Source organism: Salvelinus fontinalis, unplaced genomic scaffold (genome assembly GCF_029448725.1).
Source record: "Salvelinus fontinalis isolate EN_2023a unplaced genomic scaffold, ASM2944872v1 scaffold_0061, whole genome shotgun sequence".
Taxonomy (NCBI): Eukaryota; Metazoa; Chordata; class Actinopteri; order Salmoniformes; family Salmonidae; genus Salvelinus; species Salvelinus fontinalis.
The window spans coordinates 1-280,000 of record NW_026600270.1 but is presented as its reverse complement, the minus strand read 5'-3'; the positions used below and the strand labels follow the sequence as shown (position 1 = coordinate 280,000).

The window sequence follows — 280,000 nt, the reverse complement described above, 5'->3', positions numbered from 1 at the left end:
ATCATCTCACTCTCAGTCACATTCAAAATGGTTTGAACCTTAGCAGGATCAGTGGCTACGCCCTCCTGAGAAATGATGTGGCCCAAAAACTTAACAGACCTCCTCAAAAACTTGCACTTAGACGGAGACAGTTTAAGATTGTGCTCCTGCAACCGCTGGAAAACCATCTCAAGTCTCTGCAGACTCTCTTCCTCCGTCTTAGCAAAAACCATCAGATCATCCAAATAGCAAAGGAGACTTAGAAAGTTTTAGTCCCCAAAGATGGTCAGCATCATTCTCATAAACGTAGCCGGGCTGTTGCAAAGGCCCTGAGGCAAACGATTGTACTCGTGCAGACCTAAAGGAGAGGAAAAGGCAGTGTATTTCTTATCCTCTTCATGCAGTGGCACATTGTAGTACCCTGATGTCAAGTCCATTGTGCTGAAGAAGGCATTACCTCCCAGCGCCGCCAGTACATCAGCCTGATGAGGCAGTGGATGAGCATCCTTCACTGTGCGGGCGTTTAACCACCTAAAGTCAGTACATAGACGCAAGTCCCCATTCTTTTTCCATACCAGCACCAATGGTGAGGCATACTCACTGCTGGATTTTCTGACGATTTCCTTTTCCTCCATATCATCCAGTGTTTCCCTGAGTTTTTGGTAATCAGCTGGAGAAAGCCTACGATAAGGTAATCGAAATGGGCGGTCATCAGTCAGCCGTATGCGATGGCAGAACTCTTTTGCCTCTCCACAATCCAGGCTATGTCTAGAGAACACCGTGTCATACTTCTCAATTAAACCGACAAGTTTGTCTTTCCAGAACTGTGAGACTGGACACTCCTCAACAGACAGGCCTTGAAGTCCAAGATTGCTCAGTGTACTGTTGCCATTAACTACAGTGCCACCAACTGAACTCTTAGCTGTAAGACTGCCATGTGAGCTGTCACATCGTACTTTTGCCACGTTCTGGTAAGCAGCTTGCTGCTTGACATCATCAAAATCCTCCAATGCAATACAAGGGTACACATCTGCCACTTTAGCATTTCGTCTCAGGGTAACTGGCGAAGTTGTTGGATTCACAATCTTCACAGGGAGCCATCCATCCCCCCACAGAGGCGTAACTACTCTCCCTACTAGTATGTGTCGATTCACACAACGAGACGTGCTGGGTTCGACAACAACAGTACTGCCCACAGAGTTTTGTCTTTGGGGGTAAGCGGCCCCACACCAGATGCTCACTCATGGGTTGGAGCGTTACTGCCCTCTTCAACTTAATGGTGCCCACTTTATCTGGGATGGAGTCTCCTCTCCATCTCTCCAGATTTGATAGGAGACGCAGGAACTGGCTGTCCTCACACTGGCCAGAGGGACCTGGCGTACCCACCACCCGCCAGTAGCTGTCATTTGATTTGAACTGTCTAATCAGAGACTTCAACACGTTAGTGCCAACAATGAGTTCATCAACCTGCCCATCTACAATCAGCACTGGGACTACATAACTGAAGCCATAAAGCTGTAGTTTCAAGTCACACATGCCCACTGGGCTAGTTTGCGTCCCACCACAACCCACCAGTATGATGTCTGAAGGAGCTAGAAAGTTCCCCTCTACCACTCCTGCCTCCCTCAACCGAGGTACAATATCTGCGCGCAGAGTAGTAGCCATGGACCCACTATCTAACATCCCCTTCAGCTCAACTTTATCCTGTACTAGCACGGTGGTGTAAAACAAACTGTCATTCTGAGAAATTCTCATTGTGTTCTGAAAAATTACTGTGTTGTTCTTGGGTACTGACTCACAAAAATAAGAATAAACAGATTGGATATCATCATCATCAGTAGAGGAAAAATTAGCCTGCCCCACATTGCCTTCCTCAGAATGGAGGCTTTCTAGTTTTACAGACCTGCCAGTCTGTCCACATTCAGGGCTCTTTCGCTTCCCAGTCTCACTACAGTCAAAGCTCATGTGGCCAGTAGAGAAGCACTTGAAACACAGCTGGTGCATCTGACAGTGAGCTTTGGTCCAGTGATTAGTGCTTCCACAGACAGCGCACTCACGCTCACGTTTGGGGAACTGTTTACGGGGCCCTCTGTTCACAGACTGAGTATTGCTGACAAGAGCCTTCTCTAGCATACTCAAAACTTTCTCTAATGTCCCACCCTCAGATACAGATTGGGCCTGTTCTGGTTCACGGTCACATCGAGAAAAAGATGACACATTAGGTCTGCTCTCAGGATCCACTTCCTCCTGGGGGGAGTCGAAGACAGCAGCCACCTGCTGTGAAAGTTGTATTCTACATGCTTTACGCTCCCTTAACAGTTCATCCAAACGATCCTGTACCTCACTGGCTGTCCAGTCACGAAGGGGTTTGCATTTGAACACTTGGGCCAACTCTTTATCAGGACAGTTGCGCACAAACATGACTGCCAACTCTGAGCGCTGATTGGGCAAAGTTCTACCCTCACCTACAAGATACTGTTCAGCTGCGTCTGCAGCTTTGTTAAGCCTAATCCAGAAATCTAGTGGACCCTCATTAGCATATGGTTTCATTGAATAGAAATCAGCTAATGGCATACCTGAGTAGACAGTATCCCCAAAGTGTTGCATGAGAACACTGAACACTGCCTTAACATCTGTGACAACAGGGTTGTTACGCATCCAGACTTTGGTCACATCCCGTGCCCTCCCCATGAGCCTAGACATCACCTCCCCAACATTCTCAGACCCAGTGTAACCCCTCTTCTCTAGGTAGACTCCCATTAGCTCCTCCCACTCCAGGACAGAGTACTCATCTGAGCCATCACCCCTGAAGAAAGGTGGAGCACTAACCTCTGACTTCACAACCAGATTCAGCTTGGACGCATCAATAAAAGTTGACCCACATTGTTCAGGCCGGGGAAACTGCTGGGATTGGTCAGGGGAATGGGCAGGAGAAAGACTTGAAGCCCCAGGCTGCAGTAAACTCGCTCTGATAGATTCTCCTATCTCTGAACCAATCTGCTTTATAAGGTCACTAAGCTGACTCGGTGTCCCATTATTACTGAGGACTGGGGACGATGGTACATCAAGAGACAGAGGTGGGATACCCTGGTCAGGTGGAGTAAACACCCTACCCCTCCCAGTGCTTGTAAACTCAGGACTAGCAAACACTCTACTCCCAGGAGCTGACTGTACAAATGGTGTAAATGCATGGACACCCCTCCCTCTACCCACACTAACCACACCAAAATCCCCAGCATAACTCATCTTATGGACTTGAGAGTCTTCCATGGCTCAATAGAGAACTAAACTACAATGTAATTTACTGCATACAAATACAAAAAAAAAATACAATAAACAAATTCCCTCAAAACATGCAAATAAACACCAATACAATTATCTAGTGAATATGCTACATTCACCTTCACTATTTACAGTATACATTCACTTATAGCAAACCATCAACAAGTGCGCATGCGCGGATCGCGCATCTCCTCCACATGCACAGCTCCGGTGGTCAGCTTGAGCTAACCAGTCGGCAGGTCGCGGCACCAGTTTGTAGCGTGGTTCGTTCTGCGTTGTGTAATTCTTAATGAAGACGCTGCCACAACTGATGGTCTGCTCGTTGAAATCTTTTTATTTGCCCTGCACACGAAGAGACAACACACACGTTACCCTTGGTGCAGTCACAGCTCTCCGGCACCTTGCTAGCCGAGGGTCAGGCAAAAGAGCGCCAAAAGGAATTAACAGGTGCTGCGTGCACACACTCGCTGCACAACAGCATATACAAGTAAAACTATACAGAACATAATTCTGACAAAATAAAAGACATACCTGCACACGAAGAGACAACACACACGTTACCCTTGGTGCAGTCACAGCTCTCCGGCACCTGCGCGAGCACATGTACACTCACTCAACCACTGTCACAAGTACTTAGAAGTTACAACAGATACCCCAGTCAGTGAGCTCTGTGAAACTTGTTAACATAAATTCCTACACTTTCCACACTATAACAAACGTATGGTTGCAAAACAGTACATTGTATAACCTTATGACAGTTTTATATTAAACAGTTTCGGAGCCAAGGACAACATACCTTGCTAGCCGAGGGTCAGGCAAAAGAGAACGATAAAGTGGTATGGGGATACAGATAACCCGCGATGGGCCAAACCAAAATATACAAAACTTTTACAATCACTTGTATGTACAATATTGGTATGAAAAAGTGTTTGTACACCAAATAAAAACATTAGCTATGCAGCTGTAATTAAATAAAAAAATACACTGAATTATTATTATTATTATCAGATTATTAACATCCCCTCTTGACCTGGCCTATTTGAATTGGTCCTTGTGTGCAATTTGGTGCGTAATCTAGGGGAACAACATCACACTGCTACATTCACCCCCACTGTTTTACACTAGATTATAGGCACAAAACAAAAACACATTACCTCGAAGGGGAACAACATCACACTGCTACATAAAGAGCTTTATTGGTTCGTCTATCTTGTCTAGCAAGCTACCGATGTGGTTGACGAACTGTTGCTGCTGTTGAAAGAGGCGTTCCGTCCACTAGATTATACGTCACGGTAGCAGCATTGCCTTAAAGCCCCAGACCGCCATCTGCTGACTGAAGTGGGTAACGCAGTTGAGTAAAATGTAAATTTAATTTTCAGACAAAAGGTAGGTAGGAATCAGGAACATAGCTAGTCCTAAAATATAAATTAGCCCCCCCCCCTAAATAATTCAATATCAGTCAATATATTTTTTCTGTGATTTCTTATTTTCGTCAACCGTTCCATCGCATCAGAAACGTCTTACCGGGCCGGCACTAGGACGGGGGGAGGCTGCTGCACTACTAACTGTTAGACTTTATTCAGCAAAGATGGCGGACAGAAGTAATAGGAGAGATGGGAACCCCTACACAAAACTGAACAGAATCAAAGAAAGCGGACAGAAATACTAGGATGGAAGCAACTGTAAGGGATTATAACGTCATAAAAAATCATGCAAAAACATGTACAGTTGACAGGAATGTTTGTTCATGTAGAGACAAACGATTATGCATTTTTTTAACATAAAATTCATTTACGAAAATCGCGATATAGCCGGCTAGCTGACTAGCTAACATTAGCCAGCTAGCTGACTAGAGCTAGCTGACTAGCTAACATTAGCCAGTTAGCTGGCTAGCTTTATGGGTGTTGTGACATGAGAATGAAATTGTAATTCTGGTTGTTTTAGGGACTCATGAAACAACCAGCAAACCAGGCTTTCGTTTTGTGTAACAGTGGATGTAAATAATCTAGCTAGCTGAAGAATTTACAGCAAATTGAATGTACAATTTTGTAAGCTTGCCTTGCTGATATTTGCCATGCAGATAGATGAAATCACGTAGCTAGCTATGTTCTTGCTTATTGTGCAGTGGATGATTAAAATCCCTCTATGCCTATGGATGTGTAGCTAGCTATCTAGCCGATCTGTGTATGGACCCAAACGTTTGGTATACATATTAGTCCAGAACCTAGCTATGAACCTCAGCTATCATAGCCAGTTGTATCAACTTCAAAACAGCCTGAATGACATTAATGAAGCCTATGGATTGAGTAGAATATAATATGTTGTGCCAAGGATGCAAGTCGTATATACATGTAGTTATTACCATGCATGAGATCCCCACATTGTAGCCTGTACATTTAATATATCACTAATCATGTACTCTACCGTGGCAAATAAAAGTGCAGTTTAAGTATGAATGTCTTTGAGATGATTTTTCAGTCATATCCAATACCAGGAGTATCAAATTCCAGTCTTTGAATGATGCTGTGTCTGCATGTATGTATTACAATTATACACTTCAACAGTGTTTACCAATCTTGGTCCTGGGACATCAATGGTTACACATTGTAACTACTAGACTAGAAACAGGATTTAACTAGTTAATTCATATATACAGAAATATAATTTAAAAAAACAGAACACTACACTTCCTATGCATCATGTAAATACTCCAACACCGGTTCATCTCAACATCTAATGCCCTTCATCTGCATTGATCTGATAAACACAGGATAGGTGGAGTATTTCATCACATTACACTTCATTTCAACCAGTAGAGAATGTGAAACGCTTTATTGAAAAGCTCATTATCCAAGTGTTACAAATACAAGTTCAATCTGTACTTCAATGCACATCTGTTGTGCATTATAAAAACAGAGGAAGAAAGAGGAGATGGAGAGAGAGAGGTGTAAAAGACAGAAAGGGAAAGAGGTAAGCACATAGGAGCAGGGAAGGCAGCACATGATTAATGAATCACAGTGCAACCTAAAAATTCTCTCAGTTCATTACAATTACATAATAGGGTCTCTAGTCGGCACAAAGGTCATCTTAAAAGAGGGTGAGGTGGCGATGATGGGACTGGGGGTTGGCATCCTCTCACATCAAAACATCTCTGCAGACGAGAGACAGATGGAGAGAGAGAGCATGTTTAAGCCTTGTGTTTTTATTTTTTATTCTAACATTGTTAGTCATCAATCAGGAGGTGAAATGCAAAACTGACCTTGGATCATTAACTCTGGGGCTACTGCATCTATCTGTATTTCAATGTAAAGCATCTCTTTAATAATATTTCCTGTATAATAGGGTGCCGTCTTTCGGATGGGACGTTAAACGGGTGTCCTGACTCTCTGAGGTCATTAAAGATCCCATGGCACTTATCGTAAGAGTAGGGGTGTTAACCCCGGTGTCCTGGCTAAATTCCCAATCTGGCCCTCAAACCATCATGGTCACCTAATAATCCCCAGTTTACAATTGGCTCATTCATCCCCCTCCTCTCCCCTGTAACTATTCCCCAGGTCGTTGCTGCAAATGAGAACGTGTTCTCAGTCAACTTACCTGGTAAAATAATGGTAAAATAAATAAATAAAAATAATATAAACTGACCTGGGATCATTAACTCTGGGACTACTGCATCTCTCTGTATTTCAATGTAAAGCAACTCTTTAATAATACTTCCTGTATAATATAAACTGACCTGGGATCATTAACTCTGGGACTACTGCATCTCTGTCTGTATTTCAATGTAAAGCATCTCTTTAATAATACTTCCTGTTGACCTGACCATGTGACCTCTCACCTCTGACCATGCTGTGCCCTCGATGTAGCCTGTTCAGATGCAGGAGGGGTTCACCGACACAGCTGATATAACCTAGAGGATTTAGGGAGAAGGGGAGAGAGGGATGAAGTGAAGGAGAGAGACTGTTATTGAGAAAATAAGGTAGTTAAAGCCACAGTGTTCAACAGGAATCTGTGTGTGGCCTCGACTGGTGTCCACACCACACTAAGTGGCTGCAGAGTACTTTATGCTGAAAAACATGAACGGACACATGAGGACAAACAATATAGTGTAGTTATATAGTGTCTTACTATTCTCCATGGTTGGCCCTCTTGCCTATTCTTTGAAGGTGGAAGGAGCCACAGTTATACACCTGAACCTGCTTACTGCACAACACAATCCATCAATCAGATTGATACATGAGTGTGTAGGTGTGGGTTATAGGGTGTCCAATTGTTCTAAATTTTTTCAATATTAGTGATTTAAGATAGCCTGTTTTGTTTTTGCACAGACATCACACCCTTACCTAAACAGCACCCTCACCTGAGAAGTAGAAATCAAAGGGAGAGAAACTGTGAATTGAATAACTGCAGTTGACATAGCTAAGTAAATGGAAGAATACTCTTATTGCAATGTGGATGGCTCTTAAAAGAGCCTTTGGTTGTGCATAGTGTAGTCTATGGTGTTGCCAGGGAACAGCACCCTCTTTGAAGAAGTAGGAGGTGAAGATCTCCTGCACACGGATTGCCTCTCTTGCTGCGTTGTTGGACACCGTCCTTGAAACATCCTGCAGAGCAGCAGACTCCTCCTCTGGGACACGGCGGCCAGCTGCAGATCCCCTCCTGGTCCTCGTGTCCATCCTCATGAAGTTACACAGGACACAGGTAGCCTTCACACACCTGAATTCCTCCAGGAGGCAGTCCCAGATGACCCTGGTCACCCAACCTTGCAGTGCCCTGCAGGGTAACTGTAGGCAATCGTTTTGAAGGAATCTCCAGTTACAAGGTATCTGTAGGAATATGGAAGACAATGTAATTATTAGACTGTTACATCACCAGGTCATTGTGGATTACTAAAGTATAATATCCCTGATAACAAATCATGATAACATTGGATTGATAGATGCATGGGCACACATATGTACATGTGTAGCATTTGACAATAACAGGATCATATCAAGGATGACATCACAAATGAATACATAAATACCACTTGAAGCTTGATGAGTTGATCATTTGAATCAGCTGTGCAGTGCTGAGGCAAAAACAACAATGTGCCTCTTTGAGTCCCCAGGACTGAGAACCACTGCTCTTCATTGGGACCTCTTCATATGTAGACTGGCTTTCATAGCGCTCTTTATCTGAGGACAGAAAACCTCAAGAAACACACTTCATTATAGTCAAATTACACCACACTGAATATTATGTTACTATTATCTCCATCCTCACGTCTAGGGACAGGAACTACACAAAAGTACCTGCCCTATCCAGAATAGCCTCCTCTCTCACTGACAGTTGGGGCTGCTATCCTTTCACCCTCCTCCATGGCTGTTAGCTAGCTACCTACAAATGCATTTGGAGTTTGTTTTTTACAGTGATAAATACATCAAGATAGCTAGCTAATATGAAGTTAGGTAGCTGATGATATTTAATTAACTTAGCTAGCTATCTATACAGTCTTTGAAGTTGGCTAGATAGCTAGCTAACCAACTAGATTTGAGTTAGCCTGCACTGTAGCTAGTTAGCTAATAATACATAGATTTTGAAAATGTAAAGAAAAACTATTTACTTACTTGAACAGGTTCTCCCAGCCATGTGGACAACTGGAAACAGGGCAGCAAAGTTTGTCACCAGAGCGTTTTAGAGGATATTACTATTGAACTATGTACCCATTTAATAACCAGACCTTCATACAAACTTGCTCTGCTGAATTCTTGACGGAGTCACAACGGGCGGCCTAAGCGGCACACAGCAGTTTACCGCTATTTATCTAGTGTACATTCACCCTCAGTCACCTTGTCCTAGAGAGATTTACATGGTTATCAAAACGTCACACCAGGGTGAGCCTAAACAAAACACAGCCCTGTGGGGAAAATGAATGGTGGAAAAACGATGTGAACCATTTCCCTGTTTGACCTGTAGTTGTTATGGATATTATGACTCTACAGCGCCCCCCAGTGGACGGGTCACAATATGTTCCATTGATAAAGCAGACTTAATTTAACCTCCATGACGGGTCACAATATGTTCCATTGATAAAGCAGACTTTATTTAACCTCCATGACGGGTCACAATATGTTCCATTGATAAAGCAGACTTTATTTAACCTCCATGACGGGTCACAATATGTTCCATTGATAAAGCAGACTTTATTTAACCTCCATGACATCTTGTTTTTACATGACGTTGTAGATTGCAGCGGTATATAGTATGTATTTAGGATGTTTTCAGCGTGTTTTTAACCCTTTCAGACAATGGATTAATCGCAATTTTAAAAAACAGTACACTAACATTACATTAAGTAAACTCAATTTTGACAGCCCAAACAAAAACACACATTCTCAGTCAAAAACACAAGTCAGAACACAGCCTCTCTATTCTCTCATGTGTTTTCAGGTACTCTGACTGGGAAAATGTCTTTCCACAATGAGAGCAGGGGTATGTCTTCTCCTCCTGTGTATTTGTATGTATTCTTTCATGCTCTTTCAGGTACCTTAACCGGGTAAATCTCTTTCCACACTGGGAGCAGCGGTACATCTTCTTGTGTTCTCTCATGCTGGTTCAGGTTTCCTAACTGGGAACATTGGAAAGGCTTTTTTCCTGTGTGTGTCTCTTATGTGTTTTCAGGCTCCCTAACTGAGTACAACTCTTTCCACACTGGGAGCAGTGATGTCGTCCTGCTGGTTTGGACGTCTCTGGGTCTGGTTCTCCTGAAGGACTCTTCCTGCTGTCAGAAGGAAAGTCTGGTCTCTCTCCTGTCAAAGACAAACAGATTATTTAATTAAACAGACTTGAATGAAACCTCCACATGATAAAACTTCCTATGACGTTTAATCTAGACTAGATCCCTCAATAACCTGAAGTCAGTTTTCACAAGTATTATAAAACCGACTTCAAAATTCAGGTCTCTGTGTGCTTCTTAGGATGTCCAGGCAGGTGATTCACTTCTAACTTAAGTCTTGCAGGTGTTTACATGGTTTGACACATCTGCCAGGTGATTCACTTCTAACTTAAGTCTTGCAGGTGTTTACATGGTTTGACACATCAGCCAGGAGATTCACTTCTAACTTAAGTCTTGCAGGTGTTTACATGGTTTGACACATCTGCCAGGTGATTCACTTCTAACTTAAGTCTTGCAGGTGTTTACATGGTTTGACACATCTGCCAGGTGATTCACTTCTAACCGAAGTCTTGCAGGTGTTTACATGGTTTGACACATCTGCCAGGTGATCCACTTCTAACTTAAGTCTTGCAGGTGTTTACATGGTTTGACACATCTGCCAGGTGATTCACTTCTAACCGAAGTCTTGCAGGTGTTTACATGGTTTGACACATCTGCCAGGTGATTCACTTCTAACCGAAGTCTTGCAGGTGTTTACATGGTTTGACACATCTGCCAGGTGATTAAAAATCTAATTTCAGTACCAGTGTATTATATATATCTTTTTTCACCAATGTCATGAAATCCAATTGCAACTCCTCTACGGACTCGGGGGAGAGGCGAAGGTCGAGAGCCATGCGTCCTCCGAAACACGACCCTGCCAAGCCGCACTGCACATCTTGACACGCTGCTCGCTTAACCTGGAAGTGATACTGCCTGGATTAGAACCATAAAATGATGCAGCTAATGATCATTAGATTAGAACCAGGGACTGTAGTTAGGCCTCTAGTGACGCCAATGACAAGCATATCCATTACATGATGCAGCCACCACCATGCTTGAAAATATGTAGTCAGTGATGTGTTGAATTTGCCCCAAACATAACGCTTTTGTATTCAGGATATAAAGTTAATTTTCTCAATAGGGGGGGCGCTATTTCCACTTTGTAAAAAATCGTTCCCAAATTAAACAGCCTCGTACTCAATTCTTGCTCGTGCATATTATTATTACTATTGGATACAAAAACACTCTAGTTTCTAAAACCGTTTGAATTATATCTGTGAGTAAAACAGAACTCATTTTGCAGCAAACTTCCTGTCAGGAAGTGAGAAATCTGAAATCGAGGGCTCTGTTCCAGGGTCAGTTTATTAATTTGCATGGAATCTATGGGTCTAAATGCACTGCATACGCCTTCCCCTAGATGTCAGTAGGCAGTGAAAATTGGAATGGGGTGTATAGCTCTATCTGAGGCCGAATAAGACCTGTTGGAATGACGCGACCACTCTTTCCTTTCTTCACCATGGCGCGAAAGGGTCACCTGGATTGTGTTCTGAAAAGCTTTCGTTATCGACGTTAGATATCTCCGGCTCTGATTTTATTTGATATATGTGTTAAAAACATCATAAACTAGTTATATTAAACCGAGTTATATCAGTTTATATCAGTTGATTGCGATTTTCGGTATTTTGTTTGTTATGCGTTCTGGTGAGTTGGGCACTTCCGTGCCGCATGGCCAGCTTTGGTTGCTAATTCGACAGATGAAGAGGGCATTCTACAACCAAACAACGATTATTCTGGACAAAGGACCCTTTGTACAAGATTCTGATGGAAGATCATCAAAAGTAGGAACCATTTATGATGTTATTTCGTATTTCTGTCGAAAATGTTTAGACTATATTCCGCCCAGATTTCAGGCGCTGTCTCACTATAACGTAAGCTGTATGTCGTACTAAGGTTACTTTTAAAAATCTAACACAGCGGTTGCATTAAGAACTAGTGTATCTTTCATTTGCTGTCCAACCTGTATTTTTTAGTAAAGTATATGATTAGTTATTTGATTAGATGATGTGAGTGTCAGAAATATATCCGGATTATTTTGTGCAGTTTGGCTAGTATTCACATTGTTCAACCACGAATTGTACCGCTAAATATGCACATTTTCGAACAAACCATATATGTATTGTGTAATATGATGTTATAGGACTGTCATCTGATGAAGTTTGAGAAGGTTAGTGAAAAAATTTATATCTTTTGCTGGTTTATTCGCTATCGCTAACGTGCCTTGAATGAATGCGGTTGTGTGGTAGGCTATTGTAGTAAGCTAATATAATGCTATATTGTGTTTTCGCTGTAAAACACTTAAAAAATCTGAAATATTGGCTGGATTCACAAGATGTTTGTCTTTCATTTGCTGTACACCGTGTATTTTTTATAAATGTTTTATGATGAGTATTTAGGTATTTCACGTTGGTTTTTGTAGTTATTCTAGCTGCTTTGGTGAGACTTGTGATGGTGGCTGCAATGTAAAACTATGATTTATACCTGAAATATGCACATTTTTCAAACATAACATATGCTATACAATAAATATGTTATAGGACTGTCATCTGATGAAGTTGTTTCTTGGTTAGTGACTATTTATATCTCTATTTGGTCGGTTTTGTGATAGCTACCTATGCAGTAAAAAAATGGTGAAAATATGCGGTTGGGTCTTTTGCTATCGTGGTTAGCTAATAGAAATACATATTGCGTTTTCCCTGTAAAACATTTTAAAAATCGGAAATGATGGCTGGATTCACAAGATGTGTATCTTTCATCTGGTGTCTTGAACTTGTGATTTCATGATATTTAGATGCTAGTATTTACTTGTGGCGCTATGCTAGGCTATGCTAGTCGGCTTTTTTACTGATGAGGGTGCTCCCGGATCCGGGATGAGTACCAAGTAGAAGTTAATTGCTTTGCCACATTGTTTTTCAGTATTACTTTAGTGCCTTATTGCAAACAGAATGAATGTTTTGGAATATTTGTATTCTATACAGGCTTCCATCTTTTCACTCTGTCATTTAGGTTAGTATTGTGGAGTAACTACAATGTTGTTGATCCATCCTCAGTTTTGTCCTATCACAACCATTAAACACTAACTATTTTAAAGTCACCATTGGCCTCATGGTAAAATCCCTGAGCGGTTTCCTTCCTCTCCAGCAACTGAGTTAGTGACTGGGTATATTGATACACCATCTAAAGTGTAATTAATAACTTCACCATGCTCAAAGGGATATTCAATGTCTGCTTTTTTTTACCCATCTACCAATAGGTGCCCTTCTTTGTGAGGCGTTGGAAAACCTCCCTGGTCTTTGTGGTTGAATCTGTGTTTGAAATTCACTGCTCGACTGAGGGACATTACAGATAATTGTACGTGTGGGGTACAGAGATGAGGTAGTCATTCAGACATCATGTTAAACACTATTATTGCACACAGTGAGTCCCTGCAACTTATTATGTGACTTGTTAAGCAAAATCTTTACTCCTGAACTTATTTAGGCTTTTAATTACATTTGTAAACATTTCCAAAAACGTAATTCCACTTTGACATTATGGGGTATTGAATCCATTTAACCCCAGTATCTCTACTTGCACATTTATCTTCTGCTATTCACATTCCCTACCATTCCAGTGTTTAATTGCTATATTGTAATTACTTCGCCACCATGGTCTATTTATTGCCTAACCTCTCTTATCCTACCTTATTTGCACATGCTCTATATAGATTTTTCTACTGTATAATTGATTTTATGTTTGGTTATTCCATGTGTAACTCTGTGTTGTTGTATGTGTCATTGCAAATGAGAACTTCTTCTCAACTAGTCTACCTGGTTAAATAAAGGTGAAATAAAAATACATTTTAAATTCAGGATGTAACACAACAACATGTGGGACCAGTCAAGGGGTGTGAAAACTTTCTGAAGTCTCTGTATATATAAAACTCCCCCCACCCAGCAATCTAATAGCATCAGTAAAATCTGTTGAAATAAAACCACAGATAAATATACCTAACATAGTACAATCTAATAGCATCAGTAGAATCTGTTGAAATAAAACCACAGATAAATATACCTAACATAGTACCTCTATTAAACAATACATCACAATACAGCAGAAATAGTTACACATTATAGAGACCCATTCCTGGATGTACAGGTCTGTTGGATAAACATTCAGAAATAGTTACACATTATAGAGGCCCATTCATGGTTGTACAGGTCTGTTGGATAAACCTTCAGAAATAGTTACACATTATAGATCTATTCATGGATGTACAGGTCTGTTGGATAAACCTTCAGAAATAGTTACACATTATAGATCCATTCATGGTGGTACAGGTCTGTTGGATAAACCTTCAGAAATAGTTACACATTATAGAGACCCATTCATGGATGTATAGGTCTGTTGGATAAACCTTCAGAAATGTCCGCTGCTGATTTCTTCCAGGTGTCCATAGCGGACACCCTGGTCCTGTGAATCCTGGCCGTGGACAAATTCTCAGTCAGAAACACAAGTCAGAACACAGCCTCTCTATTCTCTCGTGTGTTTTCAGGTCCTCTGACTGGGAAAATGTCTTTTCACAATGAGAGCAGTGGTATGTTGTCTCCTCCTGTGTATTAGTGTGTTGGAAAGGCTTTTCTCTTGTGTGTTTTCTCTCGTGCGTTTTCAGACTCCCTGACCACGTAAAACCCTTTCCACAGTGAGAACAGTGATATGGCTCTTCTTCTGTGTGTATTCTCTCATGCCCAACCAGGGCCCCTAACTGAGTAAAATTCTTTCCACAGTGGGAACAGTGATACGGCTTCTCTCCTGTGTGTATTCTCTCATGCGTTTTCAGACTCCCTGACATCCTAAAACCCTTTCCACAGTGAGAACAGTGGTAGGGCTTTTCTCCTGTGTGTATTCTCTCATGCCCAACCAGGGCCCCTAACTGAGTAAAACTCTTTCCACAGTGAGAACAGTGATACGGCTTTTCTCCTGTGTGTATTCTCTCGTGCGTTTTCAGACTCCCTGACATCCTAAAACTCTTTCCACAGTGAGAACAGTGATACGGCGTTTCTCCTGTGTGTATTCTCTCATGCATTTTCAGACTACTTGACAACCTAAAACTCTTTCCACAGTGAGAACAGTGATACGGCTTTTCTCCTGTGTGTATTCTCTCATGCATTTTCAGGCTCCCTGACCATCTAAAACTCTTTCCACAGTGGGAGCAGTGGTGTTGGTTAGGCGTCTCTGGGTCTGTTTCCTCTGAGGAACTCTTCCCGCTGTCAGAGTCTGGTCTCTCTCCTGCCAAAAGACAAACAGATGATTTAGTTAAACAGAGAGACCTGAATGAAACCTGCATTAAATAAAATTGTCTTCCTATGAGGTTTAATCTAGACTAGATCCCTCAATAACCTGACGTCAGTCTTCACAACATTACATCATTAAAAATAAACTTGGTGACGGTGAGATTTAAAAACAAATGATGTAGAGCTCGAAATCTAATCTCTCAGGGAATGTCATGTTTACAGGCTGAGCAGAGCTCTATAATAATAGATAATGTCATGGTTACAGGCTGAGCAGAGCTCTATAATAATAGATAATGTCATGGTTACAGGCTGAACAGAGCTCTATAATAATAGATAATGTCATGGTTACAGGCTGAGCAGAGCTCTATAATAATAGATAATGTCATGGTTACAGGCTGAGCAGAGCTCTATAATAATAGATAATGTCATGGTTACAGGCTGAACAGAGCTCTATAATAATAGATAATGTCATGTTTATAGGCTGAACAGAGCTCTATAATAATAGATAATGTCATGGTTACAGGCTGAGCAGAGCTCTATAATAATAGATAATGTCATGGTTACAGGCTGAACAGAGCTCTATAATAATAGATAATGTCATGGTTACAGGCTGAGCAGAGCTCTATAATAATAGATAATGTCGTGTTTATAGGCTGAACAGAGATGGTTGTTTGCCATTCTGTGAGACAATTAAGTTGTGATTTTGTGGTGGGGGGGGGGACTCTGATCGTATACACGTTACAGTTAAGCAATAAGACCCGAGGAAGTGTGGTATATGGCCAATATAGCATGGTTAAAGACTGTCCTTACGCACGACGCAATGCAGAGTGCCTGGATACAGCCCTTAGCCGTGGTATGTTGGCCATATATCACAAACCCCCGGGGTGGATTATTGCAATTATAAACTGGTTACCAACGCAATTAGAGCAGTAAAAATACATGTTTTGTCATGCCCATGGTATACGCCTGATATACCACGGCTGTCAGCCAATCAGCATTCAGGGCTTTAATCACCCATTTTAAAATGTAGCTTTAACATTATATTATCACATTAATTCCTATAGTACAGAACAACATTTTCAATTATAGAATTTCAGTAGCATGCTGCTTAAAAACCACACATTCATTCAAAACCTTTAAAGAGTTAGAGCCCGTTTTTAAGACAGTACTTACTGGTGGTAATCAGATCTCCTGATTCCTCTGTCAATATGACCGTTATCTCTCCCTCTTTCTCCTTCTTCACTCCAAAAACTGCCTCCTCCTCTTTCTCTTCCTCTTCTTTCAATGTAACATCCTCTTCCACTCTGAATGCGTCTTTCTCTTCTTCTTTCACTGTAACAGCCTCATCCTCTACTTCTTGTTTTACTATCACATCATCTTCTTCCTTCTCCTATTTCACGACAATATTCTGCCCCAGAGCTTCTTTCTCCGTCCAGCAGACCCCCTCTTCTTTAACGAGAGGGGGGATATTTAGTGAGCTCATGGTCGGGGATAATAGCTAGCTAGCTATCATTAGCGACTAGGCTAGTGCTAACTTAACCAGCCAGCTACTATAGCTGACTAATACAAAATAACGTAATATTAAATTAAATAGGTTAACAAGTAGATACTACCCAAGTGTGTCGAAAACACAGTAGGTAATATACACCGAAAGCGAATAAATAGCTTGAATCTTTCGGCTATGTTGGCTAGCAAGCTACCGAGGTGGTTGACGAGCTGTTTATGAAGAACCGTCCACTAGATTATACGTCACGCTGGCAGCGTCGCCTGAAAGACGCACAACGCCGTCTGCTGACTGGAGGGGAAACGCAGTTGAGGATCATATTTTATTTTCAGACAAAGATTATTGTAAATATATGTAATTAAATAATACCATTATAGTGAGACATACAAAGACAGGAATGTGTTGATTGATTAGTGCGAATATTTTTTTTTTACTACTGCACATTTAAGGCAGTTTCATTAAGTCAAAATAAATCTAAATAATTAGCAAGCTACTGTAGGTCCATACTGCTCCTACATTGTGTAACAATATATCACATAGATGTATATAATGAACAGACTAGGTCTATACTGCTCCTACATGGTGTAACAATACATCATGTAGATGTATATAATGAACAGACTAGATCTATACTGCTCCTACATGGTGTAACAATACATCATGTAGATGTATATAATGAATAGACTAGGTCTATACTGCTCCTACATGGTGTAACAATACATCATGTAGATGTATATAATGAACAGACTAGGTCTATACTGCTCCTACATGGTGTAACAATACATCATGTAGATGTATATAATGAACAGACTAGGTCCATACTGCTCCTACATGGTGTAACAATACATCATGTAGATGTATATAATGAACAGACTAGGTCTATACTGCTCCTATATGGTGTAACAATAGATGTACACTACCATTCAAAAGTTTGGGGTCACTTTGAATTGTCCTTGGTTTTTAAAGAAAATCTAATTTTTTCATTTATTTACATGTTTTTGCTTTGTCATTATGGGGTATTGTGATGTCATTTTGGGGCAATGTGATGTCTTATGGGGTATTGTGATGTCATTATTGGGTATTGTGTAGATTGATGATGGAAAAAAATGATTGAATCAATTTTAGAATAAGGCTGTAACGTAACAAAATGTGGAAAAAGTGAAGTCTGAATGCTTTCCGAATGCACTGTATATATAGGGGCAGTACTTAGTGACATCACTTCATGAAACAGGAGGTACAAATATATAACATAGATTCACAATATCAACATTCAATGTATCCAAATAAATGATCAAGCTGGAAGAGGAAACGCCAGCCCAGCCACAATCCTAGAGGTTCACTGATGATCAACCTCCTCCTTCACATCTGACTCCTGATGATCAACCTCCTCCTTCACATCTGACTCCTGATGATCAACCTCCTCCTTCACATCTGACTCCTGATGATCAACCTCCTCCTTCACATCTGACTCCTGATGATCAACCTCCTCCTTCACATCTGACTCCTGATGATCAACCTCCTCCTTCACATCTGACTCCTGATGATCAACCTCCTCCATCACATCTGACTCCTGATGATCAACCTCCTCCTTCACATCTGACTCCTGATGATCAACCTCCTCCTTCACATCTGACTCCTGATGATCAACCTCCTCCTTCACATCTGACTCCTGATGATCAACCTCCTCCTTCACATCTGACTCCTGATGATCAACCTCCTCCTTCACATCTGACTCCTGATGATCAACCTCCTCCTTCACATCTGACTCCTGATGATCAATCCAGAGCGTCTTCTTTTTTGGGGAATCCCGATGGACGACGTCATCGAATAGGACGTCATCACCACCACCGCCCACAAGTTAATTGTCATTCAGGTTATTAATGGGAAGTACATTAGCAATATGTCCTGTCTGGTAACTTGTCTCATTCAAAGGATTCACATTGGCAGGTGCACAGGGAGAAACCCCATTAAAAAAACTAATTTGATCTTAAACTGCGGAAACACTTTTGGAAGTCTTTAACTGCATCAAAGTCTGTGGCCTGTGATGTTGGAACAAATGATAGTCCCTTATTATACAAGAGACAAAATCCACAAATTCTACAGCACAACGGCAGAGTCATGTCTTCAGTGTAAAACTAACAATGACTCAATAATCCTTCTGGGAATGTTATGATGTCATAAAGTTATGGGCGGAGTTAGAAAGTTGGCTGTCAGAAGTACAGTTATACAATGTAAAATTACTTTTAATCCGTCTGTCTGTATATTTCAAAACATGGCTTTTGAGGGTGCAGTGAGATACCCCAGAGTTGGACGATACTTTTCTCATCAATCATCTTACATATTATACTTAATTAAACCTGGAAATCAACCAATCCTCTGTTTTTAATTCAATAGAAAGGTAAAATGCTTTATTATCTAAAAGTTGAAAGTGACGGAGAGAAATAAAATGGTGCTGATGAATGCGCTGGCTGTGTTCCAGTGGGTCTGGGCAGGTGTGATGTAGTTAATGGAGATGGAGGTGTGTTCTAGTGGGTCAGGTGTGATGTAGTTAATGGAGATGGGGGTGTGTTCTAGTGGGTCTGGGCAGGTGTGATGTAGTTAATGGAGATGGGGGTGTGCTCTAGTGGGTCTGGGCAGGTGTGATGTAGTTAATGGAGATGGAGGTGTGTTCTAGTGGGTCAGGTGTGATGTAGTTAATGGAGATGGAGGTGTGTTCTAGTGGGTCTGGGCAGGTGTGATGTAGTTAATGGAGATGGAGGTGTGTTCTAGTGGGTCAGGTGTGATGTAGTTAATGGAGATGGAGGTGTGTTCTAGTGGGTCTGGGCAGGTGTGATGTAGTTAATGGAGATGGAGGTGTGTTCTAGTGGGTCTGGGCAGGTGTGATGTAGTTAATGGAGATGGAGGTGTGTTCTAGTGGGTCTGGGCAGGTGTGATGTAGTTAATGGAGATGGAGGTGTGTTCTAGTGGGTCTGGACAGGTGTGATGTAGTTAATGGAGATGGAGGTGTGTTCTAGTGGGTCTGGGCATGTGTGATGTAGTTTTAATGGAGATGGAGGTGTGTTATAGTGGGTCTGGGCAGGTGTGATGTAGTTAATGGAGATGGAGGTGTGTTCTAGTGGGTCTGGGCAGGTGTGATGTAGTTAATGGAGATTAAGATGTGTTCTAGTGGGTCTGGGCAGGTGTGATGTAGTTAATGGAGATGGAGGTGTGTTCTAGTGGGTCTGGACAGGTGTGATGTAGTTAATGGAGATGGAGGTGTGTTCTAGTGGGTCTGGGCAGGTGTGATGTAGTTAATGGAGATGGAGGTGTGTTCTAGTGGGTCTGGGCAGGTGTGATGTAGTTAATGGAGATGGAGGTGTGTTCTAGTGTGTCTGGGCAGGTGTGATGTAGTTAATGTTTCTATGTTGTTGTTTGTATGTGTATCTTTTTGTATTGTTTATAAAATATTAAAACATTTCCACTGAAAAGTAACACCTCACAGTTCTATTTTTGGAGTTATTACATTAAACCAATCAGAATTTAGAAGAATGCCAAAGTTAGGTGTGAAGTAATATGGAGGACCAGCCTATTACCTATGATGTAAACTACGACAGAAATAACTTCAAATAAAACCAATCGTTTGAACTCATGATTTGAGTGATTAAAGTAAACCACAGTTTTGGAAATACATAACGCCATCTAACCAATCAAAGAATGTTAGCTATATGCAGTTATCTTAGCCAGCCAGATAACATTAGCTATTTAGCCAACTAGCTATTAGCCTAACCAGCGTAGCCAATCAGCACGGTTATGGTCAGCGAGCTGGAGCCCAACTAAAACATAACTGCAGGTCAAAAGAGCAGTGTAAGAAATTGTATTAGATATTGGTAACTTGTTTTAACAACTTCTCAACATTACCTATAAGTTGACACAACATACACACCCCCTCTTTCTCTTGGACATATGCTGGACACATAGGACATATACACGGCACCCACAATTCCCCTCCCCCATGACAATCACACAGACACACCCAACCCATGGTTGGACCTCAGGACAAAGAACTCTCAGGAACCAATGGAACGTGGACACCAGGCCTGATCAGGACTACCCAAGACCCAGATCGACCAATCGGAAGGCCGGACTCGCAGATCTACCTACTTTGCTTGTTGTCTATATAGTACTGAACAATTCTGGAAACTCCCTCTTTTCCGGACGATTCACTAGGAGTCAAACTGAAAGAGCCTTGCTGCAAGATTTTACTAAGATATCTTTACATGTAATTAAACGGCCTTATTATAAAATTATCCACCTCGTCCTATTGTCTCCTCTTGTTCTCCTGTCAACAGTAAACGTTTTATTAACAGACTTGGTAAGCAGAGGATGGTCAAAACATATTTTAATTCGGCCCAATAGAAAATTCATAGGACAGGAGACGAGAGGGAGAAAGATTCCAGAGGAGAGGTGACCTTTGAGGGAGAATCGCGATTCAACCCACACAGGAAACTGATCAGAGAGCTCGAAACTAAAGAGGTGAGCAGATGCCCGTTTAACCGAAATCTGTATATTGTATTATAGCCAATATCTAAATTTAATGATCAGGAGTACTGTGGTGAGTGTGAATTGTTGCTAAATTTATGTGGAATTGTTTAGAATCTAAGGCATAGTGTAGGGATATCTGCGTTAAAAATGTATTCCAAGTAGTCTGATAACAGTGAGGAATTAAATGAATTTTGTCTGAAATGTATTCCAAGTAGTCTGATATACCAGTGAGGAATTGAATAGCGAACCTGAGTCTACTGGAGTTGGCATTCCAGTAGACAGAAGGCTATGCGTGTTATTCTGTATGTATTCCAAGTAGTCTGATAACAGTGAGGAATTAAATGAATTTTGTCTGAAATGTATTCCAAGTAGTCTGATATACCAGTGAGGAATTGAATAGCGAACCTGAGTCTACTGGAGTTGGCATTCCAGTAGACAGAAGGCTATGCGTGTTATTCTGTATGTATTCCAAGTAGTCTGATAACAGTGAGGAATTAAATGAATTTTGTCTGAAATGTATTCCAAGTAGTCTGATATACCAGTGAGGAATTGAATAGCGAACCTGAGTCTACTGGAGTTGGCATTCCAGTAGACAGAAGGCTATGCGTGTTATTCTGAATGTATTCCAAGTAGTCTGATAACAGTGAGGAATTAAATGAATTTTGTCTAAAATGTATTCCAAGTAGTCTGATATACCAGTGAGGAATTGATGAAATTAAATGAAGAAATATGAAATAAGTTGCATGAGCAGAACCGAGACTAGTCGATAACGCCAAATCAATCTGGGTGATTGAACGTTCCACGAGACCGAATGCTACTAATTAGCTATATGCTAAGTTCAGGCTGCAGTTCATAGTGACCGCCGAGTCAGAATCTGTGGGCCGCGTTGAAGCAGCCATTTGCGGCTGATGAGTTGACCTGCTTTTCCATCGAATACACGGCAATAAAATCCTTTGTCCACGCGAGTCGGACACGAGACTGGGGGAGGCTAGGGGAAGAGAAATACATCGCTGGTTTCGATCAGTGACGGGCTAAAGTATACAAAGATAATAATAGACCCAGACATAGCTTAACGACAAAATGACCACGACTATCGTCCCCAAACACAAATTCAACGAATATTTAGATCAGAGAATGAAAGACAGAGCAGGCGGGAAATTACACTACAAACCCGTTAAAAGAATTTGGGAGGAAGTGAGGCTGAGATGGACTCAAACAGGTTTCCTTAGTGGAGTCGCCCCATCAAAAGGGCAACTCCTCATTATGGAGAAAGAATTGGAGGAAGCAGTGAAGCAAGGGATAGAATGTGAAGTTGATAAGAATAAGAGTCACTTATTTAAAAAAGAAGGGACAAAGCAAAGGGAAAAGGCACAGGATGAGATGAGAATAGGTTTATGGGCAATTGAGGAAATTAGGAAAGCTCTCCCTTACCGGAAACCTGATACGATGGGAGTGGTCACTGGAGCACCAACTGACACCAAAGAGGGCAGGCCCAATAATAATGATGGCCCACCTACCACCACAGCAACCCCATCGGCCCCCACCCATTTATACCCAGAACTGCCACAGGGAGAGAAAAAGCACCACCTCCCTATTTTCAAAATCCATTCACTCAGCAATCACCTCCCCCTTTCCAGGGCATGTCTGACGAATATGCTCCATGGCCCTGAAGCTGCTCACCACTAACCTACACTCATCATTGACCTGGACTACTGAAGCATCAAAGGCTTTTGCACTCTTGAAAACAGATCTCTAAGTGGCAGTAGCCTTAACAGCACCTGACTAAAAAAAACAAACAAGTTCCATCTGGATGTTTCTGAAAAGGAAGGATTTACATCATCCATCCTTTTCCAGAACCTAGAGGGGGAGAGTAGAGTGTTGAGGTATCACTCCTCCAAACTGGGCCACATTGAAGAAGGACAAACCACATGCTCCAGGTATGTGGCTGCAGTGGCAAAAGCTATTGGAAAAACAGCCCACATGATAATGTGCCATCCATTGGAAATCCACACCCACATGGGGTTGCAGCATATCTAAGGACCTATGGTTATACACAGATGGATGCCGCTATAGAGGAGAAGAAGGGAACATAGCAGCATACACAGTGGTGCAGCAGCTCCCGGATAGATCACATGTGACTTTGGAATCTGCCATCATCACACAACCTGCATCAGCCCAGCTAGTTGAAATCATAGGGTTGACACAAGCTCTGGAAAGAGCTGAAGGAAAGACTGTGAACAACTACACCGACTCAGCTTATGCTCATGGAGCAGTCCATACGAATGGATCACAATGGCTGAGACGCAACGTCATCACCACAGGAAACCTTCCAATCAAACACAAGACACAGATGGAAAAACTGATTAAATCGGTCTCACTACCTAAGAAGGTGGCCATCATGAAGTGTAAAGGACATCAACAACTGAAAAACAGAGTCAGCAAGGGAAATGATGCAGCTGATAAAGCAGCCAAGAAAGCTGGTGGATACACCCCGAGACGAATGGTACTACGGACCCAACCAGCTCGGACTGAGCTCACAAAGCAACACATAAAAGAACTCCAGTTCACAGCAGGACCCTGTGAATACTCAGTATGGGGACAGAAAGAGGCCACCAAGGGACCTGATGAACTGTGGAGATGCCATGATGGCAGACTAGAGGCCCCAGCAAACCTATGTCCAGAACTAATACGAGAAGCTCATGGGCCCACACACGAAGGCAAACTAAAGACTTTACAGAAGGTGTCCCACATCTGGTGGCACCCCCACATGAAAGACATGACAGATTTGTTTTGTGACGAGTGTAGCATTTGTGGTAGACACAATCCAAAGAAACCATATCAAACGCCCATGGGTTCATACCCAGTCCCAAATGCTTGTTTTCAGGACATCAACATAGATTACACAGATATGGGGCAAGACAATGTGACAAATGGAAAAAGGTACCTGTTAGTTAGGGTAAACAGGTTCTCTAAATGGGTTGAGGCAATGCCAACAGCAGGGGAGGATGCAAAGTAGGTCATTAAGTGGCTGCAAACCGAACTCATGTGTATTGTTTAATGACAAACGCTCCATGTACCAATAGGGTCGGATGTGTAAATGTCAACTGATTAATGTGTATTGTGTAATGACAAACGCTCCATGTACCAATAGGGTCGGATGTGTAAATGTCAACTGATTAATGGATGTTGTTTAATGATGGGGTTAGTGTACAGGCCACAATCTCATAAGTCTCGTGGAACGCGCCAATCAAATGTATGTGCAGGTTTGAAGTTGATTTGGGTTGAAGTCCTGCCCCTGGCGTTGCTGGCCATGATAGCCTCTCCAGGTGCAGGCACCCATCTCTCTCCTCATGAGACAATGGCTGGAGGAGTCATGCTTGGTCCACCAAGGAAGGGAGGTCATATGCCCGCCCTTGATGTACAACAAATTGTAATGTTTGATAATTGACGGAACTTTCTGCAGCTCTCTCCACACAGATTCATAAGGTCCAACGGGGAAGCAGAAGGGAGATCTGGCACACGGAAGGTAAAAATTGGTGACTGGGTGGGGTTAATGTCCACAAGAGAAAGTGGCTAGAACCCAGGTGGACTGGACAGTACGAAGTGAGGGAGGTTACTTCACACTCAGTCCAGGTCAAAGGTAAATCAGGCGCACCTTGGCACCACCTCACACATTGCACTCCAGCCCCAATCCCTTCTAGAACACTGACAGAAGTCAGAGCTGATTTAAACAGCTTAAATTCGATTCCAAATGAAGACATTTCTGACTCAGGTGATGCGGAATCAAACTCCGCCTCCCCTGATAAAGGAACCTCGCCCAGTTAGAGGGATATTTCTCCCTCCCTGGGCAAGGCTAGGGATATCTGGCCCCTTATTTGTGATATTCCTACTGACATTTGGGGTGTCCCTGGGCACTTTCACATGGTTAATAGAATAACTATAACCGGATCCCCATGGATGTATGTCACGGACACTCTAGTCTAACTAGGTAATAATAGATTAAAAAATTAAAAAAATCAAAAATTTAGAAAACAATAGTTAAAATAAGAAACTAATATGGCTCAAATTGAGAAGGTTGAATAAGAGTGGGTGGAGAGCTATGCAGAGAATGGACAGAAGATGGCAGTATTGCAGCACCCAATGGTCTCCCAGCCGACTGGTTGAATGCTGGTGACATAATTTTGTTTTTTGGAGTAAACATTAAGGTTAAGGGTTTCCGTGTACCCAGAGATAAGATATCTTAAAAGAATACACTCATATGGGAATAGGAGTTTTACTTTCTGAGTTTTATTTAGGCAAGGGACTTTGAGAAGATAAGGGTTCTTTTGGTATGTTTAGATATGGAACACGAATGTAGGTGTAACATTTTGACCTGTTTTCTGTTTCCATTGCATTTTCCGGCGACTTGATCACTCGCGGGGAAATGTGGTGAGAATAATGAGATTGTGTCATTTGGGATACTAGTTTTGAGGTAAATTGATTATAATAGAGTTTATAACTCTTGACCATAAGGTAAGCATTTGTATTGGCCATTAGAAGATAGAGATAGGTTAATTAAGGTTATGTTAGGACTTTAAAGGTTGACACTATAAGACCTGTGGTTATTTTTAAATCCATGCAGATAAAGTCAAAACAGTGAGACACTTAGTTAATATTGTGAAGGAGCACACAGTTGTTATTGACTATTATTACAAAAAGGCAGACAGATGGGTCTACCCCGCACTGTTCAGACCTTGAAGGTTTGAGAGCAGAGTGGGGAGGGTGGACCAGGAAATGAGCAAGGTAGGCTGTGAAATAAGATAGGAGAAAGGGGTTAACATATATAAGCAGCACAGATACATTTCAAAGTAGATAAGCCACTTGACAGAGAATTGGAAAAGAATAGATATGAATGTACGCCCAAGGGAGAATTGGATATGCGGGGAATAAAAGGGACGTTCCTAGAATATGATGTACTAAGTTATTATTTAGAGTAGGTAAGGTTGATACCTGGCCAGAGCCAGGTATCAAACGAAGGAGGGTACATTGTGGACTAGGAAAGGATGGGGCCTATTGGATAATAAACTTATTTAAAATTAAACATTTATAGCTAAAAAATTAGGCATAGAAGTTAAATATATAATCAGAAAGAACAAATGAGGAACTGTTTGCTAACCAGACCTGTATGTCCAAGAGTTTATACATTGCAGGTGAATTAAGGGAGAAGGTGAATCACTCGACCTGGGGGCATATCGCACTTGGAGGGTGAGACACACTGACACTGCCGAATGATCACAGAGTTAAGGAGAAGAACTGTTGCTAATAAAGCTCAGGGGTCAACTCCTTAATGAAGAATTCCCTGACCCCGACCTTTCCTCACTGTGTTCGTTCATAGAAGTGAAAGTGTTGCTTGATCTCTGGCTGATGATGTGTTCTCTGGGAGAGGGTGGGGTTTTACAGGACTGCTTGTAGTCCTGAGCTGTCTGATCAGGATACGATGGGGATGATACCATCGCAGTGCTGCCAGAACCACCACCAGTTCCAACGGACCAGGGTTCAGCCGGCCTCCTCCACCACTTCAAGACCAAGTCCCACGCCATCACCTAAGCTCTCCAATCTGGTACAGATAATAAATATAAAAGACATCTCAGATAGTGAACATTTGGGGACTGAAACTGAGTATGAGGAAAGGGAGAATATGTGGTTGACCTACAAAACACTTAATAGAAAGGACTGTGTCGTATGTGGACATGCCAGACCTATTCTGGCTGCTCACCCATTTGTCCTAAGTAATGGGGAAGGTTGGATGTGCATATTGGAAAAGTTCGAGCCAAATTCAACCCTGTGTAAAACTCTGAGTCTTGTGTTCCCAGTGGTCCCTCCCCAGAAGGTACCGTGGGGAGTTAAGGCATATGGGGGATATAACAGCTGTATCCCTGGCACAGGTAGCGGTATGGACTATGGAAGGCTCCCTGCTACTACCTGCATCACTAATACCACTAGGAACTAGAGGTGTTGCTGATGTATGGTGGATGTGTGGACCTGCCAGGCGGTTGACCCCATTTTTGAAAGGAAATTGTCGTTGCTCATGTGTTTTGGCCAGTCTGATACCACCGTTGCCTATTATTATAGCTAATCAACTTCTGGGAGCTACACAGGACACAGAGGCTTGGGACCAACCCAGGAGACGGCAGAAACGTGACGCTCCTTGGTCCGAGGGTACAGATAACATGCACACCAACCTGTTGGGGGTCCCAATAGGGGTCCCCCACGAATTCCAGACATTAACCAGGAATGATGGCCTGTGGCATCTGATGCCCATCATTGGCCCAGCTATTGTTGATGTTAAAACAAAAGGTCTGGATCAATTATAAACACACCCACACAGGACTTACAGGGATGGCTGAACAATTGGATGCTGCCTCACAAACCAGTAGACACAATAGACTAACACTGGACATAAGTCTGGCCAACAAGGGAGGTGTAACAGTGTTGCACGTTTGTTCCTAACAATACTAGTCCGGATGGGAGCATTTCAAAAGCTCTGAGTGGGTTGGCAAGGTTATCAGTGGAGATGAAGGGTCTTGCAGGTGTGGAGGAGAGTGGACTGTTCCCCTGGCTGGGTGGTTGTTTTGGTAAGTACACTGCAATGATGATTACTGGATTTCTGACACTAGTTGTGGTTTTTCATTTCTGTGTTGCCTGTATCATACCTTGTTTGAAGAAGTTTGTTACAGATGTGTAAGGAGCCTCTAGTATGATGCCGTTGCTTGATGCTCCAGTTGGAGAGGCTGATACGAAAACGAGCTTCCGCAGGAGAGTGGGCTGACAGAGGAGGACCCTTGGTTTGCTGTAGTTGATGTTGAATGAATAAAAAGTGATGTTTGTCCTCCCTGTTGTGAAGGTTTGAAGTTCCCGGGTGGTGACGAGCCCACCTGGTACAGGTTGCATAGAGGGATGGACCTGAGGGTTTAACATATTCTCGTTTTTTGGTTTACTAATGTGTGGTTGGCCACTCCAGGGGTAGTTATTGGAGTGGTCTCCTTTTTGGTCCTTGCTCATTTACGACTCAACTTACATTGATGCTATTGGTCTCCCTAGGGGGTGCCAGATGAATATAAACTGGCGGACCAAGTGACAGCTGGGTTTGAATCATCATTTTGTTGGTGGTGTACAGTTAATAAAAATGTGGACAGAATTAACTACATTCATTTTAATGTCCAGAAACTGGGCAATTGGACTCAACAAGGCTTCGAGGCGGTCCATGGACAATTGGCAGCTACGTCCTTGATGGCATTTCAAAATAGAATCGCGGTTGATATGTTATTGGCTGAACGGGGGGGGGGTCTGTGCAATGTTTGGTGCACAGTGTTGTACCTTCATTCCCAATAACACAGCTACGGATAGGAGTCTGACTGTAGCATTGGAGGGACTTCGTACCCTTAATGGTAAGATGAAACAGCATTCTGGAGTGGACACTACTATGTGGGACTCATGGATGGATGCCTTTGGTAAATATAAGACGCTGGTTTCCTCTATCCTAGTATCAATTTCTGTTTTTGCGGCCATTCTTGTAATAACTGCAGCCATAGACCCTAATCAGGAAAGGGCCCAAATGTTCCCATTGCTTGAGGATGGGGAAGCTGGACCTGTCTATCGATTTGAGGACTAAGATACTTTTATGTCACGTCTCTTGTGAGACGTGAAGAGAGGGAATCAAAAATTTGTCTTCTGACAAATTTTATCCCTTAGCTTTGTCTTTTTATACTTTTATGTCACGTCTCTTGTGAGACGTGAAGAGAGGGAATCAAAAATTTGTCTTCTGACAAATTTTATCCCTTAGCTTTGTCTTTCCATACTTTTATGTCACGTCTCTTGTGAGACGTGAAGAGAGGGAATTAAAAATTTGTCTTCTGACAAATTTTATCCTTTAGTTTTGTCTTTTATATACTTTTATGTCACGTCTCTTGTGAGACGTGAAGAGGGGGATTTGTAAGAAATTGTATTAGATATTGGTAACTTGTTTTAACAACTTCTCAACATTACCTATAAGTTGACACAACATACACACCCCCTCTTTCTCTTGGACATATGCTGGACACATAGGACATATACACGGCACCCACAATTCCCCTCCCCCATGACAATCACACAGACACACCCAACCCATGGTTGGACCTCAGGACAAAGAACTCTCAGGAACCAATGGAACGTGGACACCAGGCCTGATCAGGACTACCCAAGACCCAGATCGACCAATCGGAAGGCCGGACTCGCAGATCTACCTACTTTGCTTGTTGTCTATATAGTACTGAACAATTCTGGAAACTCCCTCTTTTCCGGACGATTCACTAGGAGTCAAACTGAAAGAGCCTTGCTGCAAGATTTTACTAAGATATCTTTACATGTAATTAAACGGCCTTATTATAAAATTATCCACCTCGTCCTATTGTCTCCTCTTGTTCTCCTGTCAACAGTAAACGTTTTATTAACAGCAGCAACATACAGAATGATGGAAAATCCAAAATAGATTCCAGAAGTCAGTCAGCGTGCAATAAGCCAAGGTGGAAAACGTTACAAAACTCTACTTCACAGAAAACATGCTGAAAAGTAGTGACTATGGTCAGCGAGCTGGAGCCCAACTACCGGAGACCAGTTAGAACCCAACTAAAACATGATGTGTGTTGAACGTGTTTGCATATCAAAAGATTAGGGACGAAATGAAGCTTCAGACTTCATTGATCACTGCTGATAAAGTGACTTAAAATAAAATAAAATAAAAAATAAATAAAAAATAAAATAAATAAAATGAGACACTGCTTTGAAGTTTACTGCTAAGCGTTTTCAGCGCATGCCTCGTAGCTCCGGTATCAAATGTAACACGTAACAGCTTGCTACGGGTGGGTGTTGTTATCGTGACCAGTGAGCTGATTAACATCCATATCGAAAAGTTGACAAAACAAATATCAACCTAGCATGACCTAACTAGATATCGAGCTAGTCCCTTCCCTCAAGCCAGAGCCTACCGTGCTAACGGGTTCCCACTAGATAACACAATCACACAGTTAATGAAAAGCATGAGGTGAAGCTTGAGCTAGATATCAACCTATTGAGCTAGTGTGACCTTCCTGGTCTCTCAAGTCAGTGAGTCAACACAGGAAGGAGCAATGGATGGATAGTTCATTTATTTTCAAAGCTGCAATGATGGGACACACACAGTCTGGATGAATGATCAGTAGTGACGGGATATAAATAGCACTCCCACAGCAATTCTATATTAATCTGCCCTATAATATACTAACAAAAAACTATTGAAATGTCTATCAGTCATTGTGATCGTATAGTGGATTTAACAATTCCTACTAATTCATAATTTACTATTATAAATGAATCAATTGTTTCCATGTGTCTCATATTCACTACATCAGAATAAACTGTCATCCATTTTAGTATCAAAATATCAAAATATAATTTATAAAATATATAATATATTTATAATAATAATATATAATATATTTATAAATATAAATATAAATATATTTTAGTATCAAAATATATCAAATTAACCTGGAAAATGACTAAATGTCCCCCTCTGGTGGTGAAGAAGTATAACACACCTAAACTAACAAAACCGGGCTAATAAACTGGCTGGTGTTCATGAGTTTATAAAACATGTACTTTATACATTTGTCATAAATGACCTGCATTGATGACACACACAGTGTGGATGAACGATCAGTAGTCGACAGGGTAAAAATAGCATTCCTAAAGAAGATGCATTTTCCAGTTAGATACCAACTTGAAAGAGGGAACTTTAGCATAAAACCCACATGGAAAACGGAGATTTGGCAAATAACATATAAAGAGAGGCTTATTTGACGCCAAACCAACAACAGTAGTTCCTAAAACATAAATTGCTAATGTATGATTTAAAAGGTGGATTTTATGATGTAATGTCAACTTTATATATTTCTATCCCGGGCTATTCAATTTTGAACTCACCCACAGCAATTCTCCATAAATCTGATGTGGATTACCCAGAATCCTGAAATAAATTAATACATATGTGATCATTCAAAAACATAACTGGTTGTGCTTATAGGGAACCAGATCGTGAACACAACTAAGTTACTAAGTCTTTAAGCACACTGTATTGTTACACTGGTGAGTAAAAACTCATGCTTCCTACACTAACTTTTTGTCTGAACATTATAATTTATATTTTACGTCACACTAGCGTCATTGTCTTAAAGTCGCACATCTCCAGGTTCAGACTGAGCGTTACTTACACTCCAGTTAGCCGATGGCGGTGTGCGATTTTAAGGCAATGCTGTTAGTGTGTCGTATAATCTAGTGGACGGAACGCAATGCTGTTAGTGTGACGTATAATCTAGTGGACGGAACGCTTCTTTCAGCAGCAGCAACAATTAGTCCGCCACCTCGGTAGCTTGCTAGACAAAATAGCCGAACCCATAAAGCTCTTTAGACGCTTTAGTGTATATTAGCCACTGTGTTTTAAACCCTCTTCTGTCGTCTAGTTAGTTAGTTATCCTATTTCATTTCATATTTACGGTGTTGTTATTATTCAGCTGGCGGGCTGGTTAAGTTAGCATTAGCCTAGTTACTTAGCATCTCCGACCATGAGTTCACTAAATTACTCTCTTCCTGCTGAAGAAGAGACGGTCTGCTGGACGGAGAAAGAAGCTCTCATCAAAGAGGAGGAGGAAGAGAAGGATGTTACAATACAAAAACAAGTAGAGGGTGAGGCTGTTACATGGAAAGAAGAAGAGAAAGACGTTTCAGTGAAAGAAGAGGAAGACGCGTTCAGAGTGAAAGAGGAGGAGGATGTTACAGTAAAAGATGAGGAGGATTCAGTTTTTGAAGTGAAAGCGGAGGAGGGGGAGTTTACGGTCTCATCGGAAGAAGAGGAGGAAGAAACTGGATATCTGGGCCCGATTTCCCAAACGCAATTTAAGGCATCCAGTGGTTCTAAAGATGAACTTAGCCATAAGATGGTTTTGAGAAACCGGGCCGTGATTACCACTGGTAAGTACTGTCTTAAATACAGAGGTACAAACTGCAGTTGTTTAACTGATGTTTGGTGTTAAAGGGGAAATCTGCAATTGCTACATCCATATTTTGACTTTTAAATGATTTATTTATAGCCATTGATTCTTGGAGAATATAACACATGCCTCATGAGCTTAGTTCAACTGTTGTACCCCATCAGAACCCCAAATAAGTTTTTTTTACTCCAATGTTTAGAAACAATGTAAATCAACACTGTATAGCCTCAACATGGTTAACTATAATGTTGATATCATGGATGGTCAGTCCTTGCATCCATAGATCTGTCTATGAATTTGAGAGTAGTTAAATGTCTCCAGGCCCATCATCATCTTATTACCAAAACATTGGTGGAATGAGAGCCTTGTTATTGTTTCAACTGCAGGTTGGTTGATTGATGTGTGGCTTTTTAAAGGGACAACCTAGTATTTAAACAGGAACAAAATGGCTCCCCAGAGACTTGGTTTGGTAAACAGCTGAGGGATGGGGTTTGGAGAAATGTAACCACTCTCAAATTCATAGAGAAAGCTATTGTAGCAACCCTAACTCATTACCCAGCGACCTCGTCAAGAAGTTCAGACATCTTGGTGTAACAGTTATAAGGTGTTGGCTTGACAGTCACTGGACCCAGGTTTGAGTTCAGCTCAGGGCTTCCCCACGAATTCACTACACTATGAATACAAGGACTGGCCATGCATGATGTCATAATGATAGTTTAACCAGGTTTCTAGGATATATAGTATATTCTAGAATTCATCCATGACGTCATAATGATAGTTTAACCAGGTTTCTAGGCTATATAGTATATTCTAGAATTCATCCATGATGTCATAGTGATAGTTTAACCAGGTTTCTAGGATATATAGTATGTTCTAGATTTCATCCATGATGTCATAATGATAGTTTAACCAGGTTTCTAGGATATATAGTATATTCTAGAATCAATCCATGATGTCATAATGATAGTTTAACCAGATTTCTAGGCTATATAGTATATTCTAGAATTGCCAGTGAAGATTTCCTGTGGAGGCTTATTATTAGAGCTGTTGATAAGTCATTGTATAATATTCAGCCATTTTTTTTTCATGCCTTTACATTAAAGGCAAGACATACCTAGATGCAATTACATTCATGAATTGGTTTGAAACCTTTGTTTTAAACCCTTCTCAAAGTTGGTGCCTTGACGGATTTGTAAAAAATGGTTTATCATGAAACACAATGACTGCCTACCCCGGACGATGCTGGGCCAATTGTGTGCCGCCCTATGGGACTCCCAATCACAGCCGGTTGTGATACAGTCTGGATTTGATCCAGGGTGTCTGTAGTGGCGCCTCAAGCACTGAGATGCAGTGTCCGCTGCGCCACTCGGGAGCCCCAAAATCATGTTCTAGTGCTGTCCCCAACTAAAATACATCTTGGTCAATCAAGAGTCATCTGTTCTTTCTACCAATCGCCCCATGTGTTTTTATAAAATCAAATATACGTACTGAATTTGTCTGATGCTTTAGGCATTCTGTTTGATCAAATAATTAAGACATACAAATGACTCGAAGTCATAACTAGAGGGAGCCGCTCGCCAACATAACCCGACCAGAGGGAGCCGCTCGTCAACATAACCCGACCAGAGGGAGCCGCTCGTCAACACAACCCGACCAGAGGGAGCCGGTCGTCAGCACAACCCGACCAGAGGGAGCCGGTCGTCAGCACAACCCGACCAGAGGGAGCCGGTCGTCAGCACAACCCGACCAGAGGGAGCCGGTCGTCAGCACAACCCGACCAGAGGGAGCCGGTCGTCAGCACAACCCGACCAGAGGGAGCCGGTCGTCAGCACAACCCGACCAGAGGGAGCCGGTCGTCAGCACAACCCGACCAGAGGGAGCCGGTCGTCAGCACAACCCGACCAGAGGGAGCCGGTCGTCAGCACAACCCGACCAGAGGGAGCCGGTCGTCAGCACAACCCGACCAGAGGGAGCCGGTCGTCAGCACAACCCGACCAGAGGGAGCCGGTCGTCAGCACAACCCGACCAGAGGGAGCCGGTCGTCAGCACAACCCGACCAGAGGGAGCCGGTCGTCAGCACAACCCGACCAGAGGGAGCCGGTCGTCAGCACAACCCGACCAGAGGGAGCCGGTCGTCAGCACAACCCGACCAGAGGGAGCCGGTCGTCAGCACAACCCGACCAGAGGGAGCCGGTCGTCAGCACAACCCGACCAGAGGGAGCCGGTCGTCAGCACAACCCGACCAGAGGGAGCCGGTCGTCAGCACAACCCGACCAGAGGGAGCCGGTCGTCAGCACAACCCGACCAGAGGGAGCCGGTCGTCAGCACAACCCGACCAGAGGGAGCCGGTCGTCAGCACAACCCGACCAGAGGGAGCCGGTCGTCAGCACAACCCGACCAGAGGGAGCCGGTCGTCAGCACAACCCGACCAGAGGGAGCCGGTCGTCAGCACAACCCGACCAGAGGGAGCCGGTCGTCAGCACAACCCGACCAGAGGGAGCCGGTCGTCAGCACAACCCGACCAGAGGGAGCCGGTCGTCAGCACAACCCGACCAGAGGGAGCCGGTCGTCAGCACAACCCGACCAGAGGGAGCCGGTCGTCAACACAACCCGACCAGAGGGAGTCCCCCCTCCGCTGCTGGACTTCGTAAATTCTGCCGTTCTGCTCCTGAAGTTTTCAGTAATAGACTAATAGACTACAGATAAATAGACTAATAGACTAGTAATTGACTACACCATCAGTCTGCAACCTTTTCCAGTTGGAGTGCCAATTTATCTGACCGTTTCTGCAAATCTGTGTGCCAGTTATGATTTTCATATGCACATTTTTGTGGAACAGTTTCATTTAAATTATAATAGTATCTCAAAATCCTTGTCTGTGATTAATTTACATTCTAAATGAAAATTGTACAAATCTAAAAGTAACTTTTATTGCCATTGCCAACTATGTAAAGATAGCCTATATAAAGCCAACAAATAAAAACATGGCATTCTGCAGGTAGAAAATATCTTGATAAAAATAAATATCCTAGAAATCACATTGGCTGCACATGGCCTGTCTACGACAAACTTGAAACATTGTATCAACTATCAACTGGGTCAGGAAACTCGGATAGCAAGCTTGCAACAATGTATAAAATATTCTAGGCCCTCAGTTTCCTGCTACAGTGAGTTCTTGACAGTAATCAGGTATTTTATGACATTTTTATGACATTTCCACTGGATCAGAGCATTAAATTTTTCCCTTTTCCGCTGAGTGGTTATCGGAAGGGCAAGAGCTGTAAATATTTTACGAAAATACTTTGAGGAACTATTGTCATTCGCAATTGATTTTGATTAGACTTTGTTTACTTGCTGTTTGGAGGTGAAGAAAAAGTTACTTTGAGAAGCACCACAACTCATTAGTGGTGGTGCATTAAGACAATCAGAAATACTATCAGACATCCCCAAATGGGCACATTTATAGGCCTACATTTGTGTGCAGGCCAGTTAGACTAGTCCTACCTCTATGTGTAATCAGGTGTACGTCCTTACTCAACATTGACAGGAGTGTTTCAAACAAAAGACAATTAATAAATTGACCAAACTGACGCATCTTGCGGGGTCAGGTCTGGGTGATCTGCCAGGGGCCGTTTCATTTAGTATCCGTTTGGTTCGGCTGGGGAATTATTGTATTTCCCCATAGTATGTTGTTCCGAAGTTGACCAACTGAAAGGGAGTGTAACTTTGATTATAATTACTCTTCCCATAAAACTTCTTAAGGACTGGGGGTGCTGTTTACACTTTTGGGGAAAATCGTATCCAATTTAAACGGCCTCGTACTCAATTCTTGCTCGTACAATATGCATATTATTATTAATATTGGATAGAAAACACTCTCTAGTTTCTAAAACAGTACTAATTATTTCTCTAAGTGAAACAGAACTCTTTTTACAGCCCATTTCCTATCCGGAAGTGAGATTTCCAATAGCGAGGTCTCTCTTCAAGAGCTTGTCTATAAAAGGGCATGTCACTTATGACTGTAGAAACACGTCATACACCTTCCCCTGGGTGTCATGCGGAAGTGAGAGCAGAAATGACTTGATTATCTCGTTCTGGGATTGAATACAACCTCTTGGAGTGAGAGGTCCGCCATTATTTGTTTTTGGAAGGCGCGAAGTTGGACCTGGAATCGCCTCCTGGAAAACCGTCGTTATAGGTGAAAATAATCTCCGGCTTCGATATTATTTGATACATGTCACAATATCATCCTAAAGTATGTTTTTTCAATATAGTTTAATTATATTATTGAAATTTATTCGGGACTTTAGACGTGATGCGTTGGAGGAATTTGTTCAAGAAGGAGAGGTTAGCGCCGCACGGCCAGTGTGCTTGCTAATTCAAGAGGGAAATAGTTCGTTCTGGATCCAAACAAAGACGCTTCTGAACAAAGGACCCCTTTACAACATTCTGATGGAAGATCAACAAAGATAATGACCCAATTTGGGATGCTATTTCATATATCTGTCGAACTGTGCTATCGCTACCGTTTGCATTGAATCAATGCTGTTGTGTGATAGCTATTGTAGTAAGCTAATATAACGATATATTGTGTTTTCGCTGTAAAACACTTCAAAAATCGGAAATATTGGCTTTATTCACAAGATCTTTGTCTTTCATTTGCTATCCACCATATATTTCTCTGAAATGTTTTATGAGTAATTAGGTAGTTGACGTTGGTGTCTGTATTTACTCTGGCTACTCCCGTGCTATTTCTGACTGTAGCTATGATGGTAGCAGTAATGTAAAACTGATTTATAGCTCAAATATGCACATTTTTTGAACAAAACATAGATTTATTGTGTAACATGTTATAGGACTGTCATCTGAGGGAGTTGTTTCTAGGTTAGTTAGGTTGGTTCTAGTTTAGTCAGGTTGGCTTTGTGCATGCTACCTGCTGTGAAAAATGGTGCTGTGAAAAATGTCTGTCCTCTTTTGTATTTGGTGGTGAGCTAACATAAATATGCGTGGTGTTTTTGCTGTAATACATTTTAAAAATCGGACATGTTGGCTGGATTCACAAGATGTTTATCTTTCAAATGCTGTATTGGACTTGTTAATGTGTGAAAGTTAAATATTTCTAAAAAATATTTTTTTGAATTTCGCGCTCTGCCTTTTCAGTGGAATGTGGGAGGAGTTCCGCTAGCGGAACGCCAGTCCTAAACAGGTTTTAAGGAGGGAATCGAGGTTCAACACCTGTTTGTCCCCGCCCTTTCCTGGGTTGGTGAAGAGCGGCATTACATTTTAAGGAATAAATCCAAGCCTCACTCTCATCACCTGTGGACGGTGGTGCTTCCAGCGAGGCGTGGATTTAATAGTATGTTGTACCTAGTTTCCCTCCTTCAGGGAACAGTAGTTATAGTCATAACGTTACACTTGTCATATGATGAACTTCAACTTAAATACTGGATCTTGCTGTGGGACAGTTTTTTTGTATTCTGAAATGCAACAGTTTTCGTGGGCACAGAAATACTAAATAATTTCAGAGTTTTCTAAATCCAATGGTTTTTAACTGAGTCATCTTGTAATCCAAGATGGTGTAGCATTAAGACGTGTTTGTTGTAAATGGTATGTATTTTTCGTCTTTTTTTGTATATATTGCAATATATTTAAATCTTTTTCCATTTTTAAATTAAATATACCTTCCGGCAACCCGCCTCACCCAATGTGATACGGATCAGCATTTATTTTTTTTAGACCTTATAGCTAGAACCTCCATCAGAAGCTAGCCATCAGAAGCTAACCAGCTAATTAGCTACTAGCTATTTAGTCATTGTTAGCCACTGCTAGCGGCCTTTACCTTTTTAGATCAGACACCAGCCGCTTTTAGCCTGGATAACACCTGCCAGTCTGCACAGCGCGATATCAACCCTTAGCATATCGGACTGTTTTTCTCCACTACATCACCGTATTCCTGCCGTAAGCTCTGGACCTTTACACCAGATAATCGCAGCTGGCTAGCTGCTACCGAGTGGCCCAGCCCCGAAGCTAGCCTTGAGCCAGGCCCATCTCCTGGTCTGCAAAGTGGACCCTATGATCACTCGGCTACACAGCTGATGCCTCCCAGACTCTTCACTAAGACGACTAGAAGCCTCTACATCACCGGATTCCTGCCGTAAGTTCTGGACCTTTGCACCGGATTGGCTACAGTGGCTGACACCCTTGTCCCGAAGCTAGCAGCAGTTAGCCTCGAGCCAGGTGCATCCTCCGGCTAGCAAACAAAATTACTCCAGCTACAATACCTCTTTTGCCAGTTGGCCTGGACCCTTTGTCGACACGGAGCACCGCCGATCGATCACGACTGGTCTGCCGACGCAATTCCGTCTGATGTGCCCTCAACCGGCCTTTGACAGACGTCGGTGACGCCCTTGTCCCGAAGCTAGCACCAGTTAGCCTCGAGCCAGGGCCGGCTCCCGGCTAGCATAGTAATGACTACCTAGCGGCTTCCCTGGTTCATATATTGCTGTTCACTGGACCCTATGATCACTTGGCTACATAGCTGATGCCTGCTGGACTGTTCATTAATCACGGTACTCCATTTTGTTTATTTTGTTTCTGTTGGCCCCAGCCTCGAACTCAGGCCCTGTGTGTAGTTAACTGACCCTCTCAGCCCATTCATCGCCATTTTACGTGTTTTTGTTGTCTTAGCTGATTAACTGTTGTCTTACCCGTTGTTGTCTTAGCTAGCTTTCCCAATCAACACCTGTGATTGCTTTATGCCTCGCTTTATGTCTCTCTAATGTCAATATGCCTTGTATACTGTTGTTTAGGGTAGTTATCATTGTTTTGTTTTACTGCGTAGCCCCTAGTCCCACTCAACATGCCTCAGATAACTCTTTTGTCCCACCTCCCACACATGGGTGACCTCACCTAGCGTAACTGGTGCCTCCAGAGATGCAACCTCTTATCGTCACTCAGTGCCTAGGTTTACCTCTACTGTACCCACACTCTACCATACCCCTGTCTGTACATTATGCCTTGAATCTATCCTACCACACCCAGAAATCTGCTCCTTTTATTCTCTGTTCCCAAAGCACTAGACGACCAGTACTGATAGCCTTTAGCCGTACCCTCATCCTACTCCTCTGTTCCTCGGGTGATGTAGAGGTTAACCCAGGCCCTGTGTGTCCCCAGGCGCTCTCATCTGTTGACCTCTGTAACCATAAAAGCCTAGGTTTCATGCATGTTAACATCAGAAGCCTCCTCCCTAAGTTTGTTTTACTCACTGCTTTAGCACACTCCAACCTTGATGTCCTTGCCGTGTCTGAATCCTGGCTTTGGAAGGCCACCAAAAATTCAGAAATTTCCAGCCCCATCTACAACATTTTCCGTCAAGATAGAACTGCCAAAGGGGGAGGAGTTGCAATCTACTGCAGAGATGGCCTGCAAAGTTGTATCATGCTTTCCAGGTCTAAACCCAAACAGTTTGAGCTTCTAATTTTAAAAACGAATCTCTCCATAAATAAGTCTCTCACTGTTATAGACACCCCTCAGTTCCCAGCTGTGCTCTCGACACCATGTGTGAATTGATTGGCCCCATCTATCTTCAGTTTGTTCTGTTAGGTGACCTAAACTGGGATATGCTTAACCTCTCTAGGAGGTGTGGGACGCTACCGTCCCACCTGGCCAACATCCAGTGAAATTGCAGAGCGCCAAATTCAAAAACAGAAATACTCATTATAAAAATTCATAAAACATACAAGTGTTATACATCAGTTTAAAGATTAACAGTTACCAGCCAAGTAGAGGAGTTACACAAGTCAGAAATAGCGATAAAACTAATCACTTACCTTTGATGATATTCATATCGTTCCACTCACAAGACTCCCATTTACTCAATAAATGTTTGTTTTGTTCGATAAAGTCTCTCTTTATATCCAAAAACCTCAGTTTTGTTCAGTAATCCACAGGCTCAAAGGCAATCACAACATCCAGACGAAAAATCCGAATAGTATCAGTAAAGTTTGTAGAAACATGTCAAACGATGTTTATAATCAATCCTCAGGTTGTTTTTAGCCTAAATAATAGATAACATTTCAAAGGTAAACAAGAACGGCGCATTCTGGGACACTGAATGGTTCACTCATTCAGAGTGGTCTTACTCTCTCAATTTTCAGAATACAAGCCTGAAACAATTTTTAAAGACCGTTGACATCTAGTGGAAGCCATAGGAAGTGCAAATTGAGTCCTAAGTCAATGGAATCTGTATAGGCAGTCAATGGAAAACTACAAAAATATAAAAATCCCACTTCCTGGATGGATGTTTCTCAGGTTTTCGCCTGTCATATCAGTTCTGTTATACTCACAGACATTATTTTAACAGTTTTGGAAACTTTAGAGTGTTTTCTGTCCAAATCTACCAAGTTTACTTTGGGCACGCTTTTCATCCGGAGGTGAAAATAGCGCCCCCTACCCTAGTGAGGTTAACACCCCCGCCGTCCTACAATCCAAGCTAGATGCCCTCAATCTCACACAAATGATCAAGGAACCCACCAGGTACAACCCTAAATCCGTTAACATGGGCACCCTCATAGATATTATCCTGACCAACTTGCCCTCCAAATACACCTCTGCTGTTTTCAATCAGGATCTCAGCGATCATTGCCTGCATCCGTTATGGGTCCGCGGTCAAACGACCAGCCCTCATCACTGTCAAACGCTCCCTAAAACACTTGTGCAAGCATTTCTAATCGACCTGGCCCGGGTATCCTGGAAGGATATTGACCTCATCCTGTCAGTAGGGGATGCCTGGTTGTTTTTTAATTGTAATTCCCTCACCACCTTAAATAAGCATGCCCCTTAAAAATGTAGAACTAAGAACAGATATAGCCCTTGGTTCACTCCAGACCTGACTGCCCTCGACCAGCACAAAAACATCCTGTGGCGTACTGCACTAACATCGAATAGTCCCCGCGATATGCAACTTTTCAGAGAAGTCAGGAACCAATACACACAGTCAGTTAGGAAAGCAAAGGCTAGCTTTTTCAAACAGAAATTTGCATCCTGTAGCTCTAACTCCAAAAAGTTTTGGGACACTGTAAAGTCCATGGAGAACAAGATTCCTAAAGATTGGAAAGCTGCCACGGTCATCCCCCTCTTCAAAGGGGGTGACACTCTAGACCCAAACTATTACAGACCTATATCCATCCTGCCCTGCCATTCTAAAGTCTTTGAAAGTCAAGTTAACAAACAGATCACTGACCATTTTGAATCCCACCGTACCTTCTCCGCTGTGCAATCCAGTTTCCGAGCTGGTCACGGGTGCACCTCAGCCACGCTCAAGGTACTAAACGATATCATAACCGCCATTGATAAAAGGCAGTACTGTGCAGCCGTCTTCATCGACCTGGCCAAGGCTTTCGACTCTGTCAATCACCGTATTCTTATCGGCAGACTCAATAGCCTTGGTTTCTAAAATGACCGACTCGCCTGGTTTACCAACTACGTCTCAGACAGAGTTCAGCGTGTCAAATCGGAGGACCTGTTGTCTGTACCTCTGGCAGTCTCTATGGGGGTACCACAGGGTTCAATTCTCGGACCGACTCCTTTCTCTGTAAATACCAACGATATTGCTCTTGCTGCGGGTGATTCCTTGATCCACCTCTACGCAGACGACACCATTCTGTATACATCTGGCCCTTCTTTGGACACTGTGTTAACAAACCTCCAAACGTGCTTCAATGCCATACAACACTCCATCCGTGGCCTCCAACTGCTCTTAAACGCTAGTAAAACTAAATGTATGCTCTTCAACCTATCGCTGCCTCCCCCCGTCCAGCATCACTACGATTCTGACTTAGAATATGTGGACAACTATAAATACCTATGTGTCTGGCTAGACTGTAAACTCTCCTTCCAGACTCACATTAAGCATCTCCAATCCAAAATTAAATCTAGAATCGGCTTCCTATTTTGCAACAAAGCGTCCTTCACTCACGCTGCCAAACATACCCTCGTAAAACTGACTATTCTACCGATCCTTGACTTCGGTGATGTCATTTTCAAAATAGCCTCCAACACTCTACTCAGCAAACTGGATGCAGTCTATCACAGTGCCATTTGTTTTGTCACCAAACCCCATATACCACCCACCACTGCGACCTGTATGCTCTCGTCGGCTGGCCCTCACTACATATTCGTCGCCAAACCCACTGGCTCCAGGTCATCTATAAGTCTTTGCTAGGCCGCCTTAACTCAGCTCACTGGTCACCATAGCAACACCCACCCATAGTGCGCGCTCCAGGACGTTTATCTCACTGGTCATCCCCAAAGCCAACATCTACTTTGGCCGCCCTTCCTTACAGTTCTCTGCTGCCAATAACTGGAACGAATTGCAAAAATCGCTGAAGTAGGAGACATATGGGCAGCTGTACACAGCCCATCTGTAAATAGCCCATCTAACTACCTACCTCATCCCCATGTTTTTATTTACTTTTTTTGCTCTTTTGCACACCAGTAATTCTACTTGCACATCATCATCTGCACATCTATCACTCCAGTGTTAATTTGCTAAATTGTAATTACTTTGCTACTATGGCCTATTTATTGCCTTACCTCCTTACTCCATTTGCGCACACTGTATATAGATTTTTCTATTGTGTTATTGACTACTTTTGTTTATCCCACGTGTAACTATGTTGTTTTTTTGTCGGTCTGCTTTGCTATATATATGAGAAATATACAAATAAAATCTTTACTTTATTGACAACACCCAAATGGATACTGTCATTAACGTGGTTCTTCAATAATTACTTATAATTCTTCAAACATATTAAACAGGACATTCAAACGAGCCTTACAATTATAATCCAAAGTAGTGTGAAATGCACTCATAATCAACCTGGAAATAGAGGTTACTCCCCTGAGTTTTCCCCCATTCACATTCAGAATACATTGTGAAAAACTAAAAGCTTTGCTCACCATTTTTGCTCCAGGCAGATATACTACATCCATAACTTGTGGTTTCCTCATTAGCAGATATACTACATCCATTACTATCGGTTTCCTCATTAGCAGGGAGGTGTTTCTGCAATCAAATTGTGTGCGCATCGCCCTCCTGCCGCAATTTTAGCAAACACAGAAAGGGGCCTATATTGGAGACCAAAAGTCATCTGACACACTGCTTATAGTTTCAACAACATGAATAACTTATTTCTAGTCTACAATCATCGATCTTACTACTAAAATATGACTATTCTTGCTCATTTTAAGACAATATTTAAATAATTTTTACATTCATTACAGACATCAATTGTTGTACAACATCATGGCTACGCTGTTGGCATCACCTTTTTACAGTGGATTTCCAGTGTTGTGGGCCTTTAATCATCTGACTTTGTTGTTCACACAGGAGAGATACGGGACAGTCGTGGATCCTCTGGGGAGCCTCAACAACCTCACGATGCTGACGAGGCAGAGAAGAGTCTCTCCAGATCAGAACGCCTCAATAAACACCTGCAGAGATCCACAGGGAAGAGAACTCACTGCTGCTCTGACTGTGGGAAGAGATTCACCTCATCAGGCATTAAAATTCATCAAAGGATCCACACAGGAGAGAAACATTATAGCTGTGATCAATGTGGGAAGAGTTTTACTACATTTGACTCTCTGACAGTACACCAGAAAATACACACAGGAGAGAAACCTTATAGCTGTGATCAATGTGGGAAGAGTTTTACTACATTTGACTCTCTGACAGTACATCAGAAAATACACACAGGAAAGAAACCTTATAGCTGTGTTCAATGTGGGATGAGTTTTAAAGCATCTAGCAATCTGACTACACACCAGAGAACACACACAGGAGAGAAACCTTATAGCTGTGATCAATGTGGGAAGAGTTTTACTACATTTGACTCTCTGACAGTACACCAGAAAATACACACAGGAGAGAAACCTTATAGCTGTGTTCAATGTGGGAAGAGTTTTACTGCATCTAGCAATCTGACTACACACCAGAGAACACACACAGGACAGAAACCTTATAGCTGTGATCAATGTGGGAAGAGTTTTACTACATCTAGCTGTCTGACAGTACACCAGAGACTACACACAGGAGAGAAACCTTATAGCTGTGTTCAATGTGGGAAGAGTTTTACTGCATCTGGCAATCTGACTACACACCAGAGAACACACACAGGAGAGAATCCTTATAGCTGTGATCAATGTGGGAAGAGTTTTGTTACATCTAGAAATCTGACTATACACCAGAGAACACACTCAGGAGAGAAACTATATATATGTGATGAATGTGGGAAGAGTTTTACTACTTCTGGCCATCTGACTATACACCAGAGAACACACACAGGAGAGAAACCTTATAGCTGTGGTCAATGTGGGAAGAGTTTTTGTCAATCTGGTGATCTGACAGTGCACCAGAGAACACACACAGGGGAGAAACCTTATAGCTGTGTTCAATGTGGGAAGAGTTTTACTGCATCTAGCAATCTGACTATACACCAGAGAACACACACATTAGAGAAACCTTATAGCTGTGGTCAATGTGGGAAGAGTTTTTGTCAATCTAGTAGACTGACAGTGCACCAGAGAACACACACAGGGGAGAAATCTTATAGCTGTAATCATTGCGGGAAGAGTTTTGTTACATCTAGCTATCTGACTATACACCAGAGAACACACACAGGAGAGAAATCTTATAGCTGTAATCAATGTGTGAAGAGTTTTGTTACATCTGGGCAGCTGAATGTACACCAGAGAACACACACATAATATAAATCTTATAGCTGTGATCAATGTGGGAAGAGTTTTACTCAGTCAAACAACACCAGAGAACACACACAGGAGAGAAATCTCTTAGCTGTGACCAGAGGTAATCTGATAAAAGATCTCTGACTAAACATCAGAAAATACATTAAGCAGTTGTTTCGTGATATCAATTAATTAATTTAACATTGTAGTAGGAGTATTTTAATGATGTCACAATGTAGAATGTTTTAACATTGTAGTAGGATTATTTTAATGATGTCACAATGTAGAATGTTTTAACATTGTAGTAGGAGTATTTTAATGATGTCACAATGTAGAACCCAAAACGTTTGTCCCCTGTTCTATTGATTTCAACATGATATGGATATTAGCCTCAGGGGGAAAATCCAGGCTCTGAATTGGAAGAGTACTATTTATGAGATTTAGTAAGGACACATTATTCCCAGATTCCGTGTGGTTTTTGAGCTGTTAGTTTTAACAGGACGTGCAACCTCATCTCCTTCCTGTCGCACAAATGATTTTAGCATGAAATTGATTAGTTATGACAAATAAGTGTTGCGTTCCTTTGTTTAGCGACCCCTACATTTAAATGCATTCCAACATCACATTCAACCTGATTTCCCCCCTAATTGATATCAGTGATTTATTGCTACTTGTCAAAACAACTTTTCTGGAAATATGATTATTGTGGCAGATGTTTGTGTAAATAGCACATGTTATGTTTAGGTTTTCAATTTATCCCAAACTGTTTCTACATATTGGTTATTGATTTGGACATCCCAGGCTATCCCACCTAGCACAATGTAATTGAAAAGTCGTTGAAAATAAGACTATGCAATCAAAAAAAAAATGTATATATTTTTTTATTATACCATGCCTTACCATTAAGTTAATTATTGACAATACATATTAACAAAGGGGTGTCCATTTGGTTTTGATCATTCATATTTACAATTCATGTAACTTTTAGTAATCATAATTATTTATGCAATCAACTGACAATTTACGGGTATAATTATATTGACATTGTTGCCCTTTAGAATAGCAGGTTTAATTCTCAAATGTGCCAACCCAAATGTACTAGAGCATGACATTGGAGACTGGGCCCCGATCCAACAACATGCCTATCGAGTGAACTCTGAAAAGAGAGAGAAGCTCCGCAGTGATTTGGAAAGTTACTATGGTTATTGCAGGAGTTGCCTCTTGAAATCAGACATGTCTGTGGTAAGAACAACTTGGTCGCTCATTGTTTCAAGGGTGGGCAGTCATAGTTTTGCGTTTAGCCATTGCGTTGCCATGGATCACAATTTATTTTGACTGCACAGTTTTCCGTATTGGAGATGAGTTTTGTTTGCGCTCGTTCCAAGGGGACGAGAGTTCTAAAAGCTAGTGAGTTTTAGGAAGACGAGAGTTCTAGAAGCTAGTGGATTCTATAGAAAGAAAAAGGAGAAAAAATTATTTCAAAATAAATGTTTTTTCTTGTTTTTAGATGTTGACAGCCAGTAGACACCATGTTTATATTGTAGAAGGTGAAGCATTGTAGTTGATTATAATGTGAAATGGAAGTTGTTTTCTGTTGGTGGTGAGCAAACTTGTCCAACAAAAATATAGGATTTATGTGTTGTCTTAGGGGGAAGGTGTTACAGGCTTTGGTTTTTCCATTTATGTTTTGAGGTTGGACTTTGGCACGTCTAGCTCGTCGGCACGTCTAGCTCGTCGGCACGTCTAGCTCGTCGGCACGTCTAGCTCGTCGGCACGTCTAGCTCGTCGGCACGTCTAGCTCGTCGGCACGTCTAGCTCGTCGGCACGTCTAGCTCGTCGGCACGTCTAGCTCGTCGGCACGTCTAGCTCGTCGGCACGTCTAGCTCGTCGGCACATATAGCTCGTCAGCACGTATGACGCACTGATTGGTGTCACCTCGTTAGTCAGTATGTGTTACACCTGTGCTGGCTTGTCCATCTCGTTAGTGGGAAGGTGTTTCACCTGAGCTGGTCCAGGTTCTAGTTAAGAGCGTCTGGCCCAGTGCTCCAGTTGTCTTGATAGATGTGGAGAGTCAACACCTTTAGTTGCTCCACCTTTTTGGTTTGCTTCCTGTCTTTAAGTTTGGTGTGGGTTTTTCTTTTGTTTGCTTCTTCTTGGGCAGATTTAGTGGGTCTCATGATGGGTGTCTTTTAGGTCCCAGTTGTTGTTACCAGTCAACTTTCAGTGGACACCCCCATAGTGTCTTTCAGAGCCCCTCCTAAAAAACAAGCTTATATTTTGGGTTGGATATTTTAACATTTTAATCAATGGCATTTCCCTAGGATGCTCATTAGTCTTTAAGTTGTAATTATTGTTTTTTTATCCTTTTATGTTTGTTTACTAAATATTTCTGTTTTTTCCTGTGAAGCCATTGTGTTGCATGTCTGAAATGTGCTGTATAAATAAAGCTTGATTTGATTTGAACATATTGCAAAACAAATTAACCCAATGACTCATCTTAGTATGACTTTTCCAGCCTGCTGAAGGCGTGGTGGAGTGGTAAACCCCACCCCCGGCTCTACCAGGGGCTTGAGGTGGTCTCCCACAGCTCTGATGGTGGAGTGGTAAACACCACCCCTGGCTCTACCGGGGGCTTGAGGTGGTCTCCCACAGCTCTGCTGGTGGAGTGGTAAACACCACCCCCGGCTCTACCAGGGGCTTGAGGTGGTCTCCCACAGCTCTGCTTATGTCATGTTCTGTGGCCTTGCTGTTCCATTTCTTGACTGCCCCTGCAACACAGAAACACTTTTAGTCATATTATATAAAACACTCAAAGTAATGGATATGGAGCATCTATGGCCTCAGTTACACCAGGCACCTAAATGTGACTTCTGTCATCTGATCACTCCAAGCTGCATTAGGTTCAGATCTACCAGGATGGGCCTTTGACAGTCTGGATGCAGTCAGGGCACCAAATATGCATCAGCAATGTAAAGAGAGGTGGTGAATGAGTGGGGAAAAGTACATTCTACACAAATGACCTTCATAATAGCAAATAACAAATGTGTGTGCCTGAGGGGAAATTAACTTTCATACAGCCAAAAGGGGTGAGAAATTACACCAATATCTGTGGACAATTTGCACTAATGTAAATAAACATGGATTATGGAACATATTCCCTTTTGCTTACGTGATGAACCGCTAAGGGGACATAAATATTGACCATCTAAACCATCTGTGACCTCTCACCTCTCTGGCTGTAGAAGTGTTCTTCCTAACCAGTCCCTCAACAGCTCTCTGACTGAGCTCCACCCTCACTGGGTCTTCAGAGGAGAGGAAGGCTGAGGAGGGATGGAAGGATGAATGGATCAGTCAGTCAATAAAGTGTAGAGCTTCTGTCTGACAAAATCACTATTTTAGTAGTTCATTAAAGTAAATAAGGCTTAATGACTGCTGAATACCAACTATCAATCACTTAGATCATGTATTTTCAGGTAGAGATACATCCTTGGGACGTCCCTAGCCCATTGAAGTTAACATTTAAAAGGGTTAAGGTTAGGGTTTAGGGTAGGGTTTAGGGTAGGGATGTCCCAAGGATCCCGGATAGCATTGACCATTGTACATTATTCTGTCTCTTTTACATAGCAGGTGATGGGTTCTGATTTCTGAACTTGAAAATATTAAATATTTCTGACTAACTGTGATAATGAACTAGCTAACGTTAACTAACTAACTAACTAAGGACGGTGACCTGTCCAGACGAGACCTGTTACAACGATCTGAATCGTCAATGGAGGTCTTCCTCTTTATATAGCCTGCTACAGCATGCAATACTATTAACTCACAAGGGGGCATAACGTTACATGTACAAAACTATCCCATTTTGGAAACGTTACATGTACAATACTATTCCATTTTGGAAACGTTACATGTACAATACTATCCCATTTTGGAAACGTTACATGGACAATACTATCCCATTTTGGAAACGTTACATGTACAATACTATCCCATTTTGGAAACGTTACATGGACAATACTATCCCATTTTGGAAACGCTACATGTCTGCCCCCTTGTGGAGGGACATTAATATCTTAGATGGTAGCTGTAGATGGGATTCAAATGCATAATGGTATTAATACAGTGTCTAGACTACCTCTTTTGTATAAATGCCCTTCAGAATCCAAACACAGTATTGCCACGCAGCAAAATGTTGCGTATAATCTTTCAAGTCAGCCTGATAAAATATTGAACAATATGTGTACAAAGATATCTTGAAATGTGATATTAGGCCTGTATGGCAGTATTGTTACTCCATGGCAGTACTATTTTGGCTAGTGCTTTCTCCAATATGTTCTAATATTTTGCTTTCAATTGTATGTCGATGACATTTATCTTTCAATATTTATTTAATATATATATATATATATATGTTTTAATGCTTGTAAGACTATTCTTTGACACATTTTCTCTTCCTTTGAAATTCTTATAGGACAGAACATGGACACAATGCAAATTGGGATCAAGAAGAAGGTACAGATCTGTTGTAGGACAGCTGCATTTGAAGTGTACATTTAACCTACATAGCAGTCAATACAAACTGAAAATCTATTAGCATACAAATGTGTGCAAATGATCTTTTCAGATCTTCTCATAAATGAATCAAGTCCATGGAATGGATATAGACAAAAAGATAATTCAAGGACTATCAGAGGTAGAGAGGCAAGGCAGGGGTGAGGACATCATCCTGCTATTTTGACAGTCCCTGAAGGACAATACAGAAGAGGGATTTGCTCTTATTCCTTCCCTTTCTCTAATGTATTTTGTAATAAAATTAGCAATTGTAGTAAGATCATTGCTTTACTTTACTAGGACTCGAGAGCACAGCAGCGATTCTGCTCTTGCCCTACCTCTTCAATGAGGACCCGAGTGGCCTTTATGTCCGTGACAAGGTATGCCTATGCACCAATCATCTGTTTCTTCATAAACATAGGTGTGCATGCTGATATAAAACTACAGCTGAACATTTGTTATGTTCTTTGTTAATTGTATGTGTTTTAATCTTTTCTTACTTTTGTTGACACAGATTTCACCGCTCTTCACTCCTTTACTGCACATCGGCAGAAATCCATTTCACCATGAGAGTGAAATCCCGCTGGCCTTTGATGAGAACATCCACGCCCTCGAGGACGTCTCCATGGGACTTGGGGCTCTGCTAGGGCTGTATTTTTTATTTTCCCTTAAATTTCCCCAAAAAGTCAGAAACGCTTATGTTGTTAAGTTACTGTGTTCGGATAAGAGAAGTTGGGGTGAAGTTACAAGGGCCGGTCATAAAGATGGCAAACTTCCTAACATAACTAAGTGGATATGATATACACACTAAAGCTGAAAAATCTGTATTTAGCATCAAGTCTACAATATTGTTAGTTTACCTATGATTCATTTTTAATGTATGTTGTTTTTATTGTACATCATTATTTATGTATTTTTAAATGTCATTAAAAGCACTATACAAAGTAAATGTATTATTTATTATAGTCTGACATGTCTGCAGAAATGTTGCAATTTTGTAATGTGTTTTTTTTGGGTAAATTGTTTGGTAAATTTAATATACAATTAATTAATTATTTAAATCAATATTGTTATTATTAAAATATGTTTTTATAATGGAGGGAGGGTGGACAGGGAGTTTAAAAAATTTACTCCAAAAGGTTCTTCGAGGAACCATGATAAGGGGTTCTTCAAATAACTTATGGGCGTTCCCACAAAAGGTTCTTCAAGTAACATTTAGGGGTTCCCTCACAGTTTCCATTTGAAGAACACCTAAAGGATACTCGAGGAACCTTTACTTTTTAGAGTGTATATTGATGAAGTCACCTTGTCTGAGAGACATTTACATAGTTACACACAGCCAAATTTGGGATTAGTATTTTGGGGCGAAATAGCGGCCACAACAGACAGACCTGATATGGCCCATAATTCAACGTCCTTGGACGTCACGTGCTGACTGGGTATGACCAAAGTTATTCTATTTAGCTACACTTTGTAGTACATTTTTACACTATAATAAATGTTTCTGATGCCACATCGCCCGTTTCAAAGGGAGTCGTTGGTTTTTAGAGGCAGTCGCTTTTTAGCTTTTTGTCTGAAAGTATTTTCTCAACTGCGATACCAACTCCAGTCAGCAGATGGCGATGTGCGTCTTTCAGGTGATTCTGCCACTGTGACGTATAATCTAGTGGACGGGATGCTTCAACATCAACAGTTAGTCAGTCACCTTGTTTCACTCTAACTTTATGGAAAAATGTTTAATTAATAAATCTAGCAACTCCTCTCATACTGGGAATAATTACAGGTGCACCTTACTAGCTTATACATGGTCTTAACCAGTAAACACAGATTATAGTTTTCCTCCAGTTAACACAGATAGCTGGCTCGGCCCTCTTCACACCTCCAAGGTGTCCCCCTCACACAGTAATACACACTCAAAGCCTACGAGGCTTTTATAAAAACTCTGCTGGTTTCACTCACCTTTTTCTTTTTTTTTAAACTACGTTTGAGATGTGGTATCCACTCGGCTCGCTGCCTCTCAGATCAAAGGTGGGTCCATGTGCTCCGTTCCCAAAGTGTGGTCTCCTGTGATCCCAAGTTTGAGGGATCCCTCGTGTACCATTTACCCAGGTCATCAGGAGCGGTCACCAAGTGAAGATTCACATCCTCATCGCCAAATGTGGTTATTTTCTTTAATATCAAATGAGGAGACAAACTTATCACACAAGTCAGAGTTATTCTTAAACTAAATCTTTATTCACTTATTAATAAGGGAGCAGGTCAATACAACGCACACATATAAAGTGAATAAATTGAGTGCTCTACAATAATGATGGCTGGTCGACAAATCACCCCCAGATTATTTTTTGAGAGCCACGAGACAAAAGTACAAAGGTCTTTTATAGCCAAGATACACCCCTTTCAACCTACATGACCAACAACAGATGTATAGAACGGGTCACAAGGTTAAGATTTGTATGAAAGATAATTATAATTCCGAGCAGACAGTATCTGCTGTAAAAACAGTACTCTGTGTGTAGAGACCAGGGTCTGGCCCTGGGGTCATCTCTCCCTGGTACCATATAGAACAGAAACATTAACTCATGCTCTGGAATGCAGTCTCTTTAGGTTTTATCACCCAAAAGACATTGTAAATCAGCTGACAGTGTTTTCTCCCAGAGGCCCATCCTCAGTAGAACACACAGACACAATAGTTCTAAGAACCTTCTATTCTGTTGCATAAAACAACCATTTGATGCAATAAAAGTATTATAACATAATGTTGCAGTTTTGCTCTCAGTGTCCACTGAAAGTTGACTAGTAACAACAACTGGGACCTAAAAGTCACCCACCATGAGACCCACTAAATCTGCCCAAGATGAGGCAAACAAAAGAAAAACCCACACCAAACTTACAGACAGGAAGCAAACCAAAAAAGTGGAGCAACTAAAGGTGTTGACTCTCTACATCTATCAAGACAACTGGAGCACTGGGCCAGACACTCTTAAATAGAACCTGGACCAGCTCAGGTGAAACACCTTCCCACTAACGAGATGGACAAGCCAGCACAGGTGTAACACATACTGACTAACGAGGTGACACCAATCAGTGCATTCTACGTGCTAACGAGCTAGACGTGCTAAAGTCCAACCTCAAAACATAAATGGGAAAACCAAAGACTAACACCTTAATTAAGAGAATGCTCACCAACAACAGAAAACGACTTCCATTTCGGATTATAATCAACTACAATGCTTCACCGTCACCAATATAAACATGGTGTCTGTCTACTGGTAAACAGCAATTAAAAACAATATTTAATTTTTATTATTCCCACAAAGATTTTTCTTTCTATAGCTTCTAGAACTCACTAGCTTCTAGAACTCTCGTCTTCCTAAAACTGACTAGCTTCTAGAACTCTCGTCCCCTTGGAACGAGCCCAAACAAAACTCATCTCCAATACAGAAAAACGTGCAGTAAAAATAAACTGTGATCCATGGCAATGCACTGGCTACACGCAAAACTAAACGTTAATAAATTGAAAACCTAACATGTGGTAAATACACAAACATCTGGCACAATAATTGTATTTTTTTTAAACAAGCTCCTTATAAACTGCATAAGCACCAAAAACAGTGTTGTTTTGACAAGTAGCAATAAATCACGGATATCGATTAGGGGGAAATCAGGTTGTACGTGCTGTTGAAACTAACAACAACAGAAAAACATGGAAATGGGAGATATCTTTTACCTCACTGGTTAGAGGACAACCTGCAGAAAACAGTCAGCTACATATTGGAGTGATGCATTTAAATTTAGGGGTCACTAAACAAAGGAACACAACACTTATTTGTCATAACTCATCGATATCATGTTGAAATCAGTTGATTCTGGGAATAATGTGTACATCACTGGTTAGAGGACAACTCTTTTTTTGTTAGTCACTTTGTGTTAAATCACATAAATAGTACTCTTTCAATTCAGAGCCTGGATTTCCCCCAATGAGCCTAATATCCATATCATGTTGAAACCAATTGATAAGGGGGCAAACGTTTAGGGTTCTGTAACACCTAACGAGCTAGACGTGCTAACGAGCAGGACGTGCTAACGAGCAAGACGTGCTAAAGTCCAACCTCAAAACATAAATGGATAAACCAAAGTCTGTAACACCTTCCCCTTAGGACAACAAATATATTTTATATTTATGACTCAATTTATTAGGATTGTTAATAAAATTGATTATAGACCGATTTATTATACTGCGTCCATGTGTATAAGCTGCAAGTACGTTGAAATTAAATATTTTTCTTTTCAACTAAAACCAAACTTATATTGTACGTCGGGAATAGTCTTATTTTCAACGACATTTTGCTAGGTGGGATATCCCCAATGTCACAGTTTAAACGTGTCCAAATCAATAGTCCAAATGCAGAAACAGTTTGTGATAAATTGAAAAAATAAACGTAAAATGTACTATATACACAAACATCTGCCACAATAATCATATTACTTATATTTATTTAAACAAGCTCCTTATAAACTGCACAAGCACCAGAAACGCTGTTGTTTTGACAAGTAGCAATAAATCAATGATATCAATTAGGAGGGAAATCAGGTTGTAGGTGCTGTTGAAACTAACACAACTAAAAAAAACACATGGAAATGGGAGATATATTTTACCTCACTGGTTATAGGACAACCCGCAGAAGACAGTCAGCTACATTTTGGAGTGATGCATTTAAATCTAGGGGTCGCTAAACAAAGGAACAACACTTATTTGTCATCACTCAACGATATCATGTTGAAATCAATTGTGTGACAGAAGGGAGATGAGGTTGCACGTTCTGTTAAAACGAACAGCTCAAAAACCACACAGAATCTGGGAGTAATGTGTACATCCCTGGTTAGAGGACAATTTGTAGAAAGCAGTTTGCTACATTTTGAAGTGTTGCATTTTGATTCAAGTGGGTCACCAACGTGGGAAGTGTAACAGGGACAAATGTTTAGGCTTCTACATTGTGACATCAATAAAATACTCCTACTACAATGTTAAAACGTTCTACATTGTGACATTATTTCATTGATATCATGAAACAACTCCTTGATGTATTTTATGTTTAATCAGAGATCTTTTATCAGAGTATCTCTTCCCCTGTGTGTGTCCGCTTGTGTATATTCAGGCTGTTTGGCTGAGTAAAACTCTTCCCACATCGATCACAGCTATATGGTTTCTCTCCTGTGTGTATTCTATGGTGTATAGTTAGATAGCGAGAAGAAGAAAAACTCTCCCACAATGATCACAGCCATAAGGTTTCTCTCCGGTGTGTATTCTATGGTGTATAGTTAGATAGCTAGAAGAAGAAAAACTTTTCCTACATTGATCACAGCTATAAGGTTTCTCTCCTGTGTGTGTTCTCTGGTGTATAGTTAGATACCTAGGAGTACAAAAACTCTTCCCACATTGATCACAGCACGGATTATCTCCTGTGTGTGTTCTATGGTGGTTAGTTAGATTGCTAGATGTAGAAAAACTCATCCTACATTGATCACAGCTATATGGTTTCTCTCCTGTGTGTGTTCTCTGGTGTGTAGTCAGATTGCTAGATTTAGCAAAACTCTTCCCACATTGATCACAGCTATATGGTTTCTCTCCTGTGTGTGTTCTCTGGTGTGCATTCAGATGGCTAGATTTAGCAAAACTCTTCCCACATTGATCACAGCTATATGGTTTCTCTCCCGTGTGTGTTCTCTGGTGTACAGTTAGTTGGCTAGATGTAGTAAAACTCTTCCCACATTGATCACAGCTATAAGGTTTCTCTCCTGTGTGTGTTCTCTGGTGTATTTTAAGTTCTGATGAAGATTTGCAACATTTCCCACAGTCAGAGCAGCAATGAGATTTCTTCCCTGTGGGTCTCTGCTGGTGTTTCTTGAGGAGTTCTGATCTGGAGAGACTCTTCTCTGCCTTGTCAGCATCATGAGGTTGTTGAGGCTCCCCAGAGGATCCATGATAGTCACATCTCTCTCCTGTGTGAACAACAAAGTCAGACGGTTAAAGGGCCACAACAGCAGAAATCCACTGTTTATTTGAGGTAAAAGGTGATGCCCAGAGGTCTGTTAAATTATTTTACAATTGTCTTAAGACAGTCAAACTCTAAGCAGTGTGCCAGATGACCTTTGATCTCCAAAAAAGGCCCCTTTCTGTGTTTGCTAAAATTGCAGCACGAGGGCGATGCACACACAATTTGATTGCAGAAACACCTCCCTGCTAATGAGGAAACCACTAGTTATGGATGTAGTATATCTGCTAATGAGGAAATCACTAGTTATGGATGTAGTATATCTGCTAATGAGGAAACCACTAGTTATGGATGTAGTATATCTGCCTGGAACAAAAATGGTGAGCAAAGATTTTTGTTTTCCACAATGTATTCTGAATATTACAGTGCATAATCAGCGCAAGATCAGGAGTGCTACTGAAGGAAACTCACATTAAGCTCTGTGTCTATTCACTAATTCACCACCGTGTGGGAAAACGCAGGGGGGTTCTCATAGGCTGACAGCAAAAATAGCCATTTACAGGTTGTTTATGAGTGCATTTCACATTACTTTTGGATTACAACTGTTAGGCTCGTTTGAATCTCCTGCTTAATATGTTTGTGTTATTGTCCCAAATCAACTGCTTTATACTTAAAAAACACTTCAACCAGTAAAATGCTCTTTAGCTAGCTTTGCCATCAGCCTGAAACTGAGGGTTTGTACATTAAGTGTTTAACAAATTGGCCCATAACTTCCCCTAACAACAACATAGACCTACTGTAGGACCCATAACTTCACCTAACAATAACATAGACCTACTGTAGGACCCATAACTTCACCTAACAACAACATAGACCTACTGTAGGACCCATAACTTCACCTAACAACAACATAGACCTACTGTAGGACCCATAACACAGACCTAGGACTATAAATCATTTAATATTTCAAGTGAAACATGGAAACTAAAATGGCTTTGTCATAACATTTCATAACCTGATCACCAGATAATTTTGTGAATAATCCCACTAGGCTACTCTGTAATGTGTTTTCATTCTAAATGTCCTAAATAAAGGAAAATAGTTCTGTGTGTTGTACAATAGCCTATCCATCAAGGAACAGTTCTCTACACATTATGAGCTAAGTATCTCTGTGTGCAAACAGACAAACGAGACACTACTGTAAATCAAGCAGACAATAACACATTATAAACATCAATTTGTTAGGGATGTTGGACCCAACGTGGAGCACGGCATAACTGTCTTTACCAGAGTAATGAATGAAGAAGCACTTTGGTTGTTGTTGCATGTTGTGATGTTTGTCATTTTTTAGATATTTTTATTTTTAACTTTATTTAACTAAGTTAGTTAAGAACAAATTATTTTTTTCAATGACGGCCTAGGAACAGTGAAGGACTGCCTTGTTCAGGGGCAGAACGACAGATCTTTACGATCTTGCAACCTTTCGGTTACTAGTCCAACGCTCTAACCACTAGGCTACCTGCTGTCCCGATTTGACTGGCATTCAAAAAATGATTTCCTGGATCAGCTGATGATAGTTGAACATGTAACTGTAACCAAACAGCTACAGTATTAAGAATTATGTGTAATTATTGAATAACCATGTTAATGACAGTATCGATTTGGGTGTTGTCAATAAAGTTAAGGTGACTCTCGGTTAGAACCATTGGATTTAGCAAACTCTGAAATGATTTAGGATTTCTGTGCCCATGAAAACTGTTTTCTCAGCATAACATAAGGAGACACTAAATGTTACGTAGGTAGAGTGTATTTTAGAGATCTGAATACAAAAAACTGTAGGAACAGGAAAATAACCTAAACCACAAGGCCAAATCTACACTGGAGGAGCAAACCAAGATGACATTGAATGTTCCTGAGTGGCCTAGTTACAGTTTGGACTTAAATCGTCTTGAAGGTCTATGGAAAGACTTGAAAATGGCTTTCTAGCAATGATCAACAACCAACTTGACAGAACAGGAAGGATTTTAAAAGAATAATGAATATTCACATGAAGATCAGTCTCCTATTGGATGACATCACGACTTCCCATCAAGCCAACTCCTTGAAGGCCTTACTATGACATCACTCACTCCTTCTAGTTTGCAGTTGTCTAAAAAACACTATTTTGCTCAAAACTTTTATTTGTTTCCCTTTAGTGTGTTTATACTTTACTGTATTTATATATCACTTTTCAACAGGAAAATTTTGAAAATAATCACTGGAGGAAGTCATGAACAATTCACAGTACAAAAACATATTCAAGTATAGAATGCCCTTTCAAAAATCACACATTACTTCAACAACTGCAGAGTTTGTGCCCCTGTCTTATAAGATAGTACTCACTGTATTTACTGGTGTTAATCAGATCAATGGCCCTGTTTTATAAGATAGTACTCACTGTATTTACTGGTATTAATCAGATCAATGTCCCTGTTTTATAAGATAGTACTCACTGTATTTACTGGTGTTAATCAGATCAATATCCCTGTTTTATAAGATAGTACTCACTGTATTTACTGGTGTTAATCAGATCAATGTCCCTGTTTTATAAGATAGTACTCACTGTATTTACTGGTGTTAATCAGATCAATGGCCCTGTTTTATAAGATAGTACTCACTGTATTTACTGGTGTTAATCAGATCTCCAGTCCTCTGTTCTTCATCCTCCTCTAATGTGACAGTAATCTCCCCCTCTTCATCCTCCACTCCAAAAACTTCATCTTCCTCCTTTTCTTTCACAGAAAAATCATCCTCCTCTTTCACTCCATAAACTCTGAACGCGTCTTTCTCTTCTTCTTTCACTGTAAAACCCTCTACTTCTTGTTTTACTGTGACATCCCCTTCTTCCTTCTCCTCTTTCACGACAATGTTCAGCCCCAGAGCTTCTTTCTCCGTCCAGCAGACCCCCTCTTCTTTAACAGAGGGGAGTAGTTTAGGGAGCTCATGTTCAGGGATGTTAGCTAGCTAGCTATCATTAGCGACTAGGCTAGTGCTAATTTAACCAGCCAGCTACTATAGCTGACTAATACAAAATAACGTAATATTCAATTAAATAGGTTAACAAGTAGATACGACATAAGTGTGTCTAAAACACAGTAGCTAATATACACCGAAAGCGTCTAAATAGCTTGAATCTTTCGGGAATGTTGGCTAGCAAGCTACCGAGGTGGTTGACGAGCTGTTTATGAAGAACCGTCCACTAGATTATACGTCACGCTGGCAGCGTCGCATGAAAGACGCACATCGCCGTCTGCTGACTGGAGGGGAAACGCAGTTGAGGATCATATTTTATTTTCAGACAAAGATTATTTTAAATGGATTTAAGTAAATAATACAATAATATTGAGACATACAAAGACAGGAATGTGTTGATTGATTAGTACGAATAAAAATCGTTACTACAGCACATGATGTATTGTTACACCATGTAGGAGCAGTATAGACCTAGTCTGTTCATTATATACATCTACATGATGTATTGTTACACCATGTAGGAGCAGTATGGACCTACAGTAGCTGGCTAATTATTTCGATTTAGTTTAACTTAATGTAACTGCCTTAAATGTAGATGTATATAATGAACAGACTAGGTATACACTGCTCCTACATGGTGTAACAATACATCATGTAGATGTACACTACCATTCAAAAGTTTGGGGTCACTTTGAAATGTCCTTGTTTTTTAAAGGAAATCAAATTATTTCATTTATTTACCTGTTTTTGCTTTGTCATTATGGGGTATTGTGATGTCATTATGGGGTATTGTGATGTCATTATGGGGAAATGTGATGTCATTATTGGGTATTGTGTGTAGATTGATGAGGGGAAAAAATGTTTGAATCAATTTTAGAATAAGGCTGTAACGTAACAAAATGTGGAAAAAGTGAAGGGGTGTGAATGCTTTCCGAATGCATTGTATATATAGGGGCAGTACTTAGTGACATCACTTCATGAAACAGGAGGTACAAATATATAACATAGATTCACAATATCAACATTCAATGTATCAAAATATATGACCAAGCTGGAAGTGGAAACGCCAGCCCAGCCACAATCCTAGAGGTTCACTGATGATCAACCTCCTCCTTCACATCTGATGATGATCAACCTCCTCCTTCACATCTGACTCCTGATGATCAACCTCCCCCTTCACATCTGACTCCTGATGATCAACCTCCTCCTTCACATCTGACTCCTGATGATCAACCTCCTCCTTCACATCTGACTCCTGATGATCAACCTCCTCCTTCACATCTGACTCCTGATGATCAACCTCCTCCTTCACATCTGACTCCTGATGATCAACCTACTCCTTCCTTCTGACTCCTGATGATCAACCTCCTCTAAATAAAATAAACTTGATTTGATTTGACTAACAAGGTGACAACAATCAGTTCGTCCTACGTGCTAACGAGCTAGACGTGCTAACGAGCTAGACGTGCTAAAGTCCAACCTCAAAACATAAATGGAAAAACCAAAGCCTGTAACACTTTCCAACATATGAAAACAAATATATGTTTTTGTTGGACAAGTTTGCTCACCACCGACAGAAAACAACTTCCATTTCACATAATCAACTACAATGCTTCCACAATATAAACATGGTGTCTACTGGCTGTCAACAATTAAAAACAAGAAACACGTATTTCTAAATAATAATATACAATCGTATTCTTTTTTTAATCCTTTTTCTTTCAATAGAATCCTAAAACTCACTAGCTTCTAGAACTCTCGTCCCCTTGGAACGAGCCCCAAAAAAACTTGTCTCCAATAGGGAAAATGTGTAGTCAAAATGAATTGTTGATCCATGGCAACGCACTGGCTAAACGCAAAACTTGTTGACTGCCCACCCTTGAGACAATCAGCAACCAACTCCTGCAATATCTGTAGTAACTTTCCACCTCACTGCGGAGTTTCTCTCTCTTTTCAGGGTTCACTCGATAGGCATGTTGTTGGATCGGGCCCAGTCCCCAATGTCATGCATTTGGCTTAGCACATCTGAGAATGAACCCTGATATTCTAAAAGAAGGGCAACATTGTCAATTTAATTGTACCCAAAAATGGTCAGCTGGTTGCATGAAAAACTATGAATACTAAATGTTACATAAATTGTAAATATGAAAATCAAAACCAAATGTACACCCCTTTGTTAATATGTATTGGCAACAATTAACTTAATGGTGAGGAATGGAATAATAAAACATGTATCTTTTGTCAGGCTGGATGTTTGAAATATGAGGTGATTTGAGTGATGCTTTTTCAGTAGTGGAATAAAAACAATTAGCATTTTAATGTTGTCAAGAAATACTGGAGTTTTGTCAGATTGTTAATAAAATTGATTATAGACCAATTTATTATACTGCTTTCATGTGTGTACATACACAAACATCTGCAACAATGATCATATTACATGTATTTTTTTAAACAAGCAGCTTTTTCAACTTGTAGAAAACAGCTAGCTACATTTTGAAGTGCTGCATTTTGATTAAAGTGGGTCACCAACACAGTAAGTGTAACACAACTCTTTTTTTTGTTAGTCACTTTTTGTTAAATAATACTCTTTCAATTCAGAGCCTGGATTTTCCCTGAGGCTAATATCCATATTATGCTGCAATCAATTGAACAGGGCAAATTATAAGGTAGAATATCATTAAAATACTCCTACTACAATGTTAAAACATTCTACATTGTGACATCATTAAAATACTCCTACTACAATGTTAAAACATTCTACCCTGTGACATCATTAAAATACTCCTACTACAATGTTAAAACATTCTACATTGTGACATCATTAAAATACTCCTACTAAAATGTTAAAACATTCTACATTGTGACATTATTTCATTGATATCATGAAACAACTTCTTCATGTATTTTCAGATGATTAGTCAGACACCTTTTATCAGAGTATCTCTTGTCACATTGATCACAGCTGAGATTTCTCTCCTGTGTGTGTTCTCTGGTGTCGAATCAGATTACTTGATGTAGTAAAACTCATCCCACATTGATCACAGCTATAAGGTTTCTCTCCTGTGTGTGTTCTCTGGTGTGAAGTCAGCTGACTAGATGTAGGAAAACTCTTCTCACAATGATTACAAGTATAAGGTTTCTCTCCTGAGTGTGTTCTCTGGTGTACAGTCAGAGAGCAAAATGTGGTAAAACTCTTCTCACAATGATTACAACCATAAGGCTTGTCTCCTGTATGTGTTCTCTGGTGTCGAATCAGATGGCTTGATGTAGTAAAACTCATCCCACATTGATCACAGCAATAAGGTTTCTCTCCTGTGTGTGTTCTCTGGTGTCGAATCAGACTGCCTGATGTAGTTAAACCCATCCCACATTGATCACAGCAATAAGGTTTCTCTCCTGTGTGTGTTCTCTGGTGTGAAGTTAGCTGGCTAGATGTAGGAAAACTCTTCCCACATTGATCACAGATAAAAGGTTTCTCTCCTGTGTGTGTTCTCTGGTGTCGAATCAGACTGCTTGATGTAGTTAAACTCATCCCACATTGATCACAGCTATGAGGCTTCTCTCCTGTGTGTGTTCTCTGGTGTGAAGTCAGCTGGCTAGATGAAGGAAAACTCACCCCACATTTATCACAGCTATAAGGTTTCTCTCCTGTGTGTGTTCTCTGGTGTCGAATCAGAGAGCTAGATGTAGTAAAACTCATCCCACATTGATCACAGCTAAAAGGTTTCTCTCCTGTGTGTGTTCTCTGGTGTATTTTAAGTTCTGATGAAGATGTGCAACCTTTCCCACAGTCAGAGCAGCAATGAGATTTCTTCCCTGTGGTTCTCTGCTGGTGTTTTGACGTGGAGAGACTCTTCTCTGCCTTGTCAGCATCATGAGGTTGTTGAGGCTCCCCAGAGGATCCACGATAGTCACGTCTCTCTCCTGTGTGAACAACAAGTCAGACAGGTGGTTTAAGGCCCACAACAGCAGAAATCCACTGTAAAAGGTGATGTGTAGCCATGATGTTGTACAAACAATGACATCTGTAATGACTGTTCATTATTTGACATTTGTCTTAAGATTGTCAAGTGAACAACAATAGTCATATAACGTGTCAGGTAACTTATTTGAAAAGTCATTACATTATTGCATCACTCAACATTTGTCATAATTATTTAGAGCAGTTAATTTGTATCCGTTCTCTAGTTGGACTTCAGCTGCATATTTTCCCCAATTTTCTTCAAATCTGAAAACGTTAAAGCCACGTCCATTTTCTGAAGAATTGCATTATGGGCCCTAAAGTACTGCGTGTATACATCATATTTTGGCGAATATAGTACGACAACCGGGAACTTTTGGCATACTAAACTACATCATACTATGACCAATAAGCAGACTATATACTCAATTAACATCACAAATAGTGCTGTTAGTATGAATATTCTAACACAGCTCAGGACTCTGGGCAGCCATTTTGTTTGTTTAAAAACTAGGTTGCCCCTTTAAAAAAAGCCACACAACAATCAATCAACCAATCTGCAGTTCAACCAATAACCAAGCAGTAATTCCGCCACTGTTTTGGTAATAAGATGATGGATGGGGTTGGAGAAATTTAATTGGTCTCAAATTCATAGACAGACCTATGTATGAAACGACTGACCATCCATGATATCAACATTATAGTTTTAACCATGTTGAGGCTATACAGTGTTGATTTACATTGTTTCTAAACATTGGAGTAAAAAAAACTTATTCTGGGTTCTGATGGGGCAAACAGTTGAACTAAGCTCATGAGGCATGTGTTATATTCTTCAAGAATCAATGGCTATAAATATATATATAAATAAATAAATCATTTAAGTCAAAATATGGATGTAGCAATTGCAGATTTCCGCTTTAACACCAAGCACACCACACATCAGTTCAACTTCCAACCACAGAGTTTGTGTTTCTGTTAAGACAGTACTTACGTTCATCGTCAGCCTCCTCTTCTTTCACTGAAACTTCGTCATCCTCTTTCACTCTGAACGCGTCTTCCTCTTCTTTCTCTGTAACGTCTTTCTCTTCTTCGTTCATGGTAACACCCTCACCCTCTACTTGTTTTTGGATTGTAACAGCCTCCTCTTCCTCCCCCTCTTTCACGAGAGCTTCTTTCTCCATCCAGCAGACCTTCTCTTCTTCAGTAGGAACGGGGTTAAGTTTGAGACTGGAGCTATGAGGCATGTACTGAAGTCGCTAAGCGGTATAATTCAAAGCAGTGTCACTTTATCAGCAGCACGTGATCAAAGACGTCTGAAGAATAATTTCGTCGAACACCTGATTGGTTTGGTATTGGGCTCGTTCGACATTGCAGCCGACATTGCAGGTGGCTGCTGACTGACTAAATTACAAAACACCTTGCATCATAAATAACTACTCATTATTATTTATAAATCAGTCAGCCAGTCACCGTTTACCCACAACGCAGCATGGATTTGATGCTCTTGAACACGGCAGTGGTTTAATATATGACATAATGCCAGCAGCATACCACCCTGCATACCACTGCTGGCTTGCTTCTGAAGCTAAGCAGGGTTGGTCCTGGTCAGTCCCTGGATGGGAGACCAGATGCTGCTGGAAGTGGTGTTGGAGGGCCAGTAGGAGGCACTCTTTCCTCTGGTCTAAAAAATATCCCAATGCCCCAGGGCAGTGATTGGGGACACTGCCCTGTGTAGGGTGCCGTCTTTCAGATGGGACGTTAAACGGGTGTCCTGACTCTCTGAGGTCACTAAAGATCCCATGGCACTTATCGTAAGAGTAGGGGTGTTAACCCCGGTGTCCTGGCTAAATTCCCAATCTGGCCCTCAAACCATCATGGTCACCTAATAATCCCCAGTTTACAATTGGCTCATTCATCCCCCTCCTCTCCCCTGTAACTATTCCCCAGGTCGTTGCTGCAAATGAGAATGTGTTCTCAGTCAACTTACCTGGTAAAATAATGGTAAAAAAAATAATTAATAATAATAAAAAATGGCTATGCTGCTACGGCGTGTGACTTCATCTATGAAAATGTGGCTGTTCTAAATTCTGTGTCGCTTAAAGCCTTGAGTAATGAACCTATTTTTTTTGACACAATTGGCTGGAAGGAGCCAATGCTTCAGGAAGCTTTGTTTCCCCATCACTACTTTTCAGCATGTTTTCTGTGAATTAGACTACGGGAGTTTTGTAACTTTTTCTCCGGTAGTTGGTCTCGCTGACCATAACCGTGCTGTTTGGCTACGCTGGTTAGGCTAATAGCTAGTTGGCTAAAAAGCTAACGTTATCTAGTTGGCTAAGATAACTGCATATAGCTAATGTTAGCTAGCTGGCTAACATAACTGCATATAGCTAATGTTAGCTGGCAGGCTAAGATAACTGCATATAGCTAATGTTAGCTGGCAGGCTAAGATAACTGCATATAGCTAATGTTAGCTGACTGGCTAAAATAACTGCATATAGCTAACATTCTTTGATTTGGTTGGATGGTGTTATGTATGTACAAAACGTTGGTTTACTTTAATCACTCAAGTCATGAGTGCAAACGATTGGTTTAATTTAAAGTTAGACATTTGAAGATATTTCTGTTGTAGTTTACATCATAGGGAATAGGCTGGTCCTCCATATTACTTCACACCTGACTTTGGGATTCTTCTGAATTCTGATTGGTTTAATGTAATAACTCCAAAAATAGAACTGTGAGGTGTTACTTTGCATTGGAAATGTTTTAATATTTTGTTTTAAATTGTGTAAACAATACAAAACATACACATACAAACAATAACTACATTAACTAGAACACATCTCCATTAACTACATCACACCTGACCCACTAGAACACACCTCCATCTCCATTAACTACATCACACCTGCCCAGACCCACTAGAACACACCTCCATCTCCATTAACTACATCACACCTGCCCAGACCCACTAGAACACACCTCCATCTCCATTAACTACATCACACCTGCCCAGACCCACTAGAACACACCTCCATCTCCATTAACTACATCACACCTGTCCAGACCCACTAGAACACACCTCCATCTCCATTAACTACATCACACCTGCCCAGACCCACTAGTACACACCTCCATCTCCATTAACTACATCACACCTGCCCAGACCCACTAGAACACACCTCCATCTCCATTAACTACATCACACCTGCCCAGACCCACTAGAACACACCTCCTTCTCCATTAACTACATCACACCTGCCCAGACCCACTAGAACACACCTCCTTCTCCATTAACTACATCACACCTGCCCAGACCCACTAGAACACACCTCCATCTCCATTAACTACATCACACCTGCCCAGACCCACTAGAACACACCCCCATCTCCAGCCCGCATCAGCACCATTTTATTTCTCTCCGTCACTTTAAACTTTTGGATAATAAAGCATTTGACCTTTCTTTTGAATTAACAACAGAGGACTGGTTGATTTCCAGGTTTAAATTAAGTATAATATATAAGATGATTGATGAGAAAAGTATCATCCAACTCTGGGGTATCTCACTGCACCCTCAAATGTCATGTTTTGAAATATACAGACAGACAGATTAAAAGTAATTTTACATTGTATAACTGTACTTCTGACAGCCAACTTTCTAACTCCGCCCATAACTTTATGACATCATAACATTCCCAGAAGGATTATTGAGTCATTGTTAGTTTTACCCTGAAGACATGACTCTGCCGTTGTGCTGTAGAATTTGTGAATTATGTCTCTTGTATAATAAGGGACTATCATTTGTCCCAACATCACAGGCCACAGACTTTGATGCAGTTAAAGACTTCCAAAAGTGTTTTCGCAGTTTAAGATCAACTGAGTTTTTTTTAATGGGGTTTCTCCCTGTGCAACTGCCAATGTAAATCCTTTGAACGAGACAAGTTACCAGACAGGACATATTGCTAATGTTCTTCCCATTAATAACCTGAAAGACAATTAGCTTGTGGGCGGTGGTGGTGATGACGTCCTATTCGATGTCGTCGTCCATCGGGATTCCCCAAAAAAGAAGACGCTCTGGATTGATCACTGGAGTCAGATGTGAAGGAGGAGGTTGATCATCAGGAGTCAGATGTGAAGGAGGAGGTTGATCATCAGGAGTCAGATGTGAAGGAGGAGGTTGATCATCAGGAGTCAGATGTGAAGGAGGAGGTTGATCATCAGGAGTCAGATGTGAAGGAGGAGGTTGATCATCAGGAGTCAGATGTGAAGGAGGAGGTTGATCATCAGGAGTCAGATGTGAAGGAGGAGGTTGATCATCAGGAGTCAGATGTGAAGGAGGAGGTTGATCATCAGGAGTCAGATGTGAAAGAGGAGGTTGATCATCAGGAGTCAGATGTGAAGGAGGAGGTTGATCATCAGGAGTCAGATGTGAAGGAGGAGGTTGATCATCAGGAGTCAGATGTGAAGGAGGAGGTTGATCATCAGGAGTCAGATGTGAAGGAGGAGGTTGATCATCAGGAGTCAGATGTGAAGGAGGAGGTTGATCATCAGGAGTCAGATGTGAAGGAGGAGGTTGATCATCAGGAGTCAGATGTGAAGGAGGAGGTTGATCATCAGGAGTCAGATGTGAAGGAGGAGGTTGATCATCAGGAGTCAGATGTGAAGAAGGAGGTTGATCATCAGTGAACCTCTAGGATTGTGGCTGGGCTGGCGTTTCCACTTCCAGCTTGGTCATATATTTTGATACATTGAATGTTGATATTGTGAATCTCTGTTATATATTTGTACCTCCTGTTTCATGAAGTGATGTCACTAAGTACTGCCCCTATATATACAATGCATTCGGAAAGCATTCAGACCCCTTCACTTTTTCCACATTTTGTTACGTTACAGCCTTATTCTAAAATTGATTCAATCATTTTTTCCCCTCATCAATCTACACAATACCCAATAATGACATCACAATACCCCATAATGACAAAGCAAAAACAGGTAAATAAATGAAAAAATTTGATTTCCTTTAAAAAACAAGGACATTTCAAAGTGACCCCAAACTTTTGAATGGTAGTGTACATCTACATGATGTATTGTTACACCATGTAGGAGCAGTATAGACCTAGTCTGTTCATTATATACATCTACATGATGTATTGTAACACCATGTAGGAGCAGTATAGACCTAGTCTGTTCATTATATACATCTACATGATGTATTGTTGCACCATGTAGGAGCAGTAAGGAATACCTAGGATAGGATAAAGCAATCCTTCTGCCCCCCCCCCCCCCCTTAAAAGATGTAGATGCACTATTGTAAAGTGGCTGTTCCACTGGATGTCATTAGGTGAATGCACCAATTTGTAAGTCGCTCTGGATAAGAGCGTCTGCTAAATGACTTAAATGTAATCTTAAATGCAGTATAGACCTAGTCTGTTCATCATATACATCTACATGATGTATTGTTACACCATGAAGGAGCAGTATAGACCTAGTCTGTTCATCATATACATCTACATGATGTATTGTTACACCATGTAGGAGCAGTATAGACCTAGAGTAGCTGGCTAATTATTTCGATTTAATTTGACTTAATGTAACTGCCTTAAATGTGCTGTAGTAACGATTTTTATTCGTACTAATCAATCAACACATTCCTGTCTTTGTATGTCTCAATATTATTGTATTATTTAATTAAATCCATTTAAAATAATCTTTGTCTGAAAATAAAATATGATCCTCAACTGCGTTTCCCCTCCAGTCAGCAGACGGTGATGTGCGTCTTTCAGGCGACGCTGCCAGCGTGACGTATAATCTAGTGGACGGTTCTTCATAAACAGCTCGTCAACCACCTCGGTAGCTTGCTAGCCAACATAGCCGAAAGATTCAAGCTATTTATACGCTTTCGGTGTATATTAGCTACTGTGTTTTCGACACACTTAGGTCGTATCTACTTGTTAACCTATTTAATATTACGTTATTCTTTATTAGTCAGCTATAGTAGCTGGCTGGTTAAGTTACCACTAGCCTAGTCGCTAATGATAGCTAGCTAGCTAACATCCCCGACCATGAAGTCAATAAGCTTCTCCCCTCCTGTTAAAGAAGAGGTCTGCTGGACGGAGAAAGAAGCTCTGGGGCTGAACATTGTCGTGAAAGAGAAGGAAGAAGAGGATGTCACAGTTAAAAAAGAAGAGAAAGACGTTTCAGTGAAAGAAGAGGAAGACGCGTTCAGAGTGAATGAGGAGGAGGAGGATGTTACAGTGAAAGAAGAGGAGGAAGAGAAAGAGGAGGATGCAGTTTTTGGAGTGAAGAAGGAAGGGGAGATTACTGTCACATTGAAAGATGAAGAGGTGGAGATAGGAGATCTGATTAACACCAGTAAGTACCGCCTTAAATGTGTTTTTAACTTTGGATATTCAGAGTTGGCTCGTCAATACCTCTTCAACGGAGGGCCCAGGATGATGACTGATATGTCTAGAATCAGACGACGTAGAGAGCAAGCTACCCCTTGTTTTCTCCGTTCCGTTTCCAAAAAGTGACTTAACATTTATATTTGAGAAGGGTCTATCTGCTGACCGCAGACTGGGGGGCACGGCATGTAGTGATTTTCATGTAGTGATGATTGACTACTCACCGTGCCCCCCAATAGTGCCATGTGAGAGTTGGGTTGGCTACACCAAATATTATGGATATACTGACAAGATGTCTCCCCGTCCTAACAAGGGGAGTCGTTGTCCACAAAGCGGCACTGCGGGTTGTCTAGCTCCCGCCTATCCTTTCTTTGGATTGGTGGATACATCTTATTATTGTAATCTATTGTTTATATTCTATGAGGGCTGTTGTTGTCAACCGCCTGTATTCAGTGGAGAGAGATGCTACGCTACTAGCATGAATATGCACCGCCTGTATTCAATGGAGAGAGATGCTAAGCTACTAGCATGAATATGCACCGCCTGTATTCAGTGGAGAGAGATGCTACGCTACTAGCATGAATATGCACCGCCTGTATTCAATGGAGAGAGATGCTAAGCTACTAGCATGAATATGCACCGCCTGTATTCAATGGAGAGACATGCTAAGCTACTAGCATGAATATGCACCGCCTGTATTCAATGGAGAGAGATGCTAAGCTACTAGCATGAATATGCACCGCCTGTATTCAATGGAGAGAGATGCTAAGCTACTAGCATGAATATGCACCGCCTGTATTCAATGGAGAGAGATGCTAAGCTACTAGTATGAATATGCACCGCCTGTATTCAATGGAGAGAGATGCTAAGCTACTAGCATGAATATGCATAGCGATCTGGAGACAACTCCTATAGTGTTTTTATTAAAGTTGTCCGTATGTCACGTGTCCACATAACAACTTAAGCATTACGAGACTGTAACCTACTGGCATGACCTAGAGAGATACAACCTACTGTAGCCTACAGGCATGACCTAGAGAGTTACAACCTACTGTAACCTACTGGCATGACCTAGAGAGATACAACCTACTGTAGTCTACTGGCATGACCTAGAGAGTTACAACCTACTGTAACCTACTGGCATGACCTAGAGAGATATAACCTACTGTAGCCTACTGACCTAGAGAGTTACAACCTACTGTAGCCTACTGGCATGACCTAGAGAGATACAACCTACTGTAACCTACTGGCATGACCTAGAGAGATTTTTTTTTTATTTTTTTTTTATTTAACCTTTATTTAACCAGGTAGGCAAATTGAGAACACGTTCTCATTTACAATTGCGACCTGGCCAAGATAAAGCAAAGCAGTTCGACACATACAACAACACATAGTTACACATGGAGTAAAAACAAACATATAGTCAATAATACAGTGAAAAAAATAAGTCTACAGTATATACAATGTGAGCAAGTGAGGTGAGATAAGGGGGGTGAAGGCAAACAGATATATGTATAAATAAATAAAAATATAAAAAGGCCATGGAGGCGAAGTGAGTACAACACAGCAAGTAAAATAAAAACTAAAAAAAACACTGGAATGGTTGGTTTGCATTGGAAGAAAGTGCAAAGTAGAGACAGAAATAATGGGGTGCGAAGGAGCAAAATAAATTAATAAATAAATACAGTAGGTAAAGAGGTAGTTGTTTGGGCTAAATTGTAGATGGGTTATGTACAGGTGCAGTAATCTATGAGCTGCTCTGACAGCTGGTGCTTAAAGCTAGTGAGGGAGATAGGTGTTTCCAGTTTCAGAGATTTTTGTAGTTCGTTCCAGTCATTGGCAGCAGAGAACTGGAAGGAGAGGCGTCCAAAGGAAGAATTGGTTTTGGGGGTGACTAGAGAGATATACCTGCTGGAGCGCGTGCTACGGGTAGGTGCTGCTATGGTGACCAGCGAGCTGAGATAAGGGGGGACTTTACCTAGCAGGGTCTTGTAGATGACCTGGAACCAATGGGTTTGGCGACGAGTATGAAGCGAGGGCCAGCCAACGAGAGTGTACAGGTCGCAGTGGTGGGTAGTATATGGGGCTTTGGTGACAAAACGGATGGCACTGTGATAGACTGCATCCAATTTATTGAGTAGGGTTTTGGAGGCTATTTTGTAAATGACATCACCGAAGTCGAGGATTGGTAGGATGGTCAGTTTTACAAGGGTATGTTTGGCAGCATGAGTAAAGGATGCTTTGTTGCGGAATAGGAAGCCAATTCTAGATTTGACTTTGGATTGGAGATGTTTGATGTGGGTCTGGAAGGAGAGTTTACAGTCTAACCAGACACCTAGGTATTTGTAGTTGTCCACATATTCTAAGTCAGAGCCGTCCAAAGTAGTGATGTTGGACAGGCGGGCCGGAGCAGGCAGCGATCGGTTGAAGAGCATGCATTTGGTTTTACTTGTATTTAAGAGCAGTTGGAGGCCACGGAAGGAGAGTTGTATGGCATTGAAGCTCGCCTGGAGGGTTGTTAACACAGTGTCAAAAGAAGGGCCAGAAGTATACAGAATAGTGTCGTCTGCGTAGAGGTGGATCAGAGAATCACCAGCAGCAAGAGCGACATCATTGATGTAAACAGAGAAGAGAGTCGGTCCAAGAATTGAACCCTGTGGCACCCCCATAGAGACTGCCAGAGGCCCGGACAACAGACCCTCCGATTTGACACACTGAACTCTATCAGAGAAGTAGTTGGTGAACCAGATGAGGCAATCATTAGAGAAACCAAGGCTGTCGAGTCTGCCAATGAGGATGTGGTGATTGACAGAGTCAAAAGCCTTGGCCAGGTCAATGAATACGGCTGCACAGTATTGTTTCCTATCGATGGCGGTTACGATATCGTTTATGACCTTGAGCGTGGCTGAGGTGCACCCATGACCAGCTCTGAAACCAGATTGCATAGCGGAGAAGGTGTGGTGTGATTCGAAATGGTCGGTAATCTGTTTGTTGACTTGGCTTTCGAAGACCTTAGAAAGGCAGGGTAGGATAGATATAGGTCTGTAGCAGTTAGGGTCAAGGGTGTCCCCCCCTTTGAAGAGGGGGATAACCGCAGCTGCTTTCCAATCTTTGGGTATCTCAGACGACACGAAAGAGAGGTTGAAGAGGCTAGTAATAGGGGTGGCAACAATTTCAGCAGATAGTTTTAGAAAGAAAGGGTCCAGATTATCTAGCCCGGCTGATTTGTAAGGGTCCAGATTTTGCAGCTCATTAAGAACATCAGCTGACTGTATTTGGGAGAAAGAGAAATGGGGAAGGCTTGGGCGAGTAGCAGAGGGGAGGGCAGTGCTGTTGTCCCGGGTAGGGGTAGCCAGGTGGAAAGCATGGCCAGCCGTAGAAAAATGCTTATTGAAATTCTCAATTATAGTGGATTTGTCGGTGGTGACAGTGTTTCCTATCTTCAGGGCGGTTGGAAGCTGGGAGGAGGTGTTCTTATTCTCCATGGACTTTACGGTGTCCCAGAACTTTTTTGAATTTGTGTTGCAGGAAGCAAATTTCTGCTTGAAAAAGCTAGCCTTGGCTGTTCTAACTGCCTGTGTATATTGGTTTCTGGCTTCCCTGAAAAGTTGCATATCACGGGGGCTGTTCGATGCTAATGCAGAACGCCATAGGATGTTTTTCTGTTGGTTAAGGGCAGTCAGGTCAGGAGAGAACCAAGGGCTATATCTGTTCCTGGTTCTAAATTTCTTGAATGGGGCATGCTTATTCAAGATGGTGAGGAAGGCATTTTTAAAAAATGACCAGGCATCCTCTACTGACGGGATGAGATCAATATCCTTCCAGGATACCCCGGCCAGGTCAATTAGGAAGGCCTGCTCGCTGAAGTGTTTCAGGGAGCGTTTGACAGTGATGAGTGGAGGTCGTTTGACCGCTGACCCATTACGGATGCAGGCAATGAGGCAGTGATCGCTGAGATCTTGGTTAAAAACAGCAGAGGTGTATTTGGAGGGCAAGTTTGTTAGGATGATATCTATGAGGGTACCCGTGTTTACGGAATTAGGGTGGTACCTGGTAGGTTCATTAATAATTTGTGTGAGATTGAGGGCATCAAGCTTAGATTGTAGGGTGGCTGGGGTGTTGAGCATGTTCAAATTTAGGTCACCTAGCAGCACGAGCTCTGAAGATAGATGGGGGGCAATCAGTTCACATATAGTGTCCAGAGCACAGCTGGGGGCAGAGGGTGGTCTATAGCAGGCGGCAACGGTGAGAGACTTGTTTTTAGAGAGGTGGATTTTTAAAAGTAGAAGTTCAAATTGTTTGGGAACAGACCTGGATAGTATAACAGAACTCTGCAGGCAGTCTTTGCAGTAGATTGCAACACCGCCCCCTTTGGCCGTTCTATCTTGTCTGAAAATATTGTAATTGGGGATAAAAATGTCTGAATTTTTGGTGGTCTTTCTAAGCCAGGATTCAGACACGGCTAAAACATCCGGGTTGGTAGAGTGTGCTAAAGCAGTGAACAGAACAAACTTAGGGAGGAGGCTCCTAATGTTAACATGCATGAAGCCAAGGCTATTACGGTTACAGAAGTCATCAAAAGAGAGCGCCTGGGGAATAGGAGTGGAGCCAGGTACTGCAGGGCCTGGATTCACCTCTACATCACCAGAGGAACAGAGGAGAAGTAGGATAATGGTACGGCTAAAAGCTATGAGAATTGGTCGCCTAGAGCTACCAGAGCAGAGAGTAAAAGGAAGTTTCTGGGGGCGATAAAATAGTTTAAAGGAATAATGTACAGACAAAGGTATGGTAGGATGTGAATACAGTGGAGGTAAACCTAGGTATTGAGTGATGATGAGAGAGATCTTGTCTCTAGAAACATCATTGAAACCAGGTGATGTCATCGCATATGTGGGTGGTGGAACTGCAGGGTTGGATATGGTATAGAGAGCAGGGCTAGAATCTCTACAGTGAAATAAGCCAATAAACACTAACCAGAACAGCAATGGACAAGGCATATTTACATTAAGGAGAGGCAAGCTTAATCGAGTGATAAATAAGGGTCCAGTGAGTAGAGGTTGGTTGGGGTCGTGGCGATCCAGACAGCTGGCCGGGTATATGGCTATCGGTAGCAGCATAGGATGGAGGTCTGTTTGTAGATACCTCGTGCGTTTCCGTCGGTAGGTTCCGTGTAGTGGGGTTTTGTTCAGATAGCAGCCGATAAGACAGCTAACGATTAGCGGGCCTCAGATGAGCGTTCAGGTAACGCCGGGATGGAGGTGCCGGTTGGATAAATCCCTCGGGCAGATAACGTCGGCAGTCAGTCGTGAAGGCCCGGTGGGGTTCCGTATCTGCAGCAGCAACAAAGAAGCGGGTCCGGATGGTGATGGAACTCCTCAGCTGGCTAGCTCCAGCATGATTTGAGTTAGCTCCGGGGTCGACGTAAGCCAATAGTCACACGGTATGCAGCTAGCTAGCTGCGAAATCAAGGTGCAAGTGTCCAGAGGCTGCGGTTGGAATCCGGGGAAACTGAGAGAAAAAAAGTCCCGGAATGCTCCGGTCCGAGTCGCGTTGCACAAAAGTGCCGGTAGATTATCGAGCTAGAGGAATAGCTGATGACCGCAAAAACGTGGGCAGCTGAAACACCAACGCTAGCCAGCAAACCGGCTAATTTCGGGGCAGCTACAGATTAGCTTCTGGCTAGCTATCGGAGTAGCTTCTGGATTAGCTTTCAGGCTAGCTTCTGAATTAGCCCCTGGCTATCTTCCACGATGGATTTTCAGATTGAGGTAAATAGTACTTATTGTAATTGGTGAAGCGGGTTGCAGGAAAGCTTTTGCAGGAAAGCTTTTGTAGTTGAGTTCTTGGATAATAAAATAAATAAAAGATATGTGAAGAAAAGGTGTAAATATATATATATACAGGACACGACACGACAACACGGAAAAATACGTCTGAACTGCTAAGCCACCTTGGTGCTGCACCAACCTACTGTAACCTACTGGCATGACCTAGAGAGATACAACCTACTGTAACCTACTGGTATGACCTAGAGAGATACAACCTACTGTAACCTACTGGCATGACCTAGAGAGTTACAACCTACTGTAACCTACTGGCATGACCTAGAGAGATACAACCTACTGTAGCCTACTGGTATGACCTAGAGAGTTACAACCTACTGTAACCTACTGGCATGACCTAGAGAGATACAACCTACTGTAGCCTACTGGCATGACCTAGAGAGTTACAACCTACTGTAACCTAATGGCATGACCTAGAGAGATACAACCTACTGTAACCTAATGGCATGACCTAGAGAGATACAACCTACTGTAGCCTACTGGCATGACCTAGATAGTTACAACCTACTGTAGCCTACTGGCATGACCTAGATAGTTACAACCTACTGTAGCCTACTGGCATGACCTAGAGAGATACAACCTACTGTAGCCTACTGGCATGACCTAGAGAGATACAACCTACTGTAGCCTACTGGCATGACCTAGAGAGATACAACCTACTGTAGCCTACTGGCATGACCTGGAGAGATACAACCTACTGTAGCCTACTGGCATGACCTGGAGTGATACAACCTACTGTAGTCTACTGGCATGACCTAGAGAGATACAACCGACTGTAACCTACTGGCATGACCTAGAGAGATACAACCTACTGTAGCCTACTGGCATGACCTAGAGAGATACAACCTACTGTAGCCTACTGGCATGACCTAGAGAGATACAACCTACTGTAACCTACTGGCATGACCTAGAGAGATACAACCTACTGTATCCTACTGGCATGACCTAGAGAGTTACAACCTACTGTAGCCTACTGGCATGACCTAGAGAGTTACAACCTACTGTAACCTACTGGCATGACCTAGAGAGTTACAAACTACTGTAACCTACTGGCATGACCTAGAGAGATACAACCTACTGGCATGACCTAGAGAGATACAACCTACTGTAACCTACTGGCATGACCTAGAGAGATACAACCTACTGTAACCTACTGGCATGACCTAGAGAGATACAACCTACTGTAACCTACTGGCATGACCTAGAGAGTTACAACCTACTGTAACCTACTGGCATGACCTGGAGAGTTACAACCTACTGTAACCTACTGGCATGACCTAGAGAGTTACAACCTACTGTAACCTACTGGCATGACCTAGAGAGATACAACCTACTGTAACCTACTGGCATGACCTAGAGAGTTACAACCTACTGTAACCTACTGGCATGACCTAGAGAGATACAACCTTCTGTAACCTACTGACATGACCTAGAGAGCTAACAGCTTTTTTTAAATTCCTGTATTTTAAATGAATATTTTCCATAATAATGATAATCTTCCTATCCACATCTCTCTCGTCGTTCTCTCTATATATAGATAATTTGGAACGAGAGTAGCTATATAGAACTGCTGCTCTGGCATTATGTTTATACACAACATCTGGTGGATTTGGGTGTTTAATCTTTTAAGGCCGCTATCCGTGGTGCTGAATCAAGAGCCTTGTAAATCCTCATCAATCTGCACACAATACCCCATAATGCTATCACAATACCCCATAATGCTATTACAATACCCCATATATTACAATACCCCATAATGCTATCACAATGCACCCCATAATGCTATCACAATACCCCATAATGCTATTACAATACCCCATAATGCTATTACAATACCCCATAATGCTATTACAATACCCCATAATGCTATTACAATACCCCATAATGCTATCACAATACCCCATAATGCTATCACAATACCCCATAATGCCAAAGCAAAAACAGGTTTAGATTTTTTGCAAATGTATTAAAACTATTCCCCATGATAACTAGTCTTAGTAATGTAAGATGTACGATCCCAGGATAACTAGTCTCAGAGTAATGTAAGATCCCAGGATAACTAGTCTCAGAGTAATGTAAGATCCCAGGATAACTAGTCTCAGAGTAATGTTAGATCCCAGGATAACTAGTCTCAGAGTAATGTAAGTTTCAGATAGTTTTAACCCATTACAGTCTAAGCCCAGTCTGAGGGGGAGGTTCTTCTAAGCTATATGGAATTGTTTTAAGAAGATTTAAACAACATGAAGGGCTTCCCCTGTATTGTACTGTTTTAAGAAGGTTATACCAAGGATCATTTTGCTATTTGATTTTGAACTGTAAGACCCATGGATGTATCAACAAAAAATATTTGTCCATACTGCTATTACCCATACTAACACATTGGATAACATTCACAACATGGAACAACAGTAACCATAGTAACACATTGGATAACATTCATAACATAGAACAACAGTAACCATAGTAACACATTGGATAACATTCATAACATGGAACAACAGTAACCATAGTAACACATCGGATAACATTCACAACATGGAACAACAGTAACCATAGTAACATTGTTTCCCCCAGAACATCTAAAGGAAGTTTGTTCTGAAGTGTCTGTCTGATATCTAAGAGATGTAAAAAATTATCTAAATTTTTTTACATGTCTTTAAGTCTTTAACCCCCGTTTTTTTGTCACTTAAGTCTTTCCACATTTTGTTACGTTACAGCCTTATTCTACAATGGATTAAATAAATAAAAATCCTCATCAGTCTACACACAATACCTCGTAATGACAAAGAGAAAATAGGTTTGGAGAATTTTTTAAACATTTATTAAAAATAAAAAACAGATACCTTATTTACATAAGTATTCAGACCCTTTGCTGTGAGAATTGAAATTGACCTCAGGTGCATCCTGTTTCCAATGATCATCGTTGAGATGTTTCTACAACTTGTTTGGAGTCCACCTGTGGTAAATTAAATTGATTGGATATGATTTGGAAAGGCACACACCTGTCTGGCTACCACAGCATTTTGAAGCGATACGCCATCCCATCTGGTTTGCGCTTAGTGGGACTATCATTTGTTTTTCAACAGGACAGTGAACCAACACACCTCCAGGCTGTGTAAGGGCTATTTTATCAAAAAGGAGAGTGATGAGTGCTGCATCAGATAACCTGGCCTTCACAATCACCTGACCTCAACCCAATTGAGATGGTTTGGGATGAGTTGGACCATAGAGTGAAGGAAAAGCAGCCAACAAGTGCTCAGCATATGTGGGAACTCCTTCAAGACTGTTGGAAAAGCATTCCAGGTGAAGCTGGTTAAGAGAATGCCAAGAGTGTGCAAAGCTGTCATCAAGGCAAAGGGTTGCTACTTTGAAAAATCTAAAATATATTTAGAATTGTTTACCACTTTTTTTGGTTACTACATGATTCCATATGTGTTATTTCATAGTTTTGATTTCTTCACGATTATTCTACAATGTAGATAAAATGGTAAAACAAATAATTATAACCCTTGAATGAGTAGGTGTGTCCACTCGTTTGACTGGTAATGTATATCTCATGAATGTTTTTACATTCAGTTACATGAAGTCACTTTCTTACCACTTCTTCCATAGTCAAACATGTCAAACAGATTTTTTTAAATCAAAAGGGATGCTGTCAAAAATGTATTGAATTCAAATGGATTTACCCAGCCTACAAAGCACAGCCTACAAAGCACAGCCTACAAATATGAATGTGGTTGTATCCCATGTAGAGATGGAAGGACATACCTTGAATGAAGCGGGTGGCATCTTGGGAGGAACCTATGCTCGTCTCTTTCCCCCCAGGGATCCCCTCTAAGACGGGCCTGCCTTTATTTAGCTCCAAGGCCATGTCCTCTGCTGGGGTAAGGTCAGCCTTTGGTGACCCACCACCCGTGCCTTGTCTGTGGGTATTCTTTTTCACTGCTAAAACAGTACAGACAATGTGTGAGCAGGCACCTTCTGGGTACAATATATGCTTGTGCTTTGTTAAATATTAGTCAGGGACCATACCATTCTGCAGAATGTTCTTGTATTTGATTTTGACCTGCTGCCATGTCCGCTTTGGCCCGTTCATGTTTAATCTACACACACACACACACACACACACACACACACACACACACACACACATTTAATGGAGTCACACTGCAAAAAATTACTTGGTATTTTTGTCTTGTTTTCAGTAAAAATATCAAAAAATTTATCATAGCTTTATACAGTGTGATGGAGTTACTTTACACAATTTCACTCATATCTGCAGTGCATTTCAATAAAAAATTTAACCGTTTCATAATTACAGTACAACTGCATTTTTGGAGATGTGAATTAAATATTTGAATTGTAATTGTGATGTTTCAGCGGAGCGGTGACTGTGTAATTGTGCACTACTTACGCATTCAGGCGGTCTGCAATACTTTGCCACGCTTTTTCTCTTTGCTTTATCACTGTGGCGGTGTTGCCTTTCTTCTTAATTATATCTTTTACCTCCTCGTATGCCTCCATGAGGATTTGTGCTTCCGACGGGGAAAAGTACGCGGCTCTAGTTGCCATGGTAAATCAGTTAATCTGTGATCTGTGGCGGGGTCTATTTGAGTGAGCCGTGAGCGCGCACCTATCCAGGATTGGTTTCACCTGGCTTAATGAATCCGTGTCTGCTCATCCTGGCTTGGTCTTTGTGCAACCAATTAAGCCTGGACGCACATGTTTTGGCTTCATTGAGCTCAGCTGAGTCATTTATCCCGGATATCTTAATTCTACTTTTGTGCAACAGGCCCCTGGTTGCATAAATAATTATGATTACTAAATGTTACATAAATTGTAAATATGAAAATCAAAACCAAATGTACACCCCTTTGTTAATATGTATTGGCAATACTTCACTTAATGGTGAGGCATGGAAAAATAAAACTTATCTTTTGTCAGGCTGGATGTTTGAAATATGAGGTGATTTGAGTCATGCTTCTTCAGTAGTGGAATAAAGACAATTAGCATTTGAATGTTGTCAAGAAATACTGGAGTGATGTCAGATTGTTAATAAAATTGATTATAGACCAAATTATTATACTGCTTTCATGAGTGTATATACACAAACATCTGCAACAAGTATCATATTACATGTATTTTTTTAAACAAGCAGCTTTTTCAACTTGTAGAAAACAGCTAGCTACATTTTGAAGTGCTGCATTTTGATTAAAGTGGGTCACCAACACAGTAAGTGTAACACAGCTCTTTTTTTGTTAGTCACTTTTTGTTAAATAATACTCTTTCAATTCAGAGCCTAGATTTCCCCTGAGGCTAATATCCATATTATGCTGCAATCAATTGAACAGGCCAAACGATAAGGTAGTACATCATTAAAATACTCCTACTACAATGTTAAAACATTCTATATTGTGACATCATTAAAAACTTCTTCTGGCTGCAAGGGAAAGTGTTGAGTAGCCAGTGAAATCGTGCCCATTTCAAACGGCCTCCTACTCAATTCTTGCTCATACAATATGGATATTATTATTAATATTGGATAGAAAACACTCTCTAGTTTCTAAAAACGTTTGAATTATTTCTCTGATTGAAACAGAAATCCTTCTGCAGCACTTTTCCTGACCAGGAAGTGAAATGTCAGAAATCTATGCTCTGTTCAACCTCATGCCTATACATGGGCGTGTGACGTAGGCGTCTACAAACACTTCGTACGCCTTCCCCTGGTGGTCAAGATGCAGTGAGAGAAGAAATTTCGTGTCTACCTTGGTCTGAGGTGGAATAAAAGATCTTTGTTTGACGTGACCGTCCATATCCTGTTTCTGGAGCGCGCGAAAGAGGACACGGATATGGCTTATGTTTAGCTGTGGTTATGAAAGACGAACATCTCCGTCTTAGATTTGATACATGTCCCCATATCATCGTAACGTATGTTTTTTCAATATAGTTTAATCAGATTATTGAAACTTTTTTGGGAGTTTTGCCGTGTTCCGTTTTCTAACTTTGTTGACTTTGGAGTAATCCGTGTCACTTGGCAAGTGCCAATGCTAAGTGAAGAGGGAAATTTGCCATTCTGAATCCAAACAACGACTCATCTGGACAGAGGACACCTTGTTCAACATTCTGATGAAAGATCAGCAAAAGTAAGAGCCAATTTATGATGTTATTTCATATATCTGTCGTGCATGTTGACTGGTCGTGGGCGCCCAAGTTTTTCTTGCTATTGCTGCTATGCTAATATCACGCTACATTTTGTTTGCGCTGTAAAACATTTAATAAATCGGAAATTGTCTAGAATCACAAGATGCCTGTCTTTCAATTGCTGTACACTATGTATTTTTCAGAAATGTTTTATGATGAGTATTTAGGTATTTGACGTTGGTGTCTGTAAATATTATGGCTGCTTTCGGTGCAATTTCTGATTGTAGCTGAAATGTAAACTATGAATTATACCTGAAATATGCAAAAAATTTGAAAAAAAACATATGCTATACAATAAATATGTTATCAGATTGTCATCTGATGAGGTTGTTTCTTGGTTAGTGGCTATTTTTATCTTTATTTGGCCGAATTTGTGATAGCTACTGATGGAGTAAAAAACTGATGGAGTTAGAAAAGTTGTGTCTTTTGCTAACGTGGTTAGCTAATAGATTTACATATTGTGTCTTCCCTGTAAAACATTTTAAAAATCGGACATGTTGGCTTGATTCACAAGATGTGCACCTTTCATCTGGTGTCTTGGACTTGTTAATGTGTGAAAGTTAAATATTTAAAAAAAATATCTTTTGAATTTCGCGCCCTGCACTTTGAGCTGGATGTTCTCATAAGTGTACCGGTGTCGGGCTGCACCCCTAACAGGTTAAAATACTCCTACTACAATGTTAAAACATACTACATTGTGACATCATTTCATTGATATCATGAAACAACTCCATGTATTTTCTGATGTTTGATCAGACACCTTTTATCAGAGTATCTCTTGTCACATTGATCACAGCTATGAGGTTTCTCTCCTGTGTGTGTTCTCTGGTGTGAAGTCAGCTGGCTAGATGAAGGAAACCTCTTCTCACAATGATTACAACTATAAGGTTTCTCTCCTGTGTGTGTTCTCTGGTGTCGAATCAGATGGCTTGATGTAGTAAAACTCATCCCACATTGATCACAGCTATAAGGTTTCTCTCCTGTGTGTGTTCTCTGGTGTGAAGTCAGCTGGCTAGATGTAGGAAAACTCTTCCCACATTGATCACAGATATAAGGCTTCTCTCCTGTGTGTATTCTCTGGTGTACAGTCAGATAGCAAGATGTAGTAAAACTCTTCTCACATTGATCACAGCTATAAGGTTTCTCTCCTGTGTGTGTTCTCTGGTGTCGAATCAAATGGCTTGATGTAGTAAAACTCATCCCACATTGATCACAGCTATAAGGTTTCTCTCCTGTGTGTGTTCTCTGGTGTATTTTAAGTTCTGATGAAGATGTGCAACCTTTCCCACAGTCAGAGCAGCAATGAGATTTCTTCCCTGTGGTTCTCTGCTGGTGTTTCAACGTGGAGAGACTCTTCTCTGCCTCGTCAGCATCATGAGGTTGTTGAGGCTCCCCAGAGGATCCACGATAGTCACGTCTCTCTCCTGTGTGAACAACAAGTCAGACAGATGGTTTAAGGCCCACAACAGCAGAAATCCACTGTAAAAGGTGATGTGTAGCCATGATGTTGTACAAACAATGACTTCTGTAATGAATGTTCATTATTTGACATTTGTCTTAAGATTGTCAAGTGAACAACAATAGTCATATAGCGTGTAAGGTAACTTATTTGAAAAGTCATTACTGCATTACATTGCATTGCTCAACATTTGTCATAATTATTTAAAGCAGTTCATTTGTATCCGCGCTCTCGTTGGACTTCGGCTGCATATTTCCCCCCATTTTCTTAAATCTGAAAACGTTGAAGCCACGCCCATTTCCTATAGAATTGCATTATGGGCCCTAAAGTATTGCAAAAAGTCACAATAAGGATGTAGCAATTGCAAATAAAACCAAACATCAGTTCAACAACTGCAGAGTTTGTGCCTTTGTTTTTAAGACAGTACTTACTAGTGTTAATCAGGGCCCGTTCATCGTTAGAACCATTGGATGCCTTAAGATGCGTTTGGGAAACCGAGCCCAGATATCCAGTTTCCTCATCTTCATCCTCCCCTTCCTCCAATGTGACAGTCATCTCCCCCTCCTCTTTCACTCCAAAAACAGAATCTTCCTCTTTCTCTTCTTTTTTCACTGTAACATCCTCCTCCTCTTTCACTCTGAACGCATCTTCCTCTTCTTTCACTGAAACGTCTTTCTCTTCTTTTTTCACTGTAACAGCCTCACCGTCTACCTGTTTTTGTATTTTGACATCCTCTTCCTCCTCTTTCACGACAATGTTTAGCCACATAACCTCTTTCTTCGTCCAGCAGATCTCCTCTTCTTTAGGAGAGTAGCTTAGTGACCGCATGGTCGGGGATGTTAGCTAGGCTAATGCTAACTTAACCAGCCCGCTAACGGAATAATAACAACAACACCGTAAATATGAAATTAACACGGATAACTAACTAGACGACAGACGAGGGTTTAAAACACATTGGATAATAATTACGAAAGCGTCTAAAGAGCTTTATTGGTTCGGCTATTTTGTCTAGCAAGCTATCGAGGTGTCTGACTGTCTGTTGCTGCTGTTGAAAGAAGCCTTCCGTCCACTAGATTATACGTCACAGTAGCAGCATTGCCTTAAAGTCGCAGACCGCTATATGCTGACTGGAGTGGGTAACGCAGTTGAGTAAACTGAACTGAATCAAAGATGGCGAACAGAAATACTAGGAGAGAGGGGTACCCCTACACAGAACTGAACTGAATCAACGATGTCGGACAGAAATACTAGAAGAGAGGGGTACCCCTACACAGAACTGAACTGGATTAAAGATGGCGGACAGAAATACTAGGATGGAAGCAAATGTAAGGGATTATAAAGTCATAACTAATCATTCAAAAACATGTACAGTTGACAGGAATGTTTGTTCATGTAGAGACAAACGATTATGCATTTTCTTTTTCACAGTTCATTTACGAAAATCGTGATTTAGCCAGCTAGCTGACTAGCTAACATTAGCCAGCTAGCTGACTAGCTAACATTAGCCAGCTAGCTGACTAGCTAACATTAACCAGCTAGCTGACTAGCTAACATTAACCAGCTAGCTGACTAGCTAACATTAACCAGCTAGCTGACTAGCTAACATTAGCCAGCTAGCTGGCTAGCTTTATGGGTGTTGTGACATGAGTATGAAATTGTAATTCTGGTTGTTTTAGGGACTCCTGAAACAACCAGCAAACCAGACTGTCGTTTTGGGAAGCAGTGGATGTATAGAATCTAGCTAGCTGAAGATTTTACTGCAAATTGAATGTACAATTTTGTAAGCTTTCCTTGCTTATATTTTCTTTGCAGATAGATGAAATCACGTAGCTAGCTATGTTCTTGCTTATTGTGCAGTGGATGATTAAAATCCCTGTATGCCCATGGATGTGTAGCTAGCTATCTAGCCGATCTGTGTATGGACCCAAACGTTTGGTATACATATTAGTCCAGAACCTAGCTATGAACCTCAGCTATCACAGCCAGTTGTATCAACTTCAAAACAGCCTGAATGACATTAATGAAGCCTATGGATTGAGTAGAATATAATATCATGTTGTACCAAGGATGCAAGTCGTATATACATGTAGTTATTACCATGCATGAGATCCCCACATTGTAGCCTGTACATTTAATATATTCACTGATCATGTACTCTACCATGGCAAATAAAGGTGCAGTTTAGGTATGAATGTCTTTGAGATTATTTTTCAGTCATATCCAATACCAGGAGTGTCAAATTCCAGTCTTTGAATGACGCTGTGTCTGCATGTATGTATTACAATTCTACACTTCAACAGTGTTTACCAATATTGGTCCTGGGACATCAATGGTTACACATTGTAACTAATAGACTAGAAACAGGATTTAACTAGTTAATTCATATATACAGAAATATGTTAAAAAACAGAACACTACACTTCCTATGCATCATGTAAATACTCCAACACCGGTTCATCTCAACATCTAATGCCCTCCATCTGCATTGATCTGATAAACACAGGATAGGTGGAGTATTTCATCACATTACACTTCATTTCAACCAGTAGAGAATGTGAAACGCTTTATTGAAAAGCTCATTATCCAAGTGTTATAAATACAAGTTCAATCTGTACTTCAATGCACATCTGTTGTGCATTATAAAAACAGGAAGAAAGAGGAGATGGAGAGAGAGAGGTGTAAAAGACAGAAAGGGAAAGAGGTAAGCACATAGGAGCAGGGAAGGCAGCACATGATTAATGAATCACAGTGCTACCTAAATATTCTCTCAGTTCATCACAATTACATAACAGTGTCTCTAGTCGGCCCAAAGGTGATCTTAAAAGCAGTGGCAATGATGAGACTGGGGGTTGGCATCCTCTCACATCAAAACATCTCTGCAGACGAGAGACAGATGGAGAGAGAGAGAGCATGTTTAAGCCTTGTGTTTTTATTTTTTATTCTAACATTGTTAGTCATCAATCAGGAGGTGAAATGCAAAACTGACCTTGGATCATTAACTCTGGGACTACTGCATCTATCTGTATTTCAATGTAAAGCATCTCTTTAATAATACTTCCTGTATAATATAAACTGACCTGGGATCATTAACCCTGGGACTACTGCATCCATCTGTATTTCAATGTAAAGCATCTCTTTAATAATACTTCCTGTATAATATAAACTGACCTGGGATCATTAACTCTGGGACTACTACATCCATCTACATCCATCTGTATTTCAATGTAACTGTAGCCAACTAGCTAGCTCATTTAGCAGCTCATTAGAGTTAGCCTGCACTGTAGCTAGTTAGCTAATAATACATCGTTGTTTCTTTACATTTCCAAAATCTATTTACTTACTTGAATAGGTTCTCCCAGTCATGTGGACAACTGGAAACAGGGCAGCAAAGTTTGTCACCAGAGCGTTTTAGAGGATATTACTATTGAACTATGTACCCATTTAATAACCAGACCTTCATACAAACTTGCTCTGCTGAATTCTTGACGGAGTCACAACGGGCGGCCTAAGCGGCACACAGCAGTTTACCGCTATTTATCTAGTGTACATTCACCCTCAGTCACCTTGTCCTAGAGAGATTTACATGGTTATCAAAACGTCACACCAGGGTGAGCCTGAACAAAACACAGCCCTGTGGGGAAAATGAATGGTGGAAAAACGATGTGAACCATTTCCCTGTTTGACCTGTAGTTGTTATGGATATTATGACTCTACAGCGCCCCACAGTGGACGGGTCACAATATGTTCCATTGATAAAGCAGACTTTATTTAACCTCCATGACGGGTCACAATATGTTCCATTGATAAAGCAGACTTTATTTAACCTCCATGACGGGTCACAATATGTTCCATTGATAAAGCAGACTTTATTTAACCTCCATGACGGGTCACGATATGTTCCATTGATAAAGCAGACTTTATTTAACCTCCATGACGGGTCACAATATGTTCCATTGATAAAGCAGACTTTATTTAACCTTCATGACATCTTGTTTTTACATGACGTTGGAGATGCAGCGGTATATAGTATGTATTTAGGATGTTTTCAGCGTGTTTTTAACCCTTTCAGACAATGGATTAATCGCAATTTTAAAAAACAGTACACTAACATTACACTAAGTAAACTCAATTTTGACAGTCCAAACAAAAACACACATTCTCAGTCAAAAACACAAGTCAGAACACAGCCTCTCTACTCTCTCATGTGTTTTCAGAGCAGGGGTATGTCTTCTCCTCCTGTGTATTTGTATGTATTCTTTCATGCTCTTTCAGGTACCTTAACCGGGTAAATCTCTTTCCACACTGGGAGCAGCGGTACATCTTCTTGTGTTCTCTCATGCTGGTTCAGGTTTCCTAACTGGGAACATTGGAAAGGCTTTTTTCCTGTGTGTGTCTCTTATGTGTTTTCAGGCTCCCTAACTGAGTACAACTCTTTCCACACTGGGAGCAGTGATGTCGTCCTGCTGGTTTGGACGTCTCTGGGTCTGGTTCTCCTGAAGGACTCTTCCTGCTGTCAGAAGGAAAGTCTGGTCTCTCTCCTGTCAAAGACAAACAGATTATTTAATTAAACAGACTTGAATGAAACCTCCACATGATAAAACTTCCTATGACGTTTAATCTAGACTAGATCCCTCAATCATCTGAAGTCAGTTTTCACAAGTATTATTAAACCGACTTCAAAATGCAGGTCTCTATGTGCTTCTTAGGATGTCTGTCAGAGCAGCTCATAGATTACTGCACCTGTACATAGCCCATATATAATTTACCCCAAACAACTACCTCTTTCCCTACTGTATTTATTTATTTAGCGACTTTGCACCCCATTATTTTTATCTCTACTTTGCACATTCTTCCACTGCAAACCAACCATTCCAGTGTTTTTACTTGCTATATTGTATTTACTTCGCCACCATGGCCTTTTTTATATTTTTATTTTATTTTTATATTTATTTATTTTGCCTTCACCTCCCTTATCTTACCTCATTTGCTCACATTGTATATAGACTTATTTTTCTACTGTATTATTGACTGTATGTTTGTTACACTCCATGTGTAACTCTGTGTTGTTGTATGTGTCGAACTGCTTTGTTTATCTTGGCCAGGTCGCAGTTGTAAATGAGAACTTGTTCTCAACTTGCCTACCTGGTTGAACAAAGGTGAAATAAAAAATAAAAATAAAAAAAGGTCCAGCCAGGTGATTCACTTCTAACTTAAGTCTTGCAGATGTTTACATGGTTTGACACATCTGCCAGGTGATTCACTTCTAACCAAAGTCTTGCAGGTGTTGACATGGTTTGACACATCTGCCAGGTGATTCACTTCTAACTTAACTCTTGCAGGTGTTGACATGGTTTGACACATCTGCCAGGTGATTCACTTCTAACCAAAGTCTTGCAGGTGTTTACATGGTTTGACACATCTGCCAGGTGATTAAAAATCTAATTTCAGTACCAGTGTATTATATATATTTTTTCACCAATGTCATGAAATCCAATTGCAACTCCTCTATGGACTCGGGGGAGAGGCGAAGGTCGAGAGCCATTCGTCCTCCGAAACACGACCCTGCCAAGCCGCACTGCACATCTTGACACACTGCTCGCTTAACCTGAATGTGATACTGCCTGGATTAGAACCATAAAATGATGCAGCTAATGATCATTAGATTAGAACCAGGGACTGTAGTTAGGCCTCAAGTGACGCCAATGACAAGCATACCCATTACATGATGCAGCCACCACCATGCTTGAAAATATGTAGTCAGTGATGTGTTGAATTTGTCCCAAACATAACGCTTTTGTATTCAGGATATAAAGTTAATTTCTTTCCCACATTGTTTTTCAGTATTACTTTAGTGCCTCATTGCAAACAGAATGAATGTTTTGGAATATTTGTATTCTGTACAGGCTTCCATCTTTTCACTCTGTCATTTAGGTTAGTATTGTGGAGTAACTACAATGTTGTTGATCCATCCTCAGTTCTCCTATCACAACCATTAAACACTAACTATTTTAAAGTCACCACCCGCTCAAAGGGATATTCAATGTCTGCTTTTTTTTTTACCCATTTACCAATACATGCACTTCTTTGCGAGGCGTTGGAAAACCTCCCTGGTCTTTGTGGTTGAATCTGTGTTTGAAATTCACTGCTCGACTGAGGGACATTACAGATAATTGTATGTGTGGTGTACAGAGATGAGGTAGTCATTCAAAAATCATGTTAAACATTATTATTGCACACAGAGTCCCTGCCACTTATTATGTGACTTGTTAAGCAACATCTTTACTCCTGAACTTATTTAGGCTTTTAATTAAATTTGTAAACATTTCCAAAAACATAATTCCACTTTGACATTATGGGGTATTGAATCCATTTAACCCCAGTATCTCTACTTGCACATTCATCTTCTGCTATTCACATTCACATTCCCTACCATTCCAGTGTTTAATTGCTATATTGTAATTACTTCGCCACCATGGTCTATTTATTGCCTAACCTCTCTTATCCTACCTTATTTGCACATGCTGTAAATAGATTTTTCTACTGTATAAATGATTGTATTTTTGTTTATTCCATGTGTAACTCTGTGTTGTTGTATGTGTCATTGTAAATGAGAACTTGTTCTCAACTAGTCTACCTGGTTAAATAAAGGTGAAATAAAAATACATTTTAAATTCAGGATGTAACACAACAACATGTGGGACCAGTCAAGGGGTGTGAATACTTTCTGAAGTCTCTGTATTTATAAAACTCCCCCCACCCAGCAATCTAATTGCATCAGTAAAATCTGTTGAAATAAAACCACAGATAAATATACCTAACATAGTACAATCTAATAGCATCAGTCAAATCTGTTGAAATAAAACCACAGATAAATATACCTAACATAGTACATCTATTAAACAATACATCACAATACATCAGAAATAGTTACACATTATAGAGATCCATTCATGGATGTACAGGTCTGTTGGATAAACCTTCAGAAATGTCCGCTGCTGATTTCTTCCAGGTGTCCATAGCGGACACCCTGGTCCTGTGAATCCTGGCCGTGGACAAATTCTCAGTCAGAAACATAAGTCAGAACACAGCCTCTCTATTCTCTCATGTGTTTTCAGGTCCTCTGACTGGGAAAATGTCTTTTCACAATGAGAGCAGTGGTATGTTGTCTCCTCCTGTGTATTAGTATGTTGGAAAGGCTTTTCTCCTGTGTGTGTTCTCTCATGCTTTTTCAGAGTCCCTGACCACCTAAAACTCTTTCCACACTGGGAACAGTGGTAGGGCATTTCTCCTGTGTGTATTCTCTCATGCTTTTTCAGAGTCCCTGACCACCTAAAACTCTTTCCACAGTGAGAACAGTGATAAGGCTTTTCTCCTGTGTGTATTCTCTCATGCGTTTTCAGACTCCCTGACCATCTAAAACTCTTTCCACAGTGAGAACAGTGATAAGGTTCTTCTCCTTTGTGTATTCTCTCATGCGTTTTCAGACTCCTTGACCACCTAAAACTCTTTCCACAGTGAGAACAGTGATACGGCGTTTCTCCTGTGTGTATTCTCTCATGCGTTTTCAGGACCCATAACCACCTAAAACTCTTTCCACAGTAAGAACAGTGATAAGGCTTTTCTCCTGTGTGTTTTCTCTCATGCGTTTTCAGACTCCCTGACAACTTAAAACTCTTTCCACAGTGAGAACAGTGATACGGCTTTTCTCCTGTGTGTTTTCTCTCATGCGTTTTCAGACTCCCTGACCACCTAAAACTCTTTCCACAGTGGGAGCAGTGGTGTTGGTTAGGCGTCTCTGGGTCTGTTTCCTCTGAGGAACTCTTCCCGCTGTCAGAGTCTGGTCTCTCTCCTGCCAAAAGACAAACAGATTATTTACTTAAACAGAGAGACCTGAATGAAGCCTGTATTAAATAAAATTGTCTTCCTATGAGGTTTAATCTAGACTAGATCCCTCAATAACCTGAGGTCAGTCTTCACAACATTACATCATTAAAAATATACTTCGTGACGGTGAGATTTAAAAACAAATGATGTAGAGCTCCAAATCTAATCTCTCAGGGAATGTCATGATGTCATAATAAGAGCTCTATAATAATAGATAATGTCATGGTTACAGGAAGAGCAGAGCTCTATAATAATAGATATTGTCATGTTTACAGGCTGAACAGAGATGGTTGTTTGCCATTGTGTGGGACAATTAAGTTGTGATTTTGTGGTGGGGGGGCTCTGATGGTATACACATGTTACAGTTAAGCAATAAGACCCGAGGAAGTGTGGTATATGGCCAATACAGCATGGTTAAAGACTGTCCTTAAGCACGACGCAACGCAGAGTGCCTGGATACAGCCCTTAACCGTGGTATATTGGCCATATATCACAAACCCCTGGGGTGGATTATTGCAATTATAAACTGGTTACCAACGTAATTAGAGCAGTAAAAATACATGTTTTGTCATACCCATGGTATACGGCCTGATATACCACGGCTGTCAGCCAATCAGCATTCAGGGCTTTAATCACCCATTTTAAAATGTAGCTTTAACATTATATTATCACATAAATTCCTATAGTACAGAACAACATTTTCAAGTATAGAATTTCAGTAGCATGCTGCTTAAAAACCACACATTCATTCAAAACCTTTAGAGAGTTAGAGCCCGTTTTTAAGACAATACTTACTGGTGGTAATCAGATCTCCTGACTCCTCTGTCAATATGACCGTTATCTCTCCCTCTTTCTCCTTCTTCACTCCCAAAACTGCGTCCTCCTCTTTCACATCCTTCTCCTCTTCTTTTACTGTAACATCCTCCTCCTCTTTCACTCTGAACGCGTCTTCCTCTTCTTTCACTGAAACGTCTTTCTCTTCTTCTTTCACTGTAATAGCCTCACCCTCTACTTCTTGTTTTACTGTGACATCCTCTTCTTCCTCCTCCTCTTTCACGACAATGTTCAGCCCCAGAGCTTCTTTCTCCGTCCAGCAGATCACCTCTTCTTTAACTGGAGGGGAGAAGTTTAGGGAGCTCATGGTCGGAGATGTTAGCTAGCTAGTTAGCATTAGCGACTAGCCTAGCGCTAGGCAAATTTAAGACGTCTGCCTGACTAACAACGTAAATATGAAAATAAATGGGGCAACTCGCTATAAAACAGAAGTATGTCTAAAACACATAGGCAAATATGCACTGAAACAGTCTAAAAAGCTTGAATGTTTAGGCCATGTCGCCTAGCAAGCTACTGAAGTGACTGACTCGCTGTTGTTGTTGAAGTGTCCCGTCCACTAGATTATACGTCACACTGGCAGCATCGTCATCAGCTGACTGGAGTGGGTAACAAAGTAAAAGGAAATTTTTATTTTATTTCCTGACAAAAAAATTGTATTTTTAAAATGTTTTTAATTAAAAATTAATATTATATTGATACGTCCAAAGGAAAGCATGTGTTGATTGATTAGTGAAGATGTGTGATGAATGAGAATTTAAACTTTACATCTAAAGCTGCATTTAAGGCTTTGTCATATTCATTCAGTCAAACAAACGCTCTGCAGCGTCTGGTTTAACAGTGATCTACGTTCTATGAAAGCTGCTGGGAGCAAACTGGAGAATAGCTAGAGGAAAACAAACCTAACTGCATCCTCAGGCCCTGGTATATCACCAGACTGCATACAAACCTAACTGCATCCCCAGGCCCTGGTATATCACCAGACTGTACAAACCTAACTGCATGCCCAGGCCCTGGTATATCACCAGACTGTACAAACCTAACTGCATGCATGGTCCCTGGTATATCACCAGACTACACAAACCTAACTACATCCCCAGTCCCTGGTATATCACCAGACTGCATACAAACCTAACTACATCCCCAGTCCCTGGTATATCACCAGACTGCACAAACCTAACTGCATCCATAGTCCCTGGTATATCACCAGACTGCATACAAACCTAACTGCATGCATAGTCCCTGGTATATCACCAGACTACATACAAACCTAACTGCATGCATAGTCCCTGGTATATCACCAGACTGCATACAAACCTAACTGCATGCATGGTCCCTGGTATATCACCAGACTGCATACAAACCTAACTGCATCCCCAGTCCCTGGTATATCACCAGACTGCAAACAAACCTAACTGCATCCATAGTCCCTGGTATATCACCAGACTGCATACAAACCTAACTGCATCCCCAGACCCTGGTATATCACCAGACTGCATACAAACCTAACTGCATCACCAGTCCCTGGTATATCACCAGACTGCATACAAACCTAACTGCATCCCCAGTCCCTGGTATATCACCAGACTGCATACAAACCTAACTGCATCACCAGTCCCTGGTATATCACCAGACTGCATACAAACCTAACTGCATGCATAGTCCCTGGTATATCACCAGACTGTACAAACCTAACTGCATCCCCAGTCCCTGGTATATCACCAGACTGTACAAACCTAACTACATCACCAGGCCCTGGTATATCACCAGACTGTACAAACCTAACTGCATGCCCAGGCCCTGGTATATCACCAGACTGTACAAACCTAACTGCATGCATGGTCCCTGGTATATCACCAGACTACACAAACCTAACTACATCCCCAGTCCCTGGTATATCACCAGACTGCATACAAACCTAACTACATCCCCAGTCCCTGGTATATCACCAGACTGCATACAAACCTAACTACATCCCCAGTCCCTGGTATATCACCAGACTGCACAAACCTAACTGCATCCATAGTCCCTGGTATATCACCAGACTGCATACAAACCTAACTGCATGCATAGTCCCTGGTATATCACCAGACTACATACAAACCTAACTGCATGCATAGTCCCTGGTATATCACCAGACTGTACAAACCTAACTGCATGCATGGTCCCTGGTATATCACCAGACTGCATACAAACCTAACTGCATCCCCAGACCCTGGTATATCACCAGACTGCATACAAACCTAACTGCATCACCAGTCCCTGGTATATCACCAGACTGCATACAAACCTAACTGCATCCCCAGTCCCTGGTATATCACCAGACTGCATACAAACCTAACTGCATCACCAGCCCCTGGTATATCACCAGACTGCATACAAACCTAACTGCATGCATAGTCCCTGGTATATCACCAGACTGTACAAACCTAACTGCATCCCCAGTCCCTGGTATATCACCAGACTGTACAAACCTAACTACATCACCAGGCCCTGGTATATCACCAGACTGTACAAACCTAACTGCATCCCCAGTCCCTGGTATATCACCAGACTGCATACAAACCTAACTGCATCCCCAGTCCCTGGTATATCACCAGACTGCATACAAACCTAACTGCATCCCCAGACCCTGGTATATCACCAGACTGCATACAAACCTAACTGCATCACCAGTCCCTGGTATATCACCAGACTGCATACAAACCTAACTGCATCCCCAGTCCCTGGTATATCACCAGACTGCATACAAACCTAACTGCATCACCAGTCCCTGGTATATCACCAGACTGCATACAAACCTAACTGCATGCATAGTCCCTGGTATATCACCAGACTGTACAAACCTAACTGCATCCCCAGTCCCTGGTATATCACCAGACTGTACAAACCTAACTACATCACCAGGCCCTGGTATATCACCAGACTGTACAAACCTAACTGCATCCCCAGTCCCTGGTATATCACCAGACTGCATATAAACCTAACTCCATGCATAGTCCCTGGTATATCACCAGACTGCATACAAACCTAACTGCATCACCAGTCCCTGGTATATCACCAGACTGCATACAAACCTAACTGCATCCCCAGTCCCTGGTATATCACCAGACTGTACAAACCTAACTGCATCCTCAGTCCCTGGTATATCACCAGACTGCATCCCCAGGCCCTGGTATATCACCAGACTGCATACACACCTAACTGCAACTAAAATAACTAAAATATGACTGCAGATCAGAAGAGCAGAGACACACAGAATGATGGCAGGGAAAATCCACAACATCCAAAATAGATAGATGGCCCTGGCCCTCAAACCATCATGGTCATCTAATAATCCCCAGTTTACAATTGGCTCATTTATCCCCCTCCTCTCCCCTGTAACTATTCCCCAGGTCGTTGCTGCAAATGAGAACGTGTTCTCAGTCAACTTACCTGGTAAAATAACGGTAAAATAAAATAAATAAAATAAATAAATAGATTCCATGATGGTGAAATAAAGCTTCCTGAAGCATTGATGCTTTACAGCCAATAGTCTCAAAAATAGGTTCATCACTCAAGGCTTTGAGCGACACAGAATTTAGAACAGCCACATTTTATAGATGACGTCCCACACCGTAGCAGCATAGCCTTTATGTCATTATTATAGATGACATCACACACCGTAGCAGCATAGCCTTTATGTCATTATTATAGATGACATCCCACACCGTAGCAGCATAGCCTTTATGTCATTATTATAGATGACGTCCCACACCGTAGCAGCATAGCCTTTGTGTCATTATTATAGATGACGTCCCACACCGTAGCAGCATAGCCTTTATGTCATTATTATAGATGACGTCCCACACCGTAGCAGCATAGCCTTTATGTCATTATTATAGATGACGTCCCACACCGTAGCAGCATAGCCTTTGTGTCATTATTATAGATGACATCCCACACCGTAGCAGCATAGCCTTTATGTCATTATTATAGATGACGTCCCACACCGTAGCAGCATAGCCTTTATGTCATTATTATAGATGACATCCCACACCGTAGCAGCATAGCCTTTATGTCATTTACTAAACCACTGGCCGTGTTTGAGAGCATCAAATCCATGCTGCATTGTGGGTGAATTGTGACTGGATGACTGATTTATAAATAATAATGAGTAGTTATTTATGATGTAAGGTGATTTGTAGATCAGTCAGTCGCCTGCAATGTCGAACCAGCCCAATACCAAACCAATCAGGTGGTTGTTTGATGAAATGAATCTCCAGACGTCATTGATCATGTGCTGCTGATAAAGTGATACAGGCATCAACACAAAAAAGTTTACTGCTTTCAATGCAATGATTCAATTCAATTCAATGATACCTCCGGTATCAAACATAACATCCCCATCGAAAAGTTGACAAAACAAAAAGGAGCAAGTAGGTTGATTTCCTCTGTCATTTTGAGCCCACGGCAAGAAGGCACCAGAGCCCACCGTGCTAACGGGTTCCCACGAGATAACACAACCACACAGTTAATGAAAAGCATGAGGTGACGCTTGAGCTAGATATCAACCTATCGAGCTAGTGTGACCTTCCTGGTCTCTCAAGTCAGTGAGTCAACACAGGAAGGAGCAATGGATGGATAGTTCATTTATTTACAAAGCTGCAATGATGGGACACACACAGTATGGATGAATGATCAGTAGTGACGGGATATAAATAGCACTCCCACAGCAATTCTCCATTAATCTGCCATATAATATTCGAACAAAAAAAATATTGAAATGTCTATCAAAGTCATTGTGATCGTATAGTGGATTTAACAATTCCTACTAATTCATAATTTACTATAATAAATTAATCAAATGTTTACATGTGTCTCATATTCACTCCATCAGAATAAACTGTCATCCATTTTACTATCAAAATATATCAAATTAACCTGAAGATTTACTCAATGTCCCCCTCTGGTGGCGAGGAAGTATAATACACCTAAACTAACAAAACCGGCCAAATAAACTGTCTGGTGTTCATGAGTTTATAAAACATGTACTTTATACATTTGTCATAAATGACCTGCATTGATGAGACACACAGTGTGGATGAATGATCAGTAGTCGACGGGGTAAAAATAGCACTCCTAAAGAAGATGCATTTTCCAGTTAGATACCAACTTGAAAGAGGGAACTTTAGCATAAAACCCACATGGAAAACTGAGATTTGGAAAATAACATATAAAGAGAGGCTTATTTGACGCCAAACCAACAACAGTAGTTACTAAAACATAAATTGCTAATGTATGATTTAAAAGGTGGATTTTATGATGTAATGTCAACTTTATATATTTCTATCCCGGGACTATTCAATTTTGAACTCACCCACAGCAATTCTCCATAAATCTGCTTTGGATTATCCAGAATCCCAAAATAAATTAATACATATGTGATAATTCAAAAACATAACTGGTTGTGCTTATAGGGAACCAGATCGTGAACATAACTAAGTTACTAAGTCTTTAACCACACTGTATTGTTACACTGGTGAGTAAAAACTCATGCTTCCTACACTAACTTTTTGTCTGAACATTATAATATATATTTTACGTCACACTAGCGTCATTGTCTTAAAGTCGCACATCTCCATCGCAGTCAGAGGTTCAGACTGAGCGTCACCCACTCCAGTCAGCAGATATCGGTGTGCGATTATAAGGCAATGCTGTTAGTGTGACGTATAATCTAGTGGACGAAACGCAATGCTGTTAGTGTGACGTATAATCTAGTGGACGGAACGTTTCTTTCAGCAGCAGCAACTGTTAGTCCGCCACCTCGGTAGCTTGCTAGACAAAATATACGAACCAATAAAGCTCTTTAGACGCTTTAGTGTATATTAGCCACTGTATTTTAAACCCTTGTCTGTCGTCTAGTTAGTTAGTTATCCTATTTAATTTCATATTTACGGTGTTGTTATTATTCAGCTAGCGGGCTGGTTAAGTTAGCATTAGCCTAGCTAGCTAACATCTCCGACCATGAGTTCACTAAATTACTCTCTTCCTGCTGAAGAAGAGACGGTCTGTTGGACGGAGAAAGAAGCTCTCATCAAAGAGGAGGAGGAAGAGAAGGATGTTACAATACAAAAACAAGTAGAGGGTGAGGTTGTTACCCTGAAAGAAGAAGATAAAGACGTTTCAGTGAAAGAAGAGGAAGACGTTACAGTGAAAGAAGAGGCGTTCAGAGTGAAAGAGGAGGAGGGTGTTACAGTAAAAGATGAGGAGGATTCAGTTTTTGAAGTGAAAGCGGAGGATGGGGAGTTTACGGTCTCATCGGAAGAAGAGGAGGAAGAAACTGGATATCTGGGCCCGATTTCCCAAACGCAATTTAAGGCATCCAGTGGTTCTAAAGATGAACTTAGCCATAAGATGGTTTTGAGAAACCGGGCCGTGATTACCACTGGTAAGTACTGTCTTAAAAACAGAGGTACAAACTCTGCAGTTGTTTAACTGATGTTTGGTGTTAAAAGGGAAATCTGTAATAGCCATTGATTCTTGGAGAATATAACACATGCCTCATGAGCTTAGTTCAACTGTTGTACCCCATCAGAACCCAAAATAAGCTTTTTTTACTCCAATGTTTAGAAACAATGTAAATCAACAGCCTCAACATTGTTAAAACTATAATGTTGATATCATGGATGGTCAGTCCTTGCATCCATAGGTCTGTCTATGAATTTGAGAGTAGTTAAATGTCTCCAGGCCCATCATCATCTTATTACCAAAACAGTGGTGGAATGACTGCTTTGTTATTGTTTCAACTTCAGATTGGTTGATTGATGTGTGGCTTTTTTAAAGGGACAACCTAGTATTTAAACAGCAACAAAATGGCTGCCAAGAGACTTGGTTTGGTAAACAGCTGAGGGATGGGGGCTGGAGAAATGTAACCACTCTCAAATTCATTGAGAAAGCTATTGTAGCAACCGTAACCCAACACCTAGCGATCTCGTCAAGAAGTTCAGACATCTTGGCGTAACAGTTATAAGGTGTTGGCTTGACGGTCACTAGACCCAGGTTTGAGTTCAGCTCAGGGCTTCCCTCTGAATTCACTACACTATGAATACAAGGACTGGCCATCCATGATGTCATAATGATAGTTTAACCAGGTATCTAGGATATATAGTATATTCTAGAATTCATCCATGATGTCATAATGATAGTGTAACCAGGTTTCTAGGATATATAGTATATTCTAGTATTCATCCATGATGTCATATTGATAGTTTAACCAGGTTTCTAGGCTATATCGTATATTCTAGAATTGCCAGTGTAGATTTCCTGTGGAGGCTAATTATTAGAGCTGTTGATAAGTCATTGTATAATATTCAGCCAATTTTTTTTCATGCCTTTACATTAATGGCAAGACATACCTAGATGCAATTACATTCATGAATTGGTTTGAAACCTTTGTTTTAAACCCTTCTCAAAGTTGGTGCCTTGACAGATTTGTAAAAAATGGTTTGTCATGAAACACTATTTACTTATTTATTTAAATGTAACCTTTATTTAACTAGGCAAGTCAGTTAAGAACAAATTCTTATTTACAATGACTGCCTACACCGGACGATGCTGGGCCAATTGTGCGCCGCCCTATGGGACTCCCAATCACGGTCGGTTGTGATACAGCCTGGATTTGATCCAGGGTGTCTGTAGTGGCGCCTCAAGCACTGAGATGCAGTGTCCGCTGCGCCACCTGGGATCCCCAAAATCAGGTTCTAGTGCTGTCCCCAACTAAAATACATCTTGGTCAACCAAGAGTCATCTGTTCTTTCTACCAATCGCCCCATGTGTTTTTATAAAATCTATATGTACTGAACTTGTCTGATGCTTTAAGCACGCTGTTTGATTAAATAATTAAGACACACAAATGACTCGGAGTCATAACTAGAGGGAGCCGGTCGTCAACATAACCTGACCAGAGGGAGCCGCTCGTCAACATAACCCGACCAGAGGGAGCCGCTCGTCAACATAACCCGACCAGAGGGAGCCGCTCGTCAACATAACCCGACCAGAGGGAGCCGGTCGTCAACATAAACTGACCAGAGGGAGCCGCTCGTCAACACAACCCGACCAGAGGGAGCCGGTCGTCAACATAACCCGACCAGAGGGAGCCGGTCGTCAACGTAACCCGACCAGAGGGAGCCGGTCGTCAACATAACCCGACCAGAGGGAGCCGGTCGTCAACATAACCCGACCAGAGGGAGCCCGTCGTCAACACCACCCGGCCAGAGGGAGCCGCTCGTCAACATAACCCGGCCAGAGGGAGCCGCTCGTCAACATAACCTGACCAGAGGGAGCCGCTCGTCAACATAACCCGACCAGAGGGAGCCGCTCGTCAACATAACCTGACCAGAGGGAGCCGGTCGTCAACATAACCTGACCGGAGGGAGCCGCTCGTCAACATAACCCGACCAGAGGGAGCCGGTCGTCACTATAACCCGACCAGAGGGAGCCGCCCCTCCACTGCTGGACTTCGTAAATTCTGCCGTTCTGCTACTTAAGTTTTCAGTAGTAGACTAATAGTCTACAGATAGATAGACTATTTCAAACAAAAGACAATTAATAAATTGACAAAACTGACGCATCTTGTAGGGTCAAGTCTGGGTGGTCTGCAGGGGGCTGTTTCATTTAGTATCCGTTTGGGTCGGCATGGGGAATGATTGTATTTCCCCATAGTATGTTGTACCGAAGTTGAGTGACTGAAAGGAAGTGTAACTTTGATTATAATTGCACTTCCCTGAAGGAGGGAAATGAGGTACAACACCTGTTTGTCCCCGCCCTTTCCTGTGTCGGTGAAGAGCGGTATTAAAGAGCAGAATAAATCCAAGCCTCTCATCACCTGTGGGTGGTGGGGCTTCCAGCAAGGCGTGGATTTGATCGTATGTTGTACCTAGTTTCCCTCCTTCAGGGAACAGTAGTTATAGTCATAACGTTACGCTTGTCATATGATGAACTTCAACTTAAATACGGGATATTGCTGTCGGACAATTTTTTTGTATTCTGAAATGCACTCCACCCACTTATCATTTAGTGGCTCCTTATGTTACGCTGGGAAAACCGTTTTCATGTTCTAGTCCCACTCAACATGCCTCAGAGAACTCTTTTGTCCCACCTCCCACACATGCGGTGACCTCACCTAGCATAACTGGTGCCTCCAGAGATGCAACCTCTCTTATCGTCACTCAATGCCTAGGTTTACCTCCACTGTTCTCACACCCTACCATACCCCTGTCTGTACATTATGCCTCGAATCTATCCTACCACGCCTAGAAATCCTTTTTATTCTGTTCCCAACGTACTAGACGACCAGTTCTGATAGATGGGGGGGGGGCAATCAATTCACATATGGTGTCCAGGGCACAGCTGGGAGCTGAGGGTGGTCTATAACAGTCTATAACAGGTATTTGTAGTTGTCCACATATTCTAAGTCAGAGCCGTCCAGAGTAGTGATGTTGGACAGGCGGGCAGGTGCAGGCAACGATCGGTTGAAGAGCTTGTTCTTATTCTCCATGGACTTTACAGTGTCCCAGAACTTATTTGAGTTTGTGTTGCAGGAAGCAAATTTCTGCTTGAAAAAGCTAGCCTTGGCTTTTCTAACTGCCTGTGTATATTGGTTTCTAGCTTCCCTGAAAAGTTGCATATCACGGGGGCTGTTCGATGCTAATGCAGAACGCCATAAGATGTTTTTCTGTTGGTTAAGGGCAGTCAGGTCAGGAGAGAACCAAGGGCTATATCTGTTCCTGGTTCTAAATTTCTTGAATGGGGCATGCTTATTCAAGATGGTGAGGAAGGCATTTAAAAAAAATATCCAGGCATCCTCTACTGACGGGATGAGATCAATATCCTTCCAGGATACCTCGGCCAGGTCGATTAGAAAGGCCTGCTCGCTGAAGTGTTTCAGGGAGCGTTTGACAGTGATGAGTGGAGGTCGTTTGACCGCTGCCCCATTACGGATGCAGGCAATGAGGCAGTGATCGCTGAGATCTTGGTTGAAAACAGCAGAGGTGTATTTAGAGGGCAAGTTGGTTAGGATGATATCTATGAGGGTGCCCGTGTTTACGGAATTGGGGTGGTACCTGGTAGGTTCATTGATAATTTGTGTGAGATTGAGGGCATCAAGCTTAGATTGTAGGATGGCTGGGGTGTTAAGCATGTTCCAATTTAGGTCGCCTAGCAGCACGAGCTCTGAAGATAGATGGGGGGCAATCAGTTCACATATGGTGTCCAGAGCACAGCTGGGGGCAGAGGGTGGTCTATAGCAGGCGGCAACGGTGAGAGACTTGTTTTTAGAGAGGTGGATTTTTAAAAGTAGAAGTTCAAATTGTTTGGGAACAGACCTGGATAGTAAAACAGAACTCTGCAGGCAATCTTTGCAGTAGATTGCAACACCGCCCCCTTTGGCCGTTCTATCTTGTCTGAAAATCTTGTAGTTAGGGATGAAAATGTCCGAATTTTTGGTGGTCTTCCTAAGCCAGGATTCAGACACGGCTAAAACATCCGGGTTGGCAGAGTGTGCTAAAGCAGTGAACAAAACAAACTTAGGGAGGAGGCTTCTAATGTTAACATGCATGAAACCAAGGCTATTACGGTTACAGAAGTCATCAAAAGAGAGCGCCTGGGGAATAGGAGTGGAGCTAGGTACTGCAGGGCCTGGGTTCACCTCTACATCACCAGAGGAGGAGTAGGATAAGGGTACGGTTAAAAGCTATGAGAATTGGTCGTCTAGAACGTCTAGAACAGAGAGTAAAAGGAAGTTTCTGGGGGCGATAAAATAGCTTCAAGGAATAATGTACAGACAAAGGTATGGTAGGATGTGAATACAGTGGAGGTAAACCTAGGTATTGAGTGATGATGAGAGAGATATTGTCTCTAGAAACATCATTGAAACCAGGTGATGTCATCGCATATGTGGGTGGTGGAACTGAGAGGTTGGATATGGTATAGTGAGCAGGGCTAGAGGCTCTACAGTGAAATAAGCCAATAAACACTAACCAGAACAGCAATGAACAAGGCATATTTACATTAAGGAGAGGCATGCTTAATCGAGTGATCATAAGCGTCCAGTGAGTAGAGGTTGGTTGGGGTCACGGCGATCCAGACAGCTGGCCGGGTAGCTGGCTATCGGTAGCAAGATAGCATAGGATGGAGGTCTATTTTTAGTCACCTCGTGCGTTTCCGTCGGTAGATTAGTGGGCTTCCGTGTGGTAGAGGGGATCAATCCGATTGGCAAAATAGATATAGTCACCCAAGAAAAATTGTCCGATATACTTATTCAGATAGCAGCCGATAAGACAGCTAACAATTAGCGGGCCCCAGATGAGCGTTCAGGTAACGTTGCGATGGAGGTGCCAGTTGGATAACTCCCTCGGGCAGATAACGTCGGTAGTCAGTCGTGAAGGCCTGGTCGGGCTCCGCATTTGTAGTAAAAAAAAAAAGGGGGTCCGGATAGGTGATTGTAGCCCGGGAATGGCTGATGGAACTCTTCAGCTGGCTAGCTCCGGAATAATTTAAGTTTGCTCCGGGATCGACGTAAGCCAATAGTCACAGGGTTTGCAGCTAGCTAGCTGCGAAATCAAGGTGTAAATGTCCAGAGCTTGCGGTTGAAATCCGGGGATATTGAGAAAATCGGTCCGGTATGTTCTGGTCTGAGTCGCGTTGTACAAAAGTGCCGATAGATTATCGAGCTAAAGGAATAGCTGATGACCACAAAATGTGGGTAGCTGAAATACTAACGTTAGCCAGTAAACCGGCTAACTTCTGGGTAGCTTCAGGTTAGCTTCTGGATAGTTTCTGGCTAGCTTCTGGCTAGTTTCTGGCTAGCTTCTGGTTAGCTTCTGGCTAGTTTCTGGCTAGCTTCTGGTTAGCTTCTGGCTAGCTTCTATTGTGGATTTTCAGATTTGAGGTAAATAATACTTTTTTTGTGTAATTGGTGAGGCGGGTTGCAGGAAAGCTTTTTGTAGTTGAGTTCTAATAAAATATATAAAAGATATGCGAAGAAAGGTGTAAATATATACATATATATACAGGACACGACAATACTAGGACAAAATGACTTCTGAACTGCTATGCCATCTTGGGAAGATTTTTTTTTGACATTGACTAAGATACAGTAGAATAGGATAGAATATAGTATATACATATGAGATGAGTAATACATAGACTAAGATACAGTAGAATAGGATAGAATATAGTATATACATATGAGAGGAGTAATACATAGACTAAGATACAGTAGAATAGGATAGAATACAGTATATACATATGAGATGAGTAATACATAGACTAAGATACAGTAGAATAGGATAGAATATACATTTACATTTTACATTTAAGTCATTTAGCAGACGCTCTTATCCAGAGCGACTTACAAATTGGTGCATTCACCTTATGATATCCAGTGGAACAACCACTTTACAATAGTGCATCTAACTCTTTTAAGGGGGGGGGGTTAGAAGGATTACTTTATCCTATCCTAGGTATTCCTCAAAGAGGTGGGGTTTCAGGTGTCTCCGGAAGGTGGTGATTGACTCCGCTGACCTGGCGTCGTGAGGGAGTTTGTTCCACCATTGGGGTGCCAGAGCAGCGAACAGTTTTGACTGGGCTGAGCGGGAACTGTACTTCCTCAGAGGTAGGGAGGCGAGCAGGCCAGAGGTGGATAAACGCAGTGCCCTTGTTTGGGTGTAGGGCCTGATCAGAGCCTGAACGTACGGAGGTGCCGTTCCCCTCACAGCTCCGTAGGCAAGCACCATGGTCTTGTAGCGGATGCGAGCTTCAACTGGAAGCCAGTGGAGAGAGCGGAGGAGCGGGAGCGTTCCATATATTATATAGTATATACATATGAGAGGAGTAATACATAGACTAAGATACAGTAGAATAGGATAGAATACAGTATATACATATGAGATGCCATCTTGTAAGAAAGAGTATTAATATTAAGCAGGACATTCAAACGAGCCTTACAATTATAATCCAAAGTAGTGTGAAATGTACTCATAAGCAACCTGGAAGTGGAGGTTACTCCCCTGAGTTTTCACCCATTCCCATTCAGAATACATTGTGAAAAACTAAAATCTTTGCTCACCATTTTTGCTCCAGGCAGATATACTACATCCATAACTAGTGGTTTCCTCATTACCAGATATAGTGCATCCATAATTAGTGGTTTCCTCATTAGTAGGGAGGAGTTTCTACAATCAAATTGCATTTGCATCGCCCTCGTGCCGCAATTTTAGCAACACGGAAAGGGGCCTATATTGGAGACCAAAAGTTGTCAGGCACACTGCTTAGAGTTTCAACAACATGAATAACTTATTTCTAGTCTACAATCTTAGGTGTTACTACTAATGTGAAAACATGACAATATATGACTATTCTTGCTCCTTTTAAGACAAATGTCAAATCATTACATTCATTACAGACGTCAATTGTTGTACAACATCATGCCTACGCTGTTGGCATCACCTTTTACAGTGAATTTCTGCTGTTGTGGGCCTTTAACCATCTGTATGACTTTGTCATTCACACAGGAAAGAGACGTGACTGTCCTGGATCCTCTGGGGAGCCTCAACAACCTCATGATGCTAAAAAGGCAGAGAAGAGTCTCTCCAGATCAGAACTCCTCAAGAAACACCAGCAGAGATCCACAGGGAAGAGAACTCACTGCTGCTCTGACTGTGGGAAGAGATTCACCTCATCAGGCATTAAAATTCATCAGAGAACACACACAGGAGAGAAACCTTATAGTTGTGGTCAATGTGGGAAGAGTTTTAGTCAATCTGGAGAGCTGACAGTGCACCAGAGAATACACACAGGAGAGAAATCTTATAGCTGTGATCAATGTGGGAAGAGTTTTACTACATCTGGCTCTTTGACTCTACACCAGAGAACACACACAGGAGAGAAACCTTACAGCTGTGATCAATGTGGGAAGTGTTTTACTACATCTAACCATCTGACTCTACACCAGAGAACACACACAGGAGAGAAATCTTATAGCTGTGGTCAATGTGGGAAGAGTTTTATTCAATCTGGCCATCTGACTGTACACCAGAGAATACACACGGGAGAGAAACCTCATAGCTGTTATCAATGTGGGAAGAGATACACTGATAAAAGATATCTGATCAAACATCAGAAAATACATGGAGTTGTTTCATGATATCAATGAATTAATGTCACAATGTAGATGTTCTCTCAATGTTCTCTCTTAACATTTTAGTAGGAGTATTTTAATGATGTCACAATGTAGAATGTTTTAACATTGTAGTAGGAGTATTTTAATGATGTCACAATGTAGAATGTTTAAACATTGTAGAAGGAGTATTTTAATGATGTCACAATGTAGAATGTTTTAACATTGTAGTAGGAGTATTTTAATGATGTCACAATTTAGAACCCTAAACGTTTGTCCCCTGTTCTATTGATTTCAACATGATATGGATATTAGCCTCAGGGGGAAAATCCAGGCTCTGAAATGGAAGAGTACTATTTATGTGATTTAACAAAAAGTGACTAACACAAAAAGAGCTGTGTTACACTTACCACGTTGGTGACCCACTTGAATCAAAATGCAACACTTCGATGAGTGATGACAATTTTTTGGTACAATTATATTGACATTGTTTCCCTGCTTTTCGAATATCAGGGTTCATTCTCAGATGTGCCAACCCAAATGTACTAGAGCATGACATTGGGGACTGGGCCCCGATCCAACAACATGCCTATCTAGTGAACCCTGAAAAGAGAGAGAAGCTCCGCAGTGAGGTGGAAAGTTACTAAGGATATTGCAGGAGTTTCCTCTTGAAATCAGACATGTCTGTGGTAAGGACAACTTGGTTGCTGATTGTCTCAATAATGGGCAGTCAAAAAGATTTGTGTTTAGCCAGCGCGTTGCCATGGATCACAATTTATTTTGACACGTTTTTCCGTATTGGAGATGAGTTTTGTTTGGGCTCGTTCCAAGGGGACGAGAGTTCTAGAAGCGAGTGAGTATTTAGGAAGACGAGAGTTCTAGAAGCTAGTGGGTTTTAGGAAGACGAGAGTTCTAGAAGCTAGTGGGTTTTAGGAAGACGAGAGTTCTAGAAGCTAGTGGGTTTTAGGAAGACGAGAGTTCTAGAAGCTAGTGGGTTTTAGGAAGAAGAGAGTTCTAGAAGCTAGTGGGTTTTAGGATTCTATAGAAAGAAAAAGGATTTAAAAAATAATACGATTGTATATTATTATTTAGAAATGTTTTTTTCTTGTTTTTATTTGTTGACAGCCAGTAGACACTATGTTTATATTGGTGAAGGTGAAGCATTGTGGTTGATTATAATGTGAAATGGAAGTTGTTTTCTGTTGGTGGTTAGCAAACTTGTCCAACAAAAATGATAGGATTTATTTGTTGTCTTAAGGGGGAAGGTTTTACAGGCTTTGGTTTTTCCATTTATGTTTTGAGGTTGGACTTTAGCACGTATAGCTCGTCAGCACGTAGGAGGCACTGATTGGTGTCACCTCGTTAGTCAGTATGTGTAACACCAGTTCTTTTGTTTGCCTCTTCTTGGGCAGATTTAGTGGGTCTCATGGTGGGTGACTTTTATGTCCCAGTTGTTGTTACTAGTCAACTTTCAGTGGACACTGAGAGCAAAACTGCAACATTATGTTATAATACTTTTATTGCATCAAATGGTTGTTTTATGCAACAGAATAGAGGGTTCTTAGAACTATTGTGTCTGTGTGTTCTACTGAGGATGGGCCTCTGGGAGAAAACACTGACAGGAGATTTACAATGTCTTTTGGGTGATTAAAACCTAAAGAGACCGCATTCCAGAGCATGAGTTAATGTTTCTGTTCTATATGGTACCAGGGAGAGATGACCCCAGGGCCAGACCCTGGTCTCTACACACAGAGTACTGTTTTTACAGCAGATACTGTCTGCTGTGAATTATAAGTATCTTTCATACAAATCTTAACCTTGTGACCCATTCTATACATCTGTTGTTGGTCATGTAGGTTGAAAGGGGTGTATCTTGGCTATAAAATACCTTTGTACTTTTGTCTCATGGCTCTCAATGAATCTTCTGGGGGTGATTCGTCAACCAGCCGTCATTATCGTAGAGCACTCAATTGATTCACTTTATATGTGTGTGTTGTATTGACCTGCTCCCTTAAGTGAATAAAGATTTAGTTTAAGAATAACTTTGACTTTTGTGATAAGTTTGTCTGCTCATTTGATATTAAAGAAATTAACAACCACATTTGGTGATGGGGATGTGAATCTTCACTTGGTGACCGCTTCTGACGATCTGGGTAAATTGTGCACTTGGGATCTTAGGGAGACCACACTTCGGGAACGGAGCAGATGGACCCACCTTTGATCTGAGAGGCAGCGAGCCGAGTGGATACCACATCTCAAACGTAGTTTTAAAAAAGAATGAGGTGAGCGAAACAAGTGGAGTTTTTATAAAAGCCTCATAGGCTCTGAGTGTGTATTCCTGTGTGAGGGGTGAGGGGAAACCTTGGAGGTGTGAAGAGGGCTGAGCTAACACCTATCTATGTGAACTGGATGAAAACTGGAATCTGTGTTTACTAGTTAAGACCATGTATGATATAGTATAAGCTAGTAAGGTGCACCTGTAATTATTCCCAGTATGAGAGGAGTTGCTAGATTGATTAATTAAACCTAGCAAGTTAGAGTGAAACAATGTGGCTGATTAGCTGTTGATGTTGAAGAAGTGTCCCGTCCACTAGATTATACGTCACAGTGGCAGAATCACCTGAAAGACGCACATCGCCATCTGTTGACTGGAGTTGGTATCGCAGTTGAGAAAATACTTTCAGACAAAAAGCTAAATAGCGACTGCCTCTAAAAAACAACGACTCCCTTTAAAAACGGGCGATGTGGCATCAGAAACATTTATTATAGTGTAAAAATGTACTACAAAGTGCAGCTAAACAGAATAACTTTGGTCGTACCCACTCAGCACGTGAGGACTGAATTAGGGGCAATATCAGGTCTGTCTGTTGTGGCTGCTATTTTGCCCTATAATAGTCATCCCTAAAGGGGCTGTGTATAACTATGTAAATGTCTCTCGGACAAGGTAACTTTTATCAATATACACTCTAAAAACTAAAGATTCCTGGAGTATCCTTTGGGGGTTTTCAAATTGAAACTGGGGGAACCCCTAAAAGTTATTTGAAGAACCTTTTGTGGGAACCCCTAAAAGTTCATTGAAGAACCCCTTATCATGGTTCCTCAAAGAACCTTTTGGGGTTCCTTTTTTTAACTCCCTGTCCACCCTCCCTGCATTATAAAAACATATTTTAATAATATTAATAACAATATTGATTTAAATAATTCATTATTTATTTAGTGGCACCGCAAATGTGAATAAATATTTACAGAACAATTTACCAAACAAAACACATTACAATATTGCAACATTTCTGCAGACATGTCAGACCATAATAAATAATACATTTACTTTGTATAGTGCTTTTCAATACATATAATATATATACATAATGATGTACAATAAAAACAACATACATTAAAAATAAATCATAGGTAAACTAACAATATTGTAGACTTGGTGCTAAATACAGATTTTTCAGCTTTAGTGTGTACATCGTATCCACTTAGTTATGTTAGGAAGTTTGCCATCTTTATGACCGGTCCTGGTAACTTCACCCCAACTTCTCTTCTCCCCAGAACACAGTAACTTAATAACAACATAAGTGTTTATCTGACATTTAAGGGAAAATAAAAAATACAGCCCTAGCAGAGCCCCAAGTCCAATGGGGACGTCCTCGAGGGCGTGGATGTTCTCCCCATCAAAGGCCAGCGGGATTTCACTCTCATGGTGAAATGGATTTCCACCGATGTGCAGTAAAGGAGTGAAGAGCGGTGAAATCTGTGTCAACAAAAGTAAGAAAAGATTAATACACATACAATTAACAAAGAACATAACAAATGTTCAGCTGTAGTTTTATATAAGCATGCACACCTATGTTTATGAAGAAACAGATGATTGGTGCATAGGCATACCTTGTCACGGACATAAAGGCCACTCGGGTCCTCATTGAAGAGGTAGGGCAAGAGCAGAATCGCTGCTGTGGTCTCCAGTCCTAGTCAAGTAAAGCAATGATCTTACTACACTTGCTAATTTTATTACAAAATACATTAGAGAAAGGGAAGGAATAGGAGCAAACACCTCTTCTGTATTGTCCTTCAGGGACTGTCAACATAGCAGGATGATGTCCTCACGCCTGCCTCGCCTCTCTACCTCTGATAGTCCTTGAATTATCTTTTTGTCTATATCCATTCCATGGACTTGATTCATTTCCGAGAAGATCTGAAAAGATCATTTGCACACATTTGTATGCTAATAGATGTCAGTTTGTATTGACTGCTATGTAGGTTAAATGTACACTTCAAATGCAGCTGTCCTACAACATATCTGTACCTTCTTCTTGATCCCAATTGCATTGTGTCCATATTCTGTCCTATAAGAATTTCAAAGGAAGAGAAAATGTGTCAAAGAATAGTCATACAAGCATTAAAACACATATATATATATAAAATAAATATTGAAAGATAAATGGCATCGACATACAATGTAATGTAAAACAGAAAAACATATTGGAGAAAGCACTAGCCAATACAGTCCTGCCATACAGTAACAGTACTGCCATTTGTAAGTCGCTCTGGATAAGAGCGTCTGCTAAATGACTTAAATGTAAATGTAATACAGGCCTAATATCACATTTCAAGATATCTTTGTACACAAATTGTTCAATATTTTATCAGGCTGACTTGAAAGATTATACGCAACATTTTGCTGCGTGGCAATACTGTGTTTGGATTCTGAAGGGCCTTTATACAAAAGAGGTAGTCTAGACACTGTATTAAGACCATTATGCATTTGAATCCCATCTACAGCTACCATCTAAGATATTAATTTCCTCCCCAAGGGCGCGGAAATGTAACGTTTCCAAAATGGGATAGAATTGTCCATGTAACGTTTCCAAAATGGGATAGTATTGTCCATGTAACGTCTACAAAATGGGATAGTATTGTACATGTACCGTTTCCAAAATGGGATAGTATTGTACATGTACCGTTTCCAAAAAGGGATAGTATTGTCCATGTAACGTTTCCAAAATGGGATAGTATTGTCCATGTAACGTTTCCAAAATGGGATTGTATTGTCCATGTAACGTTATGCCCCTTGTGAGTTAATAGTATTGCATGCTGTAGCAGGCCATATAAAGAGGAAGACCTCCATTGACGATTCAGTTCGTTGTATCATCTCGTCTGGACAGGTCACCGTCCTTAGTTAGTTAGTTAACGTTAGCTAGTTCATTATCACAAAAGTGAGAACTGCTCTAGATTGGAAACTTACGTTAATACGTGTAAAGCCATGTTGGCTTTATGGAAACGATATACAATATATGGGAAAGAATATAGTTGAGGGAAATAATCCAAACCTAGTTGTGCCTAGTTAGGACATAACGTTAGCTAGCTAGATAACGGTACTGTACTGTAGCTCATACAACGCCGACGGTCAAACCCGGCTTTCTAATATTTACGGTAATTAACTATAGTAACGTTATGGAAGATATTCACAGAAAACCATCATTGTCTTCGTTATTCATTATTAGTATGTTATATCATTATTATATACATTATTTAGATACATATTCAGAGCCAAACATCAACCCAACTTAACCTTTTTAACTTGTTGTCGCATCCAAACTTGTCACCATCGTTTTCAGTTGTAATTGCGAAGTTCCCGGAAGAAGTCCAGCAACAACGGAGGTTCCTCGATGAACCCACCTTCTAACAAGTTCTTTGAAGAACCTTTTGGGGCTGTTTTTCATTGACCAAGAACCCTACGGTTCTTAGGGGATCTGAGAACAACTCCAGTTGAACCCTTCATTTTTAGAGTTGTAGTCGGCTCTATTTACTCTCAGATTCAAACATGCTGATTAGCATCAACGATCAAGTCAGCTGCTGCTGCTCCAATACAGTATGAGGTGAGACGATGAACTGTCGTTGAACTGGGCAGTCAGCTGCTGCTGCTCCAATACAGTATGAGGTGAGACGGTGAACTGATGTTGAACCGGGCAGTCAGCTGCTGCTGCTCCAATACAGTATGAGGTGAGACGGTGAACTGACGTTGAACCGGGCAGTCAGCTGCTGCTGCTCCAATACAGTATGAAGTGAGACGGTGAACTGACGTTGAATCATAATGAATAAGGTAATTAGTGAAACTGTTAAAAAATAGTATTAGAATATTGCACATTATATTAAATATATTACGGTATTGTTATCATATAGAAATATCATGGAATATTGTACATCATATTAAATATATTACTCTATTGTTATCATATAGAAACATCATGGAATATTGTACATTATATTAAATATATTACGGTATTCTTATCATATAGAAACATCATGGAATATTGTACATCATATTAGCATCAACATACATTATTGTTTCATTCAATTTCACATAATAAGGATATTTCATATTTTCAAGTTCAGAAGTCAGAACCTGGTATGTAAAAGAGACAGAAGAATGCACAATGGTCAATTCTATCTGGGATCCTTGGGACATCCCTACCCTAAACCCTAACCTTAACCCTTTTAAATGTCAACTTCAACAGACTATGGACGTCCCAAGGATGTATCTCTATCTCTTAACATTGCTTATGCATATTCAGTGGCCTGACTGCATCCAGACTATGCCAAAGGCCCATCCTGGTAGATCTGAACCGAATGCAGCTTGGAGTGATCAGATGACAGAAGTCACATTTAGGTGCCAGGTGTAACTGAGGCCATAGATGCTCCATTTCCATTACTTTGAATGTTTTATATAATATGACTAAATGTGTTTCTGTGTTGCAGAGGCAGTCAGGAAATGGAACAGCAAGGCCACAGAACATGACATAAGCAGAGCTGTGGGAGACCACCTCAAGCCCCTGGTAGAGCCGGGGGTGGTGTTTACCACTCCACCACGCCTTCAGCAGGCTGGAAAAGTGATACTGTTTTTCATACTAAGAGGGACCAAGAGTCTGTTGATTGGTCATTGGGTTCATTGGTTCAAATCAAACCAAGCTTTATTTATACAGCACATTTCAGACATGGATTCAACACAATGGCTTCACAGGAGAAAACAATGAAAATAAACAGAAATACTTATTACACAAAAATAACAGCATAAAAAACAGAAGATTAACAACTGAAAGACCAATTAGCATTCTAAGGAAATGCCATTGATTAAAACACTAATTGGATGCAATATCCAAACCAAAATATAAGCTTGTTTTTTAGGAGGGGTTCTCAAAGACACTATGGGGGTGTCGACTGAAAGTTGACTAGTAACAACAACTGGGACCTAAAAGACACCACCCATGAGACCCACTAAATCTGCCCAAGAAGAGGCAAACAAAAGAAAAACCCACACCAAACTTAAAGACAGGAAGCAAACCAAAAAGGTGGAGCAACTAAAGGTGTTGACTCTCCACATCTATCAAGACAACTGGAGCACTGGGCCAGACACTCTTAAATAGAACCTGGACCAGCTCAGGTGAAACACCTTCCCACTAACGAGATGGACAAGCCAGCACAGGTGTAACACATACTGACTAACGAGGTGACACCAATCAGTGCGTCCTACGTGCTAACGAGCTATACGTGCTAATGTCCAACCTCAAAACATAAATGGAAAAACCAAAGACTAACTAACACCTTAAGAGAATGCTCACCAACAACAGAAAACAACTTCCATTTCACATTATAATCAACTACAATGCTTCACCGTCACCAATATAAACATGGTGTCTGTCTACTGGCAAACAACAATTAAAAACAATATTTATTTTTTATTATTCCCACAAAGATTTTCTTTCTATAGCTTCTAGAACTCTCGTCTTCCTAAAACCCACTAGCTTCTAGAACTCTCTTCTTCCTAAAACCCACTAGCTTCTAGAACTCTCTTCTTCCTAAAACTCACCATCTTCTAGAACTCTCGTCTTCCTAAAACTGACTAGCTTCTAGAACTCTCGTCTTCCTAAAACTCACTAGCTTCTAGAACTCTTGTCTTCCTAAAACCCACTAGCTTCTAGAACTCTCGTCTTCCTAAAACTGACTAGCTTCTAGAACTCTCGTCCCCTTGGAACGAGCCCAAACAAAACTCATCTCTAATACGGAAAAACGTGCAGTAAAAATAAACTGTGATCCATGGCAATGCACTGGCTAAACGCAAAACACAAAACGTTTTGAATGCCCACCCTTGAGACAATCAGCAACCAGGTTGTTCTCACCACGGACATGTCTGATTTCAAGAGGAAACTCCTGCAATATCCGTAGTAACTTTCCACCTCACTGCGGAGCTTCTCTCTCTTTTCAGGGTTCACTAGATAGGCATGTTGTTGGATCGGGGCCCAGTCCCCAATGTCATGCTCTAGTACATTTGGTTTGGCACATCTGAGAATTAACCCTGATATTCTAAAAACAGGGCAACAATGTCAATATAATTGTACCCAAAAAACTGTCAGTTGGTTGCATGAATAATTTTCATTACTAAATGTTACATGAAATGTAAATATGAAATATTTGATTAAATAGTATTATTTTCAACGGCTTTCAATTACATTTTGCTAGGTGGGATAGCCCAATGTCAAAACATAGTTTTAACGTGTCCAAATCAATAACCAATATGCAGAAACAGTTTGGGATCAATTGAAAACCTAACATGTGGTAAATACACAAACATCTGCCACAATAATTGTCTTTTTTAAAACAAGCTCCTTATAAACTGCACAAGCACCAAAAACGCTGTTGTTTTGACAAGTAGCAATAAATCACTGATATCGATTAGGGGGGACATCAGGTTGTAGGTGCTGCTGAAACTAACACAACTAAAAAAAACACATGGAAATGGGAGATATATTTTAGCTCACTGGTTAGAGGACAACCTGCAGAAGACAGTCAGCTACATATTGGAGTGATGCATTTAAATTTAGGGGTCGCTAAACAAAGGAACACAACACTTATTTGTCTTAACTCATCGATATTATGTTGAAATCCGTTGATTCTGGGAATAATGTGTACATCACTGGTTAGAGGACAACTCTTTTTTTGTTAGTCACTTTGTGTTAAATCACATAAATAGTACTCTTTCAATTCAGAGCCTGAATTTCCCCCAATGAGCCTAATATCCATATCATGTTGAAACCAATTGATAAGGGGGCAAACGTTTAGGGTTCTACATTGTGACATTCTGACTGACTTACTGCAGAGTATATTAATATACTATATATTAAAACATTCTACATTGAGACATTAATTCATTGATATCATGAAACAACTCCTTCATATATAAATGTTCTGATATTTGATCAGAGATCTTTTATCAGATTATCTCTGGTCACAGCTAAGACGTTTCTCTCCTGTGTGTGTTCTCTGGTGTACTGTCAGATGGCCAGATCGAACAAAACTCTTCCCACATTGATCACAGCTAAACGGTTTCTCTCCTGTGTGTGTTCTCTGGTGCAGTGTCAGATCTCCAGATTGACTAAAACTCTTCCCACATTGATCACAGCTATAAGGTTTCTCTCCTGTGTGTGTTCTATGGTGTTTAGTTAGACTGCTAGAAGAAGAAAAACTCTTCCCACATTGATCACAGCTATAAGATTTCTCTCCTGTGTGTGTTCTCTGGTGTGATACCAGATGGCAAGATTGACCAAAACTCTTCCCACATTGACCACAGCTAAAAGGTTTCTCTCCTGTGTGTGTTCTATGGTGTTTAGTTAGACTGCTAGAAGAAGAAAAACTCTTCCCACATTGATCACAGCTGTAAGGTTTCTCTCCTGTGTGGATTCTCTGATGAATTTTAATGCCTGATGAGGTGAATCTCTTCCCACAGTCAGAGCAGCGGTGAGATTTCTTCCCTGTGGGTCTCCACTGGTGTTTCTTGAGGTGTTCTGATGTGGAGAGACTCTTCTCTGCCTCTTCAACATCATGTTGTTGTTGAGGCTCCCCAGAGGATCCACGATAGTCCCGTATCTCTCCTGTGTGAACAACAAAGTCAGACGGTTAAAGGCCCACAACAGCAGAAATCCACTGTTTATTTGAGGTAAAAGGTGATGCCCAGAGGTCTGTTAAATTACTTTACAATTGTTTTAAGACAGTCAAAACCTAAGCCGTGTGGCTGACGACCTTTGATCTCCAAAAAAGGCCCCTTTCTGTATTTGCTAAAATTGCAGCACGAGGGCGATGCACACACAATTTGATTGCAGAAACACCTCCCTGCTAATGAGGAAACCACTAGTTTTGGATGTAGTATATCTGGTAATGAGGAAACCACTAGTTATGGATGTGGTATATCTGGTAATGAGGAAACCACTAGTTATGGATGTAGTATATCTGGTAATGAGGAAACCACTAGATATGGATGTAGTATATCTGGTAATGAGGAAACCACTAGTTATGGATGTAGTATATCTGGTAATGAGGAAACCACTAGTTATGGATGTAGTATATCTGGTAATGAGGAAACCACTAGTTAAGGATGTAGTATATCTGGTAATGAGGAAACCACTAGTTATGGATGTAGTATATCTGTCTGGAACAAAAATGGTGAACAAAGATTTTAGTTTTCCACAATGTATTCTGAATATTACAGCGCAAGATCAGGAGTGCTACTCAAGGAAACTCACATTCAGCTCTGTGTCTATTCACTAATTCACCACCGTGGGGGAAAACTCAGGGCAGTTCTCATAGGCTGACAGCAAAAATAGCCTCCATTTCCAGGTTGCTTATGAGTGCATTTCACAATACTATTGGATTACAACTGTTACGCTCGTTTCAATCTCCTGCTTAATATGTTTGTGTTATTGTCGCAAATCAACTGCTTTATACTTATAAAACACTTCAACCAGTAAAATGCTCTTTAGCTAGCTTTGCCATCAGCGTGAAACTGAGGGTTTGTACATTAAGTGTTTAACAAATTGGCCCACAACTTCACCTAACAACAACATAGACCTACTGTAGGACCTATATCTTTCACCTAACAACAACATAGACCTACTGTAGGACCCATAACTTTACCTAACAACAACATAGACCTACTGTAAGACCCATAACTTCACCTAACAACAACATAGACCTACTGTAGGACCCATAACTTCCCCTAACAACAACATAGACCTACTGTAGGACCATAACTTCACCAAACAACAACATAGACCTACTGTAGGACACATAACTTCACCTAAAAACAAGATAGACCTACTGTAGGACCCATAACTTCACCTAAAAACAAGATAGACCTACTGTAGGACCCATAACTTCACCTAACAACAACATAGACCTACTGTAGGACCCATAACAACAACATAGACCTACTGTAGGACCCATAACAACAACATAGACCTACTGTAGGACCCATAACAACAACATAGACCTACTGTAGGACCCATAACAACAAGATAGACCTACTGTAGGACCCATAACAACAAGATAGACCTACTGTAGGACCCATAACAACAACATAGACCTACTGTAGGACCCATAACAACAACATAGACCTACTGTAGGACCCATAACTTCACCTAACAACAACATAGACCTACTGTAGGACCCATAACTTCACCTAACAATAACATAGACCTACTGTAGGACCCATAACTTCACCTAACAATAACATAGACCTACTGTAGGACCCATAACAACAACATAGACCTACTGTAGGACCCATAACTTCACCTAACAACAACATAGACCTACTGTAGGACACATAACTTCACCTAACAATAACATAGACCTACTGTAGGACCCATAACTTCACCTAACAACAACACTTTAAAAAAACACTTACGTAAAAAAAAGCTTTTAACATATAACTATTTCTCTCAATACCATTTGTATTTAATTAACATTTTTATTTTTGTACTTTTATTTTACTAGGCAAGTCAGTTAAGAACAAATTCGTATTTTCAATGACAGCCTAGGAACAGTGGGTTAACTGCCTGTTTAGGGGTAGAACGACAGATTTGTACCTTGTCAGCTTGGGGATTTGAATTTGCAACCTTTCGGTTACTCGTCCAACGCTCTAACCACTAGGCTACCCTGCCACCCCGAATGTTCTCATAGGCACTATAGTATTGCCAGCCTAATCTTGGGAGTTGATAGGCTTGAAGTCATGAACAGAACTGTGCTTCAAGAATTGCGAAGAGCTGCTGGCAAACGCAGGAAAGTGCTGTTTGAATGAATACTTACGAGCCTGCTGCTGCCTACCACCGCTCAGTCAGACTGCTCTATCAAATATCAAATCATAGACTTAATTATAATAAACACAGAAATACGAGCCTTAGGTCATATTCAATTTAATACCGCCCTTCACCGACCCAGGAAGGGGCGGGACAAACAGGTGTTGTACCTCGTTTCCCTCCTTCAGGGAACAGTAATTATAGTCATAAAGGTACACTCCCTTTCAGTTGATTTCGGTACAACATACTATGGGGAAATACAATCATTCCCCAAAGCCGACCCAAACGGATACTAAATGAAACGGCCCCTGGCAGACCACCCAGACCTGACCCCGCAAGATGCGTCAGTTTTGTCAATTTATTCATTGTCTTTTGTTTGAAACACTTCTGTCAATGTTGAGTAAGGATGCACACCTGATTACACATATAGGACTAGTCTACCCGGTTACACATATAGAAGTAGGACTAGTCTACCTGGTTACACATATAGAGGTAGGTCTAGTCTACCAGGTTACACATATAGAAGTAGGACTAGTCTACCTGGTTACACACATTAAAGTAGGACTAGTCTACCTGGTTACACACATTAAAGTAGGACTAGTCTACCTGGTTACACACATAGAAGTAGGACTAGTCTACCCAACAACACAAATAGAAGTAGAACTAGTCTACCTGGTTACACATATATAGAAGGACTAGTATACCTGGTTACACATATAGAAGTAGGACTAGTCTACCTGATTACGCATATAGAAGTAGGACTAGTCTACCCAACAACACAAATAGAAGTAGGACTAGTCTACCTGGTTACACACATAGAAGTAGGACTAGTCTACCCAACAACACAAATAGAAGTAGAACTAGTCTACCTGGTTACACATATAGAAGGACTAGTATACCTGGTTACACATATAGAAGTAGGACTAGTCTACCCAACAACACAAATAGAAGTAGAACTAGTCTACCTGGTTACACATATAGAAGTAGGACTAGTCTACCCAACAACACAAATAGAAGTAGAACTAGTCTACCTGGTTACACATATAGAAGGATTTGTATACCTGATTACGCATATAGAAGTAGGACTAGTCTACCTGTTTACACATATAGTAGTAGGACCAGTCTACCTGGCCTGAGCACAAATGTAGATCCATAAATGAGCCCATTTGGGGATGTCTGATAGTTTTTCTGATTGTCTGCACCACTAATGAGTTGTGGAGCCTCTCGAAGCACATTTTTTCTCACCTCAAACAGCAAGTAAACAAAGTCTAATCAAAACCAATTGGAAATGAGAATAACTCCTCAAAGTATTTGAAAAATATTTCCATCTCTATTCCTTTCGATAACCACAAAAGGGAAAATTTTGATTACTTCTTATCCCTTTCACAAATAGCCTACAGTTGTGTCGGTCGAGAACTCACAGGCACGGGAAACTGAGGGCCCAGAATATTTTATACAATGTTTCAAGTTCGTTTTAGACAGGCCATGCGATTTATAGGACATTTATTTGCAATGTTTTTATTTGTTGGCTTTATGTAGACTAGTTTTTACATAGGTGGCAATGGCAATAAAAGTTACTTTTAGATTTGTATAATTTTCATTTAGATAGAATGTAGATTAATCACAGACAATGATTGAGATACTATTATAAATTAAATGAAACTGTTCCAGTAAAATGAACATATGAAAATCATAACTGTCACCAGATCAGTAGAAATGGTAAGATACATTTGCACTCCAAATGTAGGTTGCCGACTGCTTGTGTAGCCGATTACCAGCAACGACAGAATTTATGAAGGACAGCAAGAGGAGGTGGTTCAGGAAGAGTTTCTTCTCTTCTGGTTGGGCGATATTGATGTAATGGCATGAAAATAAAGGCTGAATATTATACAATGATTTATCAACAGCTCTAACAATTTGACCCTACAGGAAATCTACACTGGCAATTCTAGAATATACTATATATCCCAGAAACCTGTTAAACTATCATTATGACATCATGGATGAATTCTAGAATATACTATATAGCCTCGAAACCTGGTTAAACTATCATTATGACATCTTGGATGAATTCTAGAATATACTATATAGCCTCGAAACCTGGTTAAACTATCATTATGACATCATGGATGAATTCTAGAATATACTATATAGCCTAGAAACCTGGTTAAACTATCATTATGACATCATGGATGGGCAGTCCTTGTATTCATAGTGTAGTGAATTCAGGGGGTTGCCCTGAGCTGAACTCAAACCTGGGTCCAGCGACTGTCAAGCCAACACCTTATAACTGTTTTGCCAAGATGTCTGAACTTCTTGACGAGGTCGCTAGGTTTTGGGTTACGGTTGATACAATAGCTTTCTCTATTAATTTGAGAGTGGTTACATTTCTCCAGACCCCATTCCAGCCCCCATCCCTCAGCTGTTTACCAAACCAAGTCTCTGGGCAGCCATTTTGTTGCTGTTTAAATACTAGGTTGTCCCTTTAAAAAAGCCAAACAAGAATCAATCAACCAATAACAAAGCTGTAATTCCACCACTATTTTGCTAATAAGATGATGGATGGGGCTGGAGAAATGTAACTACTTTCAAATTCATAGATAGACCTATGGATGCAAGGACTGTCCATCCATGATATCAACATTATAGTTTTAACTATGTTTTGAGGCTTTACAGTGTTGATTTACATTGTTTCTATACATTGAAGTAAAAAAAGCTTATTTGGGGTTCTGATGGGGTACAACAGTTGAACTAAGCTCATGAGGCATGTGTTATATTCTTCAAGAATCAATGGCTATAAATAAATAATTAAAAAATCTAAATATGGATGTGGTAATTGCAGATTTCCCCTTTAACACCACACATCCTTCCAGTGACTGGAGCGAATTTCAAAATTTGCTGAAGCTGGAGACTTATATTTCCCTCACCAACTTTAAACATCAGCTATCTGAGCAGCTAACCGATCGCTGCAGCTGTACATGTACTTTTCTGCTCTTTTGCACACCAGTATCTCTACTTGCACATCATCATCTGCTCATTTATCACTCCAGTGTTAATCTGCTAAATTGTAATTCTTCGCTACTATGGACTATTCATTGCCTACCTCATGCCTTTTGCACACACTATATATAGACTTTATTTTTTTCTACTGTGTCATTGACTTGTTTATTGTGTTATTGGCTTGTTTATTGTTTATTCCATGTGTAACTCTATGTTGTTGTCTGTGTCACACTGCTTTGCTTTATCTTGGCCAGGTCGCAGTTGTAAATGAGAACTTGTTCTCAACTGGCCTACCTGGTTAAACTATCATTATGACATCATGGCCACCTGGTTAAACTATCATTATGACATCATGGTCACCTGGTTAAACTATCATTATGACATCATGGCCTACCTGGTTAAACTATCATTATGACATCATAGCCACCTGGTTAAATAAAAAAATAAAACAGTTCAACAACTGCAGAGTTTGTGCCTCTGTTTTTAAGACAGTACTTACTAGTGTTAATCAGGGCCCGTTCATCGTTAGAACCATTGGATGCCTTAAGATGCGTTTGGGAAACCGTGCCCAGATATTCAGTTTCCTCCTCCTCTTCTTCCAATGTGACAGTCATCTCCCCATCCTCCTCTTTCACTCCAAAAACTGCAGCCTCCTCTTTCTCTTCCTCCTCTTCTTTTACTGTAACATCCTCTTCCTCTTTCAATCTGAACGCGTCTTCCTCTTCTTTCACTGTAACGTCTTTCTCTTCTCCTTTCACTGTAACAGCCTCAACTTCTTGTTTTACTGTGATATCCTTCTCTTCCTTCTCCTCTTTGACGAGAGCTTCCTTCTCCGTCCAGCAGTCCTTCTCTTCATTAACAAGAGAGTAGCTTAGTGACCTCATGGTTGGAGATGTTAGCTAGCTAGGCTAATGCTAACTTAACCAGCCCACTAGATGAATAATAAAAACAATACCGTAAATATGAAATTAAAACGGATAACTAACTAGACGACAGAAGTGGGTTTAAAATACAGTGGCTAATATACACTAAAGCGTCTAAAGAGCTTTATTTGTTCGTATATTTTGGCTAGCAAGCTACCGAGGTGTCTGACGAACTGTTGCTACTGCTGAAAGAAGCGTTCCGTCCACTAGATTATACGTCACAGTAGCATCATTGCCTTAAAGTCGCAGACCGCAATCTGCTGACTGGAGTGGGTAACGCAGTTGAGTAAAATGTAAATACAAATTTCAGACAAAAGGTAGGTAGGAATCAGGAACATAGCTAGTCCTAAAATATTAATTAGCCCCTCCCTAAATAATTTAATATCAATATATTTTCTCTGTGATTTCTTATTTTCGTCAACCGTTCCATCGCATCTTAAACTTCTTACCGGGCCGGCACTAGGACCGGGGGAGGCTGCTGCTGCACTAGTGATAGTTAGACTTTCTTCAACATAGATGGCGGACAGAAATACTAGGAGAGAGGGGTAACCCTACACAGAACTGAACTGAATCAAAGATGTCGGACAGAAATACTAGAAGAGAGGGGTACCCCTACACAGAACTGAACTCAATCAAAGATGTCGGACAGAAATACTTGGAGAGAGGGATAGAAATACTAGGATGGAAGCAAATGTAAGGGATTATAACGTAATAACTAATCATGCAAAAAACATGTACAGTTGACAGGAATGTTAGTTCATGTATAGACAAACGATTATGCATTTTTTTAACATAAAATTATTTTACGAAAATTGCGATTTAGCCAGCTAGCTGGCTAGCTTTATGGGTGTTGTGACATGAGTATGACATTGAACCAGTAGAGAATGTGAAACGCTTTATTGAAAAGCTCATTATCCAAGTGTTATAAATACAAGTTCAATCTGTACTTCAATGCACATCTGTTGTGCATTATAAAAACAGAGGAAGGAAGAGATGGCGAGAGAGGTGTAAAAGACAGAAAGGGAAAGAGGTAAGCACATAGGAGCAGGGAAGGCAGCACATGATTAAGGAATCACAGTGCTACCTAAATATTCTCTCAGTTCATCACAATTACATAACAGTGTCTCTAGTCGGCCCAAAGGTTATCTTAAAAGCAGGTGAGGTGGCGATGATGGGACTAGGGGTTGGCATCCTCTCACATCAAAACATATCTGCAGACGATAGACAGATGGAGAGAGAGAGCATGTTTCAGCCTTGTGTTTTTAGTTTTTATTCTAACATTGTTAGTCATCAATCAGGAGGTGAAATGCAAAACTGACCTGGGATCATTAACTCTGGGACTACAGCATCTATCTGTATTTCAATGTAAAGCATCTCTTTAATAATACTTCCTGTATAATATAAACTGACCTGGGATCATTAACTCTGGGACTACTGCATCTATCTGTATTTCAATGTAAAGCATCTCTTTAATAATACTTCCTGTTGACCTGACCAAGTGACCTCTCACCTCTGATCATGCTGTGCCCTCTATGTAGCCAGTTCAGATGCAGGAGGGGTTCACCGACACAGCTGATATAACCTAGAGGATTTAGGGAGAAGGGGAGAGAGGGATGAAGTGAAGGAGAGAGACTGTTATTGAGAAAATAAGGTAGTTAAAGCCACAGTGTTCAACAGGAATCTGTGTGTGGCTTCACCTGGTGTCCACACCACACTAAGTGGCTGCAGAGTACTTTATGCTGAAAAACATGAACGGACACAAGAGGACAAACAATTATAGCATAGTTATAGAAATAATGAAGTGTCTTACTATTCTCTATGGTTGGCCCTCTTGCCTATTCTTTGAAGGTGGAAGGAGCCACAGTAATACACCTGAGCCTGCTTACTGCACAACACAATCCATCAATCAGATTGATACATGAGTGTGTAGGTGTGGGTTATAGGGTGTCTAATTGTTCTACATTTTTTCAATATGGGTGATTTAAAATAGCCTGTTTTGTTTTTGCACAGACATCACACCCTCACCTGAGAAGTAGAAATCAAAGGGAGAGAAACTATGAATTGAATAACTGCAGTTGACATAGCTAAGTAAATGGAAGAATACTCCTATTGCATTGTGAATGGCTCTTAAAAGAGCCTTTGGTTGAGCATAGTGTAGTCTATGGTGTTGCCAGGGAACAGCACCCTCTTTGAAGAAGTAGGAGGTGAAGATCTCCTGCACACGGATTGCCTCTCTTGCTGCGTTGTTAGACCCCATCCTCGAAACATCCTGCAGAGCAGCAGACTCCTCCTCTGGGACACGGCGGCGAGTTGCAGATCCCCTCCTGGTCCTCGTGTCCATCCTCATGAAGTTACGCAGGACACAGGTAGCCTTCACACATCTGAATTCCTCCAGGAGGCAGTCCCAGATGACCCTGGTCACCCAAACTTGCAGTGTCCTACACGGTAACTGTAGGCAATCGTTTTGATGGAATCTCCTGTTACAAGGTATCTGTAGGAATATGGAAGGCAATGTAATTATTAGACTGTTACATCACCAGGTCATTGTGGATTACTAAAGTATAATATCCCTGATAACAAATCATGATAACATTGGATTGATAGATGCATGGACACACATATGTACATGTGTAGCATGTGACAATAACAGGATCATATCAAGGATGGCATCACAAATGAATACATAAATACCACTTGAAGCTTGATGATGAGTTGATCATTTGAATCAGCTGTGCAGTGCTGAGGCAAAAACAACAATGTGCCTCTTTGAGTCCTCAGGACTGAGAACCACTGCTCTTCATTGGGACCTCTTCATATGTAGACTGGCTTTCATAGCGCTCTTTATCTGTGGACAGAAAACCTCACAAGAAACACACTTCATTATAGTCAAATTACACCACACTGAATATTATGTTACTATTATCTCCGTCCTCACTTCTAGGGACAGGAACTACACAAAAGTACCTGCCCTATCCAGAATAGCCTCATCTCTCACTGACAGTTGGGGCTGCTATCCTTTCACCCTCCATGGCTGTTAGCTAGCTACCTACAAATGCATTTGGAGTTTGTTTTTTACAGTGATAAATACATCAAGATAGGTAGCTAATATGAAGTTAGACAGCTGATGATATTTAATTCACTTAGCTATCTATCTATACAGTATTTGCTAGCCAACTAGCTAGCTCATTTAGCAGCTCATTTGAGTTAGCCTGCACTGTAGCTAGTTAGCTAATAATACATCGTTGCTCCTTTACATTTCCAAAATCTATTTACTTACTTGAATAGGCTCTCCCAGCCATGTGGACAACTGGAAACAGGGCAGAAAAGTTTGTCACCAGAGCGTTTTAGAGGATATTACTATTGAACTATGTAGCCATTTAATAACCAGACCTTCATACAAACTTGCTTTGCTGAATTCTTGACGGAGTCACAACGGGCGGCCTAAGCGGCATCTAGTCCATCTGCTGACTGGACGCAGGTGAGGAAAATGTACATTTTATTTTCAGACAAGTTAACTCTAGGGTATTCTCTAGGGATTCTTGAGACATCCCTACCCTAAACCCTAACCTTAACCCCTAACCTAACCATTTTAAATGTCAACTTCAACGGGCTACGGACGTCCCAAAGATGTATCGCTACCTGAAAATACATGATCTAAGTGATTGATAGTTGGTATTCAGCAGTCATAAAGCCTTATTTACTTTAATGAACTAATAAAATAGTGATTTTGTCAGACAGCATAGACAGCAGCTCTACACTTTATTGACTGACTGATCCATTCATCCTTCCATCCCTTCTCAGCCTTCCTCCCCTCTGAAGACCCAGTGAGGGTGGAGCTCAGTCAGAGAGCTGTTGAGGGACTGGTTAGGAAGAACACTTATACAGCCAGAGAGGTGAGAGGTCACACATGGTTTAGATGGTAAATATTTTTGTCCCCTTAGTGGTTCATCACATAAGCAAAAGGGAATATGTTCCATCATCTATGTTTATTTACGTTAGTGCAAATTGTATTGGTGTAATTTCTCACCCCTTTTGGCTGTATGAAAGGTAACTTCCCCTCAGGCACACACATTTGTTCTTTGCTATTATGAAGGTAATTTGTGTCAAATGTACTTTTCCCCACTCATTCACCCCATCTCTTCACATTGCTTATTTATATTCAGTGGCCTGACTGCATCCAGACTATGTCAAAGGCCCATCCTGGTAGATCTGAACCGAATGCAGCTTGGAATGATCGGACGACAGAAGTCACATTTAGGTGCCAGGTGTAACTGAGGCCATAGATGCTCCATATCCATTACTTTGAGTGTTTTATATAATATGACTAAATGTGTTTCTTTGTGTTGCAGGGGCAGTCAAGAAATGGAACGGCAAGGCCACAGAACATGATATAAGCAGAGCTGTGGGAGACCACCTCAAGCCCCTGGTAGAGCCGGGGGTGGTGTTTACCACTCCACCACGCCTTCAGCAGACTGGAAAAGTGGGATAGATACTGATTTTCATACTAAGATGGACCAAGAGTCTGTTGATTGGTCATTCATTTGTTAAAATCAAATCAAGCTTTATTTATACAGCACATTTCAGACATGGATGCAACACAATGGCTTCACAGGGAAAAAACTATGAAAATAACCAGAAATATTTAGTACACAAACATAACAGGATAAAAAAAACAGAAGATTAACAACTGAAAGACCAATGAGCATTCTAAGGAAATGCCATTGATTAAAACACTAATTGGATAAAATATCCAACCCAAAATATAAGTTTGTTTTTTAGGAGAGGTTCTCAAAGACACTATGGGGGTGTCGACTGAAAGTTGACTAGTAACAACAACTGGGACATAAAAGACACCCACCATGAGACCCACTAAATCTGCCCAAGAAGAGGAAAACAAAAGAAAAACCCACACCAAACTTAAAGACAGGAAGCAAACCAAAAAGGTGGAGCAACTAAAGGTGTTGACTCTCCACATCTATCAAGACAACTGGAGCACTGGGCCAGACACTCTTAAATAGAACCTGGACCAGCTCAGGTGAAACACCTTCCCACTAACGAGATGGACAAGCCAGCACAGGTGTAACACATACTGACTAACGAGGTGACACCAATCAGTGCGTCCTACGTGCTAACGAGCTATACGTGCTAAAGTCCAACCTCAAAACATAAATGGAAAAACCAAAGACTAACTAACACCTTAAGAGAATGCTCACCAACAACAGAAAACAACTTCCATTTCACATTATAATCAACTACAATGCTTCACCGTCACCAATAAAAACATGGTGTCTGTCTACTGGCAAACAACAATTAAAAACAATATATATTTTTTATTATTCCCACAAAGATTTTTCTTTCTATAGCCTCTAGAACTCTCGTCTTCCTAAAACTCACTAGCTTCTAGAACTCGTCTTCCTAAAACTCACCAGCTTCTAGAACTCTCGTCCCCTTGGAACGAGCCCAAACAAAACTCATCTCCAATACGGAAAAACGTGCAGTAAAAATAAACTGTGATCCATAGCAATGCACTGGCTAAACGCAAAACACAAAACATTTTGACCCCTCCTTGAGACAATCAGCAACCAGGTTGTTCTCACCAAGGACATGTCTGATTTCAAGAGGAAACGACGTCTTTTCAATTACATTTTGCTAGGTGGGATAGCCCCAATGTCAAAACACAGTTTCAAGTGTCCAAATCAATAACCAATATGCAGAAACAGTTTGGGATCAATTGAAAACCTTACATGTGGTATATACACAAACATCTGCCACAATAATAATATTTTTTAAAACAAGCTCCTTATAAACTGCACAAGCACCAGAAACACTGTTGTTTTGACAAGTAGCAATAAATCACTGATATCGATTAGGGAGGAAATCAGGTTGTAGGTGCTGTTGAAACTAACACAACTAAAAAAACACATGGAAATGGGAAATATCTTTAACCTCACTGGTTAGAGGACAACCTGCAGAAGACAGTCAGCTACATATTGGAGTGATGCATTTAAGTTTAGGGGTCACTAAACAAAGGAACACAACACTTATTTGTCATAGCTCATCGATATTATTTTGAAATCAGTTGATTCTGGGAATAATGTGTACATCACTGGTTAGAGGACAACTCTTTTTTTGTTAGTCACTTTGTGTTAAATCACATAAATAGTACTCTTTCAATTCAGAGCCTGGATTTCCCCCAATGAGCCTAATATCCATATCATGTTGAAATCAATTGATAAGGGGGCAAACGTTTAGGGTTCTACATTGTGACATTCTGACTGCAGAGTATATTAATATACTATATATTAAAACATTCTACATTGAGACATTAATTCATTGATATCATGAAACAACTCCTTCATATATACATTTTCTGATGTTTGATCAGAGATCTTTTATCAGATTATCTCTGGTCACAGCTAAGAGGTTTCTCACCTGTGTGTGTTCTCTGGTGTTGTACAACGCTGTTTGACTGAGTAAAACTCTTCCCACATTGATCACAGCCATAAGGTTTCTCTCCTGTGTGTGTTCTATGGTGTATAGTTAGATAGCTAGAAGTAGAAAAACTCTTCCCACATTGATCACAGCGAGGATTCTCACCTGTGTGTGTTCTATGGTGTAAAGTTAGATAGCTAGAAGAAGTAAAACTCTTCCCACATTGATTACAGCTATATGGTTTCTCTCCTGTGTGTGTTCTCTGATGTATATTTAGATAGCTAGAAGAAGAAAAACTCTTCCCACATTGATCACAGCTAAACGGTTTCTCTCCTGTGTGTATTCTCTGGTGCACTGTCAGAGCGCTAGAATTACTCAAACTCTTCCCACACTGATTACAGCTATAAGGTTTCTCTCCTGTGTGTGTTCTATGGTGTATAGTTAGATAGCTAGAAGAAGAAAAACTCTTCCCACATTGATCACAGGTAAACGGTTTCTCTCCTGTGTGTATTCTCTGGTGCACTGTCAGATCTCCAGATTGAATAAAACTCTTCCCACATTGACCACAGCTAAAAGGTTTCTCTCCTGTGTGTGTTCTATGGTGTATAGTTAGATAGCTAGAAGAAGAAAAACTCTTCCCACATTGATCACAGGTAAACGGTTTCTCTCCTGTGTGTATTCTCTGGTGCACTGTCAGATCTCCAAATTGACTAAAACTCTTTCCACATTGATCACAGCTATAACGTTTCTCTCCTGTGTGTGTTCTCTGGTGTGAAGTCAGCTGGCTAGATGTAGTAAAGCTCTTCCCACATTGACCACAGCTATAAGGTTTCTCTCCTGTGTGTGTTCTCAGGTGTACAGTCAGCTGGCTGGATTTAGCAAAACTCTTCCCACATTGATCACAGCTATATGGTTTCTCTCCTGTGTGTGTTCTCTGGTGTTCAGTCAGATGGCTAGATTTAACAAAACTCTTCCCACATTGAGCACAGCTATATGGTTTCTCTCTTGTGTGAATATTTTGATGTATTTTAAGTTTTACTGAGGAGTTTAATCTCTTCCCACAGTCAGAGCAGCAGTAAGTTATCTTCCCTGTGGATCTCTGCGGGTGTTTCTTGAGGTGTTCTGATCGGGAGAGACTCTTCTCTGCCTCTTCAGCATCATGTTGTTGTTGAGGCTCCCCAGAGGATCCACGATAGTCCCGTATCTCTCCTGTGTGAACAACAAAGTCAGACAGACGGTTTAAGGCCCACAACAGCAGAAATCCACTGTTTATTTGAGGTAAAAGGTGATGCCCAGAGCGTACCCATGAAGTTGTACAACCATTGATGTCTGTTAAATTATTTTACAATTGTCTTAAGACAGTCAAGACCTAAGCAGTGTGCCAGATGACCTTTGGTCTCCAAAAAAGGACCCCTCTGTGTTCTGTGCTAAAATTGCAGCGATGCACATGCATTGTAATTGTAAGGCTTGTTTGAATCTCCTATATGTTTGTGTTATTGTCGCAAAATCAACTGCTTTATACTGAAACACTTCAACCACTAAAATGTTCTTTGGCTAGCGTTGCCATCAGCCTGAAAATGAGGGTTTGTACATTAAGTGTTTAACAAATTGGCCCATAACTTCACCTAAAAATAACATAGACCTACTGTAGGACCCATAACTTCACCTAACAACAACATACACCTACTGTAGGACCCATAACTTCACCTAACAACAACATACACCTACTGTAGGACCCATAACTTCACCTAACAGCATAAACCTACTGTAGGACCCATAACTTCACCTAACAGCATAAACCTACTGTAGGACCCATAACTTCACCTAACAACATACACCTACTGTAGGACCCATAACTTCACCTAACAACAACATAGACCTACTGTAGGACCCATAACTTCACCTAACAACAACATAGACCTACTGTAGGACCCATAACTTCACCTAACAACAACATAGACCTACTGTAGGACCCATAACTTCACCTAACAACAACATAGACCTACTGTAGAACCCATAACTTCACCTAACAACAACATAGACCTACTGTAGGACCCATAACTTCACCTAACAACAACATAGATCTACTGTAGGACCCATAACTTCACCTAACAACAACATAGACCTACTGTAGGACCCCTAACTTAACCTCTACCGAGCACCTACCCCGGGTCCGGGAGCACCCCCCACCCCCCCCACACTGATTAGCATCGCTAGCATAGCGTCACAATTAAATAGTAGCATCTAAATATCATTAAATCACAAGTCCAATACACCTAATGAAAGATACAGATCCTGTGAATAAAGCCACCATTTCAGATTTTTAAAATGTTTTACAGGGAAGACACAATATGTAAATCTATTAGCTAAACACGTTAGCAAAAATCACCATTTTTCTTGTCCACCATTTTCTCTCAACACCAGTAGCTATCACCAATTCGGCTAAACTAAGATATTGATAGCCCCTAACCAAGAAAAAACCTCCTCAGATGACAGTCTGATAACATATTTATGGTATAGGATAGGTTTTGTTAGAAAAATGAGCATATTTCAGGTAGATGTCATAGGTTACAATTGCACCCACCGTCACAAATGGACTAGAATAACTACATAGAGCAACGTGTTAACCTACTTACTAATCATCAAACATTTCGTAAAAATACACAGCAAACACTAATCGAAAGACACAGATCCTGTGAATACAGACAATATTTCAGATTTTCAAAGTGTCTTACAGCGAAAACACAATAAATCGTTATATTAGCATACCACATATGCAAACGTTACCAGAGCATTGATTCTAGCCAAAGAGAGCGATAACGTAAACATCGCCAAAATATATTAATTTTTTCACTAACCTTCTCAGAATTCTTCAGATGACACTCCTGTAACATCACATTACACAATCCATATAGAGTTTGATCGAAAATGTGCATATTTAGCGGCACAAATCGTGCTTACACAATGGAAATACTGTCCAACTACTCAAGCAATCTGCCCGGCAGCATCATGATAATACAACTATTTTTATCGAAAACTATTCATAAACTTGACTAAAAAAATACAGGTTGGACATGAAATGAAAGATGTATTAGTTATTAATGCAACCGCAGAGTTAGATTTTTAAAATTAACGTTACTAGACATACAGTGTGCGTTACAGCCAGACTAGTGACGCAATATCGGCATCACTAATCACCATTATTGAGTTTACATTTTTCCACATAAAAACGGAATAACATCATAAATAGTTCTTACTTTTCGACGAGCTTCCATCAGAATCTTGCCATGGTTGTTCTTTGTCCAAAAGAATCGTTGCTTGGTTGTAAAACGTTGCATTCAACTACTGATATAGCAGCTAACTATAGCTAACAATTGCTAACATTAGCTAACGTGTCCAAATCCTCAATACGCAATACTGAGGAAATTCCGAAAAATAGCAATATACTCGCATAATCTGATATAACTCGGTTTCAAATAGCTTCGTTATGATGTTTCTAACACCTATATCAAATTAAATTACAGACTGATATATCTAAAGTTCATTACTGAGCGCTCGAAAATGGCATGCCCAGGTCTCTCTCTGCGTAAAGTTCAACGTCGAAAAGATGGCGCACCTCACTCCTTGGTGTTTTATAACCTCTGAGAGCCACCTAGGAAGCCCATTCCACTTCTCATTGGTTACTGACATCCAGGGGAAGGCGGGTGCAGTTCGTGTCGTTCCATAGGATATACACACCCCTTTAAACTGAACTGAGATCAGAGCTTCGCTCTCAGACCTTCGCAAAACCTGTCGTGGATTTCGCTGTAGAAAAAGTTCTGTTCCACTCAGAGACATAATTCAAACGGCTATAGAAACTAGATAGTGTTTTCTATCCAATAATAACAATAATATGCATATTATACGATCAAGAATTGAGTAGGAAGCCGTTTCATCTGTAGAGACAATTATGCTAATTTGAAACAGCACCCCCTATAGTCGCAAGAAGTTAACCTAACAATAACATAGACCTACTGTAGGACCCATAACTTCACCTAACAACAACATAGACCTACTGTAGGACCCATAACTTCACCTAACAATAACATAGACCTACTGTAGGACCCATAACTTCACCTAACAACAACATAGACATAGGACTATATATCATTTAATATTTCAGGTGAAACATGGAAACTTAAATGTCTTTGTCATGACATTTCATAACCTGATCACCAGATAATTGTGTGAATAATCCCACTAGGCTACTCTGTAATGTGATGTCATTCTAAATGTCCTGAATAACGGAAAATAGCTCTGTGTGTTGTACAACAGCCTATCCATCAAGGAATAGTTCTCTCTCTACATATGAGCTAAGTATCTCCGTGTCCAAACAGACTAACGTGACCCTACTGTAAATCAAGCAGACAATAACAATATAAACATCAATTTCTTAGGGATGTTGGATCCAACGTGGAGCACGGCATAACTGTCTTTACCAGAGTAATGAATGAAGAAGCACTTTGGTTGTTGCATGTCGTGATGTTTGTCATGTGACTGGAATTCAGAAAATGATTTCCTGGATCAGCTGATGATAGTTGAACATGTGACTGTTACTAAATTGCTACAGTATTAAGAATTATGTGTAATTATTGAACCAGTTATATGCATATCATATTTTCTGGGCCTGAGTAGCAGGCAGTTTAATTTGGGCACGCTTTTCATCCAAAATTCCAAATGCTGCCCCCTACCCTAGAGAAGTTAAGCTCGAGACCTTGGGTCTCGACCCCGCCCTGTGCAACTGGGTCCTGGACTTTCTGACCGGCTGCCCCCAGGTGGCGAAGGTAGGAAACAATATCGTCACCCCGTTGATCCTCAACACTGGGGTCTCCCACAAGGGTGCGTTCTGAGCAATCTCTCCTGTACTCCCTGTTCACCCATGACTGTGTGGCCATGCACGCCTCCAACTCAATCATCAAATTGGCAGACAACGCTACAGTGGTCGGCTTGAATACCAACAACGACGAGATGACCCACAGGGAAGAGGTGAGGGCACTCGGAGTGTGGTGTCAGGAAAATAACCTCTCACTCAACATCAACAAAACAAAGGAGATGATCGTGGACTTCAGGAAACTGCAGAGGGAGCACCCCCCTATCCACATCGACGGGACAGTAGTGGAGAAGGTGGAACGTTTTTAGTTCCTCGGCGTACACATCACAGACAAACTGAAATGGTCCACCCACACAGACAGTGTGGTGAAGAAGGCGCAACAGCGACTCTTCAACCTCAGGAGGCTGAAGAAATTTGTCTTGTCACCGAACACACTCACAAACTTTTACAGACGCACAATCGAGAGCATCCTGTCGGGCTGTATCACCGCCTGGTATGGCAACTGCACCGCCCTCAATCGCAAGACCCTCCAGAGGGTGGTCCGGTCTGCACAAGGCATCACCGGGGCAAACTACCTGCCCTCCGGGACACCTACACCACTCGATGTCACAGGAAGGCCATAAAGATCATCAAGGACAACAACCACCCGAGCCACTGCCTGTTCACACCGCTATCATCCAGAAGCCGAGGTCAGTACAGTTGTATCAAAGCTGGGACCGAGAGACTGAAAAACAGCTTCTATCTCAAGGCCATCAGACTGTTAAACAGCCATCACTAACATTGAGAGGCTGCTGCCAACATACAGACTCAATCTCTGGCCACTTTAATAAATGGACTTAATAAAAGGTATCTCTAGTCACTTTAAATAACGCAACTTTAATAATGTTCACATACGCTACATTACTCTCATATGTATATACAGTATATGTATATATTCATATGTATATACAGTATTCTATACCATCTACTGCATCTGCCAATGACGCACGGCCATCGCTCATCCATGTATTTATATGTACATATTCTTATTCATCCCTTACATTTGTGTGTATAAGGTAGTTGTTGTGAATTTGTTAGATTACTTGTTAGATATTACTGCATTGTCGGAACTAGAAGCACAAGCATTTCGCTACAGTCGCATTAACATCTGCTAACCATGTGTATGTGACCAATAACATCCGCTAACCATGTGTATGAGACCATTAACATCCGCTAACCATGTGTATGTGACCATTAACATCCGCTAACCATGTGTATGTGACCATTAACATCCGCTAACCATGTGTATGTGACCATTAACAGTAACATCCGCTAACCATGTGTATGTGACCATTAACATCCGCTAACCATGTGTATGTGACCATTAACATCCGCTAACCATGTGTATGTGACCAGTAACATCCGCTAACCATGTGTATGTGACCATTAACATCTGCTGACCATGTGACCATTAACATCTGCTAACCATGTGACCATTAACATCTGCTAACCATGTGTATGTGACCATTAACATCCGCTAACCATGTGTATGTGACCAATAACATTTGATTTGCCCTGACCCCTCATTTGATTTGCCCTGACCCCTCATTGTCTTTTGTTTGAGACCCTCCTGTCAAGGTTGAGTAAGGATTAGTCTACCTGGTTACACATATAAAAGTAGGACTAGTCTACCTGGTTACACACATAGTAGTAGGACTAGTCTACCTGGTTACACATATAGAAGTAGGACTAGACTACCTGGTTACACACATAGTAGTAGGACTAGTCTACCTGGTTACACATATAGAAGGAGGACTAGTCTACCTGGTTACACATATAGTAGTAGTACTAGTCTACCTGGTTACACACATAGTAGTAGGACTAGTCTATCTGGTTACACATATAGAAGTAGGACTAGTCTACCTGGTTACACATATAGAAGTAGGACTAGTCTACCTGGTTACACATATAGAAGTAGGACTAATCTACCTGGTTACACATATAGAAGTAGGACAAGTCTACCTGGTTACACATATAGAAGTAGGACTAGTCTACCTGGTTACACATATAGAAGTAGGACTAGTCTACCTGGTTACACATATAGAAGTAGGACTAGTCTACCTGGTTACACATATAGAAGTAGGACTAGTCTACCTGTCCTGAGCACAAATGTAGGCTTATAAATGTGCCCATTTGGGGATGTCTGATAGTATCTCTGATTGTCTTAACGCACCACCACTAATGAGTTGTGGAGCTTCTCAAAGCACATTTCTCTTCACCTCTAACAGCATATAAACAAAGTCTAATCAAAATCAATTGCAAATGAGAATAACTCCTCAAAGTATTTGAAAAACATTTCCAGCTCTCGCCCTTTCGATAACCACTCGGCACAAAAAGGAAAAACGTAATGCGCTGATCCAGTGGAAATGTCAAAACACCTGATTACTTCTTATCCCTTTCACAAATAGCCTACAGCTGTGTCGGTCGAGAACTCACTGGCACGGGAAACTGAGGGCCCAGAATATTTTATACAATGTTTCAAGTTCGTTATAGACAGGCCATGTGATTTATAGGACAGTTATTTGCAATGTTTTTATTTGTTATGTAGGCTAGTTTTTACATAATTGGCAATGGCAATGAAAGTTACTTTAAGATTTGTATCATTTTCATTTAGATAGAATGTAGATTAATCACAGACAATGATTTTGAGATACTATTATAAATGAAATTAAACTGTTCCAGTAAAATGAACATATGAAAATCATAACTGGCACCAGATCAGTAGAAATGGTAAGATAGATTTGCACTCCAAATGTAGGTTGCCGACTGCTTGTGTAGCCGATTACCAGCAACGTCAGAATTTATGAAGGCCAGCAGGAGGAGGTGGATCGGGAAGAGTTTATTCTCTTCTGGTTGGGCTATATTGATGTAATGGCATGAAAATAAATGCTGAATATTATACAATGATTTATCAACAGCTCTAACAATTTCCTGTGGGGGTCAAATTGGTAATTCTAGAATATATATATATTCAAATTCTACACTGGTAATTCTAGAATATACTATATAGCCTAGAAACCTGGTTAAACTATCATTATGACATCATGGATGAATTCTAGAATATACTATATATCCTAGAAACCTGGTTAAACTATCACTATCACATCATGGATGAATTCTAGAATATACTATATATCCTAGAAACCTGGTTAAACTATCATTATGCCATCATGGATGAATTCTAGAATATACTATATATCCTAGAAACCTGGTTAAACTATCATTATGACATCATGGATGAATTCTAGAATATACTATATAGCCTAGAAACCTGGTTAAACTATCATTATGACATCATGGATGAATTCTAGAATATACTATATAGAAATAATATATGAACTTAGCTCATGAGGCATGTGTTGTGTTCTTCAAGAAACAATGGCTAAAAATAAATAATAATAAAAATCTAAATATGGATGTGGTAATTTCAGATTTCCCCTTTAACACCACACATCCTTCCAGTTCTCTGCTGCCAGTGACTGGAACGAATTTCAAAAATCGCTGAAGCTGGAGACTTATATTTCCCTCACCAACTTTAAACATCAGCTATCTGAGCAGCTAACCGATCGCTGCAGCTGTACATAGTCCTCTGTAAATAGCCCACCCACCCAATCTACCTACCTCATCCCCAAACTGTTTTATTTACTTTTCTGCTCTTTTGCACACCAGTATCTCTACTTGCACATCATCATCTGCTCATTTATCACTCCAGTGTTAATCTGCTAAATTGTAATTCTTCGCTACTATGGCCTATTTATAGCCTACCTCCTCATGCCTTTTGCACACACTATATATAGACTTTCTTTTTTTCTACTGTCATTGACTTGTTTATTGTGTTATTGGCTTGTTTATTGTATGTTATTCCATGTGTAACTCTGTGTTGTTGTCTGTGTCACACTGCTTTGCTTTATCTTGGCCAGGTCGCAGTTGTAAACGAGAACTTGTTCTCAACTGGCCTACCTGGTTAAACTATCATTATGACATCATAGCCTACCTGGATAAACTATCATTATGACATCATGGTCACCTGGTTAAACTATCATTATGACATCATGGCCAACTGGTTAAACTATCATTATGACATCATGGCCACCTGGTTAAATAAAGGTTAAATTAAAAAACATCAGTTCAACAACTGCAGAGTTTGTGCCTCTGTTTTTAAGACAGTACTTACTAGTGTTAATCAGGGAATGGTTTCTCAAAAACATCTTATGGCTAAGTTCATCCTTAGAACCATTGGATGCCTTAAGATGCGTTTGGGAAACCGGGCCCAGATATCCAGTTTCCTCCTCCTCCTTTTTCGATGTGACAGTCATCTCCCCCTCCTCCTCTTTCACCCCAAAAGCTGCATCCTCCTCTTCTTTTACTGTAAAATCCTCTTCCTCTTCTTTCACTGAAAGGTCTTTCTCTTCTTCTTTCATTGTAACAGCCTCATCCTCTACTTCTTGTTTAACTGTAATAGCCTCACCCTCTAATTCTTGTTTTACTGTGATGACCTCTTCTTCCTCCTCCTCTTTCACCAGAGCTTCTTTCTCCGTCCAGCAGTCCTCCTCTTCATTAACAAGAGAGTAGCTTAGTGACCTCATGGTTGGAGATGTTAGCTAGCTAGGCTAATGCTAACTTAACCAGCCCGCTAGATGAATGAAAACAATACCGTAAATATGAAAATTATGACATTAAAAGGGATAACTAACTAGACGACAGAAGTGGGTTTAAAACACAGTGGCTAATATACACTAAAGCGTCTAAAGAGCTTTATTGGTTCGTATATTTTGGCTAGCAAGCTACCGAGGTGTCTGACTGTCTGTTGCTGCTGTTGAAAGAAGCGTTCCGTCCACTAGATTATACGTCACAGTAGCAGCATTGCCTTAAAGTCGCAGACCGCAATCTGCTGACTGGAGTGGGTAACGCAGTTGAGTAAAATGTAAATGTAATTTTCAGACAAAAAATTTAAGGGTAGGATTCAGGGAATTAGCTAGTCCTAAAATATTAATTAGCCCCCCCCCCCCCTCCCCCTAAATAAATCAATATCAGTCAATAGATTTTACTAGGCACTAGGACCGGGGGAGGCTGCTGCTGCGCTAGTGACAGTTAGACTTTCTTCAGCAAAGATGGCGGACAGAAATACTAGGAGAGAGGGGTAACCCTACACAGAACTGAACTGAATCAAAGATGGCGGACAGAAATACTAGGAGAGAGGGGAACCCCTACACAGAACTGAACTGAATCAAAGATGGCGGACAGAAATACTAGGATGGAAGCAAATGTAAGGGATTATAACGTCATAACTAATCATGCAAAAACATGTACAGTTGACAGGAATGTTAGTTAATGTAGAGACAAACGATTATGTTTTTTTTTTATCATAAAGTTAATTCATGAAAATCGCGATTTAGCCAGCTAGCTGACTAGCTAACATTAGCCAGCTAGCTGACCCAGCTAACATTAGCCAGCTAGCTGACTAGCTAACATTAGCCAGCTAGCTGACTAGCTAACATTAGCCAGCTAGCTGACTAGCTAACATTAGCCAGCTAGCCTGTTATGGCTGCAAGCTGAATATTGAAAAAACTGGAAAATGTGTGCACATTTTCAAACGGCCTCCTAAGAAACTTTTTATTTTCCAATATGCATATATTTACTACTGTTGGATAGATAACAGTCTGTAGTTTCTAAAAAGGTTTGAATTGTTTCTCTAAGTCGAACAGAAATATTTTTACAGCCATTTTCCCAGCCGAATTGAGTTTTCCAAAATGCGATGTGTCTCTTTAAGACCTTCTCTATAAAAGGCCCTTTGACTTAGGACCATAGGGACACGTCACAGGCGTTCGTCAGACTGTAATGCGGAAGTGAGAATTGAAAGGAGTCGAATATCTCGTCCATGGACTGAATAACACACCTTCTTGTGAGACCTGACCAGTTAAAAAAAAATTCCGGGCGCGAAGGATAATTTGGTCTCGGCTTCTGGAACAAGGTAGATAACGGTGAATATGATGTGTGACTACGATATTATTTGATACATGTCACAAAATCATCCTAAAGTATGTTTTTTCAATATACTTTAATTATATTATTGCAATTTATTCTGGACTTTAGATGTGAAACGACGGAAGAATTTTTTGAAGAAACGCTGTGTAGCGCCGCAATGCTATCGTGCCTGCTAACCAAAGAGGGAAATAATTCGTTCTGGAACCCAACTAAAGACTCTACTGGACATTGGACCCCGTTACAACATTCTGATGGAATATCAAGAAAGATAAGACCCAATTTGGGATGCTTTTTCATATATCTGTCGAACTGTTGTATGCTAACTCTGCTAACTGTGCTAGGCTAGCGCTTGACTAGAATCAATGCTGCCTTATGCTAGCTTATGTTGTTAGCTAATATAACGATATATTGTGTTTTCGCTGTAAAACACTTCAAAAATCGGAAATGTTGGCTTTATTCACACGATATCTGTCTTTCATTAGTTATCCACCATATGTTTTTCTGAAATGTTTTATGAGGTGTAATTAGTAGCCGACGTTGGTGTATGTATTTTCTCTGGCTACTCCCGGCTGGATTCAGACTCTAGCTATGTATTAGCATTTTTGGGTAGCATCAATGTAAAACTGATTTATAGCTAAAATATGCACTTTTTATGAACAAAACATAGATTTATTGTGTAACATGTTATATGACTGTCATCTGAGGTAGTTTTCTGGGCTCTTTAGGTTGGTTTTAGTTTATTTCGGTTGGCTTGTGCATGCTACTTCAATCATAATTCATACTTCATAATCATATTCATACGTGTCTGTCCACTTTTGTATTTGGTGGTGAGCTAACATAAATATATGTGGTGTTTTCTCTGTAAAACATTTAAAAAATCGGACATGTTGGCTGGATTGACAAGATGTTTATCTTTCAAATGCTGTATTGGACTTGTTAATGTGTAAAAGTTAAATATTTTTAAAAAATAGATTTTGAATTTCGCGCCCTGCAGCTGTTGTCATTTTCGGCCGATTTCGGGCTTGCAGCCCAAACAGGCTAGCTGACTAGCTAACATTAACCAGCTAGCTGACTAGTTAACATTAGCCAGCTAGCTGACCCAGCTAACATTAGCCAGCTAGCTGACCCAGCTAACATTAGCCAGCTAGCTGACTAGCTTTATGGGTGTTGTGACATGAGTATGAAATTGTAATTCTGGTTGTTTTAGGGACTCCTGAAACAACCAGCAAACCAGGCGGTTGATTTGTGAAACAGTGGATGTATAAAATCTAGCTAGCTGAAGAATTTACTGCAAATTGAATGTACAATTTTGTAAGCTTTCCTTGCTTATATTTGCTATGCAGATAGATGAAATCACGTAGCTAGCTATGTTCTTTCTTATTGTGCAGTGGATGATTAAAATCCCTGTATACCCATGGATGTGTAGCTAGCTATCTAGCCGATCTGTGTATGGACTCAAACGTTTGGTATACATATTAGTTCAGAACCTAGCTATGAACCTCAGCTATCATAGCCAGTTGTATCAACTTCAAAACAGCCTGAATGACATTAATGAAGCCTATAGATTGAGTAGAATATAATATCATGTTGTGCCAAGGATGCAAGTCGTATATACATGTAGTTATTACCATGCATGAGATCCCCACATTGTAGCCTGTACATTTAATATATTCACTGATCATGTACTCTACCTTGGCAAATAAAGGTGCAGTTTAGGTATGAATGTCTTTGAGATGATTATTCAGTCATATCCAATACCAGGAGTATCAAATTCCAGTCTTTGAATGACACTGTGTCTGCATGTATGTATTACAATTATACACTTCAACAGTGTTTATCAATCTTGGTCCTGGGACATCAATGGTTACACATTGTAACTAATAGACTAGAAACAGGATTTAACTAGTTAATTCATATATACAGAAATATAATGTTAAAAACCAGAACACTACACTTCCTATGCATCATGTAAATACTCCAACACCGGTTCATCTCAACATCTAATGCCCTTCATCTGCATTGATCTGATAAACACAGGATAGGTGGAGTATTTCATCACATTACACTTAATTTCAACCAGTAGAGAATGTGAAACGCTTTATTGAAAAGCTCATTATCCAAGTGTTGTAAATACAAGTTCAATCTGTCCTTCAATGCACATCTGTTGTGAATTATAAAAACAGAGGAAGAAAGAGGAGGTGGAGAGAGAGGTGTAAAAGACAGAAAGGGAAAGGTAAGCACATAGGAGCAGGGAAGGCAGCACATGATTAATGAATCACAGTGCTACATAAATATTCTCTCAGTTCATCACCATTACATAATAGTGCCTCTAGTCGGCCCAAAGGTTATCTTAAACGCAGGTGAGGTGGCGATGATGGGACTAGGGGTTGGCATCCTCTCACATGAAAACATATCTGCAGACGAGAGACAGATGGAGAGAGAGAGCATGTTTAAACCTTGTGTTTTTATTTTTTATTCGAACATTGTTAGTCATCAATCAGGAGGTGAAATGCAAAACTGACCTGGGATCATTAACTCTGGGACTACTGCACCTCTGTCTGTATTTCAATGTAAAGCATCTCTTTAATAATACTTCCTGTATAATATAAACTGACCTGGGATCATTAACTCTGGGACTACTGCATCTCTGTCTGTATTTCAATGTAAAGCATCTCTTTAATAATACTTCCTGTTGACCTGACCAAGTGACCTCTCACCTCTGACCATGCTGTGCCCTCTATGTAGCCAGTTCAGATGCAGGAGGGGTTCACCGACACAGCTGATATAACCTAGAGGATTTAGGGAGAAGGGGAGAGAGGGATGAAGTGAAGGAGAGAGACTGTTATTGAGAAAATAAGGTAGTTAAAGCCACAGTGTTCAACAGGAATCTGTGTGTGGCCTCACCTGGTGTCCACACCACACTAAGTGGCTGCAGAGTACTTTATGCTGAAAAACATGAACGGACCCACAAGGACAAACAATTATAGCGTAATTATAGAAATAATGAAGTGTCTTACTATTCTCCATGGTTGGCCCTCTTGCCTATTCTTTGAAGGTGGAAGGAGCCACAGTTAAACACCTGAACCTGCTTACTGCACAACACAATCCATCAATCAGATTGATACATGAGTGTGTAGGTGCGGGTAATAGGATGTCTAATTGTTCTACATTTCTTCAATATGGGTGATTTAAAATAGCCTGTTTTGTTTTTGCACAGACATCACACCCTCACCTAAACAGCACCCTCACCTGAGAAGTAGAAATCAAAGGGAGAGAAACTGTGAATTGAATAACTGCAGTTGACATAGCGAAGTAAATGGAAGAATACTCTTATTGCAATGTGAATGGCTCTTAAAATAGCCTTTGGTTGTGCATAGTGTAGTCTATGGTGTTGCTAGGGAACAGCACCCTCTTAAAAGAGCCTTTGGTTGTGCATAGTGTAGTCTATGGTGTTGCTAGGGAACAGCACCCTCTTAAAAGAGCCTTTGGTTGTGCATAGTGTAGTCTATGGTGTTACCAGGGAACAGCACCCTCTTTGAAGAAGTAGGAGGTGAAGATCTCCTGCACACGGATTGCCTCTCTTGCTGCGTTGTTGGACCCCATCCTTGAAACATCCTGCAGAGGAGCAGACTCCTCCTCTGGGACACGGCGGCGAGCTGCAGATCCCCTCCTGGTCCTCGTGTCCATCCTCATGAAGTTACGCAGGACACAGGTAGCCTTCACACACCTGAATTCCTCCAGCAGGCAGTCCCAGATGACCCTGGTCACCCAACCTTGCAGTGTCCTACACGGTAACTGTAGGCAATCGTTTTGAAGGAATCTCCAGTTACAAGGTATCTGTAGGAATATGGAAGACAATGTAATTGTTGACAATGCTAACACGGTAACTGTAGGCAATCGTTTTGAAGGAATCTCCAGTTACAAGGTATCTGTAGGAATATGGAAGACAATGTAGTTATAACCAAGACAATGTAACTGTTACATCACCAGGTCATTGTGGATTACTAAAGTATAATATCCCTGATAACAAATCATGATAACATTGGATTGATAGATGCATGGACACACATATGTACATGTGTAGCATGTGACAATAACAGGATCATGTCAAGGATGACATCACAAATGAATACATAAATACCTCTTGAAGCTTGATAATGAGTTGATCATTTGAATCAGGTGTGCAGTGCTGAGGCAAAAACAACAATGTGCCTCTTTGAGTCCCCAGGACTGAGAACCACTGCTCTTCATTGGGACCTCTTCATATGTAGACTGGCTTTCATAGCACTCTTTATCTGAGGACAGAATACCTCACAAGAAACACACTTCATTATAGTCAAATTACACCACACTGAATATTATGTTACTATTATCTCCGTCCTCACTTCTAGGGACAGGAACTACACAAAAGTACCTGCCCTATCCAGAATAGCCTCCTCTCTCACTGACAGTTGGGGCTGCTATCCTTTCACCCTCCATGGCTGTTAGCTAGCTACCTACAAAAGCATTTGGAGTTTGTTTTTTACAGTGATAAATACATCAAGATAGCTAGCTAATATGACGTTAGACAGCTGATGATATTTAATTCACTTAGCTATCTATCTATACAGACTGGTTACCTATTTAGATGTGATATGAAAGTATTGTGTGAAATTACTTTGAGGAGTAACGGGGGCAGAGAATCAGCAGTAGAAACAATAACAAAGCGTACTCCCTGCCCGTTGAGAATCGATTCACATTTAGATGGAATATTTGACTATTTTAGCTGCCAGAGCCAGTCTACCTCTGAAAATAACATACAGTCCTTGGACCTTGAGGAGTAACGGGGGCAGCAATCAGCAGTAGAAACAATAACAAAGCGTACTCCCTGCCTGTTTCGGTAAAAAGCTGAGGGATGGGGCTGGAGAAATGCAACCATCCATGATATCAACATTCTAGTTAACCATGTTTTGGGGATATACCGTGTTTGTTTATATTTACTGACAAACATTGGAGTAAAAAAAAGCTCATTTTTTGGGTTCTGATGGGGTACAACAGTTGAACTAAGTTCATGAGGCATTTATAAGTGAATTCTTCAAGAAACAGATGGGTACATATCATTAATGTATAAGTCCCAAAATGGATGTAACAACTGCTGATTGCCCCTTTAAGACTACATATTGGGCTAATCTAATAGGAGATATTGAGGACTACAGTATTTCAGGCATTGTCATTGGATGCATTTGATCAATTGTTAACGTTTTGTTGATGGTCCACTCTTGATGTTCTACACGTTACAGTGTAGCTTCAGCCATTCCTACAGAACAACATTAAAGTGTAGCACCCCTTTACTGCATATTGGTTCAACGACTGCAGAGACGGTACTTACTGGGGTTAAACAGATCTCCAACCTCCTCTTCTTTCACACCAAAAACTACATCCTCCTCTTTCTCATCCTCCTCTTCTTTTACTGTAACTTCCTCCTCCTCTTTCACTCTGAACGTGTCTTCCTCTTCTTTCACTGTAACAGCCCCATCCTCTACTTCTTGTTTTACTGTGACATCCTCCTCTTTCACGACAACGTTCAGCCACAGACCTCCTTTCTCCGTCCAGCAGATCACCTCTTCTTCAACGAGAGGGGAGAAGTTTAGGGAGCTCATGTTCGGGGATGTTAGCTAGCTAGCTATCATTAGCGACTAGGCTAGTGCTAACTTAACCAGCCAGCTACTACAGCTGACTAATACAAAATAACGTAATATTAAATTAAATAGGTTAACAAGTTGATACGACAGAAGTGTGGCTGAAACACAGTAGGTAATATACACCGAAAGCGTATAAATAGCTTGAATCTTTCGGCTATGTTGGCTAGCAAGCTACCGAGGTGGTTGACGAGCTGTTTATGAAGAACCGTCCACTAGATTATACGTCACGCTGGCAGCGTCGCCTGAAAGACGCACATCGCCGTCTGCTGACTGGAGGGGAAACGCAGTTGAGGATCATATTTTATTTTCAGACAAAGATTATTTTAAATGGATTTAATTAAATAATACCATTATATTGAGACATACAAAGACAGGAATGTGTTGATTGGTTAGTGCGAATAAAAAATGTTTACCACAGCATATTAAAGGCAGTTTCATTAAGTCATACTACATCTAAATTAGCAGCTAGCTACTGTAGGTCTATACTGCTCCTACATGGTGTAACAATACATCATATAGATTTATATAATGAACAGACTAGGTCTATACTGCTCCTACACGGTGTAACAATACATTATGTAGATGTATATAATGAACAGACTAGGTCTATACTGCTCCTACACGGTGTAACAATACATCATGTAGATGTATATAATGAACAGACTAGGTCTATACTGCTCCTACACGGTGTAACAATACATCATGTAGATGTATATAATGAACAGACTAGGTCTATACTGCTCCTACACGGTGTAACAATACATCATGTAGATGTATATAATGAACAGACTAGGTCTATACTGCTCCTACGTGGTGTAACAATACATCATGTAGATGTATATAATGAACAGACTAGGTCTATACTGCTCCTACACGGTGTAACAATACATCATGTAGATGTATATAATGAACAGACTAGGTCTATACTGCTCCTACACGGTGTAACAATACATCATGTAGATGTATATAATGAACAGACTAGGTCTATACTGCTCCTACACGGTGTAAAAATACATCATGTAGATGTATATAATGAACAGACTAGGTCTATACTGCTCCTACATGGTGTAACAATAAATCATGTAGATGTATATAATGAACAGACTAGGTTCATACTGCTCCTACATTTTTGTATTATTATGTTGTATTTATTTCACCTTTATTTAACCAGGTTGGCCAGTTGAGAACAAGTTCTCATTTACAACTGCAACCTGGCCAAGATAAAGCAAAGCAGTGCGACAAAAAACAACAACACAGAGTTACACATAAACAAACGTTCAGTCAATAACACAATAGAAGATCGAGATTATTTTTTTTGTTTAGGATCTTTCCACTATTAATGCGGACATTTTATTAAATCAAACGTTTTACCATTGGAACGCTTGATGTAATTAAATCAAATGTTTTACCATTGGGACACTTGATGTAATTAAATCAAACGTTTTACCATTGGAACGCTTGATGTAATTAAATCAAACGTTTTACCATTGGAACGCTTGATGTAATTAAATCAAACGTTTTACCATTTGGACGCTTGATGTAATTAAATCAAACGTTTTACCATTGGGACGCTTGATGTAATTAAATCAAACGTTTTACCATTGGGACGCTTGATGTAATTAAATCAAACGTTTTACCATTGGGACGCTTGATGTAATTAAATCAAACGTTTTACCATTGGAACACTTGATGTAATTAAATCAAACGTTTTACCATTGGGACGCTTGATGTAATTAAGTAATTGTTCTTTTCGGATATAAAGAATACGCTGTATCAACAAAAAACGGATTGCAACTTGCAAAACATCAGACGGAGGCGCAACAACTTCCAACTTTGTTCGACATTTGAAGCTGCACAAAGAACGGTAAGTCGTGGCTAATATAGCCAACAGCTATACAATATTTGTTTTTGCTAGTATAGCATGTAGGCTAACGTAACATTAAAGCAATGAGCCTCCACACAGTCAGTCAGTACGGGAACGTGAACATTGCACCCAAGAATGCGCTACAACCGGCTAGGCAGTTGTAGTCTATGTATTACTCATCTCATATATATATACTGTATTCTATCCTATTCTACTGTATCTTAGTCTATGTATTACTCATCTCATATGTATATACTGTATTCTATCCTATTCTACTGTATCTTAGTCTATGTATTACTCATCTCATATGTATATACTGTATTCTATCCTATTCTACTGTATCTTAGTTTACGTATTACTCATCTCATATGTATATACTGTATTCTATCCTACTGTATCAGTCTATGCCGCTCTGACATCACTCGTCCAAATATTTATATATTCTTAATTCCATTCCTTTAGATTGTGTATATTATTAGATATTACTTGTTAGATATTATTGGACTGTTGGAGCTAGAAACACAATTATTACAATTATGCTACACCCGCAATAACATCTGCTAAACTTGTGTATGTGACAAATAAAATGTGATTTGATGTATAGGGGTCTGGTGTTGGAGATCATTCCACACTCTGTGTTCTACTACCCAGGTCTGGTGTTGGAGAACATTCCACACTCTGTGTTCTACTACCCAGGTCTGGTGTTGGAGATCATTCCACACTCTGTGTTCTACTACCCAGGTCTGGTGTTGGAGGTCATTCTACACTCTGTGTTCTACTACCCAGGTCTGGTGTTGGAGAACATTCCACACTCTGTGTTCTACTACCCAGGTCTGGTGTTGGAGATCATTCTACACTCTGTGTTCTACTACCCAGGTCTGGTGTTGGAGAACATTCCACACTCTGTGTTCTACTACCCAGGTCTGGTGTTGGAGATCATTCCACACTCTGTGTTCTACTACCCAGGTCTGATGTTGGAGATCATTCTACACTCTGTGTTCTACTACCCAGGTCTGATGTTGGAGATCATTCCACACTCTGTGAATCTCCTGCATGTATTTTCTGATGTTTAATCAGACCACTTGAATGAGAGTATCTCTTGTCACACTAATTAAGCTTCTCTCCTGTGTGGCTAAGTTCAAGTTGGCTACTGAGGTTCCTCTCAGCTCTAAGCTGAAAGTCGAAGGCCGGGGGGCAGTAAAACAGTAAAACAGTTTTTGGGGGTAACGATTCTCAGCCGCTGTTGCTTTTCTTTTCAGTTTTACCTTTTTTGGAAGAGAGCGGGAGTGGAGATGGCGCAAAATTCTTCAAATAGGTCAGTCCCTGGGATCGGGCTGGCGAATACGGTTCGCTTTGTGTGGAAGGACAAGGAGATGGAGCCATTCGGACGTGAAACTTTTGGAAGGACTATCTTAACGTGGATCCTTAAACTGACAGGGAAGGATGTGTTTTGCCTCCTAGGTTACCCGTTGGAGGGAACTTATGATGTGGCTTTACACACAGAAGAAATACATGACGAGATCCTGAAAAAGGTAAGAGAAGTGGGAGGTGCGAGGCCGATGTGCCACTACGAGGTAACCAGCTTGGCAAAAAACAATTTCAGGATTGTAACTGTGAACATTTCTAACCCGTACGTCAAGGACGAGGAGGTGAGGGCCTTTCTGGGGAGATACATGGATGACATCTCCTCAGCAAGGCACCTCAAGGACTCCCTGGGCTTTTGGAACGGGAGGAGAGACTTCCAGGCCCTCCTCAGGAAGGACCCAAAGGGACTGGGCGGCTACCTTCATCCTCCAGCTATGTTCTCCCTGGGGGCTGACAGGGGGACATTGTTTTATGCACGTCAGCCCCCGTTTTGCAAGCATTGTATGGCCTACGGCCACATCCTAGCCTCGTGCAGCACAAGAAAGTGCAGATTTTGTGGATCTGGGGAGCACGAGGCGAAGGACTGTGACGAGCTCAAGGCGTGCCACAGGTGTGGCTCGTCAGCACACCTGTGGCAGGAATGCCCGGCTCGTCAGAGGTCACACATGTCTGCGGCTGGGGGGGGAGCAGGGGCGGGGGATGGGGGAAGAAGGGGAGGCCCAGACCAAGAACCGAGCACAGGCCCAGAGGGGACGGCCTCACGGAAGGAGATGGAGCAATTAGTGGCAGCAGGAGGAGAGGGGGACAGAGAAGGCACGGGAGCAGCAGAACCGGGAGGAGAGGAGGGAAAAGAGGTGGAAGAAAGCAAGGGAGTGGAGGAGCCAGAGAAGGCAGCAATGGGGGGAGAGGTTGTGGAGAAGGAGTCGGTGGCAGGACCAGTGGAGGAGGAGGGGGAGTGGGGGGGCAGCAGAATGTGGAGCGCCCTCTTGGAAGAGATGGGGGGAATGGTGGAGGAGCTTGTGGGGAGGGAGGGTGGTGTCTCCCTGTTACCGCCATCGCCAAAGAAGAGAGGGAAGAGGAAGGGGCTCTTGACAGACAGCGAGAGGGACGGGGGTATGGGGGGGGAGGGGGTGGCGAAGCGAGTGATGGGGCGGGAGAAACTGTGTCCTCGCTGGCTTCCCCAGCCCCTCAACTCCTGGTAGATGATTTAAGGGGATAGATTAGGGATAATAAATAATAAAAACTTGTATGTTTAAAAAAATAAATATTCCACTATGTCAAAATAGTGCTGGTATGTAAGTTTAGTATCACTTTTCAACCAACCCAGTTCATTTGTTGAAAATGAAAAATGTTGAAATCAACAATATGTCAAAGGATTCAACTACTGAAAACTGAAACAAACAAATGGATGAAACAGATCAATTCCACTGGACATTGGGTTTGATTCAGACCCTGCATGGCAAGAAATGTATTCCAAGGTCAGTAACTTATAACCACAGAACCAACATGCATGACTAAAACACCTAAGAAATTAAATTTACTGCCCTGGTCTAGAATGTCACCGCCACAGACACCATTCACAATGCTGCCTGAGGTATGAGTTAAACATGACATATTATTTCCTAACCATTCACAATGCTGGCTGGGGTACGAGTTAAACATGACATATTATTTCCTAATCATTCACAATGCTGGCTGAGGTACGAGTAAAACATGACATATTATTTCCTAACCATTCACAATGCTGTCTGAGGTACGAGTAAAACATGACATATTATTTCCTAATTGTAAAAAACTACCCACTCCTTTATCAACTAGTCTCCCATTGTTTAACCAGAATAACATGAATTGTGTCCTTCAGACTGTTAGTCCATAATCATATTCAGCTACTTAGATGTCATGTATTGTCATGTTATGTTCTCTATAATGAAACATCACCAAGTGAAATAAAGTTGATAAGATATTCTTAATAGACATTAAATAAAAAATAATTGTTCAGAAATCATTAATTATCATGTTGCTCTCATGAAATGAACTAAATATTTCACCATCATTCCCACTGCTGGTATTCACAGAGAATAATTACAAGGATCATATTTCTCAGTTGCATTGACCTGCAGACATCAGACACCCCCTCTCCCTTATGTGACTGAAATGTAACTAATCACACAAATCACTGAGCCAGCTTTGATGGACCAATAAAAATTAAACTGCACGTTTCTGCCAGCCAATGGGATAATTCCAGTGCAGTACATGTGTAGAGAGATAATTCCAGTGCAGTACATGTGTAGAGGGATAATTCCAGTGCAGTACATGTGTAGAGGGATAATTCCAGTGCAGTACATGTGTAGAGGGATAATTCCAGTGCAGTACATGTGTAGAGGGATAATTCCAGTGCAGTACATGTGTAGAGGGATAATTCCAGTGCAGTACATGTGTAGAGGGATAATTCCAGTGCAGTACATATGTAGAGGGATAATTCCAGTGCAGTACATGTGTAGAGGGATAATTCCAGTGCAGTACATGTGTAGAGTGATAATTACAGTGCAGTACATGTGTAGATGTATAATTACAGTACAGTACATGTAAAGAGGGATAATTCCAGTGCAGTACATGTTTAAAGGGTGTAGAGGGATAATTCCAGTGCAGTACATGTGTAGAGGGATAATTCCAGTGCAGTACATGTGTAGAGGGATAATTCCAGTGCAGTACATGTGTAGAGGGATAATTCCAGTGCAGTACATGTGTAGAGTGATAATTACAGTGCAGTACATGTGTAGATGTATAATTACAGTACAGTACATGTAAAGAGGGATAATTCCAGTGCAGTACATGTTTAAAGGGTGTAGAGGGATAATTCCAGTACAGTACATGTGTAGAGGGATAATTCCAGTGCACCGGTTATTGACTGGAGACTCAAAATGCTGAAAACAGGTCCCTAGTGGAATGACAACAACATGGCTGGAGGGAGAGAGAGAGGTAACCATATGCTGAAAACAGGTCCCTAGTGGAATGACAACAACATGGCTGCTTGTTAAAGAAGAGATGGAGGGAGAGAGAGAGGTAACCATATGCTGAAAACAGGTCCCTAGTGGAATGACAACAACATGGCTGCTTGTTAAAGAAGAGATGGAGGGAGAGAGAGAGGTAACCATATGCTGAAAACAGGTCCCTAGTGGAATGACAACAACATGGCTGCTTGTTAAAGAAGAGATGGAGGGAGAGAGAGAGGTAACCATATGCTGAAAACAGGTCCCTAGTGGAATGACAACAACATGGCTGCTTGTTAAAGAAGAGATGGAGGGAGAGAGAGAGGTAACCATATGCTGAAAACAGATGTATTTATCCCTGTGTTTCCTGTCTTTCTTTGCCAGTTCATCTTGTATGTCCAAGTCAACCAGCGTGGTTATTCCCGTGCCCATGCCTTCTCTATTCTCTTTTTTATAGTCCTTCCGGTTCTGACCCTTGCCTGTATTCTGGACTCTGTACCCGCCTGCCTGACCATTCTGCCTGCCTTGACCTCGCGCCTGCCTGCCACTCTGTACCTCCTGGACTCTGAACTGGTTTTGATCTTTTGCCTGTCCACAACCATTCTCTTGCCTTCTCCCTTTTTAGATCAATAAACATCTAAGTGTCCAACCATCTGCCTCCTGTGTCTGCATCTGATTCTCACCTTGTGCCCTGATACATATGTGTACTTGGTTAGGAGACTCTCCTGTGTCTGCATCTGATTCTCACCTTGTGCCCTGATACATATGTGTACTTGGTTAGGAGACTCTCCTGTGTCTGCATCTGGTTCTCGCCTTGTGACCTGATACATATGTGTACTTGGTTAGGAGACTCTCCTGTGAGCAATGCAGAGAAGCCCCTGTATTGTCCCTGAATATTTGCTGCTCCGTCTGTTGCATTACCAACACACTGTTTGATATCTCTGTCCATCTTCTCAAGGGTCTGTTTCACCAGGTCCACAAAGTACTGTCCAGTCGATGACTCACAGTCAATGACCTCAATGAGTCTCTGGTGGACAACATCAGTGACATATCGCAGAACTACTACACACTGGTCTTTGGATGTTAAATCCTGTGTTGTGTCCATTCGTATCGAGAACATCCCTGCCTTTCTCACTTCAACAGCAACTGTCTGCTGAATCAACATTCTGACGACTTCAATGACTTTATTTGCTGTTGTTTTGGACGTCATAGTTACCAAGGACCCTCTTCCTTTACTTCCCATCTGCTTCTTGCTCTTCTCAATGCTCCACTAACATGCTCTTGTAGGCAGACATCATATTTGCTTAGCAACAATATGAGCTCAAGAAACTTGTCGTGATTGACGGCCATGTTTTCCACGTTATATGCAGCTTTGTGTCTGTGTCCTCTGTAGCTACGCCCACATTTACCAATAACTTTAACTACATTAATCACATGTTCCATGACCTGCCTCCTCTTTCTGACCTGGTCTCGTTGAACTGACATTATCACTCAGAAGGGTTACGGATGTCTGCTTTGCTGGCTCTGAGGAAAAAGGCTTCTGCACTTTCTCTATGGGTCTTGCTTCTCTCATGTCCCTGTACTCTCTGATGGACATGTTTCCAGGCCTTCTGTTGATAAATGTATCTATCACTGGCTGAAGGTTTTGCGAATGCAAGACATACTGAGCAGAACAAGGAGTGAGTTACTTCGTTGTAGGTCAGCCATTTTCTGTTTGTTCCATCTTTGGAGTGGAATACATTGGGAATGACTCTTTGAGGGGTTGTTTTTTTTTGTTTAGGTTTGTGCTCTGAAGTTGTACCTGAAGGTTCCTGCTCTGAGTCTGACTCTGAACTGACCACCATCTCCAGTTCTGAAGTTGTACCTGAAGGTTCCTGCTCTGAGTCTGACTCTGAACTGACCACCATCTCCAGTTCTGCAGGAGCACCTGAAGGTTCCTGCTCTGAGTCTGACTCTGAACTGACCACCATCTCCACTACTATTTGGAGTAGTCTGTAAATTTGGAGTGGTCTGTTAATTTGGAGTGGGTCTGTTAATTTGGAGTGGGTCTGTTAATTTGGAGTGGGTCTGTTAATTTGGAGTGGGTCTGTTAATTTGGAGTGGGTCTGTTAATTTGGAGTGGGTCTGTTAATTTGGAGTGGGTCTGTTAATTTGGAGTGGTCTGTTAATTTGGAGTAGTCTGTTAATTTGGAGTGGTCTGTTAATTTGGAGTAGTCTGTTAATTTGGAGTGGTCTGTTAATTTAACCCAGAGCTGTATATTATAGTAACTTGTAATGCTGGTACTAATGGCGCTAATGATCTTAGTCATTTCCTGTGCTGTGTCACACAGGCTACTGTGTTACGTTCATGGATGTATTATGGTTACGTTACTGTAGCCTGTTTCGCTGTACAGTGTATGTGCACTTTCCCCAGCTTATGTGGCAGGAGTCATGACCGAATGCCGACAAGTCCATAGTCTAGGTTTACTATTAGTTGAAACATATTGCCTTCAATGTCATATTCTGATCTCTATGTTGCACTCCTTGCTATAATATAATTCCTCCACGAAGACGTAAGACGTGCAAACTGTTTAGCCTACCGGCCGCTGTGTCACTATTACTAGCTAGGCTACTTAGCTAGCCATGCTGGGTGTCGTGTGTGTGTATCAGTGTGTGTGTTTTTGACTGACCTGGTCCCTTACTGGCGAATATGTTGCTTATTTTGTAGCATTTAGCTGCGTCTGTGGCAAGGGTCTTTCTCTTTTTTTATTCTCTCCCTCTCTGCTCCACCTTTCCTTTTCTGACCGTCCATTTCGCCTTGTGACTTGTTTAAAATGTTATCGCTAGAGAAGCAGGTAGACGGTTGCTATGTGCGTCGCGGAGAGACCTGATGTAATTTTTTGCGCAGGGACACTGCAGCGAGATAGTGAGGTTCGCGCCTGATGCGTGGATTCTCCGTCAACTCATTCCTGCTTGCTATATCATCACTGGTCAAGTTGACTATTCACGGCAGGCCAAAACTACCCTCAGGCCACCGGGAAATTTCCTGCTGCTCCCTACGGCCAGTCCGCCACTGCCCCTCGTCCATCGCTCATCCATATACTTATATGTACATATTCTCATTCACCCCTTTAGATTTGTGTGTATTAGGTAGTTGTTGGGGAATTGTTAGATTACTTACATTTACATTACATTTAAGTCATTTAGCAGACGCTCTTATCCAGAGCGACTTACAAATTGGTGCATTCACCTTATGACATCCAGTGGAACAGCCACTTTACAATAGTGCATCTAAATCTTTTAAGGGGGGGGGGGGGGGTCAGAAGGATTGCTTTATCCTATCCTAGGTATTCCTTAAAGAGGTGGGGTTTCAGGTGTCTCCGGAAGGTGGTGATTGACTCCGCTGTCCTGGCGTCGTGAGGGAGTTTGTTCCACCATTGGGGTGCCAGAGCAGCGAACAGTTTTGACTGGGCTGAGCGGGAACTGTACTTCCTCAGTGGTAGGGAGGCGAGCAGGCCAGAGGTGGATGAACGCAGTGCCCTTGTTTGGGTGTAGGGCCTGATCAGAGCCTGAAGGTACTGAGGTGCCGTTCCCCTCACAGCTCCGTAGGCAAGCACCATGGTCTTGTAGCGGATGCGAGCTTCAACTGGAAGCCAGTGGAGAGAGCGGAGGAGCGGGGTGACGTGAGAGAACTTGGGAAGGTTGAACACCAGACGGGCTGCGGCGTTCTGGATGAGTTGTAGGGGTTTAATGGCACAGGCAGGGAGCCCAGCCAATAGCGAGTTGCAGTAATCCAGACGGGAGATGACAAGTGCCTGGATTAGGACCTGCGCCGCTTCCTGTGTGAGGCAGGGTCGTACTCTGCGGATGTTGTAGAGCATGAACCTACAGGAACGGACCACCGCCTTGATGTTAGTTGAGAACGACAGGGTGTTGTCCAGGATCACGCCAAGGTTCTTAGCGCTCTGGGAGGAGGACACAATGGAGTTGTCAACCGTGATGGCGAGATCATGGAACGGGCAGTCCTTCCCCGGGAGGAAGAGCAGCTCCGTCTTGCCGAGGTTCAGCTTGAGGTGGTGATCCGTCATCCACACTGATATGTCTGCCAGACATGCAGAGATGCGATTCGCCACCTGGTCATCAGAAGGGGGAAAGGAGAAGATTAATTGTGTGTCGTCTGCATAGCAATGATAGGAGAGACCATGTGAGGTTATGACAGAGCCAAGTGACTTGGTGTATAGCGAGAATAGGAGAGGGCCTAGAACAGAGCCCTGGGGGACACCGGTGGTGAGAGCGCGTGGTGAGGAGACAGATTCTCGCCACGCCACCTGGTAGGAGCGACCTGTCAGGTAGGACGCAATCCAAGCGTGGGCCGCGCCGGAGATGCCCAACTCGGAGAGGGTGGAGAGGAGGATCTGATGGTTCACAGTATCGAAGGCAGCCGATAGGTCTAGAAGGATGAGAGCAGAGGAGAGAGAGTTAGCTTTAGCAGTGCGGAGCGCCTCATAGATACAGAGAAGAGCAGTCTTAGTTGAGTGACTAGTCTTGAAACCTGACTGATTTGGATCAAGAAGGTCATTCTGAGAGAGATAGCAGGAGAGCTGGCCAAGGACGGCACGTTCAAGAGTTTTGGAGAGAAAAGAAAGAAGGGATACTGGTCTGTAGTTGTTGACATCGGAGGGATCGAGTGTAGGTTTTTTCAGAAGGGGTGCAACTCTCGCTCTCTTGAAGACGGAAGGGACGTAGCCAGCGGTCAAGGATGAGTTGATGAGCGAGGTGAGGTAAGGGAGAAGTTCTCCGGAAATGGTCTGGAGAGAGGAGGGGATAGGGTCAAGCGGGCAGGTTGTTGGGCGGCCGGCCGTCACAAGATGCGAGATTTCATCTGGAGAGAGAGGGGAGAAAGAGGTCAGAGCACAGGGTAGAGCAGTGTGAGCAGAACCAGCGGTGTCGTTTGACTTAGCAAACGAGGATCGGATGTCGTCGATCTTCATTTCGAAATGGTTGACGAGGTCATCTGCAGAGAGGGAGGAGGGGGGGGGGGTGGATTCAGGAGGGAGGAGAAGGTGGCAAAGAGCTTCCTAGGGTTAGAGGCAGATGCTTGGAATTTAGAGTGGTAGAAAGTGGCTTTAGCAGCAGAGACAGAAGAGGAAAATGTAGAGAGGAGGGAGTGAAAGGATGCCAGGTCCGCAGGGAGGCGAGTTTTCCTCCATTTCCGCTCGGCTGCCCGGAGCCCTGTTCTGTGAGCTCGCAATGAGTCGTCGAGCCACGGAGCGGGAGGGGAGGACCGAGCCGGCCTGGAGGATAGGGGACATAGAGAGTCAAAGGATGCAGAAAGGGAGGAGAGGAGGGTTGAGGAGGCAGAATCAGGAGATAGGTTGGAGAAGGTTTGAGCAGAGGGAAGAGATGATAGGATGGAAGAGGAGAGAGTAGCGGGGGAGAGAGAGCGAAGGTTGGGACGGCGCGATACCATCCGAGTAGGGGCAGTGTGGGAAGTGTTGGATGAGAGCGAGAGGGAAAAGGATACAAGGTAGTGGTCGGAGACTTGGAGGGGAGTTGCAATGAGGTTAGTGGAAGAACAGCATCTGGTAAAGATGAGGTCAAGCGTATTGCCTGCCTTGTGAGTAGGGGGGGAAGGTGAGAGGGTGAGGTCAAAAGAGGAGAGGAGTGGAAAGAAGGAGGCGGAGAGGAATGAGTCAAAGGTAGACGTGGGGAGGTTAAAGTCACCCAGAACTGTGAGAGGTGAGCCGTCCTCAGGAAAGGAGCTTATCAAGGCATCAAGCTCATTGATGAACTCTCCGAGGGAACCTGGAGGGCGATAAATGATAAGGATGTTAAGCTTGAAAGGGCTGGTAACTGTGACAGCATGGAATTCAAAGGAGGCGATAGACAGATGGGTAAGGGGAGAAAGAGAGAATGACCACTTGGGAGAGATGAGGATCCCGGTGCCACCACCCCGCTGACCAGAAGCTCTCGGGGTGTGCGAGAACACGTGGGCAGACGAAGAGAGAGCAGTAGGAGTAGCAGTGTTATCTGTGGTGAGCCATGTTTCCGTCAGTGCCAAGAAGTCGAGGGACTGGAGGGAAGCATAGGCTGAGATGAGCTCTGCCTTGTTGGCCGCAGATCGGCAGTTCCAGAGGCTACCGGAGACCTGGAACTCCACGTGGGTCGTGCGGGCTGGGACCACCAGGTTAGGGTGGCCGCGGCCACGCGGTGTGAAGCGTTTGTATGGTCTGTGCAGAGAGGAGAGAACAGGGATAGACAGACACATAGTTGACAGGCTACAGAAGAGGCTACGCTAATGCAAAGGAGATTAGAATGACAAGTGGACTACACGTCTCGAATGTTCAGAAAGTTAAGCTTACGTTGCAAAAAAAAAATATCAATCTTATTGACTAAAATGATATATTACTGCTGGCTGGTGAAGTAGGCTGGCTAGCAGTGGCTGCGTTGTTGAAGGTGTAGCTGGCTAGGTAACCTCGACAATTTCTCTAAATTTCTCTAAACTACACAATTATCTTGGATACAAGGACAGCAAAGACAACTATGTAGCTAGCTAACACTACGCTAATCAAGTCGTTCCGTTGTAATGTAAGTTTCTACAGTGCTGCTATTCGGTAGAAGTTGGCTAGCTAGCAGTGTTAGCTAGCAGTGTTGGCTAGGTAGGAGAACGGCAGCGCGGCGGACGAAAATAGCTGGCTAGTTAACCGATAATTACTCAAAACTACACAATTATCTTAGATACAAAGATAGCAAAGACAACTATGTAGCTAGCTAACACTACACTAATCAAGTCGTTCCGTTGTAATGTAATCGTTTCTACAGTGCTGCTATTCGGTGGCTAGCTGGCTAGCTAGCAAGGGTTGACTACGTTACGCTACGTTAGGACGAAAATAGCTGGCTAGCGAACCTCAATAACTACACAATTATCTTTGATTCAAAGACGGCTATGTAGCTAGCTAAGTAGCTAGCTAAGATCAAACAAATCAAAGATAGCAAAGACAACTGTGTAGCTAGCTAACACTACACTAATCAAGTCGTTCCGTTGTAATGCAATCGTTTCTACAGTGCTGCTATTCGGTGGCTAGCTGGCTAGCTAGCAGTGTTGACTACGTTACGTTACGTTAGGACGAAAATAGCTGGCTAGCGAACCTCAATAACTACACAATTATGTTTGATACAAAGACGGCTATGTAGCTAGCTAAGATCAAACAAATCAAACCGTTGTACTGTAATGAAAATGAAAATGAAAATGAAATGGTAATACTACCTGTGGAGCGAAGCGGAATGCGACTACTCCCTCCAACCCGGAAGTGTTAGATATTACCGCACTGTCAGAACTAGAAGCACAAGCATTTCGCTACACTCGCATTAACATCTGCTAACCATGTGTACGTGACCAATAACATTAGATTTTTGATTTGATTAGATTTTCCAGTTAGCTATGTTAGTAAAACGTTTACTGTTGACAGGAGAACAAGAGGAGACAATAGGACGAGGTGGATAATTATATAATAAGGCCGTTTAATTACATGTAAAGATATCTTAGTAAAATCTTGCAGCAAGGCTCTTTCAATCTGACTCCTAGTGAATCGTCCGGAAAAGAGGCAGTTTCCAGAAATGTTCAGTACTATATAGACAACAAGCAAAGTAGGTAGATCTGCGAGTCCGGCCTTCCAGTTGGTCGATCTGGGTCTTGGGTAGTCCTGATCAGGCCTGGTGTCCACGTTCCATTGGTTCCTGAGAGTTCTTTGTCCTGAGGTCCAACCATGGGTTGGGTGTGTCTGTGTGATTGTCATGGGGGAGGGGAATTGTGGGTGCCGTGTATATGTCCTATGTGTCCAGCATATGTCCAAGAGAAAGAGGGGGTGTGTATGTTGTGTCAACTTATAGGTAATGTTGAGAAGTTGTTAAAACAAGTTACCAATATCTAATACAATTTCTTACAGCTACCAACTTGAAAGAGGGAACTTTAGCATAAAACCCACATGGAAAACTGAGATTCAGCAAATAACATATAAAGAGAGGCTTATTTGATGCCAAACCAACAACAGTAGTTACTAAAACATAATTTGCTAATGTACGATGTAATGTCAACTTTATACATTTCTATCCCCGGGACCAAAAATTCATGCTTCCTACATTGAACTTGTCTGCACATTTTAAATATACGTTTTATTCAACTACGTTTCCCACTCCAGTAAACAGATGGCGGTCTGCGACTTCAAGGCAATGCTGTTAGTGTGACGTATAATCTAGTGGACGGAACACTTCTTTCACCAGCAGCAAAAGTTAGTCAGACACCTCGGTAGCTTGCTAGACAAAATAGCCTAAACAATAAAGCTCTTTAGACGCTTTAGTGTATATTAGTCACTTTGTTTTAAACCCACGTCTGGTGTCTAGTTAATTATCCGATTTAATTTCATATTTACTTTGTTGTTTTTGGTCAGCTAGCGGGCTGCTTAAGTTAGCATTAGCCGAGCTAGCTAACATCCCTGACCATGCGGTCACTAAGCAACTCTCCTGTTCAAGAAGTGAAAGCGGAGGAGGAAGAGAAGGATGTTACAATACAAAAACAAGTAGAGAGTGAGGCTGTTACCGTGAAAGAAGAAGAGAAAGACGTTACAGAGAAAGAAGAGGAAGACTCGTTCAGAGTTAAAGAGGAGGATGTTACAGTGAAAGAAGAGGAGGAAGAGACAGAGGAGGATGCAGTTTTTGGAGTGAAAGAGGAGGAGGAGGAGGAGGAGGAGATGACTGTCACATCGAAAAATGAGGAGGAGGAAAATGGATATCTGGGCTCGGTTTCCCAAAGGCATCTTAAGGCATCCAATGGTTCTAATGATGAACGGGCCCTGGTTAACACTAGTAAGTACTGTCTTAAAAACAGAGGCATAAACTCTGCAGTTGTTGAACTGATGTTTGGTGTTAAATGGGAAATCTGCAATTGCTACATCCATATTTGGACTTATAAATTATTTATTTATAGCCATTGATTATTGAAGAATATAACACATGCCTCATGAGCTTAGTTCAACTGTTGTACCCCATCAGAACCCCAAATAAGCTTTTTTTTACTCCAATGTTTAGAAACAATGTAAATCAACACTGTATAGCCTCAACATGGTTAAAACTATAATGTTGATATTATGGATGGTCAGTCCTTTCATCCATAGGTCTGTCTATGAATTTGAGAGTAGTTACATTTCTCCAACCCCATCATCTTATTACCAATACAGTGGTGGAATTACAGCTTTGTTATTGTTTGAACTGCAGAATGGTTGTTGTGTGGCTTTTTTGAAGGGACAACCTAGGATTTAAACAGAAACAAAATGGCTGCCCAGAGACTTGATTTGGTAAACAGCTGAGGGATGGGGTCTGGAGAAATGTAACCACTCAAATTCATAGAGAAAGCTATTGTAGCAACCGTAACCCAAAACCTAGGGACCTCTTCAAGAAGTTCTGACATCTTGGTGTAACAGTTATAAGGTGTTGGCTTGACGGTCACTAGACCCAGGTTTGAGTTCAGATCAGGGCTACCCCATGAATTCACTACACTATGAATACAAGGACTGGCCATCCATGAGGTCAAAATTATAGTTTAACCAGGTTTCTAGGATATATAGTATATTCTAGAATTCATCCATGATGTCATAATGATAGTTTAACCAGGTTTCTAGGATATATAGTATATTCTAGAATTCATCCATGATGTCATAATGATAGTTTAACCAGGGTTCTAGGCTATATAGTATATTCTAGAATTCATCCATGATGTCATAATGATAGTTTAACCAGGTTTCTAGGCTATATAGTATATTCTAGAATTGTCAGTGAATATTTCCTGTGGGGTCAAATTGTTAGAGCTCTTGATAAGTCATTGTATAATATTCAGCATTTATTTTCATGCCATTACATCAATATCGCCCAACCAGAAGAGAAGAAACTCTTCCTGAACCACCTCCTCCTGCTGGCCTTCATACATTCTGACGTTGCTGGTAATAGGCTACACAAGCAGTCAGCAACCTACATTTGGAGTGCAAATGTATCTTACCATTTCTACTGATCTGGTGCCAGTTATGATTTTCATATTCACATTTTACTGAAACAGTTTAATTTATAATAGTATCTCAAAATCATTGTCTGTGATTAATCTACATTCTATCTAAATGAAAATTATACAAATCTAAAAGTAACTTTTATTGCCAACTATGTAAAAAATAGCCTACATAAAGCCAACAAATAAAAAGTCTGATAGCAGTCTGAATAATTAAGTAAATAATGTATTTCTGTTTTTTACCTGTTTTCACTTTGTCATTATGGGCTATTGATGACACCCCTCTGAAACAAGATAGCCTAACCATCAGAAAAACCTCTTCCTTAGCCTACTCCTCCCGCTGCTGCTGGCCTTCGTAAATTCTGATGTTATGCTCCTATAGTTTCTGATAATAGGCTGCACCAGCAGTCATTATGCTCCTATAGGTTCTGGTAATAGGCTACACCAGCAGTCGTTATGCTCCTATAGTTTCTGGTAATAGGCTACACCAGCAGTCATTATGCTCCTATAGTTTCTGGTAGTAGGCTACACCAGCAGTCGTTATGCTCCTATAGTTTCTGGTAATAGACAAGACCAGCAGTCATTATGCTCCTATAGTTTCTGGTAATAGGCTACACCAGCAGTCGTTATGCTCCTATAGTTTCTGGTAATGGGCTACACCAGCAGTCGTTATGCTCCTATAGTTTCTGGTAATAGACTACACCAGCAGTCGTTATGCTCCTATAGTTTCTGGTAATAGGCTACACCAGCTGTCGTTATGCTCCTATAGTTTCTGGTAATAGACTACACCAGCAGTCGTTATGCTCCTATAGTTTCTGGTAATAGGCTACACCAGCAGTCGTTATGCTCCTACAGTTTCTGGTAATAGGCTACATCAGCAGTCGTTATGCTCCTATAGTTTCTGGTAATAGACTACACCAGCAGTCGTTATGCTCCTATAGTTTCTGGTAATAGACTACACCAGCAGTCGTTATGCTCCTATAGTTTCTGGTAATAGATTACACCAGCAGTCGTTATGCTCCTATAGTTTCTGGTAATAGATTACACCAGCAGTCGTTATGCTCCTATAGTTGCTGGTAATAGATTACACCAGCAGTCGTTATGCTCCTATAGTTTCTGGTAATAGATTACACCAGCAGTCGCCAACCTTTTCCCTTTGGTGCCAAGTTATCTGACCATTTTTACTGATCTGGTGCCAGTTAGGATTTTCATATTCACATTTTATTGGAACAGTTTCATTTAATTTATAATAGTAATAATAATTATAAGAGTCTTTATCTCAACATCATTCTCTGTGGTTAATCTACATTCTATATAAATAAAAATTATAACGAAACATTTTTATTGCCCTTGCTAAGTTTAAAAAAAATAACCTACATAAAGCTAAAAAATGCTAACATTGCAGCCTGCATGAATAAAATATCCTGATAAATAAATATCATATAAATCTCATTGGCTACACATGTCCTGTCTGCAACGAACTGGAAACATTGGATCAACTTTCAACTGGGTCGGCCCAAAACTCTAGATAGCAAGCTTGCAACATTGTTTCCCCTGCCAGTGAGTTCTCGACTGACACAGCTGTAGGCTATTTGTGAAAGGGATAAGAAGTAAATCAGGTATTTTGACATTTCCACTGGATCAGTGCATTACATTGTTCCCTTTCGTGCCGAGTGGTTATTGAAAGGAATAGAGCTGGAAATATTTTACGAAAATACTTTGAGGAACTATTGTCATTCGCTATTGATTTTGATTAGACTTTGTTTACTTGCTGTTTGAGGTGAATAAAACATTACTTTGAGAAGCTCCACAACTCATTAGTGGTGGTGCGTTAAGACAATCAGAAATACTATCAGACATCCCCAAATGGGCACATTTATAGATCTACATTAGTGCTCGGGACAGGTAGACTAGTCTTACTTCTATATGCGTAATTGGGTGTGTGTCCTTACTCAATATTGACAGGAGTGTTTCAAACAAAATACAATTAATAAATTGAAAAATCTTGCGAAGTAAGGTCTGGGTGGTCTGCCAGGGGCCGTTTCATTTAGTATTCGTTTGGGTCGGCATGGGGAATGATTGTATTTTCCCATAGTATGTTTAACCGAAGTTGACCGACTGAAAGGGAGTGTAACTTTATGACTGGATTCGGGCTAAACTTTGAACATTGAGATATTAAAGACATGATAGATCAGACGCAGAGTATATAAAGGAGTGAGATCTGTAGAAAGACAGAGTGGCTGTGGAATGTGCTGGTTGGACGGGAGGAGATCACAGGATTGCTTTAGGGGAAGCGGATGTACATCTGTGGATTAGGCAAAGGAGGGTGTTGAGGTCAGGTCAGATCCCCTGAAGGGAGTAATAAGGGTTTAGTATCCTGTTACCCTCTTCCTGTCGACCCAGAAGATTTAAGGATTGGAGAGAAAGAGGGGTGTCCAAAGTGGGGTGTATATACTTGTGATGGTGAGAACATGTTTTTGTCTGAACTATGGCTGTAACGACCCTTTGGGAAGAATTAAACTTGGTTAAGCTTCTCCAGTGTCCGTGAGTTGTTTACTCTGAAAAATTTGAACCTAACACTATACCTAGTTTTCCCTGAAGGAGGGAAACGAGGCGCAACACCTGTTTGGCCACACCCCTTCCTGGGTCTGTGAAGAGTGGTGTTAAATTTAAGGAATAAACCCGAGCCTCACACTCATCACCTGTGGAAGGTGGGGCTTCCAGCGAGGCGTGAATTGAATAGTATGTTGTACCTAGTTTCCCTCCTTCAGGGATCAGTAGTTATAGTCATAACGTTACGCTTGTCATATGATGAACTTCAACTTAAATAAGGGATCTTGCTGTGGGACAGTTTTTTTGTATTCTGAAATGCACTCGAACTACGTATTATTTAGTGGCTCCTTATGTTACGCTGGGGAAAAAGTTTATGGGCACAGAAATGCTAAGTCATTTCAGAGTTTGCTATATCCATTGTTTTTTAACTGGCGTAGCAGACGTGTTTGTTGTTGTAAATGTTATGTTTTTTTTGTCACTTTTTGTATATATTGCAAAATATTTCAATCTCTTTTTCCATGTTTAAATTAAATATACCTTCCGGCAACCCGCCTCACCCAATGTGATATGGATCTGCTATTTTTTAGACCTTATAGCTAGAACCTCCCTCAGAACCTAGCCATCAGAAGCTAACCAGCTAATGAGCTACTAGCTATTTAGTCATTGTTAGCCACTGCTAGTGGCCTTTGCCTTTTTAGCTCAGACACCAGTCGCTTTTAGCCTGGATAACACCTGCCAGTCTGCACAGCGCGATATCAACCCTGAGCATATCGGACTGATTTTCTCCACTACATCACCGTATTCCTGCCGTAAGCTCTGGACCATCTCCCGGCCTGCTCAGTGGACCCTATGATCACTCGGCTACACAGCTGATGACTCTCAGACTCTTCACTAAGACGACTAGAAGCCACTACATCACCGGATTCCTGCCGTAAGCTCTGGACCTTTGCACCGGAGTGGCTATAGTGACTAATGCCCTTGTCCCGAAGCTAGCATCAGTTAGCCTCGAGCTAGGCGCATCTCCCGGCTAGCGTAGTAACGACTACCTAGCGGCTTCCCTGTTTCATATATTCCTGTTCTCTGGACCCTATGATCACTTGGCTACATAGCTGATGATGCTGGATTGTTCATTAATCACGTGTCTCCATTTTGTTTATCTGTCGGCCCCAGCCTCGAACTCAGGCCCAGTGTGTAGTTAACTGACCCTCTCTGCCCATTCATCTCCATTGTACCTGTTGTTGTCTTAGCTGATGAACTGTTGTCTTACCCGTTGTTGTCTTAGCTAGTAGCCTCGTTCTCAGGCCTTGTGTGTAGTTAACTTCTCTAGGATATGTGGGACGCTAACGTCCCAAAATCCAGAAAAAATGTAGCACTCCAAATTCAAATATATTACTATAAAAATCAATCTTTCATGAAATCACACATGAAAGACACCAAATTAAAGCTACACATGTTGTTAATCCAGCCATCATGTCTGATTTCAAAAAGGATTTACGGCGAAAGCACACCAAACAATTATGTTAGCGCACTACATAGCCACAGAAAAACACAGCCATTTTCCCAACAAAATCCAGAAATGGAGATAAAATTAATCACTAACCATTGAATATCTTCATCAGATGACACTCATATGACATCATGTTACACAATACATTTATGTTTTGTTCGATAATGTGCATATTTATATCCACAAATCTCGGTTTACATTGGCACCATGTTCAGAAATGCCTCCAAAATATCCGGAGTAATTACAGAGAGCCACGTCAAATAACAGAAATACTCATAAACTTTGATGAAAGACACACTGAATTTTACACTGAATTAAAGATACACTTGTTCTTAATGCAACCGCTCTGTCGAATTTAAAAAAAAAACTGCAATAATAAGACGGCGCTCAGAAATACACAACATTTCTCCGCCATGTTGGAGTCAAAAGAAATACGAAATTACATCATAAATATTCGCTTACCTTTGATGACCTTTCATCAGAATGCAGTGCCAGTAATCCTTGTTCCACAATAAATCGTTGTTTTGTTCGATAATGTCCATTACTAGTGTCCAATTAGCAAATTTTGCTAGCACGTTTAGTTCGTGTCCAAACGCTGGCGCCGGTCCAGGCGAACTCGGACGAAAACTTCAAAAAGTCATATTCCAGGTCGAATCAATCTTCAGGATGTTGTTATCATTTATATCTAATAAGGACCGGAGAATTCTTTTCAGTCTCTAGAAGTAATGGAACGCAAGACGATATAATGAGGAAAGCACGTGACCAGGAACTGGCAATCTGCCAGACCACTGACTCATTCCCCTCCCATCCGGTCCCACAACACAGCATAAGCTTAATTTCACGTTCTACTGACTGTTGACATCTAGTGGAAGGTGTATGAAGTGCAAACAAATCCATATATTACAGGGAATTGAATAGGCGATGACTTTAACCTCTACAGAGTACCTAACCCGGATCCGGGAGCACCCCCCACACCCCCCACACTGATTAGCATCGCTAGCATAGCGTCACAATTAAATAGTAGCATCTAAATATCATTAAATCACAAGTCCAAGACACCCAATGAAAGACACAGATCTTGTGAATAAAACCACCATTTCAGATTTTTTAAATGTTTTACAGGGAAGACACAATATGTAAATCTATTAGCTAAACACGTTAGCAAAATGACACCATTTTCTTACTCCAACAGTTTCTTACTCCATCAGGTGCTATCACCAATTCGGCTAAACTAAGATATTGATAGCCACTAACCAACAAAAAAATTCTTAAGATGACAGTCTGATAACATATTTATGGTATAGCATAGTTTTTTTTTTTTAAATGTGCATTTTTCAGGTATAAATCACAGTTCTACATTGCAGCTGCAATCTGATATAGTGCTGATGCAGCTAGAACAATTACAGAGACCAACGTTATATAACTAATTACTTGTCTTAAAACATTTCAGAAAAAATACACAGCGTACAGACATTGAAAGCCCAACATCTGGTGAATCCAAACAATATTTCAGATTTTTTAAATGTTTTATAGCGAAAACAAAATGTAGCGCTAAATTAGCATAACCAGGCCAGCCAGAACCAGCTGGACGCGCGCGACCAGTTCACATGCACGACAGATATATGAAATAACATCGTAAATTGGGTCTTACTATTGCTGGTCTTTCATCAGAATGTTGATCAAGGTGTCCTTAGTCCTGATGAGTCGTTCAATCCATTCACAATGGCAACTTCCCCTCTTCATTTAGCCTGGGTACTGGTCGACTGGCACGGCCCCTGTCCAAAGTTAAAAAACTCAAAGAACGGAACACGGCAAAACTCCCGAAAAAATTCTAATAATCTGATTAAACTATATTGAAAAAACATACATTACGGTGATATGGTCACATGTATCAAACAAACTTTGACACGGAGATAGTTTTCATCCGTAACGTCAGCATAACAAAAGTCAATGGCTTCTCTAAACGCGCATCTCAGGAAACCGGAAGTTGTCGGTCACGCTAAAGAAATAGGTCTTATTTCACGTCAGTACAAGATAAACAAAAACTTTCTCCTCTGACGTCTTCCAGACACCCAGAGGAAGAAGAAGGAAGTGTGTTTCGGGTCATAGGTCGCGTGACCATATATAGGCAGAGCTTTGAAGCGAGCATACACATCTTGCAATCTTTTTCTGGCTCAGGGAAAGTGCTGTGAAATGACCTGTGTTTGACTCAGAGACAAAATTGGAACGGTTTTAGAAACCATAGCTTGTTTTCTATCCAATGGCATATGGTTATATGCATATAGTAACAGCAATAATTGAATAAGAGGCAGTTTTATCTGTAGAGGCAATTATGCTAATGTGAAAACAGCACCCCCTGTATTCTCAAGAAGTTAACAACGACCACTCAGAATTTTCACTTCCTGTTTGGATTTTTTCTCAGGTTTTTGCCTGCCATATGAGTTCTGTTATACTCATAGAAATCATTTAAACAGTTTTAGAAAGTTCAGAGTGTTTTCTATCCAATAGTAATAATAATATGCATATATTAGCATGTGGGACAGAGTAGGAGGCAGTTCACTATGGGCATGAAATTCATCCAAAAGTGAAAATTCTGCCCCCTATACCAAAGAAGTTAACTGACCCTCTCTGTCCATTCATTGCCATTTTACCTGTTGTCTTAGCTAGCTCTCCCAATCAACACCTGTGATTACTTTATTCTTCGCTTTGTCTCTCTCTAATGTCAACATGCCTTGTATACTGTTGTTTAGGGTAGTTATCATTGTTTTATTTTACTGCAGAGCCCCTAGTCCCACTCAACATGGCTCAGAGAGCTCTTTCGTCCCACCTCCCACACATGCGCTGATCTCACCTAGCATAACTAGTGCCTCCAGAGATGCAACCTCTCTTATCGTCACTCAATGCCTAGATTTACCTCCACTGTACCCGCACCCTAACATATCCCTGTCTGTACATTATGCCTTGAATCTATCCTACCACGCCCAGAAATCTGCTCCTTTCATTCTCTGTTCCCAACGCACTAGGCGACCAGTTCTGATAGCCTTTAGCCGTACCCTCATCCTACTCCTCTGTTCGTCGGTGATGTAGAGGTTATCCAAGGCCCTGCGTGTCTCCAGGCACTCGCATTTGTTGACTCCTGTAATCAAAAAAGCCTTGGTTTCATGCATGATAACATCAGAAGCCTCCTCCCTAAGTTTGTTTTACTCACTGCTTTAGCACACTCCGCCAACCTTGATGTCCTTGCCGTGTCTGAATCCTGGCTTAGGAAGGCAACCAAAAATTCTGACATTTCTATCCTCAACCACAACATTTCCCGTCAAGATAGAACTGTCAAAAAGAGAGGAGTTGTAATCTACTGCAGAGATGGCCTACAAAGTTCTGTCATACTTTCCAGGTCTATGCCCAAACAGCTTCTAATTTTAAAAATGAATCTCTCCAGAAAATCGTCTCTCACTGTTGCCGCCTGTTACAGACCCCCCTCAGCTCCCAGCTGTGCCCTGGACACCATATGTGAATTGAATGCCCCCCATCTATCTTCAGAGTTCGTTCTGTTAGGTGATCTAACCTGGGATATGCTTAACACCCCGACCGTCCTACAATCCAAGCTAGATGCCCTCAATCTCACACAAATTATCAAGGAACCCACCAGGTACAACCCTAAATCTGTTAACATGGCCACCTCATAGATATTATCCTGACCAACTTGCCCTCCAAATACACCTCTGCTGTTTTCAATCAGGATCTCAGCGATCGTTGCCTGCATCCGTTATGGGTCCGCGGTCAAACGATCACCCCTCATCACTGTCAAACGCTCCCTAAAACACTTCTGCAAGCAGGCCTTTCTAATCGACCTGGCCCGGGTATCTTGGAAGGATTTTGACCTCATCCCGTCAGTAGAGGATGCCTGGTTGTTCTTTAAAAGTAATTTCCGCACCATCTTAAATAAGCATGCCCCTTTCAAAAAATGTAGAACTAAGAACAGATATAGCCCTTGGTTCACTCCAGACCTGACTGCCCTCGACCAGCACAAAAACATCCTGTGGCGTACTGCACTAGCATCGAATAGTCCACGCAATATGCATCTTTTCAGAGAAGTCAGGAACCAATACACACAGTCAGTTAGGAAAGCAAAGGCTAGCTTTTTCAGAAAGAAATTTGCATCCTGTAGTTCTAACTCCAAAAAGTTCTGGGACACTGTAAAGTCCATGGAGAATAAGAGCACCTCATCCCAGCTGCCCACTGCACTGAGGCTAGGAAACACTGTCACCACCGATAAATCCACGATAATCGAGAATTTCAATAAGCATTTCTCTACGGCTGGCCAGACACTCTTAAATAGCACCTGGACCAGCTGGCTACCCCAACCCCGGCCAACAGCTCCCCACCCCCCGCAGCTACTTCCCCAAGCCTCCCCAGCTTCTCCTTCACCCAAATCCAGATAGCTGATGTTCTGAAAGAGCTGCAAAACCTGGACACGTACAAATCAGCTGGGCTAGACAATCTAGACCCTCTCTTTCTAGAATGATCTGCCGCCATTGTGGCAACCCCTATTACTAGTCTGTTCAACCTATCTTTCGTATCATCCGAGATTCCTAAAGATTGGAAAGCTGCCGCGGTCATCCCCCTCTTCAAAAGGTGTGACACTCTAGACCCAAAATGTTACAGACCTATATCCATCCTGCCCTGCCTTTCTAAAGTCTTCGAAAGCCAAGTTAACAACCAGATCAATGACCATTTCGAATCCCACTGTACCTTCTCCGCTGTGCAATCTGGTTTCCGAGCTGGTCACGGGTGCACCTCAGCCACGCTCTAGGTACTAAACGATATCATAACCGCCATCGATTAAAGACAGTACTGTGCAGCCGTCTTCATCGACCTGGCCAAGGCTTTCGACTCTGTCAATCACCGTATTCTTATCGGCAGACTCAACAGCCGATAATAACAACCGATCAATCAACAACCGATCACTGCCCACATCCCCCCGACTAGCATCACTACTTTGGACGGTTCTGACTTAGAATATGTGGACAATTACAATACCTAGGTGTCTGGTTAGACTATAAACTCTCCTTCCAGACTAATATTTAGCATCTCCAATCCAAAATTAAATCTCGAACCGGCTTCCTATTTCGCAACAAAGCCTCCTTCACTCACGCTGCCAAACATACCCTCGTAAAACTGACTATCCTACCGATCCTTAACTTCGGCGATGTCATTTACAAAATAGCCTCCTTCACTCTACTCAGCAAACTGGATGCAGTCTATCACAGTGCCATCCGTTTTGTCACTAAAGCCCCATATACCACCCACCACTGCGACCTGTATGCTCTTGTCGGCTGGCCCTCGCTACATATTCGTCGCCAAAGCCAGGTCATCTATAAGTCTTTGCTAGACCGCCTTCACTCAGCTCACTGGTCACCATAGCAACACCCACCCATAACACGCGCTCCAGGAGGTATATCTCACTGGTCATCACCAAAGCCAACACCTTCTTTGGCCGCCTTTCCTTACAGTTCTCTGCTGCCAATGACTGGAACGAATTGCAAAAATCGCTGAAGTTGGAGACTTCACTAACTTTAACTCCCTCACTAACTTTAAGAAGCAACTATCTGAGCAGCTTACCTATCGCTGCAGCTGCACACAGCCCATCTGTAAATAGCCCATCCAACTACCTACCTCATCTCTATTGTTTTATGAATTTTTTTTTTTTGCTCTTTTGCACACCAGTAATTCTACTTGCACATCATCATCTGCACATCTATCACTCCAGTGTTAATTTGCTAAATTGTAATTATTTTGCCACTAAGGCCTATTTATTGCCTTACCTCCGTACTCCATTTGCACACACTGTATATAGATTTTTCTATTGTGTTGTTAACTGTACGTTTGTTTATCCCACGTGTAACTCTGTTGTTTTTTTGTCGCACTGCTTTGCTTTATCTTGGCCAGGTCGCAGTTGTAAAATAGAACTTGTTCTCAACTTGCCACCTGGTTAAATAAAGTTAAATAAAAAATATTAACTTTATTGACACCCAAATGGATACTGTCATTAACGCCGTTCTTCAATAATTACACATAATTCTTAATACTGTATCAACCATTATATTAAGCAGGACATTCAAGCGAACCTTACAATTATAATCCAAAGTAGTGTGAAATGCACTAATAAGCAACCTAGAAATGGAGGTTACTCCCCTGAGTTTTCCCCCATTCACATTCAGAATACATTGTGAAAAGCTAAAAGCTTTGCTCACCATTTTTGCTCCAGGCAGATATACTACATCCATAACTAGTGGTTTCCTCATTAGCAGATATACTACATCCATAACTAGTGGTTTCCTCATTAGCAGATATACTACATCCATAACTAGTGGTTTCCTCATTACCAGATATACTACATCCATAACTAGTGGTTTCCTCATTAGCAGATATACTACATCCATAACTAGTGGTTTCCTCATTAGCAGGGAGGTGTTTCTGCAATCAAATTGTGTGTGCATCGCCCTCATGCCGCAATTTTATTAAACACAGAAAGGGGCTTATATTGGAGCCCAAAAGTCGTCTGTCACACTGCTTAGAGTTTCAACAACATGAATAACTTATTTCTAGTCTACAATCTTAGATGTTACTACTAATGTGAAAACAAGGCAAATATGACTATTCTTGCTCATTTTAAGACAAATGTCAAATAATCATTACATTCATTACAGGTGTCAATTATTGTACAACATCATGGCTATGCTGTTGGCATCACTTTTACAGTGGATTTCTGCTGTTGTGGGCCTTTAAACATCTGTCTGACTGTTGTTTACACAGGAGAGAGACGGGACTATTGTGGATCCTCTGTTGGGCCTCAACAACCTAATGATGCTGACAGGGCAGAGAAGAGTTTCTCCACATCAGAACACCTCAAGAAACATCTGCGGAGATCCACAAGGAAGATAACTCACTGCTGCTCTGATTGTGGGAAGAGATTCACCTCCTCAGCAGGCATTAAAATTCATCAGATAATCCACACAGGATTACAGAAATATTATAGCTGTACTCAATGTGGGAAGAGTTGTACTCAGCTAAGGGGCCTGATATTACACCAGAGAACACACACAGGAAAGAAATCGTATAGCTGTGATGAATGTGGGAAGAGTTTTCCTCTGGTATTCAACCTAATATTACACCAGAGAAGACACACAGGAAAGAAATCGTATAGCTGTGATGAATGTGGGAAGATTTTTACTAGACCTAGCCGTCTTGTTGTACACCAGAGAACACACACAGGAGAGAAACCTTATGGCTGTGGTCAATGTGGGAAGAGTTTTACTACATCAAGCTATCTAACTGTACACCAGAGAACACACACAGGAGAGAATCCGTGCTGTGATCAATGTGGGAAGAGATACACTGATAAAAGATCTCTGATTAAACATCAGAAAATACATGGAGTTGTTTGATGATATCAATGAATTAATGTCACAATGTAGAATGTTTTAACATTGTAGTAGGAGTATTTTAATGATGTCACAATGTAGAATGTTTTAACATTGTAGTAGGAGTATTTTAATGATGTCACAATGTAGAATGTTTTAACATTGTAGTAGGAGTATTTTAATGATGTCACAATGTAGAATGTTTTAACATTGTAGTAGGAATATTTTAATGATGTCACAATGTAGAATGTTTTAACATTGTAGTAGGAGTATTCTAATGATGTCACAATGTAGAACCCTAAATGTTTGTCCCCTGTTCTATTGATTTCAACATGATATGGATATTAGCCTCAGGGGGAAAATCCAGGGTATGAATTGAAAGAGTACTATTTTTGTGATTTAACAAAAAGTGACTAACACAAAAAGAGTTGTGTTACACTTCCCACGTTGGTGACCCACTTAAATCAAAATGCAACACTTCAAAATGTAGCGATCTATTTTCTACAAATTGTCTTCTAACCAGGGATGTACACATTACTCCCAGATTCTGTGTGGTTTTTGAGCTGTTAGTTTTAACAGGATGTGCAACCTCATCTCCCTCCTCTTGCACAAATGATTTCAACATGATATCGATGAGTGATGACATAAGTGTTGCGTTCCTTTGTTTAGCGACCCCTACATTTACATGCATCACTCCAAAATGTATCTGACTGTCTTCTGCAGGTTGTCCTCTAACTAGTGAGGTAAAATATATCTCCCATTTCCATGTGTTTTTTTAGTTGTGTTAGTTTCAACAGCACGTACAACCTGATTTCCCCCCTAATCAATATCAGTGATTTATTGCTACTTGTCAAAACAACAGCGTTTCTGGTGCTTATGCAGTTTATAAGGTGCTTGTTTAAGTAATATGATTATTGTGGCAGATGTTTGTGTATATAGTACATTTTATGTTTAGGTTTTCAATTTATCACAAACTGTTTCTGCATTTGGACTATTGATTTGGACACGTTAAAACTGTGACATTGGGGATATCCCACCTAGCAAAATGTCGTTGAAAATAAGACTATGACCGTCGTACAATATAAGTTTGGTTTTAGTTGAAAGTATAAAAGAAAACTATTTCATTTCAACGTACTTGCAGCTTATACACATGGACGCAGTATAATAAATCGGTCTATAATCAATTTTATTAACAATCCTAATAAATTGAGTCATAAATATAAAATATATTTGTTGTCCTAAGGGGTAGGTGTTACAGTCTTTGGTTTTTCCATTTATGTTTCAAGGTTGGACTTTAGCACGTATAGCTCGTTAGCACGTATAGCTCGTCAGGACGTATAGCTCGTCAGGACGCATAGCTCGTCAGCACGCATAGCTCGTCAGCACGCATAGCTCGTCAGCACGCATAGCTCGTCAGCACGCATAGCTCGTCAGCACGCATAGCTCGTCAGCACGCATAGCTCGTCAGCACGCATAGCTCGTCAGCACGCATAGCTCGTCAGCACGCATAGCTCGTCAGCACGTATAGCTCGTCAGGACGTATAGCTCGTCAGGACGTATAGCTCGTCAGCACGTATAGCTCGTCAGCACGTATAGCTCGTCAGCACGTATAGCTCGTCAGCACGTATAGCTCGTCAACACGTATAGCTCGTAGCACGTATAGCTCGTCAGGACGTATAGCTCGTCAGCGCGTATAGCTCGTCAACGCGTATAGCTCGTCAACGCGTATAGCTCGTCAGCACGTATAGCTCGTCAGCACGTATAGCTCGTCAGCACGTATAGCTCGTCAGCACGTATAGCTCGTCAGGACGTATAGCTCGTTAACACGTATAGCTCGTCAGGACGTATAGCTCGTCAGGACGTATAGCTCGTCAGGACGTATAGCTCGTCAACACGTATAGCTCGTCAACACGTATAGCTCGTCAACACGTATAGCTCGTCAACACGTATAGCTCGTCAGCACCTATAGCTCGTCAGCACCTATAGCTCGTCAGCACCTATAGCTCGTCAGCACCTATAGCTCGTCAGCACCTATAGCTCGTCAGCACGTACAGCATGTCAGCACCTATAGCTCGTCAACACGTATAGCTCGTCAACACGTATAGCTCGTCAGCACGTGTAGCTCAGCACGTGTAGCTCGTCAGCACTTATAGCTCGTCAGCACGTATAGCTCGTCAGCACCTATAGCTCGTCAACACGTATAGCTCGTAGCTCGTCAGCACGTATAGCTCATCAGGACGTATAGCTCGTCAGCACGTATAACTCGTTAACATGTAGGACGCACTGATTGGTGTCACCTCGTTAGTCAGTATGTGTTACACCTGTGCTGGCTTGTCCATCTCGTTAGTGGGAAGGTGTTTCACCTGAGCTGGTCCAGGTTCTATTTAAGAGTGTCTGGCCCAGTGCTCCAGTTGTCTTGATAGATGTGGAGAGTCAACACCTTTAGTTGCTCCACCTTTTTGGTTTGCTTCCTGTCTTTAAGTTTGGTGTGGGTTTTTCTTTTGTTTGCCTCTTCTTGGGCAGATTTAGTGAGTCTCATGGTGGGTGTCTTATGTCCCAGTTGTTGTTACTCGTCAACTCTCAGTGGACACTCCCCATAGTGTCTTTCAGAGCCCCTTCTAAAACCCCACCTGTTTACTTGTTGTTGTCAGTGACTGAAAGATTAGTGGAATCTGTGTGGGTAGCTGGACAGGTAGGATGACTGACAGTGAAGGTGAACAGGTGGTCACGTGTCAGGTGACAGAAGAATGGATGAGACTGAGGCAGGAATTCCTTTAACCATAAAGTGGTATATTTACTGAGTAGTCTGTGCTGCATAACAAGAAACAAAATAACATGTATACAATCAAATTCATAATCACAAAGATCAAATCATAACAATTGTTCATTATTACCATAATTAGGGAATTCAACAATCCAGTTCATTAAGAAGTCAATGGTAATCACCCGTAAGTCATTTAGGCTCTTAGCTATTTATCATAAATCATGAAATAAATACAAACAGTGAATGGTCATTCAATCTATAATCTCCTTTAGCTTGATATCAAAGTCGATCAGTTAACGAACAATGACATTTCTCATTTCACCCTTTCAATTGTCTTCATGTGTACATGTAATTAATTTAATTACATATTAACCATATCGATTGCATAATTGGCCTATGAGGATCCGTATGGCCGCGATCATTCACAATGTTTGAAGCGTGCGCTCCGCGATAATAACTACAAACAATAACTGATGGCCCACTCTCCCGCTCGCAACAGATAGTTCAGATGAAAGGTAACAGAGTCGGTGGACTTACGTGGATTCATGGACGCACAGAACTTCTGGAGCAGACGGAGTTAAGGAAGAGAAAGCAGCGAGATCAGGCGATGCCGTTTTCCTCCTTTTATGTGGATGAGATCTGTCGGTCATTGCCACCTGACCTAATTAAAGCGCTCTGGCCCAGCTGAGTAAGTGGCCATGAATTAAAGGATTATTCCACCAACTCCATGGGCCTTTTCTACAGCCACCCTGGAAATTTGTTAAATTCCACACTCCTCAAAAAGGCTCATTGCTCCCGTCCTCCGTCATCTCAGGGAGAGGAATTAGTTGAGCAACTGGCCTAATATATGTCCGGTTCTTTACCTGGATCTCCACTGATCTAACGCGACCATCGGTCCCAGGCATGGTCTTAGTGATAAGTCCCACCGGCCAGGAGGCTCGAGGCAGCTGAGGGTCCACCACCATTACTACTTGGCCAGTTTCCAGGCTGGCCATTTCTTTCCGCCATTTCCCTCTGTGCTGTAGGCTTGGTAGGTAATCCCTAATGAATCGGGCCCAGAAATGGTCAGCCAAGATCTGTCTGTGTCGCCACCGGCGTCTGCCAACGAGGTTGGTATCAGCATACATGGCTTGAGGAAGTGACGCATCTCGGCGTCCCATCAAGAGCATATTCGGTGTACAGTAACCGGATCGGGGTCAGCGATATCTGCAGAGAGATATCCCAAGGGTTTGGAGTTCAATATCCCTTCCACCTCTATCAGGACGGTCCGCAAGACAGTTTCAGTGACAGTTTGGCACCTGATTGGTTTGGTAAAGCGACTGATTGATCTACAAATCACCATGCATCATAAATAACTACTCATTATTATTTATAAATCAGTCAGCCAGTCACCATTTACCCACAATGCAGCATGGATTTGATGCTCTCAAACACGGCCAGTGGTTTGGTAAATGACATTAAGGCTATGCTGCTACGTGCTACGGTGTGGGATGTCATCTATAATAATGACATAAAGGCTATGCTGCTACGGTGTGGGATGTCATCTATAATAATGACATAAAGGCTATGCTGCTACGGTGTGGGACGTCATCTATAATAATGACATAAAGGCTATGCTGCTACGGTGTGGGATGTCATCTATAATAATGACATAAAGGCTATGCTGCTACGGTGTGGGATGTCATCTATAATAATGACATAAAGGCTATGCTGCTACGGTGTGGGACGTCATCTATAATAATGACATAAAGGCTATGCTGCTACGGTGTGGGATGTCATCTATAATAATGACATAAAGGCTATGCTGCTACGGTGTGGGATGTCATCTATAATAATGACATAAAGGCTATGCTGCTACGGTGTGGGATGTCATCTATAATAATGACATAAAGGCTATGCTGCTACGGTGTGGGACGTCATCTATAATAATGACATAAAGGCTATGCTGCTACGGTGTGGGATGTCATCTATAATAATGACATAAAGGCTATGCTGCTACGGTGTGGGACGTCATCTATAATAATGACATAAAGGCTATGCTGCTACGGTGTGGGATGTCATCTATAATAATGACATAAAGGCTATGCTGCTACGGTGTGGGATGTCATCTATAATAATGACGTAAAGGCTATGCTGCTACGTGCTACGGTGTGGGATGTCATCTATAATAATGACATAAACGCTATGCTGCTACGGTGTGGGATGTCATCTATAATAATGACATAAAGGCTATGCTGCTACGTGCTACGGTGTGGGATGTCATCTATAATAATGACATAAAGGCTATGCTGCTACGGTGTGGGATGTCATCTATAATAATGACATAAAGGCTATGCTGCTACGGTGTGGGATGTCATCTATAATAATGACATAAAGGCTATGCTGCTACGGTGTGGGACGTCATCTATAATAATGACATAAAGGCTATGCTGCTACGGTGTGGGATGTCATCTATAATAATGACATAAAGGCTATGCTGCTACGGTGTGGGATGTCATCTATAATAATGACATAAAGGCTATGCTGCTACGGTGTGGGATGTCATCTATAATAATTTGTCTGTTCTAAATTCTGTGTCTCTCAAAGCCTTGAGTGATGAACCTATTTTTGAGACTATTGGTTGTAAAGCATCAATGCTCCAGGAAGCTTTGTTTCACCATCATGGAATCTATCTATTTTGGATGTTGGGGATTTTCCCTGCCATCATTCTGTGTGTCTCTGCTCTTCTGATCTGCAGTCATATATTAGTTATTTTAGATGCAGTTAGGTGTGTATTCAGTCTGGTGATATACCAGGGCCTGGGGATGCAGTTAGGTTTGTATGCAGTCTGGTGATATACCAGGGACTATGGGTGTAGTTAGGTTTGTATGTAGTCTGTTGATATACCAGGGACTATGCATGCAGTTGGGTTTGTATGCAGTCTGGTGATATACCAAGGCCTGAGGATGCAGTTAGGTTTGTACAGTCTGGTGATATACCAGGGACTATGCATGCAGTTGGGTTTGTATGCAGTCTGGTGATATACCAGGGACTGGGGATGCAGTTAGGTTTGTACAGTCTGGTGATATACCAGGGACCATGCATGCAGTTAGGTTTGTATGCAGTCTGGTGATATAACAGGGACTATGCATGCAGTTAGGTTTATACAGTCTGGTGATATACCAGGGACTATGCATGCAGTTAGGTTTGTACAGTCTGGTGATATACCAGGGACTGGGGATGCAGTTAGGTTTGTATTGCAGTCTGGTGATATACCAGGGACTGGTGATACAGTTAGGTTTGTATGCAGTCTGGTGATATACCAGGGACCATGCATGCAGTTAGGTTTGTACAGTCTGGTGATATACCAGGGACTATGCATGCAGTTAGGTTTGTATGTAGTCTGGTGATATACCAGGGACTATGCATGCAGTTAGGTTTGTATGCAGTCTGGTGATATACCAGGGACTATGGATGCAGTTAGGTTTGTATGTAGTCTGGTGATATACCAGGGACTGGGGATGCAGTTAGGTTTGTATGCAGTCTGGTGATATACCAGGGACCATGCATGCAGTTAGGTTTGTACAGTCTGGTGATATACCAGGGACCATGCATACAGTTAGGTGTGTATTCAGTCTGGTGATATACCAGGGACCATGCATGCAGTTAGGTGTGTATTCAGTCTGGTGATATACCAGGGACCATGCATGCAGTTAGGTGTGTATTCAGTCTGGTGATATACCAGGGACCATGCATGCAGTTAGGTGTGTATTCAGTCTGGTGATATACCAGGGACTGGGGATGCAGTTAGGTTTGTATGCAGTCTGGTGATATACCAGGGACCATGCATGCAGTTAGGTTTGTACAGTCTGGTGATATACCAGGGACTATGCATGCAGTTAGGTTTGTATGTAGTCTGGTGATATACCAGGGACTATGCATGCAGTTAGGTTTGTATGCAGTCTGGTGATATACCAGGGACTATGGATGCAGTTAGGTTTGTATGTAGTCTGGTGATATACCAGGGACTGGGGATGTAGTTAGGTTTGTATGCAGTCTGGTGATATACCAGGGACTGGGGATGTAGTTAGGTTTGTGTAGTCTGGTGATATACCAGGGACCATGCATGCAGTTAGGTTTGTATGCAGTCTGGTGATATACCAGGGCCTGGGGATGCAGTTAGGTTTGTATGCAGTCTGGTGATATACCAGGGACTATGGATGCAGTTAGGTTTGTATGCAGTCTGGTGATATACCAGGGACTGGTGATGCAGTTAGGTTTGTACAGTCTGGTGATATACCAGGGACTATGGATGCAGTTAGGTTTTTATGCAGTCTGGTGATATACCAGGGACTGGGGATGTAGTTAGGTTTGTATGCAGTCTGGTGATATACCAGGGCCTGAGGATGCAGTTAGGTTTGTTTTCCTCTAGCTATTCTCCAGTTTGCTCCCAGCAGCTTTCATAGAACGTAGATCACTGTTAAACCAGACGCTGCAGAGCGTTTGTTTGACTGAATGAATATGACAAAGCCTTAAATGCAGCTTTAGATGTAAAGTTTAAATTCTCATTCATTACACATCTTCACTAATCAATCAACACATGCTTTCCTTTGGACGTATCAATATAATATTAATTTTTAATTAAAAACATTTTAAAAATACAATTTTTTTGTCAGGAAATAAAATAAAAATTTCCTTTTACTTTGTTACCCACTCCAGTCAGCTGATGACGATGCTGCCAGTGTGACGTATAATCTAGTGGACGGGACACTTCAACAACAACAGCGAGTCAGTCACTTCAGTAGCTTGCTAGGCGACATGGCCTAAACATTCAAGCTTTTTAGACTGTTTCAGTGCATATTTGCCTATGTGTTTTAGACATACTTCTGTTTTATAGCGAGTTGCCCCATTTATTTTCATATTTACGTTGTTAGTCAGGCAGACGTCTTAAATTTGCCTAGCGCTAGGCTAGTCGCTAATGCTAACTAGCTAGCTAACATCTCCGACCATGAGCTCCCTAAACTTCTCCCCTCCAGTTAAAGAAGAGGTGATCTGCTGGACGGAGAAAGAAGCTCTGGGGCTGAACATTGTCGTGAAAGAGGAGGAGGAAGAAGAGGATGTCACAGTAAAACAAGAAGTAGAGGGTGAGGCTGTTACAGTGAAAGAAGAAGAGAAAGACGTTTCAGTGAAAGAAGAGGAAGACGCGTTCAGAGTGAAAGAGGAGGAGGATGTTACAGTAAAAGAAGAGGAGAAGGATGTGAAAGAGGAGGACGCAGTTTTGGGAGTGAAGAAGGAGAAAGAGGGAGAGATAACGGTCATATTGACAGAGAAGTCAGGAGATCTGATTACCACCAGTAAGTATTGTCTTAAAAACGGGCTCTAACTCTCTAAAGGTTTTGAATGAATGTGTGGTTTTTAAGCAGCATGCTACTGAAATTCTATACTTGAAAATGTTGTTCTGTACTATAGGAATTTATGTGATAATATAATGTTAAAGCTACATTTTAAAATGGGTGATTAAAGCCCTGAATGCTGATTGGCTGACAGCCGTGGTATATCAGGCCGTATACCATGGGTATGACAAAACATGTATTTTTACTGCTCTAATTACGTTGGTAACCAGTTTATAATTGCAATAATCCACCCCAGGGGTTTGTGATATATGGCCAATATACCACGGTTAAGGGCTGTATCCAGGCACTCTGCGTTGCGTCGTGCTTAAGGACAGTCTTTAACCATGCTGTATTGGCCATATACCACACTTCCTCGGGTCTTATTGCTTAACTGTAACATGTGTATACCATCAGAGCCCCCCCACCACAAAATCACAACTTAATTGTCCCACACAATGGCAAACAACCATCTCTGTTCAGCCTGTAAACATGACAATATCTATTATTATAGAGCTCTGCTCTTCCTGTAACCATGACATTATCTATTATTATAGAGCTCTTATTATGACATCATGACATTCCCTGAGAGATTAGATTTGGAGCTCTACATCATTTGTTTTTAAATCTCACCGTCACGAAGTATATTTTTAATGATGTAATGTTGTGAAGACTGACCTCAGGTTATTGAGGGATCTAGTCTAGATTAAACCTCATAGGAAGACAATTTTATTTAATACAGGCTTCATTCAGGTCTCTCTGTTTAAGTAAATAATCTGTTTGTCTTTTGGCAGGAGAGAGACCAGACTCTGACAGCGGGAAGAGTTCCTCAGAGGAAACAGACCCAGAGACGCCTAACCAACACCACTGCTCCCACTGTGGAAAGAGTTTTAGGTGGTCAGGGAGTCTGAAAACGCATGAGAGAAAACACACAGGAGAAAAGCCGTATCACTGTTCTCACTGTGGAAAGAGTTTTAAGTTGTCAGGGAGTCTGAAAACGCATGAGAGAAAACACACAGGAGAAAAGCCTTATCACTGTTCTCACTGTGGAAAGAGTTTTAGGTGGTTATGGGTCCTGAAAACGCATGAGAGAATACACACAGGAGAAACGCCGTATCACTGTTCTCACTGTGGAAAGAGTTTTAGGTGGTCAAGGAGTCTGAAAACGCATGAGAGAATACACAAAGGAGAAGAACCTTATCACTGTTCTCACTGTGGAAAGAGTTTTAGATGGTCAGGGAGTCTGAAAACGCATGAGAGAATACACACAGGAGAAAAGCCTTATCACTGTTCTCACTGTGGAAAGAGTTTTAGGTGGTCAGGGACTCTGAAAAAGCATGAGAGAACACACACAGGAGAGAAGCCTTTCCAACATACTAATACACAGGAGGAGACAACATACCACTGCTCTCATTGTGGAAAGACATTTTCCCAGTCAGAGGACCTGAAAACACACGAGAGAATAGAGAGGCTGTGTTCTGACTTGTGTTTCTGACTGAGAATTTGTCCACGGCCAGGATTCACAGGACCAGGGTGTCCGCTATGGACACCTGGAAGAAATCAGCAGCGGACATTTCTGAAGGTTTATCCAACAGACCTGTACATCCAGGAATGGATCTCTATAATGTGTAACTATTTCTGATGGTTTATCCAACAGACCTGTACATCCATGAATGGATCTCTATAATGTGTAACTATTTCTGAAGGTTTATCCAACAGACCTGTACATCCATGAATGGATCTCTATAATGTGTAACTATTTCTGATGTATTGTGATGTATTGTTTAATAGATGTACTATGTTAGGTATATTTATCTGTGGTTTTATTTCAACAGATTTTACTGATGCTATTAGATTGTACTATGTTAGGTATATTTATCTGTGGTTTTATTTCAACAGATTTTACTGATGCTATTAGATTGTACTATGTTAGGTATATTTATCTGTGGTTTTATTTCAACAGATTTTACTGATACTATTAGATTGAATAGATAGAAAAATCTATATAGAGCATGTGCAAATAAGGTAGGATAAGAGAGGTTAGGCAATAAATAGACCATGGTGGCGAAGTAATTACAATATAGCAATTAAACACTGGAATGGTAGGGAATGTGAATGTGAATAGCAGAAGATGAATGTGCAAGTAGAGATACTGGGGTTAAATGGATTCAATACCCCATAATGTCAAAGTGGAATTATGTTTTTGGAAATGTTTACAAATGTAATTAAAAGCCTAAATAAGTTCAGGAGTAAAGAATTTGCTTAACAAGTCACATAATAAGTTGCAGGGACTCACTCTGTGTGCAATAATAGTGTTTAACATGATGTCTGAATGACTACCTCATCTCTGTACCCCACACATAAAATTATCTGTAATGGCCCTCAGTCGAGCAGTGAATTTCAAACACAGATTCAACCACAAAGACCAGGGAGGTTTTCCAATGCCTCGCAAAGAAGGACACCTATTGGTAAATGGGTAAAAAAAACAGACATTGAATATCCCTTTGAGCATGGTGAAGTTATTAATTACACTTTAGATGGTGTATCAATATACCCAGTCACTAACTCAGTTGCTGGAGAGGAAGGAAACTGCTCAGGGATTTCACCATGAGGCCAATGGTGACTTTAAAATAGTTATTGTTTAATGGTTGTGATAGGAGAAAACTAAGGATGGATCAACAACATTGTAGTTACTCCACAATACTAACCTAAATGACAGAGTGAAAAGAAGGAAGCCTGTACAGAATACAAATATTCCAAAACATTCATCCTGTTTGCAATAAGGCCCTAAAGTAATACTGAAAAACAATGTGGCAAAGCAATTAACTTTATATCCTGAATACAAAAGCGTTATGTTTGGGACAAATTCAACACATCACTGACTACATATTTTCAACCATGGTGGTGGCTGCATCATGTAATGGGTATGCTTGTCATTGGCGTCACTAGAGGCGTAACTACAGTCCCTGGTTCTAATCTAATGATCATTAGCTGCATCATTTTATGATTCTAATCCAGGCAGTATCACTTCCAGGTTAAGTGAGCAGTGTGTCAAGATTTGCAGTGTAGCTTAGCAAGGTCGTGTTTCGGAGGACGCATGGCTCTCGACCTTCGCCTCTCCCCCGAGTCCTTAGAGGAGTTGCAATTGGATTTCATGACATTGGTGGAAAAATATATATATAATACACTGGTACTGAAATTAGATTTTTAATCACCTGGAAGATGTGTCAAACCATGTACATTTACATTACATTTAAGTCATTTAGCAGACGCTCTTATCCAGAGCGACTTACAAATTGGTGCATTCACCTAATGACATCCAGTGGAGCAGCCACTTTACAATAGTGCATCTAAATCTTTTAAGGGGGGGGGGGGGGGGGCAGAAGGATTGCTTTATCCTATCCTAGGTATTCCTTGAAGAGGTGGGGTTTCAGGTGTCTCCGGAAGGTGGTGATTGACTCCGCTGTCCTGGCGTCGTGAGGGAGTTTGTTCCACCATTGGGGTGCCAGAGCAGCGAACAGTTTTGACTGGGCTGAGCGGGAACTGTACTTCCTCAGTGGTAGGGAGGCGAGCAGGCCAGAGGTGGATGAACGCAGTGCCCTTGTTTGGGTGTAGGGCCTGATCAGAGCCTGAAGGTACTGAGGTGCCGTTCCCCTCACAGCTCCGTAGGCAAGCACCATGGTCTTGTAGCGGATGCGAGCTTCAACTGGAAGCCAGTGGAGAGAGCGGAGGAGCGGGGTGACGTGAGAGAACTTGGGAAGGTTGAACACCAGACGGGCTGCGGCGTTCTGGATGAGTTGTAGGGGTTTGATGGCACAGGCAGGGAGCCCAGCCAACAGCGAGTTGCAGTAATCCAGACGGGAGATGACAAGTGCCTGGATTAGGACCTGCGCCGCTTCCTGTGTGAGGCAGGGTCGTACTCTGCGGATGTTGTAGAGCATGAACCTACAGGAACGGGCCACCGCCTTGATGTTAGTTGAGAACGACAGGGTGTTGTCCAGGATCACGCCAAGGTTCTTAGCGCTCTGGGAGGATGACACAATGGAGTTGTCAACCGTGATGGCGAGATCATGGAACGGGCAGTCCTTCCCCGGGAGGAAGAGCAGCTCCGTCTTGCCGAGGTTCAGCTTGAGGTGGTGATCCGTCATCCACACTGATATGTCTGCCAGACATGCAGAGATGCGATTCGCCACCTGGTCATCAGAAGGGGGAAAGGAGAAGATTAGTTGTGTGTCGTCTGCATAGCAATGATAGGAGAGACCATGTGAGGTTATGACAGAGCCAAGTGACTTGGTGTATAGCGAGAATAGGAGAGGGCCTAGAACAGAGCCCTGGGGGACACCAGTGGTGAGAGCGCGTGGTGAGGAGACAGATTCTCGCCACGCCACCTGGTAGGAGCGACCTGTCAGGTAGGACGCAATCCAAGCGTGGGCCGCGCCGGAGATGCCCAACTCGGAGAGGGTGGAGAGGAGGATCTGATGGTTCACAGTATCGAAGGCAGCCGATAGGTCTAGAAGGATGAGAGCAGAGGAAAGAGAGTTAGCTTTAGCAGTGCGGAGCGCCTCCGTGATACAGAGAAGAGCAGTCTCAGTTGAGTGACTAGTCTTGAAACCTGACTGATTTGGATCAAGAAGGTCATTCTGAGAGAGATAGCAGGAGAGCTGGCCAAGGACGGCACGTTCAAGAGTTTTGGAGAGAAAAGAAAGAAGGGATACTGGTCTGTAGTTGTTGACATCGGAGGGATCGAGTGTAGGTTTTTTCAGAAGGGGTGCAACTCTCGCTCTCTTGAAGACGGAAGGGACGTAGCCAGCGGTCAGGGATGAGTTGATGAGCGAGGTGAGGTAAGGGAGAAGGTCTCCGGAAATGGTCTGGAGAAGAGAGGAGGGGATAGGGTCAAGCGGGCAGGTTGTTGGGCGGCCGGCCGTCACAAGACGCGAGATTTCATCTGGAGAGAGAGGAGAGAAAGAGGTCAAAGCACAGGGTAGGGCAGTGTGAGCAGAACCAGCGGTGTCGTTTGACTTAGCAAACGAGGATCGGATGTCGTCGACCTTCTTTTCAAAATGGTTGACGAAGTCGTCTGCAGAGAGGGAGGAGGGGGGGGGGAGGGGGAGGAGGATTCAGGAGGGAGGAGAAGGTGGCAAAGAGCTTCCTAGGGTTAGAGGCAGATGCTTGGAATTTAGAGTGGTAGAAAGTGGCTTTAGCAGCAGAGACAGAAGAGGAAAATGTAGAGAGGAGGGAGTGAAAGGATGCCAGGTCCGCAGGGAGGCGAGTTTTCCTCCATTTCCGCTCGGCTGCCCGGAGCCCTGTTCTGTGAGCTCGCAATGAGTCGTCGAGCCACGGAGCGGGAGGGGAGGACCGAGCCGGCCTGGAGGATAGGGGACATAGAGAGTCAAAGGATGCAGAAAGGGAGGAGAGGAGGGTTGAGGAGGCAGAATCAGGAGATAGGTTGGAGAAGGTTTGGGCAGAGGGAAGAGATGATAGGATGGAAGAGGAGAGAGTAGCGGGGGAGAGAGAGCGAAGGTTGGGACGGCGCGATACCATCCGAGTAGGGGCAGTGTGGGAAGTGTTGGATGAGAGCGAGAGGGAAAAGGATACAAGGTAGTGGTCGGAGACTTGGAGGGGAGTTGCAATGAGGTTAGTGGAAGAACAGCATCTAGTAAAGATGAGGTCAAGCGTATTGCCTGCCTTGTGAGTAGGGGGGGAAGGTGAGAGGGTGAGGTCAAAAGAGGAGAGGAGTGGAAAGAAGGAGGCGGAGAGGAATGAGTCAAAGGTAGACATGGGGAGGTTAAAGTCACCCAGAACTGTGAGAGGTGAGCCGTCCTCAGGAAAGGAGCTTATCAAGGCATCAAGCTCATTGATGAACTCTCCAAGGGAACCTGGAGGGCGATAAATGATAAGGATGTTAAGCTTGAAAGGGCTGGTAACTGTGACAGCATGGAATTCAAAGGAGGCGATAGACAGATGGGTAAGGGGAGAAAGAGAGAATGACCACTTGGGAGAGATGAGGATCCCGGTGCCACCACCCCGCTGACCAGAAGCTCTCGGGGTGTGCGAGAACACGTGGGCAGACGAAGAGAGAGCAGTAGGAGTAGCAGTGTTATCTGTGGTGAGCCATGTTTCCGTCAGTGCCAAGAAGTCGAGGGACTGGAGGGACGCATAGGCTGAGATGAGCTCTGCCTTGTTGGCCGCGGATCGGCAGTTCCAGAGGCTACCGGAGACCTGGAACTCCACGTGGGTCGTGCGGGCTGGGACCACCAGGTTAGGGTGGGCGCGGCCACGCGGTGTGAGGCGTTTGTATGGTCTGTGCAGAGAGGAGAGAACAGGGATAGACAGACACATATTTGACAGGCTACAGAAGAGGCTACGCTAAAGCAAAGGGGATTAGAATGACAAGTGGGCTACACGTCTCGAATGTTCAGAAAGTTAAGCTTACGTAGCAAAAAATCAATAAAATTAAAAATCTTATTGACTAAAATGATATAGTACTGCTGGCTGGTGAAGTAGCCTGGCTAGCAGTAGCTGCGTTGTTGAAAGTGAAGCTGGCTAGGTGACCTCGACAGTTTCTCTAAGTTTCTCTAAACTACACAATTATCATGGATACAAGGACAGCAAAGACAACTAGCTAACACTACGCTAATCAAGTCGTTCCGTTGTAATGTAAGTTTCTACAGTGCTGCTATTCGGTAGAAGTTGGCTAGCTAGCAGTGTTAGCTAGCAGTGTTGGCTAGGTAGGAGGACGGCAGCGCGGCAGGCGAAACTAGCTGGCTAGCTAACCGATAATTACTCAGAGTTACACAATTATCTTAGATACAAAGCTAGCAAAGAAAACTATGTAGCTAGCTAACACTACACAAAACAAGTCGTTCCGTTGTATTGTAATCGTTTCTACAATGCTCTTCGGTGGCAAGCTGGCTAGCTAGCAGTGTTGGCTACGTTGCGTTAATTTCGAACGAAAATAGCTCGCTAGCGAACCTCAATAACGACGCAATTATGTTTGATAAAAGACGGCTATGTAGCTAGCTAAGATCAAACAAATCAAACCGTTGTACTGTAATGAAAATGAAAATCAGACCGTTGTACTATAATGAAATGTAATGAAAAGTTATACTACTATTCGGTAGACGGTGGACGTTTGCTAGCTGCTGGGCAGATAGCAGTGGACAACGAGACGACGAAATACGATAATTACGCAGTTATCTTTGATACACAGACGGCTATGTAGCTAGTTAAGAAGAAATTGCTAAGGTTGGACAAATTAAATCGTTGTACTATAATGAAATGTAATGAAAAGTTATAAAAGTTATACTACCTGCAGAGCGAATGCAGAGCGAATGCAAATGCGACCGCTCGCCCCAAACCGGATGTCGGAAAAAAAAAAACATCTGCAAAACATCTGCAAGACTTTGGTTAGATTACACTTTTATGAAATAAATGAAAAATAAACTTTTGGTTCCTCAACTGCGTTACCCACTCCAGTCAGCAGATGGCGATGTGCGTCTTTTCGGTTCAGGCGACGCTGCCAGTGTGACGTAAAATCTAGTGGAAGGGACCCTCCTTCACCAACAACAGCTAGTCAGACACCTCGGTAGCTTTCTAGCAAACATAGCTACAACATTCACCCGCTTTACATTGTTTTTGGTGTATATTAGTCGCTGTGTATTAAACACACTTCTGTCGTATGTACTTGTTGGCCCATTCAATTATATATTTACGTTGTTTGTCAGCTAGCTGGTTTGCTAAGTTAGCTTTGAACTAGGCTAGTCGCTAATGCTAACTAGCTAACATCTCCGACCATGAGTTCACTAAGCTACTCTCCTCCTGCTAAAGAGGAGGTCTGCTGGACGGAGAAAGAAGCTTTCGTGAAAGAGGAGGAAGAGAAGGGTGTTACAATACACAATCAAGTAGAGGGTGAGGCTGTTACCGTGAAAGAAGAAGAGGAAGACGCGTTCAGAGTGAAAGAGGAGGAAGATGTTACAGTAAAAGAAGAGGAGGATGCAGTTTTTGGAGTGAAAGAGGAGGCAGGGGAGATGACTGTCACATTGGAGGAAGAAGAGGAGGTTGGATATCTGTTTAACACCAGTAAGTACCGTCTCTGCAGTCGTTGAACCAATATGCAGTAAATCGTTCTACACTTTAATGTTGTTCTGTAGGAATGGCTGAAGCTACACTGTAACGTGTAGAACATCAAGAGTGGACCATCAACAAAACGTTAACAATTGATCAAATGCATCCAATGACAATGCCTGAAATACTGTAGTCCTCAATATCTCCTATTAGATTAGCCCAATATGTAGTCTTAAAGGGGCAATTAGCAGTTGTTACATCCATTTGGGGACTTATACATTAATGATATGTACCCATCGGTTTCTTGAAGAATTCACTTATAAATGCCTCATGAGCTTAGTTCAACTGTCGTACCCCATCAGAACCCAAAATATGAGCTTTTTTTTACTCCAATGTTTGTCAGTAAATATAAACAAACACTGTATTATCCTCAACATGGTTAAAACTATCATGTTGATATCATGGATGGTTGCATTTCTCCAGCACCATCCCTCAGCTATTTACCGAAACGGGCAGGGAGTACGCTTTGTTATTGTTTCTACTGCTGATTCTCTGCCCCCGTTACTCCTCAAAATAATTTCACATAATACTTTCATATCACATAACAATTATTTCACACGATACTTTCATATCACATCAAAATAATTTAAAATACTTTAACATCAAAATAATTTCACACAATACTTTCATATCACATCTAAATAGGTAACCAGTCTGTATAGATAGATAGCTAAGTGAATTAAATATCACCAGCTACCTAACTTCATATTAGCTATCTTGATGTATTTATCACTGTAAAAAACTAACTCCAAATGCATTTGTAGGTAGCTAGCTACCAGCCATGGAGGAGGGTGAAAGGATAGCAGCCCCAACTGTCAGTGAGAGTGGAGGCTATTCTGGATAGGGCAGGTACTTTTGTGTAGTTCCTGTCCCTAGAAGTGAGGACGGAGATAATAGTAACATAATATTCAGTGTGGTGTAATTGGACTATAATGAAGTGTGTTTCTTGTGAGGTTTTCTGTCCTCAGATAAAGAGCTCTATGAAAGCCAGTCTACATATGAAGAGGTCCCAATGAAGAGCAGTGGTTCTCAGTCCTGGGGACTCTAAGAGGCACATTGTTGTTTTTGCCTCAGCACTGCACAGCTGATTCAAATGATCAACTCATTATCAAGCTTCAAGTGGTATTTATGTATTCATTTGTGATGCTATCCTTGATATGATCCTGTTATTGTCACATGCTACACATGTACATATGTGTGCCCATGCATCTATCAATCCAATGTTATCATGATTTGTTATCAGGGATATTATACTTTAGTAATCCACAATGACCTGGTGATGTAAAAGTCTAATAATTACATTGTCTTCCATATTCCTACAGATACCTTGTAACTGGAGATTCCTTCAAAATGATTGCCTACAGTTACCGTGTAGGGCACTGCAAGGTTGGGTGACCAGGGTCATCTGGGACTGCCTTCTGGAGGAATTCAGGTGTGTGAAGGCTACCTGTGTCCTGCGTAACTTCATGAGGATGGACACGAGGACCAGGAGGGGATCTGCAGCTGGCCGCCGTGTCCCAGAGGAGGAGTCTGCTGCTCTGCAGGATGTTTCAAGGATGGGGTCCAACAATGCAGCAAGAGAGGCAATCCGTGTGCAGGAGATCTTCACCTCCTACTTCTTCAAAGAGGGTGCTGTTCCCTGGCAACACCATAGACTACACTATGCACAACCAAAGGCTCTTTTAAGAGGGTGCTGTTCCCTGGCAACACCATAGACTACACTATGCACAACCAAAGGCTCTTTTAAGAGGGTGCTGTTCCCTGGCAACACCATAGACTACACTATGCTCAACCAAAGGCTCTTTTAAGAGGGTGCTGTTCCCTGGCAACACCATAGACTACACTATGCTCAACCAAAGGCTCTTTTAAGAGCCATTCACATTGCAATAAGAGTATTCTTCCATTTACTTAGCTATGTCAACTGCAGTTATTCAATTAATAGTTATTCACCAGGTCAAGAAGTTCAGACATCTTGGCAAAACAGTTATAAGGTGTTGGCTTGACAGTCGCTGGACCCAGGTTTGAGTCCAGCTCAGGGCTTCCCCCTGAATTCACTACACTATGAATACAAGGACTGGCCATCCATGATGTCATAATGATAGTTTTACCAGGTTTCTAGGATATATAGTATATTCTAGAATTCATCCATGATGTCATAATGATAGTTTAACCAGGTTTCTAGGATATATAGTATATTCTAGAATTCATCCATGATGTCATAATGATAGTTTAACCAGGTTTCTAGGATATATAGTATATTCTAGAATTGCCAGTGTAGATTTCCTGTGGGGGTCAAATTGTTAGAGCTGTTGATAAATCATTGTATAATATTCAGCATTTATTTTCATGCCATTACATCAATGCAGCACAACCAGAAGAAGAAACAAACTCTTCCCGATCCACCTCCTCTTGCTGTCCTTCATAAATTCTGACGTTGCTGGTAATCGGCTCAACAAGCAGCCGGCAACCTACATTTGGAGTGCAAATCTATCTTACCATTTCTACTGATCTGGTGACAGTTATGATTTTCATATTCACATTTTACTGGAACAGTTTAATTTCATTTATAATAGTATCTCAATCATTGTCTGTGATTAATCTACATTCTATCTAAATGAAAATTATATCAATTCTAAAAGTAACTTTTATTGCCATTGCCAATTATGTAAAAACTAGCCTATGTAAAGCCAACAAATAAAAACATTGCAAATAGATGTCCTATAAATCACATGGCCTGTCTATAACGAACTTGAAACATTGTATAAAATATTCTCGGCCCTCAGTTTCCCGTGCCTGTGAGTTCTCGACCGACACAGCTGTAGGCTATTTGTGAAAGGGATAAGAAGTAATCAGGTGTTTTATAACATTTCCACTGGATCAGAGCATTACGTTTTTCCCTTTTGTGCCGAGTGGTTATCGAAAGGGTAAGAGCTGGAAATATTTTACAAATACTTTGAGGGACTATTCTCATTTGTAATTGATTTTGATTAGACTTTGATTACTTGCTATTTGAGGTGGAAAAGAAACATTACTTTGAGAAGCTCCACAACTCACAATCAGACATCCCCAAATGGGCATATTTATAGGCCTACATTTGTGCTCAGGACAGGTAGACTAGTCCTACTTCTATATGTGTAACCAGGTAGACTAGTCCTACTTCTATATGTGTAACCAGGTAGACTAGTCCTACTTCTATATGTGTTGTCAGGTAGACTAGTCCTACTTCTATATGTGTTGTCAGGTAGACTAGTCCTACTTCTATATGTGTTGTCAGGTAGACTAGTCCTACTTCTATATGTGTTGTCAGGTAGACTAGTCCTACTTCTATATGTGTAACCAGGTAGACTAGTCCTACTTCTATATGTGTTGTCAGGTAGACTAGTCCTACTTCTATATGCATAACCAGGTAGACTAGTCCTAATTCTATATGTGTAGTCAGGTAGACTAGTCCTACTTCTATATGTGTAACCAGGTAGACTAGTCCTACTTCTATATGCATAACCAGGTAGACTAGTCCTAATTCTATATGTGTAGTCAGGTAGACTAGTCCTACTTCTATATGCGTAACCAGGTAGACTAGTCCTACTTCTATATGTGTTGTCAGGTAGACTAGTCCTACTTCTATATGCATAACCAGGTAGACTAGTCCTACTTCTATATGTGTTGTCAGGTAGACTAGTCCTACTTCTATATGTGTAACCAGGTAGACTAGTCCTAATTCTATATGTGTAGTCAGGTAGACTAGTCCTACTTCTATATGTGTAACCAGGTAGACTAGTCCTACTTCTATATGTGTTGTCAGGTAGACTAGTCCTACTTCTATATGTGTAACCAGGTAGACTAGTCCTACTTCTATATGTGTTGTCAGGTAGACTAGTCCTACTTCTATATGCATAACCAGGTAGACTAGTCCTAATTCTATATGTGTAGTCAGGTAGACTAGTCCTACTTCTATATGTGTAACCAGGTAGACTAGTCCTAATTCTATATGTGTAGTCAGGTAGACTAGTCCTACTTCTATATGCATAACCAGGTAGACTAGTCCTACTTCTATATGCATAACCAGGTAGACTAGTCCTACTACTATATGCATAACCAGGTAGACTAGTCCTAATTCTATATGTGTAACCAGGTAGACTAGTCCTACTTCTATATGCATAACCAGGTAGACTAGTCCTACTACTATATGCATAACCAGGTAGACTAGTCCTAATTCTTTATGTGTAACCAGGTAGACTAGTCCTACTACTATATGCATAACCAGGTAGACTAGTCCTAATTCTTTATGTGTAACCAGGTAGACTAGTCCTACCTCTATATGTGTAACCAGGTAGACTAGTCCTACTTCTATATGTGTAGTCAGGTAGACTAGTCCTACTTCTATATGTGTAGTCAGGTAGACTAGGTCTACTTCTATATGTGTAACCAGGTAGACTAGTCCTACTTCTATATGTGTTGTCGGGTAGACTAGTCCTACTTCTATATGTGTAACCAGGTAGACTAGTCCTACTTCTATATGTGTAGTCAGGTAGACTAGGTCTACTTCTATATGTGTAACCAGGTAGACTAGTTCTACTTCTATATGTGTAACCAGGTAGACTAGTCCTACTTCTATATGTGTAACCAGGTAGACTAGTCCTACTTCTATATGTGTAACCAGGTAGACTAGTCCTACTTCTATATGTGTAGTCAGGTAGACTAGTCCTACTTCTATATGTGTAGTCAGGTAGACTAGTCCTACTTCTATATGTGTAGTCAGGTAGACTAGTCCTACTTCTATATGTGTAGTCAGGTAGACTAGTCCTACTTCTATATGTGTAGTCAGGTAGACTAGTCCTACTTCAATATGTGTAGTCAGGTAGACTAGTCCTACTTCTATATGTGTTATCGGGTAGACTAGTCCTACCTCTATATGTTTAACCAGGTAGACTAGTCCTACCTCTATATGTGTAACCAGGTAGACTAGTCCTACTTCTATATGTGTAACCAGGTAGACTAGTCCTACTTCTATATGTGTAACCGGGTAGACTAGTCCTACTTCTATATGTGTTGTCAGGTAGACTCGTCCTACTTCTATATGTGTTGTCAGGTAGACTAGTCCTACTTCTATATGTGTTGTTGGGTAGACTATTCCTACCTCTATATGTGTAACCAGGTAGACTAATCCTACTTCTATATGTGTAATCAGGTAGACTAGTCCTACTTCTATATGTGTAATCAGGTGTGCGTCAACATTGACAAACAAAAGACAATGAATAAATTGACAAAACTTGCTGCGGGTCAGGTCAAATCAAATGTTATTGGTCACATGGTTAGCGGATGTTAATGGTCACATACACATGGTTAGCGGATGTTAATGGTCACATATACATGGTTAGCAGATGTTAATGGTCACATAGACATGGTTAGCGGATGTTATTAGTCACATGGTTAGCAGATGTTAATGGTCACATACACATGGTTAGCGGATGTTAATGGTCACATACACATGGTTAGCGGATGTTAATGGTCACATACACATGGTTAGCGGATGTTAATGGTCACATACACATGGGTAGCGGATGTTAATGGTCACATACACATGGTTAGCAGATGTTAATGGTCACATACACATGGTTAGCAGATGTTAATGCGACTGTAGCGAAATGCTTGTGCTTCTAGTTCCGACAGTGCAGTAATATCTAACAAGTAATCTAACAAATTCACAACAACTACCTTATACACACAAATGTAAGGGATGAATAAGAATATGTACATATAAATACATGGATGAGCGATGGCCGTGCGTCATAGGCAGATGCAGTAGATGGTATAGAATACTGTATATACATATTAGTATATACATATACTGTATATACATATGAGAGTAATGTAGGATATGTGAACATTATTAAAGTTGCGTAATTTAAAGTGACTAGTGATACCTTTTATTAGGTCCATTTATTAAAGTGGCCAGAGATTGAGTCTGTATGTTGGCAGCAGCCTCTCAATGTTAGTGATGGCTGTTTAACAGTCTGATGGCCTTGAGATAGAAGCTGTTTTTCAGTCTCTCGGTCCCAGCTTTGATGCACCTGTACTGACCTCGCCTTCTGGATGATAGCGGTGTGAACAGGCAGTGGCTCGGGTGGTTGTTGTCCTTGATGATCTTTTTGGCCTTCCTGTGACATCGAGTGGTGTAGGTGTCCTGGAGGGCAGGTAGTTTGCCCCGGTGATGCCTTGTGCAGACCGGACCACCCTCTGGAGGGTCTTGCGGTTGAGGGCGGTGCAGTTGCCATACCAGGCGGTTATACAGCCTGACAGGATGCTCTCAATTGTGCGTCTATAAAAGTTTGTGAGTGTGTTCGGTGACAAGACAAATTTCTTTAGCCTCCTGAGGTTGAAGAGTCGCTGTTGCGCCTTCTTCACCACACTGTCTCTGTGGGTTGACCATTTCAGTTTGTCTGTGATGTGTACGCCGAGGAACCACTACTGTCCCGTCGATGTGGATAGGGGGGTGCTCCCTCTGCAGTTTCCTGAAGTCCACGATCATCTCCTTTGTTTTGTTGATGTTGAGTGAGAGGTTATTTTCCTGACACCACACTCCGAGTGCCCTCACCTCCTCCCTGCGGGTCGTCTTGTCGTTGTTGGTAATCAAGCCGACCACTGTAGTGTCGTCTGCAAACTTGATGATTGAGTTGGAGGCGTGCATGGCCACACAGTCATGGGTGAACAGGGAGTACAGGAGAGGGCTCAGAACGCACCCTTGTGGGGCCCCAGTGTTGAGGATCAGCGGGGTGGAGATATTGTTTCCTACCTTCGCCACCTGGGGGCAGCCGGTCAGAAAGTCCAGGACCCAGTTGCACAGGGCGGGGTCGAGACCCAAGGTCTCGAGCTTAACTTCTCTAGGGTAGGGCAGCATTTGGAATTTTGGATGAAAAGCGTGCCCAAATTAAACTGCCTGCTACTCGGGCCCAGAAAATATGATATGCATATAATTGGTTCAATAATTACACATAATTCTTAATACTGTAGCAATTTAGTAACAGTCACATGTTCAACTATAATCAGCTGACCCAGGAAATCATTTTCTGAATGCCAGTCACATGACAAACATCACGACATGCAACAACCAAAGTGCTTCTTCATTCTTTACTCTGGTAAAGACAGTTATGCTGTGCTCCACGTTGGATCCAACATCCCTAACAAATTGATGTTTATATTGTGTTATTGTCTGCTTGATTTACAGTAGGGTCACGTTAGTCTGAGCTATTTTCCGTTATTCAGGACATTTAGAATGACATCACATTACAGAGTAGCCTAGTGGGATTATTCACAAAATTATCTGGTGATCAGGTTATGAAATGTCATGAAAAATACATTTTCGTTTCCATGTTTCACATGTAAATATTAAATTATTTATAGTCGTAGGTCTATGTTGTTGTTGTTAGGTGAAGTTATGGGTCCTACAGTAGGTCTATGTTATTGTTAGGTGAAGTTATGGGTCCTACAGTAGGTCTAGGTTGTTGTTATGGGTCCTACAGTAGGTCTATGTTATTGTTAGGTGAAGTTATGGGTCCTACAGTAGGTCTATGTTGTTGTTAGGTGAAGTTATGGGTCCTACAGTAGGTCTATGTTGTTTTTTGGTGAAGTTATGGGTCCTACAGTAGGTCTATGTTATTGTTAGGTGAAGTTATTGTTATTGTTAGGTGAAGTTATGGGTCCTACAGTAGGTCTATGTTATTGTTATGGGTCCTACAGTGGGTCTATGTTGTTGTTAGGTGAAGTTATGGGTCCTACAGTAGGTGTATGCTGTTAGGTGAAGTAATGGGTCTTACAGTAGGCCTATGTTATTGTTAGGTGAAGTTATGGGTCCTACAGTAGGTCTAGGTTGTTGTTATGGGTCCTACAGTAGGTCTATGTTATTGTTAGGTGAAGTTATGGGTCCTACAGTAGGTCTATGTTGTTGTTAGGTGAAGTTATGGGTCCTACAGTAGGTCTATGTTGTTTTTTGGTGAAGTTATGGGTCCTACAGTAGGTCTATGTTATTGTTATCGCTCTCTCCGCCTCTCTCCCTTTTCACTCCCTGTCTCCGCCTCTCTCCCTTTTCACTCCCCTCTCTCCGCCTCTCACCCTTTTCACTCCCCTCTCTCCCTTTTCACTCCCCTCTCTCCACCTCTCTCCCTTTTCACTCCCTCTCTCCGCCTCTCTCCCTTTCTCCGCCTCTCTCCCTTTTCACTCCCTCTCTCCGCCTCTCTCCCTTTTCACTCCCTCTCTCCGCCTCTCTCCCTTTTCACTCCCTCTCTCCGCCTCTCTCCCTTTTCACTCCCTCTCTCCGCCTCTCTCCCTTTTCACTCCCTCTCTCCGCCTCTCTCCCTTTTCACTCCCTCTCTCCGCCTCTCTCCCTTTTCACTCCCTCTCTCCCTTTTCACTCCCTCTCTCCGCCTCTCTCCCTTTTCACTCCCTCTCTCCGCCTTTCTCCCTTTTCACTCCCTCTCTCCGCCTCTCTCCCTTTTCACTCCCTTTCTCCGCCTCTCTCCCTTTTCACTCCCTCTCCCCGCCTCTCTCCCTTTTCACTCCCTCTCTCCGCCTCTCTCCCTTTTCACTCCCCCTCTCCGCCTCTCTCCCTTTTCACTCCCTCTCTCTCCCTTTTCACTCCCCTCTCTCCGCCTCTCTCCCTTTTCACTCCGCCTCTCTCCCTTTTCACTCCCCTCTCTCTCTAAGAACTTCCCATTTGAATCAATAAGGATTGCAGTTGTGGGTGACTATCTGGGTGGAGCAGACTGGGAGACTGGTATTCTGACCTGGGCTGGAGCAGACTGGGAGACTGGTATTCTGACCTGTGCTGGAGCAGATTGGGAGGCTGGTATTCTGACATGGGCTGGAGCACACTGTGCTGGAGCAGACTGAGAGGCTGGTAAGTTGACCTGGGCTGGAGCAGACTGAGAGGCTGGTATTCTGACCTGGGCTGGAGCAGACTGGGAGACTGGTATTCTGACCTGTGCTGGAGCAGACTGGGAGGCTGGTATTCTGACATGGGCTGGAGCACACTGTGTTGGAGCAGACTGGGAGGCTGGTATTCTGACCTGGGCTGGAGCAGACTGGGAGACTGGTATTCTGACATGGGCTGGAGCACACTGTGTTGGAGCAGACTGGGAGGCTGGTATTCTGACCTGTGCTGGAGCAGACTGGGAGACTGGTATTCTGACCTGGGCTGGAGCACACTGTGCTGGAGCAGACTGGGAGACTGGTATTCTGACCTGGGCTGGAGCAGACTGAGAGGCTGGTATTCTGACCTGGGCTGGAGCACACTGTGCTGGAGCAGACTGGGAGATGCTGGTATTCTGACCTGTGCTGGAGCAGACTGGGAGACTGGTATTCTGACCTGGGCTGGAGCAGACTGATAGGCTGGTGCAGTGTCATCAGGCTGTGATGGTGGAGGCCATCCTGTTCTCGGGTTCTGCTTGTGTTATGCCAACCACCAGGTCATTATAACCACCAGGTCATTATAACCACCAGGTCATTATAACCACCAGGTCATTATAACCACCAGGTCATTATTACCACCAGGTCATTAGAACCACCAGGTCATTAGAACCACCAGGTCATTATAACCACCAGGTCATTATTACCACCAGGTCATTATAACCACCAGGTCATTATTACCACCAGGTCATTATAACCACCAGGTCATTATTACCACCAGGTCATTATTACCACCAGGTCATTAGAACCACCAGGTCATTATAACCACCAGGTCATTAGAACCACCAGGTCATTAGAACCACCAGGTCATTATTACCACCAGGTCATTATTACCACCAGGTCATTATTACCACCAGGTCATTATAACCACCAGGTCATTATAACCACCAGGTCATTATTACCACCAGGTCATTAGAACCACCAGGTCATTAGAACCACCAGGTCATTTGAACCACCAGGTCATTAGAACCACCAGGTCATTTGAACCACCAGGTCATTAGAACCACCAGGTCATTAGAACCACCTGGTCAGGGAGAAAAGACTCACCTTGTCGCTCAGGTAGGGTAGTTAGTTTAGTTTGATGTAAATAAAGATAGCTGAGAAGTGGGACTGTGTCATTGTTTCTGACAAGATCTCTCATTGATCTCGGGTTCAGCCACCAGGGGGCACCGAACCTCTTTGAAAAGTTCATGTGAATAGTTACCACTTCTCAGGAGATGATAGACTTAGCCTTTCAAATGTTTTGTAATGATGGGATGGCTATTGAACAGAACTTTAAAACCGGGTTTTCTTGTATGTACCAGTACATGAAATCACACATTTGACCTTTATGCTCACTGAGTCTGTACATAGTCAAAGCTTTCCTTAAGTTTGGGTCAGTCACAGTGGTCAGGTATTCTGCCCTTTCTCCTCCTCTCTCCCTTTTCACTCCCTCTCTCCGCCTCTCTCCCTTTTCAATCCCTCTCTCCCTTTTCACTCCCCTCTCTCCGCCTCTCTCTCCCTTTTCACTCCCTCTCTCCGCCTCTCTCCCTTTTCACTCCCTCTCTCCGCCTCTCTCCCTTTTCACTCCCTCTCTCCGCCTCTCTCCCTTTTCACTCCCTCTCTCCGCCTCTCTCCCTTTTCACTCCCTCTCTCCGCCTCTCTCCCTTTTCAATCCCTCTCTCCCTTTTCACTCCCCTCTCTCCGCCTCTCTCTCCCTTTTCACTCCCTCTCTCCGCCTCTCTCCCTTTTCACTCCCTCTCTCCGCCTCTCTCCCTTTTCACTCCCTCTCTCCGCCTCTCTCCCTTTTCACTCCCTCTCTCCGCCTCTCTCCCTTTTCAATCCCTCTCTCCCTTTTCACTCCCTCTCTCCGCCTCTCTCCCTTTTCACTCGCTCTCTCCGCCTCTCTCCCTTTTCACTCCCTCTCTCCGCCTTTCTCCCTTTTCACTCCCCTCTCTCCGCCTCTCACCCTTTTCACTCCCCTCTCTCCCTTTTCACTCCCCTCTCTCCACCTCTCTCCCTTTTCACTCCCTCTCTCCGCCTCTCTCCCTTTCTCCGCCTCTCTCCCTTTTCACTCCCTCTCTCCGCCTCTCTCCCTTTTCACTCCCTCTCTCCGCCTCTCTCCCTTTTCACTCCCTCTCTCCGCCTCTCTCCCTTTTCACTCCCTCTCTCCGCCTCTCTCCCTTTTCACTCCCTCTCTCCTCCTCTCTCCCTTTTCACTCCCCTCTCTATGCCTCTCTCCCTTTTCACTCCCTCTCTCCGCCTCTCTCCCTTTTCACTCCTTCTCTCCGCCTCTCTCCCTTTTCACTCCCCTCTCTCCGCCTCTCTCCCTTTTCACTCCCCTCTCTCCGCCTCTCTCCCTTTTCACTCCCTCTCTCCGCCTCTCTCCCTTTTCACTACCTCTCTCCGCCTCTCTCCCTTTTCACTCCCTCTCTCCGCCTCTCTCCCTTTTCACTCCCTCTCTCCGCCTCTCTCCCTTTTCACTCCCTCTCTCCGCCTCTCTCCCTTTTCACTCCCTCTCTCCGCCTCTTTCCCTTTTCACTCCCCTCTCTCCGCCTCTCTCCCTTTTCACTCCCTCTCTCCGCCTCTCTCCCTTTTCACTCCCCTCCGCCTCTATCCCTTTTCACTCCCTCTCTCCGCCTCTCTCCCTTTTCACTCCCTCTCTCCGCCTCTCTCCCTTTTCACTCCCTCTATCCCTTTTCACTCCCCTCTCTCCGCCTCTCTCCCTTTTCACTCCCTCTCTCCGCCTCTCTCCCTTTTCACTCCCTCTATCCGCCTCTCTCCCTTTTCACTCCCTCTCTCCGCCTCTCTCCCTTTTCACTCCCTCTCTCCGCCTCTCTCCCTTTTCACTCCCTCTCTCCTCCTCTCTCCCTTTTCACTCCCCTCTCTATGCCTCTCTCCCTTTTCACTCCCTCTCTCCGCCTCTCTCCCTTTTCACTCCTTCTCTCCACCTCTCTCCATTTTCACTCCCCTCTCTCCTCCTCTCTCCCTTTTCACTCCCCTCTCTCCCTTTTCACTCCCCTCTCTCCCTTTTCACTCCCCTCTCTCCGCCTCTCTCCCTTTTCACTCCCTCTCTCCGCCTCTCTCCCTTTTCACTACCTCTCTCCGCGCTCTCCCTTTTCACTCCCTCTCTCCGCCTCTCTCCCTTTTCTGTCCCTCTCTCAGCCTCTCTCCCTTTTCACTCCCTCTCTCCGCCTCTCTCCCTTTTCACTCGCTCTCTCCGCCTCTCTCCCTTTTCACTCCCTCTCTCCGCCTTTCTCCCTTTTCACTCCCCTCTCTCCGCCTCTCACCCTTTTCACTCCCCTCTCTCCCTTTTCACTCCCCTCTCTCCACCTCTCTCCCTTTTCACTCCCTCTCTCCGCCTCTCTCCCTTTCTCCGCCTCTCTCCCTTTTCACTCCCTCTCTCCGCCTCTCTCCCTTTTCACTCCCTCTCTCCGCCTCTCTCCCTTTTCACTCCCTCTCTCCGCCTCTCTCCCTTTTCACTCCCTCTCTCCGCCTCTCTCCCTTTTCACTCCCTCTCTCCTCCTCTCTCCCTTTTTACTCCCCTCTCTATGCCTCTCTCCCTTTTCACTCCCTCTCTCCGCCTCTCTCCCTTTTCACTCCTTCTCTCCACCTCTCTCCCTTTTCACTCCCCTCTCTCCGCCTCTCTCCCTTTTCACTCCCCTCTCTCCGCCTCTCTCCCTTTTCACTCCCTCTCTCCGCCTCTCTCCCTTTTCACTACCTCTCTCCGCCTCTCTCCCTTTTCACTCCCTCTCTCCGCCTCTCTCCCTTTTCTCTCCCTCTCTCCGCCTCTCTCCCTTTTCACTCCCTCTCTCCGCCTCTCTCCCTTTTCACTCGCTCTCTCCGCCTCTCTCCCTTTTCACTCCCTCTCTCCGCCTCTCTCCCTTTTCACTCCCCTCTCTCCGCCTCTCACCCTTTTCACTCCCCTCTCTCCCTTTTCACTCCCCTCTCTCCACCTCTCTCCCTTTTCACTCCCTCTCTCCGCTTCTCTCCCTTTCTCCGCCTCTCTCCCTTTTCACTCCCTCTCTCCGCCTCTCTCCCTTTTCACTCCCTCTCTCCGCCTCTCTCCCTTTTCACTCCCTCTCTCCGCCTCTCTCCCTTTTCACTCCCTCTCTCCGCCTCTCTCCCTTTTCACTCCCTCTCTCCGCCTCTCTCCCTTTTCACTCCCTCTCTCCGCCTCTCTCCCTTTTCACTCCCTCTCTCCCTTTTCACTCCCCTCTCTCCGCCTCTCTCCCTTTTCACTCCCTCTCTCCGCCTCTCTCCCTTTTCACTCCCTCTATCCGCCTCTCTCCCTTTTCACTCCCTCTCTCCGCCTCTCTCCCTTTTCACTCCCTCTCTCCGCCTTTCTCCCTTTTCACTCCCTCTCTCCGCCTCTCTCCCTTTTCACTCCCCCTCTCCGCCTCTCTCCCTTTTCACTCCCTCTCTCTCCCTTTTCACTCCCCTCTCTCCGCCTCTCTCCCTTTTCACTCCGCCTCTCTCCCTTTTCACTCCCCTCTCTAAGAACTTCCCATTTGAATCAATAAGGATTGCAGTTGTGGGTGACTATCTGGGTGGAGCAGACTGGGAGACTGGTATTCTGACCTGGGCTGGAGCAGACTGGGAGACTGGTATTCTGACCTGTGCTGGAGCAGATTGGGAGGCTGGTATTCTGACATGGGCTGGAGCATACTGTGCTGGAGCAGACTGAGAGGCTGGTAAGTTGACCTGGGCTGGAGCAGACTGAGAGGCTGGTATTCTGACCTGGGCTGGAGCAGACTGGTAGGCTGGTATTCTGACCTGTGCTGGAGCAGACTGAGAGGCTGGTATTCTGACCTGGGCTGGAGCAGACTGAGAGGCTGGTATTCTGACCTGTGCTGGAGCAGCCTGGGAGGCTGGTATTCTGACCTCGGCTGGAGCAGACTGGGAGGCTGGTATTCTGACCTGGGCTGGAGCAGACTGGGAGGCTGGTATTCTGACCTGGGCTGGAGCAGACTGGGAGGCTGGTATTCTGACCTGTGCTGGAGCACACTGTGTTGGAGCAGACTGAGAGGCTGGTTGGCTGACCTGGGCTGGAGCAGACTGAGAGGCTGGTATTCTGACCTGGGCTGGAGCAGACTGGGAGGCTGGTATTCTGACCTGGGCTGGAGCAGACTGGGAGGCTGGTATTCTGACCTGGGCTGGAGCACACTGTGTTGGAGCAGACTGAGAGGCTGGTTGGCTGACCTGGGCTGGAGCAGACTGAGAGGCTGGTATTGTGACCTGGGCTGGAGCAGACTGAGAGGCTGGTATTGTGACCTGGGCTGGAGCAGACTGAGAGGCTGGTATTCTGACCTGGGCTGGAGCACACTGTGTTGGAGCAGACTGAGAGGCTGGTATTCTGACCTGGGCTGGAGCACACTGTGCTGGAGCAGACTGGGAGGCTGGTATTCTGACCTGTGCTGGAGCAGACCGGGAGACTGGTATTCTGACCTGGGCTGGAGCAGACTGGGAGACTGGTATTCTGACCTGGGCTGGAGCAGACTGGGAGGCTGGTATTCTGACCTGGGCTGGAGCAGACTGGGAGGCTGGTATTCTGACCTGGGCTGGAGCACACTGTGTTGGAGCAGACTGAGAGGCTGGTTGGCTGACCTGGGCTGGAGCAGACTGAGAGGCTGGTATTCTGACCTGGGCTGGAGCAGACTGGTAGGCTGGTGCAGTGTCATCAGGCTGTGTGGTGGAGGCCATCCTGTTCTCGGGTTCTGCTTGTGTTATGCCAACCACCAGGTCATTATTACCACCAGGTCATTATAACCACCAGGTCATTATAACCACCAGGTCATTAGAACCACCAGGTCATTAGAACCACCAGGTCATTAGAACCACCAGGTCATTATAACCACCAGGTCATTATTACCACCAGGTCATTAGAACCACCAGGTCATTAGAACCACCAGGTCATTAGAACCACCAGGTCATTAGAACCACCAGGTCATTATAACCACCAGGTCATTATTACCACCAGGTCATTATAACCACCAGGTCATTAGAACCACTGGGTCATTAGAACCACCAGGTCATTATAACCACCAGGTCATTATAACCACCAGGTCATTATTACCACCAGGTCATTATACCCACCAGGTCATTATAACCACCAGGTCATTATTACCACCAGGTCATTAGAACCACCAGGTCATTAGAACCACCAGGTCATTATAACCACCAGGTCATTATAACCACCAGGTCATTAGAACCACCAGGTCATTAGAACCACCAGGTCATTAGAACCACCAGGTCATTAGAACCACCAGGTCATTACAACCACCAGGTCATTAGAACCACCAGGTCATTAGAACCACCAGGTCAGGGAGAAAAGACTCACCTTGTCGCTCAAGTAGGGTATCAGCCTGAGCTATTTAAAAACAAGTTTTCAACATTTCAAGATAGCAGTTAGTTTAGTTTGATGTAAATAAAGATAGCTGAGAAGTGGGACTCTGTCATTGTTTCTGACAAGATCTCTCATTGATCTCGGGTTCAGCCACCAGGGGGCACCAAACCTCTTTGAAAAGTTCATGTGAATAGTTACCACTTCTCAGGAGATGATAGACTTAGCCTTTCAAATGTTTTGTAATGATGGGATGGCTATTGAACAGAACTTTAAAACCTGGTTTTCTTGTATGTACCAGTACATGAAATCACACATTTGACCTTTATGCTCACTGAGTCTGTACATAGTCAAAGCTTTCCTTAAGTTTGGCTCAGTCACAGTGATCAGGTATTCTGCCCTTTTTCCTCCTCTCTCACTTTTCACTCCCTCTCTCCGCCTCTCTCCCTTTTCACTCCCTCTCTCCGCCTCTCTCCCTTTTCAATCCCTCTCTCCCTTTTCACTCCCTCTCTCCGCCTCTTTCCCTTTTCACTCCCCTCTCTCCGCCTCTCTCCCTTTTCACTCCCTCTCTCCGCCTCTCTCCCTTTTCACTCCCTCTCTCCGCCTCTCTCCCTTTTCACTCCCTCTCTCCGCCTCTCTCCCTTTTCACTCCCTCTATCCCTTTTCACTCCCCTCTCTCCGCCTCTCTCCCTTTTCACTCCCCTCCGCCTCTATCCCTTTTCACTCCCTCTCTCCGCCTCTCTCCCTTTTCACTCCCTCTCTCCGCCTCTCTCCCTTTTCACTCCCTCTATCCCTTTTCACTCCCCTCTCTCCGCCTCTCTCCCTTTTCACTCCCTCTCTCCACCTCTCTCCCTTTTCACTCCCTCTATCCGCCTCTCTCCCTTTTCACTCCCTCTCTCCGCCTCTCTCCCTTTTCACTCCCTCTCTCCGCCTCTCTCCCTTTTCACTCCCTCTCTCAGCCTCTCTCTCTTTTCACTCCCTCTCTCCGCCTATTTCCCTTTTCACTCCCTCTCCCCGCCTCTCTCCCTTTTCACTCCCTCTCTCCGCCTCTCTCCCTTTTCACTCCCTCTCTCCGCCTCTCTCCCTTTTCACTCCCTCTCTCCGCCTCTCTCCCTTTTCACTCCCTCTCTCCGCCTCTCTCCCTTTTCACTCCCTCTCTCCGCCTCTCTCCCTTTTCACTCCCCCTCTCCGCCTCTCTCCCTTTTCACTCCATCTCTCTCCCTTTTCACTCCCTCTCTCTCCCTTTTCACTCCGCCTCTCTCCCTTTTCACTCCTTCTCTCCGCCTCTCTCCCTTTTCACTCCCCTCTCTATGCCTCTCTCCCTTTTCACTCCCTCTCTCCGCCTCTCTCCCTTTTCACTCCTTCTCTCCACCTCTCTCCCTTTTCACTCCCCTCTCTCCGCCTCTCTCCCTTTTCACTCCCCTCTCTCCCTTTTCACTCCCCTCTCTCCGCCTCTCTCCCTTTTCACTCCCCTCTCCCCGCCTCTCTCCCTTTTCACTCCCTCTCTCCGCCTCTCTCCCTTTTCACTACCTCTCTCCGCCTCTCTCCCTTTTCACTCCCTCTCTCCGCCTCTCTCCCTTTTCTCTCCCTCTCTCCGCCTCTCTCCCTTTTCACTCCCTCTCTCCGCCTCTCTCCCTTTTCACTCGCTCTCTCCGCCTCTCTCCCTTTTCACTCCCTCTCTCCGCCTTTCTCCCTTTTCACTCCCCTCTCTCCGCCTCTCACCCTTTTCACTCCCCTCTCTCCCTTTTCTCTCCACCTCTCTCCCTTTTCACTCCCTCTCTCCGCCTCTCTCCCTTTCTCCGCCTCTCTCCCTTTTCACTCCCTCTCTCCGCCTCTCTCCGCCTCTCTCCCTTTTCACTCCCTCTCTCCGCCTCTCTCCCTTTTCACTCCCTCTCTCCGCCTCTCTCACTTTTCACTCCCTCTCTCCGCCTCTCTCCCTTTTCACTCCCTCTCTCCGCCTCTCTCCCTTTTCACTCCCTCTCTCCCTTTTCACTCCCTCTCTCCGCCTCTCTCCCTTTTCACTCCCTCTCTCCGCCTTTCTCCCTTTTCACTCCCTCTCTCCGCCTCTCTCCCTTTTCACTCCCTCTCTCCGCCTCTCTCCCTTTTCATTCCCTCTCTCCGCCTCTCTCCCTTTTCACTCCCTCTCTCCGCCTCTCTCCCTTTTCACTCCCTCTCTCCGCCTCTCTCCCTTTTCACTCCCTCTCTCCGCCTTTCTCCCTTTTCGCTCCCTCTCTCCGCCTCTCTCCATTTTCACTCCCTCTCTCCGCCTCTCTCCATTTTCACTCCCCTCTCTCCGCCTCTCTCCCTTTTCACTCCCCTCTCTCCTCTTCTCTCCCTTTTCACTCCCCTCTCTCCGCCTCTCTCACTTTTCACTCCCTCTTTCCGCCTCTCTCCCTTTTCACTCCCTCTCTCCGCCTCTCTCCCTTTTCACTCCCTCTCTCCGCCTCTCTCCCTTTTCACTCCCTCTCTCCGCCTCTCTCCCTTTTCACTCCCCTCTCTCCGCCTCTCTCCCTTTTCACTCCCCTCTCTCCCTTTTCACTCCCCGTTCTCCGCCTCTCTCCCTTTTCACTCCCTCTCTCCGCCTCTCTCCCTTTTCACTCCCCTCTCTCCGCCTCTCTCCCTTTTCACTCCCCTCTCTCCGCCTCTCTCCCTTTTCACTCCCCTCTCTCCGCCTCTCTCCCTTTTTACTCCCCTCTCTCCGCCTCTCTCCTTCTTTTTACTTCTTCTCTCCGCCTCTCTACCTTTTCACTCCCTCTCCCTCTCTAAGAACTTCCCATTTAAATCAATAAGGATTGCAGTTGTGGGTGAATATCTGGGTGGAGCAGACTGGGAGGCTGGTATTCTGACCTGGGCTGGAGCAGACTGGGAGGCTGGTATTCTGACCTGGGCTGGAGCAGACTAGGAGGCTGGTATTCTGACCTGTGCTGGAGCAGACTGGGAGACTGGTATTCTGACCTGGGCTGGAGCAGACTGGGAGGCTGGTGTTCTGACCTGGGCTGGAGCAGACTGGGAGGCTGGTATTCTGACCTGGGCTGGAGCACACTGTGCTGGAGCAGACTGGGAGACTGGTATTTTGACCTGGGCTGGAGCACACTGTGTTGGAGCAGACTGAGAGGCTGGTTGACTGACCTGGGCTGGAGCAGACTGAGAGGCTGGTTGGCTGACCTGGGCTGGAGCGCACTGTGCTGGAGCAGACTGGTAGACTGGTATTCTGACCTGTGCTGGAGCAGACTGGGAGACTGGTATTCTGACCTGTGCTGGAGCAGACTGGGAGACTGGTATTCTGACCTGGGCTGAAGCACACTGTGCTGGAGCAGACTGGGAGACTGGTATTCTGACCTGTGCTGGAGCAGACTGGGAGACTGGTATTCTGACCTGTGATGGAGCAGATTGGGAGGCTGGTATTCTGACCTGGGCTGGAGCAGACTGGTAGGCTGGTGCAGTGTCATCAGGCTGTGTGGTGGAGGCCATCCTGTTCTCGGGTTCTGCTTGTGTTATGCCAACCACCAGGTCATTAGAACCACCAGGTCATTATTACCACCAGGTCATTATTACCACCAGGTCATTATTACCACCAGGTCATTATAACCACCAGGTCATTATTACCACCAGGTCATTATTACCACCAGGTCATTATTACCACCAGGTCATTAGAACCACCAGGTCATTAGAGCCACCAGGTCAGGGAGAAAAGACTCACCTTGTCGCTCAGGTAGCCTGAGCTATTTAAAAACACTGTCTACGGTGCCAAAGATATTGATAGGGGGGAGTGTTGGGAGTGTCCAGTGTGTTGATTTAACGATAATAATGTCAAAATCCCACTTTTAACAACCATCAGAACTGGTTAAAAAAAGGTTGCATCCCAACGTGGCAATAAACAGCAACGTGACCGTGTCACAATGAACTCAAACGTTTTACCATTGGAACACTTGATGTAATTAAATCAAACGTTTTACCATTGGAACACTTGATGTAATTAAATCAAACGTTTTACCATTGGAACACTTGATGTAATTAAATCAAACGTTTTACCATTGGAACACTTGATGTAATTAAATCAAACGTTTTACCATTGGAACACTTGATATAATTAAATCAAACGTTTTACCATTGGAACACTTGATGTAATTAAATCAAACGTTTTACCATTGGCACACTTGATGTAATTAAATCAAACGTTTTACCATTGGAACACTTGATGTAATTAAATCAAACGTTTTACCATTGGAACACTTGATGTAATTAAATCAAACGTTTTACCATTGGCACACTTGATGTAATTAAATCAAACGTTTTACCATTGGAACACTTGATGTAATTAAATCAAACGTTTTACCATTGGAACACTTGATGTAATTAAATCAAACGTTTTACCATTGGAACACTTGATGTAATTAAATCAAACGTTTTACCATTGGAACACTTGATGTAATTAAATCAAACGTTTTACCATTGGAACACTTGATGTAATTAAATCAAACGTTTTACCATTGGAACACTTGATGTAATTAAATCAAACGTTTTACCATTGGAACACTTGATGTAATTAAATCAAACGTTTTACCATTGGAACACTTGATGTAATTAAATCAAACGTTTTACCATTGGAACACTTCATCTAATTAAATCAAACGTTTTACCATTGGAACACTTCATGTAATTAAATCAAACGTTTTACCATTGGAACACTTCATGTAATTAGGTAATTTTTCTTTCGGATATAAAGACTACGCTGTATCAACAAAAAACGGATTGCAACTTGCAAAACATCCGGGAAGAAAATTACAGACGGAGGCGCAACAACTTCCAACTTTGTTCGACATTTGAAGCTGCACAAAGAACGGTAAGTCGTGGCTAATATAGCCAACAGCTATACAATATTTGTTTTTGCTAGTATAGCATGTAGGCTAACGTAACATTAAATCAATGAGCCTCCACACAGTCAGTCAGTGCGGGAACGTGAACATTGCACCCAAGATTGCGCTACAACTGGCTAGGCAGTTGTAGTCTATGTATTACTCATCTCATATGTATATACTGTATTCTATTGTACTGTATCTTAGTCTATGTATTACTCATCTCATATGTATATACTGTATTGTATCCTATTCTACTGTATCTTAGTCTATGCATTACTCATCTCATATGTATATACTGTATTCTATACTATTCTACTGTGAATTAGCCTATGCATTACTCATCTCATATGTATATACTGTATTCTATACTATTCTACTGTGAATTAGTCTATGTATTACTCATCTCATATGTATATACTGTATCCTATACTATTGTATCAGTCTATGCCGCTCTGACATCGCTCGTCCATATATTTATATATTCTTATTCCATTACTTAGATTTGTGTGTATTAGGCATTTGTTGTGAAATTGTTAGATATTACTGTCCTATTGGAGCTAGAAACACAAGAACACAAGCATTTATTTAGATATCACTGCAAATAACATTTTAATTGATGTTAATGATTTATGAAGGTAATTTGTGTAAAATGTACTTTTCCCCACTCATTCACCCCATCTCTTTATATTGCTTATTTATATTCAGTGGCCTGACTGAATCCAGACTATGTCAAAGGCCCATCCTGGTAGATCTGAACCGAATGCAGCTTGGAGTGATCAGATGACAGAAGTCACATTTAGGTGCCAGGTGTAACTGAGGCCATAGATGCTCCATATCCATTACTTTGAGTGTTTTATATAATATGTCTAAATGTATTTATTTCTGTGTTGCAGGGGCAGTCAAGAAATGGAACGACAAGGCCACAGAACATGACATAAGCAGAGCTGTGGGAGACCACCTCAAGCCCCTGGTAGAGCCGGGGGTGGTGTTTACCACTCCACCAGCAGAGCTGTGGGAGACCACCTAGAGCCCCTGTTAGAGCCGGGGGTGGTGTTTACCACTCCACCAGCAGAGCTGTGGGAGACCACCTCAAGCCCCCTGTAGAGCCGGGGGTGGTGTTTACCACTCCACCAGCAGAGCTGTGGGAGACCACCTCAAGCCCCCGGTAGAGCCGGGGGTGGTGTTTACCACTCCATCAGCAGAGCTGTGGGAGACCACCTCAAGCCCCTGGTAGAGCCGGGGGTGGTGTTCACCACTCCATCAGCAGAGCTGTGGGAGACCACCTCAAGCCCCTGGTAGACCCGGGGGTGGTGTTTACCACTCCACCAGCAGAGCTGCGGGAGACCACCTCAAGCCCCCGGTAGAGCCGGGGGTGGTGTTTACCACTCCACCAGCAGAGCTGCGGGAGACCACCTCAAGCCCCTGGTAGAGCCGGGGGTGGTGTTTACCACTCCACCACGCCTTCAGCAGGCTTGAAAAGTGGGATTGATCCATTTGGAGAAAAAAATAAACAGAAATATTTAGTACACAAAAATAACAGGATAAAAAAACAGAAGATTAACAACTGAAAGACCAATTAGCATTCCAAGGAAATGCCATTGATTTAAACACTTATTTGATGCAATATCCAACCCAAAATATAAGCTTGTTTTTTAGGAGGCGTTCTCAAAGACACTATGGGGGTGTCGACTGAAAGTTGACTAGTAACAACTGGGACCTAAAAGACACCCACCATGAGACCCACTAAATATACCCAAGAAGAGGCAAACCAAAAGAAAAACTCACACCAAACGTAAAGACAGGAAGCAAACCAAAAAGGTGGAGCAACTAAAGGTGTTGACTCTCCACATCTATCAAGACAACTGGAGCACTGGGCCAGACACTCTTAAATAGAACCTGGACCAGCTCAGGTGAAACACCTTCCCACTAACGAGATGGACAAGCCAGCACAGGTGTAACACATACTGACTAACGAGATAACACCAATCAATGCGCCCTACGTGCTAACGAGCTAGACGTGCTAAAGTCCAACCTCAAAACATAAATGAAAAAAATATATACAATCATATAATTACTTTCTATAGAATCCTAAAACTCGCCAGCTTCTAGAACTCTCGTCCTCCTAAAACTCTCATCGCCTTGGACAAAACTCAAATCAAATTGTATTAGTCATGTCTGATTTCAAGAGCTCCTGCAATATCCCGAGCTTCTCTCTCTTTTCAGGGTTCACTCGATAGGCATGTTGTTGGATCGGGGCCCAGTCCCCAATGTCATGCTCTAGTACATGTGGGTTGGTACATCTGAGAATGATCCCTGATATTCTAAAAGCAGGATAACAATTTCAATATAATAGTACCCAAAAATTGTCAGCTGGTTGCATAAATAACTATGACTAAATGTTACATGAATTGTAAATATCAAAAGCAAATGCATACCCCTTTGTTAATATGTATTGGCAATACTTCACTTAAGGGTGAGGCATGGAATAATAAAACATGTATCTTTTGTCAGGCTGAATGTTTGAAGTATGAGGTGATTTGAGTCATGCTTCTTCAGTAGTGGAATAAAGACAATTAGCACTTGAATGTTGTCAATAAATACTGGAGTGATGTAGGATTGTTGATAAAATTGATTATAGACCAATTTATTATACTGCATCCATGTGTTTAGGCTGCAAGTACGTTGAAATTAAGTTGTTTTCAAATAATTTAAAAAACGACCCGAAAATACATATTTTTAACTTTCACTTTCAACTACAACCGAACATATATTGGACGTCGGGGATAGTCTTCTTTTCAATGACATTTTGCTAAGTGGGAATAGCGCAATGTCAAAACACAGTTTTAACGTGTCCAAATCAATAACCAATATGCAGAAACAGTTTGGGATATATTGAAAACCTAAACATTTTGAAGTGTTGCATTTTGATTCAAGTGGGTCACCAACGCGGTAAGTGGAACACAACTCTATTATTGTTAGTCACATTTTGTTAAATCTCATAAATAGTACTCTTTCAATTCAGAGCCTGGATTTTCCCCTGGGGCTAATATCCATATCATGCTGCAATCAATTGAACAGGGCAAACGATAAGGTCATCATTAAAATACTCCTACTACAATGTTAAAACATTCTACATTGTGACATCATTAAAATATTCCTTCTACAATGTTAAAACATTCTACATTGTGACATCGTTACTAAAATACTTCCACAATTTTAAAAACATTATTTCATTGATATCATGAAACAACATGTATTTTCTGATGTTGAATCCGAGATCTTCAATCAGATTATCTCTGGTCACAGCTATATCTTCCCACATTTATTACAGCTATAAGGTTTCTGTCCTGTGTGTGTTCTCTGGTGTATAGTTAGATATCTAAATCTGGTAAATCTCGTCCCACATTGACCACAGCTAAAAGAATTCTCTCCTGTGTGTGTTCTCTGGTGTGAAGTCAGAGAGCTAGATGTAGTAAATCTCTTCCCACATTGATCACAGCTATAAGGTTTCTCTCCTGTGTGTGTTCTCTGGTGTTTAGTCAGAGAGCTAGATTCAGTAAAACTCTTCCCACATTGATCACAGCTATAAGATTTCTCTCCTGTGTGTGTTCTCTGGTGTGAAGTCAGAGAGCTAGATGTAGTAAATCTCTTCCCACATTGACCACAGCTGAAAGATTTCTCTCCTGTGTGTGTCCGCTGGTGTACTATCAGGCTATTTAGGTGAGTAAAACTCTTTCCACATTGATTACAGGTATAAGGTTTCTCTCCTGTGTGTATTCTCTGGTGTGAAGTCAGAGAGTTAGATGTAGTAACTCTCTTCCCACATTGATCACAGCTATACGGTTTCTCTCCTGTGTGTGTTCTCTTGTGTCGAATCAGATGGCTAGATCCAGTAAAACTCTTCCCACATTGATCACAGCTATAAATTTCTCTCCTGTGTGTATTCTCTGGTGTGAAGTCAGAGAGCTAGATGTAGTAAATCTCTTCCCACATTGATCACAGATATAAGGTTTCTCTCCTGTGTGTGTTCTCTGGTGTGAAGTAAGAGAGCTAGATGTAGTAAATCTCTTCCCACATAGATCACAGCTAAAAGGTTTCTCTCCTGTGTGTGTCCACTGGTGTATTATCAGGCTGTTTAGCTGAGCAAAACTCTCTCCACATTGATTACAGCTATATGATTTCTCTCCTGTGTGTGTTCTCTGGTGTGATTTCAGACTACTAGAACTAACAAAACGCTTCCCACATTCATCACAGCCATAACGTTTCTCTCCTCTGTGATTTATTTTATGTATTTTAAGGTCTAGTGAAGAGATGATTATTTTCTCACAGTAAGAGCAGCAGTGAGATTTATCTCCTGTGTGGAGTTCTGATCTGGAGAGACTTTTCTCTGCCTCTTCAGCATCATGAAGTTGTTGAGGCTCCCCAGAGGATCCACGATAGTCACGTCTCTCTCCTGTGTGAACAACAAAGTCATACAGATGGTTAAAGGTCCACAACAGCAGAAATCCACTGTTTATTTGAGGTAAAGGGTGATGCCCAGAGCATACCCATGAAGTTGTACAACAATTGACGTCTGTTAAATTTGACAATTAAGACAGTTAAGTTAGCAACAATAGTCATATTTTGTCTTGTTTCCACATTAGTGGTAACCAGAAATAACCAGAAATAAGTTATTGAAGTTGTTGAAATCCTGAGAAGAAAATGAGCAAGATTAGTCATATTTGGTCATGTTTTGACATTAGTAGTAACATCTAAGATTGTAGACTAGAAACAAGTTATTCATGTTGTTGAAACTCTAAGCAGTGTGCCAGACGACTTTTGGTCTACAATATAGGCGACTTTCTGTGTTTGCTAAAACTCCGGCACGAGGGCAATCCAGACCCAATTTGATTGTAGAAACTCCTCCCTGCTAATGAGGAAACCGCTAGTCATGGATGTAGTATATCTGGTAATGAGGAAACCACTAGTTATGGATGTAGTATATCTAGTAATGAGGACACCACTAGTTATGGATGTAGTATATCTAGTAATGAGGACACCACTAGTTATGGATGTAGTATATCTGGTAATGAGGACACCACTAGTTATGGATGTAGTATATCTGGTAATGAGGAAACCACTAGTTATGGATGTAGTATATCTAGTAATGAGGACACCACTAGTTATGGATGTAGTATATCTGGTAATGAGGACACCACTAGTTATGGATGTAGTATATCTGGTAATGAGGAAACCACTAGTTATGGATGTAGTATATCTGGTAATGAGGACACCACTAGTTATGGATGTAGTATATCTGGTAATGAGGACACCACTAGTTATGGATGTAGTATATCTGGTAATGAGGAAACCACTAGTTATGGATGTAGTATATCTGGTAATGAGGAAACCACTAGTTATGGATGTAGTATATCTGCTAATGAGGAAACCACTAGTTATGGATGTAGTATATCTGGTAATGAGGAAACCACTAGTTATGGATGTAGTATATCTTGTAATGAGGAAACCACTAGTTATGGATGTAGTATATCTGGTAATGAGGACACCACTAGTTATGGATGTAGTATATCTGGTAATGAGGACACCACTAGTTAAGGATGTAGTATATCTGGTAATGAGGAAGCCACTAGTTAAGGATGTAGTATATCTGGTAATGAGGAAACCACTAGTTATGGATGTAGTATATCTGGTAATGAGGACACCACTAGTTATGGATGTAGTATATCTGGTAATGAGGAAACCACTAGTTAAGGATGTAGTATATCTGGTCATGAGGAAACCACTAGTTATGGATGTAGTATATCTGCTAATGAGGAAACCACTAGTTGTGGATGTAGTATATCTGCTAATGAGGAAACCGCTAGTTATAGATGTAGTATATCTGGTAATGAGGAAACCGATAGTTATGGATGTAGTATATCTGGTAATGAGGAAACCACTAGTTATGGATGTAGTATATCTGGTAATGAGGAAACCACTAGTTATGGATGTAGTATATCTGGTAATGAGGAAACCACTAGTTAAGGATGTAGTATATCTGGTAATGAGGAAACCACTAGTTATGGATGTAGTATATCTGTTAATGAGGAAACCACTAGTTATGGATGTAGTATATCTGCCTGGAGCAAAAATGGTGTTTTTCACAATGTATTCTGAATGTGAATGGGGGAAAACTCAGGGGAGTAACCTCTATTTCCAGGTTGCTTATGAGTACATTTCACACTACTATGGATTATAATTGTAAGGCTCGTTTGAATGCCCTGCTTAATATAATGTGTCATCATCGCAAATCAACCGCTTTGTATTTAAAAAACACTTCAACCAGTAAAATGCTCTTTGTCTAGCTTTTCCATCAACCTGACAATGAGGATTTGTACACGGTTTGCCAAATTGGCTCATAACTAACAACAAATATACCTGTAATGAACAAAGAAGCACTTTGGTTGTTGTTGCATGACATACATAGTATACTCTAGGACCCATAACAACAACAACACAGACCTACTCTAGGACCCATTACTTCACCTAACAACATAGACCTACTGTAGGACCCATAACTTCACCTAACAATAACATAGACCTACTGTAGGACCCATAACTTCACCTAACAACAACATAGACCTACTGTAGGACCCATAACTTCACCTAACATAGACCTACTGTAGGACCCATAACTTCACCTAACAACATAGACCTACTGTAGGACCCATAACGTCACCTAACAACAACATAGACCTACTGTAGGACCCATAACTTCACCTAACAACAACATAGACCTTCTGTATGACCCATAAGTTCACCTAACAATAACATAGACCTACTGTAGGACCCATAACTTCACCTAACATAGACCTACTGTAGGACCCATAACTTCACCTAACATAGACCTACTGTAGGACCCATAACTTCACCTAACAACAACATAGACCTACTGTAGGACCCATAACTTCACCAAAGAAAAAATATAGGAAAATAGCTCTGTGTTGTACAATAGCCTATCCATCAAGGAACAGTTCTCTACACATTATGAGCCAAGTATCTCTGTGTGTAAACAGACTAACGAGAACCTACTGTAAATCAAGCAGACAATAACATTATAAACATCAATTTGTTAGGGATGTTGGATCCAACGTGGAGCACGGCATAACTGTCTTTACCAGAGTAATGAATGAAGAAGCACTTTGGTTGTTGTTGCATGTCGTGATGTTTGTCATGTGACTGTCATTCAGAAAATGATTTCCTGGATTAGCTGATGATAGTTGAACATGTGACTAACTAAACAGCTACAGTATTAAGAATGATGTGTAATTATTGAATAACCACGTTAATGACAGTATCCACTTGGGTGTTGTCAATAAAGGTAAGGTGACTCTCGGTTAGAACCCTTGAATTTTAGCAAACTCAAATGACTGGATTTGGAATTTCTGTGCCCATGAAAACTGTTTTCCCAGCGTTATATAAGGAGACATTAAATGTTACGTAGGTAGAGTGCATTTCAGAGATCTGAATACAAAAAACTGTACTAACAGGACAATAACCTAAACCACAAGGACAAATCTACACTGGAGGAGCAAACCAAGATGACATTGAATGTTCCTGAGTGGCCTAGTTACAGTTTGGACTTAAATCGTCTTTAAAATCTATGGAAAGACTTGAAAATGGCTTTCTAGCAATGATCAACAACCAACTTGACAGAACATGAAGGATTTTAAAAAGAATAATGAATATTCACATGAAGATCAGTCTCCTATTGGATGACATCACGACTTCCCATCAAGCCAACTCCTTGAAGGCCTTACTATGACATCACTCACTCCTTCTGGTTTGCAGTTGTCAAAAAAAACACTATTTTGCTCAAAACATGTATTTGTTTCCCTTTAGTGTGTTTATACTTTACTGTATTTATATATCACTTTTCAACAGGACAAGTTAAAAATCACTGGAGGACGTCATGAACAATACAGTGTGTGCAAATGGAGTACAGAGACAATAAAGGCAATAAGGCAATAAATAGGCCGTTGTAGCAAAGTAATTACAATTTAGCAAATTAACACTGGAGTGATAGATGTGCAGATGATGATGTGCAAGTAGAATATATGTGACTGTAACATATATAACATATATAATATATAAATACTGGTGTGAGCAAAAAAAGTAAATAAAAACATGGGGATGAGGTCAGCATTGGATGGGCTACTTACAGATGGGCTGTGTACAGCTGCAGCGATCGGTAAGCTGCTCAGATAGCTGATGCTTAAAGTTAGTGAGGGAGATATAAGTCTTCAACTTCAGCGATTTTTGCACTTCGTTCCAGTCATTGGCAGCAGAGAACTGGAAGGAAAGGTGGCCAAAGTAGGTTTTTGGCTTTGGGGATGACCAGTGAGATATACTTCCTGAAGCGCGTGCTACGGGTGGGTGTTGCTATGGTGACCAGTGATCTGAGTTAAGGCAGCCCAGCAAAGACTTATAGATGACCTGGAGCCAGTTGGTTTGGCGACGAATATGTAGCGAGGGCCAGCCGACGAGAGCATACAGGTCTTAGTGGTGGGTGGTATATGGGGCTTTGGTGACAAAACGGATGGCACTGTGATAGACTGCATCCAGTTTACTGACTAGAGTGTTGGAGGCTATTTTATAGGTGACATCACCAAAGTCGAGGATCGGTAGGATGGTCAGTTTTACGAGGGTATGTTTGGCAGCAAAAGTGAAGGATGCTTTGTTGCAAAATAGGAAGCCGATTCTAGATTTAATTTTGGATGGGAGATGCTTAATGTGAGTCTGGAAGGATAATTTACAGTCTAACCAGACACCTAGGTATTTGTAGTTGTCCACGTATTCTAAGTCAGCGCCGTCCAGAGTAGTGATAATGGACGGGCGAGCAGGTGCAGGCAGTGATCGGTTGAATAGCATGCATTTAGTTTTACTTGCGTTTAAGAGCAGTTGGAGGTCACGGAAGGAGAGTTGAATGGCATTGGTAGGTGGATTGGATACCACCAGCAGGTATATCTCTCTGGTCACCCCCAAAACCAATTCCTCCTTTGGCCGCCTCTCCTTCCAGTTCTCTGCTGCCAATGACTGGAACGAACTACAAAAATCTCTGAAACTGGAAACACTTATCTCCCTCACTAGCTTTAAGCACCAGCTGTCAGAGCAGCTCACAGATTACTGCACCTGTACATAGCCCATCTATAATTTAGCCCAAACAACTACCGCTTCCCTTACTATATTTATTTATTTTGCGCCTTTGCACCCCTTTATTTCTATTTCTACTTTGCACATTCTTCCACTGCAAATCTACCATTCCGGTGTTTTACTTGCTATATTGTATTTACTTCGCCACCATGGCCTTTTTTTTGCCTTCACCTCCCTTATCTCACCTCACTTGCTCACATTGTATATAGACTTATTTTTCTACTGTATTATTGACTGTATGTTTGTTACACTCCATGTGTAACTGTGTTGTATGTGTCGAACTGCTTTGCTTTATCTTGGCCAGGTCGCAGTTGTAAATGAGAACTTGTTCTCAACTTGCCTATCTGGTTAAATAAAGGTGAAATAAATAAATTAAATAAATAAAATAGATCAGCAACGGTGGCTTGCAAACAGTGGATAGTAAGTAGCCCACCTTTGGAATAACTATGTATAGTTATAACTGTAGTATCCTGTATAACTGTAGTATCCTGTATAACTATGTATAGTTATAACTGTAGTATCCTGTATAACTGTAGTATCCTGTATAACTGTAGTATACTGTATAAATGTAGTATCCTGTATAACTATGTATAGTTATAACTGTAGTATCCAGTATAGTCTGGGAGGAGGTGAAACCACTCAGGCTTATTTGATGTGATCTAATGTTTTGATCATGTAGTTTTCCTTACAAGCATTCAGTCACCAAAGGGGGTTCGGTCATTCCTTTGTTTATATACTGTCTCATTGACAAAAATATTTTGGATTATTTGTTTACATCATTCCTTTGTCTCGACATACACAGTAAACGTGCCAAGGTTCTACTGTTGCCAAGGAGACACATTTTATTATTTATTTACAGTTTGGAGGGTTGGGGGTCTGACATGCAGGATACACATTTTATTATTTATTTACAGTTTGGAGGGTTGGGGGTCTGACATCCAGGATACACATTTTATTATTTATTTACAGTTTGGAGGGTTGGGGGTCTGACATCCAGGAGACACATTTTATTATTTATTTACAGTTTGGAGGGTTTGGGGTCTGACATCCAGGATTCACATTTTATTATTTATTTAGTTTGGAGAGTTGGGGGTCTGACATCCAGGCGACACATTTTAGTTCTAATGGTGCCGTTCTGTTATTCTTTTCAGCTTCTTTTTCCAAGCATCTTACATTACTCTGAGACTAGTTATCCTGGGATCTTACATTACTCTGAGACTAGTTATCCTGGGATCTTACATTACTCTGAGACTAGTTATCCTGGGATCTTACATTACTCTGAGACTAGTTATCCTGGGATCTTACATTACTCTGAGACTAGTTATCCTGGGTTCTTACATTACTCTGAGACTAGTTATCCTGGGATCTTAAATTACTCTGAGACTAGTTATCCTGGGGAATAGTTTCAATTCATTGCAAAAAACCTAAACCTGTTGTTGCTTTGGCATTATGGGGTATTGTGATGTCATTATGGGGTATTGTGATACATTTTAGAATAAAGGGATGCACTGATATCACATTTTTGGCCAATACCGATATCTAATATTTTCCTTGCCCCAAAAAACGATACCGATAACCGGTATTTAAAATTTTAGAGGCCTTGTTAGCATTCTAGTACAGCATTCTAATAGTTAACACACACACAAATGCAGCGGTCTAAACCACTGCATCTCAGTGCAAGAGGTGTCACTACAGTCCCTGGTTCGATTCCAGGCTGTATAACATCCGGCCGTGATTGGGACACCCACAGTAGTTGTCTGTTATTGGTGTAGAGGGAACGACAAAGGAGAGGGATCCCACATGTGGATAGGAAGATACAAATTATCATTATTACTGGAAAAAAATCATTTAAAATCCAGGAATATTATAACTTAATCTTTCCAGGTCAGTAGGTTACAGTAGGTTGTATCTCTCTAGGTCATGCCAGTAGGTTACAGTAGATTATATCCACGTGGAAACAATTATCAACCCAATCTGGAAAGTGTCGATTTTTGGTCAACAACAAAATGAATGGCTTATTTGCTACGTGAGGTTTAGTTGATCCAACAGAAGTTTCGTAATGCTGAAGTTGTTATGTGAACACGTGACATACCGACAACTTTGATAAAAATACTATAGGAGTTGTCTCCAGATCGCTTTGCATATGCATGCTAGTAGCTTAGCATCTCTCCCCATTGAATACAGGCGGTGCATATTCATGCTAGTAGCTTAGCATCTCTCTCCATTGAATACAGGCGGTTGACGACAACAGCCCTCATAGAATATAAACAATAGATTACAATAATAAGATGAATCCACCAATCCAAAGATAGGATAGGCGGGAGCTAGACAACCCGCAGTGAAGCTTTGTGGACAACGACTCCCCTTGTTAGGGAGGAGAGACATCTTGTCAGGACATCCATAATCTTTGTTGTAGGCAACCCAACTCTCACATGGCACTATTGGGGGGCACGGTGTGAAGTAAAACATCACTACATGCCGTGCCCCCCAGTCTGCGGTCAGCAGATAGACCCTTCTCAAATATATATGTTAAGTCACTTTTTGTTAACGGAACGGAGAAAACAAGGGGTAGCTTGCTCTCTACCTCGTCTGATTCTAGACATATCAGTCATCATCCTGGGCCCTCCGTTGAAGAGGTATTGACGAGCCAACTCCGAATATCCAAAGTAAAAAACGAATTTAAGGCGGTACTTACTGGTGTTAATCAGATCTCCTATCTCCTCCTCTTCATCTTTCAATGTGACAGTAATCTCCCCTTCCTTCTTCACTCCAAAAACTGCATCCTCCTCTTTCTCTTCCCCCTCTTCTTTCACTGTAACATCCTCCTCCTCTTTCACTCTGAACGCGTCTTCCTCTTCTTTCACTGAAACGTCTATCTCTTCTTCTTTCAGGGTAACAGCCTCACCCTCTACTTCTTGTTTTACTGTAACATCCTCTTCTTCCTTCTCCTCTTTCACGACAATGTTCAGCCCCAGACCCTCTTTCTCCGTCCAGCAGACCTCTTCTTTAACAAGAGGGGAGAAGCTTACTGACCTCATGGTCGGGGATGTTAGCTAGCTAGCTATCATTAGCGACTAGGCTAGTGCTAATTTAACCAGACAGCTACTATAGCTGACTAATACAAAATAACGTAATATTAAATAGGTTAACAACTAGATACAACCTAAGTGTGTCGAAAACACAGTAGCTAATATACACCGAAAGCGTGTAAATAGCTTGAATCTTTCGGCTATGTTGGCTAGCAAGCTACCGAGGTGGTTGACGAGCTGTTTATGAAGAACCGTCCACTAGATTATACGTCACGCTGGCAGCGTCGCATGAAAGACGCACATCGCCGTCTGCTGACTGGAGGGGAAACGCAGTTGAGGATATTTTATTTTCAGACAAAGATTATTTTAAAAGTATGTAATTAAATAATACCATTATATTGAGACATACAAAGACAGGAATGTGTTGATTGATTATTACGAATAAAAAATGTTTACCACATATTTAAAGCAGTTTCATTAAGTTATATTACATCTAAATAATTAGCAAGCTACTGTAGGTTTATACTGCTCCTACATGGTGTAATAATACATCATATAGATGTATATAATGAACAGACTAGGTCCATACTGCTCCTACATGGTGTAACAATACATCATGTAGATGTATATGATGAACAGACTAGGTCCATACTGCTCCTACATGGTGTAACAATACATCATGTAGATGTATATAATGAACAGACTAGGTCTATACTGTTCCTACATAGTGTAACACTACATCATGTAGATGTATATAATGAACAGACTAGGTCTATACTGCTCCTACAGGGTGTAACAATACATCATGTAGATGTATATAATGAACAGACTAGGTCTATACTGCTCCTACGTGGTGTAACAATACATCATGTAGATGTATATAATGAACAGACTAGGTCTATACTGCTCCTACATGGTTTAAAAATACATCATATAGTTGTATATAATGAACAGACTAGGTCTATACTGCTCCTACATGGTGTAACAATACATCATGTAGATGTATATAATGAACAGACTAGGTCTATAGTGCTCCTATATAATGAACAGACTAGGTCTATACTGCTCCTACATGGTGTAACAATACATCATGTATATAATGAACAGACTAGGTCTATACTGCTCCTACATGGTGTAACAACACATCATGTAGATGTATATAATGAACAGACTAGGTCTATACTGCTCCTACATGGTGTAACAATACATCATATAGATGTATATAATGAACAGACTAGGTCTATACTGCTCCTACGTGGTGTAACAATACATCATATAGATGTATATAATGAACAGACTAGGTCCATACCTACATGGTGTAACAATACATCATGTAGATGTATATAATGAACAGACTAGGTCTATACTGTTCCTACATCGTGTAACACTACATCATGTAGATGTATATAATGAACAGACTAGGTCTATACTGCTCCTACAGGGTGTAACAATACATCCTGTAGATGTATATAATGAACAGACTAGGTCTATACTGCTCCTACGTGGTGTAACAATACATCATGTAGATGTATATAATGAACAGACTAGGTCTATACTGCTCCTACATGGTTTAAAAATACATCATATAGTTGTATATAATGAACAGACTAGGTCTATACTGCTCCTACATGGTGTAACAATACATCATGTAGATGTATATAATGAACAGACTAGGTCTATAGTGCTCCTATATAATGAACAGACTAGGTCTATACTGCTCCTACATGGTGTAACAATACATCATGTATATAATGAACAGACTAGATCTATACTGCTCCTACATGGTGTAACAACACATCATGTAGATGTATATAATGAACAGACTAGGTCTATACTGCTCCTACATGGTGTAACAATACATCATATAGATGTATATAATGAACAGACTAGGTCCATACTGCTCCTACTTGGTGTAACAATACATCATGTAGATGTATATAATGAACAGACTAGGTCTATACTGCTCCTACTTGGTGTAACAATACATCATGTAGATGTATATAATGAACAGACTAGGTCTATACTGCTCCTACATGGTGTAACAATACATCATGTAGATGTATATAATGAACATACTAGGTCTATACTGCTCCTACATGGTGTAACAATACATCATGTAGATGTATATAATGAACAGACTAGGTCTATACTGCTCCTACATGGTGTAACAATACATCATGTAGATGTATATAATGAACAGACTAGGTCTATACTGCTCCTACATGGTGTAACAATACATCATGTAGATGTATATAATGAACAGACTAGGTCTATACTGCTCCTACATGGTGTAACAATACATCATGTAGATGTATATAATGAACAGACTAGGTCTATACTGCTCCTACATGGTATAACAATACATCATGTAGATGTATATAATGAACAGACTAGGTCTATACTGCTCCTACAGGGTGTAACAATACATTATATAGACTCAAAAGTCTGGGTCGGGGGTTACTTTAAAATATCCTTGTTTTTTAAAGAAAATCGAATTTTTTCATTTATTTACCTGTTTTTGCTCTGTCATTTTGGGGTGTTGTGATGTCATTATGGGGCAATGTGATGTCATATGGGGTATTGCGATGTCATTATTGGTATTGTGTAGATTGATGAGGGAAAAAATGATTGAATCAATTTTAGAATAAGGCTGCAACGTAACAAAATGTGGAAAAAATTTGTGACATCACTTCATGAAACAGGAGGTATAAATATATAACATAGAATCACAATATCAACATTCAATGTATCAAAATATATGATCAAGCTGGAAGTGGAAACGCCAGCCCAGCCACAATCCTAGAGGTTCACTGATGATCAACCTCCTCCATCACATCTGACTCCTGATGATCAACCTCCTCCTTCACATCTGACTCCTGATGATCAACTTCCTCCTTCACATCTGACTCCTGATGATCAACCTCCTCCTTCACATCTGACTCCTGATGATCAACTTCCTCCTTCACATCTGACTCCTGATGATCAACCTCCTCCTTCACATCTGACTCCTGATGATCAACCTCCTCCTTCACATCTGACTCCTGATGATCAACCTCCTCCTTCACATCTGACTCCTGATGATCAACCTCCTCCTTCACATCTGACTCCTGATGATCAACCTCCTCCTTCACATCTGACTCCTGATGATCAACCTCCTCCACATCTGACTCCTGATGGTCAACCTCCTTCTTCACATCTGACTACAGTGATCAATCCAGAGCGTCTTCTTTTTGGGGGATCCCGATGGACATCCAATAGGCCGTCATCACCACCACAAGTTAATTGTCATTCAGGTTATCAATGGGAAGAGCATTAGCAATGGATTTACATTCGCAGGTGCACAGGGAGAAACCCCATTTTAAAAAACTCAGTCGATCTCAATCTGCGGAAAAACTTTTGGAAGTCTTTATCAAAGTCTGTGGCCTCTGATGTTGGGAAAAATGATGAGTCCCTTATTATACAAGAGACAAAATTCACAAATTCTACAGCACAACGGCAGAGTCATGTCTTCAGTGTAAAACTAACAATGACTCAATAATCCTTCTGGGAATGTTATGATGTCATAAAGGTATGGGCGGAGTTAGAATGTTGGCTGTCAGAAGTACAGTTATACAATGTAAAATTCCTTTTAATCTGTCTGTCTGTATATTTCAAAACATGACATTTGAGGGTGCAGTGAGATACCGCAGTGTTGGACGAAACTTTTCTCATAAATCATCTTAAATATTATACTTAATTAAACCTGGAAATCAACCAATCCTCTGTTGTTAATTCAAAAGTGAGAGTGAGTTGGCAACGGAGAGAAAAAAAATGGTGCTGATGAATGCGCTTGCTGTGTTCTAGTGGGTCTGGGCAGGTGTTATGTAGTTAATGGAGATGGAGGTGTGTTCTAGTGGGTCTGGGCAGGTGTGATGTAGTTAATGGAGATGGAGGTCTGTTCTAGTGGGTCTGGGCAGGTGTGATGTAGTTAATGGAGATGGAGGTGTGTTCTAGTGGGTCTGGGCAGGTGTGATGTAGTTAATGGAGATGGAGGTGTGTTCTAGTGGGTCTGGGCAGGTGTGATGTAGTTAATGAAGATGGAGGTGTGTTCTAGTGGGTCTGGGCAGGTGTGATGTAGTTAATGAAGATGGAGGTGTGTTCTAGTGGGTCTGGGCAGGTGTGATGTAGTTAATGGAGATGGAGGTGTGTTCTAGTGGTTCTGGGCAGGTGTGATGTAGTTAATGGAGATGGAGGTGTGTTCTAGTGGGTCTGGGCAGGTGTGATGTAGTTAATGGAGATGGAGGTGTGTTCTAGTGGGTCTGGACAGGTGTGATGTAGTTAATGGAGATGGAGGTGTGTTCTAGTGGGTCTGGGCAGGTGTGATGAAGTTAATGGAGATGGAGGTGTGTTCTAGTGGGTCTGGGCAGGTGTGATGTAGTTAATGGAGATGGAGGTGTGTTCTAGTGGGTCTGGGCAGGTGTGATGTAGTTAATGGTGATGGGGGTGTGTTCTAGTGGGTCTGGGCAGGTGTGATGTAGTTAATGGTGATGGGGGTGTGTTCTAGTGGGTCTGGGCAGGTGTGATGTAGTTAATGGTGATGGGGGTGTGTTCTAGTGGGTCTGGGCAGGTGTGATGTAGTTAATGGAGATGGAGGTGTGTTCTAGTGGGTCTGGACAGGTGTGATGTAGTTAATGGAGATGGAGGTGTGTTCTAGTGGGTCTGGGCAGGTGTGATGTAGTTAATGGAGATGGAGGTGTGTTCTAGTGGGTCTGGACAGGTGTGATGTAGTTAATGGAGATGGAGGTGTGTTCTAGTGGGTCTGGGCAGGTGTGATGTAGTTAATGGAGATGGAGGTGTGTTCTAGTGGGTCTGGGCAGGTGTGATGTAGGTAATGGAGATGGAGGTTTGTTCTAGTGGGTCTGGGCAGGTGTGATGTAGTTAATGGAGATAGAGATGTGTTCTAGTGGGTCTGAACAGGTGTGATGTAGTTAATGGAGATGGAGGTGTGTTCTAGTGGGTCTGGTCAGGTGTGATGTAGTTAATGGAGATGGAGGTGTGTTCTAGTGGGTCTGGTCAGGTGTGATGTAGTTAATGGAGATGGAGGTGTGTTCTAGTGGGTCTGGTCAGGTGTGATGTAGTTTTAATGGAGATGGAGGTGTGTTCTAGTGGGTCTGGGCAGGTGTGATGCAGTTAATGGAGATGGAGGTGTGATGTAGTTAATGGAGATGGAGGTGTGTTCTAGTGGGTCTGGGCAGGTGTGATGTAGTTAATGGAGATGGAGGTGTGTTCTAGTGGGTCTGGGCAGGTGTGATGTAGTTAATGGAGATGGAGGTGTGTTCTAGTGGGTCTGGGCAGGTGTGATGCAGTTAATGGAGATGGAGGTGTGTTCTAGTGGGTCTGGACAGGTGTGATGTAGTTAATGGAGATGGAGGTGTGTTCTAGTGAGTCTGGGCAGTTGTGATGTAGTTAATGTTTGTATGATGTTGTAAATTTGTTTGTTTATGTTTATAAAATATCAAATTAAATATATGTTTTAAGTCCCAATGCAAAGTTACACCTTATTACATTTAACCAATCAGAATTCAAAAGAATGCCAAAGTCAGGTGTGAAGTAATATGGAGGACCAGCCTATTCCCTATGATGTAAACTACAACAGAAATAACTTCAAATGTAGAACTTCAAATTAAACCAATCATTTGAACTCATGATTTCATGAAAATCCCCCAAATCAAAAATATAAAGATTACAAGATTATTATTGTCAGTCAGCTAGCGCGCTAGCAGTAAGCCAAGGTTGTAAAAGTTACAAAACTCCCATAGTCTACTTCACAGAGAACATGCTGAAAAGTAGTGATGGGGAAACAAAGCTTCCTGAAGCATTGATGCTTTACAGCCAATTGTGTCAAAAAATAGGTTCATTATTCAAGGCTTTGAGCAACACAGAATTTAGAACAGCCACATTTTATCGATGACGTCCGTAGCAGCGTAGCCATTATGTCATATATTAAACCTTTATGTCTTCTTCTAAACCACTGGCCTTGATCGAGAGCATCAAATCCATGCTGCATTGTGGGTAAATTGACTGGCTGACTGATTTATAAATAATAATGAGTAGTTATTTATGATGTATAGTGATTTGCAGTGTCGAACCAAACCAAACCAATCAGCTGCTTTCAATTATTGCTTAGTGATTTGGCATGGCATCATCAAAGTAACAAAAAAAACATAAAGGAGCAAGCAGGTTGATTTCCTCTTTTGATTTGATCCCCAGGCCCTGGTATATCACCAGACTGCATACAAACCTAACTGCATCCCCAGACCCTGTTATATCACCAGACTGTACAAACCTAACTGCATGCATAGTCCCTGGTATATCACCAGACTGTACAGACCTAACTGCATGCATAGTCCCTGGTATATCACCAGACTGTACAGACCTAACTGCATGCATAGTCCCTGGTATATCACCAGACTGCACAAACCTAACTGCATGCATAGTCCCTGGTATATCACCAGACTGTACAAACCTAACTGCATGCATAGTCCCTGGTATATCACCAGACTGTACAGACCTAACTGCATGCATAGTCCCTGGTATATCACCAGACTGTACAGACCTAACTGCATGCATAGTCTCTGGTATATCACCAGACTGTACAGACCTAACTGCATGCATAGTCCCTGGTATATCACCAGACTACATACAAACCTAACTGCATCCCCAGACCCTGTTATATCACCAGACTGTACAAACCTAACTGCATCCCCAGTCCCTGGTATATCACCAGACTGCATACAAACCTAACTGCATGCATAGTCCCTGGTATATCACCAGACTGTACAAACCTAACTGCATGCATAGTCCCTGGTATATCACCAGACTGCATACAAACCTAACTGCATCCCCAGTCCCTGGTATATTACCAGACTGTACAAACCTAACTGCATCCATAGTCCCTGGTATGTCACCAGACTGCATACAAACCTAACTGCATCCCCAGTCCCTGGTATATTACCAGACTGTACAAACCTAACTGCATGCATAGTCCCTGGTATATCACCAGAATGCATACAAACCTAACTGCATGCATAGTCCCTGGTATATCACCAGAATGCATACAAACCTAACTGCATGCATAGTCCCTGCTAAATCACCAGATTGTACAAACCTAACTGCATCACCTGTCCCTGGTATATCACCAGACTGCATACACACCTAACTGCAACTAAAATAACTAAAATATGACTGCAGATCAGAAGAGCAGAGACACACAGAATGATGGCAGGGAAAATCCCCAACATCCAAAATAGATAGATGGCCCTGGCCCTCAAACCATCATGGTCATCTAATAATCCCCAGTTTACAATTGGTTCACTCACCCCCCTCCTCTCCCCTGTAACTATTCCCCAGGTCGTTGCTGCAAATGAGAACGTGTTCTCAGTCAACTTACCTGGTAAAATACTGGTAAAATAAAATAAATAAAATAAATAAAATAAATAAAATAAATAAAATAAATAAATAGATTCCATGATGCTGAAATAAAGCTTCCTGAAGCATTGATGCTTTACAGCCAATAGTCTCAAAAATAGGTTCATCACTCAAGGCTTTGAGCAACACAGAATTTAGAACAGATAAATTATTATAGATGATGTCCCACACCGTAGCAGCATAGCCTTTATGTCATTATTATAGATGACATCCCACACCATAGCACGTAGCAGCATAGCCTTTATGTCATTATTATAGATGACGTCCCACACCGTAGCAGCATAGCCTTTATGTCATTATTATAGATGACATCCCACACCGTAGCAGCATAGCCTTTATGTCATTATTATAGATGACGTCCCACACCGTAGCACGTAGCAGCATAGCCTTTATGTCATTATTATAGATGACATCCCACACCGTAGCAGCATAGCCTTTATGTCATTATTATAGATGACGTCCCACACCGTAGCAGCATAGCCTTTATGTCATTATTATAGATGACGTCCCACACCGTAGCAGCATAGCCTTAATGTCATTATTATAGATGACATCCCACACCGTAGCAGCATAGCCTTTATGTCATTATTATAGATGACATCCCACACCGTAGCAGCATAGCCTTTATGTCATTATTATAGATGACATCCCACACCGTAGAAGCATAGCCTTTATGTCATTATTAAAGATGACATCCCACACCGCAGCAGCATAGCCTTTATGTCATTATTATAGATGACGTCCCACACCGTAGCAGCATAGCCTTTATGTCTTTATTATAGATGACATCCCACACCGTAGCACGTAGCAGCATAGCCTTTATGTCATTATTATAGATGACGTCCCACACCGTAGCAGCATAGCCTTTATGTCATTATTATAGATGACATCCCACACCGTAGCAGCATAGTCTTTATGTCATTATTATAGATGACATCCCACACCGTAGCACGTAGCAGCATAGCCTTTATGTCATTATTATAGATGACGTCCCACACCGTAGCAGCATAGCCTTTATGTCATTATTATAGATGACATCCCACACCGTAGCAGCATAGCCTTTATGTCATTATTATAGATGACATCCCACACCGTAGCAGCATAGCCTTTATGTCATTATTATAGATGACGTCCCACACCGTAGCAGCATAGCCTTTATGTCATTATTATAGATGACATCCCACGACGTAGCAGCATAGCCTTTATGTCATTATTATAGATGACGTCCCACACCGTAGCAGCATAGCCTTTATGTCATTATTATAGATGACATCCCACACCGTAGCAGCATAGCCTTTATGTCATTATTATAGATGACATCCCACACCGTAGCAGCATAGCCTTTATGTCATTAATATAGATGACATCCCACACCGTAGCAGCATAGCCTTTATGTCATTATTAAAGATGACGTCCCACACCGTAGCAGCATAGCCTTTATGTCATTATTATAGATGACATCCCACACCGTAGCAGCATAGCCTTTATGTCATTATTATAGATGACATCCCACACCGTAGCAGCATAGCCTTTATGTCATTATTATAGATGACATCCCACACCGTAGCAGCATAGCCTTTATGTCATTATTAAAGATGACATCCCACACCGCAGCAGCATAGCCTTAATGTCATTATTATAGATGACATCCCACACCGTAGCAGCATAGCCTTTATGTCATTATTATAGATGACGTCCCACACCGTAGCAGCATAGCCTTTATGTCATTATAGATGACATCCCACACCGTAGCAGCATAGCTTTTATGTCATTATTATAGATGACATCCCACACCGTAGCAGCATAGCCTTTATGTCATTATTATAGATGACATCCCACACCGTAGCAGCATAGCCTTTATGTCATTATTATAGATGACATCCCACACCGTAGCAGCATAGCCTTTATGTCATTATTATAGATGACATCCCACACCGTAGCAGCATAGCGTTTATGTCATTATTATAGATGACGTCCCACACCGTAGCAGCATAGCCTTTATGTCATTATTATAGATGACATCCCACACCGTAGCACGTAGCAGTATAGCCTTTATGTCATTATTATAGATGACGTCCCACACCGTAGCAGCATAGCCTTTATGTCATTATTATAGATGACATCCCACACCGTAGCAGCATAGTCTTTATGTCATTATTATAGATGACATCCCACACCGTAGCACGTAGCAGCATAGCCTTTATGTCATTATTATAGATGACATCCCACACCGTAGCAGCATAGCCTTTATGTCATTATTATAGATGACATCCCACACCGTAGCAGCATAGCCTTTATGTCATTATTATAGATGACGTCCCACACCGTAGCAGCATAGCCTTTATGTCATTATTATAGATGACATCCCACACCGTAGCAGCATAGCCTTTATGTCATTATTATAGATGACGTCCCACACCGTAGCAGCATAGCCTTTATGTCATTATTATAGATGACGTCCCACACCGTAGCAGCATAGCCTTTATGTCATTATTATAGATGACGTCCCACACCGTAGCAGCATAGCCTTTATGTCATTATTATAGATGACGTCCCACACCGTAGCAGCATAGCCTTTATGTCATTATTATAGATGACATCCCACACCGTAGCAGAATAGCCTTTATGTCATTATTATAGATGATATCCCACACCGTAGCAGCATAGCCTTTATGTCATTATTATAGATAACGTCCCACACCGTAGCAGCATAGCCTTTATGTCATTATTATAGATGACATCCCACACCGTAGCAGCATAGCCTTTATGTCATTATTATAGATGACATCCCACACCGTAGCACGTAGCAGCATAGCCTTTATGTCATTTACTAAACCACTGGCCGTGTTTGAGAGCATCAAATCCATGCTGCATTGTGGGTAAATGGTGACTGGCTGACTGATTTATAAATAATAATGAGAGGTTATTTATGATGTAAGGTGATTTGTAGATCAGTCAGTCGCCTGCAGTGTCGAACCGGCCCAATACCAAACCAATCAGGTGGTTGTTCGATGAAATGAATCTCCAGACGTCATTGATGACGTGCTGCTGATAAAGTGATACAGGCACCAACACAAAAAAAGTTTACTGCTTTCAATGCAATGATTCAATTCAATTCAATGATACCTCCGGTATCAAACATAACATCCATATCGAAAAGTTGACAAACAAAAAGGAGCAAGCAGGTTGATTTCCTCTGTCGTCTTGAGCCCACGGCAAGAACGCACCAGAGCCCACCGTGCTGACGGGTTCCCTCTAGATAACACAACCACACAGTTAATGAAAAGCATGAGGGGAAGCTTGAGCTAGATATCAACCTATCGAGCTATTGTGACCTTCCTGGTCTCTCAAGTCAGTGAGTCAACACAGGAAGGAGCAATGGATGGATAGGTAATTTATTTCCAAAGCTGCAATGATGGGACACACACAGTATGGATGAATGATCAGTAGTGACGGGATATAAATAGCACTCCCACAGCAATTATACATTAATCTGCCCTATAATATACTAACAAAAAAACTATTGAAATGTCAATCAAAGTCATTGTGATCGTATAGTGGATTTAACCATTCCTAATAATTCATAATTTACTATAATAAATTAATCAATTGTTTACATGTGTCTCATATTCACTCCATCAGAATAAACTGTCATCCATTTTACTATCAAAATATATCAAATTAACCTGGAAAATGACTAAATGTCCTCCTCAGGTGGTGAAGAAGTATAATACACCTAAACTAACAAAACCGGGCAAATAAACTGTCTGGTGTTCATGAATTTATAAAACATATACTTTATACATTTGTCATAAATTACCTGCATTGATGAGACACACAGTGTGGATGAATGATCAGTAGTCAACAGGGTAAAAATAGCACTCCTAAAGAAGATGCATTTTCCAGTTAGATACCAACTTGAAAGAGGGAACTTTAGCATAAAACCCACATGGAAAACGGAGATTTGGCAAATAACATATAAAGAGAGGTTTATTTGACGCCAAACCAACAACAGTAGTTACTAAAACATAAATTGCTAATGTATGATTTAAAAGGTGGATTTTATGATGTAATGTCAACTTTATACATTTCTATCCCGGGACTATTCCATTTTGAACTCACCCACAGCAATTCTCCATAAATCTGATGTGGATTACCCAGAATCCCGAAATAAATTAATACATATGTGATCATTTAAAAACATAACTGGTTGTGCTTATAGGGAACCAGATCGTGAACACAACTAAGTTACTAAGTCTTTAACCACACTGTATTGTTACACTGGTGAGTAAAAACTCATGCTTCCTACACTAACTTTTTGTCTGAACATTATAATATATATTTTACGTCACACTAGCGTCATTGTCTTAAAGTCGCACATCTCCATCGCAGAGGTTCAGACTGATTTTAAGGCAATGCTGTTAGTGTGACGTATAATATAGTGGACGGAACGCAATGCTGTTAGTGTGACGTATAATCTAGTGGACGGAACGCTTCTTTCAGCAGCAGCAACAGTTAGTCCGCCACCTCGGTAGCTTGCTAGCCAAAATAGCCGAACCAATAAAGCTCTTTAGACGCTTTAGTGTATATTAGCCACTGTATTTTAAACCCTCGTCTGTCGTCTAGTTAGTTAGTTATCCTGTTTCTTTTCATATTTACGGTGTTGTTGTTATTATTCAGCTGGCGGGCTGGTTAAGTTAGCATTAGCCTAGCTAGCTAACATCTCCGACCATGAGTTCACTAAATTACTCTCTTCCTGCTGAAGAAGAGACGGTCTGCTGGACGGAGAAAGAAGCTCTCATTAAAGAGGAGGAGGAAGAGAAGGATGTTACAATACAAAAACAAGTAGAGAGTGAGGCTGTTACAGTGAAAGAAGAAGAGAAAGACGTTACAGTGAAAGAAGAGGAAGACGCGTTCAGAGTGAAAGAGGAGGAGGATGTTACAGTGAAAGATGAGGAGGATTCAGTTTTTGAAGTGAAAGCGGAGGAGGGGGAGATTACGGTCTCATCGGAAGAAGAGGAGGAGGAAACTGCAGTTGTTGAACTGATGTTTGGTGTTAAAGGGGAAATCGGCAATTGCTACATCCATATTTTGACTTTTAAATTATTTATTTATAGCCATTGATTCTTGAAGAATATAACACATGCCTCATGAGCTTAGTTCAACTGTTGTACCCCATCAGAACCCCAAATAAGCTTTTTTTACTCCAATGTTTAGAAACAATGTAAGTCAACACCGTATAGCCTCAACATGGTTAACTATAATGTTGATATCATGGATGGTCAGTACTTTCATCCATAGGTCTGTCTATGAATTTGAGAGTAGTTAAATGTCTCCAGGCCCATCATCATCTTATTACCAAAACAGTGGTGGAATGACTGTTTTGTTATTGTTTCAACTTCAGATTGGTTGATTGATGTGTGGCTTTTTTAAAGGGACAACCTAGTATTTAAACAGGAACAAAATGGCTGCCAAGAGACTTGGTTTGGTAAACAGCTGAGGGATGGGGGCTGGAGAAATGTAACCACTCTCAAATTCATAGAGAAAGCTATTGTAGCAACCCTAACTCAACACCTAGCGAACTCGTCAAGAAGTTCAGACATCTTGGTGTAACAGTTATAAGGTGTTGGCTTGACAGTCGCTGGACCCAGGTTTGAGTTCAGCTCAGGGCTTCCCCCTGAATTCACTACACTATGAATACAAGGACTGGCCATCCATGATGTCATAATGGTAGTTTAACCAGATTTCTAGGCTATATATTATATTCTAGAATTCATCCATGATGTCATAATGATAGTTTAACCAGGTATCTAGGATATATAGTATATTCTAGAATTCATCCATGATGTCATAGTGATAGTTTAACCAGGTTTCTAGGCTATATAGTATATTCTAGAATTGCCAGTGAAGATTTCCTGTGAAGGCAAATTATTAGAGCTGTTGATAAGTCATTGTATAATATTCAGCCAATTTTTTTTCATGCCTTTACATTAAAGGCAAGACATACCTAGATTCAATTACATTCATGAATTGGTTTGAAACCTTTGTTTTAAACCCTTCTCAAAGTTGGTGCCTTGACGGATTTGTAAAAAATGGTTTATCATGAAACACTGTTTTTTAAATTTATTTAAGTGTAACCTTTATTTCAGTTAAGTCAGTTAACCTGTCTAGGATCAGCGTGGCGCTAGCGGCACCCCCCCCCCCCCCCCCCCCCACTGAAAAACCAGTGCCGCGAAATTCAAAAAAAATATTTTTTTAAAATATTTAACTTTCACACATTAAAGTCCAATACAGCTAATGAAAGACACAGATCTTGTGAATCCAGTCAACATGTCCGATTTTTAAAATGTTTTACAGGGAAGACACAATATGTAAAGATGTACATCTATTACCTAAAAACACATTAGCATAATCCACCATCTTTTATTTGTCCACCAACACCAGTAGCCATCACCAATTCGGCTAAACTAAGATATTTATAGCCCCTAACCAACAAAAAAACTCATTAGATGACAGTCTGATAACATATTTATGGTATGGGATAGGTTTTGTTAGAAAAAAGTGCATATTTCAGGTAGATGGCATAGGTTACAATTGCACCCACCGTCACAAATGGAATAGAAAAACTACTTAGAGCAACGTGTTTACCTACTTACTAATCATCAAACATTTCGTAAAAATACACAGCATACACGAATCGAAAGACACAGATCCTGTGAATACAGACAATATTTCAGATTTTCTAAGTGTCTTACAGCGAAAACACAATAAATCGTTATATTAGCATAGCACATAGCACATAGCAGCCCAGCATTGATTCTAGCCAAAGTGAGCGATAAAAGTCAACATCGCCAAAAGATATTAATTTTTTCACTAACCTTCTCAGAATTCTTCCGATGACACTCCTGTAACATCACATTACAACATGCATATACAGTTTGATCGAAAATGTTTATATTTAGCCACCAAAATCATGGTTAGACAATGTGAAATGTAGACAAGCTGGTCAGAAAATGTCCTTGCGCCACTTAGACAGTGATCTACTCTTATACATAAATACTCATAAACGTGACTAAAAAATATAGGGTGGACAGGGATTGATAGACAATTTAATTCTTAATACAATTGCGGAATTACATTTTTTAATTTATCCTTACTTTTCAATACAGTTTGCGCCAAGCGAAGCTACGTCAAAAAATATGGCGTCCTAAGCCACTAAAATGTTTCGACAGAAACACGATTTATCATAATAAAAATGTCCTACCTTGAGCTGTTCTTCCATCAGTATCTTGGGCAAAGGATCCTTTCTTGGGAGTAATCGTCTTTTGGTGGAAAGCTGTCCTCTTGCCATGTGGAAATGCCAACTGCGTTCGGGATGAACTGAAAGCGTGCCCAGCTATTCACAGCGTTAAAGAAATAAATGTCCCAAAATCGCACTAAACGGATATAAATTGCTATAAAACGCTTTAAATTAACTACCTTATGATGTTTTTAACTCCTATAACGAGTGAAAAGATGACCGGAGAAATATAACAGGCTAAACTAACGCTTGGAACAGGAGAGGGTCGGTGTCCTCCAGGCGCATGACGCAGCTCCAAAAGAGTGACTAGCTACAGGGTTTTTTGATTTATAGGGCCTGTGAACGCGCAATCGACCCCATTGGAATCGTCATCACGTAAAGGCATCCAGGGGAAGACGTAAGAAGTGTCCGTACAGTCATAGCAATATCAGTGCCCTTTTAACTGACTTCAGAACAGTGGCCAACATTTCTGAAATCTGAATCCATGTCAGGGAAATTGCTGTAGAATGGGCTCTGTTCCACTTAGAGACAAAATTTCGACTCCTATAGAAACTATAGACTGTTTTCTATCCAATAATAATAATAATATGCATATTGTACGATCAAGGATTTTGTGGGAAGCCGTTTCAAAAATTACCCAATTAGCATAAATAGTCTAAACAGCGCCCCCATCCCCAACAGGTTAAGAACAAATTCTTATTTACAATGACTGCCTACCCCGGACGATGCTGGGCCAATTGTGCGCCGCCCTATGTGACTCCCAATCACGGCCGGTTGTGATACAGTCTGGATTTGATCCAGGGTGTCTGTAGTGGCGCCTCAAGCACTGAGATGCAGTGTCCGCTGCGCCACTCGGGAGCCCCAAAATCATGTTCTAGTGCTGTCCCCAACTAAAAGACATCTTGGTCAACCAAGAGTCATCTGTTCTTTCTACCAATCGCCCCATGTGTTTTTATAAAATCAAATATACGTACTGAACTTGTCTGATGCTTTAAGCATTCTGTTTGATCAAATAATTAAGACACACAAATGACTCGAAGTCATAACTAGAGGGAGCCGGTCGTCAACATAACCCGACCAGAGGGAGCCGGTCGTCAACATAACCTGACCAGAGGGAGCCGGTCGTCAACACAACCCGACCAGAGGGAGCCGGTCGTCAACATAACCTGACCAGAGGGAGCCGGTCGTCAACATAACCCGACCAGAGGGAGCCGCTCGTCAACATAACCTGACCAGAGGGAGCCGCTCGTCAACATAACCTGACCAGAGGGAGCCGCTCGTCAACATAACCTGACCAGAGGGAGCCGGTCGTCAACATAACCTGACCAGAGGGAGCCGGTCGTCAACATAACCTGACCAGAGGGAGCCGGTCGTCAACATAACCCGACCAGAGGGAGCCGGTCGTCAACATAACCCGACCAGAGGGAGTCGGTCGTCAACATAACCCGACCAGAGGGAGTCGGTCGTCAACATAATCTAACCAGAGGGAGTCTCCCCTCCGCTGCTGGACTTCGTAAATTCTGCCGTTTTGCTCCTGAAGTTTTCAGTAATAGACTAATAGACTACAGATAGATAGACTAATAGACTAGTAATAGACTACACCAGCAGTCTGCAACCTTTTCCAGTTGGAGTGCCAATTTATCTGACCATTTCTACCTACTTCTACTGATAGAAATAAATATCCTAGAAATCACATTGGCTGCAAATGGCCTGTCTACAAGAAAGTTGAAACATTGTATCAACTATCAACTGGGTCAGGAAACTCGGATAGCAAGCTTGCAACATTATATGAAATATTCTAGGCCCTCAGTTTCCTGCTCCAGTGAGTTCTGGACAGTAATCAGGTATTTTATGACATTTCCACTGGATCAGAGCATTACATGTTTCCCTTTTATGCCGTGTGTTTATCGAAATGGCGAGAGCTGGAAATATTTTACAAAAATAGTTTTAGGAACTATTGTCATTCGCAATTGATTGTGATTAGACTTTGTTTACTTGCTGTTCGGATGTAAAGAAAAAATTACTTTGAGAAGCTCCACAACTCATTAGTGGTTCAGCGTTAAGACAATCAGAAATACTATCAGACATCCCCAAATGGGCACATTTATAGGCCTACATTTGTGTGCCGGCCAGGTAGACTAGTCCTACTACTATATGGGTAATCAGGTGTGCGTCCTTACTCAACATTGACAGGAGTGTTTCAAACAAAAGACAATGAATAAATTGACAACTGACGCATCTTGCGGGGTGAGGCCATGGGCCGTTTCATTTAGTATCCGTTTGGGTCGGCTGGGGAATGATTGTATTTCCCCATAGTATGTTGTTCCGAAGTTGACTGACTGAAAGGGAGTGTAACTTTGATTATAATTACACTTCCCTGAAGGAGAGAAACGAGGTACAACACCTGTTTGTCCCCGCCCTTTCCTGGGGTGGTGAAGAGCGGTATTAAATTGAAGGAATAAATCCAAGCCTCACGCTCATCACCTGTGGAAGACAGGGATTCCAGGAAGGCGTGGATTTAATAGTATGTTGTACCTAGTTTCCCTCCTTCAGGGAACAGTAGTTATAGTCATAACATGTGGATTTAATAGTATGTTGTACCTAGTTTCCCTCCTTCAGGGAACAGTAGTTATAGTCATAACATGTGGATTTAATAGTATGTTGTACCTAGTTTCCCTCCTTCAGGGAACAGTAGTTATAGTCATAACATGTGGAGTTGATAGTATGTTGTACCTAGTTTCCCTCCTTCAGGGAACAGTAGTTATAGTCATAACATGTGGAGTTGATAGTATGTTGTACCTAGTTTCCCTCCTTCAGGGAACAGTAGTTATAGTCATAACCTGTGGATTTAATAGTATGTTGTACCTAGTTTCCCTCCTTCAGGGAACAGGAGTTATAGTCATAACCTGTGGATTTAATAGTATGTTGTACCTAGTTTCCCTCCTTCAGGGAACAGTAGTTATAGTCATAACATGTGGATTTAATAGTATGTTGTACCTAGTTTCCCTCCTTCAGGGAACAGTAGTTATAGTCATAACATGTGGATTTAATAGTATGTTGTACCTAGTTTCCCTCCTTCAGGGAACAGTAGTTATAGTCATAACATGTGGATTTAATAGTATGTTGTACCTAGTTTCCCTCCTTCAGGGAACAGTAGTTATAGTCATAACATGTGGATTTAATAGTATGTTGTACCTAGTTTCCCTCCTTCAGGGAACAGTAGTTATAGTCATAACCTGTGGATTTAATAGTATGTTGTACCTAGTTTCCCTCCTTCAGGGAACAGTAGTTATAGTCATAACATGTGGATTTAATAGTATGTTGTACCTAGTTTCCCTCCTTCAGGGAACAGTAGTTATAGTCATAACATGTGGATTTAATAGTATGTTGTACCTAGTTTCCCTCCTTCAGGGAACAGTAGTTATAGTCATAACATGTGGATTTAATAGTATGTTGTACCTAGTTTCCCTCCTTCAGGGAACAGTAGTTATAGTCATAACATGTGGATTTAATAGTATGTTGTACCTAGTTTCCCTCCTTCAGGGAACAGTAGTTATAGTCATAACATGTGGATTTAATAGTATGTTGTACCTAGTTTCCCTCCTTCAGGGAACAGTAGTTATAGTCATAACATGTGGATTTAATAGTATGTTGTACCTAGTTTCCCTCCTTCAGGGAACAGTAGTTATAGTCATAACATGTGGATTTAATAGTATGTTGTACCTAGTTTCCCTCCTTCAGGGAACAGTAGTAATAGTCATAACATGTGGATTTAATAGTATGTTGTACCTAGTTTCCCTCCTTCAGGGAACAGTAGTTATAGTCATAACGTGTGGATTTAATAGTATGTTGTACCTAGTTTCCCTCCTTCAGGGAACAGTAGTTATAGTCATAACATGTGGATTTAATAGTATGTTGTACCTAGTTTCCCTCCTTCAGGGAACAGTAGTTATAGTCATAACATGTGGATTTAATAGTATGTTGTACCTAGTTTCCCTCCTTCAGGGAACAGTAGTTATAGTCATAACGTTACCCTTGTCATATGATGAACTTCAACTTAAATACTGGATCTTGCTGTCGGACAATTTTTTTGTATTCTGAAATGCACTCGAACTACGTATCATTTAGTGGCTCCTTATGTTACGCTGGGAAAACAGTTTGTGGGCACAGAAACACTAAATAATTTCAGAGTTTGCTAAATCCAATGGTTTTTAACTGAGAGTCATCTTGTAATCAGATGGCGTAGCAGTAAGACGTTTGTTGAAAATGTTACCTTTTTTTGTATATATTGAAATATATTGCAATATCTTTTTCCATTTTTTAATTATATACACCTCCCGGCAACCCGCCTCACCCAATGTGATACGGATCTGTTTTTTTTTTATAGACCTTATAGCTAGAACCTCCATCAGAAACTAGCCTATAGAAGCTAACCAGCTAATTAGCTACTAGCTATTGAGTCATTGTTAGCCACTGCTAGCGGCCTTTACCTTTTTAGCTCAGACACCAGCCGCTTTTAGCCTGGATAGTACCTGCCAGTCTGCACAGCGCGATATCAACCCTGAGCATATCGGACTGTTTTTCTCCATTACATCACCGTATTCCTGCCGTAAGCTCTGGACCATTACACCAGATAATCGCAGCTGGCTAGCTGCTACCGAGTGGTCCAGCCTCGACGCTAGCCTTGAGCCAGGCCCATCTCCCGGCCTGCACGTGGACCCTATGATCACTCAGCTACACAGCTGATGTCTCCCAGACTCTTCACTAAGACGACTAGAAGCCACTACATCACCGGATTCCTGCCGTAAGCTCTGGACCTTTGCACCGGATTGGCTATAGTGGCTAACGCCCTTGTCCCGAAGCTAGCACCAGTTAGCCTCGATCCAGGTGCATCTCCCGGCTAGCAAACAAATAACTCCAGCTACAATACCTATTTTGCCAATTGGCCTGGACCCTTTGTCGACACAGAGCCCCGCCGATCCATCACGACTGGTCTGCCGACTCAATTCCGTCAGATGTGCCCTCAACCGGCCTTTGCCAGACGTCGGTGACACCCTTGTCCCGAAGCTAGCACTAGTTAGCCTCGACCCAGGCGCGGCTCCCGGCTAGCATAGTAACGACTACCTAACGGCTTCCCTGGTTCATATATTGCTGTTCACTGGACCCTATGATCACTTGGCTACATAGCTGATGCCTGCTGGACTGTTCATTTATCACGGTTCTCCATTTTGTTTATCTGTCAGCCCCAGCCTCGAACTCAGGCCCAGTGTGTATTTAACTGACCCTCTCTGCCCATTCATTGCCATTTTACCTGTTGTTGTCTTAGCTGATTAACTGTTTCTTACCCGTTGTTGTCTTAGCTAGCTCTCCCAATCAACACCTGTGATTGCTTTATGCCTCGCTTTATGTCTCTCTAATGTCAATATGCCTTGTATACTGTTGTTTAGGTATCATTGTTTTATTTTACTGCGGAGCCCCTAGTCCCACTCAACATGCATCAGAGAGCTCTTTTGTCCCACTTGCGGTGACTCACCTAGCATAACCCCAGAGATGCAACCTCTCTTATCGTCACTCAATGCCTAGGTTTACCTCCACTGTACCCGCACACTACCATACCCCTGTCTGTATATTATGCCTCGAATCTATCCTACCACACCCAGAAATCTGCTCCCTTTATTCTCTGTTCACAACGCACTAGACGACCAGTTCTGATAGCCTTTAGCCGTACTCTCATCCTACTCCTCTGTTCCTCGGGTGATGTAGAGGTTAATCCAGGCCCTGTGTGTCCCCAGGCACTCATTTGTTGACTTCTGTAATCGAAAAAGCCTTGGTTTCATGCATGTTAACTTTTACTGCCTCAGAAACCCAGATCCGGGAGCACCCCCCCCCCCCCCCCACCAGTAAAAAAGCTGACTAGCATAGCTAGCATAGTGTCACAAGTAAATACTAGCATCTAAATATCATTCAATCACAAGTCCAAGACACCAGATAAAAGATACACTTCTTGTGAATCCAGCAATCATTTCTGATTTTTAAAATGTTTTACAGGGAAGACACAATATGTAAATCTATTAGCTAACCACGTTAGCAAAAGACACCATTTTTCTTTGTCCACCATTTTCTCTCCATCAGTAGCTATCACCAATTCGACCAAATAAAGATATTGATAGCCACTAACCAAGAAAAAAACCTCATCAGATGACAGTCTGATAACATATTTATTGTATAGCATAGGTTTTGTTAGAAAAATGTGCATATTTCAGGTATAAATCATAGTTTGCCATTGCAGCCACCATCACAAATCTCCCCAAAGCGACTAGAATTACTACAGAGACCATCGTGTATTACCAATTTACTCATCATAAAACATTTCTTAAAAATACACAGCGCACAGCAAATGAAAATGAAAGACACAGATCTTGTGAATTCAGACAATATTTCAGATTTTCTAAGTGTTTTACAGCGAAAACACAATAAATCGTTATATTCGCATACCACATGTGCAAACGTTACCCGAGCATTGATTCAAGGCAAAAAGAGCGATAGCGTTATCATCACCAAAATATATTAATTTTTTCACTAACCTTCTCAGAATTCTTCCGATGACACTCCTGTAACATCATATTACACAATCCATATAGAGTTTGATCGAAAATGTGCATATTTAGCGGCACAAATCGTGCTTACACATTGGAAATAGTGTCCAACCACTCAAGCAATCTGCCCTGCGCCATCTTGGAAAGACACCGATTTTTATCGAAAACTATTCATAAACTTGACTAAAAAAATACAAGTTGGACAGCAATTGAAAGACAAATTTAGTTCTTAATGCAATCGCTGAATTACATTTCTAAAATTATCCTTACTGTGCAATACAGGGTGCGCCAAAGCGAAGCTACACAAAACAAAATGGCGATATATGCGTTTAACATTTTTCTACAGAACAACGATTTATCATCATAAATAGTTCTTACTATGAGCTGATCTTCCATCAGAATCTTGGGCAATGTATCCTTTCTCCGGTCTAATCGTCTTTTGGTCGAAAGATGTCCTCTTGTCATGACGAAATGGCCACTAACGTTCGGTATGTACAGGAAAAGTGCCCAACTCTTCAAAGTGCGTCACAAAGAAATGCCAGAAAATCGCAATAAACTGACATAAATTGCTATAAAACGGTTTAAATTAACTACCTTATGATGTTTTTAACCTGTTGGGGATGGGGGCGCTGTTTAGACTATTTATGCTAATGTGGCTAATTTTTTAAACGGCTTCCCACAAAATCCTTGATCGTACAATATGCATATTATTATTATTATTGGATAGAAAACAGTCTATAGTTTCTATAGGAGTTGAAATTTTGTCTCTAAGTGGAACAGAGCCCATTCTACAGCAATTTCCCTGACATGGAGTCAGATTTGAGAAACGTTGGCCACTTTTCTGAAGTCATTTAAACGGGCACTGTCGTTGCTATGACTATACGGACACTTCTTACGTCTTCCCCTGGATGCCTTTACGTGATGACGATTCCAACGGGCTCGATTGCTCGTTCACAGGCCCTACAAATGAAAAAAACCTTTAGCTAGCAAGTCTTTTCTTGCTGCGTAACGCGCGTGGAAGACACCGACCCTCTCCTGTTCCAAGCGTTAGTTTAGCCTGTTATATTTCTCCGGTCATCTTTTCACTCGTTATAGGAGTTACAAACATCACAAAGTAGTTAATTTAAAGCGTTTTATAGCAATTTATATCCGTTTAGTGCGATTTTGGGACATTTATTTTTGCAACGATGTGAAAAGTTGGTCACGCTTTTCAGTTCATCCCGAACGTAGTTGACATTTCCACATGGCAAGAGGACAGCTTTCCACCAAAAGACGATTTCTCCCAAGAAAGGATCCTTTGCCCAAGATACTGATGGAAGAACAGCTCAAGGTAGGACATTTTTATTATGATAAATCGTGTTTCTGTCAAAACATTTTAGTGGCTTAGGACGCCATGTTTTTTGACGTAGCTTCGCTTGGCGCAAACTGTATTGAAAAGTAAGGATAAATTAAAAAATGTAATAACGCAATTGTATTAAGAATTAAATTGTCTATCAATCCCTGTCCACCCTATATTTTTTAGTCACGTTTATGAGTATTTATGTATAAGAGTAGATCACTGTCTAAGTGGCGCAAGGACGTTTTCTTTACCAGCTTGTCTACATTTCACATTGTCTAACCATGATTTTGGTGGCTAAATATAAACATTTTCGATCAAACTGTATATGCATGTTGTAATGTGATGTTACAGGAGTGTCATCGGAAGAATTCTGAGAAGGTTAGTGAAAAAATGTATATCTTTTGGCGATGTTGACTTTTATCGCTCACTTTGGCTAGAATCAATGCTGGGCTGCTAATTGCTATGTGCTAAGCTAATATAACGATTTATTGTGTTTTCGCTGTAAGACACTTAGAAAATCTGAAATATTGTCTGTATTCACAGGATCTGTGTCTTTCGATTCGTGTATGCTGTGTATTTTTACGAAATGTTTGATGATTAGTAGTTAGGTAAACACGTTGCTCATTGTAATTATTCTAGTCCATTTGTGATGGTGGGTGCAATTGTAAACTATGCCATATACCTGAAATATGCACTTTTTTCTAACAAAACCTATCCCATACCATAAATATGTTATCAGACTGTCATCTAATGAGTTTTTTTGTTGGTTAGGGGCTATAAATATCTTAGTTTAGCCGAATTGGTGATGGCTACTGGTGTTGGTGGACAAATAAAAGATGGTGGAATATGCTAATGTGTTTTTAGGTAATAGATGTACATCTTTACATATTGTGTCTTCCCTGTAAAACATTTTAAAAATCGGAAATGTTGACTGGATTCATAAGATCTGTGTCTTTCATTAGCTGTATTGGACTTTAATGTGTGAAAGTTAAATATTTTAAAAAAATATTTTTTTGAATTTCGCGGCACTGGTTTTTCAGTGGGGGGGGGGGGGGGAGTGCCGCTAGCGCCACGCTGATCCTAGACAGGTTAACACCTGTAACGAGTAAAAACATGACCGGCGATATATTACTGGCTAAACCAAAGCTTGGAAGGAGGCCAGTCCGACGTCCATCGTGCGTCAAGCGCATTGAAGAAAAGAAAAGTCCTTCCGGTCTTTGGCCTTTTATACAGGCCCTGATTGCGCAATCGACTCCATTCAAATTGTCACCACTTACTGACATCTAGAGGAAGGCGTAGGCAGTGTTTGTAGCCCCATAGGATTCACAGGGTCTTAAAAACTGAACTGGGACCAGAGGCCAAGATTTCTGAAATCTCACTCACCCGCAGGAAAAGTGCTGTAGAATGAGTTCTGTTTCACTCAGAGACATAATTCCAACGGTTTTAGAAACTAGAGAGTGTTTTCTATCCAATAATAACAATAACATGCATATTGTACGAGCAAGAATTGAGTACTAGGCAGTTTAATTTTGAGACGAATTTCCGCTAAGTCAAAACAGCACCCCCTATATTCTCAAGAGGTTAACATCAGAAGCCTCCTCCCTAAGTTTGTTTTACTCACTGCTTTTGCACACTCCGCCAACTTTAATGTCCTTGCCATGTCTGAATCCTGGCTTAGGAAGGCCACCAAAAATTCTGAAATTTCCATCCCCAACTACAACATTTTCCGTCAAGATAGAACTGTCAAAAAGGGAGTTGCAATATACTGCGGAGATGGCCTGCAAAGAGTTCTGTCATTCTTTACAGTCCATGCCCAAACAGTTCGAGCTTCTAATTTTAAAAAGGAATCTTTCCAGAAATATGTCTCTCACTGTTGCCACCTGTTATAGACCCCCCTCAGCTCCCAGCTGTGCCCTGGACACCATATGTGAATTGATTGCCCCTCCCCCATCATTCTTCAGAGTCCGTTCTATTAGGTGACCTAAACTGAGATATGCTTAACACCCCGGCCGTCCTACAATCCAAGCTAGATGCCCTCAATCTCACACAAACTATCAAGGAACCCACCAGGTTCAACCCTAAATCCGTAAACATGGGCATCCTCATAGATATTATCCTGACCAACTTGCCCTCCAAATAAACCTCTGCTGTTTTCAATCAGGATCTCAGCGATCATTGCCTGCATCCGTTATGGGTCCGCTGACGTCTGAAGCTTCGTTTCATCGACCACCCCTCATCACTGTCAAACTCTCCCTCAAACACTTCTGCATGCAGGCCTTTCTAATCGACCTGGCCCGGGTATCCTGGAAGGATATTGACCTCATCCCGTCAGTAGAGGATATCTGGTTGTTCTTTAAAAGTAACTTCCTCACCACCTTAAATGAGCATGCCCCTTTCAAAAAATGTGTAACTAAGAACACACGGTCCCGTGTGGCTCAGTTGGTAGAGCATGGCGCTTGCAACGCCAGGGTTGTGGGTTCAATTCCCACTGGGGGACCAGGATGAATATGTATGAACTTTCCAATTTGTAAGTCGCTCTGGATAAGAGCGTCTGCTAAATGACTTAAATGTAAACAGATATTGCCCTTGGTTCACTCCAGACCTGAGTGCCCTCGACCAGCACAAAAACATCCTGTGGCGTACTGCACTAGCATCGAATAGTCCCCGCGATATGCAACTTTTCAGAGAAGTCAGGAACCAATACACACAGTCAGTTAAGAAAGCAAAGGCTAGCTTTTTCAGAAAGAAATTTGCATCCTGTAGCTCTAACTCCAAAACGTTTTGGGACACTGTAAAGTCCATGGAGAATAAGAGCACCTCATCCCAGCTGCCCACTGCACTGAGGCCACGATAATCGAGTTTCAATAAGCATTTCTCTACGGCTGGCCATGCTTTCCTCCTGGCTACCCCAACCCCTGCCAACAGCTCCGCACCCCCTGCAGCTACTTGCCAAAGCCTCCCCAGCTTCTCCTTTACCCAAATCTAGATAGCTGATGTTCTGAAAGAGCTGCAACATCTGGACCCCTACGAATCAGCCGGGCTAGACAATCTGGACCCTTTCTTTCTAAAATTATCTGCCGAAATTGTTCCAACCCCTATTACTAGACTGTTCAACCTCTCTTTCGTATCGTCTGAGATTCCCAAAGATTGGAAAGCTGCCGCGGTCATCCCCCTCTTCAAGGGGGGAGACACTCCTGACCCAAACTGCTACAGACCTATATCTATTCTACCCTGCCTTTCTAAGGTCTTCGAAAGCCAAATTAACAAACAGATTACCGACCATTTCGAATCCCACCGTACCTTCTCCGCTATGCAATCTGGTTTCAGAGCTGGTCATGGGTGCACCTCAGCCATGCTCACGGTACTAAAAGATATCATAACCGCCAGTTATGTACTGTGCAGCCGTCTTCATCGACCTGGCCAAGGCTTTCGACTCTGTCAATCACCGTAATCTTATCGGCATACTCAACAGCCTTGGTTTCTCAAAAGACTGACTCGCCTGGTTCACCAACTAACAAACTAACAAACCTCCAAACGAGCTTCAATGCCATACAACACTCCTTCTGTGGCCTCCAACTGCTCTTAAAAGCAAGTAAAACTAAATGCATGCTCTTCAACCGATCGCTGCCCGCACCCGCCCACCTGACTAGCATCACTACTCTGGACGGTTGTGACTTAGAATATGTGAACAACTACAAATACCTAGGTGTCTGGCTAGACTGTAAACTCTCCTTCCAGACTCACAGTAAGCATCCCCAATCCTAAATTTAATCTAGAATTGGTTTCCTATTTCGCAACAAAGCCTCCTTCACTCATGCTGCACCACACCCTCGTAAAACGGATCGGCGATGTCATTTACAAAATAGCCTCCAGCAGTCTATCACAGTGCCATCCGTTTTGTCACTAAAGCCCTATATACCACCCACCACTGCGACCTGTATGCTCTTGTTGGCTGGCCCTCGCTAAATATTCAATGCCAAAACAATTGGCTCCAGGTCATCTATAAGTCTTTGCTAGGTAAAGCTCCACCTTATCTCAGCTCACTGGTCACCATAGCAACACCCACCCGTAGCACGCGCTCCAGGAGGTATATCTCACTGGTCACCCCCAAAGCCAATTCCTCCTTTTGCCGCCTTTCCTTCCAATTCTCTGCTGCCAATGACCGGATCGAATTGCAAAAATCGCTGAAGTTGGAGACATATATCTCCCTCACTAACTTTAAGTATCAGCTATCTGAGCAGCTTACCGATCGCTGCAGCTGTACACAGCCCATCTGTAAATAGCTCATCCAACTGCCTACCTCATCCCCATGTTTTTATTTACTTTTTTTGCTCTTTTGCACACACCAGTATTTCTACTTGCACATCATCATCTGCACATCCAGTGTTAATTTGCTAAATTGTAATTACTTCGCTACTTTGGCCTATTTATTGCCTTAACTCCGTCCTCCATTTGCACACACTGTATATAGATTTTTCTATTGTGTTATTGACTGTACGTTTGTTTATCCCACATGTAACTCTGTGTTGTTTTTGTCGCACTGCTTTGATTTTTCTTGGTCAGGTCGCAGTTGTAAATGAGAACTTGTTCTCAACTGGCCGACCTGGTTAAATAAAGTTGAAAAATAAAAAAATTAGGAATTGTTCATGATGTCCTCCGGTGATTTTAACTTTTCCTGTTGAAAAGTGATATATAAATACAGTAAAGTATAAACATTATAAAGGTAAAAATATATTTTTTTAATAATAATCGTAACTTTATTGACAACACCCAAATGGATACTGTCATTAACGTGGTTCTTCAGTAATTACACATCATTCTTAATACTGTAGCTGTTTAGTTACAGTCACATGTTCAACTATCATCAGCTGATCCAGGAAACCATTTTCTGAATGACAGTCACATGACAAACATCACAACATGCAACAACAACCAAAGTGCTTCTTCATTCATTACTCTGGTAAAGACAGTTATGCCATGCTCCACGTTGGATCTAACATCCCTAACAAATTGATGTTTATAATGTGTTATTGTCTGCTTGATTTACTGTAGGGCCTCGTTAGTCTGTTTGGACACAGAGATACTCAGCTCATAATGTGTAGAGAACTGTTCCTTGATGGATAGGCTGTTGTACAACACACAGAGCTATTTTCCTTGATTTGTTGTTAGGTGAAGTTATGGGTCCTACAGTAGGTCTATGTTGTTGTTATGTGAAGTTATGGGTCCTACAGTAGGTCTATGTTATTGTTAGGTGAAGTTATGGGTCCTACAGTAGGTCTATGTTATTGTTAGGTGAAGTTATGGGTCCTACAGTAGGTCTATGTTGTTAGGTGAAGTTTTGGGTCTTACAGTAGGTCTATGTTGTTGTTATGGGTCCTACAGTAGGTCTGTTATTGTTATGGTCCTACAGTAGGTCTATGTTATTGTTATGGGTCCTACAGTAGGTCTATGTTATAGTTATGGGTCCTACAGTAGGTCTATGTTGTTAGGTGAAGTTATGGGTCCTACAGTAGGTCTATGTTATTGTTAGGTGAAGTTATGGGTTCTACAGTAGGTCTATATTGTTAGGTGAAGTTTTGGGTCCTACAGTAGGTCTATGTTGTTGTTATGGGTCCTACAGTAGGTCTATGTTATTGTTATGGGTCCTACAGTAGGTCTATGTTATTTTTATGGGTCCTACAGTAGGTCTCTGTTATTGTTATGGGTCCTACAGTAGGTCTATGTTATAGTTATGGGTCCTACAGTAGGTCTATGTTATTGTTAGGTAAAGTTATGGGTTCTACAGTAGGTCTGTTATTGTTTTGGGTCCTACAGTAGGTCTATGTTGTTAGGTGAAGTTTTAGGTCCTACAGTAGGTCTATGTTGTTAGGTGAAGTTTTAGGTCCTACAGTAGGTCTATGTTATTGTTAGGTGAAGTTATGGGTCCTACAGTAGGTCTATGTTGTTGTTAGGTGAAGTTATGGGTCCTACAGTAGGTCTATGTTATTGTTAGGTGAAGTTATGGGTCCTACAGTAGACCTATGTTGTTAGGTGAAGTTATGGGTCCTACAGTAGGTCTATGTTGTTATTAGTTGAAGTTATGGGTCCTACAGTAGGTCTATGTTGTTGTTAGGTGAAGTTATGGGTCCTACAGTAGGTCTATGTTAGGTGAAGTTTTAGGTCCTACAGTAGGTCTATGTTATTGTTAGGTGAAGTTATGGGTCCTACAGTAGGTCTATGTTGTTGTTAGGTGAAGTTATGGGTCCTACAGTAGGTCTATGTTGTTGTTAGGTGAAGTTATGGGTCCTACAGTAGGTCTATGTTATTGTTATGGGTCCTAGAGTAGGTCTATGTTATTGTTATGGGTCCTACAGTAGCTCTATGTTGTTGTTATGGGTCTTACAGTAGGTCTATGTTATAGTTATGGGTCCTACAGTAGGTCTATGTTATAGTTATGGGTCCTACAGTAGGTCTATGTTGTTGTTAGGTGAAGTTATGTGTCCTACAGTAGGTCTATGTTGTTGTTAGGTGAAGTTCTGGGTCCTACAGTAGGTCTATGTTGTTAGGTGAAGTTTTGGGTCCTACAGTAGGTCTATGTTGTTGTTAGGTGAAGTTCTGGGTCCTACAGTAGGTCTATTTTGTTGTTGTTAGGTAATGTTATGGGTCCTACAGTAGGTCTATGTTGTTAGGGGAAGTTATGGGTCCTACAGTAGGTCTATGTTGTTAGGTGAAGTTTTGGGTCCTACAGTAGGTCTATGTTGTTGTTAGGTGAAGTTCTGGGTCCTACAGTAGGTCTAATTTGTTGTTGTTAGGTAATGTTATGGGTCCTACAGTAGGTCTATGTTGTTAGGGGAAGTTATGGGTCCTACAGTAGGTCTATGTTGTTGTTAGGTGAAGTTCTGGGTCCTACAGTAGGTCTATGTTGTTGTTGTTAGGTAATGTTATGGGTCCTACAGTAGGTCTATGTTGTTGTTATGGGTCCTAGAGTACACTATGTATGTCATGCAACAACAACCAAAGTGCTTCTTCGTTCATTACAGGTATATTTGTTGTTAGGTGAAGTTATGGGCCAATTTGGCAAACGGTGTACAAACCCACATTGTCAGGTAGATGGAAAAGCTAGCCAAAGAGCATTTTACTGGTTGAAGTGTTTTTTTAAATACAAAGCGGTTGATTTGTGATGACACAAACATTATATTAAGCAGGACGTTCAAACGAGCCTTACAATTATAATCCAAAGTAGTGTGAAATGTACTCATAACCAACCTGGAAATGGAGGTTACTCCCCTGAGTTTTCCCCCATGCACATTTGTGGCCTGCTGGAGGTCATTTTGCAGGGCTCTGGCAGTGCTACTCCTTGCACAAAGGCGGAGGTAGCGGTCCTGCTGCTGGGTTGTTGCCCTCCTACGGCCTCCTCCACGTCTCCTGATGTACTGGCCTGTCTCCTGGTAGCGCCTCCATGCTCTGGACACTACGCTGACAGACACAGCAAACCTTCTTGCCACAGCTCGCATTGATGTGCCATCCTGGATGAGCTGCACTACCTGAGCCACTTGTGTGGGTTGTAGACTCCGTCTCATGCTACCACTAGAGTGAGAGCACCGGCAGCATTCAAAAGTGACCAAAACATCAGCCAGGAAGCATAGGAACTGAGAAGTGGTCTGTGGTCACCACCTGCAGAATCACTCCTTTATTGATTGTCTGGCTAATTGCCTATAATTTCCACCTTTTGTCTATTCCATTTGCACAACAGCATGTGAAATGTATTGTCAATCAGTGTTGCTTCCTAAGTGGACAGTTTGATTTCACAGAAGTGTGATTGATTTGGAGTTACATTGTGTTGTTTAAGTGTTCCCTTTATTTTTTTGAGCAGTGTACTACATCCATAACTAGTGGTTTCCTCATTACCAGATATACTACATCCATAACTAGTGGTTTCCTCATTACCAGATATACTACATCCATAACTAGTGGTTTCCTCATTAGCAGATATACTACATCCATAACTAGTGGTTTCCTCATTAGCAGGGAGGAGTTTCTGCATCCAGATTGTTTGTGCATCGCCTTCGTGCCGCAATTTTATTAAACACAGAAAGGGGCCTATATTGGAGACCAAAGGTTGTCTGGCACACTGCTTAGAGTTTCAATAACATGAATAACTTATTTATAGTCTACAATCTTAGATGTTACTACTAATATGAAAACAAGACAAAATATGACTATTCTTGCTCATTTTAAGACAATTGTCAAATAATTTTAACATTTATTACAGACATCAATTGTTGTACAACATCATGGCTACGCTGTTGGCATCACCTTTTACAGTGAATTACCGCTGTTGTGGGCCTTTAATCATCTGTCTGACTTTGTTGTTCACACAGGAGAGAGACGGGACTATCGTGGATCCTCTGGGGAGCCTCAACAACCTCATGATGCTGACGAGGCAGAGAAGAGTCTCTCCACATCAGAACGCCTCAATAAACACCTGCAGAGATCCACAGGGAAGAGATCTCACCGCTGCTCCGACTGTGGGAAGAGATTCACCTCATCAGGCATTAAAATTCACCAGAGAACACACACAGGAGATAAACCTTATAGCTGTGGTCAATGTGGGAAGAGATGTACTACATCTGGCCAGCTGACTCAACACCAGAGAACACACACAGGAGAGAAACCGTATAGCTGTGGTCAATGTGGGAAGAGTTTTCGTGCATCTAGAGATCTGACAGTGCACCAGAGAATACACGCAGGAGAGAAACCTTATAGCTGTGATCAATGTGGGAAGAGTTTTACTACATCTAGCAGTCTGACTGTACACCAGAGAACACACACAGGAGAGAAACCTTATAGCTGTGATCAATGTGGGAAGAGTTTTCGTCAATCTGGAGAGCTGACAGTGCACCAGAGAATACACACAGGAGAGAAACCTTATAGCTGTGCTCAATGTGAGAAGCGTTTTAATCGATCTTGCCATCTGACTCTGCACCAGAGAACACACACAGGAGAGAATCTCTATAGCTGTGCTCAATGTGGGAAGAGTTTTCGTCAATCTGGAGAGCTGACAGTGCACCAGAGACTACACACAGGAGAGAAACCTTATAGCTGTGGTCAATGTGGGAAGAGTTTTACTACATCTGGCCAGCTGACATTACACCAGAGAACACACACAGGAGAGAAACCTTATAGCTGTGGTCAATGTGGGAAGAGATGTACTACATCTGGCCAGCTGACTCAGCACAAGAGAACACACACAGGAGAGAAACCTTATAGCTGTGGTCAATGTGGGAAGAGTTTTGGTGCATCTAGAGATCTGACAGTGCACCAGAGAACACACACAGGAGAGAAACCTTATAGCTGTGATCAATGTGGGAAGAGTTTTACTACTTCTAGCTATCTGACAGTGCACAAGAGAACACACACAGGAGAGAAATCTTATAGCTGTGACCAGAGATAATCTGATTAAAGATCTCTGACTAAACATCAGAAAATACATGAAGCAGTTGTTTCATGATATCAATGAAATGATGTCACAATGTAGAATGTTTTATCATTGTAGTAGGAGTATTTTAATGATGTCACAATGTAGAACCCTAAACGTTTGTTCCCTTGATTTCAACATGATATGGATATTAGCCTCAGGGGGAAAATCCAGGCTCTGAATTGAAAGAGTACTATTTATGTGATTTAACAAAAAGTGACTAACACAAAAAGAGCTGTGTTACACCATGTTGGTGACCCACTTTAATCAAAATGCAACACTTCAAAATGTAGCTAGCTGTTTTCTACAAGTTGTCCTCTAACCAGGGATGTACACATTATTCCCAGATTCCATGTGGTTTTTGAGCTGTTAGTTTTAACAGGACGTGCAACCTCATCTCCCTCCTCTCGGCACATTTGATTTCAACATGATATCGATGAGTGATTACAAATAAGTGTTCCGTTCCTTTGTTTAGCGACCCCTACATTTAAATGCATCACTCCAAAATGTAGCTGACTGTCTTCTGCAGGTTTTCCTCTAACCAGTGACGTAAAATATATCTCCCATTTCCATGTGTTTTTGGTAGTTGTGTTAGTTTCATACAGCACAAACAACCTGATTTCCCCCCTAATCAATATCAGTGATTTATTGCTACTTGTCAAAACAACAGTGTTTCTGGTGCTTGTGCAGTTTATAAGGTGCTTGTTTAAGTAATATGATTATTGTGGCAGATGTTTGTGTATATAGTACATTTTACGTATTTAGGCTTTCAATTTATCACAAACTGTTTCTGCATTTGGACTATTGATTTGGACACGTTTAAACTGTGACATTGGGGATATCCCACCTAGCAAAATGTCGTTGAAAATAAGACTATGACCGACGTACAATATAAGTTTGGTTCTAGTTGAAAAGAAAACTATTTAATTTCAACGTACTTGCAGCTTATACACATGGACACTGTATAATAAATCGGTCTATAATACATTTTATTAACAATCCTAATAAATTGAGTCATAAATATAAAATATATTTGTTGTCCTAAGGGGAAGGTGTTACAGACTTTGGTTTTTCCATTTATGTTTTGAGGTTGGACTTTATCACGTCTAGCTCGTTAGCACGTAGGACGCACTGATTGGTGTCACCTCGTTAGTCAGTATGTGTTACACCTGTGCTGGCTTGTCCATCTCGTTAGTGGGAAGGTGTTTCACCTGAGCTGGTCCAGGATCTATTTAAGAGTGTCTGGCCCAGTGCTCCAGTTGTCTTGATAGATGTGGAGAGTCAACACCTTTAGTTGCTCCACCTTTTTGGTTTGCTTCCTGTCTGTGAGTTTTTCTTTTGTTTTCCTCTTCTTGGTTAGATTTAGTGGGTCTCATGGTGGGTGTCTTTTAGGTCCCAGTTGTTGTTACTAGTCAATTTTCATTGGACACCCCCATAGTGTCTTTCAGAACCCCTCCTAAAAAACAAGCTAATATTTTTGGTTGAATATTTTAACATTTTAATCAATGGCATTTCCTTAGGATGCTCATTAGTCTTTAAGTTGTATTTTTATCCTCTTATGTTTGTGTACTAAATATTTCTGTTTATTTTCATAGGTTTTTCCTGTGAAGTTTTTGTGTTGCATCCATGTCTGAAATGTGCTGTATAAATAAAGCTTGATTTGAACATATTGCAAAACAAATTAATCAAATGACTGACCAATCAACAGAGTCTTTGTCCGTCTTAGTATGAGAACAGTATCAATCCCACTTTTCCAGCCTGCTGAAGGTGTGGTGGAGTGGTAACCACCACCCCCGGCTCTACCAAGGGCTTGAGGTGGTCACCCACAGCTCTGCTTATGTTCTGTGGCCGTGCCGTTCCATTTATTGACAGCCCCTGCAACACAGAAACACATTTAATCATATTATATACAACACTCAAAGTAATGGATATGGAGCATCTATGGCCTCAGTTACACCTGGCACCTAAATGTGACTTCTGTCATCCGATCACTCCAAACTGCATTCGGTTCAGATCTACCAGGATGGACATAGTCTGGATGCAGTCAGGCCACTGAATATAAATAAGCAATGTAAAGAGATGGGGTGAATGAGTGGGGAAAAGTACATTTTACACAAATTACCTTCATAATATCAAAGAACAAATGCATGTGCCTGAGGGGAAATTAACTTTCATACAGCTTAAAGGGTTGAGAAATTACACCAATATCAGTGGACAATTTGCACTAATGTAAATAAACATGGATGATGGAACATATTCCCTTTAGCTGACGTGATGAACCACTAAGGGGACATAAATATTTACCATCTAAACCATGTGTGACCTCTCACCTCTCTGGCTGTAGAAGTGTTCTTTCCTAACCAGTCCCTCAACAGCTCTCTGACTGAGCTCCACCCTCACTGGGTCTTCAGAGGAGAGGAAGGCTGAGGAGGGATGGAAGGGTGAATGGATCAGTCAGTCAATAAAGTGTATTGCTGCTGTCTGACAAAATCACTATTTTAGTAGTTTATTAAAGTAAATAAGGCTTTATGACTGATGAATACTAACTATCAATCACTTAGATCATGTATTTTCAGGTAGCGATACATCTTTGGGACGTCCCTAGCCCGTTGAAGTTGACTTTTAAAATGGTTAAGTTAGGGGTTAAGGTTAGGGTTTAGGGTAGGGATGTCTCAAGAATCCCTAGAGAGTACCCTAGAGTTAACTTGTTGTCTGAAAATAAAATGTACATTTTCCTCACCTGCGTCCAGTCAGCAGATGCCGCTTAGGCAGGCCGTTGTGACTCCGTCAAGAATTCAGCAGAGCAAGTTTGTATGAAGGTCTGGTTATTAAATGGGTACATAGTTCAATAGTAATATCCTCTAAAACGCTCTGGTGACAAACTTTGCTGCCCTGTTTCCAGTTGTCCACATGGCTGGGAGAACCTATTCAAGTAAGTAAATAGATTTTGGAAATGTAAAAACAACGATGTATTATTAGCTAACTAGCTACAGTGCAGGCTAACTCAAATGAGCTGCTAAATGAGCTAGCTAGTTGGCTAGCTAGCTATCTAACCAACTTCAAATACTTTATAGATAGATAGCTAAGTGAATAAAACAATCACCAGCTACTTAACTTCATATTAGCTAGCTATCTATTTATCACTGTAAAAAACAAACTCCAAATGCATTTGTAGGTAGCTAGCTAACAGCCATGGAGGAGGGTGAAAGGATAGCAGCCCCAACTGTCAGTGAGAGAGGAGGCTATTCTGGATAGGGAAGGTACTTTTGTGTAGTTCCTGTCCCTAGAAGTGAGGACGGAGATAATAGTAACATAATATTCAGTGTGGTGTAATTTGACTATAATGAAGTGTGTTTCTTGTGAGGTTTTCTGTCCTCAGATAAAGAGCGCTATGAAAGCCAGTCTACATATGAAGAGGTCCCAATGAAGAGCAGTGGTTCTCAGTCCTGGGGACTCAGAGGCACATTGTTGTTTTTGCCTCAGCACTGCACAGCTGATTCAAATGATCAACTCATTATCAAGCTTCAAGTGGTATTTATGTATTCATTTGTGATGTCATCCTTGATATGAACTCTGAAATTTCCATACCCAACTATAACACTTTCCATCAAGATAGAACTGCCAAAGGGGGAGGAGTTGCAATCTACTGCAGAGATAGCCTGCAAAGTTCTGTCATACTTTCCAAGTCTATGCCCAAACAGTTCGAACTTCTAATTTTAAAAATTAATCTCTCCAGAAATAAGTCTCTCACTGTTGCCGCCTGCTACCGACCCCCCTCAGCTCCCAGCTGTGCCCTGGACACCATCTGTGAATTGATCGCTCCCCATCTAGCTTCAGAGTTTGTTCTGTTAGGTGACCTAAACTGGGATATGCTTAACACCCCGGCAGTCCTACAATCTAAGCTTGATGCCCTCAATCTCACACAAATCATCAAGGAACCCACCAGGTACAACCCTAAATCCGTAAACATGGGCACCCTAATAGACATCATCCTGACCAACTTGCCCTCCAAATACACCTCTGCTGTCTTCAATCAAGATCTCAGCGATCACTGCCTCATTGCCTGTATCCGCCACGGGTCCACGGTCAAACGACCACCCCTCATCACTGTCAAACGCTCCCTGAAACACTTCTGCGAGCAGGCCTTTCTAATCGACCTGGCCCGGGTATCCTGGAAGGATATTGACCTCATCCCGTCAGTTGAGGATGCCTGGTCATTCTTTAAAAGTTACTTCCTCACCATATTAGACAAGCATGCTCCGCTCAAAAAATGCAGAACCAAGAACAGATATAGCCCTTGGTTCACTCCAGACCTGACTGCCCTCGACCAGCACAAAAACATCCTGTGGCGAACTGCAATAGCATCGAAGAGCCCCCGTGATATGCAACTGTTCAGGGAAGTCAGCAACCAATACACGCAGTCAGTCAGGAAAGCAAAGGCCAGCTTTTTCAAGCAGAAATTTGCATCCTGTAGCTCTAACTCCAAAAAGTTCTGGGATACTGTAAAGCCCATGGAAAACAAGAGCACCTCCTCCCAGCTGCCCACTGCACTGAGGCTTGATAACACAGTCACCACTGATAAGTCCGTGATAATCGAAAACTTCAACAAACATTTCTCAATGGCTGGCCATGCCTTCCACCTGGCGACTCCAACCTTGGCCAACAGCCCCGCCCCCCCCCCCCCCCCCCCCCCCGCTGCTACTCGCTCAAGCCTCCCCAGCTTCTCCTTTACCCATATCCAGATAGCAGATGTTCTGAAAGAGCTGGAAAACCTGGACCCATACAAATCAGCTGGGCTTGACAATCTGGGCCCCCTATTTCTGAAACTGTCCGCCGCCATTGTCGCACCCCCTATTACCAGCCTGTTCAACCTCTCCTTCGTATCATCTGAGATCCCCAAGGATTGGAAAGCTGCCGCTGTCATCCCCCTCTTCAAAGGGGGAGACACCCTGGACCCAAACTGTTACAGACCTATATCCATCCTGCCCTGCCTAGCTAAGGTCTTCGAAAGCCAAGTCAACAAACAGATCACTGACCATCTCGAATCCCACCGTACCTTCTCCGCTGTGCAATCTGGTTTCCGAGCCGGTCACGGGTGCACCTCAGCCACGCTCAAGGTACTAAACGATATCATAACCGCCATCGATAAAAGACATTACTGTGCAGCCGTCTTCATCGACCTGGCCAAGGCTTTCGACTCTGTCAATCACCATATTCTTATCGGCAGACTCAATAGCCTCGGTTTTTCTAATGACTGCCTTGCCTGGTTCACCAACTACTTTGCAGACAGAGTTCAGTGTGTCAAATCGGAGGGCATGTTGTCCGGTCCTCTGGCAGTCTCTATGGGGGTACCACAGGGTTCAATTCTCGGGCCGACTCTTTTCTCTGTATACATCAATGATGTTGCTCTTGCTGCGGGCGATTCCCTGATCCACCTCTACGCAGACGACACCATTCTGTATACTTCCGGCCCTTCCCTGGACACTGTGCTATCTAAACTCCAAACGAGCTTCAATGCCATATAACACTCCTTCCGTGGCCTCCAACTGCTCTTAAACGCTAGTAAAACCAAATGCATGCTTTTCAACCGTTCGCTGCCTGCACCCGCACGCCCGACTAGCATCACCACCCTGGACGGTTCCGACCTAGAATATGTGGACATCTATAAGTACCTAGGTGTCTGGCTAGACTGCAAACTCTCCTTCCAGACTCATATCAAACATCTCCAATCCAAAATCAAATCTAGAGTCGGCTTTCTATTCCGGAACAAAGCCTCCTTCACTCACGCCGCCAAACTTACCCTAGTAAAACTGACTATCCTACCGATCCTCGACTTCGGCGATGTCATCTACAAAATAGCTTCCAATACTCTACTCAGCAAACTGGATGCAGTTTATCACAGTGCCATCCGTTTTGTTACTAAAGCACCTTATACGACCCACCACTGCGACCTGTATGCCCTAGTCGGCTGGCCCTCGCTACATGTTCGTCGTCAGACCCACTGGCTCCAGGTCATCTACAAGGCTATGCTAGGCAAAGTGCCGCCTTATCTCAGTTCACTGGTCACGATGGCTACACCCACCCGTAGCACGCGCTCCAGCAGGTGTATCTCACTGATCATCCCTAAAGCCAAAACCTCATTTGGACGCCTTTCCTTCCAGTTCTCTGCTGCCTGCGACTGGAACGAATTGCAAAAATCTCTGAAGTTGGAGACTTTTATCTCCCTCAACAACTTTAAAAATCTGCTATCCGAGCAGCTAACCGATCGCTGCAGCTGTACATAGTCCATCTGTAAACTACCCACCCAATTTACCTACCTCACCCCCATACTGCTTTTATTTATTTACTTTTCTGCTCTTTTGCACACCAGTATCTCTTCTTGCACATGATCGTCTGATGATTTATCACTCCAGTGTTAATCTGCTAAATTGTAATTATTCGATTTATTGCCTACCTCATGCCTTTTGCACACATTGTATATAGATTCTCTTTTTTCTACCATGTTATTGACTTGTCTATTGTTTACTCCATGTGTAACTCTGTGTTGTTGTCTGTTCACACTGCTATGCTTTATCTTGGCCAGGTCGCAGTTGCAAATGAGAACTTGTTCTCAACTAGCCTTCCTGGTTAAATAAAGGTGAAATAAATAAAAAAATCAAAAAAAATCCATTTGAATCCCATCTACAGCTACCATCTAAGATATTAATTTCCCTCCACAAGGGGGCGGACATGTAACGTTTCCAAAACGGGATAGTATTGTCCATGTAACGTTTCCAAAATGGGATAGTATTGTCCAGGTAACGTTTCCAAAATGGGATAGTATTGTACATGTAACGTTATGCCCCCTTGTGAGTTAATAGTATTGCATGCTGTAGCAGGCTATATAAAGAGGAAGACCTCCGTTGACGATTCAGTTCGTTGTAACATCTCGTCTGGACAGGTCACCGTCCTTAGTTAGTTAGTTAGTTAACGTTAGCTAGTTCATTCTCACAAAAGTGAGAACTGCTCTAGATTGGAAACTTACGTTAATGAGTGTAAAGCCATGTTGGCTTTATGGAAACGATATACAATATATGGGAAAGAATATAGTTGAGGGAAATAATCCAAACCTAGTTGTGACTAGTTAGAACATAACGTTAGCTAGCTAGATAACGGTACTGTACTGTAGCTCATACAACGCCGACGGTCAAACCCGGAAGAACCAATACAGTATGAGGTGAAACGGTGAACTGACGTTGAATCATAATTAAGTTAATAAAAATGTATTAGTGAAACTTAAAAAACAGTATATGGCAAATTAAATATATTATGCGGAATACATTACGGAATATTGTACATCATATTAAATATATTACTCTATTGTTATCATATAGAAACATCATGGAATATTGTACATCATAGTAAATATATTACGGTATTGTTATCATATAGAAACATCATGGAATATCGTACATCATATTAAATATATTACTCTATTGTTATCATATAGAAACATCATGGAATATTGTGCATCATATTAGCATCAACATACATTATTGTTTCATTCAATTTCACATAATAAGGATATTTCATATTTAAAAGTACAGAAGTCAGAACCCATCACCTGCTATGTAAAAGAGACAGAAGAATGCACAATGGTCAATGCTATCTGGGATCCTTGGGACATCCCTACCCTAAACCCTAACCTTAACCATTTTAAATGTCAACTTCAACAGGCTAGGGACGTCCCAAGGATGTATCTCTATCTGAAAATACATGATCTAAGTGATTGATAGTTGGTATTCAGCAGTCATAAAGCCTTATTTACTTTAATGAACTACTAAAATAGTGATTTTGTCAGACAGCATAGACAGCAGCTCTACACTTTATTGACTGACTGATCCATTCATCCTTCCATCCCTCCTCAGCCTTCCTCTCCTCTGAAGACCCAGTGAGGGTGGAGCTCAGTCAGAGAGCTGTTGAGGGACTGGTTAGGAAGAACACTTCTACAGCCAGAGAGGTGAGAGGTCACACATGGTTTAGATGGTAAATATTTATGTCCCCTTAGCGGTTCATCACGTAAACAAAAGGAAATATGTTCCATCATCCAAGTTAATTTACATTAGTGCAAATTGTCCACTGATATTGGTGTAATTTCTCAACCCTTTAAGCTATATGAAAGTTAATTTCCCCTCAGGCACATGCATTTGTTCTTTGATATTATGAAGGTAATTTGTGTCAAATGTACTTTTCCCCACTCATTCACCCCATCTCTTTACATTGCTTATGCATATTCGAAGGCCAGACTCAAATTCAGAACACAATGCCCATCCTGGCAGATCTAAACCTAATGCAGCACATTGTGACTTTTGTGCATCCAGACCTAATGGAGCTTGGAGTGATCAGATGACACAAGTCACATTTAGGTGCCAGGTGTAACTGAGGCCATAGATGCTCCATATCCATTACTTTGAGTGTTTTATATAATATGACTAAATCTGTTTCTGTGTGGCAGGGGCAGTCAAGAAATGGAACGGCAAGGCCACAGAACATGACATAAGCAGAGCTGTGGGAGACCACCTCAAGCCCCCTGTAGAGCCGGGGGTGGTGTTTACCACTCCACCAGCAGAGCTGTGGGAGACCACCTCAAGCCCCCTGTAGAGCCGGGGGTGGTGTTTACCACTCCACCAGCAGATCTGTGGGAGACCACCTCAAGCCCCTGGTAGAGCCGGGGGTGGTGTTTACCACTCCACCACGCCTTCAGCAGGCTGGAAAAGTGGGATTGATACTGTTTTTCATACTAAGATGGAGGGTCTGTTGATTGATCAGTCATTGGGTTCATTTGTTGAAATCAAATCAAGCTTTATTTATACAGCACATTTCAGACATGGTTGCAACACAATGGCTTCACAGGAGAAAACAATGAAAATAAACAGAAGTACTTAGTACACAAAAATAACAGGATAAAAAAACAGAAGATTAACAACTGAAAGACCAATGAACATTCTAAGGAAATGCCATTGATTAAAACACTAATTGGATGCAATATCCAACCCAAAATATAAGCTTGTTTTTTAGGAGGGGTTCTCAAAGACACAATGTGGGTGTCGACTGAAAGTTGACTAGTAACAACAACTGGGACCTAAAAGACACCCACCATGAGACCCACTAAATCTGCTCAAGAAGAGGAAAACAAAAGAAAAACCTACACCAAATTTAAAGACAGAAAGTGGAGCAACTAAAGGTGTTGACTCTCCACATCTATCAAGACAACTGGAGCACTGGGCCAGACACTCTTAAATAGAACCTGGACCAGCTCAGGTGAAACACCTTCCCACTAACGTGATGGAGAAGCCAGCACAGGTGTAACACATACTGACTAACGAGGTGACACTTATCAGTGCGTCCTACGTGCTAACTAGCCATACGTGCTAAGGTCCAACCTCAAAACATAAATGGAAAAACCAAAGGCTAACTAACACCTTAAGAGTTTGCTCACCAACAACAGAAAACAACTTCAATTACACATTATAATCAACTACAATGCTTCACCATCACCAATATAAACATGGTGTCTGTCTACTGGCAAACAACAATTAAAAACAATATTTATTTTTTATTATTCCCACAAAGATTTTTCTTTCTATAACTTCTATAACTAACGTCTTCCTAAAACTCACTCGCTTCTAGAACTCCCGTCCCCTTGGAACGAGCCCAAACAAAACTCATCTCCAATACGGAAAAACTTGCAGTAAAAATAAACTGTGATCCATGGCAATGCATTGGCTAAACGCAAAACATTTTGACTGCCCCCCTTGAGACAATCAGCAACCAGGTTGTTCTCACCACAGACATGTCTGATTTCAAGAGGAAACTCCTGCAATATCCGTAGTAACTTTCCACCTCACTGCAGAGCTTCTCTCTCTTTTCAGGGTTCACTAGATAGGCATGTTGTTGGATCGTGGCCCAGTCCCCAATGTCATGCTCTAGTACATTTGGGTTGGCACATCTGAGAATGAACCCTGCTATTCTAAAAGAAGGGCAACAATGTCAATATAATTGACCAAAAAAACATCAGTTGGTTGCATGAATAAATTCCATTACTAAATGTTACATGAAATGAAATGAATGAAATGTAAATGTGAAATATTTGATTGCATAGTCTTCTTTTCAACGTCTTTTCAATTACATTTTGCTAAATGGGAATAGCGCAATGCTAAAACACAGTTTTAACGTGTCCAAATCAATAACCAATATGCAGAAACAGTTTGGGATAAATTGAAAACCTAACATGTGCTATTTACACAAACATCTGCCACAATAATCATATTACTTGTATTTATATAAACAAGCTCCTTATAAACTGCACAAGCACCAAAAACGCTGTTGTTTTGACAAGTAGCAATAAATCACTGACATCGATTAGGGGGGAAATCAGGTTGTACGTGCTGTTGAAACTAACAACAACAAAAAAACATGGAAATGGGAGATATCTTTTAGCTCACTGGTTAGAGGACAACCTGTAGAAGACAGTCAGCTACATTTTGGAGTGATGCATTTAAATTTAGGGGTCACTAAACAAAGGAACACAACACTTATTTGTCATCACTCATCGATATTATGTTGAAATCAGTTGATTATGGGAATAATGTGTACATCACTGGTTAGAGGACAACTCTTTTTTTGTTAGTCACTTTGTGTTAAATCACATAAATAGTACTCTTCCAATTCAGAGCCTGGATTTCCCACAATGAGCATAATATCCATATCATGTTGAAACCAATTGATAAGGGGGCAAACGTTTAGGGTTCTACATTGTGACATTCTGACTGACTGACTGCAGAGTATATTAATATACTATATATTAAAACATTCTACATTGAGACATTAAAATGCTCCTACTACAATGTTAAAACGTTCTACATTGTGACATTTCATTGATATCATGAAACAACTCCTTCATATATACATTTTCTGATATTTGATCAGAGATCTTTTATCAGATTATCTCTGATCACAGCTAAGAGGTTTCTCTCCTGTGTGTGTTCTATGATGTATAGTTAGATAGCCAGAAGAAGAAAATCTCTTCCCAAATTGACCACAGCTATAAGTTTTCTCTCCTGTGTGTGTTCTCTGGTGTATAGTCAGATTGCCAGAAGTAGAAAAACTCTTCCCACATTGATCACAGCTATATGGTTTCTCTCCTGTGTGTGTTCTCTGGTGTATAGTTAGATAGCCAGAAAAATAAAAACTCTTCCCACATTGATCACATCTATATGGTTTCTCTCCTGTGTGTGTTCTCTGGTGTATAGTTAGATAGCCAGAAAAATAAAAACTCTTCCCACATTGATCACAACTATAAGATTTCTCTCCTGTGTGTGTTCTCTGGTGTAAAGTCAGACTGCTAGATTTAACAAAACTCTTCCCACATTGATCACAGCTATATGGTTTCTCTCTTGGGTGTATTCTCTGGTGTAAAGTCAGATGGTTAGATTTAACAAAACTCTTCCCACATTGAGCACAGCCATAAGGTTTCTCTCTTGTTTGGATTCTCTGATGAATTTTAATGCCTGATGAGGTGAATCTCTTCCCACAGTCAGAGTAGCGGTGAGATTTCTTCCCTGTGGATCTCTGCTGGTGTTTCTTTAGGAGTTTTGACTTGTAGAGACTCTTCTCTGCCTCTTCAGCATCATGAGGTTGTTGAGGCTCCCCAGAGATTCCACGATAGTCCCGTATCTCTCCTGTGTGAACAACAAAGTCAGACGGTTAAAGGCCCACAACAGCAGAAATCCACTGTTTATTTGAGGTAAAAGGTGATGCCTAAAGGTCTGTTAAATGACTTTACAATTGTCTAAAGACAGTCAAACCTAAGCCGGGTGGCAGACGACCTTTGATCTCCAAAAAAGGCCCCTTTCTGTGCTAAAATTGCAGCACGAGGGCGATGCACACACAATTTGATTGCAGAAACACCTCACTGCTAATGAGGAACCACTAGTTATGGATGTAGTATATCTGCTAATGAGGAAACCACTAGTTATGGATGTAGTATATCTGCCTGGAACAAAAATAGTGAGCAAAGATTTTAGTTTTCCACAACGTATTCTGAATATTACAGCACAAGATCAGGAGTGCTACTGAAGGAAACTCACATTAAGTTCTGTGTCTATTCACTAATTCACCACCATGGGGGAAAACTCAGGGGAGTTCTCATAGGCTGACAGCAAAAACAGCCTCCATTTCCAGGTTTCTTATGAGTGTATTTGACATTACTTTTGGATTATAATTTTAAGGCTCGTTTGAAACTCCTGCTTAATATGTTTGTGTTGTTGCCGCAAATCAACTGCTTTATACTGAAACACTTCAACCAGTAAAATGCTCTTTAGCTAGCTTTGCCATCAGCCTGAAACTGAGGGTTTGTACATTAAGTGTTTAACAAATTGGCCCATAACTTCACCTAACAACATAGACCTACTGTAGGACCCATAACTTGACCTAACAACAACATAGACCTAGGACTATATACAATTTAATTTAATTTAATATTTCAGGTGAAACATGGAAACTAAAATGACTTTGTCATGACAATTACCAGATAATTTTGTACTAATCCCACTACGCTATTCTGTAATGTGTTGTCATTCTAAATGTCCTGAATAAAGGAAAATAGCTCTGTGTGTTGTACAACAGCCTATCCATCAAGGAACAGTTCTCTACACATTATGAGCTAAGTATCTCTGTGTGCAAACAGACTAACGAGACCCTACTGTAAATCAAGCAGACAATAACATTATAAACATCAATTTGTTAGGGATGTTGGATCCAACGTGGAGCACGGCATAACTGTCTTGACCAGAGTAATGAATGAAGAAGCACTTTGGTTGTTGTTGCATGTCGTGATGTTTGTCATTTGACTGTCATTCAGAAAATTATTTCCTGGATCAGCTGATGATGGTTGAACATGTGACTAACTAAACAGCTTCAGTATTAAGAATGATGTGTAATTATTGAAAAACCATGTTAACCTGTTGGGGATGGGGGCGCTGTTTAGACTATTTATGCTAATTTGGCTAATTTTTGAAACGGCTTCCCACAAAATCCTTGATCGTACAATATGCATATTATTATTATTATTGGATAGAAAACAGTCTATAGTTTCTATAGGAGTTGAAATTTTGTCTCTAAGTGGAACAGAGCCCATTCTACAGCAATTTCCCTGACATGGAGTCAGATTTGAGAAATGTTGGCCACTCTTCTGAAGTCAGTTAAAAGGGCACTGTCATTGCTATGACTATACGGACACTTCTTACGTCTTCCCCTGGATGCCTTTACGTGATGACGATTCCAATGGGGTCGATTGCGCGTTCACAGGCCCTATAAATCAAAAAACCCTGTAGCTAGCAAGTCTTTCCTTGCTGCGTAACGCGCGTGCTGGACACCGACCCGCTCCTGTTCCAAGCGTTAGTTTAGCCTGTTATATTTCTCCGGTCATCTTTTCACTCGTTATAGGAGTTAAAAACATCATAAGGTAGTTAATTTAAAGCGTTTTATAGCAATTTATATCCGTTTAGTGCGATTTTGGGACATTTATTTTTGCAACGATGTGAAAAGTTGGGCACGCTTTTCAGTTCATCCCGAACGCAGTTGACATTTCCACATGGCAAGAGGACAGCTTTCCACCAAAAGACGATTTCTCCCAAGAAAGGATCCTTTGCCCAAGATACTGATGGAAGAACAGCTCAAGGTAGGACATTTTTATTATGATAAATCGTGTTTCTGTCGAAACATTTTAGTGGCTTAGGACGCCATGTTTTTTGACGTAGCTTCGCTTGGCGCAAACTGTATTGAAAAGTAAGGATAAATTAAAAAATGTAATAACGCAATTGTATTAAGAATTAAATTGTCTATCAATCCCTGTCCACCCTATATTTTTTAGTCACGTTTATGAGTATTTATGTATAAGAGTAGATCACTGTCTAAGTGGCGCAAGGACTTTTTCTTTACCAGCTTGTCTACATTTCACATTGTCTAACCATGATTTTGGTGGCTAAATATAAACATTTTCGATCAAACTGTATATGCATGTTGTAATGTGATGTTACAGGAGTGTCATCGGAAGAATTCTGAGAAGGTTAGTGAAAAAATTAATATCTTTTGGCGATGTTGACTTTTATCGCTCACTTTGGCTAGAATCAATGCTGGGCTGCTAATTGCTATGTGCTAAGCTAATATAACGATTTATTGTGTTTTCGCTGTAAGACACTTAGAAAATCTGAAATATTGTCTGTATTCACAGGATCTGTGTCTTTCGATTCGTGTATGCTGTGTATTTTTACGAAATGTTTGATGATTAGTAGTTAGGTAAACACGTTGCTCATTGTAATTATTCTAGTCCATTTGTGACGGTGGGTGCAATTGTAAACTATGCCATCTACCTGAAATATGCACTTTTTTCTAACAAAACCTATCCCATACCATAAATATGTTATCAGACTGTCATCTAATGAGTTTTTTTGTTGGTTAGGGGCTATAAATATCTTAGTTTAGCCGAATTGGTGATGGCTACTGGTGTTGGTGGACAAATAAAAGATGGTGGATTATGCTAATGTGTTTTTAGGTAATAGATGTACATCTTTACATATTGTGTCTTCCCTGTAAAACATTTTAAAAATCGGAAATGTTGACTGGATTCACAAGATCTGTGTCTTTCATTAGCTGTATTGGACTTTAATGTGTGAAAGTTAAATATTTAAAAAAAATATTTTTTTTGAATTTCGCGGCACTGGTTTTTCAGTGGGGGGGGGGGGGGGTGTGCCGCTAGCGCCACGCTGATCCTAGACAGGTTAATGACAGTATCCATTTGGGTGTTGTCAATAAAGTTAAGGGGACTTTCAGTTAGAACCATTGGATTTAGCAAACTCTGAAAAGATTGAAAACTGTTTTACCAGCATAACATAAGGAGACACTAAATGTGACGTAGTTAGAGAGCATTTCAGAGATCTGAATACAAAAAACTGTCCCACTGCAAGATCCTGGATTTAAGTTGAAGTTCATCATATGACAAGCTTAACGTTATGACTATAACTACTGTTCCCTGAAGGAGGGAAACTAGGTACAACATACTATTAAATCCACATGTTATGACTATAACTACTGTTCCCTGAAGGAGGGAAACTAGGTACAACATACTATTAAATCCACAGGTTATGACTATAACTACTGTTCCCTGAAGGAGGGAAACTAGGTACAACATACTATTAAATCCACATGTTATGACTATAACTACTGTTCCCTGAAGGAGGGAAACTAGGTACAACATACTATTAAATCCACATGTTATGACTATAACTACTGTTCCCTGAAGGAGGGAAACTAGGTACAACATACTATTAAATCCACATGTTATGACTATAACTACTGTTCCCTGAAGGAGGGAAACTAGGTACAACATACTATTAAATCCACAGGTTATGACTATAACTACTGTTCCCTGAAGGAGGGAAATTAGGTACAACATACTATTAAATCCACATGTTATGACTATAACTACTGTTCCCTGAAGGAGGGAAACTAGGTACAACATACTATTAAATCCACATGTTATGACTATAACTACTGTTCCCTGAAGGAGGGAAACTAGGTACAACATACTATTAAATCCACATGTTATGACTATAACTACTGTTCCCTGAAGGAGGGAAACTAGGTACAACATACTATTAAATCCACAGGTTATGACTATAACTACAGTTCCCTGAAGGATGGAACGAGGTACAACATACTATTAAATCCACGCCTTCCTGGAATCCCTGTCTTCCACAGGTGATGAGCGTGAGGCTTGGATTTATTCCTTCAATTTAATACCGCTCTTCACCGACCCAGGAAGGGGTGGGGCCAATCAGGTGTTGTACCTCGTTTCCCTCCTTCAGGAAACAGTAATTATAGTCAAAGTTACACTTCCTTTCAGTAGGTCAACTTCGGTACAACATACTATGGAGAAATAGATTAATTTCCCATGCCGACCCAAACGGATACTAAATTAAACGACCCTGCAAGATGCGTCAGTTTTGTCAATTTATTCATTCTTTCGTTTGAAACACTCCTGTCAATGTTGAGTAAGGACACACACCTGATTACACATATAGAAGTAGGACTAGTCAACCTGATTACACATATAGAAGTAGGACTAATCTACCTGGCCTGAGCACAAATGTAGGTCTATAAATGTGGCTATTTGGGGATGTCTGATAGTATTTCTAATTGTCTTAACGCTACACCACTAAATGAGCTTCTCCAACTAATTTTTTCTTCACCTCAAAGAGCAGGTAAACAAAGTCTTATTAGAATCCATTACGAATGACAATAGTTGCTCAAAGTATTTGTAAATTATTTCCAGCTCTCGCCCTTTAGATAACCACCCAGCATTAAAGGGTAAAATGTAATGCTCTGATCCAGTGGAAATGTTATAAAATACCTGATTACTTCTTATCCTTTGCACAAATAGACGACAGATGTGTCTGTCCAGAACTCACTGGCGCGGGAAACTGAGGGCCCAGAATATTTTATACAATGTTGCAAGTTTGAGGACCCAGTTTATAGTTGATAGAATGTTTCAAGTTCGTTGTTGACAGGCCAGTGCAGCCAATGGGATTTATAGGATATTTATTTTTTAAATCGGGATATTTTCTACCTGCAGGCTGCAAATGTTTTTGTTTGTTGGTTTCATGTAGGCTATTTTTACATAGTTGGCAATGGCAATAAAAGTTACTTTTAGATTTGTATAAATTTCATTTAGATGGAATGTAGATTAATCACAGACAATGATTTTGAGATACTATTATCAATGAAATTAAACTGTTTCAGTAAAATGTGCAAATGAAAATCATAACTGGCACCAGATCAGTAGAAATGGTAAGATACATTTGCACTCCAAATGTAGGTTGCCGACTGCTTGTGTAGCCAATTACCAGCAACGTCAGAAAGTATGAAGGACAGCAGGAGTTGGTTCAGGAAGAGTTTCTTCTCTTCTGGTTGGGCGATATTGATGTAATGGCATGAAAATAAATTGGATGAATATTATACAATGACTTATCAACAGCTCTAACAATTTGACCCCCACAGGAAATCTACACTGGCAATTTTAGAATATACTATATAGCCTAGAAACCTGGGTAAACTATCACTATGACATCATGGATGAATTCTAGAATATACTATATAGCCTAGAAACCTGGTTAAACTATCATTATGACATCATGGATGAATTCTAGAATATACTATATAGCCTAGAAACCTGGTTAAACTATCATTATGACATCATGGATGAATTCTAGAATATACTATATATCCTAGAAACCTGGTTAAACTATCATTATGACATCATGGATGAATTCTAGAATATACTATATATCCTAGAAACCTGGTTAAACTATAATTATGACATCATGGATGAATTCTAGAACATACTATATGTCCTAGAAACCTGGTGAAACTATCATTATGACATCATGGATGACCAGTCCTTGTATTCATAGTGTAGTGAATTCAGGGGGTTGCCCTGAGCTGGACTCAAACCTGGGTCCAGCGACCGTCAAGCCAACACCTTATAACTGTTACACCAAGATGTCTGAACTTCTTGACGAGGTCCCTAGGTTTTGGGTTAAGGTTGATACAATAGCTTTCTCTATGAATTTGAGAGTGGTTATATTTCTCCAACCCCCATCCCTCAGCTGTTTACCAAACCAAGTCTCTGGGCAGCCATTTTGTTTCTGTTTAAATCCTAGGTTGTCTCTTTAAAAATGCTACACAACAAACAACCAATCTGCAGTTGAAACAATAACAAAGCTGTAATTCTACTACTGTTTTGCTAATAAGATGATGATGGGGTTGGAAAAATGTAACTACTCTCAAATTCATAGACAGACCAATGGATGCAAGGACTGACCATCCATGATATCAACATTATAGTTTTAACCATGTTGAGGCTATACAGTGTTGATTTACAAAGCTTATTTGGGGTTCTGATGGGGTACAACAGTTGAACTAAGCTCATGAGGCATGTGTTATATTCTTCAAGAATCAATGGCTATAAATAAATAATACACAGTCCATACTGCTATAACCCATAGTACCACATTGGATAACATTCACAACATGGAACAACAGTCCATACTGATTTCCCCAGTTCAACAACTGCAGAGTTTGTGCCTCTGTTTTTAAGACAGTACTTACGAGTGTTAATCAGGGAACGGTTTCTCAAAACCATCTTATGGCTAAGTTCACCGTTAGAACCATCGGACACCTTAAGATGCGTTTGGGAAACCGGGACCAGATATCCAGTTTCCTCCTCTTCTTCCTCCTCCGTTTTCAATGTAACAGTCATCTCTTCCTCCTCCTCTTTCACTCCATAAACTGCATCCTCCTCTCCTTTTACTGTAACATCCTCCTCCCCTTTCACTCTGAACGCTTCTTCCCCTTCTTTCACAGTAACGGCCTCATCCTCTACTTCTTGTTTTACTGTGATACCCGCTTCTTCTATAGCAGGGGAGTAGCTTAGTGACCGCATGGTCGGGGATGTTAGCTAGCTAGGCTAGTGCTAACTTAACCAGCCCGCTAACGGAATAATAACAACACCGTAAATATGAAATTAAAACGGATAACTAACTAGACGACAGAAGAGGGTTTAAAACACAGTGGCTAATAATTACGAAAGCGTCTAAAGACCTTTATTGGTTCGTCTATTTTGTCTAGCAAGCTACCGAAGTGACTGACTGACTGTTGCTGCTATTGAAAGAAGCGTTCCGTCCACTAGATTATACGTCACAGTAGCAGAAATGCCTTAAAGTCGCAGACCGCCATTAGCTGACTGGAGTGGGTAACGCAGTTGAGTAAAACGTCAATTTAATTTTCAGACAAAAAGTTAAAGGGTAGGAATCAGGGACGTCGCTAGAACTAAAATATTAATTAGCCACCCCCCCCCCCCCCCCCCCCCCCCTAAATAAATCAATATCAGTCAATAAATTTTTTCTGTGATTTCTTTTTTTTGTCAACCGTTCCATCGCATCTTAAACTTTTTACCGGGCCGGCACTAGGACCGGGGGAGGCTGCTGTTAGACTTTCTTCAGCAAAGATATACTAGGAGAGAGGGGAAACCCCACACAGAACTAAACTGAATCAAAGATGGCGAACAGAAATACTAGAAGAGAGGGGAACCCCTACACAGAACTGAACTGAATCAAAGATGGCGGACAGAAATACTAGGAGAGAGGGGTAACCCTACACAGAACTGAACTGAATCAAAGATGGCGGACAGAAATACTAGGAGAGAGGTACCCCTACACAGAACTGAACTGGATCAAAGATGGTGGACAGAAATACTAGGAGAGAGGGGTACCCCTACACAGAACTGAACTGAATCAAAGATGGTGGACTGAAATACTAGGAGAGAGGGGTACCCCTACACAGAACTGAATCAAAGATAGCGGACAGAAATACTAGGAGAGGGGTACCCCTACACAGAACTGAACTGAATCAAAGATGGTGGACTGAAATACTAGGAGAGAGGGGTACCCCTACACAGAACTGAACTGAATCAAAGATGGCTGACAGAAATACTAGGAGAGAGGGGTAACCCTACACAGAACTGAATCAAAGATGGCGGACAGAAATACTAGGAGAGAGGTACCCCTACACAGAACTGAACTGGATCAAAGATGGTGGACAGAAATACTAGGAGAGAGGGGTACCCCTACACAGAACTGAACTGAATCAAAGATGGTGGACTGAAATACTAGGAGAGAGGGGTACCCCTACACAGAACTGAATCAAAGATAGCGGACAGAAATACTAGGAGAGGGGTACCCCTACACAGAACTGAACTGAATCAAAGATGGTGGACTGAAATACTAGGAGAGAGGGGTACCCCTACACAGAACTGAACTGAATCAAAGATGGCTGACAGAAATACTAGGAGAGAGGGGTACCCCTACACAGAACTGAACTGAATCAAAGATGGTGGACTGAAATACTAGGAGAGAGGGGTACCCCTACACAGAACTGAACTGAATCAAAGATGGCGGACAGAAATACTAGGAGAGAGGGGTACCCCTACACAGAACTGAACTGAATCAAAGATGGCGGACAGAAATACTAGGAGAGAGGGGTACCCCTACACAGAACTGAATCAAAGATGGTGGACAGAAATACTAGAATGGAAGCAAACGTAAGGGATTATAACGTCATAACTAATCATGCAAAAACATGTACAGTTGACAGGAATGTTAGTTCATGTAGAGACAAACGATTATGCATTTTTTTAAATCATAGTTCATTTACGAAAATCGTGATTTAGCCAGCTAGCTGACTAGCTAACATTAGCCAGCTAGCTGGCTAGCTTTATGGGTGTTGTGACATGAGTATGAAATTGTAATTCTGGTTGTTTTAGGGACTCCTGAAACAACCAGCAAACCAGACTGTCGTTTTGGAAAACAGTGGATGTGTAGAATCTAGCTAGCTGAAGAATTTACTGCAAATTGAATGTACAATTTTGTAAGCTTTCCTTGCTGATATTTGCCATGCAGATAGATGAAATCACGTAGCTAGCTATGTTCTTGCTTATTGTGCAGTGGATGATTAAAATCCCTGTATGCCCATGGATGTGTAGCTAGCTATCTAGCCGATCTGTGTATGGACCCAAACGTTTGGTATACATATTAGTTCAGAACCTAGCTATGAACCTCAGCTATCATAGCCAGTTGTATCAACTTCAAAACAGCCTGAATGACATTGATGAAGCCTATGGATTGAGTAGATTATAATATCATGTTGTGCCAAGGATGCAAGTCGTATATACATGTAGTTATTACCATGCATGAGATCCCCACATTGTAGCCTGTACATTTAATATATTCACTAATCATGTACTCTATCTTGGCAAATAAAAGTGCAGTTTAAGTATGAATGTCTTTGAGATGATTTTTCAGTCATATCCAATACCAGGAGTATCAAATTCCAGTCTTTGAATGATGCTGTGTCTGCATGTATGTATTTCAATTCTACACTTCAACAGTGTTTACCAATCTTGGTCCTGGGACATCAATGGTTACACATTGTAACTAATAGACTAGAAACAGGATTTAACTAGTTAATTCATATAAACAGAAATATAATGTTAAATACAGAACACTACACTTCCTTTGTATCATGTAAATACTCCAACACCGGTTCATCTCAACATCTAATGCCCTTCATCTGCATTGATCTGGTAAAACACAGGATAGGTGGAGTATTTCATCACATTACACTTCATTTCAACCAGTAGAGAATGTGAAACACTTGATTGAAAAGCTCATTATCCAAGTGTTATAAATACAAGTTCAATCTGTACTTCAATGCACATCTGTTGTGAATTATAAAAACAGAGGAAGAAAGAGGTGGTGGTGGGAGAGGTGTAAAAGACAGAAAGGGAAAGAGGTAAGCACATAGGAGCAGGGAAGGCAGCACATGATTAATGAATCACAGTGCTACATAAATATTCTCTCAGTTCATCACCATTACATAATAGTGTCTCTAGTCGGCCCAAAGGTTATCTTAAAAGCAGGTGAGGTGGCGATGATGGGACTAGGGGTTGGCATCCTCTCACATGAAAATATATCTGCAGACGAGAGACAGATGGAGAGAGAGAGCATGTTTAAACCTTGTGTTTTTATTTTTTATTCGAACATTGTTAGTCATCAATCAGGAGGTGAAATGCAAAACTGACCTTGGATCATTAACTCTGGGACTACTGCATCTCTCTGTATTTCAATGTAAAGCATCTCTTTAATAATACTTCCTGTTGACCTGACCAAGTGACCTCTCACCTCTGACCATGCTGTGCCCTCTATGTAGCCAGTTCAGATGCAGGAGGGGTTCACCGACACAGCTGAGATAACCTAGAGGATTTAGGGAGAAGGGGAGAGAGGGATGAAGTGAAGGAGAGAGACTGTTATTGAGAAAATAAGGTAGTTAAAGCCACAGTGTTCAACAGGAATCTGTGTGTGGCCTCACCTGGTGTCCACACAACACTTAGTGGCTGCAGAGTACTTTATGCTGAAAAACATGAATGGACCCACAAGGACAAACAATATAGCGTAGTTATAAAAATAATGAAGTGTCTTACTATTCTCCATGGTTGGCCCTCTTGCCTATTCTTTGAAGGTGGAAGGAGCCACAGTAATACACCTGAGCCTGCTTACTGCACAACACAATCCATCAATCAGATTGATACATGAGTGTGTAGGTGTGGGTTATAGGGTGTCTAATTGTTCTACATTTTTTCAATATGGGTGATTTAAAATAGCCTGTTTTGTTTTTGCACAGACATTACACCCTCACCTGAGAAGTAGAAATCAAAGGGAGAGAAACTATGAATTGAATAACTGCAGTTGACATAGCTAAGTAAATGGAATACTCCTATTGCAATGTGAATGGCTCTTAAAAGAGCCTTTGGTTGAGCATAGTGTAGTCTATGGTGTTGCCAGGGAACAGCACCCTCTTAAAAGAGCCTTTGGTTGTGCATAGTGTAGTCTATGGTGTTGCCAGCGAACAGCACCCTCTTTGAAGAAGTAGGAGGTGAAGATCTCCTGCACACGGATTGCCTCTCTTGCTGCGTTGTTAGACCCCATCCTCGAAACATCCTGCAGAGCAGCAGACTCCTCCTCTGGGACACGGCGGCGAGCTGCAGATCCCCTCCTGGTCCTCGTGTCCATCGTCATGACGTTACGCAGGACACAGGTAGCCTTCACACACCTGAATTCCTCCAGGAGGCAGTCCCAGATGACCCTGGTCACCCAACCTTGCAGTGCCCTACACGGTAACTGTAGGCAATCGTTTTGAAGGAATCTCCAGTTACAAGGTATCTGTAGGAATATGGAAGACAATGTAATTATTAGACTGTTACATCACCAGGTCATTGTGGATTACTAAAGTATAATATCCCTGATAACAAATCATAATAACATTGGATTGATAGATGCATGGGCACACATATGTACATGTGACAATAACAGGATCATATCAAGGAAGGCATCACAAATGAATACATAAATACCACTTGAAGCTTGATGATGAGTTGATCATTTGAATCAGCCCTGCAGTGCTGAGGCAAAAACAACAATGTGCCTCTGAGTCCCCAGGACTGAGAACCACTGCTCTTCATTGGGACCTCTTCATATGTAGACTGGCTTTCATAGAGCTCTTTATCTGAGGACAGAAAACCTCACAAGAAACACACTTCATTATAGTCAAATTACACCACACTGAATATTATGTTACTATTATGTCCGTCCTCACTTCTAGGGACAGGAACTACACAAAAGTACCTGCCCTATCCAGAATAGCCTCCTCTCTCACTGACAGTTGGGGCTGCTATCCTTTCACCCTCCTCCATGGCTGTTAGCTACCTACCTACAAATGCATTTGGAGTTTCTTTTTTTACAGTGATAAATACATCAAGATAGCTAGCTAATATGACGTTAGACAGCTGATGATATTTAATTCACTTAGCTATCTATCTATACAGACTGGTTACCTATTTAGATATGATATGAAAGTATTGTGTGAAATTATTTTGATGTGATATGAAAGTATTGTGTGAAATAATTGTTATGTGATATGAAAGTATTATGTGAAATTATTTTGAGGAGTAACGGGGGCAGAGAATCAGCAGTAGAAACAATAACAAAGCGTACTCCCTGCCCGTTGAGAATCGATTCACATTTAGATGGAATATTTGACTATTTTAGCTGCCAGAGCCAGTCTACCTCTGAAAATAACATACAGTCCTTGGACCTTGAGGAGTAACGGGGGCAGCAATCAGCAGTAGAAACAATAACAAAGCGTACTCCCTGCCTGTTTCAGTAAAAAGCTGAGGGATGGTGCTGGAGAAATGCAATTATTCATGATATCAACAATCTAGTTTTAACCATGTTTTGAGGATATACAGTGTTTGTTAATATTTACTGATAAACATTGGAGTAAAAAAATGCTTATATTTTGGGTTCTGATGGGGTACGACAGTTGAACTAAGCTCATGAGGCATTTATAAGTGAATTCTTCAAGAAACAATGGGTACATATCATTAATGTATTAGTCCCAAAATGGATGTAACAACTGCTGATTGCCCCTTTAAGACTACATATTGGGCTAATCTAATAGGAGATATTGAGGACTACAGTATTTCAGGCATTGTCATTAGATGCATTTGATCAATTGTTAACGTTTTGTTGATGGTCCACTCTTGATGTTCTACACGTTACAGTGTAGCTTCAGCCATTCCTACAGAACAACATTACAGTGTAGAACCCCTTTACTGCATATTGATTCAACGACTGCAGAGACGGTACTTACTGGGGTTAAACAGATCTCCAACCTCCTCTTCTTTCACACCAAAAACTACATCCTCCTCTTTCTCATCCTCCTCCTCTTTCACTCTGAACGCGTCTTCCTCTTCTTTCACTGTAACAGCCCCATCCTCTACCTCTTCTTTCACTGTAACAGCCTCCTCTTCCTCCTCCTCTTTCACCACAACGTTCAGCCACAGACCTCCTTTCTCCGTCCAGCAGACCTCCTCTTCTATAACAAGAGGGGAGAAGTTTAGGGAGCTCATGTTCGGGGATGTTAGCTAGCTAGCTATCATTAGCGACTAGGCTAGTGCTAATTTAACCAGCCAGCTACTATAGCTGACTAATACAAAATAACGTAATATTAAATTAAATAAATTAACAAGTAGATACGACCTAAGTGTGTCGAAAACACAGTAGCTAATATATACACCGAAAGCGTATAAATAGCTTGAATCTTTCGGCTATGTTGGCTAGCAAACTACCGAGGTGGTTGACGAGCTGTTTATGAAGAACCGTCCACTAGATTATACGTCACGCTGGCAGCGTCGCCTGAAAGACGCACATCGCCGTCTGCTGACTGGAGGGAAACGCAGTTGAGGATCATATTTTATTTTCAGACAAAGATCATTTTAAATGGATTTAATTAAATAATACTATTATATTGAGACATACAAAGACAGCAATGTGTTGATTGATTAGTGTGGATAAAAAATGGTAACTACAGCATATTTAAGGCCGTTTCATTAAGTCAAACTAAATCTAAATAATTAGCAAGCTACTGTAGGTCCATACTGCTCCTACATGGTGTAACAATACATCATGTAGATGTATATAATGAACAGACTAGGTCTATACTGCTCCTACATGGTGTAACAATACATCATGTAGATGTATATAATGAACAGACTAGGTCTATACTGCTCCTACATGGTGTAACAATACATCATGTAGATGTACACTACCATTAAAAGTTTGGGGTCACTTAGAAATGTCCTTGTTTTTTAAAGAAAATCTAATTTTTTCATTTATTTACCTGTTTTTGCTTTGTCATTATGGTTTATTGTGATGTCATTATGGGGTATTGTGATGTCATTATTGGGTATTGTGATGTCATTATTGGGTATTGTGTAGATTGATGAGGGGAAAGAACTATTGAATCAATTTTAGAATAAGGCTATAACGTAACAAAATGTGGAAAAAGTGAAGGGGTCTGAATGCTTTCCGAATGAATTGTATATATATGGGCAGTACTTAGTGACATCACTTCATGAAACAGGAGGTACAAATATATAACATAGTTTCACAATATCAACATTCAATGTATCAAAATATATGACCAAGCTGGAAGTGGAAATGCCAGCCCAGCCACAATCCTAGAGGTTCACTGATGATCAACCTCCTCCTTCACATCTAACTCCTGATGATCAACCTCCTCCTTCACATCTGACTCCTGATGATCAACCTCCTCCTTCACATCTGACTCCTGATGATCAACCTCCTCCTTCACATCTGACTCCAGTGATCAATCCAGAGCGTTTTCTTTTTTGGGGGATCCCGATGGACGACGTCATCCAATAGGACGTCATCACCACCACCGCCCACAAGTTAATTGTCATTCAGGTTATTAATGGGAAGAACATTAGCAAGATGTCCTGTCTGGTAACTTGTCTCGTTCAAAGGATTCACATTGGCAGGTGCACAGGGAGAAACCCCATTAAAAAAACTCAGTTGATCTTAAATTGCGGAAACACTTTTGGAAGTCTTTAACTGCATCAAAGTCTGTGGCCTGTGATGTTGGGACAAATGATAGACCCTTATTATACAAGAGACAAAATCCACAAATTCTACAGCACAACGGCAGAGTCACGTCTTCAGTGTAAAACTAACAATGACTCAATAATCCTTCTGGGAATGTTATGATGTCATAAAGTTATGGGCGGAGTTAGAAAGTTGGCTGTCAGAAGTACAGTTATACAATGTAAAATTACTTTTAATCTGTCTGTCTGTATATTTCAAAACATGGCATTTGAGGGTGCAGTGAGATACCCCAGAGTTGGACGATACTTTTCTCATCAATCATCTGAAATATTATACTTAATTAAACCTGGAAATCAACCAATCCTCTGTTGTTAATTCAATAGAAAGGTCAAATGCTTTATTATCTAAAAGTTGAAAGTGAGTTGGCAGAGGAGTTAGGGCTGTGTTCCAGTGGGTCTGGGCAGGTGTGATGTAGTTAATGGAGATGGAGGTGTGTTCTAGTGGGTCTGGACAGGTGTGATGTAGTTAATGGAGATGGAGGTGTGTTCTAGTGGGTCTGGACAGGTGTGATGTAGTTAATGAAGATGGAGGTGTGTTCTAGTGGGTCTGGGCAGGTGTGATGTAGTTAATGGAGATGGAGGTGTGTTCTAGTGGGTCTGGGCAGGTGTGATGTAGTTAATGGAGATGGAGGTGTGTTCTAGTGGGTCTGGACAGGTGTGATGTAGTTAATGGAGATGGAGGTGTGTTCTAGTGGGTCTGGACAGGTGTGATGTAGTTAATGGAGATGGAGGTGTGTTCTAGTGGGTCTGGACAGGTGTGATGTAGTTAATGGAGATGGAGGTGTGTTCTAGTGGGTCTGGGCAGGTGTGATGTAGTTAATGGAGATGGAGGTGTGTTCTAGTGGGTCTGGG

General features: G+C 41.7%; 11 protein-coding genes, 3 long non-coding RNA genes and 2 pseudogenes across 16 annotated transcripts; 6 read left to right on the top strand and 10 right to left on the bottom strand.

The window, feature by feature from the left end:
• Window positions 1-6,074: 6,074 nt before the first annotated feature.
• LOC129842705 (uncharacterized) lies at window positions 6,075-7,967 on the bottom strand. Its single transcript, XR_008757667.1, has 2 exons — window positions 7,097-7,967; window positions 6,075-6,412 (listed from the first exon to the last, which is right to left on the bottom strand). It is a non-coding gene; the product is annotated as an uncharacterized LOC129842705 (long non-coding RNA).
• Window positions 7,968-13,482: 5,515 nt separating this feature from the next.
• LOC129842710 (zinc finger protein 239-like) lies at window positions 13,483-16,771 on the bottom strand. Its single transcript, XM_055911334.1, has 3 exons — window positions 16,730-16,771; window positions 16,462-16,678; window positions 13,483-15,283 (listed from the first exon to the last, which is right to left on the bottom strand). The coding sequence occupies exons 1-3, from the start codon at window positions 16,769-16,771 to the stop codon at window positions 14,499-14,501; spliced, it is 1,044 nt and encodes a 347-aa protein (XP_055767309.1). The 3' UTR covers window positions 13,483-14,498.
• A 14,925-nt stretch (window positions 16,772-31,696) lies between these two features.
• On the top strand, window positions 31,697-47,584 carry LOC129842684 (zinc finger protein ZFP2-like). Its single transcript, XM_055911310.1, has 2 exons — window positions 31,697-32,338; window positions 43,748-47,584. The coding sequence occupies exons 1-2, from the start codon at window positions 31,933-31,935 to the stop codon at window positions 45,124-45,126; spliced, it is 1,785 nt and encodes a 594-aa protein (XP_055767285.1). The 5' UTR covers window positions 31,697-31,932; the 3' UTR covers window positions 45,127-47,584.
• Window positions 47,585-51,869: 4,285 nt separating this feature from the next.
• Window positions 51,870-63,910, bottom strand: LOC129842709 (zinc finger protein ZFP2-like; annotated as a pseudogene).
• A 4,533-nt stretch (window positions 63,911-68,443) lies between these two features.
• On the top strand, window positions 68,444-89,193 carry LOC129842702 (uncharacterized protein DDB_G0279979-like). Its single transcript, XM_055911332.1, has 2 exons — window positions 68,444-68,994; window positions 86,940-89,193. Exons 1-2 carry the CDS (start codon window positions 68,685-68,687, stop codon window positions 87,095-87,097), a joined length of 468 nt encoding a protein of 155 aa, XP_055767307.1. The 5' UTR covers window positions 68,444-68,684; the 3' UTR covers window positions 87,098-89,193.
• Window positions 76,204-83,588, bottom strand: LOC129842691 (zinc finger protein 239-like). Its single transcript, XM_055911318.1, has 4 exons — window positions 82,961-83,588; window positions 79,284-82,494; window positions 78,902-78,972; window positions 76,204-78,814 (listed from the first exon to the last, which is right to left on the bottom strand). The coding sequence occupies exons 1-2, from the start codon at window positions 83,355-83,357 to the stop codon at window positions 81,788-81,790; spliced, it is 1,104 nt and encodes a 367-aa protein (XP_055767293.1). The 5' UTR covers window positions 83,358-83,588; the 3' UTR covers window positions 76,204-78,814; window positions 78,902-78,972; window positions 79,284-81,787.
• On the bottom strand, window positions 86,990-91,846 carry LOC129842690 (zinc finger protein 32-like). Of its 2 annotated transcripts, XM_055911317.1 has the most exons (3): window positions 91,209-91,846; window positions 90,279-90,378; window positions 86,990-87,067 (listed from the first exon to the last, which is right to left on the bottom strand). In XM_055911317.1, the coding sequence occupies exons 1-3, from the start codon at window positions 91,552-91,554 to the stop codon at window positions 87,043-87,045; spliced, it is 471 nt and encodes a 156-aa protein (XP_055767292.1). In that variant the 5' UTR covers window positions 91,555-91,846; the 3' UTR covers window positions 86,990-87,042. The 2 variants fall into 2 exon arrangements, with proteins under 2 accessions (XP_055767292.1, XP_055767291.1); XM_055911316.1 differs by lacking the exon at window positions 86,990-87,067 and having other exon boundaries at window positions 88,819-90,378.
• A 5,145-nt stretch (window positions 91,847-96,991) lies between these two features.
• On the top strand, window positions 96,992-253,387 carry LOC129842686 (zinc finger protein 180-like). Its single transcript, XM_055911312.1, has 2 exons — window positions 96,992-97,674; window positions 251,876-253,387. The coding sequence occupies exons 1-2, from the start codon at window positions 97,251-97,253 to the stop codon at window positions 252,946-252,948; spliced, it is 1,497 nt and encodes a 498-aa protein (XP_055767287.1). The 5' UTR covers window positions 96,992-97,250; the 3' UTR covers window positions 252,949-253,387.
• LOC129842696 (gastrula zinc finger protein XlCGF17.1-like) lies at window positions 112,329-121,647 on the bottom strand. The gene is made up of 2 exons (XM_055911324.1): window positions 121,030-121,647; window positions 112,329-115,331 (listed from the first exon to the last, which is right to left on the bottom strand). Exons 1-2 carry the CDS (start codon window positions 121,412-121,414, stop codon window positions 114,679-114,681), a joined length of 1,038 nt encoding a protein of 345 aa, XP_055767299.1. The 5' UTR covers window positions 121,415-121,647; the 3' UTR covers window positions 112,329-114,678.
• Window positions 122,334-123,144, bottom strand: LOC129842703 (uncharacterized). Its single transcript, XR_008757666.1, has 2 exons — window positions 122,964-123,144; window positions 122,334-122,664 (listed from the first exon to the last, which is right to left on the bottom strand). It is a non-coding gene; the product is annotated as an uncharacterized LOC129842703 (long non-coding RNA).
• LOC129842688 (zinc finger protein 664-like) lies at window positions 127,980-137,665 on the bottom strand (annotated as a pseudogene).
• Window positions 137,883-140,498, top strand: LOC129842706 (uncharacterized). The gene is made up of 2 exons (XR_008757668.1): window positions 137,883-138,765; window positions 138,888-140,498. It is a non-coding gene; the product is annotated as an uncharacterized LOC129842706 (long non-coding RNA).
• On the top strand, window positions 158,907-173,420 carry LOC129842697 (zinc finger protein with KRAB and SCAN domains 8-like). The gene is made up of 2 exons (XM_055911325.1): window positions 158,907-159,520; window positions 171,586-173,420. The coding sequence occupies exons 1-2, from the start codon at window positions 159,157-159,159 to the stop codon at window positions 172,215-172,217; spliced, it is 996 nt and encodes a 331-aa protein (XP_055767300.1). The 5' UTR covers window positions 158,907-159,156; the 3' UTR covers window positions 172,218-173,420.
• LOC129842695 (zinc finger protein 32-like) lies at window positions 179,652-182,568 on the top strand. Its single transcript, XM_055911323.1, has 2 exons — window positions 179,652-180,290; window positions 181,121-182,568. The coding sequence occupies exons 1-2, from the start codon at window positions 179,945-179,947 to the stop codon at window positions 181,819-181,821; spliced, it is 1,047 nt and encodes a 348-aa protein (XP_055767298.1). The 5' UTR covers window positions 179,652-179,944; the 3' UTR covers window positions 181,822-182,568.
• Window positions 184,254-278,012, bottom strand: LOC129842700 (uncharacterized). 2 transcript variants are annotated; one of them, XM_055911329.1, is made up of 6 exons: window positions 277,336-278,012; window positions 276,038-276,204; window positions 275,540-275,846; window positions 274,809-274,880; window positions 274,504-274,600; window positions 184,254-184,351 (listed from the first exon to the last, which is right to left on the bottom strand). In XM_055911329.1, exons 1-6 carry the CDS (start codon window positions 277,592-277,594, stop codon window positions 184,330-184,332), a joined length of 924 nt encoding a protein of 307 aa, XP_055767304.1. In that variant the 5' UTR covers window positions 277,595-278,012; the 3' UTR covers window positions 184,254-184,329. The 2 variants fall into 2 exon arrangements, 1 of the variants encoding a protein (XP_055767304.1); XR_008757665.1 differs by lacking the exons at window positions 184,254-184,351; window positions 274,504-274,600 and having other exon boundaries at window positions 274,811-274,880; window positions 275,108-275,846; window positions 277,336-278,006.
• On the bottom strand, window positions 261,789-271,926 carry LOC129842693 (zinc finger protein 239-like). Its single transcript, XM_055911321.1, has 2 exons — window positions 271,180-271,926; window positions 261,789-264,692 (listed from the first exon to the last, which is right to left on the bottom strand). The coding sequence occupies exons 1-2, from the start codon at window positions 271,511-271,513 to the stop codon at window positions 263,956-263,958; spliced, it is 1,071 nt and encodes a 356-aa protein (XP_055767296.1). The 5' UTR covers window positions 271,514-271,926; the 3' UTR covers window positions 261,789-263,955.
• Window positions 278,013-280,000: the final 1,988 nt, after the last annotated feature.

Coding starts and splice junctions, on each gene's coding strand:
- LOC129842710 (XM_055911334.1), bottom strand. CDS start 16,771: ATGAGCTCACTAAATATCCCCCCTCTCGTTAAAGAAGAGGGG. Junction 16,679..16,729: donor CTCTCGTTAAAGAAGAGGGG/GTCTGCTGGACG, acceptor GTCGTGAAATAG/GAGAAGGAAGAAGATGATGT. Junction 15,284..16,461: donor AGGAGATCTGATTACCACCA/GTAAGTACTGTC, acceptor GTCTTTTGGCAG/GAGAGAGACCAGACTCTGAC.
- LOC129842684 (XM_055911310.1), top strand. CDS start 31,933: ATGAGTTCACTAAATTACTCTCTTCCTGCTGAAGAAGAGACGGTCTGC. Junction 32,339..43,747: donor CCGGGCCGTGATTACCACTG/GTAAGTACTGTC, acceptor TTGTTCACACAG/GAGAGATACGGGACAGTCGT.
- LOC129842702 (XM_055911332.1), top strand. CDS start 68,685: ATGAAGTCAATAAGCTTCTCCCCTCCTGTTAAAGAAGAGGTCTGCTGG. Junction 68,995..86,939: donor AGGAGATCTGATTAACACCA/GTAAGTACCGCC, acceptor ATGTGTTTTCAG/GCTCCCTAACTGAGTACAAC.
- LOC129842691 (XM_055911318.1), bottom strand. CDS start 83,357: ATGCGGTCACTAAGCTACTCTCCTAAAGAAGAGGAGATCTGCTGGACG. Junction 82,495..82,960: donor ACGGGCCCTGATTAACACTA/GTAAGTACTGTC, acceptor TTGTTCACACAG/GAGAGAGACGTGACTATCGT.
- LOC129842690 (XM_055911316.1), bottom strand. CDS start 91,554: ATGAGCTCCCTAAACTTCTCCCCTCCAGTTAAAGAAGAGGTGATCTGC. Junction 90,379..91,208: donor AGGAGATCTGATTACCACCA/GTAAGTATTGTC, acceptor GTCTTTTGGCAG/GAGAGAGACCAGACTCTGAC.
- LOC129842686 (XM_055911312.1), top strand. CDS start 97,251: ATGAGTTCACTAAATTACTCTCTTCCTGCTGAAGAAGAGACGGTCTGT. Junction 97,675..251,875: donor CCGGGCCGTGATTACCACTG/GTAAGTACTGTC, acceptor TTGTTCACACAG/GAGAGAGACGGGACTATCGT.
- LOC129842696 (XM_055911324.1), bottom strand. CDS start 121,414: ATGAGGTCACTAAGCTACTCTCTTGTTAATGAAGAGAAGGACTGCTGG. Junction 115,332..121,029: donor ACGGGCCCTGATTAACACTA/GTAAGTACTGTC, acceptor TTGTTCACACAG/GAGAGATACGGGACTATCGT.
- LOC129842697 (XM_055911325.1), top strand. CDS start 159,157: ATGCGGTCACTAAGCAACTCTCCTGTTCAAGAAGTGAAAGCGGAGGAG. Junction 159,521..171,585: donor ACGGGCCCTGGTTAACACTA/GTAAGTACTGTC, acceptor TTGTTTACACAG/GAGAGAGACGGGACTATTGT.
- LOC129842695 (XM_055911323.1), top strand. CDS start 179,945: ATGAGCTCCCTAAACTTCTCCCCTCCAGTTAAAGAAGAGGTGATCTGC. Junction 180,291..181,120: donor AGGAGATCTGATTACCACCA/GTAAGTATTGTC, acceptor GTCTTTTGGCAG/GAGAGAGACCAGACTCTGAC.
- LOC129842693 (XM_055911321.1), bottom strand. CDS start 271,513: ATGCGGTCACTAAGCTACTCCCCTGCTATAGAAGAAGCGGGTATCACA. Junction 264,693..271,179: donor CCGTTCCCTGATTAACACTC/GTAAGTACTGTC, acceptor TTGTTCACACAG/GAGAGATACGGGACTATCGT.
- LOC129842700 (XM_055911329.1), bottom strand. CDS start 277,594: ATGAGCTCCCTAAACTTCTCCCCTCTTGTTATAGAAGAGGAGGTCTGC. Junction 275,847..276,037: donor TCATCATCAAGCTTCAAGTG/GTATTTATGTAT, acceptor ATATTCCTACAG/ATACCTTGTAACTGGAGATT. Junction 274,601..274,808: donor AGGGCACAGCATGGTCAGAG/GTGAGAGGTCAC, acceptor TCTCGTCTGCAG/ATATATTTTCATGTGAGAGG.